The following is a 288,358-nucleotide window of genomic DNA, read 5'->3' as shown; positions in this document are numbered from 1 at the left end:
CTATGACCAAGATCAAACAAAAAACATACTAACAGTGGATGATTCACCATAAGCCCTTTATTCAGTTCAGTGTTACTGGAAATACAGCTTATCAACATTAAATAACCTACATATTTTTCTGCTTTTAAAATCAAATACAAATTTTAAGATACCTGTTATCTCTAATCCAGAAAGTATTTGATTTTTCATCATAGCTTCCACTGATATAACAGCATTTCAAGAGAAAAGCTGCAAGGCCAAGCATAGACCAAACGAGTAACACGTGTAAATTATCCATCCGTGAGCCCTAACTGGCTGCAAAAGAGACACCCCTAGCGCACTTTCTGTGAGCGCAAGTGATGATGAAGTGCTGCAGGTCATGGAAGGGAAAGCAAGCGACTACCAGAAAAGAGCCCAATGATATAGTAGAGGGAAAGTAGCAGAAAACTGAGGCAGTGAATATTTAGACCCAATACTCTAAACAAATATTTCCACATAGCTTAATTTAAATTTTTTGATGGAAACACTTTAAAAGTATTACAGCTGCAACAAAAACTGCCCTATAGGTTTGTCTTGAAGCCTTTATTTAGGGAAGGGGTCACAATTTAATTCCTGTCCTGCATCATGTACCAAAGAGATGGATAAAACTAACAAACGCTGCATGATTGTCTTTATATTCAAAGGATTAGGGCATATACAAGCAGGTAAATAACATGAATTTAGGAGACCAAGGTGAGGTATACATGGGCTTTTACAGCCTGAAGAAAATCTCACTGAGATGTGTATAGCTTACTCAGCTCTTGCACAGTGAAAGTAGCAGAAGTTAGGAGGAGATAGGAAAAAAAGAACAATAGTATTAACCTGTTACCTGAAAAACTTATTTTTAAATAATCAGTATTATACAATTCCTGAGCTGAACCAGAGTTAAATACAGGCATGTCACAGAGCTACAAACAGGTAAGTGGAACTCTGACAAAGACTAGAAAGGACTCAGCATCAGATGTTGCATCTTCCCTCAATAAGAACAACAATAATAAATAATACCAGTGGTTCATAGTCATGCAGAGAGATGCTCCGCTGCTGAAACATGCTTTACTGTTATTTTTCGCTCCTTAAAGATATTGAAGATTTAAATCTTCATGAAACTTTTTAGCTCCCAGGGATTTTTGAGTAATTTGTACTTTAAGGAGTGTTTTTGTTTTATTTTTTTCTTTTTCTAATGCTTTCCAAATTCAGGAACTTCTGTGTTTCTTTTGTGCACAGAAACATTAGCATGCTATAGAATAGGTAGGGTGGAAATAATGTACAGAATATACATAGCTTTTGTGGGCAAATGTTGAACTTCTGAGAGATGGAAATTCAAACTTGTCAAAGAGTTGTCCGGCAGCGTATGTCAGATGGTTTCTGCTCATACTTTAAGAACTAAATCATTCTGTTAGCCTATGTCACCTATTGCTGTTTTCAGATCAAGCTTTCTACCTGATCATTGTGTATTTTTGCATTGTTAAATAAAATAATATTTTCTACAACAAAAAAGAAGCACACACGGAATCAAATCTGGAGTCAAAAAAGTGTTGAATAATAAACTTGCTAAAAAACCAACCAACAGAATCAACCTTTCTTCAGTGGGAGGAGAGAACCTATTATAGCAAATTCAGGTTGACTCATGCAAATAGTTTGGGCCAAAACATGCAACATTTCATTCTGATATATTTTGAAACTGAAATGTTCCATTTTGGAAATGTCAAAAGCTTTCACTTTGACATTTTCTAAGTAAACCTTTCTGAATTTTTATTTTGAAATTAATTTTTCCTTTAAATCAGACTCAAATGAAAATGGATTAAACAACCTGGAAGGGGGACAGAATATTTTGGTTGGGGTAAAGGAACAGTAATTTTTTTGCTTACCTTAGAGAACACAAATAAAAGGAATATTTTCCAAATTTCATTATTCCTGGGCCTATACTTCCCTGTGATTTCTAGTTTGCTGTTACACCTATAGCACATTCAGTTATAGTGAGTATCTCAAATATATACTGTGGTCCTTTCACTTCCACTGGGCTCTGTCAATTTACTTCATTTGAAGCCCTGGAATGCGCTCTTTATCAAATGAGCAAAACTTAGGATCCTCTATATTCTGTTTAAAAATGAGAAGACTGGATGGAGAGAAAGGGAATGCTGTCATCAGCAGTGTGACTGTGTGTGTGAGTCCCTGACTGTCCATCCATCCCTCCCTCATAGCCGATTCCCCATTTTCCATCTGTTTAATTTGCTTAAACAGTTAATTAATTTATAGGCAGCTTCTGTCAATACATTAAGTTAGCAAGTAGCTGTCACAGGAGTATTCCATCTTACTAAAGAAGCCAAGGCAGCCAGGGACTAGTGGGATGATTATTTTTAGTTGTCAGATGAGATTAGAATTTAGTGATAAAAGTGTGGGTGTTTTATCAGAAAGTCGCCTTCACATCGTGGTAATGGGCACAGGGTATTTTATGTTTTGCTTATAGTGAAATGACAGTGATGGCCCCATGGGAGCTGCCCACCAGAGAGGGAAGGGCAATCTAGTCCAGCATTTACAAGGCCTGCTCAAGGACAGCACACCTGAGCAAATTTTCTTTTGTTCGTATTTTTTAGAGAAAAGTTCTAGAAACTGTCAATGTCCCTATGAACCATGAGTTGCTTTCTTTATGTTTTTACAGCAAAAGGGAAATTCACTGCTTGATTCTCTTAAGACCTTTTCTCCCACTGAACTTGGGTCCCATTTGATATTCCATAGTTTCTCATTTCATAGGTACTTTTGGTTCTCTCACTAGAGTGGGCCATTCATGCATGGAGACGTTTATTGACAAATCAGGCTTGAAATGCCACTGCGCTTTTGCTTTTATTAACCGCCTCTATATGATCATCATCTTTTCACTGTGACTCAGCACTGAGCAGTGGCAATCTGTGCACTGCAGTTGGTGAAAGATTTGGGCTTTTTCCTCCCCTCCTTGATAACTGAGGCTTCACTTAGATGGAGAGAAAATGTTAACACCTGAAAACGAAGGAAAAACAAACAGCATTGTTGAGCTCCATTGTAACTAAAAGCTTTAGTAAAGGGAACATCAGTGCAATTAGGGTGTAATCCAAAGCCCATTAAAGTCATTGGGAATCAGTCCACTGACTTAAATAGGCTTTTGATCACGCCTGTATTGCATATCAGAAGGCAGTGCTATCCGAGGGAGATTGCATTTCCAAGTGTGAATAACACTGCTGCACACAGCTTTGCTGTTAGAAATTCCAGTTCTGTCACATTTTCTGTTGCTGGCATCCTCTTTTCATCAACATTTGTCTTGTAGCAGATTGTGGTTATTATTCTAAATCCAAAGTGCTTTTTTGCAAAAGCATCGTCATCATCCAGGCAGATCTGTTGAACAGTTCTATAACATGGTGGGCAGAGCCATGGCTGACACCACGCAGTATTAAAAAGACACCCCGGAAACATGTCATTTTCATGTCCTATCAATTTTATAGACTTTTAAAATGTTTTCTAGTTCTGACCAAAACAGGCCCTGTAAGCAGAAAAGGAGGATGATTAGGGTCAGTTCCTCAGAATGCCTGAATGTTTTGTAGAAGCCCAGTGTCAAAAGGCCTCGAAATAACCATACATTTCTTCCCATGATGCTGCCACGAGTGGGAAGGTGACAAAAAGTATTCTAATCAATAGTAATAGCTTTGTCCCTAAATTCATTACTGGTATCGATTGCTGCCCCAGGTAATTACGGTGCGTCACAACAGGACAGAACGTTGCACTGGCTGAATTTAGGATGAAAGCAAAGGGACCATACTAAGGGAGCTGGTGGTAAACACACAATCCCTTCACCAGCTTCTAGAACACACCAGGGAGACAGTTTTCTTCTTTCTGTTTCCAGGTGGTTAAACTTGCTTGTAGGAATTATGCTCCCTATATGCCAGCTGCACTTATCAGCACCCAGGGGCAGGGAACCTTTGCAGAACTGTCACACTCAGGAGATGCTCAAGGCACCCCTGTCTCGTTGTGCTGGGGAACTTTGCTCTCTGCTACATACTTCTATGGTTAATCCTACTTTGAATATGGGAGTCATCATGAGAAAGAAAATACAAAGCTAAATGGACCAGAAGGAAGAGATTTTCTGAGTTCTTTTTATGTTCCCCCCTGAGTCACAGGACAGTTATTACCTTACTTCCCCTCACTAGATGCATTTCCAGGACACTTCCAAAAGCTGTGTTTGTAGGAAAGGTGACAGAAAGGTAAGGGAGTGATGCTTATTGCATGCCTTAAGGGGACGACTGAAAAAACACGAAAGATGTAAAAAACACCAAGTTATGTAGCTACTTAGCTTGACGTAGGATGGTAAGAACATATACTCTGCTCTGTATTGCTCAGTCCAAGACACAAGCAAAGGTAATAGCTCTATGGGGTTGAAGAAGGCAACTAGTGGAGCACCCTACCAGGCTAACCCAAAGGAAATTAATGCAGCTTACAAGAAGAAGTAACCTGATGGGGGAGGCTTTACAAAGCCTTGAACAAATTAGCCTTGATATTTCAGGCCAAATGAAGCGATAGTAATATCGCCAACTAATTTTCATTGTTGTCCTTTTTCATTAGTAGCTTCCAAAGAGATTTACAAAGGAGGTCTGTACCAATATCTGACATACAGAGAAAGCAAAGAGACAGCACATGAACTACACTTGAAGAGCCTGAACAGTCTTTGAAGAAGCCAGGAAGAACAGACAGAAAAAAATGGAGAAAAGAAGATACATTTCTTTTTCACCCACTTCTAACACAATTCAAGATAACGATTAAATTAATCTATAAAAGCAGGAGAATATTCCTTTATCAAATTCTGTGACTGGACTATTAACTCTTGGATATTAGACTTTAAAAAAAGAGAAAACCTCTTGAAATGCTGTTGCTGAGAGCATGAAGTTTTGCTATTGGTAGCAAGTAGCAAAATATGGAAAGCCAGAATGTAGAGTTTGCTATTCATGTTATAAATATGCATCCTCCTTCACCCGGCAGAGAAGATAAATTTAAATTCTCAGTTCTTCAATCCAGCTGCATCATTTGGAATTAATTTCCCTGAAGAAAAGCAAGGGATCAAACAAGGTTGATCTCTGTTACAGTCACTGAATAAAATTGAACTTGATGCCAAATATTAATAATCCTTGAGCATAACCAATGGTAGCAACAGCAAATTTCTGACTCAAGGCAAAATGTGTTAGCTCTTGTAAAAAGGCTTGGATTAAGTTTACGATCTGATTTGCAGATGAAGCATCTAACACAATTATATTCTGATGAACTCACATGTTCAGAAACAGACCATCTTTTCTTTTACTATATTGTTTTGTCATGACATCGAGTGTCCATCTTGGAAGAAGACAAATAAGAGTTTGCACTTCTGTACCTACTTTCTTTTGACGACATAGAGTGACTTACAAACATTACTTCACTTATTCAAACAAATGAAGAATGGATAATTACAAACTGAAATAAAACAGTTCCTGGCGTGAAATTCAGAAACAACCCACTAAAATGTAATCAGAAGGGAAGATTATTCTCCAGTGGAAACAGGAATAGCAGTTTGGAAGTGCAGCCTGCACATACGTACTTTTATGCAAAGTGGTCAAGACCTCAATTTCACATTTTGCATTAACATTCACATTCAATAGCTTATTACTCTGAATACTTTCCTGTATCTTTAATTTAATGATAACCAAGTACTGAAATGATGCTCATTGAATAACCAATACCACTTTCTACAGCATAGTTCTTCACCCATTTAGAAGGTCTGATAGGAGTACAGCATAAAGTGGCATAACAAAGCGTTATTGTGTTTTCAAGTCAAGGAAATTAAATAAAATTAACACCAATTTATTTTTGAATACGAATGTCCACAATAAATTCTTAAAGTGATTTAGCTCCACTATTTTGATGGCTATTTCAGATTAATTTTCTGGTAATCAAGTAGATAAACTCTTATCCTATAGCAGTTGATTGATAGTCTTGTCACTTCTGCTAGAAGGTTTCAGTGACAATTTAGAAACAGGGAAAGGTGTTCATAATATGTGAAGAAAGTTTGGTTATATTTATGTTAAAGCTCTGGAATGAACTGCTTTTTGTTATTTATAAAAATAAAAATCAGAAATTATTCTTTTATTGGCTGAACTCTTATATTTATGAGCAAAAAAAGTCAAATAGATCGGTAGAGTGAACAAAGCATTTTGTTTCTATTGAAACAGCATTTCTTATTCTGCTGGCATCAGTTACCTGTGCTATCTATTAACTGGATAATTTAACTGGATAAGTTAACTAGGAAGCAGCAACAAGATGATTACATCCAGATTACTTTAAACCAATACTAAGCTCCACAGTCATGGACAATACAGAAGGAAGTGGGTAAATTATCACAAGCTTCTTGAACTTTGAATAAAAATAAAGGCAGGAACTAAATACATCAACATGCAAAGCTTTGAAGTGTGGTCAAGTCAGAGAGCAATCATTTTGCAATTTTAAACAATTTTGATTTCCATTAAGGGCAACTTTCATCTTCTATTTTATCCACTCAGAAAAAAGCTGTTTGTATCACTGTGTCAGGCATCGCCCTTTTAGAAATGAAATTTTATCTGTCAGGTATTAGTGGAATATTAGTATATACCCGCACCACATACATACTAGCATTCTCAAAACGATTTTGTGAAGATAATATTTTAAACCATGCTTAAGCAGAACAAATTAAATGATTCTGTATCTATTACGTGCATATCAGAAATTGATTGTAATGTTGCTTTGAAACACATCACTTCTGCATAGTGCTTCCTTTGGATTTTCTGCAAACTCCATCTCCCCTCTAGCAAAAAACAAATACAGAGTATTTCTACCCAAAATCACATGGATCATAAAACATTGTGTCTGATGGATGTAGGTATCATGTTTTGAATGGCTGAATTGGCATCCTTCCATAAGCTGGTTTGGGTAAATCCTTTTATTCACTGTGCTATTAGCATCTTTGAGTTTTCTGTCCTCCCAGCATTTTGTTTTTAATATTAAGAGATCCAAAGTAATTTACCTGCACTTATCTTCAAAAAGACATGTTAAAGAGACTAAGATGGAGGTGGCAGAAGAAACAAACCAGGCACTTTTCATTTGCTATTCACCGGCATTTCTATTTAAGAGATCTTTGCTGTATTTCAAAAAGGCAGTTCTCTTGCAAGAATGTATATAAAAAGACAACTTCACCTTCCTGCTTCCTTAAAATGTTTTCCCAAGGCAGCTGAAGTAAATCAGCAAAGATAGAAATATAATTGTTTTGATTCCAATAAAAGTAACCAATTTCACCTCTCAGGTCGGGTGTTATGGTGCGATAATGCCATTTAGATGCAGAGTCATTTGTAAAGCAACAAGCATTTTTATAGCCTAAGGAACAGTGGTCCAGCTCTTTAGCTGGCATAAATCAGCATAGTTTCACTGAAGCAAATGGAGCAACTCTGATTTACATAAGCCGAAGACATGGTCCTTTATTTCTCAGAACCACATTTCGGAATATCCCGAGGATACGTTGTGAAATAAATAAATAGTTCCGTGCTGTGTTTTTCACCTACCAAACTCTGCTTGCTTTGTTGAGCTAACGCTCGCGCACACCCCTTATGGTACCAGGAGCTCTTAGCTGGCAATTTCACACCAATATCAAAAAATCTTCAGTTTGATTCAAGAACATTATGGAAACCATTTCCCCACCCCAGATATCTCTCATGGATGGCAATTAAATTGATACTTAACACAAGAGTTTCTTCTGAAGCAATTGGCCATCGGGTTGACATCTCATGCTTGCAGAGAGCATGAAACTCAAAATCCTACTGTAATTAGTGTTTGATGAAGATGGAACACCCAAAACAGGGCAAAAGCAAAGGAAAACAGAAGAACAGTATTATAAATAAAACCAGTTCATGCTGGTTATCAAGTGTTATAATTCAACAATATGAGAATTTTCTATACTAAACACGAGGAAGGATGTGGGAGCCCTGGGTAATTCCCCTCAGGCCCACCTGTATCCCATACTTTAAATTAAGGAGAGAGAAAAATACATTGGTTTAAATTTTACAACAATTTTGGCCTGAAGCAAACTACACATTTTCCCCAACACAAATCAGCTGCATTTAATTCCCCAGACAGCTGGCATGAACACAGCCTCTCCACAGGACACCTGAATTACAAAATTAGCACATTCAGAACTCTAAATCACATTCCATTACATTAAGCCCTAAGGTCCAACATTACTGAGAACGAGAATAAATTGCAGAACTTCTCCTGAATTAACCCTCTTAGCACACTCTCAAAGTTAAATTGCCCTTTCCTCCCCTTTAAAGAGACATGGAAACTTAAACACTCCCTCTGCCCTTTCTCATCTATTTCTCTTCTTGCCAAGTGGCACCGTTTATGGGACATAAATTGAACGTCTTGTCAGAAACTCACACTTGTAAATTAGCCCATCACAAGCTGTTTTGACTCACTTAGGAAATTTGCTGGTTGATGTTTATGCCTGGTCCTTCAGACAACACTAACCCATCTACTTATCTTTAGCAGCTCTTTATTCCAGTGCGACAGCAAAGCCTCACTAAAACAAACCTGTGCCCATCGGTTTTTCTCATGTGCAAGCTACTGCCAACAAAGTAATTCCTGGGAGAAGTGACTCAAGTTTATGAGACAGATTTGCTTACAGCTATACAGCATGGACTCGATCTTATTAATATAAATTTGCCAGTTCTTGCTATGTTATGATTATGTTATTGTTCTCTTGGAATTAGTATGAATTTTGATATTAGATATTGCACACTTAAAGACAAGTGTTTTACAAGCTAGGCTTTTAAGCCAAAGGTAATATAAGAGCAGGCCTTCAAGGAGGAAGAACTGGATCAGAAAAAGTGACAGTTGTGTGCTTTTGAGCAAGCACAGTATTATATTTGAAAAAGAACAGTTTCCAGATGTTGGAGATTCTTCTTAACATTGATTACTGAATATCAATTCAATGTTAAGATATCTCAAAGAGGTGTAAAAATGTGTATATTTACGTAAGCATTAACAAAACGTTGCTGTGTGGAATCTGGTGCTCTCACCCGTACACCTCACGGTGGCTCTGGGCAGTCCATGTGTCAGCCAAGCTGCCTCCAAGGACTCTGCACATTCACAAGTCTGAGTGTACCTTGAGCTGAAAGTAGAATCAACATTCACTGGTATTTGCAGGGAAGCTTTTTCATTTGTCCGTTCCCTGCTTCCAATGACCTCATTTTTCAGTGTGATAGGAAAAGGACCGAGTTGAATCATTACTGGCACACCCAGTATTTCTTGCTTGAAATTACCTCACATCAAAACATTAGCAGTATCTGCACGGAAATGCCGCTCTGCTCTTGAATCTGCTCTCTTCCATTTTTATTACATTGAATTTCCATTCATACTTTGTTGACTGTCGCACAGAAGATAATTTTTTAATGGTGACATTCATTATTTATCTACCTAAGATGACTTGTGCTGTGCTAACCCCAGCCAGCCAATTCTGTCTCTGCTGTGAAGCAAGATGAAGCTATGCACTGCTATTGCACTCTTTCAACTTTAGTCACTTAAACCAATTATTTCTGAGAAGTTTTTGACTATGTGCACATACAGTGCATCTTTTCCTCTTATCTCTTGTTACAAACATTAAATTATTATATGGGATGCCAGAAATCCATGACAGCTATGGCAATGGGTGCTGCACCTCATAGAAAGTTTCAGTGCTCGTAGAATGAGAAAAAGCAATGACCCAGTATTTCTCACCGAAGCCTTCCTCGATCCATCTTTGCAAAACGTATTTGATAAGCAAGTAACCTGTGTAGATTAAATTCTGTTTTAAAAGTAGATGTAAAGCTCGTGATAAACAGACTGAAACAAATCAGTTATGGTAAGAAAAACCCTCGCAGCTAAGCTGGGAATTTCAATATTTTATAAGATTGGTAAGAGAGTTGCAATAGTTAGTGGAGTGATTTGTTTATAGATGTCTGATTTGAGGAACCAGGTCTCGTGTGAACACAGCCTGATCCGGAAGGCTCCTGCTTAGGCTGCGATACATTTTTATGATGCAGGGGGACTGCCAGGGCCAATTCCAGACAGGACACTGAGCTCTAGAAATCAAGGTTTGCTGAGACAGAGACTTTAGCAGGTGGGCATCAGCTGCACAAAGACCCACTGTACTCCAAAAGCAGATGGAACCAGCTATACAGACACAGCCATGTAGCTACCAGCACTCAGAAATCAGTCACCTAAGGGAAGAGAACAGCCACAAAGGTTTATGTATCTCACACACCTCAGGAAAAGTAGAAGATCCATGGCTGTTTCTACATTGTTGGCCATGCCAGGCAGTGGGTTCAGAAGGGATATCGCTTTACATGGGAGTCTTCTGCTGCATTTTGGAGCTGAGCTCCACATCTGCATTTCTCTGCTAAGCGAACCAGATGAATTTTTTTAGGCTCACACTACACTGTAAGCAAGAGGCAGGTAATAAATATGTAACTTTGCATGGGGAGGTTAAAAAAAGAAGGCATCATCTCCAGTATTAAGAAATCATATTGTAGCAGAGGAGAAGAAAGAACAAATGATGGTGGAACAGTTGCATGTGGTAGGTAGGCAACTCCCTCCCCCCACAGTGATATTTAAGGAAAACAGCTACAGAGTATTAGTTTTTGGAATATAGGAATTAGACCATGTTGTCATTCGGGCTGTGTTTTTTTTCAGCGAAAACTAAAGGCATAGAATAACTAGTGAACACAGACTTAGCTTAAACATGTGCATTACTGGGTATTTCAAGAAAGGATTCACAGAATTCAAAGAACTTAATGAAAAATAATAACAACCTAAGAGAACAATTTGCAGTAAGTGGAACAAATAGAAAATAATGAAAGCAAACTGGATTCAGTGTAATCTACTGAAACTAAACTCTTAGCTAAGTATGATAATGAAAATAATTAAAATTAATGATTGTATGTGGGACAAGAAAATAGCAATGAAGAATACTGAGCTGAAGGATGGGAGAAACAGATGTTTTTGCAAATATTGTGTGTTAGGCTTAGTGAGAGTACAAAAGTAGCAGCGTATTTAAATATAAATAAAATATCATAAGCAGTGTTTCCATTTTCTTTTTTTTTTTCCCCATGGTTTTTGCTGCCCTGTTAGTCAGTTTAGTGAGAAATACATCCTTGGGCATACTTTTTGCCTTCTCTATCACAGTGCATCAATTATGCTTCACACTGTACAGTGACACTGGCTTGCAACATTGTTTTATGCCCTATTCTGTTATTATTTATTAAAAAAATCCTATAAAACATTTTAAAGAAAAAAAAATGTCTTTAACACATTTAACCATGATTTCTTATTCATGGTGAATTTTAATGTCCTATACTAGTTATTGCTAAGGACAATGTTAGGTTATAGAATTCCAACAACTTTTGCTTCCACTCTGCACAGATTCAATCATTGTATCTTCAAAGTTCACGGTGTGTGTCACCCAACAGTGACAGAGAATTGAGATACACTGCCTTTTATCATTCTTTATCATACTTGCCTGCAAGAAAGAATATTCTTTAGTGCAGTCCAGTAGCTGTGAAAACACAACTGAGTATTCAGTAAGCATCTAACTAAAGTTATTTAGGAAAAAATAATTCAAAGAATGCCTACAAGAGGACAGTGTTCAGCAGGAAGACTAAGGGTCAGAAAGCTTGGGTTGTGTAAGTGATTCTGCTATCTACTGTTCTCCTCGCACCTTGTCTTTTGCTGTTAGGTTCCTGACATCCAGATGAGTATGGGAGAAATGACTCTGAAGATATCAGTTGTGACAGATCATTATTGCCATCACTATATGACTTAGACAGGAACACTGCGAACCAGCTCCTTTGTCAGCTGAAGCATATTTTACCCCTGCAAGCTGACTGTGCGATCCATCTCTTATTCTTATACTGTTTGGAAGGAAAGTACTTTCTTACCACTAAATTACAATCAAATAAGGCATTGGTAGAAGTATTACCTAATCTGTGCCTCTTTACTTTAGCAGAAGCATGGATGAATTCATTTATCAGGATCATAGATCATGGTTTTCTGAGAACAGCATTTATATGGAAATTTTTAGCAGAAAAATCTTTCCCATTCCAACGTAAAAATTCCATCCTGTGCAACCTTAAAAGCTCCAGGAATATCGCTTTCTCTCCAGAGAACGGTATAAACTTGCCTAGAATGTGTTCTTAACTTGTCTCTAATTTGGTAACACATAGATCTCTAACATTAATAAATATCATCAAAGAGCCATGAAGATGACTGACGGACTCCAGCATCTGCTATATGAAGAGACACTGAGAGCTGGGATTGTTCATCCTGGATAAGAGATGGCTCAGGGAGATCAAACCCATGTGTGTAAATACACAATGGGAGGAGGTAAAGAAGATGTAGCCAGACTCTTCTCAGTGGTGCCCAATGACAGCACAAGAGGCAATGGGTGTGAACAGAAATACTGGAAATTTCATTCAAACTTAAGAACCACCCCCTACCCCCCCCCTTTTTTTTTTTCCTGTTCAAATAATCAAATGTAGGAACAGTTTGTCCAGAGAGGGTTAGGAGTTTCCATCCTTGCAGATATTCAAAATCCAACTGAACATGCCCTGAGCAACCTGCTCTGGCTGACCCTACTTTGGGCAGGTGTTCTCCAGAGGTCCCTGCTCACCTCCACTACTCCATGATCCAGAGGCCAGAGCTCACCAGGCATTTTTTAAAACCTCACAGAAATTTCCAAGCTGAAAAAATTAGATTTATTGCATCTGTAAACTTTTCCAATGCTTGATGATCTTTACCCTGATCAGGTCCTCAAATTGATAATGAGAAACAAGAACAACACCTTAATATCCTTTGCTTAGAGATAATAGCACCTCCTAAAAAAACAGGTTTATCAAATACTATTTGTGGATACCAGCTGTGTTCAGTGAAAAGACACACAAAATCTGCATGAAGACTATGAATTTTGGTGATGATACATCAATAGATATATTGCCTTTTTAATATTAAGTGGGGAAAAAAATCCACATTAATTCAATATTCCTTTGCCAGAGAACTCAGGAGCTGTCTAGTGGGAACCACTCAGAGATCTGCTGTGATCTGCTCAGAGACATAGGATAGAAAGTTTCTTCTTCATTCCCACAAGGCAAGAAAGGATGAGAGTTAGAGAGAGACTGAAAGACAAGGTGTCAAAAATCCCACAAAATTTGCTATCACAAGAACAGAAGATAACTGAACAGCCTGAAATCTGACACCCTAAAGTGTCAGCTTCTATGGGACGTGTTACAGACTCAGCTTGCAGAAAGCTGTGCATACTATTATTTTAAAACACTGCAACACTAGCAGCAAGGCTGATTCATCACATTTACATAAGGCATCAAAAAAAGAGCAACGGTGCTGGAAAAGTGATTATATTAGTCTAGAGTATTCAGAAAACTACTGGTTGTTGGCGCAGTGTCCATGTTGTGTGCAAGACCATACAGATTTCCTGGCAAGAACAGACTTAAGAGATCCCTTCTTTGGGAACTCAACCTTGTGCAGCACTTAGTTGCATCAAATGGAGTTAAGATCTGCAAATAAAAGAGTTTGTTTTGCTCTATTTTTGCAAAATAATCTAAGGTCCTTGGGTAACGCTGCTGTGCTGGCACAAACTAAGCATTAGTGTGAGAATATTCTTCAACGCAGTATTGAAGTTTGACCCTGGCTGTTTCCTTTGTATTGTGCCATCAGTGCCAGGAGAATAAAGAGCTATTTTAACAGGACAGCTGGAGATTGCTTTGATGTAGACAGTGCTATGCTACCCACAGTCATTGGGAACATTGCAGGGTGGGCCCAAAAGAAAAGCTTTGGGTGGGTGCAGAGTGAACTGTGCTGGTGCAGCACAGCAGGCTCAGGGGGATCTCTCCCATGCAGTGTACTTTAAAGATCCCTTAACTTCCCAATGTGTTTTAGGGATCATCTTCATTTGAAGCAAGGATCTCAGGGAAAGCCAGCACGAAGCCCATTTTTTCCATCTTTGACCTTGCCCTTAAGACATCACAGCTAGATATTTGCCATCCTTTCACACGAGTTGTCTATGCAGGTTCTGTACAAGATAACTAATGGAGAATACTGATTCTATTGTAAGAAAACCTGGAGTACCACAGATGTTTCAAGAGGTTGTATACATAATTTGGTAACATGTTCAGATGAAGTAATATTATTTTCTTATTTTATTAAAGGCAAAACCAACAAATCCTTCATTATCATTGTTTAACACAATGCATGAATGTACCTTAACCACAAGAAACAGCTAGTGATAAAATTGTCCTCCTCCAAGCTTTTTTATTTCTGTTAAAGTTTAAGACAGGAGCTCTGCTCTTTCTTTTTCAACAAATGAGTCCCATAAGACACTTGGGTAAAGCAGTTAAAGCAAAGTGACGTAATATGCAGAATGTTTGCCGGCATAGGTTCAATATGACTACATTGTTCCTTATTTATAAACATGTCACTTCTTACTGGAACAGTTTCACACATTTTTGATGATGAGAGCTGCTCCTTCCTTGGCAAAACAACACATTTCGTTACAGCAGGAGGAACCAAAACCACAAGATTTCAATGAGTAGAACCATCTTTCTATGACTCAAAGCTCTTACTCAGGGCAGATCAAAGAGACAAAGCAAGGAAAACCATTCCTGAAATACAGGAAACTAACTGCAAAATACATGGATTCGTGAGGAAATGGGAAATGTATGCTTTCCGTGGTGTATCACCTTATTTTGGAAAGAGTCAGAATTCTCTTGTGGGTTTGTCTCTGATTCCTTCAAATTATTTTGATGTATACTTATATGCTTAAAATTATTTCTCCTCCCTTTTATTGTGCTGTCATGTTAATGGATTCATGTGTCACTTTCTATTTTCATTACAATTTCTGTCAGGAACATGAAAAACCCAAATGTCTTAGTAATTTGTAAACTACCACAATGTACTCTCTTTGGCTTGACCTTGTCATTATTGTATAACTTAATTGGCCAACTATTCCACTTCTTTTCCTTTTCACAGCCTTATTACAGTGGAAAATGAGAAGAGACTTGTCATTGACCAGTCAGTCAAAAATACACATCATTTAGAAATGAAAATAACAACCTCTCAATTAATTTCATAGAATTAACACTCATTATGATAAAGGTCTCCTGAGATAAAGATTAAGATCAGAACTAATAAGCAGTCATTTAGCCATTCCTCTGACAAAGCCTGTAATAAAATTAGGAAATGGAACAGTTTAATTCAATCACAAAATTGCAGTTCCATAGTTTCCCCCTCAGACTAGAAGATATTTAAGAGACCTTCCTTTTTCTCTGTACAAAGAGTCAGAGTATATCTCATTTTGCTAGCTCTGTTGGCTGAAGTGTAGATCTGGCTGTAATTTCAAAAAATGTCTTTCCCAAGATACTTGATGACATTTTCACATTTTGGGCTACCTCTCTGATGGGAAGCATAATAATTTCATGATTACGTTGTTATTTCTTGCGACAGTTTTAGTTTTCCTCACGTAGTTTCTGTCTATGGTGTCATTTTAAATTTGCCATGGAAAGGACAATCTTTTCTTAACCAGTGCCTATAGTGTTCCCAACAAGATACTCTGTGCTCTATCACAACAGTAACAATAATACAAAAGAAAACAAGTAACAGACATGACAGAAACCTGTGCTCCACAATTGGCCATAAATCAGTGAGATGTGGGGAAGAGGAAGCCACTGGGGAAGGTTGCTTTATTCTGGGAAAATCAGACACTAGTCATTTAGTACCTGATTTAAGGTAACACGGGCTTCAAAATGAAAAACCGTTCAAGGCAGAAGCTTTTTATTTCTGCAAAAAGGAGTACCGTCATCACAGAATCTGTGGTTCTCACAAAAAAGTACAGTCAGATATAGTTATGAATATTTGTTAGTCCAGTATCCTGGACAAATGGTTAACATTAAAAATTCTGGCTCATCGTATAAAGATTGTATCAGTAATTTAAAACTAATGGCTAAACTTGATTGAATGTTACTGTCATTCATTTAATATTTTCCCTAGTGACTTTAATTGAGACAGCTTTCTCTCCTGACTTGTAAAAAACTCCATCCAGAGATCCTTCCTGAGATATTCACCGACACTTCACCTTCCTTCCTCTTGTCTCCACAAGCTGCCTCTGCAGAAAGCCCCAAGCAAGGAAAACGGACACGGTTTTAAAAGAAGTCAGCTAGGCGTGCAGATTGCCTGATGGACACCGGATTACAGGACCCACGATAGGGACACAGTGATCAGGTAGAAATTACCTCACTTTCCCATTCTTTTTTATTTCAGGTCAAAGAGCACAGATTTGAAATGAGGCCGTGGTCTTTGGAAAATAAGCACCTAAACCTTTCTGTCATACACTACAGTTGTTCAAGATTATTAGGTTGCACATTATTCTCTTTCTCACTCCAACAAATCAATTTACTGCTTGACAAATAAGCACATAATGCAAAATGCCAACTTACAGATTGGTATCATTAAAGAGAGAGCATGGTTTTATTGGCGAGGGAATATATGTCGCCTGCATCACAGATCTTGGGGCAGAAAGCTTTGTTTATACAGGATATGTGACCCTTTAAGTCTTGTGCACTGCGAAGTGTAAGTGTTCAGATTGTCATGCCCACGTCCCAAACAAAACTGTTTCTTCACAGGCATGTCAGAATTGGGAACTGCTTTCTTACAATAGGTGCATAACAGAAAAATGGAAAAACATTTTACATAGAAAGGGTTTTTACTGTCTTGAAAAGCAGCAGTGTCTAGTGCTCTGCATCTAAAGTTTTAAAGAATTAGTCAGTTTTCCAGGATACATATGAAAATAGAAGTCTCATTGATTAAACTTATTAAGGTTGCATTCCAGAAATATCACAATCATTTAATAGGAAGACTGGGAAAATCTGCTTTTAATATAGAAGTTCTATAGCTGTTTTGAAGATTGTAATCAAAGTCTTGGAGGAGAAGGATTAAGTTAAGCTGTGTCTTGAGTGTCGTCTCTTCTGTTGTATCGGTATAGTATGGTTCTAATATAGAATATGCCATCTATGTTTAAATTATTCATACTCTTTTTCATTAGAAAACCAAGAAGTCAATTTAAAAACTTGGTAAAATTTTTATGAAAGCCAGAGCCCTACAATAACTTTGACTCCGAATTCCAAGGTAACAACGTTTTCCTCATTGTTCCTTTTCTCAATAAGAACAAAATTTAAAATTTACATCTTTCAGGACTGATGAGGCCCTGTAAACAAACATAAGTATGCATAGCACTGTTCCAGGTTGGACGTCTGTCATTTAAATCACTGTCATGCCGCAAGCTACCCTGATACAATCAAAAGGGAAAACAGAGTTAGTTAGATGGGTTCACAGGATGATGTCTGTATGAGTGACAGATGTTTGTGCTCTAGCAACATTATGTTTTATTATAGAACAATTGTTTCTAATAGCTTTTATGTTTATGTTCAATGTGTTGCAAATTCACCTCTATACCCTAAAAAAACCAACCAAACAAAAAGACCAACAGAACAGAAAACAGAGAAGTATTACGAATGGGTTCCTCCCCTCCCCCACATAAAAACATTTTTTTCAATAGAAAGTAATTTGGGCAACTGGTGAACTGTGGAGCTCACAAATCTATGAGTTCTCAAACACACACAAACTGTGTCTTCATGGTTCAAGGAAGAACCAACATTACGCCTGAAAGGATTATCAATCACCAACTGCACAATATCATCTGTTGTAAATTGGGAGCCTGATTAATAACAGTGATTCAAGCATGTTCCTTGAAAATTGTGATCTTTATTGACTAACTGGACTGGTGACTTTCTCTTTTCATGTTGTTTGCACTCAATTTGTGCTGCTTTCAGTTACTGATACTGTATATTACTATTTCTGTTATGATTGTTTTCCACATTATATGAAGTCAATAGTGAAGTGTCAGGTGAAGCAGGTAAATTTTTCATCAATTGTGTGTAAGACTTGTTGCCCTACTTTTGATTCCCTTTCTCATTCATCAGTGATCGTACTGCACCTCTGTCTTCTTCTCTTGTCATTGTGGGAATGTCTAGAAAACACAGGGAATATCTAACCCTGCTGGTTAAAACAGCTTTTGAAGTTGTTTACCTTTTTAGAATTCCATATTTGAATCAATATTTTTGGAGGATTTTTTTTTTTTTTTTTAAAGAATAGTTTTGGGAAGTTTGATTTCTGTATTAGCATGCATATATCATTTATTTTTAACCTGACTCCAACTACGTGGAACTCTGTGTATTTTTCAAGCGATAAAGTCAACCTATGGCTGAAGAAAGTGACTGTGGTCTTCTATCCCTCAGTTACTCATTATATAATATTTTAGGGGCTCTTAGAAATGGAATAGGTCCAACTTAACCTGTTTGGGGGTTTTGTTGTTGTTTTTAACTCAGTAAGTTCTGTTTTTAACTCTTTCATCTCCCCCTATCTCCTCAGTCTAGCCTTGGGAGCGTACCACCCAATTTCTCTCAGCTGGCACGGATGAACTAGATCTTGTGCCCACAGAATTCCCAACAAGTGTCTTTCACAAAACTGGCAGAGCTTACCACTTGCTCCTGAGGTAATATTGTCAAACTCTTTAACCTGTGAAAAAAGCCACATACTCTGCAGAACCTCCTGTAGTTATGAAAAGTACGAGCCCATTTGTTAGATGTGAGCAACAATAAATCCATCCTGTAGGTACTTTGCTCTCCAGATCAGCTTCACAATAGCCACAGTTGTGGAAGCTTCATTACTTTTATGTGCTTCCTATCTTACAAAAAGGATATCGGTTGAGATTGTTACCTGACAGTATTCACCACAACATTTTTAGTAAACATATCAGCAAAACACTGCAGTGCAAAAAAAAACCACTAAAACCAACCACTCAACCAAAAACCGACCAACCAACAAAAGCAAACACAAAACAATCCAAACTTCATCTCTTTTAGCATCGTAATAATTAAACTAATATTGATGCATTTTGGCAGCCAGACCTCATAAATGACAATTAGCACTAGTCCCTTGCAAATCTTTAATAATCATTACTGTGGGGCAGGGTGTGTACCCCAAAATAAATAAAGCAAATAGTGGAGCAGAAGCCAAAAGCCCATATAACTTTTTGCTGGAAGGTTAATAATGAGGGTCCAAGAATGACTTTTATGACCATAAAATTGATTTAGCATAGAACATCTTTGTTATGTTAAATTGCAAGATATTTTCTAATTTGTAAGAACTTAAAGTCTCAAACTTCATTACAATTATTTGCAAATGAGATTTGCCTTTTTCTAGTTAGCGAGTCATTTTATTGCTTAGGTGTTACAAAAATGGAGATTGCTGGGAAGCAATGTCCTCACAATTGAGAGTACAATGTAATAGCCTCCGTTTTGCCAGTGTTTTTGCTTTCTACATGGCCTGTGGTGCTAAAAGGTGGTAGGAGCTGTGGTCTGTGCATGGCAGCAGCATCACAAAGCTACTCTGCCCCAGCTATGTGGCCAGATAGCCCCCAGCACATGTTCTGAGGCTCTGTCCTGATGTCTTCTTTCTGCTCTCCTCCAGCTTTGACAGAACACATCCCAAAAGCTCCAAGGCTGGTGTTATGATGCGTTAACGTAAGTCACATATTCTTTTCTTTATTGAAATAGAAAACAAATACCTACATCTGTGTGATGTCTCTGTTGATGTCCTCCTCCAACCTAATCACAACAAACTCATTAAACCAAAGTTTGAGAAACAGGGTTTTAGACTAAAATCCCTGTCAGTTTTCAGATGATGTTTTATAGCTTAGTTTTAAACGTCTTCTAGACACACAGTTAGAAAATAAATGTTGACACTCCACTAATTAAAGTGGAAGGAATTTCACAAGAAGCCCGCTACAAAAGCACACACGGTACAAGACTGCACAAGAGAACTATGTATTATTTAAGAAATACTGTTAAGGGTTCTCTGCCCACTGGCGACTCAGTTGTGGGCAGACTCTCCCAATATCTCTAGCTCCTCTGTGAAGCAGCAAAATAAAGACATGAGAATAATAAAAAAAAACTGCTGAGGGAAGGACCTCTTGCTTAGAATAGCACTTTCTTCAGCAGCAGGACACTATTTGCCCTGGCAAAACACCAAAGTGAAATGGAGACCAAGACACACTATAAGGCAGAACATCCATCAGGCTGAAATTGTTAAGAACGCCTTCTCATGAGTGGAACTTAAAAGAAGAGGAGGTGAGGCTTACAAGCAGAAATGTTAAAAAAACAACTCACTAAGGGTACAGGAACAGGTCTAGGAAAATATAATTCGCAAAAGCTCTTCCCAAAAGTGCAGTATTTTGAGCAAAGGGCTCAACTCTATGGTGAACCCTGTAGCATCAATGATTTAGGATCTGATTCAGTGTCCCACTGAAGTCAGCAGGAGATTTCTGCTGTGTGCAACAGGCTTTGCTTTACACCCTTGTGGAATGGAAAATTCAGAGTGTAATTTGTAGCCTAAGGTATGCAAGTCAGGGGAAGAAAAGCACTGTGTGCAACAAATCAACCTGCAACCAAGCCAGCTGCCAGAGAAGAAAGAAAAGATATAGCCAGAGTGACAGCAGGCAAAATATCAGGCATCTATGGACAGACAAGCAGGTGGGCAACATCCAGGCAGAGTTACTGCCAACGGCTGCCCAAGGAGCACCAGCCAACATCACAGACCTGCGGAAACAGAGCACCAGAGGCATGGACAAATGAACAAACTAACACACTTTAATGCAAGCAGCCACACACTAGCTACCGTGACAAATCAAGATAGTTGGGGTCTATTCTGGCAAGATAAAGGCTGAGGACCTGTCCTGCTCCAGGTAGCATCCTGGGTAGTACACTCAAGGCCAGGCTACTGTAAGTCCATAGCAGAGTGGCCTAACAAAGCCATCTCTTCCACACTTTCTGAAATGTTAGTGGTTAGACTAGAACTGCACGAAAGTTCCTGGTCTTGTATTGCCACTTGGGTGCTCACTTTTACCTCAAGGCAGCTGCTTGTATCCACTTCTCAAGAGAAAACATACAGTCCCCATTGTGACCTGGGTAAGGATGTCTGGAGGCTGCAGGGTGGCTGAACTGGACCTGCCGTGGCAGGAGCTCAGCACAGCTCTTCCACTCTCTAGTTTATCTGGGGATGTCTCTTCCTCCCTGTTGCTCCTTCAGGAAGCCCTGACCTCCCTGCTGGGCTCTCATCTCCTACCAGTCCCACATCACCACCCCCAGAGAGCACCAGTACTGGCTCTAGAGAGGAACAAAAAGCAGAGGGAGCTGCATTTATCACAGAGAAAGAAATTCACTGCTGTGTAGACAATACCAGCAATATCATTCAAAAACACCGATGGGGACATTTACATCTATCCACAGGCCTCGCTCACAGCAGCGGTTTTAAATAGGACTGAACTGACACCCCACCTGAACATTCAGAGCTTTACTTGAGCACACATGGGCAGCTTCCATTTCCATTGCTATTTGAGCCATGTTGGGAGCTATCATTGCCCATATTTCTGTGCAGGTATAATTTATTTAGGATATGCAGTAGAAAATATTCAGCTTGGCAATTCTAATACGCAGCCCCCTACAGTCCATTTGATTCATTTTTTTCTAACTGTCTGGTGTTGCCCTCCTGCTGTATTAGCCTGATACTGCCCTCCTGCTGCTCTGTCCACCTGCTTCAAATTTATTTCCAAAATGCATCACTACTGCAGGATCTTCTCCCTGAAGGGGAACAAGTTAACAGGTTTACTCTTCTTCATGTACGTTTAGATTCCCTCTTCTCTAAAATGTGACTACTGACCATGTTGGGTTTTTTTTTAATCTTCTATTTCTAAGCTGAAGATAAAAAGCCCCTAGCCAAAAGGAAGATACCTTAATGGAAGATACTTCAATACAAACCCCAAAATAGGCACATATGAACATGAGTCACATGCTATTACAAGTTATATTGTAGTGCTTGTTTCTTTTCAAAACAAGAAACAGTCGAAAAATATACCATGAATTTTTTGAAGTAGATCCCAAAGTAGACTAACATTCAGAACACATAGAATGACTTCCCCTTCTAACCTCCTTATAAAATATTTAAACCATCCCACAGAATATAAGAGAATAATACCCCTGTTATAGAATTCAATTGAATGGTTTAAGCAATTTGTAGGCAGGAACTACATCTTCATTGAACCTTACACAGGAACTACTATACAATCTTATTGGTTTCAGCCTTGCTAAATTATACGCCGCTCTTCAATATGAGACTCTAACAGCTCCAGCTGTGCAGATATCCTTTCACATGTTACAGAAGTAAATTTGTTGCTACGTTCTCTTCTTCTAACCTAAATTATTATATAATATTTTGTAAAGTCTTATGGATTTGCTGAGAAAACAATTGCTCACTGTGTCAAAATGACCATTTTTCCTTGTAACACATATCTATGTGTACCCAGATGACGAAGGGAATGTTTCTTGTTTTCAAATGTAATTGAATAAGCTCTTACTGGAAAATTAAGGATTTCTGGAGAGAATTCGGCAGAACAGATGTATGCTTTCCCCAAATGAAAAACATGCATCTGTTTCCTAGAAATCTAAACAACAACAGCAAAGCAGTCACACAAACAAACTTTTTTTTAAATCTCCACACAAATGGTTGTTTTTATATAAATGGAGAAAAAAGCCACAGTGGAAGTCTCTGTATGAAGCAATGAAGTGCATTCTTATCAATTAAATTTAAATGGTCTCCAGGATGAAATTTTGTTTTATCTTTTTTTGTGTTGTTTATCTGTCCAACTGTACCTGAAAACCATACAAAAGCCTTCTTTATTAAAATGCTGCCTTTCAGCCTCCCTGCTTCCATTTAGTCACTGTCTGATCTCCCTATCAATTCATTTTTTCCATTTCTGTTACCGGTAGATCATTTTGCCTTTCTCCTATAAACTGGATTTAGAGTTTGCAGTCAGGAACTGATATGATCCAGAGAAAACCCTGCTGATTAGATGTTCCTGTTCCACGCTCAGATCTGACAGGAAGGATATGCCTTTTAGTGTCATGAACAGCACTACCCCCATCCCCATAGTCATGCTTTACAGCCACTGAAGACTGAACTGATAGAAGAGTGTTGCCCAGAGTATCAAAAATCCCCCATCCAGAATGGTAAAATATCTTAATGTAATTAAGTATTAGGATTAATTTCTTAATCCTTGTATTTTTCACTTGTCCATTTGAGAGATGGGTCTATAATTAAATTTCACTTTGGTCACCGTAATGAAAACAATATCATCTAGAAGTCCAGCCATAGTCAGCCTGTGTGGACAGCACTGATAAGGCTGGGTAATTGCAGAATTAATAACTGGCCTTTTATTGTGTCTGAAAGCAATGTAACAGTATACAGACTTTCCGAGTAACTTGAAAACATAGCCGCATTGTACAATATTGCTACCCTGATCACTTTTTTTTCCCCAAGCATGGGAACAATTGGACTACAAAGGTATAACTGCTCTTAGGTCATATTCTCCTCTAGGGTTTCCAAAAAGCAAGCAATGCGGCTCAGGTAGCTCCAGTAGCTCTGTGACAAAGTAGAACAAGTTTCAATAACCGCTGCTATTCCTCTTCATTTACAGTGCAGGCCACAGGGTAACTGTTTAATGTGGTAGCCAGTTCCCTGAACCTCTTGTACATTTGCTGAAACATGAAGCATTTTCCTAATGCTTTGAGCTTCTTGAATAAGTGTAGGATTTCAAAGTTTTTTTAAAAATAAAAATCTAGGGACCAATGCTGTACTGAATAATCTAGCTCTGGAGACAGAGTGTCTGCACAGTAGCATCCTTCCTTTGTGGCTGGGACACTTGGCCCTCAATTAGGGAAAGGTACCTTTTAATAGAGCTGTTCCCCTTTGTGGCTGGATAGTGGCATTGAAAAAGAGGCAGGAACTAGGAGCCAGGCAACCAGCGTGCTCAGCTCAGCTGCCACAGATCTTAATTTACGTGCAGAACAGGGTGTAGGTTTGGACAGTTTATCCGTGCCATCTGGATACAGCATGGATGCAAGTGAAACCTGAACCTAATCTAATAGGTATGAAAGTTGTATGAAAGGAGCTCATAAAAATCCCCATGTAAAGCAATCTTATGTTAAACACACAAGCTGGCAGAAATGGTTGCACAAGTTGCTCAGGCCACTGGGAAATCCCTTTGTGCCCCCATGGGACCCGCAGGGAATTCGGCCCTGTCTGCGGAACACCCCACCTCTCTCTTCAGTCCCACTCCCCACCCCACCTCCTCCTGGGCACCTTTCCCACAAAAGATTTGTTTTCACACCTTCTTCTGCAGAAAACATTGCTTTTATCCCTGCCTTCCTCATGAAATCAGAGCTCTTGTTCCTTTCCTGCAAGGGCATTTCAGTGGCTTTGCCACATACCTCGTCCAATCCAAAGAATAATTTTCATACTATGTGCTCAACTAGAAAGGGCCAAATGCAGTTCTGCCTGTCCCATCCAGCGTAGTTCTGCATGGATTATGTCAAAATTTGGCTTAATTATCTTGAGGAAAAAATATTTTTACTGAAGTACTGTCATCTTGGTAGAACAGACTAATTTGCATCAATGTAGCATATTTATTAATCCACAGGAAGGATTCTGAAAGAGTACATCCTGCAAAATTATAAATGCACTTAAAAATCATTGTTCAGCTCTCTTTTGGATCATGTTTAGCTCATTCACCCTTTTACATCACCCTAATTTCCTTTTCTTTATCTCTCTGTACAACTATTCCCTACATTAGGAGAGTTTATAGATCCTTCTCACAGGCCTTTTAAGGTCAGTCTGAGTGAAATTAACACCACTGCTTTTCGTTTAACCCTCAAGCCATATTTTCGCTTTTATCCCTTTTTAAGAGTACTTTAGTGTACGTATTTCCAATGTGAACACATGTCTAACTCTGGCCAGATCCAGAAATTATGCCTCCCATTCAGTATCTCAAGTTCAACTGATTATAAAGTCTTAGATCTCTTGGGGATATGATTTCTGTGACATTTTTGATTGACAAATGAATATTTCAAAATATTGACCAACTTAAAAGCTACTGTGCCTTTGTATATTATACTGTTTTAGATATGGAGAAGCGTAGCCATTTCTTCCATATGCATTAGCTCTGTACACTTACTGTAGATTGAGTTCAAACAGAGTGATGTCTTTGTAGGTGAATGTTCGTTAAATCCTGAACAGATTTAATGTTAGCATTCAGATACACAAACTGCGTACTAGTATTGTGCCTCTTTAATGTGGCTTTTTTATATGTGTTTAATAGAAACAAACCTCAAATACAAAACTCCGAAAGACATGCCATGAGGAATGGTTTGAGGTACCATTTACAATATATTTTTTTCATTTTTAAAATTTTGTATTTTCATGAGAAAAGATCAAAACCATATCTGAATTTTATCAAATAGTTCCCTCATTCAGAATATAAAGTCATAAATATTAACTTGTTTGGTTTTGACAGTTCTAGGACATTAATGCTCTTTTGAACGAAAACAGAAAGATGCTGGAAGACTATTGAAGTGACATCCAGTAATTTAGGAGTGAAGCATTTTAATTGTAGAGTACATGATGGGTCGGCAAGTATGAGAGACAGAAGTGCGTATGTGTGGCTTGTGTTTCTATAAATGCCCATACATAAAACTGATAGAGGGAAAAAGGAGTCCTTTTTGTTCTCAAATAACACAAAATCCAAACACTTTAGTATGAGATATTACTTGGAACACACTGCTTATCCTGAAACCTCCTGGAAAAAAGATGGTGGTATTTCTCGACTACAGCGTGCATCCCCATAACTCAGAAAAATGCAGCTGGGATTGCTTGTCGTTGTGCCACAGAAATAACAGCAAAGGACTCTTCTGCTGGAGCATGGGAATGGTTACCTTGTGAGAACACAAAGTTTGACTAATTTCTACTGATAATCTCTGTCCTGACATCACACACGGCTGTTCCACCCCACACTCATCTACAGCGAAATAAAGTAACAGGAAAGAATCAGAAAAGACATGTGAGCGCCAAGGCCTGAAATTGTCACCAGGTTATGGAAGATTTTGCCATGCTTATTAATCTGTAAACCCTTAAGCAACCTTTTTATTTCTCCTTTAAGTACTATCAAGTCAGTGAAGCTGCACAGCAGTAAGGTTGTGTGCTGGCAGAAAATACACATCTAAAATTCTTTTGTAATCCAAACACAAACACACGCTGCAGCACACTGCATTTTTGCGGTTTTATTTTTTAAGCTGAAGCTCACAAATACCATGTATGATGTGCATGGATTACCAAAAGTGCTGCAGCATCTCAGCTTCTCTATGCAGGGAGCGAAGCATCTTTTTGCCACTCCTGTGAGAATGACAGGATAGCTTGCTTACGTCTCGCACCTTAGTGGTCCAGCTGTGAGATCCATACAGCAATCATTGAATCTCTCACTTCTTTTTCTTTAGGACTGTCACAACGTGTGGCTTTCTTTGTGTTGCCCATATGCCAGCAGTCTTTTCAAAGGCCACTCTTAATCTGCTGCTGATCATCTTTGCAACAGACAGTAAGTTGATTTCAGGAGAACTGCTCTGCTTTCCACTGCTTCCAGTGAGAGCAGCAGCAGGTTCTTCCTCCTGTAAAATCTACTTGGCAGAAGCAACAAGTTTTTAAACTCCTAACAACAGTTCTTGGACCTAATACTAGTGCTGATCAAATTCTCCCAATTAAAAACTGACAACGTGAAACAGTCTAACGTTTTGCTGCAATTTTGTAAAAAGGACAGAAGATGAGAAGGTGTTAAACAGTGAGTGCAGTGTCTCTAGCAAGTCTATCAGATTTGTGTCATGTGCCTTAGCTGTTGAAGGGTTTTTCCTTTTCCTTGTGCTCAGCACCATGCACAATAAAGGACATGAGGGCCTCAGATTCTTATTTTCATAGCCACTATTCAGAGTGGGAGTTGCACACCTGTCCTTGAAAAGACTTGAAATGTAGAATAGTTATATTCATTGCCAATAGTTTCTCAGGTTATTTCATGGACATTAATTCATACTCCAGCTACCTCAATAACCCTGGTCCATCCCACTGAAAGGAAGACTGTCTCCAAAATAACCAGATGAACTGAATGTCCTTGTTCATCCTGTTGGGTGTCATTGCAAAATATCATAGAATACTATTATCTGGATGATATTTTCTGAAGTGTTCCTGTATCCTTGTCTCTCTCTCAGCCATCATGTTCAAAACCAAAATACTTCTGCAGTGTTTAAGTTCCTTTATACCCAAAGAGAGGAGGAAGAGGAAGATTTCAGGCTACATCAATACCTTCACACAGAAAACATTACATACTTGGACTTGTCCAGCTAGCCTCAGTCCAAAGGAGGAGCCCTTAATGAGCAGCAGTTAGTGGACCCACATAGGTGAACCAAGTAATAGAGACTGAGACTGCTACACTTGAGTCAGACAGATCTATTCACATCCAGATGCCTCCATGACAATGACTACAGCAAAAGTTCACTCCAGGCAAGGGCTGGGTCCTCACATCCGAAAGGCCTTTTTGACTGCAATAACATGCAGCTGGCTAGAAGCATTATAGAGCAAAGACTTGGGGAAAGAAGAAAAGCTCAGTCATGAGTATCCCAGATATTCACAGGTTACTACGAATCTCCAAGGTTAGACGACAAGCAAGAGGAGAGGCTGTGACCAGCCCGTGTGACAAAGGCATTTGTGAGAAGGGTCAGGTAGAGAGCACTGGTGCCTCAACTTCTTGTGCCATTACGGGGTAAGCCTGGTGTCAGAAGGACAAGTACTGTCCTCTCTGCTTTCACCAGATCAGATAACAGCTCAGAAGGCAAAACTCTTCACACCATACCTCTTCTCAGATGTGCATCAGGCTACAAAGAAGTGAATGCATTGCAGAAGTGAGTTTTGAAATATGAAGGACCCAGGGAGAATTAATAATAGCATAGATCTCAGAGGAAAAACTTTGAGTTTAGCCTCCAAGTTACATGCACCTATTTGAAGTCAGCAGGACTAGTCTGTTTATAGCTGTGAGCCAAAAGCAGCCCTGTGTGCCCAGGCATTATCAGTCCTTTATTCAGGAACACAATATCTGCTTGATAACACAGGCACTGTTTTGTCATTAGTTGTCAGTACACCTCCCAAAACAAGTTGTCCCTCTGTGGTTTTATAATCATGGGAATATTCTCAGCGGTCCTATCAGATGGGTTTTATTCTGGCTCCAGACGTCTCTGGAAAATAGCCTATTGAATCGCATCGGAAACCAGGGCAGAGTTGACTTCCTGGTGGACTCCAAACAATCCGTGGGCTCTGCGTGGAAAGCACAGCCCGTGCTCCACTGTTTGTGCAGCGCCGCGCTGCCCCGCAGCGGGGTAATCGGCTCCATCTCAGTGACTCCACCCCAACCAAAACGGGTAAGAAAACAGCAATCTATTGTCCCAGCAGTTTGTGCAAGAGCTTTTTCTCTTAAAAATAAAATTAGCCACTACTTTTAAGAGATTGCAGTGACCTGGTTGCTGAAATGCCTCCTTATTTTCTTCTTGACCTCCTGTTAGTTAAAACACCAAATCACTGCCGCGTTTACCCGGCAAGTGGAAAAAATACCTATATAGGACAGTTACTACTGTGAGGTTTGTCCTTGATATCAAATACAAAACAAAACCCCAAAACACAAGCGAAAAAAAAGGAATTCCAACAACACCCTCCATTTTCCTATTACCATATGAAGAAGAAAAACATTTCCAACTCTGAGGCAGTGCCAAATGGTTCAGCAGATTTTAGAGACTTCGAGACACTGACAGACTGCAACTCCTGCTGTTTACCAGAGGGATTTAAGAGGTTCTTTCTCTTAAAATAGCTGTATTTTTGTCTTCCTGAGGGTCAAAACTTGCCACTTTCACACTGCTTTCAGCAGACATTTTAACTGTTCCATACTCTGCCATGTCAAGGGACTCTGAAGAGGCACTTGAGATTCTTCTGTCTGAGGCTAAACGGGAAGGATTGGATGCACTCCTGCAAACATTCCCACTAGAAAAACTGAAATGCAAGGGGAAAACACTTCACATGGGGTATTCTACTGCACACAGAAAAAAACCCTTCAGCATATTCTAATGGCAATGTATCAAACTGGATTACATGAGTCATATTTACCTTATGTGATGTGACATTATGACACATAGCAGAGTACCTAAAAAAATGATTATGCCTCAAGAGCTTATAACCCAAATGGAATTTAAAGGCATATTAGTCAGCCATGCCCACCCCCACTCTGCTATTATCCACAACAGCAGGGGACTCGCTGTGATGAATCAGAGCTTAGAGATTCTTTCCGTGTGCACAGGAAACACCGATTAATTGGAATACTGACAAAAAAAAAAGTCTCTTTACCTGGTAAACAGAATTCAGCAGTGGGATTTTACTTAATGAATAGTATACAGTTAAATACTTCGATCTGCGAAGGTGAGAGGTGTAGAAAGCTGATTAGGTAGTTCATATTCTGTTGCTTTTTCATCTGCTGGAAGCTTGATATTTTTAGCAGTCTCCTCACACAGTAGTCACCACAACTGCCAAATTTTGTGTCATGCGGTAATGCAGAGAGAGACTTCCTCAAATTAAGAGAGAAGCAAGATAGGAATAGAGATCCTCGCTCCATCTGGTTTCCCCATAAATATTCCATTTCCTGACACTGGACACCTGCCACCTCCCAGTCCCTCGTCGCTTCCCCCTGTCCCGCCCCACCAAGCTCCTCACTCAGCCCCTCTCCCCACGCCAGGAGATCCTTGTGGGTCTGGCACATCTGGCAGTAAATCAGCCAAGGCCCTGACTACTGTTGCATTAAGCATGCTCTGGGTCTTAGTACACAGTGCACTCTGGGGCACAGTTCCACTACAAAGCATACTGGATTTAAATTGTTTATCTAACTAAGCCTTAATTTATGATCTCTACAAATTCCTCTAAAATGAAAGAACCTTTTATTTGTACCATCTTTGTTTAAGAAATACGGGAAAATTGTCAAGGGGACAAAATGCTTCTGGCATCGACCATTCCTGCTAAAAGCCAATGGGACTTGGATATATAAGTCTTGTTTATGCCTTTGAAAAATCTCTTCCATAATCTCATCCAGACTGAAAAACTACAGAACAAACTCTGAATTCAAATACCATTACCCATGAAAAATAGGGTTTACAGGACATGTGGCGGCAGAAGGCTAGATATGACTGCAGGAGCAGCCAGCAGCCCCAGGAGATACTGAATGGCCAGTTTGACCTCGTAAAGGTGTTTAAAACAAAATTATTATCTAACGATAGGCTTGCAAAAGAGAAAAGGGGATGAAAGAGACCCCAGGGAGGAGGGCTACCTTGGAGACCACTAGAGGAATTCAGAGAGAAAAATCTGTCATTAGAATTTACACCACGCTTTAGAGAAACAAGGGCACTTCATGTTGTCCCAGGTGGTGATGCAGGAAGATACTGCAGTCAGAGGCAGACCATTGCCCGAGGGCAGTAAAACAAGCAAGAGGTTCCTTGGCAAACCCTCTCTAACCTTTAAGGGTTAAGAATATCAAACTGTAAGGCTTATCCAGGAAAACATCCATAGGCAGCTGTGGAGAGGGACAACAAACATATGACTGTTTATGGGGAAGAGAACTGGTCAATTACTAAATAAAGCTAAAGCAGCTTCCCCAGAATTTTTTTCAAATTAAATAACATTTTCATAAAGTAATTGGTGTCATCAGATTTAAAAAAAAAAAAAAAAAGGTAACAAAAAACCAAACAGAAGACAACTTTATCCTTATTTTTCAGAACTGAAATTTTCATTCTTTCTACAAGTGAATATTATGTGTGGGTGACTACAACAATCCAGCCATCTGGCCTTCTCTCAGACAAACTCATGTTAATTGAAACTAGACAGAAAAAAAAATAGTATCTATCTATCTATCTATCTATCTATCTATCTATATATATATATATCTATCTATCTATATCCTGCCTCAGAGCATTTGTGAAAGTGTTATGGTCTGCATAACTGACACGCACCGTCAGCAAACAGCAAACTTTAGAGCACCTTTAATGTTACACCACAGTGCTGTTGTAGTTGACAATTAAAATAGCTGATGTGCAAGCTGGCCTTTAAGTGTTATGCTAATCAACATAATGAATTGCTTTTGTATGATGACCCTGTAGCTGCATCTTAGTGGTCACTCCACAAAGGGATTTTTTTAATAGAGGGCAGTTGTGGCACTTGTAATCACACGTTTCTATGGTGGTAATGAGGAAGGATGTGACTTACTACCAAGCTCGTTGAGGACTGAGCATATTGGTGATCTATGCAGATATTACCTGAGCAAGTGTGGCTCCCACAGTGTCATATTCAACCTCACGGTCTCCCAAACCCAGAGGCAGCGTGAGGGATTCAGTCCTTTAGCATTTCTTCATTGCTCCCACAGGCACACAGTGTTTTCAAGCCCTCTTGCTATTAATATTTCTCAGCCATTTAGAGAAGCAGCCCTCCCCTGTGCCTACCTTTCTGTGGATTTATGGCACATAAGGAATGATAGGGCTGACCTGCTTGGCCAATTGTTCAAGGGCAAGCGGGAATTCATGTTTTCTTCCCATTTGCCTGCGCTCTGTGTTATACATTCAGCAGCACAAACAAATTTAGTGTATTCAGCTTCTCAAGAAAGATCAGCACCTAAGAATTGAAATCAGGGCAAATTGTATTTCAAGCCATTTTCCCCTTCCCCTATTCTCCTTATACTTGCGTGTGTATGTGTGAGAGAGAGAGAGAGAGAGAGAGAGATGGGGGTTGATTATTTGGGTTAGAAACAAAATGCAACAGTTATATTATGCTAATATCAAACTCATTAACATTAGGCAGAAAAATTATAGGAGGTAGCCTGCCAAAAGCTAAGCCTTTGCTTTCGCATTCATCCAGTAAAGTTCATTGAAATGGGAATTCATCCCTTTACTCTGGATTAGAATTAAACTCCTGGCACATTTACAGAGCTTTTATAAGGGGTACTGGCTCAGAAGATGCTCCTAGAAAAGTACTATTCAATATTACTGCCTTTATTACAATTTTAGTTCCGCTACCTTATGCAGAAAATGCCTCATTCCAGCTCAGAGAAGCCCTAACCAGGAGCTTTGTCATGTGTATCAATGGCCAGGTAGGTGAGCTCCACCTGACAGTGTCCAGCACTTCGTGTCTTAAATCTGATAAGAAATATGTTATTACCATTAACTACAACTGCACTGGAAGTACAAAAGCATAGATTTGTTCCTTGTTTCCAATTCCCTTGCCATGACAAATCCCACAGTTTTCCTTGTCTGTGTGCAGAGTTTTGTTTGAAAATAAGGCTCACCCCATTCTAAATCAGAGCAAAGCTACCTTTTTCTATAGACAGAAAGTACAATAGTCTTCCAAAGGTACTTTATTCATGCAAGTTTCTGTTTCAGGAGTTTAGGACTAATTTTTGCAGACTTAAAACAACTAGGCAGGAAGTGGCTCACAATTCCAGTATTTAATTACAGGGATAAACACTTTCATAAAATATTAATACTTTTCTGAGAACAATTTTTGACCCCATGGACAACAATATAATCATTCCAGTTATTTCATTATATCAGTCTGTATTATCGCCACATATTATTTCCCTTCCAAAATGTTTATATAAAATTTATAATGTGATGAAAAGATCTTCCCCCTATTTTTTGTATGCAAATGTAAAATCTTGTCCATTTCCTCACAGTATTTGTTCTGTTTAATTGCATTTTAAATGAACATAAAGTAACTACCCCAAAGACATTAGCATGCTTCTGTCAGGGCTCTGTGGATCGTGCTGGCATACATTGAGGAGCTGCTGTGTTTCAGATATAACCTGATCTTCAGAGATAGCCTGTCCCATGGGTGGAGGCAGAGTAGGCCTGGAGAAGGGCTTCGGGGCTTCCCTCCCTCTTTTCTGATCTGTTTCCAGCGTTAGAAAATTTAAAGCCCGGCAATGGCTTAGAGAAAAAAGAGGTTTTTTTCTACAATCACTGGTTCTTCCTTCAGCCAAAACAACTTCAAAACACACTGAAGACAGAGTTAGACAGGGCTGGTTGGTTTAAGTGGCTGTAGGCTCCAAGAGAGGGTAATAAAGAGAGCACTGGCAGCCATTCAGCTGAAATAAATCTCAGAAAGAAATAGAATAGAAGAAAATACAAGTCCGAATTGATTTTCAGAGGTGTTGTGTCTGCAGCTGTGCCAGGAGCCCTTGTCACACAGAAACCACCTGTATTTATTTTGCCAGTCTTTGGCCAGGCTGTCCTTGGGGGAGCAGTGAGCATCGGCTGCTCCCAAAGAGCGGTTGCCACATAGGCAGCACATCCCACAGCCTCTTCCTTTGATGAGCATCATGCAAATCGTTAAATATGCCATTTGCAAGAGCTTTACATTGTGACAATTTCAGGAGAGGCTGAAGGTGAACTTCTTGGCTATATAACCCCTTCTGTTACAAATCTAAGTTCTCTATAACTCTGCAGAAGACTAACCATCAATTATTAGAGCCCTCCAGGTGTTATGAAGAAAGCTCTGTACTTTTGAAGTTAGTTTTCTATGTGAAACGTATCTAGTTCTATTTAAATAAAAGATAAATCTCCTTTAGTGAAAGAGAAGAATAAGAAAAGTATTGAGGAAAATTAGAAAAGTATCAAGGAGATTTTCCAGTGGCTTCTTATCTTGAAAGAGACATTTCTAACTCTACTCAAGAAATTAATTTGATCTATAGAGCCTTTAAAACTAATTTTAATTCTTCAGAACTTGCAATATATTCAGTTATTTAAAATATTAATAAGTGCTCACTTTTAACAACATTTGAGATGGTTATCAGCTCCTCTTCTTCAAATTTCTTGGGTTTTTTTTTATTAGTAAAAAAGGGTTTCAGGCTAGACATAGCAGTGAGGTTCAAGGTAGAGGGATAAGAAGGGTATTCTATAATGTATACTTTATAGGGTACAGAGTCTGGGTGGCCTAAAGAAAGGGCATATCACAATATTATCTCCTCCAGAGTAATAGCCCTCTAAAGTTTGACTTAGTCCTTCACAGTAAAAATGGGTAGAAATGTCAAATATCATCATTTACGCTAAAAGACTCCCCACAATGCTGAGCAAAAAGAAGCAATCAAAACCCTCAACTTACTTAACACTGTGTCGAGGGTTAAGATTTTGGGGTGACAATCAAACCCTGGCAGATGTATTGTTAACGTCCTCTCCCCCCCACTTCCCCCTTTTGCCCCTCCCTCTCCCCCCTTCCCACTCAGGACAGGCGATCGGGAGGGAAAGAAGGACAGAGAGAAGAGAGTTAGAAAAATTAAAGATGTTTTACTAATGCTACCAATAGGAATAGAGAAAATAATACAAAATATACAAAACCAATCTTGAAAGTCTCAGCAACTGCAGAGCCAGCACCCAAAGTCCTGGATTGGACTCTGCAGCCAACCGGAGCTGGATTCAGTCTCTCATCTGAATTTCTGCCTCATGGGAAATTTCTGACTTTACTTGTTAAATCAGGAGAAAAAGTTGCTTTCTTTCTTAAAACATATTTCTCTTTAGAATGGAAAACAGAAACTCAGAAATAATATATAACCCCCCCACCACCACCACCACCACACAGAAAACACCACCACCACCACCCCACAAAATGTGATATTCCAGCAGTGAAATGTTATGATGCAATTAAGCTAAGCAAAATGGGGTAATTTCAGTACAAATCTGTGTCACTGAAGTCCTATGCATATCATTAGTGAACTACTTCTTTATTATTCCATTTTCTATTCTCAGGATGATGCACCAAAAAACAATATGCAAAAGCCGTAACATTGACAATACCTAATGAAAACCAGAGCTGGGGATTTTTTCCTGATTTTTTACAAAATGGAATTATTAGTTTGAAACAATGAATCTGTTTTTCTAATCAGGAGTTTGGTAGAATCCCAGTTTTCTCAGAGAAACACAGTTTCCATGAATTACAGAGGAAAAAAATTTCAGTTAAGGGTCTCTGACCACTTCTTAGCGTTCACTGCAATTCAGTCCTAACCCTGGCATGCCAGCACGAAATCTGGCCTTTTCTGCACCTGTTTTTTTGTGATACACAGGCAAAACTGCTAAGATGGTACCCGTGCTAGTTTCATTTTTATATACTAGCAATACTCTAGATGTTTCTTCCTGTATTTCTCTAAACATTTAATGATATTCCTGCACCTCTTTCCTCAGGAAGGTTTTTCAGCCTCCCACTGTTTGGGGACTCATCCACCTCCTACGCCCGTCACAAGCCCCGGGAGCGAGTCCTGGTGTGACACACACGCTGTTGGAATGTGACTCGCTCCGGGAGCAGATTAGTTTTCAGGAGGGATTTGAGCTGGGCAGAAGCATCACAGGAGGTTTAGACAACCGTGTGATAAATCAGGGCTTGTGTATCTATTTCAACAGCCGAATCCATCACATCACTCTGATGGTATTTTTTCTTATGGTGGTGTTACAGACACTGATGTAACACCCTCAACGGGGCTCAGTTAACACGCAAAGGGAAGTGTCAGATTGCTCATGTTCAAAGGACACATTTTCATTAGACTCTTTTCATAATGAAAAGCCTTCTCCTCTGCACAGAGGCTAATTTAAAATACCTACCTAGAAAACCAAGTGATAAAGTGAGATGTGGAATGAATGTTGTCTGTCTCTTTGTTGTAGAAACATCTTCTGAATCTGAGCTCCCCAAATCTTTTTACCTAAATGTCTGCTGATGTGTCAGTGAAGTGTCTGATATTGCTTCCAGAGCTGATGGCATAGTTTCTGCTTGCTCATGAGGGACGCAAACATGAAGCAGCCAGGCAAAATATTTGCTGAATGAAGGACAGAAGTGCTAAGAAAGAAATTACATTTTCTAGGTGAAGATAAGCTTTGTAAATGCAAGAGAAAAAAAAAATAAAATTAGCTCGATCACTCTGTTCTTCTCTTTGCTGTCATGGCTGGGTCCCTCTTTTCTCTTTCAGGTCCCTACTTGCTATATTCACAGACATTTTACTTGCTGGCTTCCAGACTGTTTTTTGGCTCCGGAGCTGCCAAGTCGCTGTCTATTAGCAAATATTTCACTCTTAGTTTTACTCTAGACCATTTTATTTCACACACCTTATTTTTTTTTTTTTTCCTCTTCTTGCTGACAGTTATAAAACCTGAGTATGTCTAAAAGGAAAAAAGTTTGAAAAAGAAGCAGCTAGAAAAGAAACTACAGTGGATAAGCTGGATGAGATGAGACTTTTCTTCAGGGATTATAAGACTATAGACTTGGCCCCTATAAAGGGTCTGAAATAATGCTTATAAACATCTTTAAACTCTACAAATAAGAGTTCTTCCATAGCAATTATAAATCAGGACACTTGCTAGATAGTAGTTCCTTATAAATCACAGCCACCTATGCATGAACTATTTATCTAGAGTCCAGTACAATCAAAGGATAGTAATTAGCATTTTAACAACTGTCTTAAGTTTATGACCTAACATGCCCTCAAAAGAAGCTAATTTTTCTCTTGGAAGTGCTTACTTTTTTCTAGTTTTAAGTGGAGTCTGATGAGCTAACTCAAACAGATATCAACATGTCAGAACTGAAAACAAGGCAAGATGATCTCTTTTGGAGAAGACTGCTCAGGCTAAAAATACAGCAAAAAGCCCCTAATTTGACAAGCTGTTTTTAAAGGGAGAGAAGGAGGGACAGCTACAGCCATTCAGAGAGCACTCAAAATATATGCAAAGCAATTTACCCAGGAGAGAGAGATCCAGTGAGAGTCAGAAGGTAAAACTGTTGGAATGGTGGATTCATACTGACGTCTGCTTAGTATTTTATTAAGTATATGGTTCTGGCCATCTGTTTTTAAAATAGGATTTAGCTTCCTCTGTCCCCAGGCCAGCACATGTGGAGGGATAATACACTGTAAGCAGGCTAGAGGTGAGGATTAATGGCCATAGGTTGGTGTGGAAATGAAGAAATCAGAAATTATTTCTCTCTTCTCATGTGTTCATTTCACTAGATGTATGAGGTAAGCTGACAGAAATATTTGCCCCACAGATCATTCGGAGAATCTAGTGGTGCACTCAATCTTCAGGGCAGGAGACACAACAGGAGCTTTCCTGGGTCTTCAAACACAAAGCACAGACTTTTATTACAAGACATTATTGCATGAGTACACCCAAAAGAAACTGAATTAAAACCCACTGGATAACTCACCCTAAACAATTGGAAATATCAATAATTTCCTAGCCGCATTTCACACATATACTAGCTATTAATATCAAGTTATAGTGTTTTATCAAAAAGTTTTCATTCTCTCCGATTTTATTATAGCTATTGTCAGAAGAACACTTTAAAAGAAATATAAAAAGTACTGATCTTATTTTTTCTACAGGGCATGGACTGTCTCTTCTTATGCACCTATAAAGTATACTGTAAACTGGGGACAGTCTTGTTGATGTGGAAGGGTAAGTAGCACAGCTAACAACTCTGGCATTTGGTTGTTCAGTACATCCATTCATATCCACTCCTTTTCCTCTCCCCCCCACCCCTTTCCCGTAATAAGCCCTATAGCTAAACTGAGCAGGGCAATGAACCTGCACAATCAACACTGGTGGTTTATTAAGGTTAAATATGATAATTCAAACCCAATTGGATTGTATCTGGGGAGGACAGAGTGATGTGAACATGTAGAATTAGCTGTGGCGGCCAAGAGTCCTTTAACTCATTGTACAACATGTCTTGCTCTACTGTCAATGAAACCGCAATGCCTGTTTTACAGTTTATCTCACTGGAGCACCATCCAGGTCAGTATTTATGGAAGCAGCAGTACCTATATATACCGTTGCCATGAATCCACGCATAAGTAGTAGACTTCTGTTATAATCATTCTCTACTGAAAAAGATAAGCTACTACATATTACATTATTAACCATATTTTTCAGTTCAAGTTTACTAAGCTTACATGCTCCCTGTAATTTTATGATGGTTAGCAGTACATCAAGACTGGTATAAAATTGTTCAGTGTGAATATTAACAGACCAAATAGCAAATCATAAGATGTACACATAGCAAGTGCTATATTCATCTGAGAATCAGGGAAGAAAATGTGTATGCCTCTGTGAAGGCTGAAGACAAGATTTTTACTTTCTCCTGCTTATTCAAACTTCTTTTTGTCTTCTAAGATGATTAGGACCTCACACAGGTTTAAAGAAACAAATGCTACTCTTGAGTTTAGTCAAATGAATAAACCAAGGTTGAAGAATTTATTTGAGAAAAACATAATTTTCTCTTTAACTATATCCAGGCTCCTTATACCTGTGGACATCAGACAATTCTCGCATGTAATACATGGCCTCTAAAAGGTTCTTCCCTGCAACTGCTGCCATTCACAAGATTTGGCCCTGGTGCTTGGTGTGGGACTAGTAGTTATCCTTCTGGTTGACTTTTCCATGCTTGTCACTGCTTACAATAACAGCCTGGAGGTTCTTGGTTCCTGTCTCATTGCTGGTGCTGTATACCTTCACAGGACATGACACCCTGAACACATCACCTCAGTCCCAGAACATCTGCCATCCTTCCTCTTGATGAACAGCACTGTTACATCGAAAATGGTCACAAACAACTGTCAAGTAACATATAGTGAGTAGCTAAGCTCTCTCCATCCTAGAGCACAGATAGAAAGAAGCCCATGAGAAATCCCAATTGTCTCTGCTTTCTTGCTGTACAGCCCATAGCCCAAGGGCAGACCGATCTCTTCTTCATCTGGACTGCGTTTACTGGTAGGGATTTAATTTTTTCATCTTCAGCCTGCTCAGAGGCTGGCGAGACTTGATCTTGTATGACACGCTACCCACTGGTCTCATAGCTTTCCAGTTGCTCCCACTTCTTTAGGACAATGAAACGGTGCCTCAGGTTGCCTGTCCTGTTTGGTCTGCAGAAGGGTCCCTGGGCATCCTGGTTTTCCAGCTCAGCAGCTCCATGTTTGTGAGGCTGGTATTTGAATTCTAAAGTAGCTGGGCCTTGCAAGTGAGCCGGTTTCACTTGCTGGGTGGAAGCATCTGCTCTCTATGAGCATCTCCTGCATCTAAAGGCTTGAGCAAGAAGAGTCCCCAAGCATGGCTGTAGAGCCATTTTCCCTCTTAATTTCTTCCCCAACAGCTAATTATCTACAGAAACTGAAATGGAACAAAGAAACAATTCTGAGGTATTGAGAATGAAACTAAAGCCCCTCTCCAGAATTTTGCAGACCTAAGTCTAGAGCTTGTGACATCCACATGATAGATATACTTTTTGATGGTGTTTTTCTCTGCCAGTCCAAGAAGTTTCTGATATTTGAGCTTCTCCCCAATTCTGCCAGTTTTTGTTTTGTTTTGTTTTCCAGAAGGAAAAAGCCATTTCTAAAATAAATTAACATAATCAGTGGAATATTCACTTCTGTTGGAAAAAGGTCAGAGAAACTGATGCATATTTAAAGAATTTTGGGAGGAGATACTTCAACAAAAATGCCACATTTAAAGAAGCACCCTTCCTCTACAGACATGCAGATGAATCAATTGAACAATTAACAAATAAAATCATTAACTGCTTTCTTCCCCAGTAAGAGTCCAAGAACCCTTGTCTTAAGAAAAGTGGCACATGTGCACTTGACAAACAGCTAGGCAAAGGACTATGAGTAACACTGTGGTTAAACTACCGATTTTTATAAAGGTTTGGCTCTATAAAGTCAGAACATCCTTAATAAACACTTCACATTCACAAAACTCCAGATGTTAGCCAGTAGTTAATAGTGATTTATTTACCTGTCCAATTTAGTGGGTTTTTTTCCTACATCCTGAGACAGTCAGTTTCCCTTGATTTATTCAAGTTATTTTCTCCCCTTTCTACTCTTTAATAGCAAGATATTTACTCAAAACTATAATAATATATATTGAATCTCAACAGCACTGGTTAGCTGTGGTCGCTCAGTTGTGTCAGGGGAGTCTGTTTTGTTCAGTGAGGGAGGGAATGTATATTCTCCCTAAAAGCACCTTCCCATGTAATTTATAAGCTTCCTTTGCATGAACATTTGGCCTTAAAATTTGCCTTCCCATAGGATAAAACAAAGAAAGGGGTTAGCCCAAAGGAACTTCATGCACAATTGAAACAGATACCCATAGATTTATCTTTTTGGAGCATTCTCTTGTGTTTGGAAAGAGCAGTTCTTCTATTGACCAGATACACTGTGAAAGTAGAAGAATAAACTGCAAAAGCCATAGGAGGTAGAAGCTTTCATCAAAAGAATATAAAATGGCAGGAGAGACACTCTTGCTGAGCTATTGGACTGCATAATTGTCCAGGGATTTTTCTTCTGAAACTTGCAGAAGTTTTTCCAGTGGAACAGTTTTTCCACCAGAAAATGATGATTTCATAAAATTTAATCTTTTCACAGCTGTAAATTGATTTCTTCTAAATTTTTGATGGATCATTACTGAAACAACTTGTTGAGGTAGTATTTCAGCTTGTTTTAGTGTAACAAGAGTTGATATCGAGCGTTTCAAGATTTTATTTTTTAAAAGTTTTGTAATGAACCCAAACATTAAAATTTGAACATTCCTTTGTTCTTAGGGTGAAGGGAAGCTTTTTCTAGTATCAGCAGCTCCTGTGGAGGGGCCATTCCACTCTGCTCTGAGGCGCCCTGCTGCTCCTGTAGCCTGCTGGAGGCCAACAGAGTTTCCCCAGCAGCTCTCACCCCTTCTCCCATGTTAACATCCATCCATTCCACACCAGACTGGGGGCACTGTGTGCGTGTGGGTGCCCTAAGAAACACTCCGATGCTTGGCTATTATTTCCCCCTGGCCACGTTAGCAATGCATACTTGTGCTAGAGCTGTACCGTTCTTCTAATACACTTCTGAGTTTGTGAAAAATTCAAAACTTTGAGGCTTCAGAATGATACAAATACATCATTTCCTTTTAATTCCTCCACAAACACCAGAAGCGTCCAGCTCCCATAGCCTCTTAAGACAAAAACTATTATTGACCTTTCTGTAATCTCTAGATTCCTCCTTTCTCTCTTTTCTCTCACAGGTTTTCTGGCTTTCAGACTTGGCAAGTAGCTTACCAAAACAAACACTGCATGAATGCTGAGAGAACAGCTTCTGATTAAATGATGAATGTTAATCGTAGCCGCATTTTATTTCTGTTTTCAAACAGTAGAACAGAATAGGCTCCATTAAAAGTTTGACCTTTGAAAGCCACAATTCTTGACTTATCTTGAGAGAACGCTTCCTCCGTAGCAAGGCCCATTTGCCAGTGCACGATGCTGTCTGCTTTGAGTGAGGAAAATAGGTTGTTCTGAACATTTTAAGTACAATTCCAAGAAAAAGCATCTTAAACTCCACAGTGCTTAGACACATTTTGAAGTACGTTTCTCAAATGTTCTGAAGAACTTCAACCACTAAACTTTGCAGAGTAATTCATGTAATCGAAAGTCTCAAATTGAGCTGGTAGATGCCAAATACTGTTAAAACAGTAAGAGAAACAAGACCTAGACTGCTGACCATCATCAGCGAGCAACTTCGTTGTGATCCAGATTTAGAAAAAGAGTTTTAAGTCCAAGATGAACAGTTTACAGTAAGGTACACCAAGAACCAAGGGTTAAATCAGCACAAGGTTTGTTAAACTTAATCGTTTTTTGGCTTTGCAGTCTCTGCTTTCTTCCAAGATTGAAAGCCGAAATACTGAGAAACTGGCTGCGTGCAGAATACCTTCACAGCCTGCTCTAAAAGCTTACACAAACATCCTCTCATGAAATTTCAGGCTTTTAATCTTACTCCACACACTTCCGAAGGTTTTGATATGGCCTATGTGGTCCATAACTAATTTATAATCATTATATTTCTACTGTCAGTTTACTTGAGCAGTGGTAAGTAAAATAACATGCTGTATCACTGCAGAGATCTTGTCAATTAAATGCAGAGAGCACTTCAGTATCTGTATACAAAACTGTACCGTTGAGCTGAAAGTACACAGAAACTGTTAGGAATATGCCATGCTGCCTGTATGTACCATTACTCTGTAAAATACTTCAATATTGCAGTAATATCTGCCAGCTGCAACTCACTGTGCTTCAAATCAAATGGCATAAGTGTGTGGAGCCAGGACCAGTGTCAGCTATTATGTGGCAGTTTTTCCTAAGGGGACATGCTGTCAGACAATCAAAACTTTTCTTTAATATTTCTTATTGTGTTTCTGCTGGTGAGACTACCTGTCATGTAGCAATCATCCTTGGCTTTTGACAGAGAAATAAAAACAGGAAACAGACGAACTTGGATACCCATCTCAAATGTTGAGATTCGACAAAGTTGGCTCATGTTTGGGTTAGGCTTTGAACAGCGGAACGCCATGGTCATGGACTTAGGTTGGTCACTTGGGGGAACGTCAGATACTCTTCACTGAAAATCCAACATTCCCTTGCAAAAACCTGGCTCTTCATATACACAGTAACAACCCCAACACACCACACTGACTGCAGTGGAAGGATGTCACAGATGGAAATGTTCAGCCTGGATGGGTTGAGCATGCAATTTCTGGATTTTATTTGAACTACCATTGCAGGGCAGCGAAATGTGACAACAAATACTTGTCATACCACATCGGTCAAAGTCTCAGTTCCTCTGTTATAACAGCAAAACAAAAAGCAAACAAGCAAACAAAACTCTGAAGCTCAAGAGAATACTAACCAATACTAACCAAAGAGAATACTAACCAAACTAACCAGAGGACTGGGCCCTGCTATGCCAGCATTACAGACTGGCTGCCTTTGTCCTGGGCACCGGATGGGGTAAACTTTGTATCATTAAACTGTTTAATTGTACTTTACGTAGACAATTGTGGTCATGGTGTAAATCAGGAACTTTGAGAACTTCAGATCTATCCTCTATACTCTAACAAAAATACAATTTTCCCTGCAGATTCTGCTATACAAGTCAATTATTTTTACCACAACTGCTAACATTTATATTACTTTAAACCAGAGTATTTTCAAATCAAAACAAAGGTAATTGTGCAATATGGCCTACGTGTTACATCAGATAATCAATCCCTTTCTAGTTCATACAGTAAGATCACCTATTCTTGGCCAGCATTTCATTGCTTGTGCCTCAAACATTTTTCCTCCTCATTCCCCTACACATCTCTCTCTATATCCCTTCTTTTCTATCTCTATTCTGCTCTGTATTTCCTCTCTCAGTTTTCCAATACTGTCCGCTTTCTGCTTCTCTCAGCCAATATTTTCCACCCAAAAAATTAGTCCTAGTGTTTGTTCCTTTCTATGCACCATAATCTTGATGAACTGTAGCACCTTCCTTTACTCAGGAGTTGCCAGGGAGACATCTGGGAAAGACCAGATCCTTTGAAACCACCATACAACAGACCAAAAGAAAGAAGGAAAATAGTACAGGTGGGAACAGAAATGGGGTGTTCACCCCAGTTTGGGAATGCAGGTGGGCAGAAAATGCTTGCTGTGAGAAGTTGCAAACAGATGGACAGGATGATTAGGCTGGATGAGTAGAATGGAAGGGCGAAGCCTCAAATTTGTGGAGGGTGCTACACAGAAATGGATAGAATCAAAAACACATCAAAGGGTTCAAGTAAGGAGTAAGACATTTTAGGATTAAGCTTTGCTGATCCAAACCTCTAAAATATTGGAGGTTCACCCACCGCTAATCTTGTCATCCTTCATTTATGAGAAAACATGACCAAATATAATCAGTTACAGGATTCTGGGATATGGTTATATCAAATTATATCTCTTGTAACAAGATGCAGTGCAGTGGCAGGGCCTGCACTTCAGCTGTAGTAGCAGTCAGGTTTTTTTCCTTTAGATGTCACATCTTACTGTAATTCACTATCTGGAAGACTTGTAATTAAAACCATATGCCTCACCCTTTTTTGTGCACATAAGGGGTTCCACATTTCTATAAACTTTGCCAATTGTAAACTCATCTTTCTCTCTCTCCACTAACCTGTGGCCCAACTGCATGTAATAAGAGTAATTTGGAGAACTATATTTGGTTACACTCTATTGCTGTAAATTGCTGCTTTCCTCTAATGGCCTGAAAAGTACAGAGCTAAAACAGTTAATCTGAAATAAGTAAAAACCAAAAGCTACATTTTAGGAACAAGCAATTATCTTATTTTAATTAACGCGATATCACTTACATCACTTTGCAGTAACTTATTTGCCTTTTCTAACGGCAAGGGTACATTTTAGGACAGATACTGATCTCCCTGGTGATGCTGAGTGGATGTAAACCTGTCACACCTGAGGAATTCTGATAGAGAAATCTCTAGTGGGAATAACGCTGACATACCTGGCTGTGTGCCAACCTCCTGCCCACAGGTACGTCACACACAGAACTGCTACTGGAATAGACCAAAGTTGCATATGAAATATTACTGCATTTTGGCTGTTGTCAGCTCCCCTCCTCAGTCCCCATTCCCCTCCCAGTCCTGAGCAGCCGCAGAGACAGGTGGTGCAGAAACAATGGGTACAGCCTTGTCCCCCCCCGGCACTGGGACCAAAACCAGCTCTTTACAGTCTTTACATTAAAAAGGCATGAAACCCCTCAAAAGGAGTCGTACTTTGTCTGCTATTCATTTGACCGTGCCCATAATTTGGGTATTTTTTTCCATCTCAAAAGACAGTCCAGATAGCTGAATTTTTGCCTGGTTTCTGGTCGCCTGCAGATGTAGATACATATATAGATATGTACATCTGTTCTTGTCCTGGTGTTGTGGGTTCGCGCCGTATCCCTGTAACAGGCACAGCGAGCTGCCAGACACGGCGGTGCAGGACACAGATACTGCAGGAATGAAGGCTAGACACCACGATTCAGTGCATTCTGATTCATTGCTGCGGTTAACTCCATCTCTCATCCTCAGACAGCTTTTCTCCCAGATCTCTCCATAAAGACAAGGCCACATAACACAGAGATTTTTACCACGCTGTCTGTCTCAATCTCCCATCAATAGATACATGAGATGATAGCCCTACAAATATCACAGCTAAACCTTCCAGTTATGGCACAAGGGTCAATTGTTAGTTAATGCAACCAAACTCCATTGAGTTCAGTTGAAAGACACTCATATATCAGCGGAGAATCTTTTCCCTTCAAACCTTTTCCCCTTCTCTCTGTCCAAAAAGCCCTAAAACCACATACAAACAGGACAATTTTTCAACAGGATGCTGTTCACAAGTATATTTACTGGAAGTATTCCTGTTTTGAAGAGATCCTAGACATTGACATTACTGCCCATCTATTCATATAATTACTGAACTCTTACTCACAAATGAAGGATGCTTTAGAAAAACACATTACTTCTCCCTTACTTACTGTTTTATTTCACCATATCACCCACTCCTACTGTGCCCCACTCCTCCTTTGTCCCCTGAATACCAAAGGCATGTTAAGGTGGCTTTAATCATTCACTAGTGGGAAAACAGCACTGTTTTTTCTGCCCTCAAGTAATATTTTGGGTTTACTGGATATCTCTATTAAACTGTTTACCTATAGAAAAATCAACTAAATACTTCTCATGTGTGTAATAAGAAAATTTTCTACCTTGAAATGCTAAGATTCACTTTATCTACAATTTATAGTTTTAGCTTGGATATTAATTTTAAACAAGAAAAAATAAAACAGACAACAACAAAAAAACACCACAACTAAGTTGGAAGGACAAACTCATTATTCAAGTTCTATGAGGTTCTTCATCAACAAAAAAACACTGGAAGAAAACTGTGTCAAATCACTGCATTGTCAGATTATTTAAGAAATATGGGGTTTTCACTTCCCAAAAGTCATTTGATTGCTTAGAAAAGGGTTCCAAATTAAAACTTTAAAGGTAAAACACATGAGCATGTAACAAAATGCCCAAAAAGACAAAACGTTCTTTTTGAAGGAAGGAAAGAATTTTCTCTCTTACTCCTGTCTTACAACACTTCAAAGAGAAAATCCAATTTTGTTTTCACTACATTTCCCACCCTCTCCCCCAATATCATCTCATACGGCTTTATTTACTCAGCACTACTTTTAAAATACCTCCAAGAGTCATGGTTAATGCTGACACAAGGCATGCACTGAACTGTGATGGCATTTATACGACAGTTGAATTTGCATGAGTGATGAACAAGGACAACTGGAATAGACACAGCTACTGGTACAGATAAAAATCCTAATATGATCATGTAAAACTAAAATGAAAAGTGGTTTTACAGCCACTTCTTGAGTAAGGAAAGCAGTTAAAGAGTGTTAAATATTTTTGTCTCTCAAGGCGAGATGTGCTTACCTTCATAATTCTAAACAAAACTGTTCCTGTATGTCATTCCTCATCCCACTTCATCTTCAGCCTGACTGGCAGTAGCTGACTGCTAATGGCCAGCGACCAGTCAGAAGGGCTTTTCTATATCTATATCATCTATATCTATATCTATATATGTATCTATATCTATATATGTATCTATATCTATATATGTATCTATATCTATATATGTATCTCTCTATCTATCTATCTATGATGTGTATATACAAACAACTGGTGCGTTATCATAAGCAACTGTACTTGATCCACATTTAGTATTTGTGTGCTCAGATCCTAGCGATAGTAATTAACAATTTCCTACAAAAATTCAGGTACTGCTCTGAAATTATAACCCACTACAACCACACGTTTTGTCCTGAACAGAGTATTAATTCAGACAAAAATTACTGTGAAATACAGTGCTATTTTGGGGAATATTCCCTACAGAAAACTTTCTGGATTGTGTGCAGTAAACGTTTATGCACAGCATTACTACTGATGGACATTGACTCTCATCAGCCATGCCAGCACCTGGAAACCTGTTATCCTCCTTGCTTCACTGAAAAGATAATTTATCTTGATGTTTTTCAGAGAGCTTTGCTGATTTACTCTGCACTCCAATCTCACAAAAACCACTGCACTAACTTGCCTTGCACAACAGCAGATGGCCTTTGCCAGGAGAATGTCACCTCTGAAACTGCTTCTAAGTGTGATGACAGCAGTTTGCCATTTTTAAGAGCACTGCATCTCGAGCCTGCAATGGTAAGAGCCGGCTGTGAGGTTAGACTATCTTTCTGGATTGTGTTTTTTTTCCCCTCCTTTCAAATGAATCTGCACAAAATGCCTTGAAATGAAGACGTCACCCAGAAAAGGGAAGGCTGAGCAGCAGATTAAGAAATAGGCTTCTATAAGTCTCCAGACAAAAAGGTTTCCCCCTGCTCTGTTCCTTTTTTAATCTCACTTGTATAGCAATGGTTGTACTGTGTGTTTGGCTGCATTTTTACATTATAACAAGAGAAGTCTAGGCTACAATTTCAGCGAACAAATCCAATGACAGGTCCCTTTTTTACCTCTCTCTTTTTTTTTTTTTTTTGTTTGTCATGGATATTCATTTTACACTGGAATCTAGTTTCAGATCTGCATTCAGATGGGAACTGCAATATTTTCAAGTTATTGATTCAAAAGATGGCAAGGGAGAAATTCTGGGTTGTTATGCCGAAAGCACCTGAAATGAGAAACCTGTCACAAGGAAAAGGATTATCTTGTGCTTAAGAGGAGCTGGAGCCTGAGAGAGTCACGCACCAGATGCACAAAATCTTTAGCCAGAGACATGGCCTACAACTATGCCATTAAAGGTGTCATTGCAGAATGAGGATCTGTCTTAATCCTGGAAGTTTTGGAGAAGTGGAAATACACAGACCCAGGTGTACAATCAAGAGTCTTTAAAGCAGCTGTTGACTAATTTGTGCAATTTAAATTGTCTTGCATGTCACAATATGTACCCAGCCTTGTACTTCTCAGAGTGTGGCACTGAACATATCATGTGCTTGATGTTGTGTAGTGGGTCTTAAAATCACTCTGATAATACAAAGTCAAAACAGTCAGCTTGGTTAAGAAGCCTCAAGAAAGTAACACTCAGCGGTACTGGGACTTAATTACGTACTCTTACAGCATATCAGAGATATGTGCTTCTTCAGGGGAGAGCAGATGGTGGGTTCCTTTTTTTTGGAGTGGACACCTGGGATCACCACAATGTGTGGCTGCCACTCACCTTCCTCTGGGCAATCTTACTCCTGGACTTGGCAATTATATTGCATTTTACATCCCCCTGAGGATTGTGTTAGTATTTTTATTGTATTAGATGGTATTCATATATGCAGAGAAAGGACAAAGACAACACAAGATCTAAGCCCCAATAAAGACATACAGCCACAATACTGCACTGCCATAGCTCAATGCACTAAGCTCTTAAAAAGGATGGCAAAGAGCTCATTAGAGAGTAGGACTCAGCTTTGTGCCTTGAAATACATCAAAAAACTATATGTTTATTAGTTTGGAATAAAATTTGCTTTAAATAGACAAACTATCAATGTCAGAAGATTACGTGTTCTATTTGAGCAGTGACTATTTCAAACAACATAAACCTTGTTACAGATATTAATCAGTGGCTATATGACAAGACTTGTCATTTTGTATCAAGTGCTATAAATTTTCACTTGCTATCAATAAATGTAATTTGTTATGAAACTGCATTATCTTACCATGCTTGAAGTAATTACATTAAAAATATTTGGAACAAGTATTTGTCATATTTGTCACTTTATGACAAGCTGACAGACTAGGAGTCATATTACATAAAGACACTGTGAACATGATATTTTCAGGCTTCTTAAAATCTCAAAGCATACAGAGGGCTAGAACAGTGAAACCCAACCCCACCCCCATAAGTATCTGTCCTTCCCCTCGTAATTTCATGAACAGTATGGGTGAAAGGAGTTTAAAGGTGCTTAAAGTGCCTGGAAAGAGAAGATATGAGGAAGAAATATAGAGATGCATAGTTGCTTGGGCAGTTGGTAAGTAGCTGCTCAAGTGTCGACCTACCACGACCTTAGTGCACAAGGCCCAACAGGATTGTTCTGCTGCCCAAGTGTCATTCAAGCTACCCAAAGCATCTCTTGTGTCATCACCATCACTGTTCCATGATGGAGAAACACTAACTGTCCATTATACCAAAGATCTATTTCTTTGGCTTCTGCTGTAGAAATTTTGGCACATGTCAGGGTTCAGATCAGATGACACAGAAATCACATAGTGGGCATAAACTTCCCACAAATTGTTCGCACTAACACCATCTTAAACCCAGTATTAAGATTTTCTACCCTCCTGAACATCAACTTTTAGTCACACACTTCAGAATGAATCAGCAGCAAGTGTAGGAGATGGCACAAACATGTCCTTTGGTGTAGTTATGTAACAGAGACATTTCACAATTAATTATTATAAAAATATAAACGTCCAGAAACTGCCTAGGGAAATCCAGCATCCAGAACAACATTTAAATATGGAACCTGGGAAAACAAAGTTGAGCGCAGAAGAGCATATAGATACAAGCCACACTAAACTAACCTGAGTTTGCAAAGCATTGTCCTTATATTACAATGGAAAGGTGCATGCGTGCTATTTGGACCTGTTCTTCTGGTACTTGCTAGATAAAAAATTAAGTTACGAATGCCCACTTCCGGCACAACAGAAGAAACAGTCACATAACCCTGGCTCAGGTAGCAATGATTAAACTCAAGAAGCAGGTTAGGCTTTCAAAAGTGGAAAAATTTGGAGAGACTATTTTGATATCTAAAATAAAGTGTTTTTTAAGGGATCCAAGTTTCTGGACATGGATGTTCTGTATTTTCATAAATTAGCTCTATTTAATAGTTAAGTAAATGTTGCAAAAAGAAGCTACTTTTATATATCACTATTGTAAATGAAAGAGGTCATTCTAAGCACAATGTCCAAGCACAAATTTACAACAGCTTAACAGATACAGTGGATTTTAGGCCATCATAAGGGCAAGAGCAACAGTTTGGTTTTCTCAAGTATCTTATCAGGCAAAACTTAGCTATCCATCTGAGTCATAATTGCACACTAGTAGATATACTAAATGTATGCTGCCAGGAAGGATTACTGAGTAAGCATTTACTATTAACGTTGCTGATAAAACATGGCTAAATTATTTTATAGCAGAAGAAACACCTGAGGGCAGGGGGAGAAAACTGTTTTTTAAGTCTCCCGTGGCACATTAATTTGGCTTATTTAAGTCAAGTGAAGTGCTGAGTGGTGATAGAAAGGGAATTTTGATGAAGCGCTCAAGATCTATTTACTGTCCTCTCTTGCACTGGGGACAAGAGAATTACAGAAAAGAAACTGTTAAAGAGTATGAGTTGCAGCAGTATAAGACCTGGAATATTTTGTAAATAAATAAAATAAATGTATCATCCAGCTTCTTAAGTATTAATTGTCTCTTTCTATACTTCCCATCTGTATTATCTCATTCTAAATCTGTCCTTTGGCATCTAGATAGTCTGGATGCAACTATCTTAATTCTTTTGTGCAGCAAGACTTTGCTAACATTTAACAGTTAATGGTCCTTCTTAAGTCCCTTTGGGAAGTTCAGCACTGACACTGGAGTTTCCTTAATGGTAATCTTTAGTTCATGCCTTATGCTCGCATATGTACATCACATGCATAGACACCACCTTATCACCAGTTCTGAACAAATTAGTTCACCTGAATATATCTAATTTTCATTTAATACATCCCTCTCAAGAGGTGATAGAAGCCATATTCTCATTTTGGATAAAAAGTTAGTAAGTGAACTTACTTGATTTAAGTCCTATTCAGCATAAGTAAAGACATCATATTTAAAAAGACTTTATGATTTAAAGCCACATTTTCTGCATGAAAAATGTATTAGTTTGAAAGACTGGGAAAAAAAGTGTAAATGGGCATATTTTGGCCAAAAAAAACCCAGTCACAATAGTAATGGCCAAGTTATACCTGCACTCTATTAGCTAAGGTGGTTAGAGAAGGTTTAACAGCTCAAAACAAATGGGTTAGTGCAGCACCACTATGATAACACACTGGTATCTCAGGGAGTCCTGACAGAGGAGCAAAAGATGGAGAGGATACACCATGAGACTATCACTAAATTAAAGCCTTTCAAGAGTTAGTGTAATGCCCTCAGAGGTGTGTAGAGACATAGCTCTCATCTCTACCATGCAAACCTGCATGAAAGTGTAGCCTGTACCTCCTTTGTACTGGCTGCTGCCAGCAATGAAGTGATCTATTAGCCACTGACAAGTGTTCAAAACCTAGCAAGGCTCTCACAGGAAGACGGTTTCAATATTCACAAAACATTCAAAACAAAAAATCCAAAGCATTTGCCTATCTTTCTCATATTTTTGGATCCTTTAAATATCATTCTATCTGGTAGGTGCCCTTTCAAGAAACAAAACCACTGACAGGAGATTACTTTGGGAATATATAAACTGATTTCATGGCTGATTTTAGGAAAAGAGCTGACACTATTAACATCAGCCTAAACCTTTGCTCGCTGAAACCTAAAGACCTGTATGACATCAACTATGGCCAATAAAAACTGCAAAAGTTTCAGAATCGATTGTCCAAAACTGAAAGCTGTAATTCTCTAGTATACAGTGACAGACAGTTTAGAAATTCTATAGAAAGCTTCATATAAGTCTATTCAATTATAGAAAGCTTTTTCCAAAGAGTGGAAAGCTTTTTCTCTGAAAAGTGGACTATTATCTACCGTACTTACCTTTCTGAGATTGTACCTTATCAATTTGTTATATATCTTACAGATACAGAGAGATAGTGAGATTTTCATTGCCAAAACCATCAACAAAACTCTCTCATATACTTAAGATCCTAATTCTTGCAGTTTATAGCCTGAAAATTGCTATAAACATACAGTGATATTAAGTGTTTTCTTCATGAGAGCTATTACACAGCTGTGAGATGAAGGCCTGATGTAGTTTACCACTCCATTACAAAATCTGTTGTCCTGTACTCAAAGACCCCCAGGAACTTCTGTTTAGCCGCCAGTCTACACAACAACAACGCCATTAGCAAGAGCTGAGGAAGCATTACCCTGCTTGTCTCGGGTCCCTTCTTTTTGTACTTGTCACATGGCTCAAAGAACTCAAGCCTGATCACTATTGCTATGCTCTGCTACTGCTCCATTAGAAAGCAGTGTGCTGCGCAGTCTACATCAAATAAATTCTGCTATCCTATTGCATTAATAGAAGCTACCAAACTTTGCATAGAATGGCAGAGATTTGGTTACAGCTGTGCAACTGTCCCTCCTGCAGTCAGAAGGGAACATGTAAAGTTGCTGCCCAATGCAATGGGCTGCGGGAGCAACCGAGGTGGTCAGGGAGCTCCATACCAAAACAACGGTGGGGAGGGACAAGGTGGCAGCCTGGATATGACCGGAAAAGAAGGTAGCAAAGAGAGAAGTAGATGAGTGAATAGTCCAGAGATTCAAAGCTTTCCATGCCCAGGGAGCACTGGCAACATGTTTGTTTCTGTCGCATTCAAGGAAACAGACTTTGTGTACATGCATTCCAACTTGAGACAGGATGCACTAATACATGCCACCACCTATGTTCTCAACCTCCCTCCTAAACCAGGCAAACCTACAAGGCTACAAACAGTGACTAATTGTTTTGGCCAAAGGGGCACGGATATAAATGAGCTATTTCTCATTGCACTGTTAGAAAATATTGATTACACAGACACAGCTGGCAAACACTAGTCACACTGGTATTCTCAAATCTCTGCACTGAACCTGCCTGGTATACCTTCATTATTTTTACAAGTTGAAATTATGACTGTTTTCCCTGTTGACAAACATGGGTTAAAAACATAATAAACAGAGCGGATTTGTGTTGGTATTATTAATAAATTGGCAACAACTGTCTCTGTGCCATTCATCTCTCAACAGCTGTTTATATTTTATTTTAAATCTGTAAAAACATTGCTTTGTAATCCCTTGATCTGTACAATAATTTCCTTTTGTTCTAAGCTGTTAAAGGTGTCTTTGAACTACTCAGGGGAAAGAAAAAAATGAAAAAAAGAGTACTCGTCTGTTCCTTCAAGACAAGACCACTTTCATCATAAAAAATGAACGTCATAAAAAATGAACACTGAAAACAAAGCAAAAAAACAAAGGTGGATGCACTATGTACTGCGATAGGATAAAAGTCAGGATGTCTGTGGAAAACTATCAGTCATTATTGCTTTAAATTGCTCTTGATTTGTGCAAAGGAACAGACCAAGTCAGACTCGCCTAATCTTTCTTCAGAGTTATCTTGTGCATTTATTTGCTGCTCTCTGGCTCGCCAGGAATTCTACTCACTGTTTGTCACAGCCAGGAACAAGACTGTTAAGCTCACCCCTTGTTGATAAGTAGGCGTAGTTACTTATGGATATCCTGTTGTGTTGGCCTCCTAGAGTCCTGAATTTTCTTATTGTTCAAGCCACAGTGATTTCAAGGCAGCGCTCTTTAAGAAATACAATGTCTAGTTGAAAATTTGTCAATACAGGTTCTAAAAATAGCTGAGGAATGAACAAGTACAAATAACCTTCTCTCGATTTGCTTCTCTCTAACAAATGTGTAACCGGAAAAGAGGAAAAAAAAATAAAATCTTTAAAACCAGGAATGAGAAGGCAGTGCCTCAGCTTGTGATTTATTGTATTGCTGAAGAGATTAGAGACAATGCCCACTTTTGAAACAATGGGCATAGGCAAATGATGTATTCATTACCCCACTGAATGTGCAAAATAAAACATGCCCAATGAGGAAGGTATTGTCAAGAAAAGAGAATAACATCAGAGGATCTCTGGGCCAGCCAGTTCAAATCAGAATAGCTCGAATAAAGCAAAAGAAACAAACAAGATTTACATCAGCATTAGTCCATTTTCTGAAGTTACAGAATGCCACAAACTCATGTTCTGGGGTGAACATGTGGTCTTAAAGGAGCTGCATAAAGGTGATCATTGAAACGCCTACTGAGATTGTAGTATACCAATAGGTATGATTTGAACATATGTTTGGGGATTTAATAGCCACTTCTACTTATTTGCCCAAACAGGTGAGTAATATTGTATAAGCCTCACATTATTTTGCCCTCTGAGAATTCCATGAATAGCGAATTTACCAAATTTTGCTTTTTAAATAATAATAATACTTAACATTTTATTTTTAAAAAATAAATAGTAATAATACAAAAAACCAACCTTTTTGTAGTTCGATATCCACTTTATTACCCTGCTCTGTGAAATATATGACATTTAAGAGAAGGCAGGAGAGACAGGTAGAGTAATCTAAAAGGGATAAAAGAAAACTAAGAAGCATTGTTGAGGGAAAAAGGGAAAGAAATATGAGAGGCTCTGATCTAAACAAAAACAGAGAAAAATACTTGGAAAGAATTTCAGAAAAGAAGTATGTTTAATTGCCTACAGCCCCAGGAGAGGTAATTTATGTGCCAACAAGTTATGGAGGTTTTATGTGCCTATTAGTCTGCTATTCAATTAAAAAATGTGTACTTACCATGGCAACCTCCATGTCTCATGATACACATGCTAATTCTAAGATATCTCTATAGAGCACCTTCTTAAAGAAACATATACCACAACACAAGCCACAGTCTAGATTTCCACAGTCACTAAGAGGTAGTAAAAGGAATAGCCCACACAAGAATTAGGAACGATAGGCTTGGAAGCAGGACGGATAATCTCACTGTAGCATTAGCAGCTCTGCATGGGAACCCAGCAGCTCAACACACGCACACCGCGCATTGCTGCGCTCCAGGGCAGACACGATACCTGGGGACGTCCTCAACAGCATTTCCCCTGCATTTCCCTTCTTGCCCACTGAGATAACACTCTTATGTTTTGAAACAAAGCTGCTTTTCCTGTGGGACGTGTTTTGGACTGGCTCACTAATTCCACAGGTCCCACTGCCACTGAAGCTGTGTAAGCTTTCAAGCATCCTCCCCTCTATCTAGAGCCTGCCAGGACATGCACCTTCCCTTTGGTTCAGCCTTGGCTGCCTGGGAATTCCCTTTCTTAACAGCACACGTCAGAGTCACTGCTGTCAGCAGGCATTGTCCCTCTCCCTGTTCCTTATTGGAACTTCCTATAACAACAGCTTTTGGCAAGGCTGATTTTCCATTTACCATCTTACTGCTTTTCAGATAAAGAATACCTGTTGCCAAACTTCTTGGTCAGCCACATGTGATTAATGGATCAAAGCATTTGTCACATACACAATCTGAAGAATGAACCTCCTTCAAAAAAACATACACCACTCCATCCATAATTTTTAAGTATTACAGAGAATTTAAATACAATCCTTGTGAAAGTAAAGACAAGAAGTCACTGAAATTATAACCTTTGTTTCCAATGGTTTTCTTGTCATCAATTGCTTCTCATTATCATCATCCTTCCCTTCAATGACTACTGAAAGCATATCAGATTACTCCTCCTGTGGATATGGAACAATGTAGTCCCTCTTTGCTTGCCTGCAATTCATTTAGAGCCAATGCTAAAGCATTCAGGATACAAAAAAAAACCCAACCAAAACCAACAAACAAAAACCAACCCACCAAAAAAAACCTCATGTAAAGTTCTGGATTTTATTAGGATTAAGCTTCAATTGCTTTTCATAGACACTTTGTTTCTTTCCTTGCTTTCTCTAATAAGAATGAAACCAGTCTTACATTAGTCACTATCTTTAAACACTCAATATTTACGCTAAGTTGCTGGAGTTCCCATACTGTTTTCTGCTTGTAAGCACTTCAGAGTCACGTACTATGAGAAAACTGCTATCAAGTCACCAGATCAAATCCTTTGCAGTCATAAAAGAGGTCACAGAAACCTTTTTTTTTTTTTTCCAAAAGATTCACAGCATGCCCAGTTCTATTCTTAACAGTAGGAAAATACTTGTTAGTTTTAGGGAAGTACAAACCAGCACTGACCTGCGAGGAGCAGCTACTTTAAACGCTATAACCAATGAACATGTGGCTGCATTTGATACTTTCAGCTGATACCAACAGAGCATGATGAAACGACAGCCAACTACAATTTCAAATTTAGCCCATTCACCTAGACTTTGTTTTCTATACCTGTGAAAAGGTGCTAAGTTTTACTCACATTTCTGAGGCAGAGAAGTGTCAGGCTGTAGTTCCTCACGACAGTAGCAACAAAGGCACAACCAACTCACATGGCTTATCTAAAGCTTGGGAGTGGGGCAACAATCCCACTTAAACGTTCTCTGTTTTGAAAGCTCCCAAAACTTGAACAAACGGCAAGCTGTATTGCTTCTCTGGCACATAATGACCCTTGCTGACCACCTGACATCTTAACACCAGTTGTAATGTACTCAGCACACATGGTGAGGTGAAGATAGGCTCACCTGGTAGTAAAAAGTTTTCTCTGCTTGCTTTGTCTCTCCTTTTCCCCATGCTGTTTTCCCCTACATCAGATTAGACTGCATAAAATATGGAATGGAAATATGAAGTCTGGGTTGAATTCAAGACAAATGCTGTCAATAGCTTCCTACAAGATTTACCTCTCCGCAGTATTTGTACTGATGCTATAAGGGCATCTTCAGAGGAAAGAAAAGCATTTTCATGAGAGATGAGAAATACACAATTCGGTACATAATGCAAATTCTGCATTAGGAACTATAATCTGTGTCAAACTAAGGAAAGTTTTGAAGATGTTTGGTATGAATGTGCTGTACTAAAGGTATATTGCAACTCTTCCCACCCAAGGGAGGAACGCATCTGAGCTGCTTTTTCACATGATGGATGTGAGTGATTTTCATGAGAAAGCTACATTGTCCTTTTTGTATTACATCTCTATGATCCTGGGAGGGGAAAGTAGCTAAAAGCATCAATTTTGATACAAATCCTTCATGTTCTTTAAATTGGGCACTGCCACTTTAATAAGCCACACCTGGTTAAGATTCGTGTTCTGCCGAATTCCTCCTGCTGTAATGAGCCCTGAACATCAGGCTGAGGCTGTGATCAAGACAATACAATTAATCACCAGACCGTGCACAATTTCAGTAACGTGAAAATTGCACGCAGTTAGATTTTCTAAGTAAAACTAATATTTCATGCAGTGGAAAGGGTGAAGTTTCAGTGCATAACAAAAAAAGAATTTCAGAGGTTTAAAAAAAAACCTGGCAGTCAGCAGGGCCATGTGAAGGTGAATGCATAAATCAAATAACTATACCATCTGTTATAGAAAACTTAACGGGAATTAAGTGGCCCGTGTTTTCTAAAAATATCTTTCTTCATAGTGTGCAGAAGCACTGAATATCTAAGGAGGAACACTGGAATTGGGCTTTAATTAGGAAAGTTTGAGTTTTGAATACAACATGAGCTTAGTCAAACTATCAGCAAGATAAGCTTATTAGGAGAGAAATAGGGATGAATATTTGCATGGCAAATATTTTTGGTGGTAGGAAGAGGGGGGATTAAAAACATGTAGTGACCCCGTTTCCAGTATTTTTTCAGCTGCAGCTTGAGGCCTCCCAGACAGACAGAAACAGTGGCAGGGAGGCCAAGGCCAGCTTCTGGGATACTTTCTTGTGGTGTGACCTAAAACACAGTGGTTGCTTCAATGGCTCGAATATTCACAAGGAAGAAAAAAAAAGAAACAAAGGTTTCCTGCCTATTTGAAAGTATATTTCCATGTAGCACTTGTTTTTATGTTAATGTAGTATTCGACAGAAATCCCATTCAAAGTGAAGAGACAAAATGCAATTGTCACCTCTTTCTAGGCTTACCTCCAACACCAGCTGGTAGGAAGGCATAATTTCTGGAGAGTGCTGGTAGCTCCTTTCTTCCCTTTCCTCATTAAAAGCAAAGCATGGTAATTTGTTTTCTCCGCCATTGGGTTATGAAATCTTCAGGGATTTTTTTTTTATGTTTCCCCAAGAGTCTGCACATCTCTAATCAAGGAATCTAAAGTCCTGTCTGCACATAAACAGAAAACATAAGAACAGCAGACAAAACTGAAAACTTTATATAGGAGTGGAATAGCAAAGCCAGACTTCCTTAGAGAGAAGGTATATATACGGGTCCAAGAGTTGATATAAAACCTAAACAGAATGGATTAAATGAGATGGTACAACTGAACGTATTAGGAAAATGATTTTCAGACTGGGAAATTGAGAACAGGGGAGGGAGAAAGGAAAAGAAGGTAAAGAGTGACACAGAAAAAGGCAAAGTGACACACAGAAAGAGAAAAAACACAATGTGTTTTTAAAAAGAAGCAAAAAGGCTTATTTTGAGGGAATAACTAATTGAGGTTTAAAAATAAAACAAAAATAAAGTGAAAGTTTCCTATTTTTAGTTCTGTCATCAGCCTGCTCCAGCCTTCAATTTCTTCTGGTCACTCACCTCAATCTTATCTTCTCCACAGATATTTTAAACTCTCTTGGGAAAGATCTCCCGTTATATATATTTTTACAATGTCTAGCAAAATAGAGCCTTGCTCTCAGCTTGTGCCTTTTAATATCACTGTAGCACAAACAGTAAAGAGCAGTAATGGTAATAGTTGGGAAACCTTCTCAATAATTTTTCACCTTAAGCTTTTTAACAGCAAATGACAGTTCTGTGACACTGACACAGTTCAACTAGGCCAATGATATTCAATTTTTCTGTCAGGAAAACTGGAAGAAACTATCATGTCTCATCTCAGTTCACCCCAAATAAAAATGCTTGCTACCTGAACTGATCCAAAACATTTCAGAAACTGTGTTTTATAAACTGGACATGGATTCATGGGAATTCATCTTTTAAATGCCACAATCCATTGGACACTCAGTGGCTGGGGCTTTATTACACCTTGGAGTCCAGCTAAAGAGTCTATTACACACCAAAAGAGCAACTACTATAGGGCATGCAGTTTAAGATGACTTGAAACAAAGTTACATATTTAAGTGAAAATCCTGAGAAAACCCCATCTTTTACAATGAAAAAAAATCGCATCTTTTAAAAATCTATTAAAAAAATAGTTCAACATTTAATCCTGCTTCAAAATAACACCCTGAAATGTGACTATTCTGGATTTTTCACAGAGCAATGAATTTTTTCTAATTGCTGTTACTGATGAACAGTTATTAGATATTAGCAATAACCTCACTGTGCGTTTCCAAGACTGACAGTGACAGGGAGTGACCATCTATGATGGAAGGGAAGGAAAGAAGTAATTCTTCAGAAGTTAGAAAACAACATTCGAAACTGCTAAAAAACAGGTTGCCATGGAAAGCAATAGATAAGTGAAGCAGTTTTGGATGCGGTTCAATGGTATAAAGAGTAATCAAAGGATATTTTAAATATGCATACTTCTAGAAATGACTAAAAAGTGCTTTTTGTGTGTGTGTTTCTGGAAATAGGAAATAGCAGGAATAGAGATGTGCTCTAAATAAAATGGCTCCCATTACACACAGCACATGTGTGGGCAGGGAAAAAAGGGAATTCATTGTTTGTTTGTGTGCATGGAGAAAGACTGTATTCTCTTGCAAAGTCTGATACAATGCACAGAAATGTACATTTAAAACATAATTAACACATAGAAGAGTAATCAGAAGAATAAACATTCATTTGTGTGGTTTATGTGGAAGTCCTTGGTTTTCCTGTAGCAACTGTTTGTGGTCTAATGCCTTATTCCGTGTTCGTTAAGGCACATTAAACACTCCAAAATTATTAATTAATAAATAATTAGCCAGTTTTGATCAAAGCTGGTTTGGGTCACGTATTTCCCAGGTTTCCAACAGCTGGAAGTTCAATGGAGATAAGACAGGCATTCTACATTTAACATGAGGGCACATCCATCCTGAAGTGCACACTGGTGTTGAGAGAAATGTGGGCTAGCCCTGAAGAAATAAGCTCAGATTCAGGAGCTGCCTTGCTGAGAGATGTACCCTTAGTGTTCAGCATCTCAGTGAAGCATGAGGACAAAGCGGGAGGCTGCTCCCCTCACCTGAAATGCCTCCAGTTGTTAAGGGAGGATGAGAACACGCCTCCTTAGCCCAGGGACCAGAAGCACCTTTAGGTTTCTCTGTTGGAGCCCCTGGTGGGGTGGTAACCTGGGCTGGTGGGGTCACTCCAGCACCGCAGGTTGGTGGGGCTGCTGCAGCCAGGATGTCAGTGCTCCTTGCACACACCAGCTGGGTCCCTCAGCCATCCTAGGCACAGACAGCATGTCTGGCTCCTTGGAAGGGGGTGTTGCCAAGGGCTACACTCAAGGAGCAAAACTAAACGCACTCTCAAGCCTAAACCAAGAGCAGAATGCATTGGTGGGGATATAGCAATACTCCTGGCTCTGAAATGCGTGCACACACACACTCACACGAACAGTTTATTTAAAGGTTTTATTGTTAGCATTATAATTAGGCCCCAAGATATACTGGGTATATATATCAAATTAAGCTCCAGTAACCAGGGATTTTCTAGCTATATATACTATGGTTGAATTCTTGTAATTCTCGTATTAAAATATTTTACCATAACAATCTGTATTTAAATGCATAACCTGTTACATTGCTCATGCTGACTGTTATTACTACCTCTTTCCAAGAGAGAGCAGTAGTGAATTGTACTATCATTACACTAGATAGTTTTACTCAAACACACTTAATTTACATTTTCGACTCTATAACCTTTCAACCTATTGACCATGAAAAATGCTCCAACATAACGTGACACATATAAATGTTTAAAGTCCAAAGGGTAATTATCTATATTCATAGTTAAAACTGTGCCTTGATTTCACAATAGAAACCATATGTTCACTCAAAACACTTTCAATAGGCTAAATAACACCCAGATTAACCCTGAGTTAGTTTACTGGTTAAAATAATAGCAGCATCTTCTTCTAATTCAGTAGTTCATTTATCATTTTTGATCAAGGCACTTAATGTGAACTTTCAATATTTGAAAGCTTAACTTGAAAAATAAACTGCAGGCAAGAATGGTAGAAATTCTACCAATTCTTAAATTTTATCTTTAATGTAATGTAATGTGCCAGATAACAGCTCAAAATAATGCTATTTAGCTTGAAGTAGAATTCTGCGTTGCCTTGCATTTAATAGACTAATTCTCTCTCCCAAAAGAAAAGGGCGATGACTTTGACTTTTTTTGTCCACACAACAGTGCTTAACAGACTTCCATTTTCTTTTATGAAAAACGTCTTTGGCCCAAATTGCTCCGAGGAAATATGAAAAGTATAGAGCATGAGCACTGTAACACTCATGTAAGGTCTCTGCAGCAGCAGTAAGAAAAGTATAGCAGGGAAAGGTATACCTAATGGGACCTCATCTAGGTTTTGCAATAAGCAAACTACTTAGATACACATTCCGTTATCTTATTTCTAGTAAGATAGAAAGAGATTATTTTGAACCTTTGGAATCACTGCAGCAGAAAATTACAAACAGAAGACAAAATTGTATATTACAGGAGTAATGACAAGTCAAAGGAAAGAGACATACTTAAAAAAATAGCAAACAGGCAAATTACTTTTCAGTGAGTGCCAACTCTCTGCACATTAAGCTGGTTAAAAGCTCCTTCTCTCCCTGCTTGTCATGTCATTGTTCCCTGTCAAGCAGCCGAGAACACCTCCAGCTAGAACATGATATACAGGATGCTTCATCAAAATAAGGTATTCTGTGCCTTTGAATTTGAATTGACATTTTCCCTATGTATATTATAAAAGCCCTGTGGAAATGGCATTGGACTATGGTGCAAAAGAAGCCGTGAATTTCACAGAAGGCTTGCTGGAATGCTGGTCTCATTTCAAAATGACATTACATGTGGAAATGACTGCCTTAAAATCCACAGGTACGACTATGAAAACAAAAAAATAAGTCTTTGTCTGGTCTTCAGCTGAGCTTCAGCATTATACAATAAAATCGAGCTCTTGTGCTTACAAGGGGCTTTGTTCCACTGCTCCTGCCTTGGAACAGAAAAATGATTCTCCTTCAGGGAGATGCTGAGGCCACGTGGTTGGTTTATCAGAATAAGAGTGTTGTCCCTCATAAATTTGGAATCTTCCCTTGAACTGCTGGCATTCTAAAATGTAATTTTACATCCATCATTGCATGATATGCCCTAAACAAGTCAGTGGAACCATTCACCCTTAGAAAAGCTGGCACTCAACCAATTTATTCACTCTGCAAGAGTCTTTATACAGTTCTCTTGTACACCTTTGCCATCATTTATGCATCATTTACCATAAAGATAGGAACTGCTAATAAATCCGTTATACTGAATGCTGTAAGTAAATCGGAAAGGTCTTTCATATTTAATGTCTCAATGACTGTGTAGCCTTCATTTTGTCATATTGTAGATTATTTCTGGAGAAGCTTTACTCAATTCCCAGTGTTATTTATCAGCAATTCTTCTGCACATCATAATATAAACCAACAAACTGAGCATTTTTGTTTCTGTGAGAACTGTTTTGCAAGATTAGTCCAAGTTAATACGGGTACAGTATGACATTCCTGGCTACATGTAATTACAGTTTGGATTGGATGAACTTGGCTTAAGACGACTAAGAATTTGTCGGAATTGCTTGCTGTGTTTGCAGACCACAATATTTATAAAATTCAATTTGAAGGAGTGTTTCTTTTTGCTCCATCTGCAGTGAAATTATAGCAGGCATTCGCAAATGAAAGAGCATGACTAGTGGTGCTACTGGAAGAGCCTGAGGTGGGGCAATGCAAGAGGGAGAGAGTAGGTGTCTCCATAATGCCTATTAATAAATACCTGGGTACCTGTTTCTTCCTGTGTCACACAGTTATAGTCCTGTCATGGGCTCAGGAGGAGGATGAGCTGGGGATTGGAAGCATATCCCTATCAGTGCCTGGGTGGTGGCTTTCCTTGAGGCTTGGAGATGCTGCCGTTTCATTTCAACGTCGCTCCTGTGACGGCAGCATTTGATCACACTGAGCTGAGGAACCTCCTCATCTGTGAAAGTGGAAGAGCATTTGTGTGCCTTTCATGATCTTTTAAACTGAGACAAAAAGTGGATAACAAAGCCAGGTGAAAAGCTTGTTACACGTCCCTCTGAGTAAGTCAACCAGTGAAGAAGTGATACATTGGTAAAGTTAATCAAGCTAAATCATGTTCCACAGATTAACAGATACCTGACTGTTAATACCTAAAGTGATAAGAAAAGAGAGGCTCTTAGAAAAAAAGACAATTGCAGTTCCCAGTTGTTAAAATGCTGGAATCAAATATATTTACGGACGTAAAGACAGCAGAGAAAGCAGCTTTCCTCATCATCATCATGTAAATGATGGAATTGTGGTTTCTTATTGAACTCTATTTAAAGGATTCTCTAGAAAGGTTCCATTTATAGGATTTGGCTACTTTCCTTCCTGATTTTGTTCTTTTTTTTTTTCATGGTGGCATTCTCTTGATCCTCTATTTGATTCTGAATTTAATACATTAAGACACCTAGCAATTCTAACGTACATTGAGTACTTGCAAGTTTTACTCCTTACAGTCATTCTCTCAACTGTTCCTGCCTGGATAAGAGGTTTATTTATAATTTGTTCTATTTTTTGGAAGGTTTGACTTTCAGAAAGATGTATATGTGCCTCTGGATACCTAAACTGAGCCATGACTTCCAGGACAAAGACTTTAGCGATTAACCTAAGTAGAAGGTAATTGCTAGGCTTCCTGCAATTTTCTTGTAGACAAACTTCCCCCTTTCTTCCAGAAGCTTTTCAGCCAATATTTGTCAATGGTACAAAACATGTTTGTAGAATCTCTTAATATCAGAGGACAATAACATTAGGGAAGGCTGACTCAGCTGTGTTCAAATCTGTGAAACATGCTCTTATCTGTTCTTTTGTAAGAGTCAATTAATACAAACCTCTCTTTGTTAATTGTTCGCATTTATCTTTACTGTCTTCCATTCTTTTTCATTTTTATTATTGTTAAGGGCATATTTTTAAATAATAGCTCATCATCTTTATAATTCTGAATTGTTATTAATGTAATCTTCCTTTTCTATTGAAAGGACTTCCTTTCTTATTAGGAGTTTTAGGAGCACTTTAAATCTTTTTTGTTCGTGCAGCCCCTAAACATTTCCTTCTTATTCTTTTCTTTAACAACTTTTGTCCTACAGTGATAAGAGGGTGTTCTGTTGGCTATAAAGTAATTTAATTTGGTTATATTCTAATTTCAGTAGAAATTTGTATTTCTTTTACTAAACTTCAAGCTCTTCTATTGTGAAGTAGCATTGGCTGCTTCTTTATTTAAGAGTAGTAGAAAAGAGGAAGATTTTAATATCCTTCCTCTGTCATCTTCCATGCATTTTATTAACCAGAAAAGCAATTCCGGATCTCCTGAAGTCAATGGCAACATTGATATTGACTTTGAAATGGCCAAAAACTTAGCTTAAATGTCTTAATGTAAGTTTGTTCATTTGTCTTTGTACTCTGCAATGGATCCATCATTTGCCATACGAAATTTAAACAGCTTATGGTCCTTGGCTCTGGGATATTCCTTTATTTTCATATCCTCAGGCAGCTCCATCCTCTCAGTACAAATCAGATCTAGGGCAGTTTTGCCTTTTTTTGCAAACGATGAAATTCTCTCTTTGACACAGCATGCTTGGATGTATGTTTCCCAACAGATTTATGAGCAGCTAAAATCCCCCATGAAGAAAGTAACTTCTAGCCAAGAATATTCTGTACCCTGCTGTCCTTATGTTTGAGTGGTTCGTAGCTGATACCCGCTATTTTTCAGTTTTGCTTTCTAGTTCCCTGTATCACTGTTACTAATTACTTTGAGCAACCTTGCAGGAAAAGATGCATGTGCATCGATTACCCATGTTGCTATAAACAGAACCACCTTACTGGCTTTACCAGCTTTGCTCAACACACTGTCAAGTTTTTTAATGAATGTGCAGAAACTGGTTTTGAAGACTTGAGCTGTGCTACATTGCCCTGATTTACCATGCTGCCTTTGTGATCATTACATATTACTGGAAAATTAAAGAATGAACTAGGGCACGTAAATGATCAAAATAGCTGAATAAAATGAATAGGTAGAATGAATTTCCCGATAAGCACTTCTACAGATGCAGTAATAATGTAACACTGGCCCAGATTCAGATGGCTTCATTTCCACCTAAGCTCCTTAATCTCATGTTTCCCACTGGCCAGGTGCCCCTGAAGGCCCCCAAGCAGCCAGCAGGAAACACAGGGGCAGGAATCTAGGCTAGCTAAATTTGGACTGCTGTGCATGTCCATGTGGCAGATCACAGCTCTATTCACACAAATAGAGCAACTGAGATCTGTTCTTCCATAGATTCATCTCACAGTTAGGCAGTGGGAATAGTCACCTAAAGCAAAAATTAAATATCTGTGCTTATGGACTTAAAACACCAAATTCCCTTTCTACTACTTGTAAACAGTGCTGATTTGACGTTTGTCATAGCTAAAAAATGCAATAGAAAGGGGAAAAGATGCAGTTTTGCTAAAGGTCTGACTGGATTAATTTGAATCCCTTTGTATCTCACATATGTCCTTGCTTCAGTTTGTGGCTCTTTAGGAACGGTCACTGTTATTACTGCAGACAAGTTCTCGAACAGTGCTTTTAAAATTTTGCTGGGTGTCCGCAAATGGACTTGAATATAGCATTTCTCAATTCTTTCTTCCTGAACCATATGAATAAAAACTTAGGTCTTTGCTCTTTTCTTCCAGGTGCTTCTTAAGTGCTTTTCCATGCATGTTTTTCCTCAGACAGTAGTCCATGAGACATTTACAACAAATAATTAAATGAAAACTTGTGTCAAATTTCTACATAGCAAAAGTTTACAATAAATTTCCATCAACTATATAGTTGAAAAAACATTTCCTTTCTCTAGACTTTTGAAGAAGAGACAAACATCTGACCTCATCTGTTCTTTTTTAAATAAGCTTATTATGTCAATGGAGACTTATCTTCACAAAGAGTAGTGGATGGTGGTGCTACGAAGGATTTACGGTCTTTGACGTTTAGTCTTTTTCTTTTCTGGGTAATGACTGTGATTCTTAGAAATGACATTAATAGATATGAATACAGGAAAATGAGGCATTTAATTGCTATTTATATTTCCTTATACAAAGTAAGTAAGCAAGCAGAATTAAGCACTGCATCCAGTGTGCTGCTTCACCTCGACACTGGCTGTCGCCTGGGTAAAAATCTGCTGCTGCAGTGTCTATGGCGCTGGTGCTGTTGTTGTTGGCCTTGGGGTGAGGGGGAGAATAGCCACACATGTGAGGGAGATTCAGAGCCGGAGAAATGCTCAGAGGTTAGGCTGGGCCACTGCCCAGCACCATGGCAGCCGTAGCTCTGGGGGTCCATGGTTTTGGACACTCTGGCCGGGGGTCTCCCGTGCCATCCTTTCTGTCCTCCATACCTAACAGACTTAGCACAGTGTCCTGCCTCGTTCCTCTGTTACCAACAGTTCTGGGTTTGGCACCCTTTTTTTTAATCCCTTCCCAAACACCAGGCAATAGACAACAGGCTCCCTGGAGGAGTATTTTCCCTGTCTCTAGATGGTAGGAGGAACAACTGCAGAGAAAATTACAGTGAATCCTGCTCAGCCCAAGAATAGCGCTTGTTAAATGCAGAGGAATCCTTGGACAGTTTAGCTGCCAAGTTCCAGGAATTTTTCACACAGTATATGCAAACTGAGATACTTTTTTTTCTTCCTTCTTTTTTTTTTTTTTTTAAACTTAAGGCATGTCTACAAAGACGGATGCAGACAGATCTCACAGAACTTTTTACCTCGAACACACTGTATGGTTATAGAGCGCTGGACCAAATCTGGCATGTTCCCAGCTAGCTTAGAGCACAGGCTGAGTAAGCTGGTTGCTGTCTGCACGTTTCCACATAGCCATATTCTTAGCTTCCTCTAATAAATTGTATTCCATAAAATAAATAAATATAATCTCCCTCGCACAACCTTTTATATTTTCTCTTTTTATTGCAATTCTTTATTGTGTCTCCAAACTGTCACACAAATGAACTTCTCTGTTTACATGTATGCACAGTATGAAAAAATATAATGGCCTAAAAATTTGGATTTAATGCAAAACAGCTGACAAATTAAGGCATACTTTTCTATCCCAGCTTTCCTGTATAATAACATTTGATTGTTTCTGGAAGACTGCAGTGTTTTTTTTTCCTGTACATTTGTCTTGCAGAATATTTTTCAGTTAAGGAAAAAATTGCTTCCCCGTGTCTTAGAGTTCTTCTGTAATTTCAATTTACAGTATGTCCTCTTGCTGCAATATCTGTTTTAGGGGAAAAACGGTAACCTGGATTGACTATGTCTGCAGCATATTAGATTTTATGTATTACAATTACATTCCCCTCTGAGCCACCTGGTTTCCAGATTGTATAGATTTTAAAATTTCAGTTTGTCCTCCCAATTTACCTAGATTAGGACCACCTTTTCTAGTTTTACTCTTCAAACATTCCCTGTCTTTTTACTTCCCAGTAAAAGTAATGGTTACTGGCATATGAGGTGGTTAATAATACTGAAATGAGACCTTCAAACATTATCACATGGAAGATATTTGCCAGGCAAAGGGGCACAGAAGTGGCCATTCAGATCTTGCTGATTTTCCTCCAGACAGAGGATAACTCACCTGTATCTGCAATATTTCCTTGCTCTTGGCTATACTTAATATAGGTAACACTATAGAAGTTGTTCTGTATTTAAGTAATTGTTTTGGATCATACTTGTGCAAACTCAGTTTTGAGTTTTCAGGGATTCTGGTGAGCAGACACTGGCTGTAGATCACATTGAAAGAAAGGATTCTCCCAGCAAAACCAAGATGTTGGGTATGTAAGTCCAAAATAGCAATACAAAAACTTGGGCAAAACGGCTGAGCAAGCACTCGGACTTGCTAACGCTGTGCATTTGTCTTGCAAGTTCTAGTGCTGCCTGGAGGTCTGTGTGTGCAGAGGTGCAGATCCACCCTGATTTCGCGGTGAGGCACCCAGCTCCCACAGTCATCCCGACGCTTTGCTGCAGTACCCCGAGCGGGCACGTACATAGCAAATTCTGGGTATTTCTTAGATGAGGTGGTTTGGAGTACAGGCCTTGGGGGCTGTAATTTTAGACAAACTTAAATCCTGTTTAGTTCCTGGGTCAATTGCTTGATCCTGCCACAACTTATTTCTTCTGAGAAATCTTGAGACTAAACCATTGATAGCTTTGGACTGGGGACTGTGTAAATAGTTACTCCATAACCTGAAAGAAGGTTGTGCAAATTATGGCTCCTCTGAATTTTGTATGACAAGTTGTATTTTAGGCAAGCAGCCTAAGCAAAGGGTAATGTACATTTGGAAATGCGTTCCTTAACTCTCCAGGCAACTGTTAAGCTTTTCATGTCACTGTGCACATTTTCATTCTTTTGTTCAAGAGCAGAAATACACCATTAGAGCATGTACATGAATATTTTGAAATCCTCATAGAGAAGATAGCTCAGCAGTGCAGAATAGCACTATCAAATAGTAGGAATACCCAGCAGCGGCATCATTCCTGTAGCTGGAATTAGTGTAGAATTTTTGGAGATCGTGTTGTAAATGTGACTGTAATTTTCAGTTTTGTAGTTACAGTAAGTACAATTTTGTGTGTTAAACTTATTTGTGCATATATTACAAGAGTGTTTAACCTTCCCCAAATTATTTGGCATTTCATAAATTGTGATACCCCACTTACTGTTAAGAAAACCTGTCTCGTCAGATCAGTATGTTCAAGTTTGTTCGCTATTCATAGTAGCAATTTTAGTCCTTTTATCATAGCTCTTCCCATAAAGAAAAGTTGATCTTGCACACCCATCATTGTGTTGTCTTAATTCATGGACTTGGGCAGAAGAAAAAGTTCTAACAAAAATTTTTATATAATCTCTAAGTTTTTGTCTCAAATCATCTTTGAATTGAAATAAAGCTCTCATTTGCCAGCCCATTGTTCTTGTAGTCATGGACAGAATTTCTTTCACACTGCATTTTTTAGCTTAAATCTATTATACCATTCCCTATGGCCAGCCCCAAGAGGCATGCCATATGATATTCAATGAGAAGACCTTTTAAACATTTATTACCAAAGGAGATATTCTTTAAGAAGTTGATTTTCAATGGAGATATAATATAAATTTCATAATAATATACTCAGCTTTTGTATTATAGTAGTAACCTGTAATTGTTACCCTGATGAATCTTAGTTTCTTTGTTTACTCCCAGTCTGTTTCTAAATTAGAATTACATCTAACATGCCCAGTCATCATTTCATACAAGAAGAAGAAGTAATACATCAAACTGCCTTGGAATAAATTGAATACTGAAAAAAAATTAAGAGATCCTAGTACTCCCACTGTAACGATTTATGTGAGTCTTGATGAAAAGAAAATTCCCACAAACATCCTGTCCAATCTTACAGAGAGATTTTCTCAAAGATCCTGCTGAGAATTGTGAGTAGGATTAGTCCAAGTAAACAAAAAAATTTTGCTTAATTGTAACCACAATGCTGAGGCATGGGGGGAACTGTATGGGAAAGAAGCCTCTTCAGCATCACAAGGCACAGAAAGTCTGCTGTGCCCAGAATATGCGAAAGACAGATGACAGTGCCGCTAGCTACCACCGCACTCTCAGGTTAAGTGATTCTGTAGTATCACTTCATGGTTATTAAGCAGAGTTCTGAAGGTTTCCCAACATTACCAGGTCATAATCTTCAGCATAAGTTATACTGCAAGAGGCCTCTTCTGTTCACTAACTTTATTTCATAGTTTTCAGCATCAAGTGGCTGAGAGTTAAGTATACATCACTAAAAAACCAGAACAACATGGTTAAACTGAAGAGGAAGGGAATTTCTTCACAGCAGAACTTCTTAGAAATCAAAAGTAAAAGTAATGACCAGATAAGGAAAGTAATAAATAACACAATCTAAACATCACCGTGATTAATATTAGCACAAAGAAAATTCTGTGGAACGCTTACCAGCCTTTATACATGACCGAGGTAGAAATGGCGGCCAAGGAAATGGGCCAATAAAGAAGGGAGAATAGGAAGGAGAGTTCGAGCCTCAGAGTGAAGCACCAGTAAAATTTTAAGAATAAACCATTTAAACAAATGGTAGCACATTTCCAGATGTTCCTCACAGTTTGAAAGGGGAACAAATACAAAAATGCCGCTCAGTAAATGATGGCGCCTACACCTGCTGCTTAAGTCAATAGTGGTATTGCTGAAACTGAAAGTGTCAAACACTGCCAGTATTTAGGTTCCAGGTGTGACCTGTACAACTACAGATTTGTCAGCTATATCTGATTTTCTCTGCCAAAGCAAATAACATACAGTTAGTAGATCTAAGAAGACCAATGGAGAAAGTCCTGTTTCATGTTTCTAGGCAGAAGTATTTGAGAGTCAGTAAGAAAAGGAACAGCCTGCTCCTTCTCTTCACAATAGTTCTCTCACCAGAGTTTCCTAAAGAAAATCAGGTGTTATGGAACAGGAAGAAGTGTTTTCATACACTGGTTCAAAGGGGAGAAATAAGGTGCAGAAATGCTTTTAATAATAGAGAGAGTTTCCTAAGAGGATCCTCTAGGGACTGATACTGGAACATGAGTTATTCAACAAATTTATACATGATCTGGGAAGGTGAGTGAATTGCGATGTAAAAAAAGTTTTCTCGATAATATCATTCAGAAAATTTAGTTTAAAAACTGACTAACAGCAGAGCACACAATTCATATAGGAATAAAACAGTCTGAAGTGGACAATGCTGCGGATAGTCCTCCAAAATTTCATAGCTGTGCTCATAAGCAGTCTGAAAGACAAACATAACGTAAAGAATTATAGGGAGATTAGTAATTACTGGAAGGCTACAAAACAGAAAATATGGTCGTGCCATTTTACAGGTTTGTGTTACTCTTCTCAAATAGTGCGTGCTGTTCTGGCCATGCTCTCTGCATTAAGAACACTGGTGAGTGGCATGATGTTTTGTTAAACAAAAGAATTATTGAAGGGCTGGGTTGGTCTCTGTATGAGGAGAAAATTAGAAGTTTTAGAATTCATTTTTTAAAATATGACTGACATGCCTATACAACCACAGACGGAGCAAAGATGAGTAGGAATTGATATGGTACAATCTTTCTTGTGATATAAGAATTAAAGTATTCTAATGAAATGATCAGATGATAGATTTTAAACAAACAAAAGAAACCAAAAAAAGTGTAGTTTTTCACACAGCTTGCCTTTGTGGATCTTACTAACACAGGCTGCTATAGATAGCAAAAGTAAAATTAATTGAGAAAAAGATGTGAATTATTTTGAAGGAAATCCATACTGGTTGCTGTTAAACATGTTGGATGGGAGGTTTTGAGAGACTGGATGATTGAATCACAACCTAGAAAGCTCTGCTGTGGAGTGGTCCATTCGCCCTGTCCTTAGATGCCTTTACTAAGACTCCACATCTGGCTGGGAAAAAGCTGCTGGGTGGTTTGGTCTCATCCTCCTACTCACTGTAGTAACTGGGATCTCTGTTACTATCCTTGGGTTTGTGATCAGCTGATATTTTTGGAAAATGCTAGCAAGGCATGGCCAATTATTCACTGGCATTAAGCTCTTTTGTGTGTGCATATGTATACAAATTAGTTTGATTTCTTCCAGTGTATTTGTTAATCAGGTTTAATTAGCTTGGGTGGACTCCTGCTACCATTTTTCATACAGAGTCAGAAAGCGGGCATACTGGATTCTGCTTCGCCATGAGTTGGAACCTCTTAAATAGTATAGATTTACCCTAAATAATTCTTCCCCTGTTTAAAAGCCCTGTTCTAAGACAGAAAGTGACTTAATATATTATTGTTGGATCTATTCCATGAATACCCATGACTTTCTTGGCCTCAGTATCATGAATATTTTATTGCATACGAGAACACTCTCTACATATTAGAGAGCCCATTTTTCTGGGTGAATCCAGCAGGTGACTGTGCTTTTGCTGTTTCATTACAGTTATTTTTACTAGTATTATGATAATGTTCAGAGCCCCCATGTGAATTAAAGCCCCATGGTGTTAGGTGCTTTAGCAGAACTAGAAGACTCTTCTGTCTGAATATGCTGATAGTCTGAACACGTGAAACAGGCAAAAATGAGAAATGAAAAAACGTAGCAGAGCAATGAAGTGACTTGCTCTCCATTATAGAGCATGTTGATGATAGAAATGGGGACAATAACCTTCATTTTCTAACTCCAGCAGTTCTCTTGTTCACTCATTTGATTGAAGGTAACTGAAGAACACACTGTTCATCTTAGGAAACTGGGTTTACAGACGGTATTTATACTTACTTTTCACAATTTATTTTTGTATCAGGGAAAGTGGGTTTTGTTATCTCCCCTTTATAGCACACAAGTTGTGCTTACTTATAAAACACTCATGCATGAGACTCTTATACAGTACACTGCAGTTGTTATCCTTTTTTAGAGAATTAGCATCAACAGGCTTGCAATATGTTTCTTACTGTAGCCAAAATATGTTGTGTTTTTATCTTTTATGACTACAGATGATGGCAAATCTGTTCTGGTTCAGAAGTATCGCATAGATTTTTTTACACAGAGTGAAGGACTTTAAAAAAATATACATATGTGTATGTATAAAATACTGTTCTGAGCTTACCAATTGCTATGTCGTTATATATGCAAAATATTAAAAAGCCTTTGCTGATCGTAATATTAAACAGTGATAAAGGGTAAAAGGTGTCAGTGTCTAGAATAATTTGTTCACAGCAAATGTGTCCAATAGCAGTGCTAAAAAAAAATCCCTAGAGGCCAAGTTAGTTTTTGAATCCCTGTGTGAGCTCTGGCATTGCAAACAAGGTACTATGAAAATTTCTACAGATGGCTGCTTAATGTGTAAATTAATCTGACTCAGTAAGGATCATGCTAGTCAGTGGCAGTTATAATTATAGATCAGTATAAGATCTTGCTCTACAAATTTGTACAACCACAAAACTACCATACAGACACACGTTTATTTAAATACTTTAATTATTTACTGTCGGGATTTGTGACACATGTATGCTTCAGCTTGCAAACATTAACTAGGAATGATACATTACAGTGTAGCTAGCATAAAAATAAACAAGGTAGTTTAAGAAACCCCAACCGAACCCCAACCTGCAGGATAAAGAGTACGAGAATGCATAAAACAATGTCACCAGACATAACGTATCTCACCGTGTGTTGCTGTCCTCAGGAAGACAAGAGAATAACTCAAGTGCAACATTTTAGTGAGAAAGAAAAAAAAGCAGGTAGCCTCAATTTGGATGTATATTTACAACTTGAATAGAAAGGTATGGAAAAACGTCAAGGCAACTGATGAAAGTTTATTTAAAGCAAATGCGTTTACAGTTAATGAGATTTGTGTGAATTTTCAACCTTTCTTTTTCCTGAAGAGTTAAGGGAAGCAACAACCTTGAAAAGCTCATCTGTTCTGGTTACTCATGTCGGAAAACAATCCCCGTCTCTCTCTATATCAACATGCACCACAGAACTCACCATGGCAAATGGGCAGCAATTGACAAACACACTCTTCTAATATTTTTTTTCAATTTTGTAAGAAAAACATCCTACTTTAATCCTGGCTATAGTCAATTAAATGGAAACCTAATTTAAAGGGAGATAAAGAGAAACAGAAAGGTAGATGACAACCACAGAAGAAAAAAACTAAAAAATAAAAAAGGAAAGAAAAATAAGTTAGAGGGAGAGAAAGAACGATGAGAGAAAGAAAAAGAAGTAAGGACACTAGGTAAGGTCCATTGCTGTTATACTTCAAAGTGATGATAATTTCCTCACCAGTGTATGCCTTCAGATAGCACTGCAGCAGCATTTCTGCAAGTTTAGGGAGTGAAGGGTACTGATTAAAGTCAGCTCTTGTGCCACTTGAGAGATGTTCAAACTGTACACCTAGTTTATAATATATATAATGTGAAAAATGGAACCTCAGCTCCATTGTGTTTGTCTGAAATGTTAGACAAATTGTAAAAAAGAAAAATTGTTTCAGCAATACACTTAAACTTCAAGTACAAGTATTTGGACATTTTCTGAAGGGTTCATGCTGTGGCTTGTCTAAGCTCCCCACAACCACTGAATTCTTAAATATGTTTACTTGGAAAGGTCAATAGCTGGTTATCCTGTAAACTTTTCTCTAGGCTAGATAATAACAAAGTATTAGGTTTTGCTCATCTTTAGTTGTCAGCCACTCACTAGGAGGTATCCAGTGTGCTCATTTTTTCTCAGATTGTAAATGAGAGGGATAAAAGGGGATCAGAGGCAAGCAGTTGACTGCCTTCTTTTCTTTTTTTTTTTTTTCCTTAAAGGTTCTGAAATAAAACTGTAAGAAAAAAGGAAGAGACATTTAATTAAGTCATAACCCTCTACAGCAGCAGCATAAAGTGCATGAAGGAGCAAGTGTATTCAGCACACAGACAACAAAGGAAAGAAAAGCTGTTTGTTAAATCAAACAATAATGCATCTTGGTAACGTGAGGTTTTTGTGAGGTTATCACTATTATACAACAAGCATACAAAAGCTATGTTTGTCAAAGGGTTCCTGCTTCCAACCATGTTGTTGTGAAAAAAGACTGTTCTAGAACTCCATGGCAGAAATCACATTTATCTGAACTGTAAGCACTACCAACAGGAAAAAAAATAATCCAGCCAAGAACAAAACATGGTGGGGTTTGGTGGTTGTTGTGTTTGTTTGTTTGTTTGTTTTTCCCCAAAAATGTTTAGCACATCTGGTTTCTGGAATGCTTGATATTTTCTCAAAGGTTTCTAAAGGACATAGTGTTGGCAAATTGGTCAATGGGTCCAACACTGACGTGTGTTTTAGTACAAGATAGAGAGTTATCTCCTAGATAAGACTGAAGCAATTGAGGTTGGTTGGAGGAAATGGCAAAGGCAATACTTGCTCCTTTAATTGCATAGGCATATTGATCACTCGTTAAGATTGCCCTAAGGGGTGTGGCTGTTAGACTGGAAGATCAGAGAGCTGCAACAAGCAACTCAGTATATATATTCTACCATGTAGACAGAGGTCTGTGATTGCTATCTCTGGCTAGGATATCCTTGCTGCATCAGAAACAGCGTTGCTGCAGCAGTCTCTAGATAAAGGTTAAGCCTGGAGCCTTAAGAAAATAAAATTAATGCAAACAGTAACAAATGCTTGATGAGACCACAAACTCATTCAAGATGGGCTCTGAACTGGCTGGCAGCAATTTAAACCAACATCTCCTGAAGGAGGCTACCAGAAAGCGAGCTTCTTTTCCTAATCACACTGCAGAATCTGAGTCAGGGAGCAGCCCAAGCTAATAGCGGCTTGTGTACATGGGAATGGGCCACTCTGCCTCGGCTTTCCCTGGTTCTGAAGCTACTTTACCATCTGTGTCTGTCATCCAGGAGACCTCTTCCTCAGCCTGGTCCATCATTGCTAGATGTCTTTTTCTGTAATACGTCTTAAAGCGGTCAGCAGGTATGCAGTCATCTATGGCATCTGCTATGTTCCTTCTAACAGATTGTGGCCCACATGTTAGGGATGGTTGGGTACTATTTGCTATTTATATATTGGTAACCATGCAAAGAATTTTTAGATGACGAATGGATGGTTTTTATTTGATCTTTATCTAAGTTCAAACAAATAAAGTCTATTATTCTGGCAAAATTCAGCTTCTGAATAATCTACTGCAGCTAAGAATAGAAGAATTTATTTTTTCAATGACCATATATTTTTAATGTGATGATTTTCTAAAGTAAACCTACAACTTAGAAGTTGAGATCTGAATCTAATTCAAAACCATACTTTTACCTTTTTCAAAAGTCAATTATTTGGTCTGATTACATGTATAAGTTAAGGGGAATTGATTGTGGTTCCCTTAGCAGATGGGTTTCTGATGAGAATATTTAAATACATTGCATTTTCTTTGCAAATACTTTAGCATTTGTTTTTCCTGAGCATTTTATAATAACATGATTATTAGAAATGCTGACAGTATTCTACTGATAAAAAGTGCCAGATCTGGTCCAAAGTTTCCATGTCTTGGCTACGGAAGAAAGAATAGATGTTTAAAATAAAGACAGAGACAGTTGGAAAGGAAGTCATAATAGAGTATGATACTGATTTCCCTCTTCTCCTAAGCATTTATGGCTTTCTACAGAGGACTCCTCTCCGATTTTCTGCTGCAAGGCAGTGTCTAGTATACCATGTATAGTTAATTAGGTGAGCTAAATAGTACGCAAAGATTAGCATAAAGAACACTTAACCATGTCTGCCATATGTTCAATTGTGCTTTATTGTAAACATGGAGGAATGATTACATAGTATCTGGCATATTCCGCTATTTCTATAATTTACATAGTAGTACTGCAATAAAATGGTGTTAATAACCTGAGACAAACCCTCCAAAGTAATGAAAGTCACAGGTCAGGACTGAAATTTTAATCCTAGTAGCAATGGGGATTAAGGCAATACTATGGAACTGTTACTTATTTAAATACCACACTCAATCCTCACCTGAGAGTTTTCTAGTCAATAGAAATAATTTCATACTTCTCTGGTAGTATGGAGGGTATTTTTTTCAACTTCTAAATTCATTTCAGATTGCATCATTTCTTTGTGGAATGCTGATTTTTTTTCTGGAGTTACTTAGTGGACTCCTCTAAAATGACATTAAAGGACAATTCCACTGCTAGTGCATGGTCTATGGTCTGATTACCACAGGGTCTGAAAGCTTCACTGATTCAATCTCAGATGTCACAGATTTGTTTATTAGGCCCCAAATAACACCCCCTTAGGCCTTCTGGTTTTGGCTGGAGTAATGATAGGCACTGATGCAATGTAGTTAGGCAGGTGGGACCAGAAGGCACAATCAAAGACTATATCCACAACATTTTCTGCAATAATTACAGGGAATTGTTTTTGTTGGATGAAGTTTTACACATTGCATACATGTAAAATTGTTTCCAAGAGGGACCCAGAAACACATCACCAGGGAGACAAAATACCCTCACCTTTACCCCCAACCTAGAAAAGCTACAGAAAAAGCAAAGTGAGGTCACAAGTGTAAAAGCCATCACAAATGTTGTTGTCACAGTATATAAAGTAGAAAGCTTTGAAATCTTCAGGGTGAAAGTTAGAATAACTTTTTGATGCTCTGGACACCCTCTTTGAATTTATTTCCCTCAAGCTAAATTGTTCTCTTGCACCTCAGCTAACAGTTTCAGATACTTCTTAATATGGCTCTTCCTTAAAAGGCTGGAAAAATTAGAATATGCATTTATAAATGAGATTTTTAACACTGTAATAGTGGAAGACCAAATCCATCTGGTCAAAACAGAAGTAGACACGTGAAATTCAAGAAACTGAGACTAGTTTTTAACCTTTGGTTAAACTGTCTCCAAATGCATCTTTGTATTTATGGAGAAACTAATTAATATGGTACTGACACCTCCCTTCAGTGCCAGCACTGTATCACAGTATCACACTATCACAGTATGTTTGGGATTGGAAGGGACCTCAAAAGATCTTCTAGTCCAATCCCCCTGCTGGAGCAGGAACGCCTAGGTGAGGTCGCACAGGAAGGTGTCCAGGTGGGCTTTGAATGTCTCCAGGGAAGGAGACTCCACAACCTCCCTGGGCAGCCTGTTCCAGTGCTCTGTCACCCTCACTGAGAACAAGTTCTTTCTCAAATTTAAGTGGAACCTCTTGTGTTCCAGCTTGATCCCATTGCCCCTTGTCCTATCATTGTTTGCCACTGAGAAGAGCCTGGCTCCATCCTCATGGCACTCACCCTTTACATATTTATAAACATTAATAAGGTCACCCCTCAGTCTCCTCTTCTCCAAACTAGAGACCCAGCTCCCGCAGCCTTTCTTCGTAAGGAAGGTGCTCCACTCCCTTAATCATCTTTGTTGCCCTACGCTGGACCCTCTCCAGCAATTCCCTGTCCTTCTTGAACTGAGGGGCCCAGAACTGGACACAATATTCCAGATGGGGTCTCACCAGGGCGGAGTAGAGGGGCAGGAGGACCTCTCTCGATCTACTGACCACCCCCCTTGTAATACACCCGAGGATGCCATTGGCCTTCCTGGCCACAAGGGCCCAGTGCTGGCTCATGGTCATCCTGTTGTCCACCAGGACCCCCAGGTCCCTTTCCCCTACACTGCTCTCTAATATGTAATTTCCCAACCTATACTGGAACCTGGGGTTGTTCCTGCCCAGATGCAGGACTCTACACTTGCCCTTGTTAAATTCCATCAGGTTATTTCCCGCCCAACTCTCCAGCCTGTCCAGGTCTCTGGATGGCAGCACAGCCTCTGGCGTGTCAGCCACTCCTCCCAGTTTGGTGTCATCAGCAAACTTGCTGATGGTACACTCAATTCCCTCGTCTAAATCGTTAACGAATATATTGAATAATATTGGGCCCAGTACTGACCCCTGAGACACTGCACTAGATCCAGGCCTCCAACTGGACTCCGCACCATTGACCACCACTCTCTGGCTTCTCTCTTTAAGCCAGTTCGCAACCCACCTCACTACTCTATTGTCTAGACCACACCTCCTCAATTTAGCTGTGAGGATGCTGTGAGAGTACCTGTGGTACTTTATACCTTGTAGAAGTTCATGAAGAGCTTTTTGCCCTTAATATGCTGCAGCTTCTGGGGCATGGTGCCGCTGCTTATGGAATCGTGTTCTTAGTATTGTGATCTTGCTACTCAAGTAAAACAAAGCTAGAATAATTATTTTTATCAGTTTAACTAAAACCTGAGTACCACTAAAAATATCTTTAATTTCTTTAATTTTGTGCACTCTTCTGGGTGGATAACATCTGTTGTATGCGCAGTTACATTTTTTTCGTGTACAAGGGAAAGAGAGAAAGAAGACAAACGAAAGCTGCTGAGATCCAGGATGCTTTTGTTTGCTCTTTTACTGGCTCTTAAACTAAAAATAAAATCACTTATTCAAGATTTCCTGCTTTGTTCCTGAGCTGTACTTTCTTTGTTTTCAGCATCTCTGAATTTTCAATACTTAGCAGACCACTCTGCATAAGTAGAAATCTAAAAACTTACTTTTAAAGGTACCAGAGTTCACATGACTCCATTCTCTCTCCCTGTCCTGCATTATGACACAACCAAAATTCCCATAGAAAACTGTAAGGATAGCAACTGGAAGGAAAGACCTTCCATGGAATAGCCAGCACCACAATCTTGACTTTCTCCTTTCCTGCGCCACACTGAGAGTGCTGAGCCAGGTACGATGCAGCTCAAAGCAAAGAGTTGACAGAAGATCGCAGCATCACGTTGCTCTGTCCTAATCTGCTTCTTGAACTGACCAAATGCAAAGTACAAAACAGGACTTTGAACAAAAGACACCAGTTTAACGTAATACATTGCTGATCTGCTTCTGCACAATCAGAAAATACACACTGTCACGGGTAGAAATATAGACCACTGAACGGGACAATGGTATAGATGTTAGGTTGGCAATATATCTTTAATACAGCTCAGACCAGAAGTGATTTTTGCTTTACTAGCAAATAGATGTGCAACTGTTTTCGCTGAGGCAATTATGAACAATACTGAGCATATAAAAGTACTAAAAATATTTTTAGAAGTGACTGTGTGTGCTCTGCTAGGACTGCAGAATTACAATTCTCTATGTACCAAAAAAGAACATAGCAAAAGTTGCCTCACATACTCAGTTTCTCAAGTTTATACCCTGCATTTAAATATTCTGCATTTTATTAGAACTATTAGTACCAAAACTTACACATTATAAACCAAAAATGAACTTAGGCTTTTTCCTTTCTGCTGTTATATCTGTGCTATTCTCTAGCCTCTGTATTGCTCCTTACTTCAACTATTTATGGTTTAAAAGACTTTTCTAGGTTTCTAGTAATGCTGAGCAGTATCTTTTTGTTTGTTTGTTTGTTCATTTTTTTAATTAGTTCTTCAGGACATTGTTCTTTGATGTTCCCATCCACTTCCAGTATGGAATGTGTGGTAAAATAAAACACCTTTTTTTTTCTCATTTTTCTTATTACAAATGTATTCAATTTATTTTCAAAATTTTCCTTTCATTATTTAGCACAATCCATTTTCCTCATTACACCTGAGCTTTACTTTAACCCACTTTTACATTTTTTTCTTTCGGTAAGACACAACATATTTTCCCTATTTGCCACAAATCTGATTTGGCATTTTCAGAGGGAGAAAGACCATGCAGAAGAGTTTTCCAATAGAAGTGGGAATTAAATTTTTTAAATCCTTTACTTGTTCCTCCCAGAATGTTGATTGCCAAAAATAGTTCAGAACTATTATAATGCCTTCTCTTATTTATTACCTAGTTGCATGTCTAAACCCTCACTGACACTTGAATAACTGATATTCCCGTTGGAGCTCAGACTCATGCAGCATTATGAAACAGATGCTGAATTCCCCAGAATCTTCCAAGAAAGTTTGGAACTATTGTTTCATTAAATAATACGATCCATTAAATCTCTTTGTCTCTTCTTTCTCCAAATTTTGCCTTCCTTCATATCCTTTTATTCTCTTCCATTTAAATTCTGCCTCCCATCTTTTCTTTTCTTCCATCAACCCTTCACTTTCTATTTTCAATTCTAATTTTTCACTGCCATATTTCTCAATTTCACACCACTCTTCTGTTTAGCTTAAAGTATCTCCTGAGATTTTTTTAACCTTTAATTTTAGTTTCCTTTCATTGTCCCAGATCAACTAAAACTCTGGATGCCAGTCGTTCTGTATAAGAAAAAAAGAAAAGACATTTTCCTTCATTTCATCAGCCACTCCCGCGAGAGAGAAGAGTGAAGGCTGAAATTAAGAAAAGGGAAAGGCAGAAAGAATGAGACCTTTATTACATTTACATTTAGTAGTTAGAGGAAAACACTGAGGGAAAAGTGCCACTAGACTGATACAGATTTAGTGAAATTAGACTGTGGAATCTTGCACCTTTCACAGACTAAACATGCACCACTTCCTTCCCCCGTCAATGCAATGTAAGGGAAGTGTAAGAGATTTAATCCTTGACATGACTCTGATTAGAATTTACTATAAAAATGACTCCGGAGCTTCCAAGCAGTTTGGCAGGTGACTCAAGGAAAACTGTATATGAAACCAGTGAGAAACAGCAACAGGAAATCTACATTAAGCCAGATAACATGACTCAGGGTTTTAATGAAAAGAGTTTGGCTGGATTCCTTTTTTCTTCACTAGGCAGATGACTCTTGTATTAATAGTTTGAATAGTTAAAATATAGTGCATTTCTTGCCTGTTTCCTGGCCCTAATTTATGACAGCATCCATATATTTCCAAACTATTTCTCCTCTAACATTAAAATAAAAATTCTTTCTCTTTTATAAAAGAAAATTCATACTTGTACTGTACTTAACCAAATTCTGCTCAACTTAGCCCCAGGTGCTATCACAACTCAGTTATACTTTGCAGATACAATTATACTTTTTTTATAATTAGGAATGGCTTTGATGTTTTCAAAGTTGCTTGGGGAATTAGGATGACCAATTCACATTCATTTTTATGGGAGCTGGACAACTGTTTAACTTGTTTTTACATAGCTGAATGTTTCATCCTTCCAGTTCACCAAGAAAGAGAGAATAATTAAAAAGCTTCAGTGTGCCCATTTATCTATAACCCCTAAGAATTGGTTTCTAATAGAGTTCCAAGCCACACACATATAATCTAAGTTTCTACTGCACTTATTTTTTTCATAGCCCCCTGGATACATGTGGCTCAGTTACAACTGTAGCTATTGAGACATCTTTCTAGCAGTCACTAAAATAACTTTGACTTGATCACAGAGGTTTTCTATCACTGTTGATCATTCAGTTTTTTTATACTTAAAAGATGGATATTTATGGAACATCTAATGGGTTTCCTTTGTCTGGAGTCATTGAAGAATACTTCCTACGTCCATTGAGTAGTTATATCCAAAACAAATAACTGGACTTACGCAAACATAGTTTTCACTAATGGAAAAAAGGAAGGAGCAGAATTATTCAGCGAGCAGTAGGACCAATGATGTTTGTTTCCTTACAGACATCTTTCATCTCCAAAAATATTTTGCAATGACTCTGTATTCACCCTATTCAGAGCATCTCCCTTCAAAATCCTCTTATCTGTCAGTATCACAAAATCCCTCATTACTGGTTGGACTAGAGGCAGTTTACATTTTGCTTCTTTTCAGCCTGAACGTGTGCATATCAGGGTAGCATTGATTTAGCCAGAAAGGCAAATAGAGCAACTTGTCCCACAGAGCAATAATGCGGGTCTTGCTTAACAGTATATTTTACTTGCAGGAACTTTCAAAGATAAACTTTATCTTTTTGCTAAACACTGAAATTGGCCACCAAGTTCTGTAACCATCGGGAAACCTAAAGGAGAGCTGGCAAAAACACAACAGAAGCGCAGAAGACTCACTTTTCAGTGAGCAGAACTGAAAAACCTCACTGTTATCAGCATTATGGCAGTATTTGTGAGGTCTTTGTTTTCAACTCCCAAAGAATCTTCTAATATTATCAAAAAATACGTTTGCATACTAAATCTGGTGATGCTTTAGCATTTATAAACATTTTGTTGTAGAGTTTTTAAGTTAAAGCTTAACTTCTGCTCCAAATAATTCAAATATACATTTTACAATAAAGGAGGAGAAAATAAAACCCCTTGCTGGCAAGTTCAATTCGAAGTGTTTTCAAGAAATGGCCATCAGCCAGTTTCAATTCTATATGAAAAGATGCTCAAAGAACTCACAGTTCACTATCACGAGCATTAACAGCAATGCTGATTAGGAGTTTCCTTCCGTCTACATTAGAGTAAGCTGTGATGATCCACAGTAATTTCAGGACTAAGAATTCCCAAATGGTCTCAGAAAAGATAGGAAGGACATAAGTTTAAATCATCTGCCTATACTGAGCGCAATCCTACCAACTTTAATAAAACAGATCAGTCATGCTTGCCACAAGTAGAGATAGACCAAAAGAAAATAAGGCTAAAAATACCAAGGGGAAAAATGAGGGAAGAAAAAAAAGTTGTTAAATCTTTTAAAATATTCCATCCGGTTTCCTTGGATTTCTTTTTCTTTGAAGTCTTGCCTTAGTGACAAGGCAAATATTGGTTTATAATATATGATAAATTGGGAGAATCTATAAATGTGATCACACACGAAGTATGATGGAATTTGCTGTTCGGGCACTGCCTATCTCAGATAGGCAGCAGGTTGCCCACTTCAACACAGAGCAGTTACATTTTCTCAGCTGGGAGCAGAGCATACGTTCCTCAGAAGTCCATTTCCTAAGTTTACGCCCTGTGGATCTCACCAGTTCTCTGTTAAGTAGATACAATAATGTATAACATCGTCATGACCATCCCAATCCCCACTTTTTATCAGTAACATTAACTAGCTGAATGCCAGAAACTTCAAATAAAGCAGCAATGACAGCAACAGTCATTCTCTTCTGGAGAAAGTTGATATTTCTACTCTTTCGGTACATTAGCTTCTATTGAAATGTCACAGAACATGCACAGAACTGGTGAAATTTCACAAAAAAATTACTTATGCAAGAACCAACATTAAAAAAAGAAAAAGACAGGGAAGGTGACAGTTGGAAGTTAAAAGATATATAAAAAGGTTTGCTCTGAGACAAGTAGAAACAAATGCCTATAAAATTTATGTGGTAGTGCATAAGTCAGACCAATTCTATTCAAGAAGCAAAACAAGGAATATCTTCATGGGTGGCCAAGACACATAGACCTGTCCTTCACTCCAATAGATGGCCAAGAATCCTAAACAGGAAAGCATAGAAGAAAATAAACAACTTGTGAAAGTGAGCACTAGCAGCTGGAATCAGGCTGTTCCCAGCCCTTTAATAAATCCAAGATGTAAATAGCTCAGAGGAATAAATCTCTGAAGCAGGGGTGTCAAACTCATTTTCACCAGAGGTCACATGAGCCTCATGGTTCCTTTCAAAGGGCCAAATGTAATTTTAGGTAACAAAACTACTCCTACATTGATACACTCCTAAAATTTCATTCGGCCCTTTGAGGGTGACCACAAGGCTCATCTGGGCCCTGGTGAAAATGAGTTTGACACTCCTGGTCAAAAGCAAGAGTGACAGGTAATACTTGGTTAATACTTAAGTTGCCAAAGTGAACGTGTAACAACTTAAACCACAGTGTGCCAGCACGGGCAGTTCAGGGCACTGAGAACAACAGTGGGAATTTGCTTTTGTTGGGAAAGAGATTACTAAGATGAGCATTACATGAAGTATTAATCATAATTTTAAGGTGTGAAGGAACTTAATATTTTAAAATATTAAAATAAATATTTTAAAATATTTATAATGAGTGATTTTGATCAAAATGCCATAAAATACTGAACTGCAAATATAATATTTTCAGTAATTCTCTTTTCTGGTTAGGATAGAAAGCCATAGACAAGAGGAGCTGAGGGCTTAATTCACTTACGGCAACCTAATCTAAAAGACCACCTTTCATCTCAAGATGTTGATATTCATACTTTGGTCCTGGCCAGAAGTAGGAAATGAAGTGTGACAGTGAAAAACAAGTCAATGAAGTACAAAGCTATTTTGAAATTTGTGGGGGAATTAAGAAAAAAAGGTTTACTGTAAGCTTTTGGCGACAATTTCGATTCTGCTCTTATTTTAGCTAAAGCTGTTCACCCATCTGATATTGGAAAGTGATATTTTCAGGACGAATAGCAGAATGTACCTGCAAGGAACATTTCTGACCTTTTTGTAATATTAAGAACCATTTTATGAGTGATTAGGGTTCAGTTAGTAACTATTCAACCTAGGCTTTTTGGTTAACCAGAGCAGACTGAGTATTTGAACTTTTAAGAAATACAGATGGACAAGGTCAGTACATCTCTGCTTTTCATCCAGGCAGTCAGGTAGAAAATTAGCCAACTGAACTCCATCTGTCTTTTTTTTTTTTAATTCTTCTTCTTTTTATCTCCCCCCCTCCCCCCACCCCCTATTAGGTTTGTTGTAAAGCTTTCGGCTTACTTTTACTGTTCTTTCACTTTCAGCCTTTCTCTGTAGGCTGGTATTATCCTATCATGGTATTCCACCAAGCTCTTTGTTTCTATGCTTTTTGTGCCACTGGCTACTGACTTCAAATTGGAGTCATTAAGAAGTTGTTGTGTAGCTTTTAGACATATGACCACCAATGTAAATGTCAAGTAACCCATCTCTAAGACAAACTGCTGACTTTGTTGACGATAAGACCTTGCTTGGAATTCTTCAGTAGAAAACACCCCTACATTGACACTAAGTGTTCATGCAAGTGTGAAGCCAGATGAATTTAAATCTTTCAACCATAAATTGAAAAAAGGCTTTCTTCTTTTTCTCACCCTACACTTGGACCAGAATGTATGATATACAGCAGTGAGGTGGCTCATGTGAGACTGAGAAAATGAAGTACCAATTCCTTATTTAAACAGAAAAAGACGTTGAATCATTATGTCCCACAGGCATATTCAAATTATTTTGAGTAACTGCCATTTTATGGTTCATGGTCATTCTCTGTGCTCCTCCTCTCTTTCTCCTGCTTTTTCTTTATTTCATTGTAACACAGAATTGATTTTTTCTTTTTTTATGTCATATTTAGTATGGAAACCTTGATCCTAAGAATGCTATTACCTCCACCCACAGATATTATATCAGACATCACGTTTAAGAAATTATTCTGTTAAGTACAAACTCCACTGAAAAGGGCCACATAGTTTCAAAGCTAATGTACAGATAATATTTCCCAACTTCTGGTTGGGGTGCCATAGAATCCTTCAGAAAAAAAATCTATGTTAGTTTTTACTATTTTTTAGGAATCTGCACTTAAGTAGCCTCACCTATAGTTCTAGCAACATTCTCCATTTGGAGTATTTTTTTCTTCTTTAAAGGACTATACGATTATTTCCCTTCATAGGCAAATATACAAAAAGAATACCCATAAAGGACAATCATGAAATACCGCATAAACACCATCCATTTTTGAGCTCTACTTCAGAAAATAACATTGAGCAGAGTATAACTATTAAAAAAAGACAACAGAACTGTATTGATCAATTGACTAACTATCACAAGCTATAATTTTTCTGGTAGATTATAATATGGAGTGTTTTAGCAATGCAAATTTTAATTGGTTCACCTGTTGTGAAGAGTAGAAATTAACATCATAATTAATGAGTGCAATAAAATCTATAAGACATATTTATAATGGTTCGAATATGGTTTCTCACTAGCTTTCTATGGGGAAGGAACTTGCTACTTTAATTTGAATTTGGACGTATTTTTAAAGTTCCTGGCTCCTAATACCAGAGTTGTAATTGTTCTACTTTTATGCATAGCAAACAAATAGTCACAAAAAAAAAGACACTCAAGTATCCCCCTAAGTAACTTATCCCTCTAAAATAACTTCTGTGTATCAAAAATGCCAGTTTTCAAAGTGTAATATTCCCAGTGAAAGCCTGGTAAAGCACCTTTTCTGGAGGTGCAAAGATGCCATTTTAAACCTGCAGGGTTTTAAGATCAAGAGACTTCAGACTATCCCACAGTATAACCTGTTTCTGGCCGTGAACACGCAAACATTTAGCGAAGAGATTTCAAATTTCTAGAAAAGGGGGAGAAACACATTGACTGACCTGCTTTAAAAAGTAACTACAAATTTCTAAGAGGTTACAATCTTGCATTAAGTTCCAGAGGAATGGGTTTAACACACAGGATTAGGAGGTGAAGATAAATCAAAAATAATCTGCAACATTTTCTGTCATGCTCTAAAATTTCTTACACGATTATTTTCACCACTGTGTTTTGTGATTGTTATTGTCCTTTACACTCATCTACACACAACATCATAGGTCCTCTTCTCAGGTATCGAAAGAAAAAGATATCCCAGTCTGAGGATGAAAGTCAGCAATACTTCTTAATTAGATGAAATCCATACAGTTTTGATCCACAAGAAACATCCATGCTTCTGTGGTTCTCTGTTGTGCAACTTCAGAAACAAACAGCCAAACTCTTCTGCCTCGGGATTTAAAGAATCATATTGGTTCAACAGAGACACAATCTAGAAAGTGCATTTGTGTTCCTAGCCAAGAATGTTGCCATATTACCTCGCTAAAATAAATCAAAATTCAGGGAGGCAAAAGGAATCTAAGCACAACAGGTATCTCACCTTATAGGAGAAAAAGTTTTAAACTTAGAGGAAGTTATGTTCTTTATTGTATGCTTAAATTTTGTTGCTCTATACATTAAAATATGCACAAATCTGTGCTAATTTGTGCTATAGCTTATCAGAAAAAACTATAGCAAAGGTTTCTGCTTGCCTCCGCAATGCATGCAGGTGACCCCAATGCATTTGTTTAACAAAAAATACAAAACCATGTCAAGGGCACTGCTCCAGACTAACCAATGAACAGATGTTTAGGTTTCAGTTGTTATAAAAAGACATGTTTAGAGAACATGATTGGGACAGCAGCTATATATGATACTTTCTTGGGATGAATCCAGACGGAGCAAGAACAGAAATGGTAACTAATGCCTCTCCTTTTCCTGATTTAATTAATGAATAATTTTGCAGATACGAGAGTTGAGAATATTTTTAAGGGCACAATTTAAGGACAGTATCATTAAAGCCATCCGTGTACCCGATGGAAATTTTCCCTCACTATGGATGGAGTAAAAAAGATGCTCTTCTTTCCTTGTTGACTGTTAGTGTAACTGGGATTCTGCTATCAGAAACTGTGTCTTCAGGAGCTGCCTTGCAGAAGCTCATTATTTTAAAATATCAGGTTGCACTCAAAAAGACATGGGAAAAACACAGATACTGTTAATATTTTTACAAACGCATTCATCAAAAAGTATATGTCTCAATCTACTCAGTATTCCCCAGTCTGAACCTTCAGCACCATCTGCCTCATTCTGTTGAAATGTCGTCATCTCTGACAGCACCAGTGCAAAAGGACTTCTGACAATTTATTACAAGATTAGAAACAAATTACTCAAGCCTATCAGCATACCTTTATGATGGTTTTGTCAAACTATCTAACGTATTTTGACTGAGGTAATTTTAATTGTTTTTTTAATGTTTGATTTACAGATAATTCAGGTCCATCTTTTGTTCTAACTAGACAAGAAAACCTGAGGGACTGGAAAATACCTTCCTATCCAGATGCAATTTTAAATGAAAAAGGCAAGAAATAAGCACCAAATTAAATTTTTAATGGCAAAAACTACTACTTCCACCTGGAATTATGAAATTTAGGGGGGGAACTTCCCACTGGATTAGCAGTTAGAAATATCAGCCTCCTTAGCAACCTCACAGTACAATAATCTCACCTTCAGCTTTAATCAGAAAAAGCACATACTTTATTCCATCTCTATTCAGGAAAAAATATCACTTCTATAAAAGCAGTGTAAAGTATTTGTCCAATTTATATGAAGTTCAAATGGATTCTGAAGCTACTGAAATGCCTATTACTATCTGTGTTGTCTGAACTGTGCATTAATACAAAAAATGTGGAATTGACCTTTTTTCCCATACATGGGACATAACATTTTTTCCATTTGTGTTTTGACAGTGAAACATTCTTCTTTGAGTACATTATTTTGGAGGACATAAGTAATCTTTGATTATAATACAGAAGAAGAATCACATTAAAATGTGCCCTTTTAAAAGTCTCAATGTATTTATAAGGAAGCATCAGCTATTATCAGAAGCCTCTGAACTCCTGCAAAACAGTCTAATACATGAAAGTCAACATTTAATGTGCTATAGTCTCATGTTTCTGTGCAGTAGCTCCAAGGAAATCAATTTTTCAGCTCGAGGGTGTTTCGATTTGGTGCAGTTCTGTAACACTCGTAAATGTTATCCAGAATGCCTTCAAAAATAACACAATTTAATAATCACAGATGTTCCCACTCTGTCTTCATAGCAGTGTTATAATATCATGACAATGAGATTTATCAGATTTCATGGTACCTACAATATGCACAGAGCTATTTTTGGCAAGGTTTTAATATGACTAAAAGTGAATAAACTCAATTGGAAACTTTTAGAAGATTTTGCATAAAAGTTTTGTGATATTTTGAAAAGAAATGCTAACCCATTCATGTAGCTAAGATAGGATCAAATTACAACCATGTGATAAATGTTGTGTTTGTGCTCCAGGATATTGAAATTTTAAAATGTTCTGAATCTGTCTGGAGAATGAAATGCTTTAGAATATGAAGCATCCAGGGCTATTTCAAATGGTATTGACTGCAATTGCTCCACAAAGACTTCTGCAGTTAACATGCTATGGTGTTTTCTCCCACACTTCTCATCATACTTGACATCGGTATGTAGGTCTTAAACTTTGGCCTCCTAAGTTGTCAATTTGCCACCTTGTTCCTCTAAAAGAAGTAAGTAGATGGAGATGTTACCAAGTGCTGCGGCCTCATTCTTCAGATCTGAATGAATCTTTGGAGACATTGATATCTCCTTATTGACTGCAAGGAGGGTAATGACATTGCAAACAGGCTCACTTCAGAGGCTAAACACAGCTCTGATGGACCTGTGCCCTATTAACAGGGAGAGCTTTCCTTGTTTATTCTGCTAAAGCAGTGCTGCAGGCAGGAGAAGGGTTGAGAATCTGTCCCCAAAAGTCTTAACAATCAATAAACAAGAGGAAGCTTTGTGTTAAAGTATGAATCAAGACCTGTACAAGAAAGCATATATGTCATGTTTTAAGCTGTGTTTTGTGAGATAGTGAAGTCGATGATGGCCAAAGATTCTGGGACATCATGATTCTCCTTGATGTGCCTGGAGGCAGAAGGCGCCTTGAATCAGAGAATAGAAAAGTAATGACTGACAGCAGAAAACAATCCCAGAAAGAGGCATTTACCATAAGACACTCCAGCTCTTTGTCTACAGGTCTGTGCTTTAACTACATACTGAAAAAGCAAGGTCAGTCTACATTATCTGTATCCTCCACTTGTTCTTGTTACACAAATAGATCCCTCTAACCTTCACTCCACTTAAATAAAAGCCTTCTACATTCTTTTTATTTTGTAAGGTTTAAAGAGTCACAGCTCTGTGCTTGTATAAACCGCACTAGAAAACTGGAACCCAGATGATAAAAGTAAAAAGCCATGCATAATATAACATTAATTGCCATTAAAACAATACATCTGTAAGCCTTTCAACTAAATTTCAGGGAAAGCATTTCAGAGAGCATAGCACGGTGCATTGAGCTGGCTGTAAACACAAAATTACTAAGGGAATGAAATAACACAAGGTAAACTGTACATAATTTTTGGTTAACTCATCTTTTTTGTTCTACATTTTGAAAATGTTACTAACTGTATAAAATTATGGTTGTTCCAAAGCTCATAGGTTGGCATTTTCAACCAGTCTACTGAACATCTTGCCTTTGACAAGGAATGGAACATTTACCATATCGTGTATTTGTCATATACTTAGAGCTCAATTACCTGTAGAGAATTATCTTTCCTGAGTAGCATGGGAAAACAAAACATACATTAAGTGTAGTATTCAGTCAATTTTGTCATTCATGGATTATATAAAAGCTATGAATATACAAAAACAATTTTAAGCATGGCTAAGTGTTTGATTCACTCGTTCTATACAGCAGTGCAGAAAGAGCTCATAAGCTCCTGGGTCCAGACATTCAGCCCCAGCAGTGTTCTAACTGCAAAGGAGCATGAGACATAGGCTATTTCCCACCTACCAAACCATGCTTTTTGTCAGCAGGGAATGCAGACATACAGACGAGTAAGCAGTCATGGTGCTCTCCAGCAAGTCTACTTGTCTGCTTTATTGGGATACTGGGACTGGGATTCACTAGAAAGCACCTGACTTGCAGTATATAGGCACAGATGAACAATCCAGGACTCCTGAAAGAAGAACACAGTACTTCCACAACCCCTTCCCTGCCAAGTAATTTTCAAAGCAGCATTAACAATATTTTTTACAATATTTTAGAAATGAAACTTATTTTCTATATCTCTCATTTGCACTTTTGTCTTACCCTAAAATATTGTGGTTTGGTTTGGTTTGTTTTGTTTTTTTCTACAATGTTAAAAATGTAGAATTTAGTACCTTTCCATCAAGTCCACTGGCTGCTTTGCCTGACTAAACTGATCCAAAGGCCTTTCTCTGGAGAACATTTGCAAAAGATTTATATTGACAAACACTTGTTTTGCTTGTACTGTTTCTACCTGTGAAATTTAGTAAACCTACCACTTGGACAGGCGTTCTGGTAAATAACAATTTCACCTTCAAAATTGTATCAACTCTCCGAAGCATAACTAAAGATGAAATCCTTTGGGCACTTTTATTTCTTTGAAGCTGCAATTTTGATTGTCTTCTAGAAGCAGGTTAGGTATATTGTGTATCCCTGTGTGTATCTCGATGTTTCTCTCTTAAATACCTGTAGCACAATTGCTAACGCAGGGAGCTTTATTTCAGCATTTAGGTGGGAACTGAACCTTTGTTGCTGTTAATGCCAAAGTAACAATTGCTCCTGAGTTGAGCATTCAATTAGGTTACTTTCTGGCATTTCTGTGATGAAGCTTTGGATTAAGATGCTCCAGTCTGAAAAGAGCGTCCCAACAGCCACTTAACGGGGTGCAAGGGTTCTACATCATATATGCAACTAGTATAGACTCCTTTATGTTTTTTATCCAGTGATCCTGCAAGCTGGTGAAACCATTGATACAGAAAGGTAAGCAGATGGCACACTTTTTGAGAGGAGGTCTTGCAGTCGGACTGATTCCCAACAGACAGCAACTCTTAGACACCAAGTGAGTGCTGTTATATTTTGATGGCACAGTGAGACTTCAGTGGCACATGAATGACTGACTCCAGGTTCTTTCACTGGTCTTATGCACTGGGTCGAAAGTGTCTTCTCTGGCATGTATGAAAGGCTGATTAGATGTCATATTTAGTTAATAGAGCAGAATACCTTGTTAAAGTGAGGAAAGTAAACTATTGTCTCTCTGTAGCAACTGGAGATAGGGAGACATGACATATTGTCAGCTATTCAACGGAATTCTCCCTCAGTGCAGCTGCCACAGGATTTTCTACAGAAGTAAATCCAATCAGTACCGCTAACATCACCATCACTGAGACACCTAAAATGCCTCTGTTTGTAAGGCTGGATTCAAGGAATGCTGAAAAAATGGATAACCTTGCTCAGAAGTCCCAGGAAAGAGTTTATAAAATATCAAAATCCACAGCACAGATGCTTTGTCTTTTGTTTGCACCAGAAGAGCACTAAGCAGACAAGAGTGTGGTCTTCACAAGCTCCTTAAAGAGGAAAGCAGAAGAAGTGGTTGCTACTGTACTCTGTGACAGCGTTAGGCCTTCTGTGGAACCGGTATTTGACCTTCTAAATACAGAAAAAATACATGTCTAAGGTGCAGAGGTCACGTTAAATCCTAACACAAACTGCTCAAGTTCAGTGATGATCATCAAGGTCCTCTTTGCACTTGGTCATTTCACTGTTCTGCAATACCTTTTACTCAACCTAATCGTATACAATATTGTGCACTATACACTGCACGCACTTCATCTCACTTTCTAATACAGTGAAACAAAGCAGCTGTTATCAGCTGCACAACAGTTTACAAAAAGGAAACTAAAACAGAAAATGAAAAGTAACAAGATGATGATTACCAGTGTTGCAATTTTATCAGAAGAAAGAGGCAGATGCTCTTCTTTCTTTTGATAGATGGCAGAGGTTTAATGACCAAACAAGTGAATCATTATGAAAAGACCCCAAACCAACTTGTCATTTTTATTTTTTTTTAATGTTGGAGCATCAATTCAGTTTTGTCAGAGTAAGTGTCTCAGTGTAATACAATATCTTCTTAAATGTATAGCGTCTTATCGACTGTGCCCACTCTGTATGCCTTCTTTTGCAATTTCTAGATGTTCCTATCATTAAAGCAGTTCTGGGTATCCATCAGTTATCAACACTGTAATGGCGCTGCCCCCCATCCTGCTCACACCACCATGCCTGTTAAAACACCAGTGATTTGCCTTCCTCTTAGTTCCTTCAGTGATATTCTCTTATCCAGCTGTGCTAATTCCTTTGCCATTCTCACTGCCTGCAGTGCTGGGGTGTTTTAGGAGAGGAATGTAGCAACCTATAAGCTCAATCCATGTTCAACCATATTTAGCTTCCAAATAAACAGTTCTGAATGGTTCTTCTGCAATGAGATTTCATCTATTCTGTTCGGCCTAGAGAGTCGCTTTGACACTATCAGTGAAAGTAATAATTTGACAAAAGAAAGTTTGATTCACCTGGCTCTCATTTTATTTATAGAGACGACAGTTGTGCCACATTACACGAATGCTTTCTTTATGTTAAAAGTCAAGTGACCAAGACTCTGAGTGAGCACAGAAAAACGATCAATCTATTGCTGATAGCATCACCACCTTGGAGAGGATCCAGAGCGACAAGGTTCATTCTATAGAGTGTTATATTAAAACATGGTGGACCGCTCTGCTCTTATTCACAGATGCTAGCATGGCCTCACTATCTGTACAAGAAAAGAGCAGCAATTTTCATTTTGCTTATCTCTACTTTAAATACAACATATTGCATGGGACTCATTATTTCCAGTCATTTCAGCTTTTTTCTCCAGTCTTCTGTTTCTCATTCTACACCAGACATCCACTTGAACGATATAAGCCATCTGTAGTTTATAAAACACCTTTAAGCTATTGTTTTAAAGTTTTATACCTTTTAATGTTTTCCTATTTATTTCCTGCTGATATCAACACATATGGTGCCAAAAGCAATATTTAGTGGATACTAACGTATTCATATTGAACATTTGATCCAGAACTTTTGCAGATAATAAGCAGAGGAAACATCTGTGAGGAGCAGATAATTTTTAATATTTATGTATATCTCATTTCCATGTTGTAATCCTTAAGATGGGATCTGGTTTGTAAGGCTCTATACAATGCAAGTAATTTTTCTATATTCCCATCATGGTTAGGTAATGAAGGCAGCAGTGCTTCTGAAGAGGTAACACCAAGGAGTTTCTTAATTAATGTTGGAGAAAAGAGCCTCACCATTTCTTTAATGAAATACAAAATAACTGTACAAAAAGGATGATCTTACACATTTTAAAACTCTCAGGATGCTCTTTCAAACAAGACAATGTAATCTGGAAGCAAAACTATGCTTAAGAACTGAAGTACAAAGCGAGAATAATTAACTGTTTTTTGAACTTCCAAATAGACACAGCTTTTACTATATAAACTCTGAGGAGCAGCAATATATTCAAAGCATTTTCTCAGCATTATTAACAATTTACAAATCTTGCTTCTTCCTTGGCAATTAAGTCCGCCAGTTAAGCCCTTCCTCTGCCAATGGTGTGAAATTCCATACTATGATTTCACTTGGTATAGAAAGCTCATCTACCTGACGTAAAAACACTTTTTTATTGGAATTTTCTGCTAAAGCCGTAAATGTGAAACTGAAGATTCAGAAACCTGGGGGTACTGAATATGTCTAAAAGTGGAACTGGGTTGCTAGTCAGTAATTTATTGTCACATTAGGTCTGCATGGGTTTGCAAACACACATGAGCTGCAAATCATAAATGCCTCGCCTATTTTTTTATTGCCACTTTCAACAACCAAAAGCACACCTGTTGTAAACCTCTTCCTTTTCACTTATAGGCACTGATGACATTTGTTCTACCTTTGCTACCTACTTAATTAGGTTTCACTAACAAAAATAACACTTTGACTAGCACATTGTCTTTTAAGAATTTTACAGAATGAAGCATGAACCAAAAACCAAGCTGACAATCCTATTTTCTGGCAGCTCCGTGTAGGTCTGTGTGTTAAACATTTAACTTCAGCTTTCTGATAAAATTTAGTTTTCTGATTAAAAAAAGTGAGATCAGATTCTCTTATTTGTGTGTTGACTTCAGCAATTCAGGATGGACTTTTGCACTCAGGGCATGTCTGTGATCTTTTGCCATAACAGACCTAAAATTAGTATTCAAAGCCAAAATGGGCCTCTTTTAGCATGGATGAAACACTTGGAGCTGGAACTTAGATTACTCCTCACCTTTGCCTACCAATTGGGACAGAGAGGTGACCAATTGTTTTCTCTAAACAGCTTTCTAACAAATTTTTCAGTGAAATCAACACATCCATGAATGAAATCACGTACGGATAAAATTCTTATAGATGATAGTGAAACCAGCTGTCTCTTCCACACCAGTGCAATTTCCATTTAACAACGGTAAAATTGACTTGGCAAACTCAGGGCATCTCATTGCCCTTTACTGTGCCCAAGTCTGATATCTTCTTTAAAATAGTACTATCTCAAACAGTTCTCAGTTTGAAAGTTGTAATGAAACAGATATTAACAAACCATAAAAACCCCAAAATACCAAAATCAGTAAGTTATTCAATGAAGCAACAATGCTATGTGGTACAAACTTCATATACCTGTGTTTAACTGTGAAAGCTTGATGATCCTTGCTGAACCATCCTGTGGTGAAAAATATATATATATATTGCCTTACAGACAGACACAGACTTTTCTGCAAATTAAATGGATGGAGTTGGATCTTCCCTAATTCAAGAAATGTTTCAGCGCTTGTGAAACAGAAGAGGTTGCAGTACAAAAAGGCAAGAACTCCAGTTTGTACAAATGGGCTCATTGACCCCAAATCTCCTTTAAGTTGCATTTGCAAAGGCCTGCAACTCGGAAACACTAAAAACACAACTAGAACACAGTAGTGAGGATCCAAACTGGAGCAAACAAAGGTTGAGACGCAGTAGAAAGTTTCTAAGTTTGCTTCTCACACTCTTAATAGCTGCCCTGTCACTCACATGAAGTCTGAGTGGATTAGAAGGATTATCAAAGGCAGTATGCCTTCTATTCTGCTTCAAAGCTAATCAAAATTGGGTACACATGCAGTTATCCAATGCCAGCATCAATCAGAGTGTGACTGACGCTCCTTGAACCAACTCCGGGACGTTGCCCTATTGAGCGCTATGCATCACAAAAATCCCCACTCCCAGGAGACTCACCTGGATGTAAAAGTCTCTAGCAAGTCAAATTCAGATCAGGTTTTTAAAATATATATGACCAAAGCCAGGTTCAATTTTCAGCAAGAACGACACATACTGAAATATGCCGCTCTCGACGGAAAGCTGAGATTTCCCAGGGATACCATCTTTTCAAACACCAACCTAACTGGATATTGCTTATCTTAGGAGATCAAATGAGTTTCTGCTCCTGGTGGCGTATCTCCAAGTAAACATGCCATACACGAAGGACAAAAACCAGCAACCAACCACCACCACTGAAAAAAGTGCAAAAAACCCCAAACAACAAAACACCAAAACCGAAAAAAACCATAGACAAACAAAAAAACAAACCAACCAAAGAAACAAAAAAACACAAAGGCACCAGACCTTAGACTACTACAGAACACTCAGTGCCTGGCACATGCATATGAATGTGTTTAGAATGTGTTTCAGCCTTGGCTTCATTTCAGGTTTATTCAGAATTTCTTCCAAAGTTTCAATTCAGTATTAGCAGCTCCTCTCTACATCTCCCTTTCACAAAGATCTCAAAAGACAGACCGAATCTTTAGAAATGTATTCTGACCCTAACCATTACCAGGAAACAGAGAGGAATGCAGCCATTTAAACAGTTACAATGAAACATGCAATTAACATTAAAGAAAAGAGGCAACAAAACAGCTTACATTAAAGGACAAAATCCTTATGACATCTGCAGAAAGCCCACAGTAAATGTTAAACACCCACACATTCACAAAAATAACAAAGCCTATAAAATACTGTTTATCATTCTGAATAATACCAGGAAAATCAAATACGTAAGAAATATTATTACCAAATATTGAAGTCAATCAACATGTGGCTGACATCAAAGATTCAGGCAGTTAGAAAAGCAAGCTGAAATGAAAATTGCAATGCAAAACCAAGGAACATTAATAAGTACCAGAACAGATCAAACAAGAAAACCACTGAGAAATGTAGAGCTAAAATGCATTGAACCAAGCAGGTTTCTAAAGTGTCTACAAATGTCACCCACTTAGTGTTGCTGCATTTGTCACTAGTTCAGTTGTCTTGGCAAGGGAGAGGATTATGTTTCTTTCCTTCATTAGAGAATTTAAAGCTATTACTGGAGAAGTTTCCCTAGATAAATACCCCAGTTTGTGTCTTCAATATGTATTTAGGGATCATCATAGATAATGATCCCATTTACGCAGTGCTGTCACATAAAGAGCATGAGACAACATGCAGAGGAGAAGACGGGGCAAAAAGAGAGTTTTATTTCCTTTGTATGCAACTTCATCAAATAAAGTACTTGAACTGGCTGTAGTAAGATCACAGTAAAAATCTAGTTTACAAGGCAGGTGGAAATCCTAGAAAGAATATTAAAATGAGTGAGCAAAATGCTGTGTAAGACTAAGAAGTCTGATGAATTCAGTTGGTGAAAAAAAAAGTTAAGGCAGTGTGATCACTGTTTATAGGTACTTATAGAAGGAAAAGATTTCCAGTAATGGAAAGCTTTATATCTTTGATGATAAAGATATAACAAAATCCAGGGATTAGAAGTTGAAGCTAGACCTTTATTTTTTGTTTTGCCTTCTTGAGCACCATAAGTGAGATTATTTTCTAGGATCATCCAGGCATATTTCATCTAATTAATTTCCTACCATTGCAAGGGCATTAGGGATTAGTTCCAGTCTTTGCCTATAGCATAGTTAAACCTCATGAGGTCTAAAATTCTTTGGTCTAATGAACACCTTTAAGTTTAGAATAAAGCCTTGGTAAAACTTAATGACATGATATACATGATCTGAGGGTCCCTTCTGGCTTCAAACTCCAGGAAACTTTGTAATCATTTCAAACATCATATTTATTAACCTATGCTGTGCTTGATATATAAGCCACCTAGCACAGCTGATCAAAGAGAGATGTCCCCCTTGAGCCAGGAGCATACTTGAGAGAAGAGAACAAGAAATAAGTGGCAGTTAACTGAAAGCACTTCCCTAAATCCCTGTATCATGAAGCACACCATTAAAATGTTACTTTGATTCCTTAACAAGCCTTGATCAAGGCAGAGTGGATTCTTAGCCCCCAGTACCGTAAGCACCTAATCCTACAAGAGTAGCACATGGGTGCTCATCTGTCTTTGGCCTGAAGTGGGAAAGTTCTCATTATTAGTACTGGGGCTACCAGGAGAGAAACCAAGTCTATTCTCAGGTCTGAAACATCACGGCTTGAGAGCCAAGGGAACGCGCTCCCTCATACAGAGGTCAGTGCTCTGCTTTGGCAAGGGCATCATGAGCTTTTCTTTATTAGTATCTGTAAATGAAAGCTGAGTGTTCTAAAAAAGGAAAGGACCTATGTTTTCTAGAAAATAAGAATTGATATCTGAGTCTTAGAGAAGAGATGGCATGAGAAAGGACAGGATGTCAGAAAATGGTCCTGAAAATATTTCGGGGGTCTGCTACTCTCAGAACACCACCAATGAAATACAAGAGAGATACTATGGGGGATGATATCAGAAAGTTATGAAAGATTCACTAAATCTCTGTTATTGAATAGCCTTTACCAAATACAGTTCTGGGAGTTGCAGAACAGTATAAAACGGATACAACTTAAAAAAAGAAAAAAAAAAAGAAAATTAAAAATAATCATCTAAATTAAGAGCCAAAGAAAACAAATTCATCATAAATGACACTGCACAAAATAAAATTAAATTATAAAATTAAATTAAATGAAAGCTATTGTTTAAATGCAAGTAGAAGACTGAGTAATTATCACAGGGCTTCAAGAAAAGCTGGTCTGATCTGATGGTGTGTTTTAGAGTGGAGTATTAGTTCACAAATGTTGTTTGTGGTAAGCAAATAAATTTCATTTTTTGTAGAATTTCCATCTTTTCTCCTCTCCATTTCTGTTCTGGTACTCTACTAGCTACTCGAAAAGTAAATTCAGGACAAAAATTACTAATTTCTGTTACACTGCACCTTCAATGTGTCTATATAGCTGCATAAAACCAAGAGAGTCTACTGTGTTCCCTCCTCCTCATTAGCTGGTTTATCAGCGAGTTTTCTCTCGCAATACAGTCAAAATATGTGTCTTCTCATGCTCTAAACTGCCTTAAGGGAAACAAGGCAGAGGGAAGAAAAATGCTGTCATCACTTTATTTCATACCTGAAACTATAAATGTAATAGGCTACAGAATGAGGCAACAATGAAAAAGCGTATATGCACTAAAAATATTTATAAACTAATTTTTAATTATGAGAAAGCCAAATTCTGTATGAAGCATGGTTTTGGTATGTGCTATAGCTAATCTGGATTGACATATACAGAACTCATGGTTTACAGATTTTTTTAGAAATTCTAAATTTCTAATCTTATCCACTTGAAAAGATTAATGTTTAGTGAAACGTAGGTTTTAATTGGGTGAAGAACAATTATAACATTCAACACATATTATTACACTCTGCATACACAAAAATAAGTGAACATGGCTCTTCAGAATGACACATAAGGTAAATTTCTCAGTTTAAATATTATAAATTTTCATCTTGAACAAACTTTCCCCAAGTGAATTCTGACCTCAACTAAAACCTGACAAAGTGAGAAAATACCCACAGTTCATTCAATAAGGGTGACAACAAGGTCCAGCTACAGTAGTCCACCAATGAAAAAGTTTAATACCTCCTCCAAACTGTGGCTGCCCTCACTGAACAAATTCAACATTGGGAATACAGTAAGGAGAGCCAGATCTTTATTAGGAAAACTCCTCACAGGAATTTAAACTAGATTTAGAGTCATATGCACAATGAGTGTACTTTCTACATTTTTAATCTAACCTTTTCTAACCTCTAAATTTGCCCAATGTTCCTTTCTTTCAGTCCTAGGGTGGAGTTTGCTCCATTCTGCTAGAGAATAGATTGATTCTTTCCTAATACCTCAGTGTCTGAAATTTAAAGATCTTCTCATCATTTTGCATCATTTGCATCTAAGTTCCTATCCTTGCAAGTATTTTAGAAAACCACATTCCTGAAAGCCATTGCTGAACTTCTATGGAACACTAGATGTTGATAAATTTAAGCAAACACTCTGACTTACACATTTTCTACATTCCATATAGTTGTGCCTTTGTAAGTGCCTAGTAGTGTCCTTTTTTTAACTAGGATTGAACAGATTACATAGAATCTAAGCCCTTTCTGAACCCATAAGATAAGTGTCCTCCTGTTCCAGTTCTCTCATCATTGATTTTCAGTTGCTCAAACGTAATATTACATTATACAGATTCGTAGAATGCCAGGATTCTAACACAAAGCAATGCATGAGCAATTATGTTTTAACCACAAAGTTTTAAATTACAGATGAAGATGTTCAGACAGTTACGTGAAATATATATTGATGTATTTCCTCTCCATAGCATTTATGCTTGAGTGAGGTTTATGCAAACTCTGTATTTGCATACCTTTAATTTCATTAACTTAAACACATCTAAAATCACCAGTATTCTTCTGGTGTGAATTCGAGAAAGCTCAAGGGGAAGATAACTAGTTATTTGCAATATCGGTTTCTCCCCTACGGATGTTTCTAACTTCATAAGAAAACTCTAGTTATTCTTTACACCAAACACAGTCTCAAAGAAGGATTTATTTTGTTAACCGAGACAGCACCCGTGTGTTGAATACTAAATGCTCATGATTAACAATATTTAAATAAACTACTTAGTGATGATAAGTGGCTACATAACAGATACCTATCAATGTGATGGTTTCAAAATATCAGTATATTTGGGGTATTTAGTTGGTATTTAACCTACATTGTACCTTGTGACTGTTTTAAATATCTGTTCTAATGCTTTTGAGCTGTGGAAAAGCATATAAAATATAAGAAAAGTGTTAAATGCATAAACCCCAAGGTGTTACTGCATGTATTTATTTAAAGTTAAAAATCTATGTAATAAATACCTACTTTGCCTTTCACAGGTGTTAAATAGATACAATTTTATTATCTGCCATGTAATCAGTAGAGATTAAATATCTTAATAAGACTCAATTAAAATCATCAGGTATTTATGATACTCATTGTAAAGCTTCATAAAAAAATATCCTCTCACTATTTATAGCTCTCTTCAGACTACAATGTTTCCGAAACAGACTGAACTGCCACTGCCACTAGCAACAACTTGAGAACAGGATTATTTAATTTACTGGAAAGTAGAGTACAATAGGGGAGTCTAATAGATGGTCAATTAATCAATTAGGCAACTGTGTGAGCAGAGTGTGCGGAAAGCAAAACACTGCGATCTTCCCCCAGCAACAAAAATTTCCCCCCTAATACATGCTAACCCAGCTTTTTGTCAGTTATCCAAACAAACATGCACATGAAACAACCTCTCTTCATGAAATTAACTTTATTCTAACACTACATGGTGGCATTTACAGAAAACAATTTCTGGCTTTTGTCTCTGTAGTATTGATTAAATGAAGATGATAGCCTCTTAGTACGAAGCCTGCCCGTGCTTTTCAGTCCCCATTTCAAAGACCTGTATTGTATAAATTATAATAGGGAGGTAACTGAGAACCATTCTTTCCTATTAAACTGTCAGTTCCGAGAGAAATTTGAACTTCAAAAATTTGTCTCTTCTGTGTTTATTGTATATGTAGATCAAAAAAAGAACCGTCTGGGAACAAGCAGTCTTTGAATAAGCCAGCATGAATTCTCTCTTACACAGAAGCCACATACCCAACATTAGAAACCTATGAAAAGATTAACAGATAGATATTAGACCTTTATATCCTGCAGTTTTTCTATAGAGTATCTAAGTTTTAGAAGTAGATATTGAGATAAATATGCTAAGAAGAGAAAATGTGTGTGAGAAATGTTTGTGCAATTCAGGAAAGTATCTTTTTTCTGTTTTATTTATTTCATATAGTTACCATTTCACAATATCCACAGTAACAGTAACTGCTTAGCAACAGATTGAAGAGGATTTGCATTACATGATGTATGCATGAGCGCCACCAACTAAACAATTAGCATAAACAAAGCAATCTCACCATCACAAACATATCACAACTGCACAGAAAACGGATGTTACTGCTTAATTATCACCAACAAAAATGTTTTATTTATTTATTCTTTTAAGACTGAAGAACAGCTGTTCTGAGAGTAAAGAGTGCTGTAGCGTATGCAATGTGCGCCTACGGGCTGTACGCCACTAGTAAGACATGGTGCTGTTGCTATGACTTGTTGACACTAAGTGAGAGAGAGCAGAATTTTGTGGTGGCATGAATGGACATGCCATTGTTGATACTTCAAAGCTTTCATTAACAAATTGCTATTTTGAGGGTTCAGAAATGGATGAAGTATCTCTTCAGGAAAGGCATGGCCTTGTTTAACAGAAATTCATACCTGTTCACTCAGTTAAAAAGTTCCCTTTCAGTGACTATTTCTCACACCCTTCGTGGATTTGTGTGCATACAATAACTTAAGAAAAGGACAGAGGCAAGGAATCAAGGTCATTATGAGAACTAATGCGGTCAAGAGTAATCTGTAATTCTCTCCTTGTCACCGCTCTGCTGCAGAATGGCAGAATATAGCTGCAGGCATATTTAGCTGGATTTTGTTTTCACTCAAAGAGGGAGTGGCAGACTGCTGAGATCACAGAAGGGTTCTGGCTTTTTTTAACACACAGCATTTTCTGAATAACTTCTCAGATACAGTCACCTCACCTTTACAGTCTGCAAATGCCCTTGCTTCCCAGCTGATCTTGGATGAGCACAGAGCAGCGTGTCTTTTATTTCATGACATCTAGCCAATGAATTTGCAGCATTTCTTTCAGAGATGAATTCTGCTTCTGTGACTTACACCTTAGTACTGTGATTGAGAAGTGGGCAAAGGGCACTCTCCATTTAGATATACCTGAACTGAGGTGGCAAATTAAATTCATGCAGAACGCACCACCCTGTCAAGTCAGCAGCTGACAGCAAATGATCCTGGGCACACCACAAAGCTGGTCTGGAGCTGCTGTGTTTACACAGGGCCTGTAGCAACACCGTGATACCTCTCTTCCTGCATGAAATCTCAATGTAGAATGAAAATTGTCCTAACAGCATATTTTTGTACCATTTGACTCAAGCATTCTCTTCCCAAACGATGCCCATAAACTGAGAATTTCTTCTACCCTGCATGAATTATAAACAGAGGCAAAATAGTCACAATTTTTAACCTGTGGCATCAGACCATAGTTTAGGGCTTGGTTTTAGGAAGCTCTATGGAAGGAAAACGTGTGTGATGAGCAGTGTTGACAAAGTATTTCTACTGTGATACTGCCACATTTATAACTTGCAGACAGCAAAGGCTTCTGAATAAATAATATATTTACCTGTCTGTTCTCCTTCAGTTTAGAGAGTACAAATAATCTACAGATGGTAGGGCAAAACATTTTTGGTTGGCCTAAGAAACTACAAGATACAGCTATTCTTACTTTGAAATTCAATGAAAAAATAACTAATTTAGGTTTGATGTTGACATTTCTTAAAGGTCCTCTATTCTCCTCTTTCAGAGGAAAAATAGCCTTTTATATCTATGAGGAACATCAAACCTGGTCAAACATGTGCATCAGACCTATTGGGTGGTCATATATCCAATTTTGGTTTGATGTCCCGTTCCCTCATTCCATTTTCCATTTGCTGTTCATAAGAACCTTCTTTTGCTATTGCAGTTTTTCAATGACTTAATGTTCTGCTGTTCTTTCCTAGAAAGCATAAAATGTAAAAGATAGAAGAACAGACTTTTTTTTAATTGGTTCTACTATTTTCCTCAAGAAAGGAGGGATGAAGTCTGACATTCTTCATTTGGACACAGTGCACTTTTATTGCAAGTGAAAGATAATGGTTGTGGCAGTTCCTTTTTAATCCAATCTACTGCTCAGTGTCCTCAAAAAGAGAATTAGGGAACATGGCCACAGTTGGCATTTTGTACTAGGGTCCATTTTTCTTCTGTTGAGGATGCAGACACTGGCTGGCATTTCTCAATTAAGTCCTCTTTTTTTTCCCCATTGATAATGAATTCTTTTATGTGGCTTTCACTTTAAACTGCTCTATATATAGCATGGACTGCTGAATACAGTAAGTCCGATAGCTAACTAAGATGATAGTGTGAATAGCTATTTTTTATAATTTCATAGTATTTCCCGTTACTGCAAATGACGCTATCCTTTGTTCTAATACATACATTGGAATTTATTTGCAAAACACTCAATAAAATCATTCCTTCACTCTAACACAGACAATTACAATAAATGACTATTTTTTCCTGCTGTTTAGCAACTAATTTTACAGACAATTAAAGTACACTAACAAATATATTAATCAGCTTCAATGTGAATCAATATACTTGTTTTTACTATGCTTTATTTTGCAGCAAAATATGTCAACTTCAGATGTACATACAGTAAAATATCTACTAGCCATTTGTATCAATGTCTATTATTCAATTAACCCATTTTTCATGGATAATCAATGTATCTTAATTTGGATAGGGTGTTCATTAAACAGATTAAGCATGTGCACATGCACAAATCAATTGTCTTTTAAACAGAAAAGTTAGGGGAAGCACATAAAACTGCTATAGTGATTGTGCCTAACCTCTCAGTAGAAATAGGAGGAATAAAGAAGTTACTGCTATGCTGTAATTTTAAAAATCAAACTCTTTATTTCCTCCAACATCTGCTATTTGTATTTATGCAACCGTCTTAATACATATGTTACAACTTACCCTTGCTCCGTGAAAGATTTTGATGTAGTGGTTATGTTAAGACTGGAAGAATAACAAAAAAAACCCACAAAACAAACAAACTTGGAAGTTTGTTCTGAGGTCTATTTTTGTAAACCTTGAAAGTGTGAACTTCCTTTTGGATTTCACTTTAAAGCCTAGAAAGTTCTTATTTCACCCAGGACCAAGTATCAGGGTTTTTATTGGCACATTCAATGACTCAAAATGTTTTCAAATAACTAAAATAATCTTATTGGGGCCAGACAACGAAATTATTTGCCTTATAAAACGTTATAGTCTTTGGCTCAAGGATCTATCACACAGATAAATTAGGAAAGGCCCAGAATTATTTAGACAATGCTGTGCTTCAGAGTCAGAGCAATTTGACCATCCAGCCCCAGTAATGCACCACTGCAGCTGTGCATTAATCTGCCTTTCCTCATAGCTGTTGCCTTCACCAAAAGACTGGGGTAGGCTTAAGACCTCATGATGTCCCTGCTCATTCCTTGATATGACAAAACTAGTGAACTGCTTCCCAATTGACCACACAACTAAGGAAAACTAAGATGGCTTTTAACAATCTTATACATCTGATGATCAGATTAAAATATAACATTTCCACCAGCAGGAGAACCTTCTGGCTTGGAGTGGGCAGCAGCCAATATTAACTTATATTTGAACTATAACCTAAAGTTGCTATTAAAGGTTTACTTGTAATATATAGTATCTGTCAAAACAGCCTCAGCGAGTTCTCTGACCAACATGGGATTTAGTCTAAGCAAGGACTACGCAAACTAGAATAAAGTCCAGGCTTATGCAAAAAATTTTCCAATTAGAAATCAAATCCTCCAATAAATGATTAGCAAAAAAAAAAGTAAACAATAAATACAGTTCATAAAAAAAGTCAGGATAAAGCTAGTTAACTTACAAGCAGAAAGTATTTTGAATCTTATGTGCACTCTGGAGTGTGAACACATTTTGGAGTAGCATCTGAACAACACTTTTTCAGAAGACAAGGTTGAAGGATAACCCTCAAGGGCAGAGTTGCAAGCTCTTTTAAGACAAAGTAGAAATGCCAATCAAAGTGCAGATGGTTTTTCTCCTGAGAGGTGATTATTTTTTCATAGATCCTTTCTTAGAAGGATGGCTTAAATACATCAACTAAACTTCATAGTAGCATTGCAGTAGTAGAAACTAAAAGGAAATATATCTCAGGCATGAGCTCTTCTCAGGCACTTTAAAAAGACATTTTCTTTCCTGTATCAAAATAATTCCTAAAAACCCAAAAGACAAAACAGAAAACCAACAACAACAATAAAACCACAAACAAACCCAAACCTGCAATATTTTCCCTTCCCTGTGCACTTGTACAAACTACCTTTAGATGCCTGATGAACCTTAACTGGTTATTTGCCTACTAGGTTTAAAAATTCTGCTGTTTGAAGTATGGTTTTTAAGAAAAACATTGGTAAAAATGACACTGAAAGGACTCCTGTTCAGCAGTTTACATTGCTATCAAACTTTTCAGTTCATCACAGTGTAACTAATTGGACTTCAGTAAACAACTTTGTTTATGAATAAGAGAATCTACGCATTATAGATTTGTTGAACTAGATATGATAAAAATAGCAGGGTCTCTTTTTCTCACTAGAGAAAGTTAGAATTTTGAATAGAGAAAATACTGCCTTAATAATCACTCTTAAAGGAGGAAAAACAAAACAAATCACAAATCACCAGCCCACTCCCCCAAAAAAGAAACCCATCACACTACAAACCACGAAACACAAGAAAACTCCAAAATCTGTGTTATGTGTTGGACAGGTTAGGCAAGTTCAGGCTCTCCTTAGGATTGAAAGTTCCTGTTAAACTAAGTACAACCATTCCTGCGATACACCACGTAGGTGTGAAACCGTGGATGATATTGATATAGAGTCACTCTGGTGAATCAGAATTTTGTTCTGGTAGGGATTGTTTAAAATATCTTAAATCTCATAGTCATAAGACTAGTGGTAACCTACGTAGACGGAAGCACTCTGGATCTCCATACAGAGATATCCTCAAAAAAATGCTTTAAGTTTTAATATGTGTAATACATAGAAAGTTTCAGAAAATAGATATGATTATATTTTTTAAAATAGTCTTTACTGTTCTAGAAACGCTACACTATGACAGATGGTCAACCTAGAATTATAATTGCCCACCACCGTGACATTTATAGGCATACCTGCTGCCTCTCTTCCAAAGTAAGCTTACCAGTCACAATCCACTCATTTAATATAGTAGTAATTTATAAAGCCACTGAAGAGCATCTCCATTGACAGAATCTATACAAATCACAATATAGCCGGAAAAAAGTTTGTTTAGAGAAAGCCCATGCTGAAGCAATATGTCTCAAGAAAAAGTTCTGGACAAAATTGCTCCTAGCAGCTGCCTCTCTAAAATAAAACTTCAGCTACCACTGCTTCTATACTTCAGGGAAGCTTGCATAATCACAAGAAGAAAACAAGATAGCCCACAGCTTACCTAACCTCTTCTATTAATTCAGAAAGATCCCCACAGATCTTGCAGACTCATATTTGGGCCAGATTTTTAAAGATACATAGGTACTTAATACCCTGAGGAACTTCACATAGAAGTACCCATGCTTTATGTCACTTTCCTGATAATCAGACCCACAGGCAGGTTCAAAAAAATACATGGAGAAGATATCTACAAACGGATTTTAGAAGCTAGTGAGCCAAACTGATCTCAAAACTTGTAAGACACTTGACTCTCCTCAGAAACATTTAGCTTTTCTGCAGCTGGATGTTTAAATCATTCTGCTCCCCATCTCCAAGGAAAAAGCCCCTGTATTAGTTCAGATCCTGGATATCTGACTTGAAATGTTGACAGTTGCCTTTCAGATTATCAATCTGTGTGATTTGGAAAGACAGAAATCCAAGTCTGCCACCTCCCAGGAAATCATTTGAGATTAGGCATGCAACTAATAGCTAAAGCTATTCCAGTTCGTATAAATCAATATCCATTGAAGCAGGGTCTCTCATCCCACGTGACTACTTTGCTACTTGACCTTATGGAAGAGATGGGAGCCGGTTTCTGTTGTCTACTTGGTTTGGATTTCATATTAACTATCCATCTAATGGAAGATAAGTAGTCCACTGAACCAGAAACAGACCCTTGGTCTTTTTCTAGCTGAATAGCTTAACTGCTAGATTATATAATTCATCTTATATTGTTTCCCTAGGTGGTATAACCTTCCATGCTCAATTAGAGAGTGCCTTAGTTTTAAGAAAGGGGCTTGGAGTGTCTCCACTCATAGTTGATCTATTGATGGCTAGCAATTATGCTTCTCCTCTAAAAGTGAGAGACATGGGCTTGAATTGCTCAAACTTCACAGAATCTAGAGCTTAAGTTTTATAAGACCAGCAACTACTCATATCATCCAGTAAGCGGTCCCAGTGGTTCTTATCATTTGCAACGAAAATCACCAGAATGTGATTTGAAGAACCACTCCTTCTTTTAGACTCTTTATGGTTGCTTGCTGTTTGTAAAATAAGTTTAAATCAATATCCTTCAAAAACTAGGAACTTGTGTATTCCTGCTGCTTGGTTTTGCATTGTTAACTGGTGGTGCTTGGGGAGAATTTCAACTGAAGGCAAAAGGCATGTCAAAAACAGAGATTAAAACAAACAAATAAAAAAAAAAAAAACCACAAAAACCCAAAACCAAACCACAAATGTAACAGTAAGTCTACACGAAGGTATCTCAGCCTCACGGTGCAAAAGTAACAACTTAGAAAATGAAATGGAAGGATCACATTAAGAGTATTCTATGACATCAAAGGCTGAAGAAATTGATTAACAGTCTTACAATTGTGTCAGTTTTTAGCAGGAACTACTTGTGAAAGCTGAAATGACAAAAACTTCAGCAAAAGTCCTCTAATAAAGCAAAGCAACGTACAGCTACTGAAATGAGGAAACAGCTGATTTTACAAGATCAGTGGCAGCTTGAATTGCACCTTGCCACCCAGCAGGAAAGGTGACAGGACCTCAAGACTTGACAATCTCATGCTGCGAGTATGATGCTTCTGCAGAAGGGGGATAAGCAACCTGGTGGCCCAGGAGCTGCTCAGCTAACTTCACCAAAGTGGACTGTAAAACACAATTGTGTTTTTAACTTATCCCTGTTGATCTACCTTTTTGGATTATTTTTCTCTTTAATTTGAAAAAAAAAAATAATCTATTGTACCAATTAATACAGGTTTTGAGTGGGGAAAATTACCCTGCTGTGCACTAGAAATTCTCAGGTTTTGAGGTCAGGGCTCTCAATGGTGTTTATAAACTTTCTTTAAATTTGAATGTGGTCCTTTTTGCTGTTTTTTACTTGCAGTTGTCAAAAGGCATCAGGAACATTCAGGAGCAGACTAGAAATGCTAAATGAATCTAGAAAATTAGGAATAAGGAATTCTGAAGTTATGAAAGATAACCTGCATAAAATTTTTGGACCTGGCACATAAATTTAGACAGCTGCAATATTTCTCCCCTTGAAACAACTTCCAAGCCTCAATCTATTCCTCTTCAGTTTCCTTTACAATTTCTGAAGCCATTCTAATTTATCCTTCTTTTCAAGATTATGACATTCCCATTATTCCTTACTCATTGAGGAAATATTAGAGAAAGCAAATTGAGAGATTTTCGAAGTAGGGGCAACTGAGTACCCACTTACTATTCAAAGGTCATACGAGTTGGGTCCTTGACTATCTCTGTATCATTTCATTCCCTCCGCCCATAACTTTTAGCTCCATTTCCTTTGGTCAATCTTTTTCCTTAGTACAGAAATAGAAAAATATTTGAAGCAATGGGAATTAAAAAAAAACAAACATACTTTTTCTAGTTTTCTGAAACCAACAAAAATAGCCAACATCTGCGGCAGCTTGCTTTATATGACCTTTTCACACTGCTTTCGCTCACACCAGAGGAAACAGCAAAGCAAGTAAATATACTGCTGTTGATCTGGAACACCAGTGATGTCAATGTTTGTGGTTATCAAGAACACAATGAATGCCCTTGACACTGAGGGCTATAAGAAATGAGGTTTTTGAGTGATTTTAGTTCCTTGCTTCATTCTTTACCACAGCATTATTAAAACTGAAAGCTGCACAATTTTCTCATTCAAGGACCTTTACAATAGTTAAGAATATGCTTTCAAGCCGTAACTGTATCAGTATTTGTGGTTGTGTCTTTATCAAGAAAATATATACACATTTTGTTTGTGATGCTGTCTAAAATCTTGACAGCTAAAGAATTCATCTTTGGAAGCGTAGATTCATTTCTGCTGTTAGTTGCAAGTGAGTAAAAGCCTCTCTTTTATAGGTTGGATCCAGTGCCACATTGATTATGCAAATAGCCTTTGTGAAAGCCTCAGGCATACATTGCTAAAATTGGAAGGCAAGTATCTCAGAAGGCAGGCCTGAATTTTGAAGCCAAGGACTGGTTCTTATATTCCTGCATTAGTAAATTATAAGCTACTGAGAAATCAGATCCCTTTCTCTGTCTACAAGGCGCAACTGGTTCAAGATATCTTAAGTATAGTTTTGCATCACAGCACGAGTATGTTAGTAGCATGTGAGCTGGCACTTTTTGTTTGAAAACTCTTTCCCTCAAGGAAAAAGTTTAAGCTAAAAAAAAAGTCATTAAAAACAATAAAACAGTTGTTCTGAATACCTCTCCTTCTTCCCACAACCCTATTGCTACCTCAATTTTCCATTTTGAAAAAGAAAAGAAGGTCAGGGAACTTAGAGATAAAAAAAAAGGGGGGAGGTGGTGGAATTTTAAAAATAAAAAAAACCCCACAATGCCACAAAAACAAAACCAAACAAAGAAAAAAACCCACGAAACCCCCCCACCCTGCTTCCAGATGGCTGTGGTGATGATGATGGTATCTAACCTATTGCTTCTGCTATGGAACTCATCTTGCGTTACTACTGGTATTTTGGAAGTGTCAGGCTCAGCTGTTAGTTTCTTTTGGAGATCAAACAAAGGCTATGCCAACAAAATTAAGAAACATCTTAGGGACAAAAGATTAAATATAAATTTTGCTACAAGGAAAGCTGGTTGTATCTTTACAAACTCAAAGGTAGGGCATCACTGAGTGGAATTCAGAAAATAAACAAGCAGACTTTAAATGAGAATAACTGATCAGATTAATATCTCAATAAAAGAATCCACAGAACCCTGGCACAATGGACTTTCAGACACTGAAAATCCACTTTATCAGGACCAGGCTTAAAACAATGTACTGTACATCAGAAAAAGGGAGATGTTTGCTAAGACAATGTTCTCTCTGCTTCTCTCTTCTGCACATTAAAGAGTAATGTTTTTTTAAGAGCTTGCAAAGAGAGTTCCTTTGAACAGCAAATAAGGACTATTTGTGCCAGAAATCAATATTTTCAGTGTCTATCTTGATAAAAATGCTGATTTACTGTCATATGCCTCAATCGAGGAAAACCTAAGAAAAATATTTTAGATTAATTTTTTATGTAAAAAAAAAAAAAAAAAATCAGGAGACTGAATCTCCCTCAGTGGAGCCAGAGATCTATAACCCTGTTAGCCATTGTGATCAATCCAGTGCCAGATCTGACAAAGATGCAAGACCAAACATTGTGTGCTACAAGAGGCGACCAGACTCCTTTCAACAGTACCCAATGACAGGTTGAGGGACAACAGGCACAGACTGAAGCACAGGAGGTTCCAGCTGAACATGAGGAGAAACTTCTTTACTTTGAAGGTGCCAGAGCGCTAAACAAGCTGCCCAGAAAGGCTGTGAAGTCTTCTTCTCTGGAGACATTTAAAACCTGCCTGGACACCTTCCTGTGTGACCTGCTCTGGGTGAACCTGCTTTAGCAGGTTGGTTGGACTGGATGATCTCCAGACGTCCCTTCCATCCCCAACCATTCTGTGATTCTGTGAAAGATTCTTGAAGAAATGACATGACTGCAGCATACATGCTTATTAAACCTTCAATGTGGTTTTTGGAAATACGTCATAGAAAAATGCTTGTGACATTTGATCATTTTATATCAGGGAGCTGGAAGAATTCAAGAGTATATTGGTCTGTATAGTACTGCCTTCCCCAAAAGAGTTTTCATTACATTTAAAATACAGAGGCTTTTTGAAGAAAAAGAGAACGCAAGAAGTCATTTGGACATTAGCATAAAGGCACAGTAACATAAAAGTTGTTTTGGTTTTCTTCTATTTCCTTTTGTTGCTTTCTAACATAATCCTTCCTGCAACAAGATTAAATTTCTCTTCTTTCTATCCTCATCCTCCCTGTTTATCTTCCCAATGAAAATAACATTCTGGATCTGTTTGCATCATAGAATATCAAAACGCAAGTATAAACACATCAGCATCTACTCTCCACTTCTCACTCCTTACTCAGCTCAAAGATCTGGTTGCTAGTATGCTATTAGTAGGGTAAGAGAGCTATATTAGAAGTACAGAATCTTCTTTCCTTATATCACTTACCCTCCCCACTTCCCTTTGTGTTTCTTCAAGGAAATATGGGGCAGCAAATAACATCTGTTAATTATTTATCTGTTTTAAAAAAATCTTTTAACATGTTATTGTCTAAACTGCGAGTTTACAGCCATGTACCTCTTGGGACATTAATGTGCATAATGTCTCCATTAAATGTTTTAAAATATTATGCAATTATGAAAAAGGCAAAGGTTGACATAGTATTTTTATGCAGACTGATTCTGCAGACGATTGGTCTCACAAATTCAAATGGGATGGGGGTGAGAACAGTTCCATTCTGCTAGCATGACTTAAAATTGAGAAGGTATTGGATATTGCACAGAAAGTGAGTAGTAGGTACTATTTCGCTTTGTTCAGTGTGTTCGACTTATGGTTGTAGTAAACAAGGCTGGAATGACCTAAAGAAGTCTGGATTAATGAATATTATAATCTTGCAACATTTTTCTGAAGTCTGTAAACTTCCAGCAAAACTGCAAATTATTATTTTGGTGAAGTTCTACCAACGATAACAATTTCAGGGCTGCAGAAAGAATACATTAATAATGAAAAGTGCGTATTAATAGAATGCTATACTTTCATTATATCACATTTTAAAGCATTCAATACATTTCTCTTTCATATTATTATAATCATACAGTTAACGTTGAATAATTCCAGAAGTGTTTAGCAGCTTCTGCAACCACTTTATATTGCATGCAACTGTAATCCAAATAAGTTTTAGAATCGTTCTTGGAATCAGTATTTCACCATGTGCTAGGCAAGGGAGTACCATTCATACTGGAAAGATGTAAGAAATATAAATGTTGTCTGTGATATAAAGCATTTCCTTTCACTAAAGATTGATAAAGGTCCTTGGAATATACATTTCAACTGGTTCTTAATTTAGTAGAGTATCAAGCTAGTCAACTATTCAGTGAGAAATTAGTATCCTACAAGCCACATCACACGCTAACTGTAAGCCAGCTAGGTCAAGAACAGAATAGAATCTTTAATGAAGCCACCTGAAGCAAGCAGGAAATATTCTATGAAAATCTGGATATTCTTCATTACATTTGGATTAAATCAGAACCTTTTAAAATATTTCGCAAAATAAATGACAAATACCTAAATCACTAACCACTTCAGATGGGGAAACTCCAGGTGAATTTCCAGCTATACTTCATAATGTAGTAGGTTACAAGGTATTCTGAAACAAATATTTTTCAGCATTTCCAGCTGGAACCGTTCCACTTCGTATCAATAATTAAATGTTTATTGGAGCAAAGACTTGAACCACTGACTTCCTCTTTCCAACTGAGTGCCTTGAATATTGGCTGTTGAATACTGCTACTGTCTTTGGCCAAGTGAGTAAGTTACCAAAGATGGAATAGTACCAGGGAGAGTTGTTAAGAAAATCTCATTCACGCTGTCTCTCTCCAATGCCCTGGTAAAGTGAAGACTGAACATTTGACCTTGCATGAATGGTCTGTTAAGTACCAGTGGAAGTTCAAAATTGTTTTAAATCTCAGAAATAAAACATGAGTTGTGATTTGAAATTCTGAAAGATTGGGATTTTCATACTGGAATCTCAGATTTTTCTAAGATATTTTACAAAGAATAAACATGCTACTTTATTAAGAAGGAAAAGTCTATCAATGGGAAATTCTTTTCTAAACTTAACATAAAAGCCCCCCAAAGACCACTTTCCATTGCAGGGAATTGATTTGAAAACATTTGTATTGTATTTTAATGTATAGTTGCTAGAAAGACTGAGGGACTGAACCAGATCTCTCTCTTGCATGCTCAGATCAACCTGGCTAGAGAGAAGCTCTCTGAATTCAGCCCTGAATTTGGTCCAGAGATTGAACGTATTGAATGCCTGGGAGAAGAGAATGGTCTATAGAAGCAACACTTAGAAGAAGATAAACAGCAGGAGACTTTTAACAGCAAATACGAGAAGTGGAAAAAATAAACCCAGAAACAACTGTTTGAGAAAGTTAAACAGTAGGAGACTTTTAACAGAAATCACAAATAGCAGTGAGACAAAAATCAGCCAGAAAAGCAACTGCTAGAAAAGCTAAGCAGCAGGAAACATAACAACAAAACAGGAGTAAAACAAGAATAAGGCAGGGAAGTAGGAACTGAAAGAAGTTAACCAGTAAAAGATTTCAGACAATGAGAAGTAGCAGTTATACCAAAGTAAGCCAGAAAAAACAACAGCTAGGAGAAGATAAGGAAGATCATGGTGAAATTAAAGAAAAAAAGCCTTTTCTAGAAGGAAATAAACTTCAGTTCCTTTGGCACAGAATAGAGGTACGTATTCTGTCAGCCTCCGATAGTGACAGAGAATAAAATACTGTACACAACTGCTTGCGTAAAGTGTCACTTTCAAAAGATAATGCTTTGTAACAGTTTCCAAGGTTACGAATGGAAAAAAAGACATATGCATAACGTTTGTTTTATGTCTTCAGAAGACCCCTGGTCTACATGTGGCTGGACTTAGAAGTAAAACCAGCTTCCTCATAATCTACAAAGTTTTCACATAAGACCAGTATGTACTGGGAGAGCTCATTAACTTCCACTGTACACATCAAAGAAGCATTGCCATGAGAAAAATCAGCATGGTTCCAAACGAGGAGATAGCAGGCCAGCAGAACAGGCAGTAGAAACACAGACATAGCATCAAAACCAGAAAAATGAAAGAATCAGAAGATATGACTTAGGAGTAAAAAGGGAAGTTATCAGTTTGTTTCCTTGATTGTTTTGGGGAAAAAAAAAAATAAAAAAAAATTAAAAACCAAAATCACTAAACCAAAACTGCAAATTGAGTTGAGGAAGGTAGGACTGGAGTGTACTAGGATGGCCAAGTCAAAGCTACTGAAAGAATAATAAAAGTATATTTACATGAAGATGGTTTCCGTCAGGATTCATCCAAGTTTTGCATAAGTTACTTAAAATATTTATGCAGGCAGAAATTTGCAGAAACATAATAAAATTACCCTTCCTGGAAATGTGGGTATGTGGGTTGTGTATGTAAACAAGTATGGATGCTGATGTGCAGCCAGCATGTCAACAGGGTGACAAGCTGCAAGGATGTGCATGGGAAATACCATGTACAGTTCACCTGCCTTACTGTGTAGACGGAGCACTTCCAGTGCCTGAACTGGGAGATGCCACCTTGCGTGGACGCAAACTGCCACACTAAATCTGCCCGATGTATCTTGTGAGGAAAGTTCTTCATTGACGACAGATTAATATTTTTGATATTACCTTAAAGACAACCAACCATGTGGAAAAATCTGGAAAAATGAATGAAACAGTAAAGTAAAAAATACTCTAAATTAATAATTTTTGTTCAGAAAAGTTCACTTATCCAAACCATTTTCCTGTCTAATTACATGTACTTTTATGAATTTATGTGACATTATCTTTGATTATAAAAAGCAAGTATATTTCTCAATGGAGAAATCCAGCACCAGAGGGACCCCTCACAATTAACTGAATAGAATTACTTGTTTAGAAACATCATGTAATTTTGGGAAGTTTCATAAAACACCACTTGAGAACAAAAAATGAAAAATTACAAAGGCAGTCCACCCTAACTTCCACAAAGGCGATGTTTTAGGGCTGTATTTTATAACCCTCCCTTAAAAAACTGTGCAATATTGTATAAATAAATATATGACACAAAACATTGTTGGTCTTCAAATGACCATATGTATTTGGTAAACCCTTCTCTTTCAGCTGAAGTAGGACCACCACACAACAACCAACCATATCTTATTTATTAAGGCATCAAAAACAAGACAGTTTCAAAGTACTTGAGAAAAGATAGTGAAGTCTGTCCGCCCACAGATTTAAGTGCTGTTTTGGGGTCTGAAACCTCAGGGAAAAATCAACATTATAGGAACAGAAGAAATACAACAATTTACTATTTCCTTTATAGACAGCAAACATTAAATATTCAATTTTAAAGAGTTATGTTTTTAGATAAATGTGTTGAAAGCCTTACATAAAAGCCTATTTTGTACATTCTGAAGGAAATCTCTGATTTCTGTGGTTTGGGTCATTGTGTAACTAGTTACAGCAAGCTTTATAGAACAATAGACACTTCTCTGGTACCTAGTACAGACAGACTATGCCTCTGGCTGCTTATAATTCTGCCTTTTAATAATGATGAGACTTACAGTCATATTATTTGTAGCAATCAAGATAGAAATGATTTGGCAGAACTGATGGAATGAATTTACGTCACATCACAATTTCACCCTTGAGTTGCTAATTGGTCAGCGCTGTGTTCGTTCCTATTATTTTTATTATTTTTTTTTCTGTCTTACTAATGTGTACTGACAGAAGAGAAGAATGACTTCCCCAAAGGGTTGAAAGGCCAGTTCAGAGTAGGGAGCATGACTACTGGTGACATTCACAGGCTTTCTCCATAGAAATACTAAGACTGGCTTCTGCATGCCCAGTCCCTTCCCAAGAAGTCAATTTACCCAAATAAAATATAAATCCTCATCTCATTGTTGGTTCCTTAAAGTCTTCCATTCTGTTTGATGCTGCACAAAACTATCACAGAGATTCCTTTTGACCTGTTTTTGGAAACATTCAAGAGCATCTAAAGTAACACAAAACAGTGAATAAATGGCAATAAGTAAAATTTCCACAGCATCTAACATTATTAGATTGTATTAAAGTGAAATTCCTTGGTGAAATTAGGGCATTTTCTTAAATATTTTGTTTTCAAATAAGACTCCAAATCATGACCCCATTGAAACATCACTTTGACACTAACCTATTAGAATGATTAAAAAAAAAAAAATGAAATTCAAAGGTCATTCTAATATTTTAAAGTCTGCATATCTTTATATATGATAATGCAAACCCCCAAATCTACGTACAAATATTTGCCTATATTTTTAAGCAAACTTAATTCTAACTTTTTAGCTCCCTTTAGACACAGGCATTTTAAAATTCTTTGCAAACAGACCTTTCATTTTAAGCACAGATACACTGATAATCACAGATTGTATTGTCTATTATTGCACTAATTTAAAAAACAAATTTAAACCACCTTAACTAAGGAATACTAGCTGCATGCACTGGATTTTAGTTCCACAGATTTTCATTTTCTATTATGCCTTTACAAATGCTGTGGAAAATGGGCCGTAATATTTCTCAGTTTGAACATCAACCTTTTACCCTCATATTTTCCAATAAGTCTTCTCTTATTCTCCTCAGCTTTGTAACATGCAACATATTATTAAAATGCATCTCTTTTTTTTTTCCCCTCAGAACATAGGGAGTGTTTTGCTTTCTTTGAGTGTATGCTCTGGGAAAATACACAAGTCAAAGTAGTCTTCAAAACCCTACAGAAAATGCAGAAACACTAAAACACGCTTGGTTAAACATTATAAATTCAAACTTAATATAATCAATAACAGATAATATTTAATTACATAAAGGTGTAAATAAAAACATTCATCTCCTGAAATGAATCAATTTCCTGACCCTCTTTTGTCAGGGCACCCAGAGAAAGCTTCTCCCATCTCTTTTCTGTCTCTTTCTCCTTCCCCTAGGTCCTATCTTACAAGCCCAAAACAGAAATCAAGTCTTTTGATATGTCAAAGTGTCTTTCCTGTTGTTCTGGCTTATATAATAATACAAAACAACTCCTTCGTTCCATAAATCCATACCTAGTTTTAGTGACTTTTTTTTCTTCTTCACCTCAAGACAGTTACACGATGTGAAGAAGAAGTGTTAGCAACTCTTATTAAACATTCAATATTTCAATCAAGGAAATGGTTCCAGTTCAGATGTAGGAAAATAATTTGCAGACTCAAAATATCCACAAAATATTATTACATATTCAGTATCACTAGTGATCTGTATTAGCTGATCATATTCAAAATATTTGCTCATATTCATCCACTTTCCACCTGTAATTTTTAAAAAAACAGACACAGGGGTAAAGCTGATACTTATTTAAAGGCAAAGAATAGTGACAGAATGCAACTGACTCACAAGCACACCTGTGCAAATTTGGGCATGTCACTTCTCAGGGTTTTAGTTCCTCTTCTGTGGATTGGATATAAGTCTCTTTCACCACCTTACATACAATACTAAGAGCAATTCTTTGTTTGCAATAGGTATAGCTGTTACAGCAAAAAAAGGATGGATAAATTCCATGTTAGGTAGGCAGTATTTGGAAAGTCAACAAAAGCTAGTCATTGATTTCTAAGGAATACCTAGATTTCAGAGGAGTGCTTTTCACTCATGAATGTCAATGTTTTATATAGGAACAATTAATTTCTAATTAAAAGACAGACAAATCTGTGATGTAGACCAATAAAGCCCTTTTGTTCAAAATCATCTCTGATGAGCAATACTTAAGTCTACTACATTTCAACCAGCACTCAGTCATGGTGCAAGAGCCACCACCACTTTTGCTCATTAACAGAGTCTGGAAGAGGCTTTGGGTGGTTCAACTTGTTTTGCTGGCCTGATCTCCCGAGTGCTTAGCACATACACACCTTAGCAAATTTTGGGTGATCTTGACTCTGAACATCTTAAAAGCTATGGCTTATTTGACTCCCTTCAAACAAACCAAATATATTTGGCTCAATAGGACATAGAGCATCTGGGTAGGAGAGACTTGAGATTACGTTAACTGTGTTGGAGATATGCAGGTTCAAAGGATAGCAAGACTGGGGACAACTTTAACCCTATTTTCTTTTTGCTTCTGTGAAGACAGGCTACTGATTGATTCAGGTGTCACAATATAATTGAATCGTTTGACTTCGAGATACAGATAAGTTGTATGTGGACAGATTAAATATTTATCTCAAACATTTACCAAAAGGAAAAGGTATGACAAAAATAGCAGCAACACCTTTCAGCTTAATAAGAGTAGTTTTTTTTGTCTTATATATTCAAAGTAATACTTAGTTTTTCTCTGTGGTAGTTGACTTAACATTGCTATTTAAAAAGTATGTTACATAAACTGAGCATTAACACATAGCTACAAAGCAGTATTTTTGCCTTATGCCATATTTCACCCAATGTCCAACATATCAACTGTTAAGGACTCAAACTCCATACTTTTTTGCATTTATAAAAGAGGAACACATCCAGAATGCTGAGACCTGAAATCTCAATGCATTGCTTCGCCAATAACATGTGCCTTAGTAGCATGTTACTGTGTAATCCCTGCACCCCAGAAGACAGACTGTTCACTAAGATACAGTTTTGTGGAGGCGGAGAAAAATCAAGTAAGGGGTGCTTCAAATCCAAGTGTTTTTCTAGTAAATGCTAATTTCTGTAGTCAGTTAATTCTCTAACAGAATCTGACGAAATTTAACTTCCTTACAACCCACTCTTCAAAAATCAAGACCCTAAATGTAGCTCCCTTATTTCCTGATCTTCAGTTTTTACTCTGAGGCTGCAAACAAAACTAAAAAAAGCAGTTAATAAACTATTCTGCACAAATTATGTGAATTTTTCATTAATTTACTCTGGATGAAGTATGGAGGGCACTGGTTTTGAATAAAACATATGATCTGGTGATTAATCAAATCCCTTTTCTGATGGAAGCAATAATTTGTCTGGAACCTGAAGGGTATACAAGGACAAAAGTGAACGCAGAGAAGAAAGCACTATTCCCTGTCTGAAAGCATCTAAAACTATCTTATTCAGGGGGATATTTTAAGTTAAGGTTATTTTTGGAAGAGATATCATTAGTTATATGCGACCACTATAGTAATTTAGAGTACGTAATTCTGTCATTTCAGTCGATCATCTGAAACAGTAAAACTCTTGCTACTAAGCACAATATGCCTTACTTAATTTTAATTCATACCTTGATATGCTGTGATTGGCTTTTTTTTTCCCATTGTGTATCAGTGTTAATTAGACATGACCATATTTGAATCAAAGGTTTATGGAACCGCAAAGCTTGTGCAATTTAACAACCAGAAAAAATTCCATAAATTCTGTAGAACTGTACAAAGATATTATGGCAGTTTTGGTCAGCTACTACGGTGGTTCTCAAAGAATGCCATAAGCGATGGGCAGCTCCCAGAAGCGAAAATGATACAAACGTGTGTGTTACACGTGTATGTGTCAACATGCACATGAATTTAACTACATGACAAAAAGGCAGTTAATGGAGTGCTATACATTACTGTTTCTTCTTAAGTATCATGGTCCTCATTTTACAGTTACAGGTATTGAAATTTGCTTCCACTTGGTCAATAAAATTGCCCTGTCTATACAAGTCAGAAATCTCCACTGTGTTTAATAGCAGTATAATTCTGTTGAGCCATATGAATACAGGCTGAGATACCACAGTTTTACTCCTCTCTCTCTGGCTGAGAGAGAGTTTATCTTTCTTCATGTCTTGGAACAAAGTCCTATGTAATAGACAAGCCTGAGTATAAAATGCCATGATCTTAACATTAAAAACTGCGTGAACTGATATTCAAACAATGTAGTTATGATGCCAGAAGCTTATATCATTTACAAGGCTATGTATTCCATGTATACTACCTTTTCAGGTGCACATAACGTAGAAGATGGCCAACTAAATTAGCCAGTTGAAGAAGACATATTAGTTTGTGAAATCAATGCACTGTATGTATCAATAGGACTGTAGATGTAGTTAAAGTTACTCACAAGTCTGTCTTGATAGATGCAAAATACTAAACCATATGTATTTTATGTAGAGCTTTTACCCAAAGAACACTCTTATTCTATCCCTCTATTATCCAGATCAGTCCTCTCAAATGATTTTAGACATGCTGCTATCATGTATTACATTTCTGGCCCAACCGATTTTGATTTGTGCTGCTGGAGTCCTTACAGCAAACTGACAAGCAGCAATCCAATTGCTAAATTTGCTTAATCTCTCTTAAAGCTGCAGTGAAAATACTGATTTCTGGCTAACATTTGCCAGTGAAAATTCAGTTTGTCTCAGCAGTGGTGCAAGCAGCTCTTTTCTCTTTTTTTCTTTTTCTCCTGATATAGTGGTAAATCAATATGTTATAGCCATTATGTTAACTTTATCTGACATTCTTTAAGAAGAAATTTACTACTAGACATCTTGTGGATAATAATCTATAGGCAACCTCCAGAACATTAGTAATTTGTTACTTTTTTCATATCGGAGTAATGACTGGCAGATCTACAACATATTTGCTAATGCAAATACAGTGAGTAATGTCCATGAGGACAAAACTATCAGCTCGCTGTGAACTTCACAACAGATCTGCCTCAGAAAGGGCAACTTAAATGAGTTTCCATTATAGTCTATCATAATGTTGTCAGCTAATTACTAGGTTTGCTACCTTAAAGTCTTTAACAGAAAAAAACATTCATCTCCATCCTTTTGCAGTGAACTTCAATGCTTCATATAGTATTAGTGATATGACGCTATGTCAAACCCTAAATAAGCAATTTAAAGCAGATATATTAAAATACAATTGCTAATATTTTAAATATTGGACATGAGAACTGTTCAGTGAAATTACACGTAGTAGTACAACACAGGACAAAGTAATTAAAACTACAGTATGTTGGTCTAGGAAAAATGTTATTTTTCACGATCCAACATTTTTCTCACACATAAATCTTTGGGTTTTCTAAAATGAAAAACAGGTATTAACACCTGGAATAGCATTTTCTCCAGTTTCTTCTCTTCATAGTCATAAAATAACCTGACCTCCCATTGAACACAGTCTATTAAAAAAAAAAAAAAAAAACAACCAACAACTGTGAATGCTATATAGGTACATAGTCTGGACCCTAAAAAATAAAACACAGTTATGATAAAGAATTAATAAATCTGTGGCATTAAAACAATCACAAAATCAATAACCACATCTCAAAAGTAGTACCAAGAATATCTTGATCTTTCTCTTCCCCTCAGCCTTTAAAGAAGTGGCAGTCCCAAATGCAAAAGTCAATCTGTGCTCTCCCTTGTCCTGCTCCTACACTTCAGTTCCCCAAGTACCCACATGAGCCTGGCAGATACATCTGACATCACCTGTCTTCATTCTACAGAGCCACGTAGCTGCTCTCAGGTTTTTCAGGATGCAGTATATACACAATCTTTCTAATGTTAAGCAAAGACTCATGATCTCTGCTAGCACTGAAACAGATGGATTTTAAATATCAATTCAGTGGAAGTTAGTGGCCATCAGGTCAACCATTAATTAACTACAGATAACTTAAAACAGGATGTAAAATTTAATAAAGAATTAAGGTGAAAGATAAAACCTTGAAATCTAGGTTTACTACGTAAAATGCCTCTTCCTACAGCACTGTAGAATTTTTAAAGCTATTGCCTTCCCCAAATTCTCATGAAATTTTTCAAGACTCAAAAGTAGGAACTCTGAAAAGATAGGTACATCCTTCTTCAGGCTGTCGTTAACATGGTGCTACTCAAACATCATTATGGACTACTGTGAAGAAACACGCTTCTCATAGTCAACCAGCCTCAACAGCATTAATCACAAATGCATATCCTTGTCAAATATTAACATTAACAGGCGCAGCAGAAGATGAAAAGTCAGTTTTGTAAATATCATTTGTTACAAATATTGAAGTATTTATGAAAGGTCCACTACAGATGTTTTCTAGCTAACGTCACCCGTGATACACGACAGTGCCATAAATGCTACTGTCTAACCAAATATACTCTGTGCTATTAATATGAAATATAAGACTTTTAAGGAAGACAAATACATCCAAAATCTGTAGTGGTTTTCAATATTCTAGTGGTTACTAGGTTATTTCGGGCTAAAGGACAATAGGATGTTCTATATATTTCATACACACTCAAGAATATTCTAAGAACTCTTTATTTCACCTTAGGGTTTCTATCAACTAACCTTCTCGAGTTTACTTTTACAATTATGACATTACAGAAGCCCCAGGAAAAAAATAAATAGCAGCTTTACAGTACCCCCTGACATTTACTTTTGTTCTTTGTTATTCAGTTGCATTAGCTTGTTTAGCTACGGTGACATTTAATACAAGGAATATATCTTTTACATCTAGTTAAAAGGTCTACCACATACTTGAGGGGATGATGACTAGATACTGTTAATCTATATTTTAGAATCTTCTTATTCACACCTCCAAAAAGCTACCTAATAGTTCAGATTATAAAAGCATCTGCTGGATTGGTGAAAAGTACCTTGCCTAGCTGATGCTATAATGACTTCGGTATAATATGTGGAGTTTTTCTCTCTGCTCTACCTTTCATGCATTTTCCAAACACCTGCATAATGTCTTGCAGTTTTCTAGCGAGCACTTAAATTTCCTGATGTAGGGCAAAAGGAAGGAAATGGCTGAAGTGTTACTATCGCTATGATACTAAAGTAAAATCCTTTCAGATTATAAAGCCTATCATTTCAAGTCATAATTCTTATGACCAAACTGCTTGAGTTGGCTTCTATAACATACGACTCTGCATATGCTTTGAAAGGCATACTAGCTCTCTCTGCTTAGCTTGCTGAGTCTGTCATCACTTGATATTGAGGTACTGACTTCTTCCCTTCATCATAACACATACTTGCCTCTAGCCCCACTTAATTTTTTAAATGACCACTTTCAGACTTTTTACATTGCTGCCTTTCTACTTTGTTGTCCCTCATTTTGAGTAAAAAAAACCCAAACAAATTTAAAAAAAGCTCTTATTTTCTATAAAATGGTGTCAGCAGTTTCTGATTAACTAGAACACTCCTATCCTAGTGCTGAAGAGCTAGAGCAGTCTTCCATTAAACATGTCCTTCTGTCTGTATCCAAGGAGATATTAACTTCTGTGTAGATTGTTATCCTTCTTTGCTGATGTTTATAGCAACTCACACAGCATCTTTCTCTTGACTGTGGCTTACAGGTGTTCGAATGCCTAGAAGAAAGGTCTCTGTGGGTAAAGCACTTAAAGCTTGCGGTTGCCTCAGAGATTTGTTGATCACTGTCATGTCTAGTTTCAGTGAAGAGTGAACTGTGTGCATTATTCCATTTAAATGTTTGTCTCAAGTACATTTGTCAACATAACAGTTGATATAAAATCTAAAGCTTGAGTGAGACACTTCGCCATGACTCATTAGGGGGTGCAGGGAGGTTACTGCTGCTCCTTGAGGCAAATGATAAATGATCAGTCAGATGAGATGACAACTTGTCTAACAAAATGATGTTTGCACCACCCAAGCAGTAAAAAGAGTGCTTATTTTAGTTGAGATTAGTTTCCAGACTATTACCTGAGTAATAGAGAAATAAATAACTTCGGAGGAAAAAATTAAATCCAGACTTCCTGGAGGAGTCCTAAAAGATCATTAGCTACAACAGCCAAAGTACTCCTCCAGGAGGTGCCTTTTTCTAATGAATGGAGCCTAGGTGGACAAAAAGACAATATGTGATCAAGTGTCAGGATTCTGCAGAATAATCAGCTTGACAAAGTGAGTAAAGAGACTGATACAGGCCTAACTTGAGTAAATAAGTGGTAAAAGTAAGGTTTTTTTTTAATTTCTTCAATTGTCTTTCATATATTTTTTTCTTATCATATGGTTTATTTCACAGATAAATAAACACATCATTTCCATTAATTGATCTGATTACAGGCTGGCTAACAATCTGACAATACTAATCAAGCATGTGGTGAACAGAGATGCTCAGTTCCTTCAACACATGTACCAGGAGGTAACAGGGTATGTTCCCACACAGGCTTCATTGCCTGTTTGTTACCTAATATCACCAGGACAAGTGGCAAAAAAAAGCACTCTGGCACACAGCACAAAAAAATGGATAATATAATATGGCATATAACGGAGGAATATTCAAAGGATTTGTTATGGTGTGGTCATACAAACCATAAAGAAAGAAGATACTTTCAAGCACAAATAGGGACTACACTAATAGCCACATGATACTGAGAAAAACTAATGAATCAGTTGCATTAGTCACATAACATTCCTTTTCCCACTGAAATTTTACTACAAGACAGATTTCTGCTAGGACCACTCTGCTAAGCCTGTTGCATATTTGTCACCTGTCTAAGTTGAAGATAATAAGATCCAACCCAAATGAGATTTTCTTTTTCCCTCTCACTGCTGCCAGGATATATAAAAGATGACCGTGCTAAGAATTTGGTTATGTTTGGCAGATGTCTCTTAGTTCCTGTCTAGTGGTTCAAAAGTCTGTGCAGAAGCAATAAGACCCAAAAAAGTTGCAAGAATATGCAAAAGCACCTTCACTCCCAAGGAAATGCTATATTATGTCACTTCATGTCGTTACAGAGATAGCTCTAATTTTAGCTAGTGCTGCTGTGATATTGCTGTCTTAAAGATATTTAGATAGTTCAGCACCAGTTACATACAGTGCCAGTCAGTTGTAACTGAATTCTTTTTTTTGGAAATGTCTCTTCTAGCTGAAGAGAGAGCAGAGGGAAAGAAAGTGCCAAAATGTATTGAATACCATTTGAATATTTTTCTGTCCAAAATAGCCAGACATTTGTTTTTGTCAGTATGTCAGAGACTTAAGATGACTAGTCAGCCATTTTGATTTTATGCAACTCATTTCTTACACTTCAAGTAATCTTCATGTACCTGCTTATAAATTAAATTGGAGAGTACATGTAGATATTATTTTTGGATTTTGGGCAACACCACTTTATCTCTAATAGAATACGCAGGCAGTAATTCAGCCTGTGTGTATTGTTGTTCTGTTGTTCATAAACCAACAAGCGCTTGTGGTTTATGTCATCAGCAGAAAACCAGAGCTGAATTATAGCTTTGCATTCACCTGTGTTGTGCACAGAAATTGCCAGTTTTTCAGAAAGTGCAATTCAGAGACACAGGATCTAGAGATCTACAAAGTCTATTTCTTCCTGTCACTGCCAAAAGTCGAAGTTGTGTGTATTCAAAAGCAAAACAAGATATAAACACATTTCTAAGTACAGCTAGAGTTCTGCAGATTGCAGAATGCTTTCATTATTTTTCCAAGAACTTTACAAAGGCAACATTCCACATGATCACTCCAGAAATTAATCAGATACCGGGTCACATCAAAGAATGGGAGCTAGAGTAGAAGACAGGAGAGGAAACTTCTCACATTCCACATGTTAATGATCTGTGGAAAGATGAGTAGCAAACACGTGACATATAGACTGTGTGTTCTTAAATATGGTGGAACAATTCACTTTATGAACTCACAGAGGAAAGTATTCTTCCAGTAAGGTTTCATTTCAACCTGCATTCAAGAATACTGTCCAAAAGTTGTAGTAGAGGGCTAGAATCGCAGATTACCTCATTATTTCTGTCTCTGCTGCTGATTACTTGACAAATTAGAAGTTATTTGATCACAACCAAGTACCTGAAGTGTCTTCAGGCTGACAATATGCTTATGTTCATGTGTTCTCAAGCTACTACAATATCTGGCTCTTTTCCAAAACCAATTATCCTGGAACAATTACAGGAAACAGGTGGATAACATATTTTGAATTAATGCTACACACATGAAAGTATTGTACAGCATGTAAGACTGAAGAGAAAAACTTTCAATCTTTTAACATGCATTTGGACAAACCATCTTGTGAGAAAATTTGTTTCGACCTGTTTCTTGGTAGACATTTCTTTCAGGTGTTCAAATTAGGTTGGCAGCAACAGAAAAAAATACACTTAAATGATGTATCAGTTCCTGGACTATGGAAATAAAGTACTTGTTTGAATTCAATAATGTAATGTAAAGAAACTGATGTTTCAGATTGATAGCAGGAGTCCCAGGAACAGAATATTTTGCAACAGCAGCAGAACAGTGAGAGGTTTTGCTGGATGCACTCAATCCCCCTTAACCAAACCGGCAACAGTTTGGTTCCTTTTCAGAAACCCCCAAAGGAGTAGAACACAGGCAAGTTGTGGGCACAGGGAGTCTCATGGGTGCCTTCCCCACTGTATGCAATCTGACTACAAGTCAACCACTTTCTTCCAGTAACACGACAGCCTGGGTGAGACTACTTTGAACTCCCTATGCTAGACAAGCATGGTTGTAGGGTAATCATCTTTTACTAATCACAGATCCCTGGATGAGCCTTATTTAAGTTCTTTATTAATTGCTCAGCTTAAATAAGTACATTTTAAGTATAATCAAGAACTTAGAATTATAAGGTTGTGTGATCTTTAATATACTATGCACTTCATGTTACTTAGTAGCTAAATTTGCTGAAGTCTTAAACTGTATATTGTAAAATTCCCTTCATATTAACCAAACTTGTGTCTACTTGAACAAAACAAAGCAGCTACAAACTATCAACAACACCTGCAGGATAAGGTCTGTTTTGTACCTTATTGAGCAAAACAGGATCCATCCAAATGAAATAACGTCTTTGAGATCAGCACAAAGCAGCTACAAACCTCAATACCACCTGCACCTAAACAAGACACGGGTCTGAATATAGTGAAAGAACCCTGTGAAGAGCAAGAAGATCCCAGACTCAAATGTTACTGCTGGACTGAATAATCCCATGAGGGGCAGGCAAACAGCCTATAAGGGTGTAATTACCCAAAGACTTCTATGGTCAGTTTGACACCTCTTCAAAGGCACTTAAGCTCAAGTTGACCCTGCTGCTGTAATATTCCACTGGATTATTTATTTCTATGAACTTCGATGCTTGAGACTTTGCTTCAAGAGACCTAAAATTCCATCCTTGTTGCCAATGAACTTCAATGCCCATGAGTTTGCTTTGAGAGACCTGTGATCCAGACTTTGGAGAAACCTGGCACCAGATCTCTAGAGGGGAGGTAAGCAGGTTGAGATGCAGAATAAGGAAGCTTTGAAGTCTTAGCCAAGTGATATAAAGAATCAGGTATGTTCGTATAATCCCTTGACCATAAAACCATAATTACCTGTTTTCCCTTACTCCCCGTGTCTCTTAGAGACAAACTGTTGACCAAGTCTGGGACTAAATTTGGATCCAGTCACACCAAGACTCCTCTCTGAGAAGGAGTTTAGAAAGCAAGGGGATCATTCTGAACCTTGTGACTCAACAGGAGGGGCCCCCTCTACTGTTTTGCATCTCCTGTTCCCATATAAATCTTTCTAAAATGACTCATCTGATTCTTTGGTGTATATTTCCTCTATGCAGTAAGCAATAGAGTGAACCTTGCCATCAAACATTGCTAAGTGGCACCTTTATTCAAGTGATCTAAACACAGCTTTGCAGGAATCAGACCCTAAATCACTCATCTATGACAGATATATAGTAACCTGTGTATTCTGCTGGGTACTATATACTGTTATGTATAAGACACAGAACAATTACTTATAATTTAAATTTTATGTGAAAGAGAAGTTCTATTATGTGGCAAATAGTGTGCCTGATGGTACAAAGAATCAGAGGTGGTGAGGGGTGCTTATTCACTCTTGAAAGGTAGTCCTTGCAAGGATTCTCAGGGCTTGCAAGGTACAAATCCACGTATAAAGAATTCAGCAGCTCTAGTGGCTTTGCATTGATTTAGGATTTAGGAGGTTGTTAAAAATGCAGTACATTTAAAGTGCAACTGCAGTTAAATTGCAGTTGCAGTTCAATCAGACTAGTTTAAGAACGGCACAAAGAAGTATTTCTGTGGCTCGAAGTCTGGATTTATGAAAAAAAAAAATCATTCCATACTCTTCAGTGTTAAGTTAAATTTCCGTAACTGTGTACTCCTCTTGTATGGCTGTGTTTAATTACAAATAGCATAGAAAAAGTCTATGCTTTTACCTACTTCTTGTCCCATGAACAGCAAAAATCAAGAGTGAGATTAATCTGCAAATACAACCGTAAGTACAGTAACTGCAATTGTGTTGAGATGCTACATTGGTGACTAAGTCACGTGGTGACCCTGACACCTAAGCTTGTTTGCAGAAATCATTTAAAGAGATATATAAAGGAAGATATACACGTTCTATGAAATGCATGAAGGGTAATTATCTCTTCTAGTGTGGCTTCCCCCCCCACCCCAAACAGAATATATTTTCTTAATCACACTTCTGTTCTTGCGCAGGTGAAAAATCTTCCCCAAATCACAGGCTTTTTCAAACCCTAACTATTGGCTGCTGTATTTCCACATCTCCTTTGCTCTCTGTTGCACAGTTTGGTCCTCTTCTTTTTGTAAATTCTAGACCTCAATGAAACTGGGAAGTTCCACAGAGTGTGATGAGCACTGGAACCAACACGAAAGGGAGGTGGCAAAACATACATCTGGGACTGGGATGAAAGATAAGACCTCCACATTTTTAAATGTATGTGAGGACTCCAGATGTTTCCAATCAAGCATTGTAAAGTTCACATTTCGAGAAGCCTTTGTATGTTGAAAAGCATAAAAGATGCTTTATGGTATTTCAAAAGTCACAGAGGTTCAGCCTCCTAGATTTCAAGTGCATCAGAAACAGCAGTGTTAAGAGGATACGTGAACAGTATATTCAAACTTCAACAAATAAGATTTCAGAAGAGAAAAGTAATGTTTTATATTTTTATAAATACAGACCAATTCAGAATTTTAACTCACTCAACTTTCTGAAGTATAAGATCGAATTTGCCTTCCAGTAGAGTTTTAAAAGGAGGCTATATTTTGAACATACACAAAAATGTGCAACTGCATGCAAAATAAATGGCAATATTTACATTAAAGTAGTTTAAGTACTTATTGAAATCAGGAATTGGAAATAACATTTATACATACAAGTAGATGGCACATTCTTACAAGCAAACAATAGCTTGTGAAAAGATAAAGAAAACTGCCAACCTTCAAAGGTGGTTTTTTAATTGATATGGAGAGAAAAATGTTAATTGGCATGTGTTATTAAAACTATGAAAAGTTAAGTGGTGAAATTTTGGTGAAAAGGCATCTAAACAGGAAACATACATCATAGCAGTACAAGTTCAAATATGACCTTATTTCAAGTAGGAGACAACTAAATGTGCATACATGTTTTTCTCTATTTGAAAACCAGTTTATACAAGACACCGACTGTCCTGCTTTTTATGTTCAAAACAACTGAATGTCTACACTGTGCACATTAAATCACATCTCACTAACATGTGCCATTTATGTTTTAGCATACCAATAAACTGCACAAATAATTGCAGCTTGAGCTTTGCATAATTTAATTTGTATTAACTGTGTTCATTTCAAATATGTTTTCAAACTCTGAGGCTTGAATAACCCATAAGAACTCCAGGAATGGTCACTGCAAAGACTGAACTAGAAGGGTTTAAAATCAAAATTGGTTATCTTGAATATTTAAGATATAGGAGAAATCCAATCTGTTCAAGAAACTTGAAATTCAAGTTTAAATCACAAAAGGTAGATTTTAATTTATTATTCTTTTAAGACAGGCTCAAGCACCATTATGAGAAAGTTCTTATAGCTTTCAAGAACAACTGCCATCAGTTTTCTGAGGCTTAGCTTTTACTGGAAATTTTAGTAATGAAACAGCTCCTTATGCTTCAAAATGTGACCTTACAGGAAGTTTACAATGGAGAGAGTTTAACAGTTGAAAGTTTAACAAGACTTTCAGAGAAAGTTCCAGCCTTTTCAGCCTGGTCTTTTTCTTCACAACTGTTATTAAGCAGCTTGATAAATCTGGCATCCATACAACATTAACACAATCATGTATTTGTATTACAATTTACAAGCTGATGAGATGCTGGGTAAGTACCAGGGCAAGAATAAGAATTCTCCTTGTGTCAGTAAGATTCCAAAAGATTAAGTAATATTACATAATAATGATGTAAGAAAAGACATTCTCCAGCCCTGTATACTCTACTAACTTAAAAGACTCCTTAGAACAAGAATTTACTGACATGGATGACCATAAAAACATTGCACTGATGAAAGACTAGTCTACAGACGCCCAGGTCAAGGTTTTATGCCAGACGATCATTATCTGAGATATTTTTTAGATATATTATGTTTGCAAAGAATTGAACTATGAAATTACTATTTCAGTTCCAATTCACACGCTGTTTAGGGCTGCCTCTGAGGCTATGTATTACTATACAATCTTTCCTTCCGCTGTAGTTTTATACACAGAAACCTACTCCAAAAGCATTAAGTTTTCTCCATAGTTTTCTGAGAATATCTAAATTCCTTTGCAAAGCAAATCACAGACAGTGGCTCCTATGTTATTTGCTTCCATTTATATATGGCAGAGAAATGCAAAATACAGAATGACTAAGAAATCAGAACAGGGAACAGTGGAGTTGCTGCTATCCGATATATCTCTTCCAGACAAGGTCCAGATACGTGGTACCTTTAAAAAGAGTTTGCCTGTGTGTAAGTTGTGGCAGGGACAACCTCAGACCCAGACATTCAGAGCTTCACAGTCAAGATACAAATGCAAGGCTTCTAGAAGCTAAACTGAGGCATTTATAGTTTCTAATCAGTATCTTTTGGTAATAACTTCATGTTTCACCCTATTAGTTTAGACACAGAACAACTGTAGCTCTGACTGCATTTGTCAGAGCAAAGTTGGGACAAGTAAGAGTTTGATTTGTTCCTACCTCCCCCTGAAAAGAGACTCTAGAAAACATAGGACCAGAAGGGAAGATTAATTTATCATTCTAATTTTACTGAGAGACTAAAATGTAGCCTGAGCCGAGACATTTTGAGCTGTACCCTCAACTACTACAACTTTCTGAAAATTGACAGAATTCTCATGGCTTAAAACTGTTTACCAGCTGACCTTTTGATTCAAGAGTGTCAAATGTAAAAATCTCAGCAGTTCAAAGGAAAAAATGAATGTATCTCAGGTTGAGTTGAATTCTAAGATGCTTATATTCAATAAAAAAATTCTGAATGGCTTTACCATAAAGAGGGACTTCAGTGCTATGCATCATTTGTGTATCAGAAATTTCATATTAAACATTTGTTAAATTGGAAACCTACTTGGTTTACAATATTAGGGTATAATCAGTACCTATTCTCTTTCTACAATGCTATCTTAGTTTTATAAGCATACGGGACATGTTTTCCCCTTTAATGTCACCTTCTCCCTGCTTCATTATTTCTTAGATGTCACTTAGATAACATACTGGCACAGAAAAGATGCTTCACTGCAGTGCCATGTAAATGCCAGCTGTATTCCATCCCCCCATAAGCCCCTTGAGACTGTCTCAATTTGCAAAGTGCTGTTTCTCCTTGACTCATAATTTTGAAAGAAAAGGAAAATGGTTTGAAATAACATCAGCAATCTGACAGTTTTAGATTTGCATTCTGGGAATTTGCATATATCCTATTAAAGCTTATTTGGGACAGGTTTAGAATGTATACATTGACAGTTAGTTTACAGGGTTAACACTAATTTTATAAATGCAAGCTTTCTTATAATTATACCTCCCAAACTGACATGTGATATTCCTGATAGGCAAAGACAAGCAGTTGCTTCAAGAAAACATCAATAGATAGCATTTTGTAGGCTAATGTACTCCAGAAGGGACTGGTCTATTTATGGACCATTAACAGTCAGTCCAGGTTTCAAATGCTGAATTTGATTAGAGTGGAGTTTACTAAGTGTTCCAAATGAGGTATCTCACACAGGCAGCGAGCTCAAAATGAACTGAGAAAAGTTTTGCAATTTTACAGGAGGCACAATTGATTACTTTGCGATTTAGAAGCCACAGTGGTCAAGACTGAATTAAATTTGAGTAACACTGATAAAATGAACAGAAACTTGAATTTTACAGGTTTTCAGCATTAGAATAAATAGGAAACAAATCAAGACTATTTGGTGAATAAAGGTGTAATGTATTTTAATATGTTAGGCTACATTCTAGGGAAATGTATCAATTTCAGCCTGCATGCAATTTCTTACAGCAATGTCTCTTCTCTGTTAAAAGGCTGAAAGACATTTTGGTAACATTGAAAACTTACAAACTCCACAGATTATTAAAGATGCTGCTACATTGGTAAATCTGTATTCTGTTTAGGTTTCATTTGGAATCTGTAGGGTTTATATTATAGAATTCCAAGTGACAGGTGCTATGCAAGCAACCGTATTAGTATTTTCTGTAAACCTCCTCTTCAGCATACTAATAAGGAACATATACCAGCAACGAAGGGCAGAACGCTGTGGCAAAATAGCGATAATAAATTAACCAGAAGCAAAATCATTGAACAATTCTTTCTTCTTTTAAAAGAATGGAAGGGAAAAAAACCAGCACCAGTGCTCCTACAAATTTTATCTGCAAGTATTTTAATTACATTAAATACGCTTAAAGGGATTGCTTTGCCTAAATTATTTAGCATCAATGCTTTTTCTTCTAAAATTACAGTTCTATTACTGTATTTCATACTTGCACCATGTTTTTCAGGTTTCAGGACTCACTGATAAGCGGAGAAGGAAAAAAGCAAGCTGTTGAACAAGTAGAAACCTCTTTGATGATGTTTACAGAAATGCAATTATTTTAGATGAGGCAGATTGTAGGGTTGTAACACTGTTTACCTCTTTCTATATCTGTTGGTGAGACATTGTAATCCTTGCAGAAAAAGAAAAGCCCTTTTTGTTGGGAGTGTAGGGGTTCACGTGTATGTTTTTAGTGAGAGCTCATGTAAAAGGTCTGGGAGCTTGATCCTACTCAAACCTCTCAACAGCACACAACAAAAAATATGTTCCTTGGGTTTTTTAAAAGTAACCCTTTGCAATGATTTAAAGTCTCCCAGGTTTCTTAAACCTATTTTATACAACCCTCGGAACCAGATTTTTTCATACCATAGGGTTGAAAAAAAGCATCCTACAAATATATTTATTGCACTGTAAAATATTTTACCAGAAGTCTTTCAGAACAGGACACTCTTAGTCCTGGATGACTTTTTCCCTTTCCTATGTTCACTGCTCTGCTCATTGACCAGATGTCAAATGCTTTCAGTCATCCCTTGCCTGGGCCAGTTTCTGTTGGAGTCACAAGCCAGGGCTATAGACTGGCTATTGGCACTTCTAGTAGTATTATAATTAGTGGCCTCAGTTTGGGTCTCTCTCTCATGACACTACTTTTGCTCAAGTCTGTTTGTTCTCTTTAGAGCTTCACACTCAAGAGGCATTTTAATTTATAGTTTAACCTTTCATGATAATCAGGTACATATGGCACAAGTCTTTGCTGAAGAATTCCTTTACAAATTTCATTTTCAGTCAGGAACTCATATCTTGCTGTTGCAGTTGCCTTATGTGTTACTAGGGCAAACAACATCATTAAAAAGACAGAAAGATCCTTTTGCTGTGGTTTTCATTCTTCCAAGTTCAGATGATGTATGCAAAAATGACATCTATAATATTTCTCATAGAGCTGAGGGTGACAGTGGAGCTTGAGAGGGTCATTTAATAGACAGAGAGAAATAATTTCTCACATATTCAAATGCTTGGCAGAGAGATTTAGGGGATCAGAAGATCTACGAGCTTCAGCAGCCATCAGAATTCCTTATTCAGAAAAGAAATGCAGTCTCTCATAGAAAATGCTTCCAGAACTGAAGCCATCCAACTTTCACCTTGATGGACAACATACATGAGGTCTCTTACAGTTTCAATCTTTCCACGGTGCTTTAGTATTTCACATGCATATTGTTCTTCACGGATATTTTTATTTCAGTAACTGAGCATGGCTTACCTAAATGAGACAATATTCCTAGTTGTTGCAAGTACCTCACAGCGAAGCAGATACCCCAGGAAGCATCAAACGTTTGCTGAAAAACACCCATTACAGCAGTGGGTTCAGTTCTAACAGTATTACCAGCTTTTCCCTGATAATGGATGCTAAAACCAGCACCAGCTTCATGGAATTTGATGGATTTAGACTTTACTCTTGATGGGAATAAAGAAGCTGCTAGGAGACTGTAATGAGAAAAGCAAGCTTAAAAAAAGATTGAGAATGGGAATATAAGCAATCAGCTGCATCCTAGCTTTGCCTCAGGGGACTAAGACCTGTCTTTTCTAGGTATACAGACAGTGTCAGTATTATCCACATGCAAGTCTAGTAGAATTAAAGATTACTGTTTGAGATTTGGTATAGAGTAAAGGAAAACAACTTGATACAGATCTCTTTTTTTAAAGTTTGACTTGTTCACATCTTTCCATTCTTTGAATATAATAACAGATGTATAATTAACATGTAATACTTGCATCAGATGAAAGAGATAACAAGCAGGAAGTAAAAAATGTTGTCATTCTTTAAAATTCAAAGCAGATGCATGTGCTCTGAAAATATACAGAATATTTGTAATATTAAAGTATTTACAATCTCATTAAAAACACTTTCATATTGCTATCAATGGCCCATGGAAAAACAATTCAGAATTAAATAGTTTCACAGAAAGCATTTGTATTTATTTCATAACTCAACCATCCAAAGGCAAAATAAAAAGGCAGAGGCAGCATTAAAGGTAAAGAAGTTCAGGCTTTGAAATGCCAGGACCGAGTAGAAGTTGATAAATCAGGGAATTTTATAAAAAAATTCCTGGTTCCAAATAATCTGCAGTTTGCAATCAAAACACTAGAAAAAGCAGTCTCAAGTTTCAGAGGAGAAAAAAAAACCTAACGAGGGATTTCTGAGCTAGGCAGTCTTGATCAATAGTCCACTAATGTGTTTTATTCAAGTGTTTATTTGCCTGAACCTACCTAAAGTGCAATTCAGGACCAAGAGCAAAATACTGACTGAGGTACCAGTTGCACAGATATCACCACCTTGGAGGTTGGGGCACTAGACAGGGATGCTCAGCCGGGCAAACCAAGACTGGGAGCTAAGAGGGCTTGTTGCTGCTCTGTTAAGGGAGACAAGCATTGGGAAATGGAATTGATGTTAGTAACACAGGACACCAAATGTCACTTAATGACCTCATAAATAATTCAGTACTTACTTAGGCTTCCAGTGAATTTTAAAGTGCAGCACTGGATGGATGGTAGTGCTCTAGCATAATATACCAAGAATTTAAAAAGCCCCAAAAGATGTTGCTGTTCCAAATTCTATATCTAGGGAAGAAAAGAAAAAAAAAAAAAAAGACTGATAATTTCTAGGAAAGCACAAATGAAAAAGGTAACCTTGGCCTTATCTGCTACCTGGATATCCTCAAGAAACCAGAGATCTAACAAGAATCCTGTTAAGCTTGTTTGGAACACAGAAACAGAAATATGCTGCAAAGTGTCTGTTAAAAAAAGAAAAGATGGTGCCAAGGGGTGCCATAACCAGAAAGCTGAATCCATTATTCATTATCTAATGTTGAGCACAAGACCATTTCAGACCTGACTCTCTAAAAGTGATTTTTCTGATATTTCTCTTTCTCCCCATTTCGTCCTTCTTAAACAGAATATAAAATAGAGAGCTAGGCAGCATATTGAACCAATTAATAGATGAAAATCAAGGGAAAAATCAAGCATATCACTTTGGTATCTTCTTTTAACCATTCTATCATTTCGTGCTGCAGCAGCACACTATTGGTATCCATGCGAAAAAATTTTTTGTAGTTTAGAATGCAGCTTGTAAAGCAATTTTCTATTTCTTCTATCTGCTAGGTTTTTTTCCTGTCCAGTGCCTGTTACAAAATTCTGACATTATCTCTGGTAGTTACTATGACGAGCAGCCAATCTTCAAAATCCAGAAGTGGGCTACTGCCTGAAGGTATATTATCCTCAAATTTTTGGACTTCATATTATTGCTTGTCTCCATTAAGCATTTTGTTGATTTCTTTCTGTGCATCTTTGATCAAAAATAGATTTTTCTCTCAACGTTGTCATCATTAAGTTTGTTACCTTTTTACCTTTTACAGTATAAATCTGCTTCGTATGTGACATTTTGAACTAACAGAACACAAGACTGGGAAAAGAGATCACATTGGAAATACTCCCAGAAGAAAGAATGCGTGGCGTGGCCTTCACACACCTTTTACCGCAGAAATAATGAATCTCTAACAGCATCCCCTTCTTCCCAACCCAGCCAGGTAGCTGCAATTTACAAGCAATGGATTGATTTTAGTAATAAAGTTTCAAGTGACACAGGACACATCCAGGGCTGTGTCTGCAAAGCCACTGAAAATTCTGGATATAAACTGGGTAAGAGCTGATGGAAATTTCCAGCTGGAGATTTAGCAGATGGTTTCTGGGCACACTTCATATATATCATTCCCTAACATTATATTTATGTAATAGTAAGCATGTGAAATGTTTACTCACATGTTTAAGTGTTTTGACCCCAAATAATTATACAGTCCCAAAATAAAATAGCTGTTTTTCAAGACTGTTCAAAATGTTTAGTCATTAATTATGTCCCTGGTACATGCTTTTAAGATAACTTTATAGCAACAGTGACCTTTCTAGCAAACTCCAAAGGATGCATCATCAGTTCTGTTAAATCAGACAGCTCTGCTCCTCATGGAATGTGCCAACAATATGCACGTTCCATATCCTTGAATATTATTTTGTTGTGAGCTTTTAAAATAAAACCATACTTTGAGATAGGTGTTTTTCTATGACAAGGTAACAAGCTGAACAAAAAAATAAAAATAGACATCATCCAGACTTCCTTTATCACCACTACCAACCAGTGAACACTGTAAAGCATAAACACGGGTGTAAATTTCACCTGACAAAAATCAGACTTCTAGAATTCACCAACAAACTTATCACCAGGCCCAAATGGTCTTAGAATAGTAGTGAAGTTTCCACTCACATTTAATCTTGCACATCTAAATGTTCAAAGGAATTAAAGCAAAATACACAGTTATTTAACGAGTGGCAATGCAAACAACCCTGCAAAGCAATCTTGTTTGCTAAGAATAAACACTTGGCTAGCAGGACGCTTTCCATTGATTCACTTCTCAAGACAGCCCTTTGATAGCTGATTCTTCACTTCCTTAAGGTACTGGCACAACTATCAAGTTCTGTGTAGTTAACAAAGCTTTCGCTGTTCGGTATCCAGTTCATCCCAGGTGAGTTCAGTGACAGATCTGGAGGCTAAAAAAGCAACTTCTGAACACACCACTCTGTTCCTTTTTAGTTTAAAAGCCCTTTCAGTCTGCATGACTGTTCTGATCATTATGCTATGGGGAGAGAACACCAGACCAGGGAGATTCCGACACAATAGAAGAATCTATACCTATAAAACAGTATGATATTTCTCTAAACACTTGTTTGCTAATTCCCATTTGCGCTGCTCCTAAAATACATTCAAACTCCTTCTCTTGATGTATTTAGACTGATAAAAATGATATATCACTCAAGCATACATACACTATTCCAGCATCAGCTGCACTGTTTGAGATAAGAAACAAAAAGATTTTATCATAAAACTGTCCCAAGTTGCACTGATCGAATAATTATCAAAATCGCATGACAATCCTACAAACCTGGCATCTTAAATATAGATGGCGAAGTCTGAGATGTACAAACATGCATACAACATATGCGTGAGCAAATAAAAACAAGGCACAGCTCCTTTAAATCTCAAGCTGTGAAGTAACTGAAATGAAATGTAAGTTGTTATAACTTTTGTCTCTTTAGACAGATCTTGATAAACATTTCTGAACTGTCACAGGCAAAAACAAACTGTACAGAAGACAAAGTAGATGTTTGTTAGTAAAGTTTGCAAATTATTATGAAATAGGTTATTACAATACAGGAAAATATTCACTCTTATGGTGTAACACACAGTATGAATTCCAATGGTACCTCAAGTAACACCAACCATTCAGCTGGACATTGGTTAGTTAGTTTTACTTATCTGCTTCCCATGGTGCATAGTTATGATGAAAAAGAGATGCTTTCTCATGGCTTTTGTGACATGGCCTGTTTGTGAATGACTTCTACAGCACTGGACTTGAGCAGAGACTCCAGGCTCATAGCATCTACTTTATTAATACTGACTACAGCATTTGGGTAATAGTACTTGTGGATATAAACCGGTACAACGCCAACTCATTCCAGACAGAGAACAGAGTGTGAGGACTTGTATCAGTGTGGTAAAAACTGTATTTAAAAATCTTCTCTTACTGTGCAGGCTTGGATCTACTTAAACATATAAACTTTTCTATTCCTTATAAACACCCTCACACTTTGATTTTCAAAATTCTTTACCAGTTTTACCAATAACTGTTTCCCTAGAGCTATCAAAAGCCTGCTGCCCAAGAACTCTGCAAGGATCCCAAAACCTCTGACAACAGTAAAAGTAAGAGCAACTCAGGAGTGGTTCCTCCAAGACAAATGCAAAATCCTGCCAAGTTACCCAACTATTAAGATACTTTCTAAAAGCAAAGTTAATTTTGATTTCATGAAATAAGAAGGTAAAAATGCAAAATTTATGTCCGTATTTCAAGTTTAATTCTGCGGTGAAAAAGCACTGAAGAATCAAGTCCCGAGTCTCATTAAACGTCATACCCGCTCTACAAAAGTTATGCAGAATCATTTTCGCAGTGAGTAAACATTAGGCTTATTGTCTAAACATCAGAGTTTTATTTACTGTTTCAGCATTTTGTATCAAAGTAATAATTCAGTTTGCCTAAAACTATTCCATTTTGAATTTGGTGGTTTGCTGTTTTACTGAAATTACCTTTTTTTCTAGAAGGGAAAAAACAGCTTGGTGCCCACTTTACCTTCTGTAAATCATTTATTGCTTCAGAGCTCTCTATATATCTTTGTATTTATCACCAGAGCTACACCAAAAAAACCAGAAATATTTTCCATGTTCTTCTCATCTTTGTCAATGTTAGGAATGTCTGAAAACTAAATATTTTTATAGGCTTGTGTGCAGTTGCCTCTGATATGCAACAAACATTGGCATTCTTCTCAGAACTCCTACAAATTTTAGCAGTAGAACAGTATCACTTGTCCAGTATTTGTTATGAGAGGATAAACACATACCATTATGCTGTAGAGATTGTAAATAATAAATAATACTCTTTGTGAAAAGTACAATCTGTAACACTTCCATAAGCATGTGTGTATAACGACATGCAAGAGAAAAGAAAGAACAGACCTCCCAAATATAGGGTAGGGAAGAGGAGGAATGTGCAAAGGGCTGTAAAATAAACAAAAATGTGCCATGAAACCAGCAAAACATTTTCTTTCAAAGAGCATGAAAAGATATACAGGAAAAAGCCTCAAATCATCAACAGAAACTCAGTTGTGACTTTTGTATTAAAACCATAAAGTCTAAATCATCTCATCATCAGACGAATTCATGCACCCTAGAAAGAGCAACCTGTAACCTGGGAATATGAAACTTCTGAAAGTCATCAACTCAGGTTGCACACATTTTTATGTGAGGATAAAAAAGAAAATAGAAGATAAATCTATTTCTTAATTCATGCTAAAACATTTGTGTTCTTTTTATATGAATATCAAAAAGTTAGGTCCTGGAAAGGTATAGGTGGATGTCCATGTAGCTATTTCTGCGTTCAGTGATAAAACTTCAACCAATCCGATCTGTAATTCAGCTAAAGACACAAGCAACACATAGAAAAGAAAAACTGTTGTTCCAATGTCATTTTTTAGTGAGAAATGAAATTACTATTAGGTTTATTTTCTCCTTCAAACACGTCAGCATTTTCAGTGGATTTTGTTTTATGAAATGGATAAGTGCATTCTGCTACTTTTATTATTTCCTCTCCTCAGCCATGTTTGTGTAAGTTCATATAGCAAAAAACCCCTTCCATTTGGACATGCTAGTACAAATTTTAAAAATGCTTTTACATAACAAAGAAATTGTAATGTAACTAAAAGAATGTCAGATAGAAGGTTATTCCATTATCACAAACAGTTTAGCACTCTGCATTTCATCTACATTATCTGTAATAGCATACAACTACATGCTTTATGGTTTAGAATTTGTGATCTTTTCCTATAATATCCACAAAATACATTTACAAACTAAGGGCTCAGATTTTCTGGACTGTAACTATTCAACATTAGGCACTGAAAACACTTAACTTTACATACTTCCAGAAACATGCCCTAGATGTAGCTGTATTAGGCCCCATGCTGAAGGACACATCTACTCAAATAGACACTCAGCGCTGAAGCCTTGGGATTTTGGAGCTTTTCAGTGCTTTTCCAGTGAAGGATTGCACAGCAAATAAACTCTTTTTTGTTGTTCACTTATTTTTTTTATTCTTTGCCCCTTGTTACAGAATGTACTGTTGCCGCTCCATGAACTTCATCTCAAAAGAAGCCAGGTAAGGTTATGACTATTTCGTATCAATTGTGTAATTTTCCAACCTTTTTGCATTTTTGATTCCCAAATGCCATCATCAACTGAAAGAAAGAGACTTTCTTGACAAAACAGTTCTGAGCAGTAAAGGGTGATGTTTAGAAAAATGGACCAATCCTAAAACACAAGCTGTCTTTCCACTTAATTTCTGGCTCTGGTGTGCAGACCCTCAAGTGCAGAGGTAAGTACACAACTTTTGAAACTTAAGGAATTCCATTTAGCTGGTCCTCCATAAGAGTACCCTGACACTGAGACTCCTGAATGGTAAATTCTTCCCATCAGTTAAGCATTTTTCTGCTCATAGCACTTTCATCTGTCACATTGCTGAAACACTAGTATTTTTAAACTATTCTTTCATATTTAAATTGAAATAATTTTGATTAGTTAAAATATTTTTCTGACAACTCATTTTTGCGGTCTATAATGTTTGATCTTGTTACTATTTATGGCAAAGAACTGCCAATTATAATGAGACAACCCATATAAGATAATATGAAATTTATTTTACAAACATATAGTAAAGTGAAGATTTTGAAATTGGCATGAATGGCCTAAGATGCAAAAGCAGATGTTGATCAGCTATTTACAAATCTCCTCTAGGATTTTGTACAATGGACACGCCTTAGAAAGCAAACATGAGTGGAAATCTGAGTATACGAGTGGAAATACACTGCTTCATGCTTTCCATGACATAACATGCACTGTTTTATTTAAGTACCCTGTCTCCCTTGGGAACAACAGTAATCACATGCTAATTCATTTTAATGCTTCCACATTATAATCTGATAATCACACAATTAACTGAAGTCACCACCAAGGAGTGTGAAGGGGTCAGAGAATCAGAACATACTCTGGTAAGTAACAAGATCTTTAAAATCAATCGGATGTTTTAACAAGAGCCAATAGAGAGATTGAAGGGTGGTATAATAGTGATATAGACTGACATCAAAATTAGACTGTAAATGGACATAAAGCACTGTAGTAATAATGCAGATAAACTAAGGTCCCTAAACTGAAATAAAGGGGAAAAAACCCAACCAAACAAAAAATTCAGCCCCAAAGACCAAAACCCCCTAAAATACACCAGTACCTTAACACTTCAACTCATCAGATGAAAAACAATATGTTTGAAGAGATGACTGGAAAGTGCGAGTATCCAAATCATGGAGAATTGACAGAAAACCTTACGGGAGAAAGATTTTCCTCTTCTTGTACTTACGTCCATCAGGATAATGTTCTTTATGAGGAATTGTTAACAAGAAAAGTGTTAAGAAAAATTGTTCATGCGATATTGATTAGTTAAAAAAAAACATGGGAAACCTGGTATTACAGCTGTCTATGCGACTCACAAGAGCTGAGTAAATACCATGATGAATATAACTTTTTGTAACTTGTGTCTGATTCACATAGAGATTCCTTGAATATGCACAGAAGAAGAATTGTGTGTTGTTTGCTTATTGCAAACATTTGACATTTGAAATTCAGGCTGTGTTGGTTAGCTTTGATTAGATACACGAATTACACAGGATGTTTGTTCTCTGATTGGAGCCCTTAAAAAAAAGGTTTTTCAGGATGAATATTTACATTTACAAGCTCAGAATTTGATCATAAGCATCTTCTAGCAGTCAGTGAAAATTGCTAATTTTCTAAAACATTTCTGCCACAAAATTCTTGTGCCTAATATAGGCAAGTGAATAAGTTCTGTGAAACTTAATCAGTGAAGGTATTTAAAGTGTTTGTGGTGGCCTGGTATAACAATATTCTAACTTCATAAGAAAAATGCTTTTCCAATTCAAGTCGCAAAAGCACTTAAGAGAAAACAATAGCAACACATGATGTGAAAACAATTGAGCTCTCTAAAACTACTTCATTTTAAATTCTGACTATTTTTTGTCTTTATTCTTATGTGCTTTTTCTCACAGAATCTTTTTTCTTTTCCAGACAAACTTCAGTTGTCCATTTTTCCAAAGTTCAGAGTTGCACTTCTGGAAATCATTATTAGCTTGACCTTCTTAATCATTCTGATAATGAAAAGATATTGGAAATTACTATTATGGAAGAATAAGCAAAACCACAAGATTTTAAGAATTTGAGTTTAGGAAGTATTATATCGATAAAGACTAGGAAGTATGCAAGAAAAAAAAAGTAAAGTGAATGGCATAGTTGAAGACAAAGGCCTGATCAGATATAAACATGAACAGAAACATTTGAGAGAAGTGATGGCTAGGAATCAAATCAGGTTTAAAGCTGCATGACAGAGGATCAGAAAAGACTGATCAAGAAGGATCACTTAACTGATAGCATCAAATGTCACTGAAAGACCCAGTTAGACTAAAAGCAATATCAAGCTAGAATTAGTCAAAGCAGGTTCGTACAAAACTCAAAAATTAAATATAAATTTTGATGTATGACACTATTTGAAACCTAACATTTTTCATAGAATGACTTTTTTGTTGGACCTTTCATATTATCCTGAATACTAAACAAGAGCTTTCAGTTTCATAGCAGTTCTAAATGAAATTAACAATGAAGTTAACAAATGGCATCTGGAAGTATCATCTTTTTAAGGAAAAATGTTGCAATTACTATAAAGACTAGTCAGTTTACAAACATGGTCCCTGAATATTTTGGAGCTATAACTTCTTTCTTATTAATAAAATTTACACGACTGTTCACAAAGCAATTTTGTTTTAAACTTTTTATATATATACAGCCAGAAAAATGTTACCATTTGAGTATCTAAAAGTTTTCAAAAAAATTCAGTATGTCCAGATATTGTAATGTTAATTCTTTTTTCTTCTTTTAATGAAATCCAGGTCTCTGATCAGGCAAACTCAGGAAATAATATTTTTGAATTAGTACGCAGCATCCTGGAATCTTAATTACAGTTGTTATTATTAGGTACCCATATACAACACATGAGAGAAGTGTAAAATATTCAGTAACATTAATGTAATTAAGAAGATAAAATGAATATATAGCTTTTCTGGCAGTGTGTTCTGTAAATGCAAAGAATGAACATCTCAACAGTGATACCTTCATAGTAACAAGAGATGAGGTTAGGCATTTGCTGTACACTTACCTGAAGATAAATTTTCCAGGTTCATTTGCAAAATGCATACATCTTTATTAATAATGTCTAACTCCTAAAGCAAAAACCGTTTTACTTCTACATGGAAGTATTGTTCCACTCTTCATTATTTCTATTGTTCTATATGCATGCATACTGGATAAGACTTTCACACAACGTCTAGTCAAAATAATTAATCTTTAGTTACAGCAGAAATCCAATTGAAGTGCTTGCAACATTTGCATTAATACCAAATGAGTTCATGGTGATTAATGCTGTTTAAAAGATATCAAAGGAACTAGTATTGATTAGGCAATTATTTTGATGCATTAAAGTTTACTGTAATTTGTATCAACTTCAGTTTTTTAACAATTTCAGTGCACAAGTCTCAACATCATCTAATCTAAGAGTCATAACTGGGATACAAAAAATGTACCTTCTATGACAATACAGGATTGCTTATTCCCGACTCAGAAGTCTGCTAAACAAGTGTTTTCACAGTAGTTATTTTTCCCTGAGAACAGTTTCAGCAAAAATCAGTATCCTCACAAGTTCTTCCCCAAAGCAAGTTCATCTAGCTTGTTCTCAAGGGGGATTAGCATGAAATCCAAAGACTATTTGTGTTAATAAGGAGAGAAACTGGCTCTTCACCAGCATGCCACATGGTTGACCATCTATGCCTCCTGTATTGATTATTCTGTTGGAGTCTACTGTAACATCTCCCAGTTGATTAGTTAAAATAAGCAAAAGCAGATGGTGGAATATGTTCGCCACAAAATTTTCAAACGGGCTTAAAAAAAGGAAAAAAAAAAAAACACAACAAACCGAAAATCCCTAAGTGCGTGAATACAATTTGACTTTCCCTTCATAATGAAATAAACAAATCTAAGGTTAACACAACAGTAGGGAGTGCAGGCTATCTAGAATATTGCTGTGTATCTTATTGGCTCAGGATATGAGATGGAACTTGCAAGAATGTAGGCATTATAAAACAACCAGTCTCCTAATCAGTCTGTGGTTTGTGTCAGTGGTTGTGCACTGGGAGGAAGACTAGAGAACTTGTCTGCCATTGCTTTTACTTTCAGAAGACAAAGGATCTTAATGTGTCCAAGACCTCTGCCTAACTGGTAAATATTGTTGAAGTCAAGTGTATCAAAACAAAGAACCAACACACACACACAGCACCCCCAAAACCACAAAATTACATCAACTCATTATTTCATTGCAAATACCTTCAAACTGAAATATTAAAAAAAAATATATATATATATATATATTTCTCTCAGAGAAGTAAAAGTAGTAAAGAAATGTCTGTGCATTTAGTTTCTAAGTTACAACTATAATTTATTTTCTCCTGACTAGTCTGTTTGCAAGGAATCCAATTGCTACCCAACACCTGCTGGCAATACCCTTGGGGTACACTGTTTGCCCTGACTTGGGAGCAGCACAAGCTGTGCATTGCTTGCAGAACTGTGGGCTGTGCCCCATGAGGCAGGCACCGTCTCACCTGCGCTGTGCCACAATTTGCCTTCTCTTTTGGATCACACCCAGTCACTGACACCCTCCTTTGCTATCAATCTGAAATTCTATAGCAGGGGTAGAAAGGCAACCATATTCTGTTGTCTTCCTATAAAGCTCAGATAATATAATGTCCTTTAAATGTCAAAACAAAGCAAAATAATCACTGGGAAAATCACTACTACAATAGCGTATGGAATATAGCAGGCATCTGTGGTATCACAGTTACAATAAAATTATCAGCAAATGCTTACTCTTTTTTTCAGGCTGCCATGCAACCCAGATATATAATCACCCTGATCTGATCAACAGTAAGTAAATTGACTAGTATCTCAATAAGATAGAGATAATAAGTTTAAGAAGCCAAACAAACAAACAAAAAAACCCCAAAAAATTTCATTCTTCAGATGGTGCTTTCAGGGAACACACAACTTTAAATTATAACATGCAAATAAAACAAACTTGAAAGAAAAAAAAAAAAATCAATGATTTCCAAATTCACAAATATTCACTACGATGACAGTCCCAGAAAATTCTCTTCCCAGAAGTTATCAAGCATTACAAAGCATACAAAGAAGAACACAAACAATGTTACAACTGTGTTGGATATTAACTAAACTGCCTGGAGTGATGAAAGATGCCTGGAGGAACATTAACCTGATCCTCTGACTTGTGATAGGGCAGATCATGAGAAGACACAATCTGGTACCCATAAAAACATATTTTTATAGCAATAAATTCAACTGTCTTGAGAAATGAAATAAAGAATTTATAGAGGCTTTGATCTAGTTAGAATAAATACAAACGGTGCTTTCATGTAGGGGTACAAAGTTTAGCTTCCTTAAGCGTAGCGCACGCAGAATAAAGGACTAAAGTAATGCTACTTAAAGCATTGCCTCATGATAGTCCAAACCCACATTCAGGTAAAGAGGCCCACTGCTCACTTTTCATAAGAACTGAAGTCACTCAAGGGAAATTACTCTTTGCACAAAACCCCTGAGCTCAGAGATGAGCGACTCAAAGGGAACTTTCAAAGCATTGTCACAACCACCAAGTGCCTGCCCTGGACTGTTGGGATAAAGCTGCTGAGCACAGCAGGGGCTCCACAGCAACGGCATTGCCAGCACTGCAGGCACCTGCTGAGAGCAAGGGGGTTGATAGGAGCGAGTGCAAGACCCCATCTCAGGCAATTATCCCCAGCCAACATATAGCTGGGTTGAGCACAATCTCATCCACCATCAGTGGGTGGAAACAGAACAGGGAGGAGCCCAAACCAGGGACTCACCCAGCATTTGCATGATATCTGAGGATTATGGTAGCTTTTGAGTATTCTGATTTCAAGCCCGGATGTTAGAAATATTCACAGATGAAGGAAGCAACTTTCTTAAGAAATCTCTCCTTCGCTACATTGACGATAAAACTGCAGAACTCAAGGTACTAACACCCTGAAGATATTGCTGCATAAAAACCTATCCTTCATTTCCACTGTGATTAAGATAATACATTCTGGGGGAAGAGAAAACAAACAAAAAACCTTGTCCTAGAAGAGAATCTCTTTCCTCTAAACATCGTACCTCATTTAAGTTTCCACACATTTAAAGTTTAAAGGCTAAGCTGCAGCAGAGCTCCAAGCTTATCTGCCTCCGCTATTCAAACTATTCTGAGTCTCAGAATGTGGCAAATTACACTGTTGTTCCTAAAACAGTAAACATACCTCACTTTTGTTGCAGTCCAGTAGGAACTTGACATTGTAGACTAAAATGGCTCAGAAAAACCAAAGGACTTAGAGTCATCGATGTATTCAGTGTTGATGAGTGATGCAACTTCACTATTCCACAGGAAAAGCAAGGCACATCAGCATCACAGCTCCTCAAGTGACTTCTGTGTCCTGTGGACAGGGCAAGGGCTGGGGTCTGGTTTAGGACAACCCCACCATCAGCCCTCAGGTGCTATGGAAAGCCCCTCCTAGTGCTTCCCCCCAGCAGCCACAGCCCATTTATGGGGTCAGGCACAGAACACATGCTTCTGATGAGCTCCCAGTCCCACCTGTCTGCTGGGGGCTGCAGGTCTGGAAGGTTCTTTGTGGTGCCCTCAGCACTGCAGGTGCAGGGGTCCCTCTGCTCTATCAGTGCCTGACTCAGGCTGCAGCTGCTCACTTTGCTGGTGAGAAAAAATGTTGAACAAAACAAAGTAAGCATGACATTTTTGTGTTTCAGGCCCCGTTCAAGAAAATACATAGTAGTACCTCATGTTGAAAGGCAGCAGTCATTTAGAAGGGAATTTTTAATGCAAATAATATGCTGTTCTTCTATCAAATTGAACAGGATTTAATACTAGTTTTGGAAATAATATCCAGAATACTGGAGATTTGGTTTTCCAAAGTAGCCTAAGTTTGATGTTTTAAGTCTGTCTCACATAGCCTTAAGCTGCAAGTAGTGACACAGAGGAGTAATTGAACAGCTTATATTTTAAGGAACAAACAGAGAAACAGGCTCCCCCAGGCTCCAGCACAATTTTTGGAAAATTTGGCAGGTGAAGGAACTGAGGTTACACTTGACTTCTCGCTGCCCGGCATAGTTCGTAATTTCATGGGACTTTTGTTTACAGTTTCAGCTGTTCCACACCTTCCTCTTAATACTTCGTTGTAATCCATAGAAGTGACTTTTTAAAAATGGGTTAATTCAAGTGGGAAAAAAAAACAATCCTAAGTATACTGCATCTAAATATATATATACATATTTTGTGAATCCACAGGCTTTTTTAATTTAAAACAGTAGCATAGTTCACTATCAATTTGAAGTATCATTAGCAGCAGTAAAGAACAACTGGAGATACTAATAACATTTTTTTTGGGGCAGACAAGTAAGTTTTACAGCAGCAATTAATATTTTATCAGCTAATCATTTTATAAATTGTATAAATGTTATAAACACTAGGACCTTATGAATTCTTTAGTCGGTGGTATATCAAGGATGAGCAGAGATTATCTTAAGTTAAATCTAGGCTGGTTTTTTTTCATTGAAAATTTGCACATTCACCCAGATGTGATGAGATGTATGTAAAGTCTGTTTTTTGTTACTGATTTCTCTTGGTTAGCATCAATGGAAACATATAATTGAGTCTTGATTACGGTTACACTAAAATCACTTTTTTTCTCTAAAATAAACCCCTTCTCTTTTTTATTCATCAGATCAAGCAAACATTATCCACACTTGTCAATTATCAGACTTTGTAACACCAAAACTTGTCGTTCCACCTGGACGTAGTCACATTAAAATTCAGAGAGTGGGAAATAATACCCAATGCTGCCAGTCAAGTAGGAATGCTTTCCTCTGTTCAGCAGGAGCTTCTAGGTCTTAAAGTATAAGATGTCTGTGGAATACTCTGGTATCTTTTTATGTATGAAGGAACATAAAGGCAAGATAGAACTATTGCTGGAAGACAATGAGGAGAAAATATTAATCTTAGCCCAAAACAAAGCTAGCAGACTTTGTTTGGAAAGCATATTTGGATATCTAGCACACTGAAGCTTATGCTAAGGAAAAAATTATTATTATTCAAGTGTTTCTATACAAATATAGCACAAAAATATTTTTAGTGATTTACCCAGAGTCACTGAACCCATCAAGGCTACTCTTAACCTGGGGCAAGTTAAAGATATTTTTATTTCATTTCATTTATAATTGATAGAAACCTGTCATACTGGAAAGTGATAATGCACTAGAATTACAAACCCTTTCAAAACGTCTGGACCAGCAGTTGTACATACCTGCCAAACAATAGCGATAGCATAACAGAAGAGTGGCAACCTCTACACTTTGCTGTCAATTGCTATTTCTTGCTATCGTGCTGTCACAGTTAGAGGCTGGGTGGGTGGCTGAGGGGTAAGAGATGCTCCCTATTAACCCCAAGAACCCCCAATGAGAAAGGGAGAGAGACTCACAGGTAGGAAAATGAAAACAGCTTTACTAATAATACTAATATTGAGATAAATAATGCAGAATACACAAAACCACTATCAAATGTCTGAGATGATAACGCAATTGCATGCCACCTCAGCTGGTGCCAAAGCAGCGGCTGCAGGGCAGATACCAGGAAGTTCTGGACTGGAGCTTGCAGTAGGAACTGGATTTAGGAATGCATGGACTGCAATCAGGATCAGAATCGGCAGGCAGGACAATGGGCAGGGTCATCTTCAGATGCCAGCCATGGAAGAAGAGAGCAAGACCCTCATGATCTGCCGGCTTTAAACTAAGCATGACCTGTACACCATGGAATACCTCAATTGGTCAATTTTTGGTCACTTGTCTGCCCCTCCTTGCAAATACGACCCAAGTACACCCCTCACCATGTAACGTAAGAGATTCATCAGTGACCTCGACTACTATAGCAATAAGTACAAACATGGGCCTTTTTTGCATTCCATTCCTACCATTAGCTCAGTAAAACTATAAACATCAGATTTTATCAGTCCTGGAAGCACACACTAAGAAACATGCAGCCAACTTGAGAAAAGTGCACTTATCTAGAAGAAACTTAACTGAAAGAAAAATTCACTAAAAGACAATTGGTCCTGTTTTAGCCAAAACCGGGACACATGCATAATATTCCTTTTCAAATGAGTCATTATTTCATGCAGTTCTACCTGGGAACAAGTACTGAGCTCTGGAACTTGACAAAATGACACTTTGCTCATCTCTCATTGGGTGTTTTTCAGTAGTGGATATGAAGCTTTCATGCTCGTCTACACATGCCTGAAATGTATAATTTATTGCAACAGTACAGACTTACACTGTGAACCTAAAATTGAAAGAGGGAAATAGTCAAAGTCACAGATGATAAACTGGGCCATAAAACATGTTCATTCTTCTGCTGTCTTCATGAAATGATGTGATCTTGAATGGACATAACTCTCTTTCTTTTTCTCTGTAGAATATAGATTAATTAAAATAAATGAGAGACTTTTGTTCTCTATACTGGGAGCATGAAAGGCATCTTAGGAACTTTATGTGGATCACTAGGAAATAAATTCTCTTAGATGTATTAAGAAAATATATTGAAGTATGAAGCATCTCTGGTACCTTCTAGCCTCTGACCTGGTCAGTCAATTGAATCTTCTCAAAGAGGGAAGTGAAATATGACTTATTCATGACCAAGAGCAAATAAGAGATCTCTCATCTTACTGTAACATCAGACTCACTCTGTCTCTAGAGAAGAATCCTCAACTGTTTGTAAAGAGCAACCTACAGCTGATAAGGTATCATTGCTGATTCTATGTTCAGAAAATTTAGGTGTTTTATAGGTACCTATTTGCCTCTGTAGTTATCTGGATCTTTCATTTGTAATCACCAAGACTTTTAATGGTTTTGCTGCCTTTGTCCAGTCTGTTAGGTGATTATGCCTTTGGCAGTGGCAATTCTAAACAAGAGATCCTCATTCCTCACATTTGGGAAGTCCCTGGTTACAAAACTGTGTTACCCCCGTCAACCAGCAACTCAAAGATCTGATTCAACTACTGTCTTGGGGATGCAAAACCAAGATATTACACAGGCTGGGAGACATCAGAGCCCAGCCTGGCAGAGTTTTAAATATCCACAAATAATTTCACATAACAAGTGGATGCCCAGCACTTTGAAAACAGAATCAAAAGGCAAGGCACAAGTCTCTGTTTTATTTAACCATGAAATTACCTTTAAAATGGAAACTGATCATGTAAGTTGTTTGTCAAAATTATTCCCCTAAAGTAATGGAGGACAAATCAGGAGCTCCAGAATTTCTCTTATAATGCCCATGACTACAAATCATTAAAATAATGCAAGAATCTTAGCCTGATGCCTTTTGATTGAGTTATATTGATTTTTTTCCTTAGAAAAAGTGACGATCAATCTGGCTTGTTTAAGGATGTGCAGAAAATCAGGGAGACAGCTGGGAATAGAAGTCCAGCAGTCCACTTCCTTACTGAAAGGCCATTTTCCTGTCTTTAAACTGTAGTAGGGTTTTATAATTTTTCTGCTGGTGCTTGAGATAAATCAAAGTCTTCACATCAGCTTAAAGCTTTGTGTCTAGATATTCTATAGCATTCAGTAAAAAATACTAGATAAAATATATCATGAGATCATAAGACTTTGCCATTCACTGAGTTCTGAATTTTTTAAATTTCAAGAGTATTGATAATTCTATTGCAAATAACCTCTCATAGTTCAGGTCACTAGTGTAGACACAAGGTTTGGAGAAATTGAATAAGAAAAGCTAATAGAAGAAGAACACAGCTTTATCCTTTCTGGCCATGAAATCATTAACAATGAGATGTCCTTCCTTATAAAATCTCTCATTTGTTTCCTAACAAAAACATTGTTACAATTTTAAGTCTAAAATGTAATTTCCTATTTTTATTAAAAATAACTGTAGGTAGCAGAATAATAAACACTGGAATTTTAAATGCAATTAAGATTTCTAAATAATTTATAATTAAATAAATGCTTGTGAGATTAAATTTATTGTAATGTTGAGCACATGCTAATACCTGAAAGACTGAAGCATCTTTGGGCCACTTTATCATAATTAAACAGTAATAAACCCTTACTTATTTTACTACTTTTCAGACCATTCACTGTAAACTAAGTAAAATACTGTAGTTATATGGGGAAGAGAGGAAAAAAGTTCTTACTATGGCAAAAGGAGGGCAGGTTTTTGGTGTCTTGTTTTTTCTTTAACCTCAAGACTGTAGTGCAATATTTTAATTAGCCCTAATTACATTTCTTGGAATTGAATCCATAAGATCCATAAGAACGTGTCAGACGGTGATCTACTGCATACACAGTAGTATATAACATTATTCCCCCGGTTTTAGAAAGAGAAAACTTAGCAGATTTTTGCAAAGACATTGGGATTCCCTAAAATGGTTGTAAATAGCCAGTTTGCTGGACTTTTCATCTCAGTTTAGTGTTTCGAGGCTTAACTGTGATATGATAATCAACATATGCATCTTTGAGAACAAATAAGGACCAAAGTGGAGTAAACTGATTCGCTTTGAGGGAGTAATTAGCTAAGTAACTATTTCTTAATATAGCCCTTCAAGTTCATGTAGACTTTTATTTATGTTTTGAACAAAATAAGTAGCAAATTCTCTGTGGTAGAGGAATAGGACAAGTAGTTTAAAACAAAATTTTCCAAAGAAACAAAGAGAAAGTCTAGTGACACTTGACTTTATGAAAATTATGAACTAGTGATAATCTACAGTGAACTACAATTTAGATCAATTACACAGATGAATTATCTCAGGTCCATGGTGATTAAATCTGGCAGCATGTATCACAGGAGATAAACTAAGAGCTGGCTCTTGGAAATAAATGTTTAGTGTCTGTTCTACACTAAAATAAATAAAATTGTGATCCTCTCATGAAGTTTTCTAAAATCTCCCAGTTCTTAGGTATCCTTCTCTGTTTATGTGCCCATCCAAGTTTACTTGATGAATCATTGCTTATTGAAGTCATTAGGTCCAACTAGAAAGGCTGTCTTCATGCTTGTTTTTATATCATATGGTCTAATCCAGGGGTATCAAACTACTCCTACATTTATACAGCCCTAAAATTACATTCCGGCCTTTGAAGGACACTGCGAGGCTGATGTGGCCCCCGGTGAAAATGAGTTTGACACCCCTGGTCTAATCCACAGACGAGACTGATTAACAATACATCTTCGAAGAGGGCTATTGTTTTGTGTTAAGATAAAATTGTCTTTTCATTTCATGATTAGTATTGGTAATCATCTGCAGTATTTAGCTCTCCTGTGAGAGGATTTGTTTCAGACTGTTCTCAATAATCTTAGTACTTTCAAGAGCCAATAAGTTCTTTCAGGGACCTTCGCTCTTCACAGTACTCTTCACACAGCATCCTGCTCTTCATTAACGTTTGTTACCAGGGTATCCTACCCTGCTATAATTTCTGATACTCAATACTAGTTACAATAATTAGTTTGTTCAACAAATACAAAAGAAGATTACAGAGAGGTGTTTAGCTTTGGTGGATGGCCAAGAAGTCACAGTGAACTATAGCAATGAACTTCCCCATTTGGCTGGGGAACTGGATATAGTATTATTGGAGAAGAATTATTAAGTTGAGAGGAATGTGTCAGCTTTTTTAATTTCACTTTGGAGGGAGGTGAGGATGCCTGAGGTCAGAACAAATGTAACAACTCCATGAAAGCAATGTAAAAAAAGTTTTCCTAAGATTTCTGTTCAACAATTATGGATTAATAGTTCCTAATGACTTTGCGATACCTTTATCTTAAAGAAAGCATGACATTAATTAAAGTAAACTTTATCCTTCTTTCCTGCTTAATATCAGGTCATTCTGACCATCTCTTCTGCTCTAATTCTCCTCCACCAGTATCACTATTTAATCGGTTTAAAAATTACTTTTCTTATTTTCTGGTAGCTTAAACTCTCTTGTGTCCCTTACTAACCCTGCTCTAAAAAAGCTTCACCTAACACACCTTTAATCTTGTTTTATAAAACAGGATTCCCATAACCCTGAGAGCCTCTGCTGATGACTCCTTGAAGATACACAAAGTCATAGTAAAAAAAGAGCTTGTACTGCTATCCACACACCTCTTCTTTATCTACTTTTCCTAATTGCCTGTGTTTTTATGCCACAGGCAATTTTCTTATCTGATTTTCAGTGAGGAGAACATGTCATAATTTTGCCATTTCTCCATGGTGAGGTTTTTCTTACTGTTTGTACTGTAACTGAAAAAAAATAATAAAGTACTGTTAATTTTTTATTAAACTGTTTAGAATATTATGAGTTGCTTTGCAATGAATGTAAGATTCGCTTAATTTAGAATGAATATCAGAAATAATACAGACAATCCTAAAGAACTGATTTACAATGATTTTTCGCATTAATTACAAAAATAAACCAGTTCCATAAAAAGATTTTAGTCTTTGCCAGAGACATTTGTATTTAGGTCTTTTCCTTGACTGGAAATCTCATCTTGGGTTTTCCTCAATCAAACTACTTGTAGGTTTCATAGAGTAACTTCCTTCTCACCAAACTAGATTCAAGATGTTAAGTATCGTCACATCCCTCACCACAAAAAGAACTTAAAAAATGGTAAATCACTTATTGGAAAGCTTGGGCAAACATCCATCTGCCACTTCAAACCAGCAGAACTCTGCTGGATAGACCAGAAACACAGACTCAGAGAAAGTAATTCATCCATTCTGCAGAAGTGTTATGCCTTTACGTCTCTGTATGCTTTAATCTTTTTGTCTATGTCATTCATCCACTTAAAGAATTTTCTTGAATTCCTTATAGTACTTACCAGATAATTATATACTGAAAAATTAATTCTGGAAAGAAATACATGCTTGGTGACTATGAACATAATGTAAAGCTTGACTTTTTTTTTAGGAAGAAAAAAGTTGTAATAAAAGGATATCTAGAGGAAAACAAGGGTTTTTTTCTTGTTTGTTGTGGTTTTAATGTTTATGGTTTAAGTCAGCAGTTTAAGGAAAATAAAACAAAATAAACCACAGCAAACCAAGAAACTCATCATAACCCTTCCACTGCTGGATGTTCGGGAGGCTGCTGCTATTCTGCAGTTCCAGCCCACCGTATCCTGCACTTAGTAAGTCTGGCTGGTGTTCAGTAGGCTGATCCTCTCTGGTACAATTTGATATATAGTCTTTTTGGGGTTTTTTGCACCCTCAAGAAGATAGAACCTCATTCTGCAGCTGCCCTGTACCTTCAACATCACAAATGACTCCATGAGATATCTGAGTAACCTAAACCTAAACGTACCTTTTTCAAACCTCTGACCCGAGGCTTTTTTTAATTTCCCTCCTCTAAAAACACCTGGCACAGAAATCAAAGATACACTTCAAAAATTCCAGCACTGTTTAGTTCATAGCACAAGAAGTATAAATGTTGGAAAAACACTGAAGGCACTTGCAGATTTTTTCTGCCAGCTTTCCTTGCCACATCCCTTCTTTTGTGGTAAATATGTAGCCTCTTTCTTTCCTATTTCCACAATGGGTGTTCTTTTTTGTTAAAACTTTCTAACTCCTTTTCCTGTTCCTGTGATTTTGGAATCAAAATCAATATCAACATTCATTATGGATATGCGCATTTCTTCAAATCTCATCCTCTCTGAAAAAAAGGTGTCATACATTTTTGTGGGGTTTTTTTTGTGACAGAGGTACATTTTCTGGTTTTGTCTTCTTTCTCATACCTCTGCCTCCTGCTCTCTTGTAGCCTCAGACATGTTGGTACTGTCATTCAAACATCCATCAGTATCAAATAGGACTCAAACTTATTTATTTTGCTTATAATCTACTTTTAATTATAAAGTTTCCAGCAAATGCAAATCCTATTATTATCATGAACAATGACAACTAAAGAAGAAAGAATCTGCCATTATCATGACTATTCTTGTTTCAAAAGTCAGACATCCTATCAAGCTTATTGGGAAGTAAAAACCATGGGATATTACAGTTCTCAGGAGATGTCACTTTTGGATCCAAAAATAATTACTTTCCTCCCTGATAACAGAAGGATGTACTCCTGAACCAAGGCATGGGATCACATATGCAGGAACCCTTGAACACATCCAGTGGTATGTGGACATTGCCTGTAACCATGTAAACATTAAAAGCTTACCTTTCCTCATGTTTGGTCCATAGCCAGTATCTGGAAAACTACTATCATGGATTCATCTTAACTTCTGATGGATTACCACCTTAAACATTGGCCTCAAATTACAAACTCTAGCACCTCAGCTAATAGTTGGCCAACTCCTGGCAATAATAAGGTATGAAAGACTTGCTGTAGATTTCAACATACTTTTCTAAGTCATCACCAAACTAAAATGTTGTAATTCAGAACCACAAAGGAACAGTTACGTAGGATGGCACACACAGATAAACAGAACTAGGCTACACCCTCTACATTCCTATGAAGAATCGTGTATTCTTGCTTCCACGGGCACATCAAGAGGACAAATAGCACTTTGTGCAAGACTGAAAAAGCAATTTAAACTCCATGGAAACATTCTTACCTCTATTTATTTTTTTTCGTATTCTGTATCTCATGCAGCAGAAAGTGGTCAATACTGTGCCATCTTCTCTCATTTTTAATCCCGCAGAGGTGTTTTGTCACCATGAGCTGGGAAACGAAAGACATGCTTAACTATGACTTTTTAGGACCTCAATTAATTTGCCATATATGATACAGATAAGATATATTTTCCATTGCATAGCATCCTTATATTCAGAACTTTGTTTTAAATATTTTTGATCATTGAAAAGGGGAGCATAATAGCTTGAATTTGTAGTTATAGGCAGCTAAGTTATGGATAGCTCACAATTCTTTATGATCTGAAATCACCTAGTAAGAGTTAATATGGGCCAGACAGATAAAATTTTATAATTATTTTTCAATGATTGATCTCACACAGCAAGTCTTTGAGTTACAGAAATAGAGGGCATAGTCTGAAAAAAACTGTGACCTGTAAATGTTTTCCTACTTCATACGCTATCCTTTGTTTCCTAAGCATCATCAAAATGTACTTATTTTCTTTATGTTGTGGAAAACCTAATTCAATATGATCCAACTTTCTGGATTTAAATTAAGTTATATTTTTAAGTTATCATAACCTTTTATAATTACATTCTTGGTGTTGTGAATCAATGGGAAGGTTTTACTTTTGGGTGAAAAATTGGTTTACTTCGAGCTTGTAATTTTTATATACACCAAACTGAATGTATATCTGCAAAACAGCAATAAGATCCACCCTATATTTAGAAATATAAAATCAGTTTACTTCAGAATAGTTTGTCATTGCTGGTAAATCTCTTTTCATCTTATTTTTGAGCGTAACATTTTCAATGAAGAATATGCCAGAAGGTTTATTATTCTTTAACTGCATAGTGCTTAAACAGTCATTTTCCTGTTTAAATACCAGTCAGATGTTTATAATTAAATTACTAGGGATATTATGTACTAGTATGACAGCCATTATATACTCATTGGGTTATATATGCATGTCCTAATACTTTCGTAGTTCTAAATGCATAATTTAAAAAACTAGCTGGCATTGCCTTGAACCTGGGTCATTTTCACTTGTCAACAAATTAGATTAAAAGCATATAGAGTATTGAATTTATGGAGCTGTGAACAGAAAAATGAAGGTTTGATAGAATAATAAGTGAACACAGAGGTTTCACATTACTGCAAGTGGAAATGGAGTATTGACTCCACACAGCCTTCCTGTGTTTTCAATGTGATAAACCTGGCTAGTTGTCTATATACAGGAGTTGAAAACTCCAGTGATCTAAACCGAAGCTCTCCCACTGACTCTTTCCGATGATTTAGCAAATAAGTAACAGCCAATTTTACAAGATGTCAAAGCAGTGTTATTAATGAGATGAACATATAAAAATGAACGCACACACTGTCAAATTTGCCAATTTTTTTTGTGACCTAAGAAAAATAATGCTTAAAGACGCCCTTCCTGTTTCTATTACCACATGAATGCCTCAAGTTCAAATAGATTTTGTTCCTTGAATCTTTCAAGTGTTATTGTCAATTCTTATTAATACAAAGATTATTACACTTTGGGGGATCTCTAATTAAATGATCTTAATATAATTTTTCTTAGAAATAAAGCCAAGGTTGTTTGAGAAGGCAGTGGCTTATTGGAACTTGGTTTCACTCCTATCATAGCATGAATGAATTAACCACTGATTCAACCTGCCTGCTGCCTTGGAGGTATGATCTGCCTTTGAAGTCCACTTGAGGGCAAACTTGTTCCTTGTGCTACTTTGCACGTTACAAAAAATATATTACAAATTTGATTTAGTTCATACTGAAAGTGATACATCATCTTCTGAAATGAATTAATCTCTCGCTAAAAAGACCAATCACCTTCAGCTCCAAATACAGTGCATCCTCTTATTAAATCAGATGCATTATTCACTGCATCAAATATAGCACTTGTTAATTAAGACTCTACATTTGTATCAAAGCTTTGAATCAAATACATCATCCATTAAATCTTATCAATATTGAATAAAATAAATTGCATGTTAAGTGGAAGCATCATCCAATCATAAGATGAAGCCTAATAGTGCCATAAAGTTTTGCAGTCCTTTCCATCACTCAGGAATATCCTGACTTCTGTTTAGTATTTTGACAGCTTGAGATCTCAGAGAAAATCTCAGCATGCAAGTAACAAGTCTTGATGTCTTTTTCCTTAAGGGTAATATAAATCATTCTTAGATTGTTTGAATGGTCCCATAAAGCTGTGAGGGGTGCTGTTCCTCTCAGGAGAGGATCAATAAAGTTAGATAAGAATAAGAAAAATTACGACCCTCGTGAGCGTTACTGAAGTATTCTGCAAGATGCTTCATCAATGACATGAGATCAGTTAGTGACACCTGTGATTAACAGCAACCATTGTGAATGGAGGGGATGGGCTTTCTAAGGGCAAGTATACCTGGCCAGTAAAATTGTATCTAGTATGAAATTTCATGTTTTTCTCCTGTACGTCTACTGAAATTTTAAGTTAAGTAAATTCATGCAACCTCCATGCTGTTTCCCAGAAATGCCATTTAATTCTTTGCACTCTTTCTGAGCCCTAACCACTCATACCTACTTAAACTCGTATTTTTTTCCCCGTATGTTTATATTTTGATGGTTTCTCTGTCTCTTTCTTCCTTTCATTAAGCATCTTGCCCAGATTCTGTCTCACACCACAACTCATACTTTTTAGGCCAGTGGATCCCTCCTCTTCTAAAATGTCTCCAACTCTGTTCCTTTTGCTCTTCCTCCATTTTTTTTCTCTTAACATTTCTTTTTCTACAAACTTCACTTACTCTATTTTACTTACACTAGCACTACCAAATGCAAACATAAAAGAGGTATGAGCCATTCCAGTTACAAAAATATTTTAACATTAATGACATTTTAAAACAAATCTATCTGGGATTTAATTTGTTGGGTTAAGAGGTTTTCTTTTTTCTGGTTTATTTATTGATATTTATTTTTACTTGGAGTCAAGAAATGTGCAAAGACAAAGGCTCAGTAAGAGGAGACTGAATTGAAAGAAGAGCATCATATTTCAGAAGTAAATAGTAAAAAAATAGTAATTTGTCAAATCTGGTCCCTACTACCTCATCTTTAAGTCATAGTCCTGGTCCCTTATCTTTACTGACACTTTCTATAAAGAGAATCACATTTCTTGTATCCAGTTTATAGATTGTGGTAGACTTTCAGAGTTTATTACTATTATGTAGAAAATGCCCAGATACTCTCAAATAGATTTTATCTAGATACTCTTACAGCTCCCCCTGACTCACCATAAATTGGTCATCTGATTCTTATATGGAATTAGTTGTTCCTTGTCAGTGTGGGAATTTTTCAGTCAAATTTCTTTGATGCAGCAGCATTTAGTACATGGAAACATTTGTCCATAGCAAAGAAAAAAAAAAAGTGAAAATCCAAGTGATTGAATGAAGTTCAAAAACTCAAAATATAAACAGAAATACTGAAACATTATAGACACGTCTTTATCCAAAGTAAGAGTTGTACTGAACCTGTAAAAACAGGTTCCCTTCAAAAAACAAATCAGCTGAAGTTACACAATCTTAACACAATCTGTTCAAGTCAATCAAAGGTTTCCAAAAGTAGTAGTAGTTTTGATGAAGACAGGACATTGTGGAGATTTTTACCTATATTTCAAATATAGGTAAAAAGCTATAAAGAAATGCTGTCTCATGTCCTTAGCACTTCACTAGCAGACTTAATTAATGTAGCCATCCAACCTCTAAACATACCTGCATTTAGAAACACTATGAATTTTTAAGACTGATTCTGTTCAACTACAGAGCAAGATCCATTAAATTTAATTAAAATTAAAAACTTATTTCTGTTACACAAATAATATTCTCATGTAACCTAATTTAAAATAATTGCCTACATTGCTTTTGTTCAGAAGGGAAAACAGAAACTAAAAGAAGTGCTGACTTATTGAAAAAGGCTTTAATTATATTATTATATTTGGCATAGAGCTTTTCTGGTACATTTTAAATGAGAAACCTGAGGAAAATAAGGTTTATTCATCAGAACTAGAGAAAGACCCGTATACAACCTAATTTGCAACTCAGAGTTCTGGGTTGAGTAGATAATTCAGAGAAAGATCACCAAGTATTCTTACTTTTATGAAAATAAAGCTATGTAGACAACTTCTATTTCAAAAGAGAGAAGACAAAATAAAGCATTGAATGAAATGGTCATTCTATCTTAAAATAGCGTCCAAAAATATTTTCAACATGACACTTCAGTGACACTGAAAGACCTGGAATTAAAAGAAAGAGAGTTCTGACATAAAAGAATTATCACTTCCACGCTGAATCATGGAAGAACAGAAGTGGATAAAGTTATTAGATTATCTGAGACAGCAAATATAAAATGAATGGGCTGTCACAACTAATCTCTTACTGAGGCCATTCCATTCTGTCAGAAGTAATACAATAATGTTAACCAAACCTGTTTGCTTGATGTCCATCAAGTCTTCATTCAAATTTCTTCTTGAGATAACAAATGAATACAGTGAATTGCATGATATTTCTTTATTCAACATCCCTCAGTGCAAAGCATTCATGTTAGTAAAGCTATTTGAAGGTTTAGTTCTGGGGAACAGTTCTAGAATCTTTCTTCAATTTATATTTTGATAATAGTAACAATAATGATAGCAAGAAGGTCCTTATATTATCAAAGATATATGGTAAACACTGAAACAGGCTTTGCAAAGAAGTATCGTAACTTTAATCATAAAATAGTCTTTCTAATGGTCAGATACTTCGAAATGAGTGATATTGCACAGAAAAAATGTGATGTCAAGGAAGAAGTGACGATTTGACGGATACTGTGTGAAGAGATCAAGATATTCAGGTTACACCCTTTCTAAATACATTCTTTTAACTTCCCACCAAAAGTCGCCTGAGATGAAAGATCAATCCCCAAAATTCATGTTATTTCTTCAAGGTTTTGTCCCTGCCTGCCCCTGACAGCCTCCTAGAAACCCTTTTCAAAAGTTTCCATCTAAACTTTTCTGTTAGTATTGCTTCATCTGCCTTTCATCCCTATTTCCCTGAAACCTATCACAGGATTTTTCTCATATATTTTTTAATATATTTTGTCAGATTATTGTTCAGGTAATTAGCATACTTCTTAAATCGAGATGTTAATACATGGACTGGAAATCAAATAGATATTAAAGCCTTTTTAATGTTGTCATCTTTATTTTGCTCTGTAATTTATTTTCTATGTCCATTCTCATACTCCTTTCCAGCAAGTAAACTGAACAAGCCCTTGACAATCCCTTGGTCACCAAATACTACTTAAATGAAGGGGATACGAACAATTTTCTGTTCTGTGCAATTACCTGATGAGTATTATATAGATTTATTGAACTTATCATTTTTAGTCATTTTTTCTATGGCGGTCCAGCTAAAAGAATATATTCAGGAATACCACTGTCCTCAGGAAGCATGAATGCCAGCTGATTGATGAATAAAAAACACCAGTTTCCAGAACTGGGTATGTTTTGGTTGCTGTTGCATTTATGGCTAAATGATCTAAAATGATCTAAGTGATCAGACTTTGCATTCAAATTAACTTTGAATTAATTTAGATTTAGATAATTTTAGACTCAGTTCCTCTACTAATTTACTAGACAGGTACAGAATGAGCAACAGGCATTGCTTCAGCTTTCCTTTCAATGTGCTTCAAATCTAAACAGGCGGGTTGTTTGTTCATTGTGTTTTGGGGACCTTTTAATTAATTTTCAATTTCTGTGTACATACTGACACTTTTATTTCTTGAATGATCCTAATAGGTATTAAGTAGCTCATAGTGCCTCATAAAAAACAAACTGCAACCAGCAAAACTGTTTTCTATGGGAAATTGAACCTCACTTGGGTAGTAATGCCTTTTAGTCACTCACTACTGGTTTTACGCAACTTTTTAAGGTCTTGAGATAGCACAAATAAATGTGAGTCGGTACTAGGAAAAACAAACAAATACAAAAACCCATAAAAAATTATCAAGTTGCAGTTGATATTATAACTAAGTAGTGGTAACTGTATTCTATAATTGACTAAAGAAATGAGCAAATCAAAACCTCAGGCAAAAGGAAGATCTTTGCTTTAAAGTAACATCTAAAAAAGGCGGCATTCCTCAAACAAAATGGGAGAGATGTTTTTAAACTTAACATTGGCAAAAACATGGTACATAGCCTAATCAATACTGTTTGGCCTATAATAAAAGACTTGTCATCAATAGTTCCATTAAAAACACTGCACATGAAACAGAAGACCTAGACATCATGTAAGTCCATATAAGCAAGTCCTCTGATTTAGCTAAAGAAAAGAGACAATGCAGTAGATCCTCAGTTCGTAGTAAGAACACACCCTGGCTTTGTGTTTGCCTGTGTGTTCTGATTCAGTAATTATAAGTAGCAAAACCAAGTATGCCACTTTTGAAAGCTGTTTGTTTCTGGGTGGAAGAAGTAGAGATGTGATTGGCCTTGATAAAACCCAGCATCTCTTGCACAAAGACATGTCCTGGGAGCACCCTTGAACAAGCATTCCCTGCGGCACAAGGTGAATAAATATGACTGTGATAAACTATTCGTTCTACTACCACTCTGATGACCTGGTCACACAGAGAAGAAAGGGAAGTCAAAGAGTAGTGAAGAGTAATATCTAGAAAAGAAAACAGACACAGATGACCCTCCAGTTCCCCCTTCCTCTATAGGTGGTAGCAACGCCAAGGCAAAGTGTAGAGAAGCTACTTCATTATCTTGCCTATTGCAACAAACTGCAGTAACCTGATTCAAGTACACCAGTCTATGGAAATGTTGCCTGTTCCTTCAAAATAAAGAACAACAATTTATTCTGTATGAGAGTACTCCAGAGACATCCCTTACCACGCTATTTACATTTCAATAGCTAGGAATAAAATACAGCTCCAGGTAAAGCCCAAAGACCTGCAGGCTCATTGCATGACAAACACTTTTAAGATGCTCTCCAGTAAATAGATGGAACAGTATAATGCCATTATGTAACCTCAATGCAATGGAGCAATTCACCCTTTTGTTTAAATTCTCACAATCGTCATCACTCCAAGTACTTTGTCTGAAGATAACAGAACTCTATAAACTCTTTTCTACACATTGAGCTACAGGCAAGACAATTCAAATAAAATGAAAAAGCTCCAAAAAATCAAAACCATTTGAAGTTCCTTTGTCTATATTGCTAGTGATTTTTAACTTTCTTGTTCTTGTCTCAGTGACTAAGATTTCCCAATAATGTTTTCAACTGGCTCTTGCAGTGCATTTGGCTTAAAACACCATGCAAGCCACATGTTTACAGGGAACCATCTCAAATTTGTATAACTGATGCCTACCTCACTAGAAAATCTGTAATAATTACAAAATAAATCTATAGATAGATAGATAAAGTGCATTACCACCAGAGACAAATATTGTATTGCAGATACAGAGAACAGTTAATCAACTGATGAAAGTATCTATATTGCATTTAACTATTCATCTGTCACCTTGAAAGGGGGCCGAATAGATTTTAGCCTGAAACTTTCCTTAATATTCAAATTCTTGCTAGTGATACCTTTAAATATTTTAAGTGAGAGTATACTAGTAAAAGTTAGTGGTTTTGATTACTCAGAACTATGTTCTTCAGAGTCTGAAGCTTTTAAGCATTTCAGCATTCTCACTAAATTTGAGTAAGAAATAAGCTGTTTTCATGAAACTAGCAAATTACATCTTTCTTTGAGTTTATATTGTGTGGGGTGTTCTCCAGATTCATAAAAGGAGAGCTCTAGTGGAGATATATCCTGTATCTAGTAATGTTGAAATGAATTCAAAGTTACCTACAGTGCGGACAGTCTGGATGGTATTTCTAGACTTCCTTGTGTATTTTTCATATGCTGTTTCAAAATCCCTGCTGAATTCTCTGAGGCATTTAAAATTGAGATGCTTGTAACAAGCATAGTCATCAGAACTTTTATATATAATCATGCTGGAGAACGTTTCATGCTTGTAATACTTTAGAAGCAATGAAAGATTTTAACATGCATTTCAGTGGACGTATATAGAAGCTTACAGTAAATATTTCAAGTAATGTGACATATTAAATTTTAATTAAAGTTGGTAGGAGTTCTATAGCTTTGTCATGGTTTGTTCCCCTATTTTAACATGTTGGCAGCTAACTATGAATAAGCAGTGACTAGACTGATCTTAGCTGTGATTTAGATGATACTCTGCAACAAGAGATCTTAGACATGGAGCAGAAGGAATGAAACCAAGCAAAACTTTCCTGAAAGCATCAGAAAGTTTAGTAAAAGACCAGGACTGGAATTGGTGTAGTTTTTCTATACTTTTCGCCACAGGATATGCCATTCCGAGAAGGAATTAAATTTTTCTACATTATACAACAAGGAGTCAAGTGATAGCATGGAGATGATATGGGATTAGAAGATCTTTGATTTTAAATTGTTACGGAGCAGCTAGAAACCAAGAAATATTGCTGTTTATTGTAGCCTAAACTCAGAGATGCCATGGTCCTGCATGTCTCTATTACAGAATTCATATCACAGTGAAGCAGACCTGCCTTGCTGCGGTGGAGGTGCCGCTCTGACTCAGAGTTAAGGTAAAATTGCTAAACTGCACGGATATATTCCTCTACCTATAGGCCTGGATCCATAAAGCTATCTGTTACCTACTTGCAATGCATTTAGAATCTTAAAGTCACAATGATCTATTTTACAAAAATAAGGAATATCAATCCTTAGATCTCTGAAGCACTGCCTTTCACAACCATTATTTTACTTTTCTGAAAAGCAGATTTTTTCCCTTTTTTCCATGACTACAAATCTTGGTTCAGGACACAGGCAGGAGCAAAAAGTAGCAGAGAAGGTTTTCTTTTGGTCTAGCTACAATTAGGACATACTCTTAACAACAGGATAGACTTCTGCTAGGAAATTTGCAGTCTAATTTCAAGCCCAAAGAGATACAGATGTTTTGGAATAACCTTAATAGCTGCAGGCTCAGCTGGCAGTTGAGGTAAACCCTTTTCTAGATATGTACTACAGTTATGTTCACTATATTTCAAAGCAAATTATATAACGTGTCTCTTTATAATGCTGACAGCAGTTTAGGAATGCCCTTTTTCCTGGGTGTACATGTTTACTGTTGGCAATGGCTAGTAAAATACCAGTGACATAAATTAGCTGATTACAGAAAAAGAAAAGCAGTGATTCAGTAATGTTTCCAAAGGTCAATGAAAACCCTCACTTTTCAAAATACCTTCAGTCCTTATTGACACTATTTGGTGTTGCAATATTATACTACCTGCTTAAACTGTCTGTCTTTAGAAATATATCTAGTGTACTAATGGCTCAGTGAAAATTTAACGTACAAGGTTTGGTGGTCTAATCCCACATCTCCCTTCATATGCCTAACTTAAGCAATTATAGTACAAACTTATTAAGAGAATGTAAAACAAAGACATTAGCAGCAATACTGGTCTTAATAAACAGTTCGGATACTGCTTTCTAATCTGTCAAGAGAAAAAAATGGGAGATCGGAGTACCTTTTATGAGCCCATATACATTTTGAGTTTTCCTAAATTCAGTAATTTTGTCTGAAAAAGAAGTTCTGCCTTCAGATACATACTTGTTGATGTTGTACTTGTTGATATAAATGGAGTTCTACATATTCCCTAAAGCTCCTCCTTCTATTGTGTAAATAATTATGAGGTCAGAATAATTCCCTTAATCCTTAAATTGGTCTCTCTGGTATATAAAATCCATGGAGATTCTTCTAGAAGCTTCTTCTCTTAGTCCGTTTCTGTAAGAACTTTTTTTCTTTTTAATTGCCATTTTCATTTAAAAACATAGTCAGTTGAAAAATATCTATACGACAACCCTGATTTTTGAAGCCTTTAACATCTTGTTGTCAGGCTGAGAGATTTCATTTCTACATGCAACAGGCTATGAGGATGGGAATACTTAAGCTGTTAGTTAAGTTCTTGTTTCTATAATTTATATATGAGGGAGGTGTAGTCCGTAAAATCTCTTGACTAAAATTTACTTACCCACTGCTTCAAAAAAATTTATACTTGTTAATCTTCCAGGGGTACTATAAAGCTGATCTTATCTCTGACATTTGGAGAGGACATAGAAAGATGGGATGAATAAGTTTTAATGAGATTTCCTTGTGGGATGCATTTATTAGTCTTGTATTTATTAGTGGACATTTATTTGAATATGAAAAGCAACCCATTATAAGACTGAGGAGATTGAATACATCTCCTTTGCTCCACACGTTGTCATTCAAAGTTGTTTCCAGTTACGTAGAACTGGAGGGGTTCTTTGTGTTTGGTTGTGGTTTTTTGCTTGTTCTGGTTTTGGGTTTTTTTGTTCCTGGTAGGAGTAGGGAAGAAGGTTAAAAAGCCAGGAATACCGAAATACGTAAGAGATACATTATTTTGGGATTTTTTTAGAACATACATGTGTGCAAGACACTACTAAATAGCTGTGATGTTCAGCATTTTTTCCCTATTGTTTTTAGCATTTATATTACTTTTTCAGTTATTTGAGTTTATATTTACTAATCTTTGTCTTTTCTTAAGGAAATCCAAGTAGCAGGAGGGAAAGAAACATTGTATCATTTTGAAAAGTAGTATTTTCAGAATAGACAAAAAAGGAAACACTTCAACAGCACTTGAAATATATAGTGCTGGAAGAGGTGTTGACTGTCTCCAAATTGCTGCCTAGCTGATGTCAAACTGACCTAGCTAATTTTATTGTAATAGGTATTGAATCAGTGAACTGACTGGTTTTACTCCAAAGTATCTCAGATTCACCGCAAATATCATGTACAAGCACAGTGATCTGCACGTTTTCAATGCCCTGCTCAGTTTTTGATTTATTTTCACTTTTTAAAGATGATGGTGGTTTTTAACAGAATTCCAACATGCTCATCTCTCTCATGATTAACCTATATATTTCTAAACAATGAAGGCTCATATACATTAATTTACAATTAGATTACACATATAATTAGAGCATATGTAATCAAGTATATCCAAACAAAGTAATAACCTTACATTTTAAAAGGAAGCAGAACCTAACAGTTTAGGTGAAGAGACTGTAGAGGGCAGTATTATACCCTCACCAAAAAGATCTTTCACTCCAGATGTTTGGCAATCTGATTATCAAGACCCTTACACCAACAGAATGACTCTATTGAAGTCAAGGAAATTACATCAGTGTATAGGCCCAGTATTTCCAAATCACTGCATAAACTTGACAGATAGAAAATCAATAGCACACAATTCAATCATATCATTAAGCTGCTTGACAGAACGTATATATGAACAATTGATGAACCAAGTATTAAATGAAAGGGTTTGGCACTATATGACTAAGTGTATAATTGATAATTATTGATTGCCATATGAAAACATCAAAAAGCATTCAATACTCTGGAGAGAATGGTTCGAGAGGTGACATAGAGCATAAATGAAGGAGAAAGGAAGGCTCTATATATTATCAGAAGAATGTATTTAAAATAAGTTGTCTGTAAGTCCTTTGCATATCCCCTTTTATTGTGTGTGCATTTTTAGCTTATTTTTGTGCTACTTCCAGAAATAAGAAAAAAAAATCCTGCTAGTGCAAATAGATTTAGAAAAGTAAATAGAAAAAAAAATACCATTCTTGTCAGATTTGATTGATAAGTTCTCAATTTGAATGGAGTAAACTATGCATAATATCAGTGCAAAATAAAATGATTACTTCAATTTTGTTAGAAAAAAAAGATAGGATAACATTTTTATAAGCACTTACTTTAATTATAGAGCAAGTGATTTCACTAAAAGAAAGAGCAAGAAACTCTGTCCATTAAAACAAGATTATCTAATGACAAAGGTACTGTGTGTTGTGGATCAACAGGGGTCTGCAGACTTTGAAAGACAGTTAATTCATTTGACTTACAAACCACCCATATCCATGAGAGGAAAAGGTGATTTGATCCACTAGCCTGTAAAAGCAGATGTTACTAACTAGTTTCAAGGAGCAGAAAACACTGCTGCAAGTAGCTGGGGAGCACAGAAGGAGGTTTATGTTTCACAATAAGGAGTTTATCCATTTCCTCTCTCTGCTACACTGTGGAAGCGAATTCTACAGAGTTAACAATTATTTCTGACTTCTGATAAACTCCTTTCTGGTATGATACTTATCAAATTGTTTGCTAATCAGAGGAAAGAAATGATGTTTTAACTCCCACAAGGAGCCGTATCAGCCTGGGAAAGCTGTTGCCCTACCTGGTAAGTTCTGCCCCCATCTTGTTCCCATTCTGGATCTGTGTGAGTACAGGTCAGTGGCTGCAAACTGCGCCACAGGAGTGAGGGCTGAAGACAAAAAGGAAACAGTAGAGAGATACAAGAGAAGACTTTTTTTTATCCATGCCAATTCCTAATTCTGCATTTCCATGTGGCGTGTGCATGGCTATGCTGACATAGTGGAAAAGGCCACACGGGAGTGGGAGGAAAGCCACGGGCAGGAGATGATTAAGTGTCTGTGGCACTGAGTGTGAAATCACATGCTTTTGGAGCCTAATGTTCTGTGTCTGTGCACAGACAGAATTTCACTGCCTTTCATAACCTAAAGGCCAAGACCATGCCTGAACTCTGAATAGCACTAAATAACCTTCCCCTATGTTTCTGACATGGGAGCCGAAAGAATTGACTTGGTCTGTGCCAGTCCAGATCACTCGATTTCCTCTAACAGCCTACTGTGAGATTCGAGCCTCTCCTTTATTTCCCAAATAGCTGTGTAGGTAGCATATGAGCATGTGAAAGCTCCACACTGGTGCCCTCAAAACTACTCCCCTCACAAAAAATATTTTCCCATGTCATTGTGGCACTACATTCAAGGATGCACGGCCACTCATCTTTTACAAGGGTTGATTAGCTCCGGTGCAGGATTGTGCTGCTGCAAGGCCTGTGTCCAGACTAGGGCAGCCTCTGCTACTTCAGAATTACCAGCATCTCCCTCCCCTTGTGCAGTACAGACCGGCATTGAGCACTTCTGTGCAGAGAGCTATGGGCTGTGTAGATCGACACAAGCAGACATGGGTCAAGTCTTGGCTGCTGGAGGCACTTCCCACATAAAGACAGCAACCATGTTTGGTTTCTAGGAGAAATGTTGTGTCAGGAGGCTAATAAAATTAAGTTTCAATAATGAATGATTAAGGCTAATAAGATTGTTAGTGAGTATGGTTATGTAGTTCCTCAAATATCAATATTTCTTCAGTTTCCAAAACACACCAAAGATAAAAATTATCTTTCAAGGTGGAGTGTTTTTACATCTGTAGAGTCAAAATTTTATTACAAGAAAAACTATTTTCCTGTAGCCATAAACTGAAAAATCAGTACTTATCATTAATAAAATGTTTCATTTGTTGTTCAGTCGATACCAACATTTTCATGAGAATCATGACTAACAAATCATCTCTTCTTTAGACATACTTAGTGAACAAAAGCAATTATGTTTTGCCTATCCATTGTAATGCTTAAGTACTATGCAATGAGAAAGAAACAAATGTATTTATAAATTAAACTTCATTTTGTACCTTATTCACGAAATGAACTTTGTAAGGTGGTACTATAAAAATATTTTCCTTATGTGAAGATAAAAAAAGATATAAGCATCTATTATATGTTTTCTGCACTACTTACTATTATTGCAGAACATAAAAGTTATTCTGTACATGCCAGCTGATGAAAATAGTTCTGCTTTTGCCATTTACAACAAAAATGGAGATGACCATACATGTTACTTTTCCCCAGGATGCTGAAATGTGTCTTTCATCATTGCTACTGGGCCATTCCTTATCCTGGCTGCAAATTCACTCAAATGTTGAAAGTGTGCCCTCTAACCATTTAAGATGCAGTCCCAACTGCAACTTTACTATGCTTATCAGAAGGAAATCCAGAGAACATTTAATATGAAAAATTCTTGCCAACTTTCTGAGCATATCTAATTCTAAATTTTAGGCATGAAATAAGAATTAAAGGATGTCATAGCACAAGTCACAGTACAACACTAAAATAATCTAGGAGAGGATGCTCTGTTTGCTAAACAAGCTGTTTCTCATTGATAAACTTTGAGAAAGTCAGTTCCACTTTGGCACGCACAAGAAGAATACACGTACAACTTTTAAATTACAATAGAAGTGTCATGTAAAAAGTTATGCAGCTCAGCAAGAACCAAATACAGGGTTTTTGCTTTACACATAGTTGCCGGTGGTTACTTGGTTTAATTGGTAACTGAATATGAACAGCAATGGGACTTTCTAAGCCTGATAAAAACAAGATCTGAATAAATCACCTCGCAGTCTGGACTGTATCTTGAAGACTTCCATCTGCAGTTACCGCTGCAGAGCTGTACTGAACATTAAAATCAGTGATACCCAATATGGTCACAGGGGCCACCTGTACAGAGCAGTTCTGAGGTTAGGGGTTAATTTACCTTTTAGGTGATTATTTAACCCCTATGAGCCAATTAGGTGGAGTTTCAGTCTTCCTTATGACACCTCAGAGAAATGAGGAAGTACCTTTTTCCTACTTTACAGATAGCCTTACTTGATCCCCTAATCAACCCTTTGCCATCACCACTACACTAACAGATTTGCTTGTGTATTTTGCTCATTATTCATAAAAAGCAACAGGTGACATTTCTGTAATGACTGCTGCCTGTTTTCCAGTAAAATCTGAAATAGCATGAACCTGATGACCATAATATTTGTGGAACTTAGACTGAAAAATAAAGAAAATTTTAAAAGAAACTCAGCATTAAATTTACATTTATCCAAATATTTCTGAGGAATTAATTTAGCGTGCTGAACTATTTTCTCTACCTTCTGTGGAGCTTTAGTATTAGAGGCCTTTACAAGTAAAAGCGATATTTAATTTATCTGAAATAGAAATAAAAAGAACAAGTCTCTATTTCATTTTATCATTTTTCATCCTGAGTTTGCCTGTTAGTTTCAGGCTTATATTAGTTAAAGAAAAGGTAACTCTAATGGCTAAGTTTTATTTGACAGTACACCAAAACATGTTTATGGAGATTTTTTGACTACACTATGAACCACTCAGGTTTGTGTAAAGCTATTTGCAGGGTCCTTTAAAGACCTTGAAAACATTTTGATGAATGTAGTCTGAACCACAAGTTTGTAATTAAAATTATACCCCATGTTTAAAGCTTCAGAATTTACTGTGTGTTTAATAGCTCAAACCTGTAGAAACATTTTCCTGTTCCATGCAGTGTCAGAGAACAGTTTCTTATGGAGAATCACATAAGTGATTTTTCAGGTATTTGTTATCATTTTCTCATAAGCTTACAATATGAATGGTGATGATACAATTTAGATTTTTTTTCTGAAGTGTCATAAGTAAATGCACTACCTTCAGAACAGGTATGATTGCAAGGGAACTACTGACCATCTATTTTTCAGAAATAATACAAGTTCTTTTTATTAGAACAATTTTATGTTTATAAATAGTATTGTTTTCCAACCTGACTTGAAAGAGGAATACAAATATCTGCTTTAGCAAAAGTTGTTAGCTTTTCTTCAAGAGACTGAAAAGACAACCAAATAAACTCTTCGACTTTATAGAACATCTTCCATAATAGTCTTTCTCTGATTTGCAATTTTCAACTTAAATATAATCAAATTTTAATATAATCTGTGCTTTTCCTTTAAAATCCTCTTCCTATTTCTTTGTGTGACACAGGACACCATTTCTGCTCCTTCTGATCTTCCCTTGAACATGTGAGTTCTTCTAGGAGACTCTTTTGTCTCCCTTTGGTTTTCTCACAAGACCTCCTATCTTTCTGCCTCCACATACCACTAAAACTTAGATCCAAATGATTAGTCTCATCTGTGTAAGTTAAAGAAACCATCTACTTGCTGTTCTTTTTTGCGCTTTTTTGATCTCATATGTAACTACTGATATGCTCAAAGGCGGCATGTTGCTCATATGCTGCCCCAGCCAAATCCTGTTTCCACCTTTTCCTTAATGTCCAGAATAAAATGTTCTTATTCTCATTTGTGAGACACAGATGTTAATCTGTTTTATCATATATGTTTGTCTCTTTATGTATTTCATGTCTGCTTTGGAGCCTGTGTGTGTGTGAAACAGACAAGCCATCTCTTTGTTTAAAAAATATATGTTTCCTGTTTCTGTTTGGAATATTTTTATTAAACTTACCAAAGAGGAAAATATCCCTGTCTAATAACCACCTTTTCTACAACTCTTGTGAATGAGAACGCGATGGTTAGGTTGTCTATTGGGGACGGTTTACTTATTATTACTGATATTAAGATCATATATCAAAATATTAAGCTATAACTAATCAGCTGTTATCCTTACTGCTTCCTCTTTGAGTTATTATTCATTTCCACATTTTTAAATTAACCGAGACTCTTATTATGTGTGGGTTTCTGATGCTTCCAGCTCAAGTTGATCTCATGTACTAGTTTTGTCTTTTGGAACAGAATCTTCTTGATCTGGTCTAGATCCCTTCATAACAGCTAGAAAGACGTTCACAATAGGTTGACCTTTCTTAGCTGCCTTTTGTTGATCCTCTAATCTACCGTCATGCCAAAATCCAATGAAAGCTACTAATCAAAGTTATTGACTTCTGAGTATTTCACAGCCATTCAAGCTGTTATCCTCCAAGAAGCAGTTGAGTATAGAAGGCAATATTATTAATATATTGCTTCAGAAATGGGACAGTGGGTCACTGTAAATGCATCCATGCTGTTAAATTTGTTCATTGTACATTTTTCACTAGGGTCCTAATCTTATTATGTGTGTGTCTTTGTTGACATATATGCTAGCATTACAGCTGCAGTCTAGCTTGGATCAAGCAGTCCACTGAGCATGGTTGCCAGGCATGGTTCTGATGTCAGTCTGCCAGATGATCTAGCCAGTATACACTGTAGGTAAGAGCTGTGCCATTTTTGGCATTTAGAGTGATCTTCGTTCCTTAAACAATGTCTTCACAGGCTTTGCTCTCATGCCAGCTGAGTCACAGAGGAGTGTATAGAGAACGACCTGTATTGCTGAGCAAAGGATAATGAGATAGCTATAACAGCAGGACAAATTTCTGCTGATGTGCGGTAAACACACAGTCAACCTTAAGCATTTATTTTGTAGGGCATGAAAACTTGAGTAGCATGGATAGGAGTCAGTCCACCCCATGGTCAAGGGATCAGTAGGGTGGATATATCTAGGAACAGATGTAGCCAGAGAGACTAATAGTAAAGTCCAATGGAATTAGGTACTATATTTAAGTTGAAAGAGTAACAATAAGCTAGATATCCAAGACCAAAACTAAAGACATCATCCCTCCGAACATGTCTTCCCCAGACTTAGAATTACACTCTTTTTTTCTGTCCTGATGACAGTGCTATTGGACTCAACAGCCACCATCTTTGCAGTGGTTGCTGTTTCATAAGTTCCAAATTCTGAACACACTTCTAGCTCTACTCATTAATGCATCTATTTATCCATAAGGACATCTGTGTTCCCTTACACTATCCTGTAATTGTATGAACCTGGGAAAAGAACATATAGTAGCAGACTTTTACTATTAGTAAAAGTAGTAGGTAGAGGAATTTAGGGAAACAGGGACCAGAAAGACCACTTGTCACTGAAGTTCAATATCTGCTGCAGAAGTACAGAAACACCGTGATAGCTACAAAATTCAAGCAAAACTTCTCTGACTCCCCTCATGATTTAGAAATACAGCTATCTTTTTTCTTCTCTCCTCTCTCCCCTCCCTTCTTTATTTTGTAAGTTATATCTGCCTATAATCAACCATTCATTATAATGAGCAGATAAGCACAACGGTGTAATGGATAGATGTCCCAGCTCATTCTCATACGGAGTAGTCGAGTCTTCAAGCACTAGAAATATTTGTATTTTCCCTTCACATTGGTTATCTCAGCTTTCCATTGCTATATTATTGAAGCGTTAATTTATAGAAATTTTGCACTTCTAAGTTTGCTTTCCAGCCACACATCATAAAGTAGTTTTCAGAAGATAGTAATAAGATCTTTACAGATTGAGAAACTCAGTCCAGGCAAGTCGTTTCTTCCAAATGATTATGCAGTGAGGGATAGAACCCAGGTTTCCCGAATCACAGTTCATTGCTTAGAGCACTACGTAATGCTAAGTTACTTTAGGAGTAGTTACATTTATACAGTCCTAAAATTACACTCAGCCCTTTGAATGCAACCACGAGGCTGACGCAGTCCCCAGTGAAAATGAGTTTGACACCCCTGCTCTATAGGATACCTTTAGATGGCAGAAAGGAACCAGAGTAGAATAGCATCTCCTTCTACTATTCATGTGTAATGTGTGCAGTCAACCTTTCCATTTTCTCATTCCCCAGGGGGTCCATCATCTCTCACCTCTTGTTTGCCAGACCCTACGCTAAGTAATGCTGCACAGGGCTAAGAGAAAAGGGAGAAAGAACTCGAGAGAAGGGCTGGCAGCTGTGCTGCACAAGGGGACTAAAGCAGTCCTCTTTAGTCTACAAGGTGTTCAGCATTCACACTTTACATTTTAGAAGAAACTTTTATCACAGAGACACTACAGGCAGGGAAACCAAGGGAAAATGATAATTAAAAATGCCTACTCCTCAGGACATAGCTGAGTTTGTTTTTCATTCTGATATATTTTGGCAATTTACTTTTTCCTGCAAATATTCTTTTATTATTTATAATATATGTATTCAATCTATGAACCCTCTTCCCTAAATTCAGCCTCACACCTTGAATCAAACCACTCATATCCAACGTTTACAATTTGCCAGTTAGCAGCTGTATGAATAATGGCAATGATTGTTGAAAAAGAAATTCCTTTTGGGAGGAATGTTGAAAGGATAGTTTTCTAACAGAAAACAAGTGAAAGATGTAAATGCAGGTCCTAACTCTATTCACTACCTCCTATTACAGACATTCTGAGCAATTCTAAAGGTACTTTTTTATGCCTTTATGTTCTAATGTATCACTCAAAGGCAGAGCAGACTAAGAGGCTGCAAACAGAAATTTGATGGCAGATTTTAACGGGGGTAGCTTAAAGTGATTATACTGTAAATCCACATTCTACCTGACATCATAAACGTCTTCGTATATATTCACATTAAATAGTACAGCTTCACAAATATAGGAAGGCTGCACTCTACCTGTCTTGTTAGGTTGCTCTATAGACTACATTTTAGATCTTAAGAAAACTTCTTCCTTTTCTCTTCTATTACTTTTTTTGTAGTTGTGACAGAGTTCACTCAACAAATCTCTTCAAATAATAATTTCTGTGGGTTGACAAGGGCTGTCCATAAGGAACAGAAAGTGGTATTATTGAATCAAGCTTGGATTAACTGCATAGATAAACACAGACCAGAGAGAAATTATTTTCCTATTACATTTTGATTAGTTTGTGGTTGTCTCCAGTTTGTAATTTACATTTTAAGAGAGTCTGGATTTTTCTCTGGGAGCCTCCTTGACAACATTTGTCTCAGCATTGTCAGTGGAGTACTGAGGTCCCAGATGAAGAATGATTTTGCTTGTGATTGGTGAAATCATTAAGATGGGATCCAAATTTGGAGGAATTGGGAATGAGGAAGAAAGTCATGCTGGATGTTTGAAGACACTGATATTAGTATAGGAAGCACCTAAAGGTGATCAGTTTGATATGAGTGAATTAGCTACACACCCTTTTTGCACAAAGTGTATAGTGTTAGTATACTCCTCCTGCTTCATAGAAATATTTCCCTTCATGAAATGAAAATTAAAATTCTATTGCATACACCTGAGAATATCTCATCCACATACTTTAACAATTATCAATCAGAGAGAATCTAACTACTGATATAATTCCTACAGTGGATGTTGCTCTTTTCTTCTGGACATGACTGGAAAACCACAACAACAACAACAAAACCCCACACATTTTTCATAGCCTGTTTTCGAATGTGAAAGTTGTTCCATCTCTCAAAGTAATTCAATGTTTTTTAATAATATTTAATGAGCTTTTAAACTTGTTAAGCCAGTAAGCTAGAAAGAAAAACATATTATTTCTAGATTTCTGTTATTTATTTATTTTTTATTTACTGCTTACTAGAGTAAGAATTTGAACCTATTCTCCCTTCTCTTTGAGTGTTCCCCTCTTCTCTGAGTGTCTTCTCATCCTCCTGCTGGCTACTTTTCTGACTGGATGGAAAATGAACTGGTTCCTCAAATGAGAACTCACTTAACAGCAGGCAATGGAACCCTCCCACACGTATTCTCCCTGCTCAAGAACACTGCTCAGATCCCCCCAGACAGAACTGAGCTTTGTTTTCTCACATTAAGTAGCTAGCTTTATCACAAGTTTGCCATAAGAATTATGTCTACTGCAGCATTAAAATGTGACTAAATTTACTAAAGATATAAACAGGCAAATGTCTGCAATTACATAATACATATACACTACAATAATTTTTGGCTCGTGCATCCGTGATTTGCAAAAACATAACAGATAAACATACATATATACAAACTGTCCTTTGCAAAAACCTCAGTCTGGCCCTTCCCCTTAGAGATTCTTTCCCTGATCCATGGAACTGTGATAGAAAACAACAGCTCACAATAAATAATGATAAATATGTATTATCATCTTATGAACTACAGTTCACAAGTTTTCAATGGCTTCCTACTTTAAAACAAAACAAAGCAAAAAAAACCCAACACAATAATTAGACTTGAGATAACAATAAGCTATTCTTGACCTAGGTGGAGCCAAAGAAATGCTAGATGAAAGATAAAATTTTAAGTCAGGGAAATAATTGAATGACCTCTGCCTGAAAAACTGTGCCATAAATTATCTTTGCACTCTGTGGAAAATTCTCCTTTGCCTTTAGAGTAAATCAGACAATTTTCAGGCCAAACCAATTTTCTAAATCATAATTAGACAAGAGGCTAAAATAGGCCTTTGTAATGGAAGTGGGTTATAAATTTAACATGATATCCATAATTCATCCCTGAAGAAAGGTCCTTTGCATTCTGAAAGCTTGGATAATATAACTTAAAGAGCTGGCCTGCTAAATGGTGTAACAGTCTATCTTGCTTAGTTTACTTTAGAACTTTGATTCATACTGTGCTCAGTTCTTTTCCCGGTGGGAAAGCAGGATTCTTAAACCTCTTTCTCACACTTATTAAAATAATTCCCTCCTCACCAGGACATCAGCCTTGGGCATGCTCAGTTCTTTTGCTAATAATTTTGTCTTTTTCAGTCCTTAGACAAGTTCTGAATTATAATTGACTAGCAAAAAGCTTAATTTTTATATATACACACAAATGCTGAAAATATTGTGCTAACAGAGGACGAAAAGATCTACTACCATTCGATAATATATTAGGCATTTAGCATACAAAGAAGACTGCGAAAGAGCGGTTTGAATATCTATGACATATGTGTCAATAGACAAATTTATGCTTGAAGAAAGCTTTACCTTTAAATAATGTGAGTTGCAACATATATATTTTACATAGCAAAACTAGTAATTCTTATATTTCACCAAGTAGTGAATTGAATTTTCAGGTTTCCTTCAATACCATGTCAACCTTCTGCCAATTAACATTAAAACTTATTCATTTACAGCAGATTTTTTTTCATTGCAGTTTAAGTAGTTTTTCAGGTAAACCAGAGAAGAAAGGAATGTTCTCCATATACAGTTATAATGAGTATTCTCCAAGAATTTTAAGAAAGAATGTTGGCTCCAATTCAGTCACAATTTCTGTCACGGTACAGAAAAATCTATAATCTTTTTATTTTCACAACATTGCTTCCATTGCTTCAGGTACTGGTCAGAAGTTCCTACAGTGGAGATCACAGAGAGTTATCATGAAATACATCTGACAAGCATTGTTCAAGGCCAGCATAGTTGCAATCGCAAAACTACATAGATACCGAAGTCAGAAAGCCAGAGTCTTTTAGAATAAATTCTGAATCTGTCAATTAGCCAAATGACATGGTATTCCTCAACATAGGAAATAATTATGCTCTCTAACACCACTGTACCAGCAAGCGATGTGCTGACTGGATCCTTGATGATGTATCATGCTTGAAACATTTGGCCAAAACCACTGACCACTTGCTTTGCTCTCACAACAAATTTGCCAAGTCCATTCCCTTTCTGACCTCATTTTTAGAAACTGCGTTCCATCACTCTGGCCTGACTCTTGGCCACAAGCAAGTGTGGCCGCATGCCAGCATTGTTTGTCTCACTCAGGGCTGGTTTGAGAATGTTGAATCAACATCTAATTGAGCAGACAAGCTGTCTCTATTTGCCCCTATGTATCCATTTGTGGTTTTTCATCCCCTTGTGGAAAGCCTTTCTCATAATAAGGCTTTGATTAGATTGCAAGCTCTTTACATCAGGTATTGTCTTTCTACTAACTGTGTGTACAGATCAACTTTAATAAGACCCTGAAACTTGTCTGGCCTTTGGTCAATACTGTGATAGTAACAGATGATAAGTTTATCCATCTCCCGACTTCCAATACTCCTCTGTTTTCGCTCTACAACACACTGAATGCTGCCACTGCTGCAGCTTTTCTTTCTTTCTGCTGTAATTGCCTTCCCTTGCTTATAACCTAGTGAATAATATATGTTCACATTAGAGTGTTTGTCCCTATGGGAGGACCTTCCAGTCACCTCAGTATTTTTTCAAACATGCTACTGTATGTGACACTATGAGATAAAGAAAGTAAACAACCAGACTGCAGCTTGAACGGGTGCCACCGCTCACATCTACAAATGCCCAAACAGAATAAAAGATCCTTTCTGGTCAGCACCATGTATTTGATAACTGGAGCAGTATCTTGCACTTACTTTGAATCTTTTGATTTAAGGAATTTCCAGGACAAAAAAAATGAGGAATATTAATGTTCTCTGGGCATTTTACATATGAAGAAACTGAGGTCCTCTGAGGTAAAATGACTCATACAAGGTCACACAAGAAAACAGTAGTACAATAAGAAATACAACTTAGTTTGTATTTCTATCTGGAATTAACCCTATACATAATAGATGAAATTCCAGTGAAGTCAACAGCACCAAGATTTTACTGAGTATCATGGTTGCAGGGCAGGTCACAAAATGTTTGCAATTTTCTCAAGGTGTAAAGCCTCTTAGAAAAATCAGGTAATGTGATTGCACACACCTACAAAGGCAGGAAAGTGTGCTTAAACCTAGAAATATGAAGGCTTATGGTTACTAATATCAGAACATGATGTAGGGAATGTGACGCTTAGGTGAGTAACCCTTCCTTTATGTCACACACAATATTTGCCCCATCCTTGGAGGCAGTAAACCCAAGGACAAAGAGAGCATGGAGTAAGCCACTTGGTAATCTTATCATGTAGCTTCTGCAAAATATTCCCTGCAGTGTAGGATTGTTCGAAGTTGCACATGCTGTGTGTTGCTTGCTGAGCGAGAAAACTAGCTGCCGTTCACTGAGCTATATTGAAAAGAGAAAGAAACTCCACGACCTGTTAATAGCCATGCTGTGTGTGGTCTCTCCTGGCTACAGTCCACATATTAGTGATCAGCTGTATCCTTTTCAAACTAGATGCTGTTTAAATTTTAGTGTTTGGTGCAATGGTTCTTCAGTCTAGGAAAGGGGCATTTTAAAAATGTTTTTCAACATCAAGTGACTCCTTTACATCTCAACAGGAAAAAACTTCTTCCTGTTGTATTTCCTCTTTCCATTCTTCACACTGAACATAGATTAACAGCTAATTAAATCAAATGCAACACTCCAGCAAAGCTGGCTTTTAACTTCAATGTTATGAGCAATAAAGCTAAAATACATACTTAACAAGACTGTTTGAAAAAGTTGGTATCTAATGTGCAATACTTCAATATCTCTTTAGGAGCCTTGATTTTTGATAATGCTGAGAAAGTAAAATCTTCCACTAAAATCAGGTTGGACACGATAGGGCTAGGTTTTTTCAGCATCTTCAAAAAACAGGAAATTATGAACCTCTGATAAAAAAAGAAAATGGGGCTAATGTTTTATTTGGACATCTACCCTGAGATCATCCAAGAGAATTTCAAAGGATCACAAGAAATACCTGCCTGTAGATCTGTTATTAGGACCTCAACGTTCTAGTGGCTGGTTTTCTTACTAGTCTGAAAAGCTATCAAGGAGCACAATGATGTGTGTAAAGTGCTGTTGGCTTCACTACAGGAATATCTTCTGAGTAATATCTAGAGAAAATACTTTATTGACACAAAGAGGTTTTTTTCTCGTCCATTCCTTCAGATTGGATGGTGGTTTAGATGAGAAAAGAACTAACAATTTAAAAATAGTAATATCATAAAAAATAACTGGATAACTGGGGTTTTGTAGACTGAAATAAATATGTGGTTTTTTAATAAATGGATTTCATATTACTGCATTTTTAAATCCTTCGAATGTATGGTTCAGGGAACACAGAGAAAACAATTAATTAAAGATACATTAAAACAAAAGGATATATCACTGCCTACTGTTGGTATACAAATAAGTCACACAGAATACATGGCAATATGTCATGGACGTGGCAGCTACAATTGTAGAAAAAGGACCGAGAAAACCATAAATGAAAAGGATAAACAGCCTTTTGATATATGACATCAGTACAAAAACCTATTTACAGCCATCTATCTTTCCTCACCAAATTACAAGGATTTTATACTTTAAATACTCCTAATTTTTTACATGGATGAAGTAATTCCTGGTTGCTTGGGGAAGACAGAACAACACAGTGTGAAAAATAACATCCTGTGACATGCTAATGGAGAGAAAATTTAGCATTAATACTTTTTTTTTAATGAGCCATAGTTGTTTCCTGTTTTGCTCATTTCAACGTTGCATCATAGAATGTTTTATGAATGTTTTTCATAAAATAATGTGGGGCAGTTTTATATTTTTAATAACAGTGTGCTGAATTTGGATAGTTTCATTTGCAATTTAAGTAATGCTTTGTTCTGATGAGATCTCTGGAGGTGGTTTTGACATTTAAAAGTGATGTGAAGAGATTCAAAGTGATTAAAGCTGTCAAATGTTACCCTAATTGTGTGACTGCAATCTTTTCAGCCTCTTTCAATGAATATATACATTATACACGCTGCACAGCACTTCTGTTTAGATTGAGGTTTTTTATTAATGCCATCCTGATTGACAGAAATTATTGCAAGATCACAAGTGGAACTAAATTAGTTTGCCACTGCATTCAAGCAACATGCATAGCCATGAACTTCTAAGACGCAGTTATCTACTTAACATAGTCCTTTCTCCTCCCAGCCAAAAACCCCAAATGTTACGGTAGTGACAGATGATATCTTTCACATTTGTACACTCATACTAGTTCGTAGGAATAAGAAACTTTTGGCCATATTATAATTATTTTAACCTTCAGTTTGTATTCAAAATGCTGCTTGACAGGTGATTTATTTTAAATATGATTCTTAGCTACAAAAAGTATCAAATGTACTCTAATTAATTATGAACAAATAATCTTTTCATGATGGATATTTTATTAATATTTTGGTATGTATTCATGGAAGCTGTAATACTTATTGAAAGCTTTTAAACCACTTTGATATCTTACAGATATTAACATCTTAGCTATCTGGACAGGCAAAAAAGAAGTAGTAGTACTCCAATTACTTGAGAATTGTTTAGTGCTGCATATATACTGGATGTTTTTAAGATAATAAGGTCCAAATGCAGTACAGCCTTCATAGATTTGTCTCACTACACTAATAGGAATAAAGGGTAAAAATATCCCCTCAAATGATGGGTTTCATTAGTTTCTTTTATCTTACGGAATACCTACTGGTGTTGCTGGTGTGGTTTAAAAACCTCTGTGTCACGATTGCTCCGGCAACCAGAATAAAATGCTCTGTGCTTGTATAAACCAAAAAGGCTGGTAACATGCAGCAAAAGTTAGATGGCTGTAACCATAATCCGAAGTTTTCTTGTTAACTACAATGACAATTATGTTTCTAAGGATTCTTTAGACAATGAATGAAGCATTTGCTGGCCTCCAGATTTTAAATGACCACACAAATACTGGAAACCTCAAAACTCAGATCTCAAATATCCTAATTAGTCATGCTCCTAGAAAAGCTAATCAAACATGTAGACTCCAAAAGACATCAAAATGAACCTTAATATTGATGATGACAGCAGCAATTACTACGACAAGAGTATTTCAACTGGAAATACAGTAGTGATGGCAACACACCACATTTCGTTCATGCCTTTCTTGTAGGTAGGATGACCACAGTTAACAGATGTAGGGGCTATCATGTCTGTAATTTTCTGCACTATTTTTATTTTCATATTAAAACACCTAGAGAGACATTTATGTTGCATGAATCTCAGTAGCACTAAGCTATGAGGTAAATAAAGCTTTAAAAATTGCCCAGCAACTGCTACAAAGAGATAGGACATAAATTCTCCAAAGGAACCATTTTTCCCTTGTGTTGCCCAGTTAGATTTGCTTGCAGCTTTCTCAAGCTCAGTGAATCATTGTTATCTGGGTTGCAGAGAATAGGAGAATTAACATTTGAAATGTTAATTGTTCTAGTAGCAAATCATTATATTGCTTACTCATTGATGATGATTTATTTTCAGCCTATTTTAATGCCATGTTTTGCATTGAGGGAATTATTTGTGTCATTGATACCTTTGGAATGTGGTACACTTTTCAGTCATGTTGCAGTCTCTTGACAACAGTGTTAAGAATTAATTATAATTCATAATTATAATGGTTAACAATAAAGCTCAAGTTTCAATGGCTTTAATGTCTGATGAGGGTAAGTAATAGAGTTGGGTGAATAATTCATAGTGAATAATTTATTCAGTGAATTTGCCAAATAATGTCTGCAAATACTTCTTTAGCTTGTTTGCAAGCAGTTCATTGTGAGTATTCCCACATTTGAAACTTCAGTTCATCAGAATGGACACATGGTCTTTACGGTGTTTTTCTGTCTCTGGTAGCAATTCTGTAACAGAGTATTTTTATTTACAGACCTGATTATTTGCTTTTTACAAAAAAATTTCCAGTATTTGCTTTAAATTGATCAATAAGGAAAATGGCTAAATGCCTTTACTTTAAAGACTAAATTAGAGGTATTTAGGTGAGTATTTTCAAAATCAGTTATTTTTTTGACTCTTGTTTCATTATTAGAGAATTATTGTGGTTTTTAATGCACAACTCTTTCTCATAGTTAGTGTTACTTTACAGGAGAAATTGAAGCTGGTACTGGCTGCCTGTAACTTTGATCGGGGTGGGGAAGCATCTGAAAAACTGCAAAATTGTGCTGTTAGATTTGATTTTATTGTGAGGCATAAAACACATGGGATCAGTAAGCTGATGTGCTTCAGCTAAGCTCAACCAAACTGTGTCCTTCATCAATATTTTAATTGCCTCCTCGCTCAGCTGCTTGTCGTGGCAGCCATCTTTCACTTTATTTCACATTAATGGGGTAAATAACTTGTGTTATCACTGCATATGTTGATTTATCTCTGTCACTCAGGCTGCAGTGTTGCCATTACATTACTCACTGCAGGCTGACTCTTGGAAGCAGCGAGCGTGCAGGTGCGGGATGCTGCGCTGAAATGAGCCTGCACACAACTCTGCCGAGGAAGAAGCCGCCTCGCTGTTTCATAGCAGGAGCTTATGTTCTGAAAAGACAGCGGGCGAAAGAGAAAGATCTCTCCACAAAATTTTCCCCCCGGTTCTCTTTTAAATGAACATAAATCCACAGTGGAGTTTCATGTAACTCCACAGTGACGGAGCTTGCTGTTACGGAGCACATAAAAATGTAAGAAGAACCACACTGTGCTAGACCAAAGGTCCACCTTGCTGAATATTCTGTCCTAAGCAGCAACCAAGAGCAGATGTTCAGGGAGGAATATAGAAAATTCGTAAGCACAGACAGCTCAATCCCTTCTCTGTTAGATCTCCCAGCTTCCTGAGCTGGAAGTCCATTGAAAACTGCCACTGGTAATTTTCCTAAATAATTACTCAGGCTGACAACTGACAATTTTATGTTGCAAGAATTATTCAGTTCTCAATGAATTTACACCATCAGCACTCTCAGAAGTTTACAAATCCCTCAAAACTATTACATACATTTCTCACATATCTGAGTAATTTCTATTATGCTCATTTACAGAATTCATCCATTGAGCAGATCTAACTATCAAACAGCATGGTTCTAGCTTACAGACACTGCAAACTGCTTCATGATATGATTATAATAACAAAGATCAATGTGAAATCAATAAAGCTTTTTAATCTTCACTGTCATTCACTCCTCACCTGTAGACAGATTTCCTGAAAGCAAGAAGACGGTTTATGCCATCTGAGGGAAACTCACTTCAAAGATCTCTGCATTCCTAGGCTGCTTCTGTATTGGCAGCTACTCATAGTTTGAACAGGAAACAAATTTCAGATATAAAAATTAAAAAAAAAACCTTTCCTTGCTAAACATATTGTTTACGCTCTACTGTAGAATCAAAATTCCTCTCACAACGTGTGAAATGGCACTATTTTATTTTAGAAGTATATTAGATAATAACTAATCATATAATCTTCTGAAAAACTGCTTAATTTGCACCCCATGTGTAAATATGGGGGATAAAGATTCTCTTTTATGAAGTATATGATGCTCTCTTTTAGCTGGAATAATAGAATTCATATTTTATCCCAGCAACATCTACTAAGTTTTGGAGCTCGCAGGATAAGACTATGGTGGTGATTATGAAGTAATCACCTGAGGCTGCATGTAGTATAAGGTAAAAAAAATCCTAAAAGAAGAAAGAATTGTTCAGTTGCTACTAATGAACTTTTCCTAGGTATGTGTGTACTTCATGTCTGCTTCCTATACTTCTGTAGATGTGTGTAAATATTGGCTGTGAAGACACTGAACATGGAACAAGTGCAGGAGATTTGGCTGAAATAGCATCAGTGTGCTTAGTCTTTGGCACTACGTGAACGCTTTTACCAGGCCTTTTGTCTGAGGGCCTCACTCACCAAAACTACCATTCTGAGGCAAAAGCCTGACAAAGAAGATCATCCTTCAAATGAGGTCCGAGAACTTTAGAAGTTCAATTCTTACCAGCCATTGAGAGTTTTGCAGATCTTAGCATTGTCTATCACACAGGGGTATAACAGTCCTGATATCCTGCGCTTCCTAAGGCACAGAAGATTCATCAAATAAAATGCTAGTTTGGGCTGAATTTGAAACCTGACTTAAGGAAAAGGAAAAAAAAATAAAAGAACAAAAGAAAAAAAACCCAATTCTATATAGTTTAGAACATAATGCTTTAGAGAAATGAGAAAGGAGAATTTGGACAATGACTAATGAAACCCTTTTAATCTATCCTCAATTACGCAGGAAATTTGATTTTTTTCTAATACGGAACTAACACAGACTCTGTGTCACTCACAGTGCAGATGGCTGTGAGAATGTGAAGTCTATTCATTTGAAGCAAAACCACGTCTTCATAACCATAATGCAGAAGAAGGCAAAAGAAGCATTTGCTACATATTAAACTGCACTTTTCCAGAAATGTTTTGTTTAGCTGTTAAAAATACCCAGTTAAGCATGTACGTTTCAGGTTAGCACAATGTTCTGTTTGGGATGTTTTATTTGAAAAGGAGGTAGAATGGGGGACCTTTAAAATTAGATAGTTGGTGCTTCTGATATTAGGTAGACAGCATATTGATAGGTAATATCAACATATTTTCCAATACTTGACAATTTTTAAATTTTAGGCTGTTTTAAAATGAAAAATATACTGTCTGGAGGGATAGCATTTTGGAGGATCTCTTAAAAATGTTCTCATGGCTCTTATCTTTTTGCAATGAACTACATTTTTCCAAAACTTTTGGGGACAAGACTTCTTATATTTTAAGTTAGAATATGACATTTGGGAACAGTCAGCTGCTCCCAAATTTACTTCAATGTTTATGGTAGATTTTTAACACAAGACATCCTCTGGAACTTTAAAGTGGTTGAGGATGCTCTTCTCAGTCTCTCAGTTCTCTTTAGTTTCTGGTCACAGAAGAAGGACCTGAACAGGAAAATGGGGTTGATGGGTATGTGTAGGAAGACACGGAGTGTGTCAGAATCTCTTTTAAAATAGGGATTTCAAGCTACTCTTGCTAATGGAGAAGAGGTGGAGATGTTAGGCTTCCTCTTTTCAAGGGAAGGGATTGTAGACTCTTTATCATCAAAGGAGAGAGAATGGACACTAAAAAGCAAAAATTACCCATGTGTGCCCTAGGGCACCAGTTAGTCTGAGGAAGATTCCAGACTGAATGTAGCATTTGTCCTGCTTATTCAATAGCAGAAATGCAGTCCATCAGCATGGGATGCATGTAAGTACAAAGCCAGGCACTTAGGTAGTCATGAGTCAATGCTTCAGCATAAAGTAGGTTAGCTGCTGTCTCAAATATTGTTTAGAGTAATTTTAGGACAGTGGGAAGGAAAACTTTGTAAAGGAACAGATTATTTAGGGTTCTCTACAACAAATGACTGTGAAAAGTTTTCCAGACAAACATTTCACAGAACAGACCCTGCCTTCTGAAAGCAAGCCCACTCTGCAGACTGGAATCCTGATGTGCTGTTTACTTATGCTGGAAATATACACTCCAAAGTATACAGTAATGCTATTAGAGAAGGGAAAAAGAGTAGGCTGAAAGGCTTGAGGGGGAGAATGAGCCTGTGAAAAGACAATATTTAACACTTCTGGGTAGCATTTCCTTTTCATTGCACTTCACAAACATTGCCTGATTAATAATCTCGCAGCAATACACTGAGTCGGGTAGTACATTTCCTTCCTATTATTATCCCCAGTTGTTGGTGGTGGAGAATGTATAGAACAAGATGGGGATGGAGGGGACACATCAAGAGCTGTCTCAATTCTCAGTAGTATCCTAGAGAATTCTTCCTTATTATTCTGATTTAAGCAAATTTTAGCTTTTGAAATCAGAGCCCATAGAGTGCCTCATTAAGAACATTTTGCTGGCAGCGCTTCCATTTTTTCATTTCCAATTACAAGGCAACAAGTGAGTTCTTCTTTGTGTACGACAGCAATGCCAGTCATTCGTGTTTGTAATATATCTGTTGCTGTTTCTGTTGGTGGGGACAGGGAGAGAAAAGAGGCACTGAGAACAGGCAGTGAGTGGTATGCTCTCAGCAGCTGTCACTGCTGTCAATTACTTGGTTTTCATTTATAAAAGGCAATATGGGATCTTTAGCTTTTATAGTACCCAAGGAAGTCTGGTTGGTGATTATTGATTTTATTTGGTCCAGGGGAGCTGCTCGCACACAGACTACAGCGAGTTGTGTGCTTCCTGCTGCTAGCTCTCCTGCCACTTATTGTTTTCAATTATTTATAAAATCCAAGGCACATCACAGAACAGTTCAGCATGGTCTCTGAGACAGGCTGCTATTACAGTGCTCTGCCCCTGTGCCTATCACTTTTGTAACAGGAACTGACATGAGCAAATTGCTCTAATGAGGTCTGATGCATTTTGAAGGCCCGGACAGTCAAAAACTATACAAAATCTGGTATAACCATCATAAGCTGCAAATGCCATGGTCATCACTTTCCCAAGTAACCACCACTATGTCACTGACTATCAGGAATTTAATGGTCTCTTCTGTGAGTGACTCCATCCATTTTCTGGTTGTCCTAGCTTCTCTAAGTGCCTTGTGTGGATAACAATATAAAAAGACCTGTTTTCTTCAGTGAGAAAAAATTACTTTGAGTCTCTCTCCTAAAAATGGTTCAGAAAAGTAAAAGCTTAATTGCTGGCAGATATTGAGGGAAAAAAAAAAAAAAAGAAAGAAAGAAAAAGAAAAAAGAGAGAGAAAAAAAATTATACAGTGCTTTGCAGGGAAAGAGAACCAAGATGACTTTCCTGACCATACTTGTTTCCCACATTTTTCCTGGGAGCTTCAAGTTATGAAAGAATGAGGAGCTGAGCTGCTTAACATTTCCACCCTCAGTTCCGGGGGCTAAGAGGAGACATTACAGCTGCAGTCAAAGCAGGATGAAAGATCAACAAACCTTGAAAGCAGTGCCTGTGATCCTAGAGAAGATCCTAGAAGATTTGCTATAACCTTATTAATGTCTATAAGTATATAAAAGGTGAGTGCCATGAGGATGGAGCCAGGCTCTTCTCGGCAGCAAACAATGGTAACGGGATCAAGCTGGAACACAAGAGGTTCCACTTAAATTTGAGAAGAAACTTCTCAGTGAGGGTGACAGAGCACTGGAACAGGCTGCCCAGGGAGGTTGTGGAGTCTCCTTCCCTGGAGACATTCAAAACCCACCTGGACATATTCCTGTGTGACCTCAACTAGGTGTTTCTGCTCTGGCAGGGGGATTGGACTGGATGACCTTCTGAGGTCCCTTCCAATCCCAAACATACTGTGCCATACTGTGATAACTCAGCTTTTATTGGAACTGTTATTACTCTGGAAGGGTGGATTTGGACTTTCAACAAACTTTTTGCTTTCTTTTTGTCTTAGTGTGCCCCTGGCAGAAGAAATGCAAATTTAACTACATTTCCCTGAAATTACTAAGAACATACTTCTAAAATTTACTTTCAAAGTATATTTACAATTTTTCTCTATTTTTAAAGAAGTTCTTTAGCTCATTAACTCTTACACCAAAGTTTGCATGTGAAGCAACCATAGAGAACAGTGTACAAGAATGAAAATATATTTATGGAAAACTTTCTGAAATGGTCTGCTGGCTGCAGTCTCAAGTGCTTTCAGAGGCTTCTTTGTCTAAAGGGAACACATTATTCAAATACACCTTTCTTAGAGAGTCAGCCTTTGGTTATGTAGTTCATATCGTCTTCCCGGGACACTTGTACTATATGTAAAGAGCCAGGTTCTCCTTCCTAGCCTCTGACATATTAAATTAGGTGGCAGAAGGAGCCCAAACATATGAAGGGATGTGTCCCATATATTCTAGGTCTATGTACACTGTAGGAAAAGAAACTAAGACACTTTCACTGGTCATATCAGTGGCACTTCACAATCAGTCTATATATTAAAAAAAAAGGCAAAAATCACAACAACAACAACAAACACACACATACAAAATCAAACCAAACACAATAATCTTCTGCTTGAATGTAATAAACGTTTCAAATATCTTGTTAGCACTTGTTCATCCAACAACATATTAAGTCAAATAGGAAATGCAGTGTAAAAAGCATCATGCAAGGAGAGAGACAGAAAAGTGGCAGAATGTAAATGTTACAGTAAAGCATGAAGACAGAAGTTTATACCTAATTCCAAAAAAAGTGGTTTTTGTGGATGACCTCTGTGACTTATGTGACGATTCACTCTGAGTACGCAGGGTCAAACTCAGACCACGAGGTATGACCACAAAGATCACCTTTCAGGGTCAAGGCTGCTTGTAACACAGTCTTCTGTTTTGTACAGGTACATCTTCTGTTCACTCTTTGCCTTAATTTTCATGGTCTGAATAAATTCAAGCAACCAGTTTCATGACAGATGTAGTGTTTTTCCTAAATACTTGAAAACATACGAAGAGCACAAACTGTAAATGTGTTAAGAGTTGTAAGAGAATGGTCGTAAGAGAGAACACTCAAATGGTCAGGAAACATTATATACTTCTAGCTGTGTTAGTTTTTTTAAACTGTATTTTGGTTATCGTATTTTAGATAATAATCTTAGAGGACAAAGGGGAGTACTTTGATCCCTTTTATAGCATTTGTTGCAAGTGAGTCAGTCAAAATATTAGATACGAAAGATCTGTTTTGTGTTACAGTTTATAAATAGCTTAGGTTTCTAAAGTCAGGTAAGTGATTCATACACTAAATCTTTCCTTAACCAAAATATACCAGAAAGCTTAAAAATGGTAAAACAGAATTATTGTTTCCTCCACAGAAAGACATTTTGAGCACAGGGATATATAATACTGTGGACTTTTGGAAGCTGAAAAAAAAAGGGAATAAAGTATATATAAAAACATTTTAGAATAATCACTAAAAGCAGCTTCAGTAACCAGGCCATTGATTCACTACAACATCTGTATATTCTCACTAACACAAATACAGAAATTTGGACACCTGCAGAGAGGTAGGGCATCCTCCTCTGTGAATTCACCTGTAGAATCACAGTCTAATAAATAAACGATGCATTTAGGGCTGCAAGTTATATACATTCACTTCACAGAATGAATAAACATTCTAAAGAACAATGGAAAAGAAAAATTGAGTATTTTCTGATAATAAAGACATTTTAACCTTAGTCAATATAGAATTAAATAAAAATTATATTCCCACGAGCATCACTCCAATAAATTGGCAAATTTTGTATTTCTAGAAATCTAGTTTCCCTGGAACTCAATAGCAATAGTAATAGTAGCAATAAAAGCAATAACAATAACATGAATCATGGGGACATTTCTATAAATTCGTTTTTCACAAAACCAAATTTTCTGTCTAAAGTTCACTTGTACATCTTCTAGTCATGAAGGAAATATTTCACTCAATATTGAAACATACTCATTTACTCTAAAAATATAAACGGGGATTGAAGTGGAATTTTCTGTATATCACACAGCAAAAATTGTGTAGAAAGCTCATGTAGTCTTGTAGACAGAGCACACTTGGATGTCAGCCAAGTATTTTTAATAATGTTGTAGAAGTAGTTTTGGAAATATCTAGCTAGACATCTATGATATTAGGCATCGTAAGGTAAGTCATCCTTCATGAGCAAAAAGCTCCTATTATCTGGTTTTAGAGTAAGCTGAGTACATTAAAGATTAAATTCTTGTCCTGTCAAAGTCAGTGGGGAAGTCAGTGGGCAAAGATTTCATTCTAATAGTTGAATCTGGAGTATGTTAATATATTATGTGGAAAATTGTTTTAGATTAGGTTTTCGTTAAGACAACAGGATGAACCATTCACATGTTTTAGTAACTTAGAAACTGTCATTTATTGTGCAGGTAAACATTTGATTTCAGAACTCCCTTTTTCTCCAGAATTCGATCATTCTGTCATTTCCAAAGATTTCGAATTTGATTACTATTTGACCATAAACTTGACCACACTTGCTTGCTTGGGTCCTTAATCAAATAAAACTAGCAGAACCTATATTTAATTCAGTATGCACTGTTTCTTACTGAAATTAATGATTTCTACAGTTTGAAAAGCTGTTGCTTCTATAGCCAGCTGCTGACAAAGAACTAAAAAGAAACAGTTATCATTAAGAGTATTCATTCCAAAGAAACAATCATCAGCTTTGGTAGACAGACAAAGCCTGATAAAAGTCTGATTCCCTTAACCTCTCCACTTTCTGACTGCAAATTTTTAATATCTACAAAATGAAGCTTTGTAATAAGTGGAATAATGAAATTCTGTCAAGAGCTCTGGAGTTTTCATAATGATGAAGTACACAGCTAAACAGGAAACCTTTTGTTTCATGTACTACACTATAATCAAACTTTCAGTAAATCATGTAATTACTGAAAGGTAAAACAGATATATGCATGGAAAACCTGAAAAATTAACCTCTGATTTAATTTTCCTGAGAAAATTCTTAAGACATAACCCTCCCCCCCCTTTTTTTGTTTGCCAACGAATAAAGAAATAGTGATTAATTTAGGTGACACAACTTAAATATGCAAACCTTAAAAAAAAAAAAAAGTTCATGGACTCAAAGTTAAAGTTTAGGTTATTATTTAAAATCCTAACAAAATTAGAAAACCTCAGGATCAGCTTCTCAACTCCCATAAACTATCGAAACCCTACTGAAGTCAGTGTAAATGTGCATTGGGGAAAATCTGGTTGCTAGTACGTGTCTAGTTAAGGGATTTTTTTCAGTCAGTTGAGGTTCTTATTCAGGAAATGAAGCAGGAAACATTTCATTAACAGTGAAAGAGAATAAACTTAGTAAAAAACAAACAAGGCACAGTTGCAGGATCGGACATTAAGTGGGTGAAAATTGGCATAAATCCATTAAAAATAATGTCACTTTACACCAGTTAAGGATCTGGACCTTACTTCTTTAATTAAAGTTGATTCCAAGATATTAAACAAGGACTGTTATCAGGCTTTCTGGATCATTGTGTAGCTCTTACCTACACTATTTTAATCAACTGAGTTAAAATTGGTCTTATTAAAAATAGATTAGCATTCATCAATACATGGAGAGAGCTTAATGTAAGACAAACATACCCTTGAAGCATAAAACTATTATCATTTCACTACATGCAGAGGAAATGTTCAACAAAATTGAGTGTCCTATTTGTGTGACTATGGAAGTTCAGACTAGAAAAATCTCTTTTATTAAGGCTATTGTAAAATCCAGCAACTAGGAAGAAGAATCATAGCATTTATTTTAAACTGATGCAGTTATCTTGGGGCTTCCACTTTTACCTTTTACCTTTGCTATTTTGTGAAACACTTAACAGTGAAGTCACTAAGACAAAAAAGCTAAGCTACATGTTGATGGAATGATGACCCAGCTGTTGCGTGTGTTTGGAAACGGATAATGGCCAAACTTTGCACAAGTAAAACTCTGCCGTGAGGCACTTCAGCATGATGGATCTGCCTGCTGAAGCCTGACACAGAAAAGGTCTCAACCAAGCGATGTCACCGTGATCTCTGTAGCCTGACCTGAGCACGCTGGTTTGGATATTACAGCCTCCCCACTGACCCCCGATTGCTCCTCACCACCCAGCAGCTGGATGTTGGCATAAGTTGTTGACAAAGTTGTTTTTGTGAACACTCCCACCTATGCTTACTGTAAAAAAGCAAACTCCTGTTAACTCATATCATCTACTTGAACTGTTTAAACAGCAAATCCACTCCACCATGCAACAGCGAGAGCAGTGAGCTTCCTCAGAAGGACAAGGATCAATAGCTATTGGCAGTAACATCTGAAACCACAACAGCTGCTTGCAGAGCGAAACATCTGTCTATGGCCAGCATTCCATGGCCTCCTGCTTTCCTCGGCTCTGTGGCTGTGATGCACCTGAGGCCTGTGGGCTGCCTGAACAATTTAATAGACTGGACTAATCATTTTAGAATGGATGAAGAGACATAATGCCAATTTGGTTCTGAGTTGGTCAGGGTAGACGTCTACGAATGTAAACTGTGCACTACGCATATTGAAGTGATTGCACTGTAAATACTGAGAGTATGATCTGACCTTCTGGTTTTGTATCTCATTAAAGTGCATGTAATTAGAACCAGCCTGTTCATATGGTTTTTTTTAAAGACTTTTCTAATCTGGGAAAAATCTGGATAGTGTATATAGTCACTACTCTGTTTCTGGATTCACATGACCAGGAAAGCCCAGGTCAGCTTTTACCAAGGAAAATTGGGGTTTACCAGGGAACAAAAGTCAGCTCAAGACCTACCCTAAATGCCATGGACTTCTTTCAGGATCTATTCAGAAGAATTAATTCTGCAATTCATTGCTTCATTTAATTTACTTGTTCCTTGCTCTGCCTGATGCACAAAGATACAGAGGAATCTGGCTTTATATTTAAGTCTGTAAGAACTCCTGCTTTTTAATAGGGGAACACTCGTTTGGCTTAACTTTTAGGGGCTCCCAGTTTGAACAGTATGGCAACACCATTTTTATCCTTGACAAGACCTGGCCAGCATATCTTCTCTATTGTTGCTTCATATCACAGTGAATAATTTATTAATTCAATTCAGAGAGCTATTTTAATGCAATGGCTTCAGGAGGAGGAAGTTCTTTTTACCAAAGTAAAAAGTTAGGTAAAGTCCTAAAATGATAAAGAAATAAATGAAACTATCTCTTAACCTCTGCTGAACAAGAAGATTTTCATCCCAATGGATGTCTTCTCATACATCTCATGTAGCACGTATCATCAGTGCTCCCAATAAGGCAGCTATTTTTCAGCTAGAAAAATACTTGTCACAATTTATATGGTTCAAATACGAGGTAGGCTTAGATAGTGTATAGCAATCCAATTTTAGCCACAGGTAGCTGTAACTCTAGAAATGTATGTTTTTTCATAAAAGACGCTGAGGGTCAAAGTCACGACTGAACAGTTCAAGACGCGCTAAGATACAACCTGAGATACCAATAGAAACATTCTTTGGTGTACCATGATCTCTGATGCTAATAGGACATAGATCATGCACAAAAGAGCAAACCCTGAAGAATTAATACATGGACATGAGCTGATAAACTGGAAAAACTGTTTTTTTTCTTTCTCCAATATTCCCACTTAAAAAGATCATAAATAGATTTCAGTCATTCTTTTTACTGCATGTTTACTAAGTAATTAAATACATAGAATTATGACAAGTCTTAAAATTCACTTAATTTGTGTGGCTAAACCACCTCTCAATAAGGACAAGAAAATCCATTCCCAGGAATAAGACTATATTTTATCTCTACTTAGATATCAGATACTACAGTCACAAATGTAGAATACATTTCTGCAGGTCTCAATTTGAAAGTGTGTTAATAAATTTGAGGAAAAATATAGTTTCTCTTCCTATAGAGTAGCTTATTAACTTACACTGTAGAATCTGAAATGTGATTTAAACAATAAATTGCAGAGCATGATATCTGGTTATCGTAAAAACATAAAAGATACGCATTCTCTCTGTTTTTATTAGTGTACAGCAAGCTAATGAGGCCACAAAGAACAGCAAGAATTCTTCTCCTGTACAGTCACTCACTACCCTCTTCTTTATATAAACATCACGGAGATGTATACATCTATTCAATTCCTATACGTAATTTCAAAACTCAAAATCATTAGCAGAAAATATCACAACATCAATACCTCAGGGAAAAAAAAAATCAGAACATGAAAACAAAGGGTAATCTTGGGTTCAACGTGGCTTTCAGAATTGAAATCTAAACTTTTTTTCAATCAATTAGAGAACTGCTGAAAATCAGCTTTTTATACTAGTTAGGATTTATAACTCGTGTAATTTATATTATCATTGAGTCTAACGGCATTTCTAACACAATACGGTTCTTCATCCAAAGCGGGGAGCATATTAACTTCGCTGTGCTAAAATAAGTAAGGAACTATAAAGCCTTTCACATAGGCTTTGCTACATGCTTTTCTTGAAAAACTGGCCTTTCATCGATCAACCTGACACTTGTCTGTTACCTTGGATAAGATACCAAAGCACAGGCCATCCAAATAAAAAATAAATCAGTATTTCAAGGACAGTTTTCAGGGACTATCAAGAGGTTGCCATAAAATATTTGTCATGATCTGCAATTGCAGAAAGGTTTATTATGTTTAATTACATAGCATAGACATTACTATTATGTTTGTTAATAAAAATGAAGTCTTAGACTACTGTTATTCATTTGACCTATAAAGAAGAAAAAAGCTTATAGCTACAGAAAACACCTTGATGTTTAAGATGAAACACATATTTAATGTTTTCTTTTGAAGCAAGTGAATAACCATTTTACGTTGAGTGAAGCTGTGCCAGGTCACCAAATAGAAGTCAAAATACAAAAGGCTTGTGGTGCTATATAGTTAGCTTTGTTCCAGCACAGGTATGGAAACATTTTGAGCCGAATTACACCCTAATTTTAATGAAATGGCATAGGAATAACTTAACTGAAAATTTTCATCACTCTGAAATATGGATATTCTTAAATTGCTTCTGGTTCTAATCTGTTTCAGAAGTGTATGTTTGTATTTTCTAAACAGATTCCCTGCTGCGTCTCCCCCAAATGACTATATTTTAGAGACAGTTTATGTGCATGCATGAATTAGTGTGCATATATGAATTACTCACTATCAAACATTTGCTAGTTCAGAACTGTCCAAATTTAGGCTTTGAATCAAATCTGACACTCATTGGCACCTGGACAAGCATATTAAAGCACATGTTCTGTGTTAACACCCAATTTGGCTTTAACTTTGCATATGTCTGCTTCTATAAATTTCCTCCTATGGATCAGCTTCCATGGACACAAAATAAAACAGCACAGCAATGATATTTCTTTGTTTCCAAAATACAGCAATGTGCCTGTAGATTATTAAAACAAAATGCAGGAGAGATAATTTGCTTAGCTTTAGTTGCTAATGTACAATATATTTTCCAATCTCCTCCCATTTAGTGAAATTACTCCAGAAGAAAAATATATCTTTTTATTGAAGTATACTGGATTAAAGTGAATTATTAAAATGCATAAAACAAGACAGTAATGTATAATGTGGTTTATGACAAAATGTACTGTAACCTTAACTGTAATTATATCAAATATATTGATTTAAATTTCATAATCAAATTGTGCAGGTAACGATCCATATCTTTGGTAATTGAGTTGTGTGTGCAAATGTAATTATAGTAATGGTATAAAAATTTGATGATGCCATCTAGATTAGATTGAACTTTGGGTGTACTTTAAAGAATATGCAGGGATTCATAAAAAATCAGTTTATATGGAACTATATCGTAACACAGGACTGATGTTTTCTTGAGAATGGAGCTTAATCCCTGTTAAATACGTGGCAGAAAAAGTTCCAACCAGGAGAGCATCTTCAAGTTCCTGTTAAAGGATAGGACACAGTTGACGTAAGTCTTTGTAGAAGACAGCAACTCTGTTTTGTATAGAAGCAACATTAAGTTTTTCCTGAATGGGCTTTTATGGCTTGCAGAACTTTCTATGGATGCTAATAACTTCGGTGCTCAAAAGTATCCTGAACTTTTAAAACAATGACCAGTAACGGTACATTTTGCAGTGTAGAAGGGAGAGGTATTTCATAGTTCTGCTCAATGACCAAATTATTAAAAAACAGAAAAAAGAAGAAAAGAAATAGGGAAAAAAAAAAAGCAAAAGAAGAAAAAGTCAGCCCTTTATACAGTTTCAAAAGATCATTTATCCAAAATTATATACATAGTCTGGTTATGTTATCAAACTCTTTCTTGTGATGGCTATAGTAATGGTAAGCAGTGCCTATGGATTTTGCTATGGTCACACATCTTTGTTTCAGAGTGACAGACAGAAGCCCTAAACAAAATTTTGAAGATCTGAAGAAATTTATTTATTTATTTTTTTAATTTAACTATCTTCCCATTTCTGGAGAAAAAAATTTCCCTTTGTTACGCCTTCAGCTCACACAGATATTACTAATGTCAATATTCTCTATAAGTGCTTTTTTAAAAAGCAGATTTTGGCTCAAAAATTAAATTTTTATCAACAGATATGACTTTTCACTTAATGAGAATTGTTTGGGGGTATAAAACCACAAATATTTTTCAGAATAAATTTTCTCAGCCAAAAACCTGCTGTGATAGAATTGTCCTTACTGAAACACATGTGTTCAACGCTTAAGTAAATTCAAAAACATATGAAGACGGTGCATGTATGTCATACTTTTCTAAATTTGCATTATTCTTATACCAAAATACTACAGCACAGTTATTGTTGGTAAAAACAGGTATCTAGAAGTATTTTAATTGCAGTACTGCAAATGCAAGTAAGACTAGTGTGTCTCAATTCTTGAGGATGTAGATTTAAAAAAAATATCAGCTACACAGAGTTTTAGATTAATCAAATGTGTTTCTAGAGGATTTGGGATTCAAAGGATATAGTCAAAATTTGAATACGTATGGACAGCAGTATGTGGTTATTAAATATTCAGTCAATTAGTTTTCTTGTATCAAGCACAGGAAGAAAAGTGTTTCTGTCACATCTGATCATGCATACCTTTAAACAGCAAGGAGAACTATTCTTTAGAATTAAGAAAAAAAAAACATGGAACATGTCTCCGTTTTCCAAAACAAGAAGTGGTTATACACTAATGGGGTTATTTTATTGTTTATTCTGGTTTTCTGCCTTTACTGAGAGAAAATATATTGGACAGAGGAGGTATAGAAGTATGAATGCTTCGTATTGTTTCCTTATCTTCCCTGGATCATATCTGAACAACAACAACAACAACAACAAAGGTAAATAAAGAAGTTCAATAGAAAAGTCACTGTTCTACAAGGACAAACTGTTACTTTTATGAAAAAGTTTAACAATGAAAAAAAGCAATAACAACCTTTGAACAGTGGAGAGGAAGAGAAGGTGACGGGGAACCACATCTTTCATTATTAGTTTGCTCAGAACTACAACTGTGGTTTATAGTGGCTTTTAAGTAATTTTTTAAAAGTTGCTATTCATGTCACACAACATACCACTAACACTGATTTCTGCTAATACACACAAATGTTTTCCATATAAACTAAAGTCAGTGACACATTGTTTGGCATGATATTGCAGCATATTTACTCAATTACAAATATGCTTTACACAAATCCACCTGTAAAAGGAAGTGAGGGCCAGTCTCATGTCATGGGCCCAAAAATACCCCTAAGTCAGAGGACAGATGCTGGGCACAGAATGTATGTCAGACATACACAAACCATGCAGTAGTATTCGTGCTGTATTTTTTCTTAATAAAAAAATTTAAAAAGCCAATGAGTCCAATATATGATAATACTTGTCACCTCAACTTCAAACTGTGCTTCAACTTCAACCATGCAAAGGTTCCCAGCTATAGTCCACCCAAATGTCACATTTTTTGGATAAGAGATAAGATATATCCAAGTCATGGGTTGCTTGAGTCTTATCACAACTATGATTCTCATCAACACAGCACCTACAGGGAGGAGAGACTAATTCACCTGCTAATCTCTCCTGTTTATATCAACATGTATTCAAAATTTGTAACTGTTATGTATATGTCAAGAGATTAAGCATGGCACCTGATAAATACAGAACAAAGAAAGATGTACTTATTAAAGGTCAAGGTCAATGGAATGGTACAATGACGTTACTAAACAGGAGAAAAAAATTAAAAATCATCTTATTTGTTTTATTCGCTTCTGAACAAAATAGATTTTTACCTTTGATAGTTCTTAAAAGCTATGCCTATCTATATTCTAAGAAACTAAATAGGTACCTCATGGATGTTTGTGAATAAATCCCCTTAAAAAAAAAAATAGCTTAACTTTTGGAGTAAATAAAATTATCAATTAAGGTAACAGGACAAATATTAGAAATTCAATAGGAATTATAACATTCAGATCATCTTATTCTGATTAGCAAAATAGTCTTGTTGCTAAATTGATTTTTCAGTGAAACGAGTAGATTTGACCAGAATTTTCTTTTAACTTACTACCAGTTCATTTCATCTTTTCCGCCTCCGTAAGTCAGCAGTTGTCAGAAGCATAATGTGTTTTTCTTGTGACATAATGCATTTGAATTTATTCATTTCTCTTTATTGATCTACTTATGAGCCTTAATAATGTAGAATTATCAGAATTTCTTTGTGAAGTAATAAGTAGGGTGCTTTTTGTAGAAAGGCATTTATTTCATGAGCCAGATGCACAAACTCCGAGAATATCACTAATTAAGACTTAAAGGTATCAGGGAAAAGAATTATGAAAGGAAGAAAACTGGCCCTTAAATGTTCAGAGGGAAAAAAGGAAACTTAAAAGTGAAAATTTCTATGCAAAATATTGATCTCCTTTTTATTAAATACACTTTGTGTGCAACACAGTTGTGCGAGTCAAAATAAAGTTTTCTGTAGCTTATCCCAGAAAGAAAATCTTTCTTTTAGGAATAAAATTATAGCCCTCAATTTCTTCATTCAAAAGCTTTCTGAATGAAATTCAAGATTAGTTGTGGTTTGGTTTTTTTTTTGCTGAAGCAGCTAAATGATTTATGTGTTTTGGTGCAGTTGTCTCCTAATAATACTTTAGATAAAAGAATATTTTAACAGACTTGCATACTATAAGCAAATAAAACCAGACAAACTTATCTCAAAGTTCTTGCTGATCATTCAGTTTCATGAGCATTTTTACAGCAAGCTAAAATAGAAGTTATGAATACTATCCTTTCATTTCTGAGAAATGTTTAACTTCCTTAGTATAAAGCTTTTATTGCCCATTCAGTAGAAATAATACGCTGCTTCGCACACCTTATAGGCATAAAGCTGTTGAAGAAGCTATTCTTCAGAATACTGTAATCAGCTACAAGACCTGGTTTCTAAAATCCACAGATGTCTCTCTCAGGCATAAATCCTACTTTTTGAAAGATTAATCTAAATTATTTAAGCAATTCACTAGATATGTGCATTTACCCATATTCAGTGGTACTAATTTATTTCTAACTTTGGTTTCTGCAGTCCCAGTTCAATAAAATATATAATCACATAAGTGGTCATCAACTTGGTGAGTCAACAGGAAAAAAAAACCTCTAGAGATGGTGCATAAGCACCTAAAGCATATGGGCACGACAGCACTTTCATAATCGAAGGTATTCCCGATTTAAACTTTTGGGGGCTGAATCAAGTATCGGGAGGGTAAAAGAAAAATGCACGCACATTGGATGTTCTGTGTTTAGAGCTGTCCTAGTTTCAGCTGGGATAATTTTCTTCCTAGTAGCTGGTACAGTGCTGTGTTTTCAATTTAGAATAAAGTTGATAACACATTGATGTTTTAGTTGTTGAGCAGTCAAGGACTTTTCAGCTTCTCTCGCTGTGCCAGGTGTGCAAGAAGCTGGGAGGGGGCATAGCCAAGACAGCTGACCCCAACTGGATATTTGATATCCAGAGGAATATTCGATACCACATGATGTCATGTTCAGCATATAAAGCTGGGAAAAGAAGAAGGAAGTGGGGATGTTCAGAGTTATGACGTTTGTCTTCCCAAGTAACCGTTACGTGTGATGGAGCCCACCTTTGCTGGAGATGGTTGAACACCTGCCAGCCCATGGGAAGTGGTGAATGAATCCCTTGTTTTCCTTTGATGGTGTGCACAGCTCTTGCTTTACCTATTAAACTGTCTTTATCTCAAGTCAAGAGTTTTCTCCTTCCTACTCTTCTGATTCTCTTTCCCATCCCACTCGAGAGGAGTGAGTGGCTGTGTGGTGTTTAGTTGCCAGCTGGGGTTACAACCATGACAAAGGGCATCAGTATAACGACTCAACTCAAATGTGAAACATGTTCTGTTGCTCTGTACACACTTATAAACATTTTTACAGCTCACAGACTGTGATTGCGTATGGAATATTAACATCCTAAGAGAGTCTGAAAACAACTGAGGGTTGTTACAATACTGGCAACAAATATTATCTAATGCACTTCCTGGAAACAGTGAGAGGAGATAAACTTGGAATACTGTTAATTGTTCAGAGCCATGTACATGCTTACATAGTCCTGAGAAAATAAGCAAAGGGTAATAGACGGTTACAAAACCATTGTCTTAATAATAGATACATATGTTCACATGCAAAAAGTTATTTTTCAGGAAGTTTACAGCAACATATGCTTACTGCACAGTGATTTACAATTGTTGTTTATAAGAATTTTGGGGTTTACTCTCATTTATACACTTGACTTTCACCTACCAGTAAAAAAGAATCTAGTTTGTCTTACTTTTAGTCAGAAACTAATTGGGTTTTAATTGCTGCCACTGGAGTCATTCTGATATCTAAATGCATGACTAGTGGGAGTTCCTGGATAATGAGAAGTAATAGCTGCCATAAAAGCGTTGAAATTACAATAACAGAAATGGAAGCCTGGCTTTTAAATATTGTTCCTAAATGCATATGTTCCCATTTTAATTCAATTTTTTTTTCTCAGAATTCAGGGAATTCTTTATAGTATAAATCTGAATCCTCACATGCTTAGCCCAACTCCTGCATTATATTGCACGTCCACAGTTCATAGTAAACAAAACTGAGTAAATTCATGGTACAGAAAGGCATCCAACTGCTATCATTCTCAAGCTTAAAGGACTAAGAGTTTATGTTTACTTTGGTGTTTTTCTGAGACACGGTTTTGTGATTATAACACGCAGGTAAAGATAAATTAAGCAGCTGTGAGATAATTTTGCTACCTAACTACTATTACCAGAGCAAAATAAAAGCAAATATTATGATAAAGAAGACACATTAGAAGAGATAGGAAAGTGGTCAGATGATCAAATGAAATTACCGAATTCACCTAATTAAAAATTTAGCCCAAAAAAGTTTAATAACAACAACGTACATAAAGGTAATCTTTTCTTCTTGCACCCTAGAAGGGGTGGCCTGTTCAGACTGGTTCTGGATTCTTTTTGCACCAAGTTAATTTTACCACTTGTTTTGTCTCCCAAGACACAACTACGAAAAATCTCCTGCAATGAATCCATACAAGTTCATCAGCATATTATTGTGTTTCCAGAAGATACTAATTCAAATGGAAAACAGAAGATTTCTGCTACACTTCTATAGCAGGCAACTGTTCTACCTGTTCCAAGATGTTTAAGAAGAAAAACAAAACACATGTTTATAAAGTTCAGATTTCAAGTATCTTCAGCAGTCCATTATTGTTTGAGTTTTCTGTTTCGATTAGATATTTTTTTATAAAAATGAGCTGAAAATGCAGCTGAGAATTTAGGCGGATGGAATCTTCCCATGTATTTCAGAGAGGAGTACATGTTTTTCTGCTGCTTCTGCAATGCTTTCTCACGGTTGAAGGTATAAATACTGTATTTATTTATTTATTTATGCAATGTTTGTCGTTAAAGGATTCTAAGAATGAAAGCTTTACAGCACCAGTAACTAAGAAATTGGTTCTTCTATTGAGAAGCGTGCGATGTTGAAGTACAAACCTGACCTTCTCGTTACACAGTAAATCACTGGTATTTTTTAATTGTAAGGCTCTACACTTCCAAACTGACATGTGGACTTTTTAGCTTGTGCTTAAGGCCAAAATAAAGGAAAAATAAAAGCCAAATAGGATTACAGTTGTACTCCAAATAAATGAAAGTGATTATTTTTTGTTTTGGCATTGCTGAGAAATAAAAATTACACATTTTAACATTGTAATTGTCTTTTAAAATATCCTAGGTTTTGAAAAATAGAAGGTCTTACGGATAAAAATATAAATTGACAAAATGAATATTCTCCAATACCATCTTTGAAATAGCTGGATAAGTAAAGCATAATTTTGCTATGGAAATGGGAATTACTGCTGTAGCAACACTATCGTTTCAGCAAAAACCTACCAATAAGTTACCACAGAGTTTGATTCACTGCTAAGTATTTTGAAGCTTTCCTAGAATGAAAGGCTGAGACAGCTGGAAAAATTGAGTCTCCACCAGCCTCGCTGATTCAGCAAGGAATTAGCCATGCTCAGGAAGTCCTTTAAAAGATACTCTATTCTGAGGCATCAAACCATGAAAATATGTGGAGCTACTGTAATTGAGCAGTGCAGAACACATGTCCACATATTAAATACTGTGGGTTCAACAGTAACACAAAATCTCTGCCTCACACTGAAGACTTTATGGACAGAGTTGATATTCCCTTTTAATGTTTCTGTCTTCACAGACTAGTAGGGAGAAAGGATAAGCCCATGATTTTAAATTTTTAGGTTCAATCTTTCATAACTATGTTCACTTGTTTTATTTTTGTTTTTCTTGTAACACACCAAAAGTGCATTTTCTGGCCTTCCAACAGTTCAAAGAGTGGGATGACCCTTCTCCAGGGTGCTTGTAGAGAAATTGCCGGTCTCGCATTCCTTCTTCTCCTCTTGAAGTGCTTAACCTTCTCTTCGCAGTTTGGCTCCAACATGTAATTATATACAATTATCAGCACTTTGATTGTAGTGTCCTCAGTTATAATAAGAAAAAAATTCTAACCTTCATCATCGTGGGGAATAAAAGCAGAAAATGTGAATGCTGAATGAAAAACTGATCAAAAGAAATTAAATAGTAATAAATTCATTATTGATTATGCAACTTCAGGAATTATATACGTACGGACTCATGCTTTTTAATACTTAGGAAGGTGATAGTTAATAGACCTTCAGTCAAGTCATTCCTATTAACTCTACGTTACTGTGCTGTACAATACAGCAAGAGAAAGCAACTTTAAAGCCCCTATGGCACTGTCCTGGAGTACAGAAATTCTAGGCTCCATTCTCTATACGATAAATTTAGGAGGTGGAGAGTTATATTACTCTGATCAGCTCTAGTGCAGTCTTCATACTTTCAGAATTGATAGTATGTTTCAACATCTGTGCAAAACGCAGTACACATGTAATCCAATTTTAACACACATGATTTCATCACTGTGTTAGTCTTTACAATTCAGTTATCCTCTCAGTGCAGATCCTGTGTTAGCAAAGTTCTAGCCTGCACGTTTGTAGGTAAAACAATTATGCATTCAGCAATGCAGTTGGCACAACCTGCACTCTCATTTTTATGAACTGAAGGCTACTTAGACTTTTGCATCGTAGGTCCATAAAAGACAGTGTGCTTTATGGACTCCTCCAGTAGATTTCCCTGAAGAGAGCAAAGTACTTTTTTCCTGAATGGACTGTATATAAAGATGCCAAAAATCATTAGAGTATGTCTGGTAAACATTGCTGTAATTTGGTTTAAAGGATGGGGAAATGTGCCACCATGGTAAGGATATGTGGAAAGTAATTTGCTAAGAAATAGCCCCGATTTGGGGAGTCACTGATAGCATAAGCATGTGTTCTGTTCTGATCATGGTGTCTCAATTGTCTGGGTGGTCTGAGCCAAATTGAAGGTATCTGAACAGAAAGCACTTTCTGTGCTTTGCAGGAATTATGTGTCCTACAAATTGCTTTTAAAATGGCCTTCTACAGGAATTTTCAAATAAGTATTGGAGGGTTTAGGAGGCCATTTTTTCCTAGTGTATCTGATCCCCTGGAACTTATAGATGTTAGTATTTAAACTTCACACATATAATTGTACTCACTGGTTTTAACTGAAACACTTTTCAGGAGGTGTTTCAATCTGTATGTTTCTGGAATGTATTCCGGGGCCATTTAGCACTCACAAACATAAGCTATACCCTGCTCATATGTGAAGACAACAATAAACCCAAACGTACTCCCATTTCAGACTGGCCAGACACCAGGCAGCTTCAGCTAAAAGCTGCATAGCTTTTCTGGTATTACTGTGGACTAAAAAGCTCTGTTTCTTTCACATTTAAGCCAAATGAAAAGATGGAAGTATACAAAAGATTTTTTTTTTTTTTAATTTTCTGATTTATACTGCCAATTTATGGGCATCTATGAGTTCAAAAGTATTCTCAGAAACAGAAGCAAATTTCTCTTTATATTCTTGGGCTTCTTTAATTTGCTGCCACCCATGTACTAAATAACAGTAAAAGATATTCTGTTTTCCTTTCTTCCAAAATGTTTGCCATGTGGACGAGTGGATAGCTACTTTGAATTTTCTGTGAATTGTTTCCTGTAGTAAATTACGTCAAATCTCGATTAGGCAATATCATAATCACAGCTGGAGATGCCCAAGTTCAAGCTACTGCTCAACTGGGCCATTCTTCAGCGTTTTTCTTCTTATTTTGATGTATATAATGGCTAGTGAGCCTGTCTCATTTTACCTTGTATGGTTAAATACCATCTGAAATACCTGACTCGAATTCCTTAGAATACTGATTATTCTTAGGAAGTACAGCAATCCATTTTTTTCCATCAAAACTTTTATATGTCCTAGGCTTGCTTCTTAATTCACTATGGCTTTGAGTCATAAAGTTGAAGAGTATCTTATTTCTCCTTGGGTGTTTGCTTACATTTCCTATTCTAGATAATTGTTGATGACGATTTATTTTTCAGCTTTTATTTCCCTACTTTGGAATGGATGTACGCTATTGAAGCTATATTCTTTTTGATCTCAAATTTTGTTAAGAAAAAAAAAAATCTATAGTACGCTTAGCTGGAATAAGATTAGACTGGAAAGTGAATTTCTTGTTCCTATTTTTCCATCTTCATCTCTCCATTTTCATCTTCCATAAGAAATGCTAAAGGAGAGCTATACAAAAAGAACATAGAGCATGGGTACTGCCAAGAAACCTTTGGATATTCCCTCAGGCTCTTTTCCTATATTTGGTTACTCCTCTTCGGTCATATTTGCCTCAGATAGAGCTTTCATTTTACGCTCCTACAGCTTTCCTGAGTGTTTTACTTAGACCAAAAAGTAATCAGGAATATGCTTCATTTATGGATTTTTAATACATAATCATATTGCTAACAAAACTTGTTTAAATACAAGACATAGTAAATAGTCATTTTCTCAAATAATTCAGCTTGGCTGACGGTTGAGTCAGAACCCTTCCAATTCAATTCAGTGTGAATCATTTTAGTATACAATTATGTCTAATTTATCAATATTATACCATGATGTTTGGTCATTTTGTAAGTTTTACATGTACATACCATTTGCCTACTTAAAAGTTTATCCTTTTTTAATAGCTGTATTAGTTGACCTAATGAAAGATATTACCTTTCCCCTGTGAACCTTGTGTCACATTTCCTTAGACCTTCAAGAAAACAGAAGTGGTGCTATTAGTAGTATGTTCTCAGTAGCTCAAATAAAAATTAGAGATGGGAATGAGCTCCACTGACAAAGCATATTTGGCATATACATAATTAAAGCAATGAACTACAATAGACTGAACTTGGATTTGCACATACACACACAAGTTTGCTAGAGGAACAATAAGACTTTTTTCCATCATGATGTTCTTATACAGGTATACATGGCAGTGACATTCTATGTGTTTTTCTGTAGCTTGTTAAAACACACTACTTAAACTACACAAAGTAGTAAGAAAATAAGGTATTTTTACGGTAGTTTAAATAGTAGGCATGCAACAGTCTAAGATATCAGTGCCTTTTGATTATTTTCTTTGAGATACCACCCTTGCAGTAAACCTTAGTCTACTAAATTCAGAAGAACTATTTTCAATTTACAGAACGTGAGGGAAGAATAAGGCCCTTAGTTGTAGATTTCCCATCCAGAAGTGTATTAGTCTCTCATATTCACATGCATATGTACACACATAGACATTGATATGAGCATGTAAAGAGTCCATTTTGCTTTTTCCAGATTCTGATTATACAGATGTTAATTTGCATATTTGGGAAAGGTAGCTTTCTTCCTGGAGAAGCAAGGAGAAAAATCATAAAACACATCTCATTTTATAAATCATAACGCATTTATTCTACATGTTTTTGTCCTACAGCTGAAATAAGAGTGAAAAAAATCCCTTTCTCATCTGTCTCTGACATCAGTCACAGAACCGTTCACAAAATAAATGTTATTCCTGCATGTTAGCAGGCTGTGAAAGTAAGGCTTGAAATGGCTGCCTGATTACAACCTTAGCACCAACACCTCCTTAATCAACACTCCTTAACTCCCTCCAAATAAGCTCTCTATGATGTTATGATTTATTATATTGACTATGGCTTTTTTCCATTTTGCTTTTTAGGATCTCTTAGAAAGTTGTAATTTAGTTCCTCCCCACCCCCTGCTTTCCCTTAGTGAAGTGGCTGCCTTTGATTAGATTTGCTAGGATTTAGTTCAGAGAATTTATTTTTATTCAACTCCAGCAAAAAAGAAATAAAAAGGGGGAAAAAAAAGTGTGAGTCTAAGAGAATAGGCATTAATAGGTCCACCGCCAAAATGAACCAAAACAAAGTCCGCAGTATTAGATCTTTGATGTCATTTCCTTTAACATTTTGCTTATTACACAAAAGATAGGAACAGAATTTTCTTCTTTCCTAGTCTCTCAATTTACTTTTTGAGGAAAACCTTGAATCAAAAAGATAAGACTTCGTAGATTTTTGAAGCAGAAGAGGCAATTTATTCACTACAGTACCTTTCAGAATGAACAACTATTTCTGAAGAGTTTTTGACCAATTATAAAATGAAACATGTCTTGTTATTTTGAACAATATATTCTCCCTATGTGGAACAGATTACTTATACTAAAGGACATGTTTCTCTTAATACCTAGTAGAGCCTAAGATGAGCTGCAGTATATCAAAATACTGTCTTAGAAATAAGAATATAATCAGAAAATATTCCAGACAATTACAGTCCTCTGCAATACATTATTAGCTGTAACCTTGATCTCTAGCCCTGTCATATAAAAAGTTTACCTGGTGGGCATATTATCATCTATCATTTTACGATGTGATTTTTTTTTCCCCTCAGATTCTATTGCATATATTGTTTTGATGCTTTTGAAACAGACACACAGTCAGAGAAACCAATTATCTTACTCCGTGCCTGCTAAGGATAAAAAATATGTTATGAATCTTAGCCTATAGGTGACTTACATAGCTATCTAAGGATGGGGAAAAGAGTTTAATACCTTTTTTTTTATTCCATGCTATTTTTGTGACTGTCAGCATGATGTAAATGTTATTTGTTATTTGCTGAAAAAGCTCTGGTTCCGGATTGTAGTTATAACTGGTACTTTGCTTGAGAAATCAGCTTTATCTCAAGCTATTAACATTTGGAGTAAGTGTACCAAATACAGTTACAAAAACAATTAATGCGATACACATGATGAGATTTAAATATACAGCTCTATCAGAAAAAAATATTTACTTACAGATGGCATTGTGATGTAAAAAAAAAAATCCTTTGAAAAAAAATCCAAAAAATACTACAACCAGGACCCCCAGGTCCCTTTCCCCTACACTGCTCTCTAATAGGTCATTCCCCAACTTACACTGGAACCTGGGGTTGTTCCTACCCAGTTGCAAGACTCTACACTTTCCCTTGTTATATTTCATTAAATTTTTCCCCACCCAACTTTCCAGCCTGTCCAGGTCTCTGGATGGCAGCACAGCCTCTGGTGTATCAGCCACTCCTCCCAGCTTGGTGTCATCAGCAAACTCATAGATAGTACACTCTATTCCCTCATTCAAATTGTTGATTAATATATTGAATAATATAGGCCCCAGTACTGACCCCTGAGGCACTCCACTAAATACAGGCCTCCAACTGGACTCTGCCCCATTGACCAAGACTCTCTGGCTTCTTCCCTTCAGGCAGTTCGCAGTCACCTCACTACTCAGTCATCCAGACCACACTCCCTCACTTTAGCTGTAAGGATGCTGTGGGAGACTGTGTCAAATGCCTTACTGAAGTCAAGGTAGACCACATCCACTGCTCTGCCATCATCCATCCATCTTGTTATGTCCTCATAAAAGTCAATGAGGTTGGTCAAACACGACTTCCCCTTGGTGAATGACCCTCTTATCCCTGATATGCCTTGAGATGGCACCAAGGATAAGTCATTCCATCAGTTTCCCAGGGATGGAGGTGAGGCTGACCGGTCTATAGTTACCCATGTCCTCCTTCTTGCCCTTTTTGAAGACTGGAGTGACATTTGGTTTCCTCCAGTCCTCAGGTACCTCTCCCGTTTCCCAGGATTTTGCAAGGATGATGGAGAGTGGTCCAGCAATGACCTCAGCCAGCTCCCTCAGCACCCGCGGGTGCATCCCATCTGGACCCATGGATTTATGGATGTCCTGATTGTCTAATTGCTCCCTAAAGACTTGGAAAGAGATTTACTTCCCTGTGGGTCTCTGTGTTGACCTGGCTAACTACACTGGCAACTTTCAAAACTCCTGAACAAAGGGTCTTCTGCAGCAACTTCTCTTAACACGACTACATTTTCTTGCTTGAGAATATCAGTTCAAATCCATAAGGAGAAAAGCCAAACCAAAACAATCAACTCTTATTTTTAAAAGATTGGCAGAAAGTGATAGAAGGTCTAGATCAAATAGGCAATTGTTTCTTCTCACAACAGTCTGCAGTTAGTCAGTTCCTCCCAACAGAAACAGAAATCTCACCTGATTGAACATCCTTGTTTTAGCTGTTTATTGTGGGGGACTACGGTGGGTCCATGGATTCCCTGACAGAGGGCATGGGAACAGAAATTAGCCTTGAAGATATTAAGGCCTACCCATGAGAAAGATGGGAGTAAAGGAGCATCCGGAAATATTAAGGTGTACCCGTGAGAGAGAAGGGAGTAGAAGAGTAACATTAGTGATAGCAAAATTAGCCAAGGAGATGTTACTGCTGTAACTTGTAACCAATAGTGAAGAGGCACATGGATTGGTAGAACTGTATAAAAATGCGCTTGTGGCAATAAATGACATCTACTACTTTCATCCTGGAGGAACTTGGTCGATGTTGTTTGTCCATCTCAATCATGACAGTTTATCAAAGAGTAGTTACACCCCTACCTGCAGATGTTTTTCCTATATGAATATTTGTATTAATTTTCTTATCTGCAATTACCAACACTTCTTCTAGCATCTGTATGAAACACATATACTTTCTGTCTATTTTCATTCATATAGTTAAATATAGGTGCATTAGAGAGCACTTTCGGTACTGTACCATTTAGAAAGTCAATTATGAGAACACGAAAATAACATAATCAGGAGTACCTCTTTAGCATTTAGAATTAGTCAAAGGTGTATCTTCATTTTCCTTCAAGGCTTAAAAAGCATGCAAACTCTGGAGATAAGGGAGTATCCAGAAAGAGAGAACTATAGATACTTCAGGTTTGATTCCATATGTATAAAGTCGCCCTCACATTGTCCCGATATTTGAATATTTCGATAAGTTTATAACATTTTCAATAACACATAATATTTGGATGCGTAACTCCAGCTAATCATTCTTCAACCCCTTTTAAACAGTATTTAAACGTGCTGCATTTGATGCTTTTTGCTCAACCCGCCGTGGAATTTGCCCACCCTTCACGGACATACCTGCTAAGGGAAACATTTAATGAATTGCAAATCAGAAATATTTATAATGCAGAAAGAAAGGCACTTCAAGTTTTCCCGTGTAAATTACATGGAAATGGGTCAATTACATAATAAGAACAACAATAATAACAAAATGGAAAAACCTTCACTATCAGGCTGTGATGCAGAGTGTCAAAGTCACAAAAGCTAGAAAATTCAAAGATGCGTCACAGGCGAGATAGAGCCAAGGTACAGATATTAGAGTAGTAGGGTTAAATTCCAATTATGAGTCTTCTTTTGCAAAATGACTCTCAGAATTCTTAGTCACCTACTTCTATGAACTCCCTGTTACTGCAGTAACATCAAACCATTGTAAGAAGAGCTGTTTCTCCTTCATGACAACTACATTTTCAACCTGCTAACAGGCTGTTGTGTGGTGCAGTTGGCATTTCTTTGCCAAATCTGTAAATTGGAGTCTAAGATCTAAGCTTTGATTACAAACAAAATAAAAATTACAAAATAAACATGTTCACTTAAAATGTTGCACATGTAAAAAAGAAATAAAACAATATCTTGGGTAGGATGATCCTCAGAATATTTCTCACCATGTACATAAAAATGAGAGCAGCCTTTGAAGATTCTGACACCATGTAGGTGTCCCTCAAAACCTTTATTTTCCTGAAAAGGACACATTAGATGAGAGATTGCTTTTCTAGAGAAAAGGTTGAATATTATTAAAAGGATGCTATATTAAAAAGATACATGAAGATGATCCTTTCTGCTTAAACAAACCAACAACCTTTCCTTCCTTATGCCAGAGAAAGGGAATCCCTCTGCTTCTTCCACTCCTCTCATCTGACAGCAGATTGAGTAAAAACAAGAGCCAGAGAAAACACCAGCAGGTTCTTGGGGCACTGGTTGAGCGGTAAGAGCTAACAACCATTGTCCTAGCTTGAAGAGGAACAGTTCTGTTTTTAAGAAATAGATAATGCATATAAACATCTTCTTCACTCAAATACATTAACTGCTTCTAATATTATAGACTCATAGATCAGAATCTTGGAAAGAGAAAAAGCTTATGTGCAATTTGGCATGAAGAGAATGAACTCAGGAAAAGGGAGAAAGAGGGAAATACAACTGCAAGAGAATAAAGGAAAACCAGCAAACATGCCTAGAAAAGAAAATACACCAACAAAAAAACTAAACCAGAAAAGATACTGAAGTACAAGCACAACAGAATGATGGAATTACTCTCAAAGATCTATAACAGGCATAATGTGCCTGGGAATATCAGTCTTGCAGGCAGATGAATCTATTCACTTAAAGGAGTCAGAGAGGGGAAGAGTCTCATTAGGCAACAGTGGATCCTGAGAATAACTTTTTCAGTGGAAGGTTCCGTTTCTTTTTTCCTGTTTGCAATCAGAAAGAAAGAGAAATGGAAAAGAAAATGGCAGACAACCCAAATGGGTTACCTGAGGATTTATAAATGAATGTGAAGTTAATGAACTTGCCTTTGCATTTGACTTATCATATGTATGAATTAGGTAATATGTGCACTGACCTGTTAATCATTGTAACTATATAGATGAGGAAAGATGGTAGCTGATTTAGAAATTTCTATATTAGTATTATATATTAATTGGGTGCAAAATGTAAAGTTTAGACTACCTCTCACCAGTATAGCAAATGAGTGATTTCTATGTGCTCATCGTTATCAATAGAATTTCAAAGCCACATAGTAATTAATGCTATGTCAGACAAGTTAAAGACCTAAATATACTTTCTGAGAAGAAAGTGATATCTTGCTCATCATTCATTCACCTAGTAAAACAAATTGCAGTGCTGAAGGCTGTACATGTGACCTATTACTGCATATATAATGGCTATCATTTCTGTTCTGTACAGATGATGAATCAACCTTTAAATCAATTTTTTGCAAAGCTGAGTTGAAAGCAGGCATAAGATACAAATCTGTCCATCAGTTTCAGATGATACACACACAAACGATGCTGGCTGGACTGGCAAGAAAGCCTTTAGTGTTTACAGTACCATGCCTGAGACACCATTTTAAACTACTACAATGATTTCAAATGTTCCCCAGCGTTACCTGCATATGACTTCTCTTCAGGGTGCAAACTGAGAATATCACAGAATCCCAGAATGTCAGGGATAGGAAGGGACCTCAAAAGTTCATCCAGGGCAATCCCCCCACCGGAGCAGGAACACCCAGTTGAGGTTCCACAGGAAGGTGTCCAGGCAGGTCTTGAATGCCTCCAGAGTAGGACACTCCACAACCTCCCTGGGCAGCCTATTCCAGTGTCTGTCACTCTCACTGAGAGGAAGTTTCTTCTTAAATTTAAGTGGAACCTTTTGTGCTCCAGTTTGTACCCATTGCCCCTTGTCCTATCATTGGTTGTCACCGAGAAGAGCCTGGCTCCATCCTCATGGCACTCACCCTTTATACATCTGTAAACATTAATGAGGTCACCCCTCAGTCTCCTCTTCTCCAACCTCCAGAGCCCCAGGGAGACGCTTCACTCCCTTCAGCACCTTTGTTGCCCTGCGCTGGACTCTCTCCAGCAGCTCCCTGTCCTTCTGAAACTGAGGGGCACAGAACTGGACACAATATTCCAGATGTGGTCTCAATATGCCAGAAGCTGAGCCAGCACCTTATGATGATCATGGCACATCACCATATTTTCAACAGTGTATTGCTGCTTTCCTGACAGTGGTACCCTGTGGTTTTGCCTTCTTAGCCGCACACATCAGCCCCAGAAAGCCACCCCCAGACTGCGGCACTGCTCAAGAAGAGCCTGGGCAGTGGTTAAAGCTCATCTCTGAAAACACACCCAACACATGCCTCCAATGCAAGTAGTTTTTGGTATATGACATGAAGTTGTTCCCCATGATCGGACTACATGGAAGATCATCTATTTTTTCTATATCATTAGTGTACTTGCAGACTTTTAGGGGTTTACTCACGTGATGCACCAGTGAAGTATTTCATAGATTTTCATAATTTGTAGATATATAGAAAAATTAAGACTCTGCAATACCAATTAAGAGAAAATTAGAAAACAGACACAAAACTAGTTGCCACAAGGTACATTAACGTATGAGTTTACTTAGTGCATAAGCTACCTAAGGTGTAACTCTATGCATACTTTTAGTTTTAGACTAAGGCCTTTGGTTTTATCATTTGTATATTTCAGCCATCACAGTTCTCCTTTTTGACAAGGCTTGAATAGATTTGACAACTGACTTTTAAAAATTTGGAAATGTAATAGCTGAAAAAAAATCTGATGGTGCAGAATGAGTTTACCAATAATGCTGTAAATGCTCTGGACATTTAATGAAGAGTGTAAATTCAGCACCTTCCACAGAAAACAGATTTGTTCAATGGTAAATACATAAGTCAAAGCTTAAAATGGTTAAAGATATTTTAAAAAAAATACCTGAAACCTTGTGCACTCAGATTTAGCCTGAAGAAAATTTTTATAGCTAAGTAATAAACAACTCAAAATAGGTTATATAATAAAAGTGCTGACACCATCTTAACTACATCCTAGATTTGCAAAGAGCGATGCTATAATGAGTCAGACTCATTGTGTCAGACTTGTTGTGCCTTTCACACACATGGTGTCATTTTTAGAAGTACTATACTGCTGATGGTCCGCATTTGCATTACATAAACTTTCATGATGAAATATCTTACCATTTCATCAGAAAAGAATGGAACAGAGATCAGTTTTGTTTAATTAGTTCTGAGTTTGCCTAAAGGCTTTAGGATCTAGAAATTTTGCAAGCTTGTTTTTACAAATTAGCTGTGAAGTGAATCTGTCTTTTCTGTTTCTCCATCAAGGTAATGTGCTTTGCTCACGTTTATGGCGGGTTTTTTTTAATTCCTAATGAGCTGTTTCTGATAGTCAGCTGCTTTTTCTGCTCTATAGTTCACCAGGGCACCATGTTATCTGCATTATTCATGACTGGAACTGTGTCATACCTTGGTTAGAATCTAAACACAAAACAGTTTCTGGGCATAACTCTATGCCTTCTATAAAAATCATGAATTATGTAATGCACAAATCTTTCCACAATAACATCACTTCTTTTTCTGGCGAGTTGGCTATTTTTATTAAATATTGCTCATCTGCCATATGGACTCCAGTACTCAAGCTACTTATAAAAGTGAAATATGGCAATACCCTCTGAATGTGTAAAATAAATTTCCAATTAAAACTATTTTAGAACACCACATATTAAAAAAAAAATTTGTTTTTGCACATCAAGAACAAGAGTTTTTTTTTTAGTCACTAAAACACTACACAAATACCCACATTTGTAGTCGCTTTTCATAGAATTAAACACACCTCAGTGAATAAATTCTATCATTGTTTGAGAAAGGCACAGTAGCTGCAGCAACTGCAAAACAGATGTCAATAAAGAAACAACTACAAAGCTCTTTATTCCTGATTGCTAGTTCACATGTTACATATGCATGCTGTATGGGGTTCAAATGAATAGTATGTGATGTGGAATCATTTTCTAAACTTTTCTTTTACACTTGTTCTATGATTAACATTGCTGAAATTAAGGAATATATATATATATATATATATATATATATATATATATATATATATATATATATAATATGAACAGGACAATTTGCCTCCAGGAGGAAAATATTTATACGGTTAGACAGGTATTTGGTATGATGAATTAGAGACATCCTTCATGATGGCATCTAGCACACTTCATGCTGAAGCATAAAAGCATGATATGTAGCACACTGAAAATCAGCATAGGCAATAGTTTGAAATCGCTACAGAGTGCTTGCTGTTTTGATGTTCTTTCACTGAATCTTGTATAAGATGCTCTGTATTTTAATAGTGCTCCTTAATAATAAAAAACTAGGGTTGCCTTCAGAAATTTCCTCCAAAGGACACTGATCTCATCATGTGTAAATCATACTCCACAGTTATCAGCTGCATTTCCTGTATGTTGCTAATTCAAAGTGACTGAAGTCTTACTGAAACAAGGTTTTGCAACATTCCAGTCACAAAAGATCGTGTGCTAAGTCAGCATGAACCTGTCCTAAAGTTCTGCTGTGCCCATACAAAATCCTGCGCAGAAATCAAGTCCCCGCTTTTATAAAAAAACCTCCCGATTGTGGGAGAACACACAATGATAATCAAAATTATAGTCTCATGAAGTCTGATAAATCATTAGAAACTGAGCTGAGCTTTTTCCCATGTTGTCCTCACTTGATTGCTTTTTCATAATAACGCAATGAAGGTGTACAATGTGATGAGAGGAAAGGGATGGTAGTTCTAGTATGCTCCAATGTCTAAAATGCTTAATCACTGTGTGCTCTCTCCATGTTGGGAGAGTTACTGACTGGATGTATCTGTAAACTGGATAATTTTATTCTCCTAAACTAATTGATAACTTCCTTTTCCTGTCTTGGGAAGCCAATGAATAATACAACTGGAAAATAGCTTCTAAGAGACACTTGTGTGAGTTGAGAAAGGCAGAAGACTCTGATGAAATGAGAAATTTTTGAAACAGAGAAGTACTGCTGATGTAATGCATGTGGTCATTTATAAGCCTTGGTCATGTCACTTTGTTTAAAAGGTACTGAATAAACACATTTAAATATGTCTGTAAGACTGCAAGCATCATCAAATACTTCCAGTAAGATCCTTTGTACTGTTATTAAAACACTTGATCAATGAAATAGAAAAAAAATATACAAAAAAACCTCTACAAATTATCCAAATGCTGAGCAAAATTTTAAATAATGAAAAAGGTCACTGGTACTGCATGATCCTGTTTGCTTTGGAAACTGAGTATAAATAGATAATATACATTTTAATAATGCCACATATTAACGAAGAAGCATATTTTAAAGAAAAAGTAACCATCCAAGAAGTAGTAACAATAAAGAAGGATTGGCATTACAAGAGATAAGCAGCTATACTTGATTTCACATAGCGAAAGGCAAATGCAGTATATATGTAAAGGAGATCCTTGGGTCAGCAGGTGCCGTTATTTCACACTAGACTTCAGCCCTTCAGAAACACTTTTTTATTGTCAGTGTCCTCAGTTAAAAAAGGATCGTACAGTTCACAAATAATGCAGATAAAACACATATAAATGTCGATTTACTGAGGTAAATAGGTAAGGTAGATACTGATTCATGTCTTTATTATAAAGATAAGACAAAATGCATGCTCAGCAAGTACACAGACTTGTCAAACTGTGAAGAGCAGACAGTACACTGGAGGGCAGGGCTGCCATCAAGCGGGACCTCAACAAGTCCAATGGGTTGCCACAAGCCTCATAAAGTCTGCACCAGGAACAGAATAAACTATGTGACAGTACAGGCTGGACACCAAATGGACAGAAAGCAGCTTTGGAAGAAAGAACATGGAAGGTCCCATAGACAACAAGATGTATATGAATCTGTAATGTGTTCTTGTGGCAAAGAAATGCAACCACAGACTGTGACAGATTAGCGACAGCATTGCCAGCAGGTGATGGGAAGTGAACAGTGCCCCCTTCTCAGCACTTTTAAGACTGCATCTGGAGTATCATGTCCAATTTTGAACTCCAGCAGAGTGCCACAAGGTACTGGAGCACATGTTATGTGGAGGAGAGGTTGACAGACCACAGTCCAACTGTGACAGTTAAGGCATGACCTTATTACTGTCTTCAGCTACACAGCAGAAGGTCATAGAGAAGATGAAGCCAGATTCTTCTCAGAAGTGCACAATGTCAAGGACGGAGACAAATTACAACATGGGAAATTTTGAGAACACATTAGGAAAAAAAATCAGAAGGAGGCTGTCAAAACCTGAAACAGGGGTGGCGGAGTTGTTGTGGAATCTCCATCCTTGCAGATCTTCAAAACTCAGCTCGGGCAACCTGATACAGATTGACTCTACTTTGAGCTGGGAGATACGGTCAAGTGGCTCCTATTGGTCAATTCCGACTTAGATTATCCTATGGAATTATTCCATGACTGAGAAACAGACATTACAGTTTCTCAAAAAACTGACTCTATTAGGCCCTGTATCTCAGAATTACCACAATACATAAATACACAAGAAGCCAAATGTTGACAATTGAAGACACTTCATCTGAGGAAAGATACAGTGTCTGGAAGCTGGAGCTAGATATTCGGTCTAGATACAACATGCACATTTTTAACAGCACAAATGATTAACTGCTATAACAAAAGATGTGGTGGAGAACCCCATTATTGCAAATCTTTAAATAAAGTTTAGATTTTTTGGTAAAGATATCCTGTTGTTCAAGTAGGAATTAATTCAGGGAAATCCTACGGTTTCATTTAAACAAAGGTCAGATTAGGTGATCACACGGGTTCCTTCTGGCACTACAGAAAATGAATCTGTGACCCCTAAATCCATCTTTTACATCATAATGTATATGACACACGCTCCAATTGAGCTATCACTTTTTCAAAGTGCTCCCCTATGGACTCTCTCAGGACAAAGATAAAGGCAAAGAAAGCTTTTGAGCATGTGTGAATTGGAACTGTCTCCTCTGTCTTTTAATATAAAGGAAAATAATTTATTAAATGGGTAGATCTGAGGTCAGAGACTTTCTAGAAACTAACAATACACATATTCTCCCTAACTCTCAGCCACTGGCATAGTCAGTTATAATTAAGAGCAAGGTTATAATGCATGCACAATGACAAGTCTGTATTTCTATCAATACTATCAACAAATACTTAAGCTTTAGGGGTATCCTAAATTATCTTTTTTTTTTTTTTTCCTTGAGACCTTGAGAAGCTGAAAATACTGACGAATGAAACATCCAGCCCTCAAAAATGTAACAGAAGCAGGGAACACATTTCTGTGGGAAAACAGTAACTATTATGAAAATCTGAATATCACTCTGGACAAATTTCTGTTGAGCATTTGAGTTTAGATACTTGAACAGAAGGCCCACAATTTTGGATGTTTAGCAGGCATACTCCAGTTTTTTAAATAAGTTTAAGAATTTTCTTAGAAAGTATAGAATTCAATATATAGAATGATATGCTAGTATTCTTATTGATGTACTCTCTTTACTGACCGTTATCTCTCTGTAATATAGAGTGTGAATTCATCAGATATACACCTTTCACCTTTCACAATCTCACATGATTTTGTATAGATATTACCCATACACAGTAATGTATTTTAAGTACTGAGCCATTAACCTGTTATGGTAGAGCGTTATCCAGAACTCCATGCTATCGTGAGTAGTGCTATTGTAATAACTTACCTCAGTATGTCTTACTTACACAGAAAAGTTATTTAATAGACTGGATTTTTTATTAGGATATTTCTTTCTAGCAGATTGCACATGCAGTAATAAAGCCTATGTAACCTGCATTATTTGACCGATATGGAAATAGTTGCTGAGGGCCTCTTTCATCTCTTGAAAATCTCAAAAGAGACAGAAATGAAAAAGGGAAACAATTCAACTAAGAAAAAGATGGTTGATAACAGTAACATATATGCCTGATTACAAGCAAATGGTCAAAAACTTAATTTAACTGTTTCTTATTGTCTAAATTTGATTTTTAAAAAAATAGTTTTGATTAGGATTTTCTTTTTTTTTCTACAGGAAAAGAGAAATTGTGTACAATTGATGTAATGTGATGGCAAATAAATAAGACTGGAGGTCCTCCAAGCTGGAACTCCCATTGTTAATCTTAGGCATTCCAAAGGGGGCTGCATTGTCAGGCCTTTCTATTTGGAGCTAATAGAAGCATAATACTAGAGCAAAGCAACAGTGGAAGAATATAGAGTCCCCTGTGGCTGCAACTGAAGCTCTAAAAGCCTGTTTTTCATTTTTAAACTGTTCCTCTGGGCATAGGTAATGTTCAAAGAAGCATTTTAAAGAGAAAATGAAACTTTAAAAGCTTCAAAATGCAGTTGTAGGAAATCCAAGATGTCGTCTGTGACATCTCCTGTCTTACTGATAGTCTTATGGGAAACAGCAGCATTCAGGGCTTCTCTTGCTACATCACACTTCAGAAAAGGGTGGCCATGCTTTTTAGGAGGATCACTGTAACTTTGCAAAATCAAAGTCCTTACCATGGAAAAAAAAAAAAAGAAAGATTGCTTTGCTTGAGAGAAGTTTATTCCAACTAAAAGACTAAAGCTTAAAGAAGAAATAAAAACTATAATTGCGGTAGTATCCAACATATAAAGCAAGTGACAACAGGAAGAACTGTGTGTTCCAACTTGTAATATGATATTCTTGCAATGAGCGACTATATGCCTTGCATATACAGAGCTTGGTGAAGAGCCAGTGACAAGGGCTGCACAACGGCACACAGATGCTTGGGCAAATATGGACTAGAAGTGGACAGAGATGCAGATAAATCCTCTCAGATCTTACACATGTCTGGTTTCTGCACAGATCTAGCCAAATACTTCTGAATTTTCATTGACAATGTTTATCTTCAAATATATTTGTGATTAACTTAAAGACAAGGAACCTTGCAAATTTTGGAAGAATTGTCTTGGGAATTCTGAGTCATTCTTGAAATGCATTAAAAACCTCAGAAATTATAAACTTCCACCATTTCTCAACTGATCAGGTTCTGAGACCATCCAGATTCTGCTGGGAACTTTCAGAGCACGACAGCATTCTCTTGTTCCTTTGGTACAGTTTATTATTCTTCAAAATCAACTTAAAGCAGCAATGTCAGTTTTCTTTTTTTTTTCATCTTTGTAAAGACTTACTTCAAGAAGTAAAAGATGACCAATCAAAAAAAATTCACTCCCAGAGGAAATGAGAGAAAGACTTATTAACAGCATGATCACAGATGCCCCATTTCTTTGCGAAAAGATGGTGACTGGAACAACCTGATTTCTGTAAGTAAATCAAAACTGAATAAAGCAACTTCGAGGCAAACCCTGTTTCAAAACCTTTTAAAATTCTTCTATGAACTGATCTTCAAAGTCTTTTTCTTCCTAAGTAAATCCTAATCTGTACACTAATACCTGTACAACTGTAGGTATGTAAATGAAAGAAGTTAGTCATAGAGGTTTGAAATGGAAAGGTGTCAGTAAAACTGTAAGACTAGCCACAAAGAACTTAAAAGTTGGGAGTCAAAAGCATTTGCTGCAAGGACACACCATTAAGGGATAAGAATTTCAAACTGAGATAGAGGGGTAAAATCCTCTGAAATACGTTTATCAGTGAATGACCCTGATCAGCTGTGTTCCATCTGAGGAAGATCATTACTGTAAACGTCAGGGTAGTGCAGGAGACAGGTTAAAATGGGTTTGAGATTATTGACACTTACTTTTTTATTAAAGTTTATTTACAGCTGGGGATAAGAGAACGTAGGCCCAGAAATATGAAACTTTTTAAAACTCCAGAGATTGTATCTTTGAAAACCTTTGCAAAACTCATGAAGTTTGTATTTCTTGCATTAATCCTATCTGAATGGATGTCTTTCAGATGCAATGCTCTAATTCTTTCAAATTTTTATATTTCAATGTATTTTCATTTGATATGTTTTCTGTTGAATTTCTATCAAAGCCTGAGCCTTTCTTGAGCAAAGCATGTGTATATAAAGCTTTGCTAAATAGGGAGAGGATTAAATAAATGTAACGATTTAACTTCTCTGTCTGGTCAGGATTTAAAGGCCCTATCTAGCATATAGCTGCCTGCCCAAAGGACGGACTCGATTGGAATTACACTTTTAAACTTAAGAGCTCACCTGCAGCTCTTTCCTGTTCCTTTATAAATGTGAGATTTTCACAGCACAGATGCTGATGTTTGATGCCTAAAGATGTGCATACAATTAAAATGCACCCTTGTATTCCTGAAGGGATATATTCTCCTCTAATCAATTGGAAAAGATAAAAGACGTGTGAAGATTCAACTTCTTAAACGTGAAGATTGCTTTAGGAAGAAAGTGGAGCATATTTATGCATAGACTGAGCTCTAAGAAATGGAAAAGAACACTGGTGATGGTTGGCTACTTGCAATAGCGAATTAAAAGGAAAGTTCTAACCACTGATTTCTAATGGATTTTCTCTGCCAGCTGCAGCTAAGAATTGGTCCCAAACTTTTTTTATTAATAAAAATTCAAAAGAAGAAATGTCCAGATGCAGATATATTTCTGTTCTGAAGAGCTGACGTAAGAATATATGTATTTTTTTAATAGTTTCTGAAGGCTATTTAGAGTTAATGGTGGAAATAAAAGATCATTCAAAATCAGATGTAGTAATACAATATTGCTAATCATAGTAATCAATTTACATCACTGCCCTCAGCTTGAGCTGTTCTGTTGAGCCTCCATTTAAAATAAATAATGCTGTTTTATAAGTTACATACACTTTTGTCCAAAGACACAAAAGTATGAAGTAGGCAAGGAAGCTGTGGTCCACTGGGGCTTGGAATGCTGAAGGAAACAACTTTTTGAAACAATTTTCAATCAGTTACAAATGTAGAAAGACACTATCGAGTTTGTCAAAAATGCCATATTATGGACAGGCATGAAGATGCAGAGTATGTCTGGATTTGGACCATATTTCAGTTCTGAGTTTTTGGAGCCCCGTTCATATCTAGGGTTCCTAGACAACACAGAAGACTTTACATTTCTATGCCATTTTCACCATAAGTGTAAATTCTCCATTCAAAGTACACACCTAATTGCAAGAACTGACAAGGACATTTGCAAATACTGAAAGAATAACTAACTAACTTCATAACTATTAAGACAACTAATTACTGAGTTCTAGCTAGTTCTGTGCTGCTTCTTTTGGAAGCCAGTTCCAGAATCACATTATTCTAGTAGTTTAAAACTGTCTCATTTCCAGCTAAATACATTTACAGTCATCACCATTTTTTCCTAGTGACAGCATTGTCCTTTAGCTTACAATATCACTGCTCAATATTTACTCCTGCAATGTGTTTTCTAGACAGCAATCATATGTGCTCACAGACGTCAGTTGTTTTGCTCAGCTAAACAATTCAGACACTTTAAATATTTTCTTGCAAAACAGGCTCTTCAGGTCCTTGATCATCCTAGCAGCCTTGCTCTCGACTTTTTCACTTTTAAGGTGACTTTTCGTGGACATTGGTACTGCTACAGAGCCCAGTGTTCACATTATGTCTCCCCAGGTTCCAATGCTACAGCAACAATATCTCAATAGATGTGGAAATCCTGAGCTCAACCAATTAGAGTTCCCTGAAGCTTGTTGACGTCAGACCAACAATGGAGATATTACAGAGGGCAGAGAACTAGAAGGTACAGGAAGAAAAGTTCTAATATATTTATAATGTTACAGAGATTTTTTTTATCATTAGCTTTACATACAAGAAGCCTCAATAAGGATAATTCAGCAACATTAAGTACATCATACCTGAGTGGGGCTTATAATTTTACTTTTAGAATTTGAAGAAACACAGTCCAAAACATTTTGTTTCAAAGTATATGGCAGCACCCATGTGCTATTTTTCATTCTCATCCCAACTCAGTGGGACCTACTTATTGCTGGGCCTGAGACTGCAGTCTAATATATATATTTTGAAAATTCAAAAATGCAGATTTGATTTCAGATTAACTTCGTAGTCTTCTGTTATAGTTAAAGAAATGTTCAACCTGGGAATTTAAAAGAGGAATCCATGTGGGGAGAAAGAAAGGAAAAAAAAAGGAACAAAAAATTCTGACCCTCATTTCAGTGGATTTACTTTCTCAGGAAGCAATTATTTTTGTTGTGTTATGGACAAAAAGACACAGTAGTGGTGTAGATCAGGCCCAAATGCAGTGATCCAGTATCTGATAAAACATATCTCCTTGTAGCAGGTAAGTATTTTTAAAGAAATACAGTGCACAACATATGGCATGATAGGTAAACCTATTACCATTTGATACTGAATCTATGATTAAATCCTTGGTTAAAGAATGAAATATTGCAGCTCTTAGATCACAGTAGTATTAATAGCTTCTTTTTCTTAAAAAATACAACATTCTGTTCACAAATGCTGTAAGACACTGGCACGTTATCTAATGATCTGTCTTTTAAGACAAGACTCTGTCAATGCGATACATTAAATGATACAGGTGAGACCAGGGCATTTTTTGCATGGAGCTGAAGGGAATACTACTTTTCAAGCATTACTTGAGACATTTCAGAATCACAGAAGAGGTAGTCGAGTTCTGAACTTTCTCAGCTCATGCCTCCTATCGAATGAGAAGAGAGAACTATAGTTTTCTTTCTTGCATATTTTTTGTAACCCTCCAACTGTTTAGATTATCTGGTAGGACACACAAATCGATATTTTTCATGATGATAACATATCCACTATGTTCTGTGGATATTATCTTTTTGCTCTTTTTTAAAAATAAAACCTAAAATTTCAGCATGTTTTTGCCCTAAGCAGACCCCTTTTATTAATTTCATTGATTTTTGTGTGTGGTTTTTTTTAAGGTTCTTCAATTGCAGAATCTCTTTCAGAGAGCACAGTTTATTTACTTAGCAAACTGGGTGATGAGCATAGATACTGTGGCAATAAGAGCCAGGAACACTTTGCTAGTGTACTGGTTCAATGGTGCACAGAAACTACATCTGAGCTGCTGAGAGGCAGATCTTCAGCTTGCATAAATTGTCATGGCTCCATTGATATCAGTGTTACAATGACAACTTATAACATCTGAGGCTTTGCCCCTTAAGCCTGAGATTAATTTGATGATGCCATCGTCTGAAATTACTATCATTATTATATTTACAAATTGTTTTTCTCAGTTGTCCTACTGCCTGAAATTTATTGATCATTTTTTATCTACATCATGCCATGCATTTAGCATTATTTTCTACACTATAGCTCTTCCTTGTCTTCCTACTGCTCCCAGTGTTTCAGCCTACTTAGCAGTACACACAGAACAAAGACCATTACATACCTGTATTTCAACTATTTTGCATAATTTCTGACTCTTTTTGCTTATTTTTAGTTTTACTTGGCTGCTAATTCCAAGGTTAGGTGTCCTGTGGATCCTGAAGTTGCACATTACTAAATAATAGGGCCAGGTCAGGATGAGGGAAGAACAAAGGAATTCTTTCGGATCTGACAAAGCCATTAAGGCATCTTTTGTGATGGACCCTTCTGTTGCGGAGTGTTTCTCTTCCACAGCTATCACTCAGTCTTGTGAATCATGCAGATGCCCATGACCAGAAGATATGGGACTCTGACATCTAACACATTTCACTGAGCAGCCTGGAGGACTTCTTTGTTATTCAAAGCAGGAGGTGAAAGACCAGCAGCCAGCCACCTGCCCACCAGTCACAGGCACCTTCAAGGGACAATGGGCTGGAGTCAAAGGCTGCAGATGCTGAATGGCCAGTGTGCTTTCACGAGTTTATCAATAACTGCCCAAATCAAACCCTCTGAAAGCTACATGCCATTTCAAGGATTTCTGAAAGACATCCCATTTTGGACACTTAAAATGGATTTCAGATATTAAAAACAGATTTGCAGCTCACCAGAATGGATTGCATTGAACCAAACAAGATGACATTAAAAATGCAAACAGCTTTCTCTATATTTTCTCACTAAAATTTCAAAAATAATCACATATTTGAATAGATGTTTTTGGAAGAATAGTGGTAATGGAAAGGGTGAGTATTTTTAATGAATAGTGTTCATAATTGTTGTTTTGCCTGCCTTTGAGGGGTAGCAAATTATTCTCACATCAATGAATACAGACTGAATCAAGTATTTAGAGTGTAATTCAATCAATAGTAACAAATTACTCAATGACTTAGCAGTGTTTTAAATGTGATCAATTGTTTTTTAGCATTTAGTTGTCAGCACCAAATCACTACACATGAAAATATATTTCTATACATACCAGAAATAAGTGTCTGATCCTGAAAATAAGTAGGCATGCAAATAAGTAACCATACATATGTGAACTCAGGTGAGCAGAATAAGTCACAAGTATGGTTATTCTGGTACGTATATGGGGAAGCCACTGGGTGGTGACTGAAATATTGCATGATTCAGGGAAAAAAACTCCATCGCTTTGTCTAAGTATGTGATCAGACATGCTTATAATTTCCCACTGAAAAACATCAGTGATGTGGATTCAAGTGTTTATCGGCACTGTGCGCACTAACACTGAACAGATGTAGCCGTAAAAGCACTCGTTTCTTTTAGAAACATCAACCCAAACACCAGAGCCTGCTGTATTAGTACAATTCTTCATTAAGAACCAACAATAGGTTGATTAAAGCAAACTTGAATTGTTGCAGTTTGCTGCAGTTTGCTTATAATCCAAAATTATTGGATTATAAGAATATCTTCAAAGACTGTATTTCTCACAAAGATAAAGAATTTATAATTCCATCTATAACAATGATATCGGCACTGAAATATATATAGCAATTGTAATAATAGCTTCAGATGAATGCAATATGTGGAGGTTAGCTACCAACAAAGATAATGGAGGTTGGCATATATCAGGTCAGCAGTTCTTCCACTGTCATCAGGGAAAAATGCCCACTTGCCTTGATCATTACCTTATAATTATATTTTAAATTTAGAGAATGTTGCCATGGTTAATTGTAGTGTTTAATCATCCAACCCCTGTGTTTTAATATTTAAGAAGCCAAAAATAAAATATGTACCAGAAAAACTAGTTTAAAAATCAAAAACAAAGACGAGGTTTTGCTTTCATTAACTGAAATCAACTAAGCTCTTTTATCCCTTTCTTCCCACTGCAATAAAAGATGACCTGAGCCTCTGTTGAGACCAGCACAGTGTGATCTGAAGAACGAAAAAATGTTGATTGACTGGCACTGCATGCAATAATTTGAAATGAGCATAATCCTTTCAGGTAAAAATGGAACAGTGCACTGTTGATACATGTAGGAGCATGGTCCCTCCCCACTGCCTAGGGCAGGCAGCAGAGTGGAGATGGTCTGTAACGATGGCCTGGCAAATATGACAGACTCGTTTTTTTCACACAGTTTCCAGCTAATCTGTAATGTCAGCCTCACACCGCGACGTTTTGTGCAGCTCTGCTAGACCTGCTGCTGCTCCTGCAGGTACGGGGCTTGTCCCCCGCGCTCTGCTCCCGCAGGGCAGGGGGTGCAGGTCTCCCAGCATCACCCTGGGGTGTCCTGGGCTCCAGCCCTGGCCCCCAGCCAGTTTTGACGGTGCCTACAGCAGCGTGTGTTGTAGGAAAAGCTGAGATATGGTGCTGCAGCTGCTGTATTTTGGTAGCAGTACAAATTTTAGATTTAACAGTCCTGGCCACTTTCATGTTTCCTCCCGCATCGATATTACGGGAAAGCGGTGTGCAGGCCAGGGCCGGCGTGGGCAGCGTCCCCACGCGGATCGCACGGCTGTGCCTGTGGCTCCAGCAGCTCACGGCTCCGCTTTTGTGCGCATCTTAAAACCCGGAGAGGGGGCTGCAGATTTAGCTTTTTCTGTGCTACAACAGCGCTGCGTTTCTAGGTCTCCCCCTTGGCAGCTTAAAAAAACAGAGAAGACTTCAGGAGTCTTGCATTTTGGAAAGGTGATGATGGCCATTTTTTCTATTTGAAGTCCCTTCGCCATAGGTCATTTCCTCAAAATTCCAGATCTAAAAACCATCTTTACCCACAGGGACAAACAAAAATACAGCTGAGGAACAGGAATGGCTGTTCTATTTACCCATTCAATCACTGAAATCATTGCATGTGACATAATCCTTTATGTCTATGGAACATAAGACTCTCCTTTCACAGAGGTTCACTATTGCGCTGTAGAAACAATGCAGTTTTCTGTGCTACAAAAAATATTGCTTGGCTTGAACCAAAATATATATTCTTTTTCATTTTCAGTGAAGTAAGTTTAAAAAATGCTTGAATAAATAAGTCTTTTAACACAATCCTTCATTTGAAAATAAACATAAAAATAGACACATTGAAGGTATTTTTTCAATAATGCTTTGAATTTGCAAAATGGAACATCTCATGTAGAAAATATATTAAAAAAAAATTGTTCATTCTTGCACTTTTAAATTCTTTTCATAGCTGAAAGGTTTTAGAATCAACTTGGATTTGCAAAACCTTTCCTTAACTCACAAGTTTCAGATCAAATTTTTTGCTCAGCTCAAGTCAATTTTTCCTTGTAATAGTAGAAAATTGACTGGCACAGCCCAAAGCATATTGTTTTCATTCTCTTTTTTGCCAATTAAATTTAAAGCAGTTTCTAAATACCTTATTATCTTGCTGCTTACATTCTTTCTCATTGTACTTTGTCCTCTTTCCATTTTCCCACTTCTCTGTTAGGCATATGTGCTGTTTCTCTCCAGTTTAGCTGTTCTGTGTCAGTATAGCTGATTTATTATAGTGTAACTATAAAAAATTGGTATTTGAAAATATGGATATAGAGAGATATATCTTAGAGGGAAGAAACACAACAGGATAGTTTGATAGATCTCAGAAAGAGGCACAATACAAAAGTAATATGCTGAAGTGGGGAACTGCTATTTTCAGCAGCAACTGACTCTGTCACTCAGGTATGAACAAGTAGCCAAAGCAGAGATAACATTTCTTGCAAGAAAACCGCTGTTTCATAACATGGAAAATGTTTGTTCTGCTAAATTCTGTAAAGCTTATTATACGACAGGGAAACTGCGTTTCACCAGTCTCAATCAATGCTATTCTTTTTAAGGGCCTCCGGTCTTACCCCTGGCAAAGATTTCATTGCAATTAATGTATTTAAATAGAGCCATTGAGAGTTTTCTTTGTCAGAGGACTTGAGGAATAAGCCTTAAGGCAGCTCTCTGAGAGCCAAAAGATAATAATTTCACTACACAGCAGCATATTTCAATTACAGTATAATTAAACAAAATTTTGAAGCCATATCTGAGAACTGGTGTGATGGAAAGCTGAATCAGAAAGTCCTCAAACATTTCAACTGATAGTTAGGGTAGAATTTCAGGCTCAAGCCTGCACTACTGTAAGTAAAGCTGCATTGACTGCTGATTGAAACGGTACATGGAGCAACTGCCTGAAGAGATCTCGGCCTTACTTTTGTGAAACAGGGTGATCAACAAATCCCATCCAACTCCTAATGATTTCTCGAAGCAACAAGGGAGAAACACACCACTAACAGACGTAGAACCTACGAGCTACCAAGTCTCATGTTCCTGCAGCAGGGCCGGCTAATAGACATGAAGAGAAGGGAAATAACCTCAAAGATCCACCAGTGCCCTTTTTATCACAATGTTGGCAAAGTTTGCATGGTCAGAGCCCTTGCGTATTGTCAACTGCCTGAACAAGCATACTGCTACATTCTATGACTGAAATATAATTAAATATCAAGCTATCGAAATGGTCCTAAGTATATACCAACTTCGCTAACTTTTAAAATAATACAGTCATATTCTGTTTTTCTTCACTTACAGTTATTAGCATAATGTTGATGATCTATCTAAATTATTACATCTGACATAAAGATACAGTTCTTATAATTATTCAGAAATCCAAAACAAACCCAAAAAGCCCTTCAGACAAAGACTTGGAGTGATAATTTTTTTAAAATTAATATTATTTCTGGAACAATGTCCTATACCATAAAAAGATTTTTTGGGCACTACATCACAAAATACTTTTTTTTTTTTTTAATAGAGTTAAATGAATATATTAGCATAATTGAATGTTTCATTTAATTTACAGAAATATTTAATGGACTTAGAATCAATGAACTTCTAATAGTGAGTAGAAATAAATTATTGCATCCTTACTGTCAAAGCAATTTCAGGTTTTGTATTCATCCTCTGTTAAGCCTTTTAGCTTATTTCAGTTTTTAAATCACACACAGCAGAGCTTTAGGGGCCTGCGTCTCTGTGATTTATAATACAAAGGAACAATTATTTCTGCAGGTGAAACTGTGCTTTTTGAAAAAGGTGAGATAAACAGATGTGCCTAAAGCATCCTTAGAAAATCATGGAGAAATGGCTAAATGTATTACAAATAGCAATAATAATAAAAAAATACAGCCATCAACTGTCTAAAATACTCTGTGTACGTTTGTATGTCTACCTATACAATTCAAGTGGTTATAAAAAACCTGAGAAAGAAAGCCAAAACCTTTTGGATAATCCCTTAAGCCCCCAAACAATAAACAGGAACAAGTTCTGACAAGTAATTTATCAAGCTGTGAAGTTTCTATTCTTATGAACAAAAACCTCGTAAAACAAAAATAAATGAATAATGTGAGTGCAGTCTTGGGAAAAGTTAGATCTCTAAAAAGAAAAAAACAAACAAACAAGAAAAAGAGCTTTAGCATCCTTTCTTCAAGTCCAAAAATCAAGGCAGTTGCATTAGAGCAACAGACAAAATACGTTTTAAATGCACAGAGATGAACATAGAAAAAAACCTGTTAGTTACATTCCTTGAATTTCCAAGAACTTGTGGAAGAAGAAAAGTTTTCTTGATTGACCTGACATTTTCTTTGGCAAAGGTTTTACAAGCTTTAATTAATATCTGTTCATTTATATGCATCAGAAAAATGCCTACAACATTCTAGTGAACACTGTATTAACTATATTTGAAACACACTGACATACCATAGGGATTGGAAAGAAACAGGTTGCTAACACTTTCGAGAAGATTATTTTTCGATGGTCTGGGTGAGTCTTCACCATGCTCAGTATGACCTTGATGGCATTTATGCCATATCTTGCTAAAAACAAAACGACAAACCACCACCAACAAAAAACCCTACATGACAACAACCACAGGAACATTTTTCCTGTGTTATTTATTAACTGTTACATACTCAGAATGAAACGCTATATAGCTCAGCTTCCAAGCTATTTTTTACAAAAGCTTTCAAGGACCATCCTCCCCACCCAAAAAAACACACTTCACATTTCACAGGAATTAGGATCTCATACAGAATCCTCAATATCTTTCTTTCAGTGTGTGCGTGGAGTTATTTGTTTATTTGTTTGCTTGTTGTGTGCATCAAGACCCTGAAAGTCATATGAAGCATTCAATATTTGCACCTGTGCTTCAGATTTAGAGTGGTTTCTCCTCCCATTTCTAATTCTCACCCTAAAACTACTCAAGACAGTTTCCTTGTAAGAAAAATATGCAATTTGGTTTTCTCTCAAAGTGCTCTAATAACTTCTGGTTCATTCAAAAGAACACCTAAGGTGTGCAATTTTAATGATGCTTAATACTTCAGACGTAATCACTTTCCTATTGCTTTTGCATATGTTCTAAATTACATTCAACTTTTTGACTGAGAATGGAAAGGAAGAGGCCTTGTCTAATAGCTCTAAAGGAAGGATTTCTTTAACATTCTTAGATGTCAATGGCATATTATGAAATATTTTACCGATGCAGCTGCCTTTCATAGAATTTTTTTTGTCTGATTATGTGACATGCCATCCCTCTGAGCTAATTTTCAAAGGATGTGTTTTGGTGTTTTGCTGATTTTGTCCCAGTGCGGCTGAAAGTTGTTTTCTTGGGTTTTCCCTTTATGAAAAGTGAGTTTGTTCTGATTGCGACCTTCGTGTTAAGGCCATATTTATATAACTCTTCCCCCTACAACCCCATCTGAAAGTCAGTCTTGTTGTGGTCACACGATCTTCCAGCCACAGCCAAAGGACTCCTCTCTCAGTCTGAAATGACCCGTCTTCTGAGAATTATGCATTTCTCTGCACAATTAGAGCTTAAAATAGTTTATGTCACACCAAGCCAAGGCCTGTGACAGCTGTCATTCAGGAATATGCTTTCTGACAAAGAGAGACGTGTAACCTCACTGATCATGCAGACTTTATTATTTGTATTTAATTATCCTCTAATGGGAAATAATAACTGCAGTTTTTCTTATGCTTTATTTTGGTGCAAGGTTGAAGCTTTTCATCACATGTACATTTCCATCTTCCTTAAAACAGTTTTGTTTCGTTTTTTTTCTTGCTTGTTCCCAATTTTTGTATCCTCGGGGTAAACTCTGTACACTTCCATTATTAATTTAGACAGTTACAATTTCCTAGCAAAATAATTAGTCAACATGTGGCAAACTTTTGCAATAGTCTAGATATAAAATGAATAATTAAGGTTCTTGTTAAATCAATAACACTGATCTGGACTTCTTTTGAAATCAAATCGTAAGAGCAATTTCTTCTGACTTCTGAATTCTGCATTTGAGAATGGAAGACTGACATTTGATTTTTATTTGCCAGATACTACACTTTAAATAGTTGTATTTTCTGTCATTTACATTTTCTGGAAACCTGAACAATGAAACGAATCTACATATTTAATTCTCTGTATTTTTTGGTGAAGATATAAAAAGCAAAGCCAAGGCAGAGTTGAGAAGGAACAGATTTTGTGGATGTACTGCCAGAAAACAGCTTCCAGTTCTCTAATGTCGGCTTCAGATCACTGACATACCCAACATCATGTCTTTTTCACCTTTTTAGACCTGAAGTTCTCAGGGTTGTGTTTAAGACAACAAATTAAGACACTGAAATATAACCTGCTGTTTTCCAGTTGCAGTTGCAGCTGCTGACACGTTCTTGGCACTATTGCTGCTCTCTTGTTGAAGAATTGTTCCCAAGAGGAAATAGCATTTAATTGTAGGTTAGGGTTACCTGAGCCTTGTTTGATACATTCGATCTGCCTGCTAACTGAATACATTCTTTTATAACTTTTTGAAGGATTTAATGACAATAGGAGTTTGTTCATTAGCATGAAAATTACAGTTTTGTCTTTGCAAAATCAAGGCATTCTTTGACATTCACTAATTTCAGTCTGACTTCTAGCAGAACAAGTTCATACACCTGCAAGAGTTCCTCTTGAGGACGTTATTTCTTCATGCCAGAGCAATGGTAACTGATCAATGGTGCACAGGTAGTTAAAGAGTATACCTAAAATAAACCAAAATTTACATGACTCTTGTAGCAAATAAAAACCTGTCTTCTATAACCAGTGGAAGTTGTCCGTCATCCACTGCAAGGTCACAGATGCTGTCACCTCACTAGGGACCTCAATGAAAGAAATACAATTGTAAATATGAAAACCTGCCATTAAATCTTTATTATATTTTTAAATAAGTAGTCTGAAATGGAAATACCTCAAGAATACATTCTTTTAATAATTGAAAAGAAAACCGTTCAGACAGTATATGGTATATGTAATATAACTCTTAATCATTGTGTGTACTAGACACAGAATGCCTTTCCAAGGCTGTTTTGTCTTCCGCTGTCAATGCCAAGTGTCACTAAATGCCTGCAGTTACCAGTGGAAGCAGCACCCAGAGCATACAGACTTACTAAGGGGGCAAATGCCAGCGTAATTCTCCAGCCACCTGCTTGCCTGGGACCGGCATAGGAAATGTGGCCAAACCTGCACTGTGCCCTGAGATTACTGGATACTTTAATGGCTGTTTGGCACAATTAGTAGCCAGGGTAATTTAGAAAAGCATTCAGACCTCTCTATCTGATGCCATGAATCTGGCCCAGCATATATCTGGAGCAAGACTGGAAGTGTGAAGGTGACACACAGCTGACTTGGCAGCCTACGGTCACGTTGTGCTGTGTGTGTCAGCAGCTGATAACCAGACCCTGTATCAACCCTATAGACTTAACACAGAAACAAATACTCCTCTTGTGCAGATGGTTATGGTTGGAAGGAAATCAATCCTATTCAAAGACTTAATTACTTAAATACTATATTCCTCATTTTATCTGGAAAGGTTAGCAATCTTCTGTGCCATACATTCAGAGAAATCAATCTGAATAGCAAAACTAACCTCAGAGCATATACGCTACAGTCACGTTTTGAATGTTGAGGTCTGGTCACAGAAGTAATGCATCATTATAAAATAAGAATTCATAGTAAATGTTTAAATGTTTTAAGAAACAACTGGAAACTGCATCTCTTTTTTTTTTTTGACAGTATATAATTTTATTTACTAAGATGTGAGAAACATTTCTATCGTGAAAACAACGGCAACACCATCTTTGTGAACTGAGTAGCCAGCTACCATCACTTTCCTTCCCTAACTGCGTAGCTCTGGTTACACCACCTTTGTTCCACTGCTGCCTGGAGTACCGACCTTCTCCTTGATTCACAATTGTAAATTTAATATTCATGTTCTAACAGGAGCAGCTCTACCTCCAATTCTGTAATGCCCTAGAATGAAGACGTACACTTCAGCATTTCACTTGTATTCATACCACAGAATGTAATGCCTGAATGGGAACTTTTCTCAAAAGCTGAGTAAAAATAATGTTCTTAATGCATTCCAGCCTCAGCAGATGATGGACACTATTCAACTCGGTGTTAGCAGGAAAAGTCATGTCAACAGTTTCCTGATTTGGAATCTTAGCTAGTAACAGTATTCATTTTTAATTGGAATGAAAACCAGTTGGCTGGTTTTCTGAAGGAAATTGCTGAAGAAAAATACAAGACTTTTCCTCTAACAAGACCCTAACTGGAAGCACCATTTCTACCTTTTCATATACAAATTGGTAGGAGGTGATTCACTACTCAAGAATTTAAAACCTGAATAACACCACCCTGTTTCTGCCACCAGACTGGGCTTTTAATCTATTAGTGCAAATGCTTATTTAAGAATGTGATGCCTAGCACTGCGGTATTCTTATAAATAAAATGTTTTATGAGTTGTAAGTTACATAGTACTTTCCCTAATTAGCTATATACCATTTCCCTAGTTTGCTGTTATTATCTTATACACATGTATGCCTAGTGCATGAGAATAAGAATTGAAATTCACCACTGCCGGGGTGTGTGTGTGGAGGGCGGGAGTCTATCTACACATATGTATATATCTGTAGACATACTTATCTATACATATATAGATATTGATACATTTTGAAAACGGCCTAAGTAATACACAGAATTCAGCGGCAATATTATAGCAATTCTCAGTGGAATATGTCTCCAGTAGCAATCACTTTGACAGGTTACAGGGTCAGTACAAATCAAAGAAATGGAGGTTAAGAACAGGAAATAGGACTGAACAGTTGTTCAAAGAGCATCTTAAGGAGATGGAACGGGTTTATAGGGTAGCGTACAACAATATTAATGGTGCCATTACGTTGTCCTATTAAAGGCATAAAAGCAGAGTAGCCACTGTAAAGCAGAATAATATCATCTGGCTTTTTACTCAAACATTTACAACAAAAATATACTTGAAAAAGATATCTCTGTCCTATGCATGCAATAAAAAATTTAGATACTTTACTCATCCAACAGCATCCTCATGAACATCTCAAACTCTCGGCAACATAAACTATTTTAAGCATCCCCATTTCCTTGAAAGTAGGAAATGTCTTTATTTTGCAGAAGAGGAAACTAAAGTATGAGTGAAGGCAGATGTCTTCAAGTTTAATGATTTGAAATGAAGCACTTAGTCTGGTAATCAAGCACCTGCTTAATTTTCATACTTTTTAAATGCACTGACCATCAGCTTTTCTGACAATTTGTAATGTAAAGATGTATAAAAATAATATTTTCATTCTTTATATTTTTCAGTAATAGACAGCCAGTGAATATATATTTGCATATAAAAGATAGATATAGATAGGTATAAATACACTTTTTTAAAAGCTCCTTGTAATTCCTTGTGAATCAGGTATTACTCTGGGGTTGACAGTTCACTGAGATTTAAAAAAGGTATTAAGTACTAATTCAAATAATGAAATATTATATCAGACAATGAACTAGATGTGTAACATAGCACTCACTTTCTAGGACATTAGATTAACTGCATGAGATTAGGGACAGCTTCCCTCTTGTGCTGTGGTATTTCATTATGTGGTTTTGTTCACCTTTCTCTAAAGGGAAAGATTACATGTTTATTTACAAGTGCAAAGATAACTGAGGAGGAGAATTGTATGAGGATACTTTTTTAAAGCGTTATTTCAGTATTATCATTCTAAACCAAATAGTGACATTCCTTCATTATGATACTTCACGTTGCCTGTGTCTCTAAGGTACTTGCATTCCAAGACTGTGTTTCCCAAAAATATCTTTAAAATAGACACACTTCCCCAATTTTCGAAGAAAAAATTTGAGATTTTCTGTTTCAAAATATCATAATATAGGTGTGCTTTTCAGATAATATACGTGGCTAGCAGGATGATAGGTCCATATAAGAATAATTAAATTAAAGCTGTGAAATCTGTTTTGAGAGCTTCATTTTCTCAAACAGCATTTTACCTAGACTTGGAAGCATGATAACACATATATACAAAGGGAGTTAGGCAGAGTTGGAAATAATAATTTTTATCACTTTCAGTGTTAGCATCATCATATATGTAGCACAAAAACAAAAGGAAGTGTATCAATCTCATTCAAAATTCAAACCTCGAATACAGTACGTAGTTCAGGATGCAAATTTACCTCTCATAATACATAGTGAAATGGCAAATGCATCAGCAGAAGAATAGATGAACATTGAGTAGAAAGCATTCTTTACATATCAGTACACCATTGTTTATTATTTGCTCAACAGTTCATAACCATATTCATGACTTGAGTGTCTCTCTCAAAGGAAGATACGGGGGAAGAGGGAAGAAGGCATAAGGAGAGTGGCTTGTTTTCTCTTTCCGTTTTTTGTCTTCCTGAGTCTCCTCTTGTTTTCTTTGATTCACTTCCCTACCACAACCCATTTCTCAGCCACTTCATAATACGAGTTCATAGCCCAGTAGATAATTCACTACATTGCTAAAATATTTTCTTTTTCCTATCCTTTTACAAGAAAATTCATCCAGTCTGTCACTGTTTAATGTTTCACTGCCGCAATATCTTTATTTCCAGTGTTGATGAATGTAACCACGACCATTCATCAGCAGCCAGAAGACTTCCTTTATTTACTCAACCATTTACTTGTTTTCTTTGCTCCTTTTTTCCATTCTCCCACACATGAACTAGTTCACTTTCCCAGTTCTTACTGTCCGTCTGCATTGTATCTGTTCTCATGTGGCAACTTACTCTGTGACTGAAAGGCCACGTTTTCAGATGAGATATCTTTATACTAGAATACTGTAATCTCCCTCTGATCACACCAGATACCACCTATTTACAAACAAGAACTTTTATTTCTTTTCCCATGCAACCATTTATATGTACATATAATTAATCTGAAATATTTGCAGTACTGATGCATAACGTTCCCTCATTTTTTTTTGTGTTGTCGCTTACTGAAAATGCTACCCCTGTTCATAAGAAATATTACAACAATAATTGCAGTAATCACACAGAGATACTTAGTATGTTAATATAATGATCTGCCACAGATCAAAATTACTACCCGCCACAGCATCTCTGCCAGAGAAGACCACTGTTCACTACACCAGGACTGCTGCCAATGACATTTCTTCTTCCTTTTGTTGTAAGGAGAGCAAATGATTTAATTTTGTGACATTTGGCTAAAGATCTGAATAATGAAGTAGCATGAGGCAAAAAACTTCATTCACTTTAAAGCTGAAACAATGCTTGGGTAGCATGGTTAGTTTGGATACTTGGGGTCTAAGGAGAATCAAATATGTACAATTGATATGGTCCTCAGTTGTGGCAGGTGGAAATTTCTCACAATACTATTTGCACTGTTAGCTTCAGATTTGAAGCTTGTAGAAAAATTAGTCCAGACTTTACACACCGGATAAAATGGGAATATGGACTTAATAGAAACTTAGCTCTTTAGCTAGCCCTGCTTTCAAGACAAGAGAAAAACTCGGGATGGCAAACACCAGAGAAGGACAGGAGATCTGTTCAGATGTTTGAGATGCGTGCTGCTGTGTCTGCTTTCCAGTGACCATTTCAGCTCAGCCCACTATAGAGAAGCTGTTACGCACAACAGGCCCCAAATTGTGATCCTATTTGCACCCTGGCCCTCAGCCCCTCTGGCTGGTACCAGGCCAGACACCATTCCTGGGAAGGATGCTGGAGGATGTGGTGACTGCTGGGTCAGCCAGGGACCAGGGCACGTTGCGGAGATCCACCTTCCTATGGTCAGGGCATGACCAGTGCGTCTGCACTGGAACCAGCGCTTTGGGTCCCAGCGCATAACATCGCTGCCCCACAAGGTGCATGCAGCTCTCAGTTGCTCAGACTGTTGGTGACACAAAATCTCTATAGTAAAGACATTAATTTACATAATTTCCCTGAGTGAATCATTTTAACTCAGAGCCAGATAGTACTGATGTTTGCTAGATGGTCTTATTAGATTCTATTTATTTCTGCATTGGAGGGAACAATGTGGATTGAAGTCACAAAAATGATTACAAAACCTAATTTATGGATTGCTCCAACTGGAATCCACATTTCTTCCAGGCAGAGGGGCTTTTTTGTTGTTGTTATTAGCTTAATGAGGAGCACAGTCTCATTTCATCTCCTTTGGATCTCACTCTACAGCTTGGTCAGTTTGTTTTCATAATTCTGGGTCTCATCCAGCTGGATTTGGGCCCATTCAGGCATCATATTGCTCAACTAGTTTTATGGCAATCTATGCATCTTATAGTTAAAAGTGCCCCCCCTTTTTTAAACATTATAATTTGTTATATTTAACTTGTTAAAGTGGCTTTTAAATGTGCCATTGTTCATCCTCTTAAAAATACAGCAACCCAAAACATCACTGATGTATACGTAACCACATGCACATTCACATTTTCAGTATTCATATTTTGAGTAGTGTGTTTTGCAGTATTTTGAAGGTTTATTCAGCTGCATGAAGCAGGGTAGAGGGTATCCTTTATAAAATTGTCCTTTCTTTTACTGATGCAAGAATCCTCCTCAACTCTTTCTTGCTACCAGATCCTTATCATTAGGAAAAAAGGAATCTCTTAGCTGCATGATACAAAACCTAACTGAAGGTGTAACTTAATGCAAAATTTGGTCCTCAGTGCTTAATTCTCTTTCTTGGCTCTGAATACCTAGTTGCTCCCAGGTCTCTCATCCGATTCCCAATTATTTCTCTTTCACACACATTTTCTCTCTTCCTCCAGGGCTTTCTCTTTTCTAGGTCGTCTCCTCTAAATACTGCTTTCTAATTCTTGACTCTTGTCCCCATCATCATGACTTGTCCCCATCAGACTTGACTGAACAGCATTCTGCACCACCGTGATTTAAGAGAACCAAGCACCAGGGACTGTAATTACTGGTATTCTCATCATGTTGAGACATGTACTGGCAGCCCCTAAAACAGTTAACCCACTACATACATACTGTACAATTTAAACAAGTCAGATAACAGAGTGTCTGTCAAACAACTAATTTGCATAATTAATTTGAATAACCAAGATATTTGATTAAATAGGAAATGTACACAAAGTATTTTCTTTTCAATCAAATAAAAGATTAAGACATTCTCAAAAATGTCAAGGAGAGTTTCACATCATGGACAGAAATACGTCAGCAAACTTTGCAGAGACATTTACAAAGAAGCAGTTAGACCAAAGCTATAAGAACATGCCTCAGGTAAAACTGTATGGGATATAAATGACATGTATGAGGACAAAATAAAGCTTTTTAAGAAGTGCATAGATGTGAGCATAAAACACCTACAGATTGTGGGAAAACCTGTACTGATATGCTGGTTTTACTCAAATTGTTTAACTTAAATTGTGCACCATCTGGATCACAGCAAGCAGTAGTAATAATTTTAAAAGAATGTATTTTATTAAAATTGTATCTAAAGGACATAAGAAGACCATATCAGTAAAACAAAAATGTATGGAAATGATCGTTATTACTCCAAGCTTTTATTGCCTAAATGGTGTCAAGATATGATCCATAGGTGAATGACAAGGACAGAATTAAGAAAGGATTTTAAAAAATAGGAGATAAGGCTGTAATTCACTGAGGTTAAGTATAAATTGATTGAGAGGGGTACTTTTGAGATTTCAGGTCTAGATTTTGATATTAGAATACCCATCCAAGATATACATCACTATCACCTCCATGTTCAGATTATGTTGGGAAGAAAAACCAGCAAACCAGGTCAGAAAACAGCTGCAGTGGGAACCCCACCTGGACACCATCCTAATCAATGGAGGAACATGTTGGGCACCCATTTCTCAATACAGCCCAAGGGAATGTAATTTTGTGTATCCTATCCTGTTTCTGTTAATATTTTAAAATTCTTGTGGCATTATCCCATCAAAATTAACTGGAATGAATACTTTTGAGCAAAACTCTCATAAGAGAAATTATTAAATATTCTAATAATATAGCAATGCAAAATATATTTACTGATCTTCTTTCAACTATTTAGCATGGATACTTTATTAAATATCAACTGTCTGCTTAGCGCTGGAAGCACATAACACTGTGAGATGATCCTCTACAGCAATCTTGAGGTAACAGTGCCCCAGTATTTGCTCCTCTATGTACTATTAAAATCTAGGGATTGTCGAAATAGTGTCTCAATTACAGAGGAAAATACGTATATCACTTTGTAGCAGGGGGAATCTACAAAAAGTAATTTATAATCTTGGAATTTAAGTAATAAAATATACACAGAACAGATAAAGTTAACCTAACCTGCAGCAAGGATGTAATTCTTTATTTTGTTTGCCTCCTTTCCATCAGATCTTGATTGTTAGTAAAAGGATAACATTTAACAGCTGCTTCATTACCAGTTCATGAGAATGCCTGATCAGTTCCCTCCCTCAAATATGAGAAAATTAAGTTAATCTGCCTGAGCACTCCATGAACAATATGTCCCATAGGAAAGAAATAAACCAATTAACCCAAGCAGTACTGTATTGTCACACCTATTTACAGTTAGCTGATCTATGTAGATGTCAGTCTGTTTTAGGCTGATGATAGAAAGGAACCCTCTATGGCTTCATAGGTAACCCCAATTCTTTAAATCCCCTTTGCTATTGTTTTTTTTCCATATAAGACACTACTACCAGCTCCTTAATAACTTCAGTTCTGTAACAGGAAAACAATTATATACAGGATTTGCACACAGTTGTTGGAGAAGAAAGATTTTCCAAACAGTCCTGTCCCCCTTGAATTTCTGAACCAGGAGATACTAGAGTCCCAGCATGTCAGTGAATAGCTGAGCAAAATTATATGGCTAGAAAATTACAATATCTAATACTCTAAAAGCTCATATATTCTCGCTTCATGTATGTATGACTTGCAGTAGAGTTAATATTTTTATTTTGAATTTCTTTAGTCCCATAGATAACTTTCTGCTTGTTCCTCTAGAGGTATGTTCTGTACTTACTCAAGGACACAGCTGCATCAGTGACAATTTGGCTGAGAACTCTTTGTGTGACTGAAGGTGTGTATAACCAAGACAAGACTGAAAGAGTATCTTTATGTACAAAAAAATGCTTTATTTGCCTGATCAGACTTTTTACAAACATTTGGAATTACCCTGACACTTTGTGTAAGCTAAATCTTAGACATGCTTCAGAATATTTCTACAGCTCACATCTAGTGGAAGGTTCTTCTTTCGTTTACTGTGTAGTACACCCAAAAGTCATATGGGATCATGCAGACATTACATATTTGTCTAGAAACATCACTTTTGTGGTAGTGCCAACAGTTTGTTTGCGACTTTGTAATAATGAATTTTTAACTTAAACTTGGGCGGCTATGAGCTCTCCTTCATTTGTAGAAAGAAAAAATTGAAAAAAGGACAAAGTATTCTCTTATCATACACCCTCTGTTTTTTTTCTTTTCATTTAAAAGAACTGAGATTACCATAAAGGACAACAGGGGCAGAGATTCAGTTACTGACTGTAATCCTATGGACTAGGTACCTACAGCACATTTCACAAAAAGGTGAAATGATCGGAGGCAATGCTGAAATGGAATAACGCCTAATGAAACTGCTTTGGAAAACTAGTGAAATGCTACTCAGGTGTTTACGCTTTTGCTCCTGACTTGGCATTTGCCATCTCACAGTTACAAAATGGAATAGTTGCCAGGATTTTTGGGAAGGCAGGAATAGAGAGGCCCTGAAGAGGGCTGCAGTAAACTTGTTACCTATACCTGCCAAAGTCACAGGAGAAAGACTAATATTACGGAACAACACAAATGATGAGATTGGACCATGAAACTTAACAACTAGAACTGTTGGGCAAATGTTTCACCCTGAGCTTCTTGAACAAATACAGGAGATCTTCTGTTTCACCAAGCAGACCGAAAGGGATGAGTCTGTCAGCAACCAGATCTCAGACAACCAGGTGGCTCCTTCCTCCTCCCTACATGTGCAAATATGAGCGCTGAACTGCCTTGCGCTTGGGTGAAATGATATCAGAATGGTTTGAAAAGGGGACCTATTAAACTGTCAGAATGACACTGGAATGTTATGTGCACCTATAAAGACTTGCGAATTTACGGTTGTATTGCCATACTGATTAACACAAAGTACTGGGATGCCACTTCTGCATGCTATACCTTCAATGCATCCTGCACTACTCTGTTGATGCTTTAACAGCGGGATCCCAATAAATAATGATCAGATGGATATAAAGAAAATGGATTTTTCTTATATTTATTAGCATACTGAAACTAAATAGACTATAAATATTTTAATGAGGATATTTTACAGAAGCGTGTCTTTCAATAAATTTTAGATTTTTTTATTTCTATTTTGCCTTTTATCGACACACAAAGAAATTCATTTGATTCTTGAACAATAAATTCATAAAACTTGGTGTTTATATGCATATTTCAGTGTTGGCTGAGATTGTCAGAAGTAACAGCTAATCTTCTTTATGTAGCAGCGTGCTGAGTAGGCTTAAAAGTCCTTTGCTTCCAGAATGCAATGTAATTATAAGAGGTGATTACAACTGATTATAATCAATCAGCATAGTCTTAAGTGTAATTTATATTGCTGCAGCTGTGGTTAGATTAAATCACCATATAAAATACAATTTCTCCAAGATATGTAAAATTATTCGAACAAACCCAAATACAGTAAACTCATAATGCCATAAATATAGAGTAAATGATGCCAATTACATAATAGTTTAGGGCTCTACCACAAAATAAGTTTTCCCTCATAGAGGGTATTCCTGATTCAAGGCACAAAATTGTCCCTTTGTGGTAGTGGGAGGACAATCTTTCTGACCTTCTCAACTCTTTCCTACACCATCTGTCGCATGTAATGTGCGACGAGCAGCACCAGAACTACCATAGGCAGTAAGAGCTCTTTTGAAACAGTAAGAAACTAGCTATAGGGGTTTACAGAACAACTTGTTTTAGTCAGGTAAGACCCACGCTAGCTGTCAAAAACCGCTGAGTTCTCATTGCAAATCAGCTAAATGACTTTGTTCAGTTTCTTACCCTCCACCTGCACGTCCCCCGCAGCCGGGCAGCACAACCGCACACAAGCAGCAGCAGCTTTGGGGAGTATTTCACTTGCATTTCCAATCTTGGTGAAGGGTTTGCTTCAATTTTGCAGCCTGCAAAGCGGCAGTAACAATACTTACTGCTTTGTTTAGGAAGATGTGTTGAGGGCTAATGGAACGCTTCCTCAGATCTTTAATTTTTTTCACACAATTTCAAGTCAAAGAAAATCTCACCAAAGAATATCTTGTTCAGCAATCTGAGATTAGGAAAACTACAGCAGGAAAAATACCGTTTCTAAATTGATCAGAATACATACACACACACAAAAAATGTTCTTTTAAAAGACACCCCATTAGCTTTTGGCTCTGATGTCAGGGGAAGGTAATCAACTGTTTCTTCCCAAAAATGATAAAGTATGAAAATTATAATACCTTAAATAACTGGTGATCAGAATAAAGCTCTTTGCTATTAATTCCCAAGATTCTGAAATCTCGCCTGGAAGCCCCTTTGCCCAGTTTACTGAGAATCTGAAATAAAAATGTTATTTTGTGTGTATAACGTGAAACCTGATTTGGATGTGCCTAAACTAAAGTACATTTCTCCCAGAGTTTTCTCAATTAGAAGGAAAATGCATCTGTTCCTATTGGGAAAAGAAAAAAAACCCAAAAGAAACCAAAAACAAACCCAAAATATTATTAATAATAATAATAATAATTAAAAAAACAAAAACAAAAGCACAGTAACAACAACAAAGCACTCCCTTGCCTGCAGCTTCTAGTAGGACAATATTTTATTGCTCCCTTTTGTCCAGAACTAATATGACATGGTATCAGTTGAAAATTGAAGAGTAGGTTAGTTAGTAGGTTAGTTAACACAGCAGTAGGTTAGTTAACACAGAATCTAACCAGTTTGTAGCATTCAGGATTTTAATATTTTACATATGAATTTGGCTAGCAATTAACTTCTTTAAAAATAAATGAATGTTCTTGAAATCATGATACAACATTAAAATTCTGTACCCTAATTTTTCATGCTTAATGAAGGCACATTTAAAAGAGTGTATGTTTAATAATCTGGAAACTGGGCCTATTTAACTCAAATATTTCTTAACAGAAGAACAGAGGGACTGTGAACAGTATGAATGTAGAAAATAGTATAAAAATGTGCTATTTCTAGATAGATAATTTAACCAGTGGCATAGCTCACTAGCTGATAACATTTTTCCTCTGTGTAACTGCTGATGCTCTCTCTGTACCTATAAGCTGGTCATTGACATCCTTAGTTTATGGGCTTGATCTGTACAATGAATTTCTGTGCCACTGAATAATTTGATTTTGAACCTTCACACAGAATCACAGAATGACAGTGATGGTTCTAATTCTTTGCTGTTATGTTTTGTTTCATACATAATGTTTTTCGGAGCAGTATCTGAGAATAACCAGTAGTGTACCAAGGAGCACTAAAAATGTGTTTGACATATTTGTTGTTAAAATCAAAAATATTGGAGGAAAACAGGTAAAAAATTAGAAGGTGGGTCATTAGCCTGTGACCAGTTTCAAAAGAACAAAATTTTATCTAAACATATATAGTCCATCAAAACACATCAAAAGCCAAAGAACTGAGGATGTTAACTGCTATTAAAAGAATTCATCTGTGTGTTTAAATATGAATGGTTTGTTCCCAAATAGTATTTTTCATTCAGATGAAGTATTATTCTAAATTCCAAAAATTTCATGATCACAAGCCCCTGGTATGATTATATTTTAAAGTAGTTTTAATCTAAATATTTTTTAACCTGCCATTTTCATACTCAACTGCCTAACTATGTTTATTTTTAATTTAACTACACTATACCAAATATGGCATAAGTTCAACATTTAAATTTGAGTGTTCTTCAAATTTCCAGTTATAAAAGTTGTTTTTCTTATTCAGTAATGAGTCTGCGTTTGAGCCAAGCAGCTGCATACAAAGGCTTCCAGAGTTGCTCTTCACACACTTTTCAGTTAGCTGACTTTAAATTACTTTAGGTACGGAAAAATCTGTTTTACTGCTTTAAAAGGGGAGGTCAGTGTAATGTCAGCCAATAGACAGAACCCTTATATACAAAATTATTTTTGCATTATTAATATTCATGGATTTAATATATTTAGTTTGATAAGAGCCTAAACATAGGGAAATTCAAAAATTTCTCTCATTTATTATTAAAGTTCTTGCTAATATCTTTTCCTGCCATTTTTAAACAAATTCTGATCAAATTAAGGAACTTTAAAACATACACAGTTCCCGCATGACTTTCCTCCTAAAAATAACCTCATAGAACTCCAAATATACTGCGAGTTATAAACCAGATGCTGTCTTTCAGCATGTTCTTTTCAGTAAGGGGACACAAGTGCCTGCCAAGGCCAAATTTTCGCAGTTATGTAGGCAGTTAAAAACACCTTCAGGAGCAGATGGCAGGCTGCGTGCGTAAGCAGGCATGGGTCCACTACTGCTAACAATGGTGACAATAGGAGTAAAGGACACATGGATAGAGCCTGATTGTTTCCTTTTGCCCATATGGATCTTCAGTGGCCTAAATACCTTCTAAATCCACTATCAAGAGATATGTTGCTGAATTGGGACTGGACCTACGTCTTAACTATGCGTACTCAAATATTTACCAAAGATCAGTCAAAAAGCACCATTCACTAAATCTATTTGTAAATATTCAACTGGGGATATATTTATTAAGTCTATTCGCTAAGCTGCTAATTTTTCTTAAAAAATAGCCCAAATTAATCTTTAAATGAGTTAACTAATCTAAAATATGGACTTGCCTGCTATAATGACAGTAATTACATATAATAGATTTTTTTTCCTTTGAGCATTAACATTCTGAGTGCATTTCTATGACACTCAAAAAGTGACTACAGTAGATGCTTAGTGAATTTTAAACTTAATACTCCTCACTTTCTAAGAAGAAATAAATGCCTAATGATAAAATTCACAGTGAATTATTTCAGAAGATTCTCACCTAAATAAAAAAGATCAGAAAACACATACAGCTGTTGTTTAAAAAGGATAAATGATAAAACAATAAAACAAAGACAAGCAAGAAGAGTGTAATTTTAGAATTGTTGAAATACTCTTACCTAAAAATACATCTTCAGTTACCTTGAAAAAATTCCTATTTATCCATAATAGGGTCAGAGCCTCCTACTTATTAATTATATTAAAAATTCCTTAATTATCTTTCACTCAATAATCCAAACAGTTTCAATGTCTAGCATGACATTTAGATAATGAACACAGCGTTTTAATGGTATCAGTAATACCCATACGGATTTATTTAGCATGTGCTTAAATGTCTAATTTTCAGAGGGTCTTAAAACCTTAAAATCAGCAGGACCTATGTATTATCTATATCACTTAAATCAGAAGACAGTTTTCAAAGGGTAATAGCAGTTAAATTCTCATAACCAGTTTGTAAACCAGTAGACCTTATATTAAAATGTGAGGCGCCAGATCCAAAGTCCATTTGCATTGACTCAAACTTGTGTTAAACATCATAAAATTTAGATCAGGCCGTTATACCCAATTATATTCAGAAAACTGACCAAGCGTGGAAAGGATAAAAGCCCTAATTTCCTTAATGCATCATTCTTTTTTGTTCCCAAGAACTGCTTACCAGTAGTAATATTATGGACACATTATACTTTGGTTAACCCATATGCAGTAAACTCTATGATAATTAATATTTCAGATCGTAATTCTACATGTAAATCTGTAGTCATGCCCCATTGATTTAACTGTGACATTGAACAGTTGCAAAGATCTACCCTGGTGAAGATGACTGCAAATCAATGGGCTTGTTGTTGATTTCAATAGCTTTGCATAGCATATGTCTAACAAATGTAGAATAAAAAAATAATCCTGGTAAAACTATTCTATTACTTTTCACATTTAAGTATAGAACAGCGTGATTTCTTTATCATTACTCTGTTTCATCCAGAATACCCCAGTACTTAACTTACTGAAAACTTAACCAGTAATTCTATTTTCTTCAAAGAACCTGTTCTGATATCACGATGCGGACACAAAACAGTGAAACTAGAAACGTGACATTTCTCTCGGCAGCATAATGGTGAATTGTGGTCCTTAACTTAGTTTTTAGCTTGATGAGAGTTATTTTATGCCACTAATCTGCTAAAGTTAAGAAAATCTACCCATGGTAAAAACATGATGCCTCTCACAGGTGTGTTGCAGTCCTGATTTATAGATGAGTATCTGAAAATTTATAATATACGTTTATATTAACATTATATAGGCAAATACAGCTCTAGCATTTACATTTAAATTTAATTTTAAAAATATTTCATATCAAGAAGTCCAATTGTATTTAAAAAAATATTGTAAAATATGGTGCTCTACAAAGAATAAAAATAACCCATAGTGTGGTATTTTACAAGCAGTCAATATTTTTTCTGCAAGTTCCTCTATTCCTCATTACAAAGGTCTTTTTCCAAACTGCATGAATCATGGGACATAACCTAAATCTTTACTTCCATTTATTGGGAATTAAAACATTCTCTGCCATTGCCACCATGATGGACTGGTGATTGCTTTGTTTACAGTGCAAACAATCCCAGATCCTCAAACCATAAGACTGAATGAAAACATTTAAAATGTGGTTGGGGGAGATATTACTTATCATAAGGAGGCAATGCCACTTCTAAACATAATAAAAACAGGGTAACTCCACATTTTATTTATCTGTCTTATATAATTAATTGTATTAAGCAGTTCTGTTTTCATGGACATGAGTATGAAGGTGATGGGTGGTGATAATTAAAATCATAAAAGGTCTTCCATTTCCCTGCTGTCTTCTCGTAGTTCAGACAAGTGTAGTTGTCATACTTGCCACTCAAAGGTGTTTGACCAGTGATATTAATTTGTCTTGAGGAACAACAAGATTATTTATGATTCTTTATCATTGGCTGCACATAAGCACTGGAATGCTACGAATAGACCAGCTTTTCTGTTTGTGTCTGTACTCTTAATTACTGGGATGAGTTTTCTCTACAAATCAAATCCAAAGATGCGTGGCCTTCTTTCCTGTCTTTTCCATGTTCTAGTGTTTGTTGACAATAAATGTAGACATATGCTGGCTGGCATGGCATTTTGGCTGGAAAAGACTCTGGAAGATTGAGCAAGGCAACACTGAAGTCCCAGCATATACATTTTGTATAAAAGTGGAAAGCTATGTGAGGCTTCTTTATCTGCAAATTTAGGGGCTGTAAGTCAGATGAAAGCTTTTAAGAAGTTGTGTATTAAGACAAAAGGAATAAGAATGGAAGATAATACCTGAGTAAGAACAAAAATGAAGTGTTAGCAAACTAGTTATTTCTACCTATGATTCTTAGCAATTTCTTTATTCCCAACCGTTTTCTCTGTTGAGGAGCTCAGTTTTTCTCTAAAGCACAAACAATTTTTGAAGTGAAGTGTCATCTTCATTTTACAGCTGCCAACTAGTATATTGATGCAAAAGTACAGGCCAGCTTGTTCCCCTGAGATAGAAACATTTTATAGACCAATATGCTGAATATTTGTTACAGAGCTAAATTATTTTGTGGAAAGGCTTCACATTAACTCTTTACATTAATGCTTCATTTAGGAATAGCAGAAATCTACAGCTGAGTGCAGATTCCAGCATGATAATTTATTTTAATCCCCATGCCAACTGTTTTAGGAAATTTTGTCTCAGCAGCTTTCTTGTCTGAAAATTAACAGCACTGAGGTCAGTAATTGCTGGAGTAGCAGCAGGTTCCTGAATCTTAGGGTACCAAATGAAGGGTTTGCATGAAGGAGGAAATACATCATGAGAAAAATGAAATGAAAGGATTTTTTTTGTTTGCTTTTTGAGGAAAGCTTGTATCATTTAAGCTGGTTTTGTCTATATAGTAATTCTGGAACATCAATTTGATGTCACAGAGCTCTCTGTTTAAAGACTGGCACTGTGTGTTTGAAGATGTCTGAAGCTGTAGTCATTTATTTTAAGATTGCATTTGAAAAGATAAAGCGGGTGAAACTGAATTAAAGCTCTATTACTAGTTATTCAGAACACAGCCTGAGTCAGATGTGTAATCAAAACTTCATTTCAGCACTGTGGGTAGTGACAAATCTATGTGGGGGGTATTTTGTTTGGGTTTTTGTTGTTTGGTTGGTTGGGTTTTTGTTTGCGTGGTTTTGTTGGGGGTGGCGGTGTGTGGGTTTGTTTTTCAACATATGTAACATTTCTACGGGATTCTCCTGCCTTTTCTTTCTTTCCTCGAGAAGAACGTCCTGACTCATCTCCTCCTCCTGTTCTGCTAGGGGTGCTCGTCCCTCTGCCAACAACTCACTGGAAAGCAACATAAAAAAATGGACAGATTTTTCAGTAGGAAAGCTGAAGAGTACATCACTGTGAAAGGGGGTTGAAAAATCAAGTTTGGTAAGGAAGAAGTCTGTCTTTGCCCTCTGTCTTCTGTGGTACAAATCTGTTTACAGAAGGTATCAGCAAGAAATTGAAGGGATGGAGAGACTGAGTTCCATTTCTGAGCTACCAATGGTGAATTTCTTATTTCCATGCTTGTATCCAGTTAAATATTTGAATCCCACTAATCCTCATTATTTCCATTAGAATGAAATTTGCTATTGTGTGGTTTACCCTTTTGTTACTTATTTATGTAAACTGAAACTAAATCACTTGCTATTAAAAAAAACCCACCCAAACACTAAGCACAAATGTTTCATTTATACAAGTCTGGAACAATGAAAGTTCTGGTAAAAAATTAACTTTATACTGACTGTATCCACTTGTGCTATTATCTGTATTGCTATTCTTACTTTCATGATACTGCCGAGTCCTGAAATAAGACAGTAAAAAGCAATATGCTGGTTTATTGTCATTAGACTTTGAATTTCCAAAAGTGAAACATCACTGTGTAGGGCATGTAATTCTTTGACTTAACAGCAAGCTTGACTTTTATCTCAGGTAACTAAGTCCCAAAATATCCAACCTTAAAGAAATCCTGTACTGGGTAATTAGCAAATTCAGCAAAACAAACAAACCAACCAACCACAAACAAACCAAACAAACAAATCACCACCACCACAACACCACCACCAGGAACTGAAACTCTGAGTATCCCTAGGAAATGCACCACTGATACTCTACACTATGCACTAGGTAACAGTGTTGTTCCACGGTAGAATTATTTTAACAAAACAGAACTGTCAGGGAGAATTTGATTTAAAGGATACTGCTTAAATATTAAATATAAAATGTTTTTATCTGCTTCCCTAACAGTAAATGGTTGGTTTAGAGTGAATGGTAAAGAGTATCAGCTGTGGAGACTAATTCAAGTACTATGTACCTATAATTTCTGAAAGGTGTGATTATATCACATTAGGATATATTCCATATCTTCTCTCTACATTTTATATAGAATATATATATATAAAAAATATGTATTTTTGTGATTGCATCCTAATGTTGGAATTCGAGATTCAGGCCTCACACTGTTCTTCACCCGTGACCTAAAATAAATTCATTGTTGTCCTGAAGAAGGCTGAGTTTGTAAAAATACACCATTCAATATTTCTCAGCTTTGTTGATTTCTAATCATTTGATGTTTTCTTTTAACTCTTATGTATTACTTTTGAACTAAGCTGCTTATATCTATTCACCATACTTTTTCCCTGACCAAGTGAATGTGAAGTAATCATACATATTTTACCACAGAAGATCCTATGAGAACATGAACTACTATTATATGAAGGAGGATAGTCAGAGCTCTAAAAACACGATCATTTCTCAATGAATGCTTTCCAAACTGTAAGCCTCTAACCCTTCTCAAGAAAACCACCCCTGCAGCCTCTCCAGCCCACTACCAAACCCCTGCTACCTACGCCCCATACAACACTGTACACACAAATCTCACTTGACAGTAAGAGGAAGATCAAAACATGCATGGTAGATGTTACTCTTATCATTCCATGTACTGATGGAAGGTTATTGGAAGTGATAGCAATTATAGCATTATAAAAAGTCAACTAGAAGAGAAAATTAACCAGTATAGATTTATCTTCTTGGTTAGACGCATGCACTAACCTAAGTCCTTATTAAATTTTCTGGGACTTCTTACATGTAACTGCAAGTGAGAAAAGAAAAATCAAGACGTTAGCATATCCATACAAATCATGTGATAAAGGAGACAGATGAGTTGAAACAAGTTTTCACCTAGGTTATGCTGTTTCCTTCCTATATCTTTTGTCTATTTGTTGGGTTTTTAGCCTTTCTCATACTTTGGAACAGAGACCTTCTTCAGTGTTCATGTGTTATCTGCTTTACAGTGCACATGACTAAAATGCAAGCATGAAACTTAACATAAATCTTAATGCCTTAGCCAAAAGGATACTAATGTTTAAGAAATCTATATGTACGAAATGGGGCAAACCTGTAGACATTGTGTTCGTGATACAGAGTGAAGGAATCCAATTCTCTTTTTTTGTGTGTCTTCTGTGATTAGATTGCTACACCTCATGGGCCCATCCTCTGCCTTCCAGGTTCAATACACAGTCCCAAAGAAAGTCAGAAAAAAGCAATAGGCAACGATCAGCAACTACAAGCTGGTAGGTCATTCAATAAGAGCATACATAGTTTTTGTGAATAACGCTTCAACACAAACTCAGAGCTTTGAGGTTCTTTGAGATGCTTGAAAAGAGAAGAACTACAGCAGATTGATGCTGTAATCCACAGTCACCTGAGATGCATCAGGCATTTAACAAATGCAGCCCCTGACCAAAAGAGGCAATCCTTATTTCCCAGATGTCAAGGGAAAAAAAAAGCAATAAAGAAGAAAAAATTACGCTCTTATCAACTCAGGAAAAACAAATGAACAAGCAGGGTAAATTATTTTCTGTTGATTAGTGAGTGTAATGTCCATGTTTTGATTTCTGACCCTCAAAGAGAAGCATAGAAAAGACTGGCAAGTCTTACAGTCTTAGTATAAAATGTAGCATATGCACACGTTTTTATAGATATATTTTCTTATAAATAACTGTAGACTAATAATGGTGCTATCTTGCTTGGAAAATGAAAAACCTTGCCGGGACTGTAATTCAGACTCTTATTTAAGAACAGGCTCCCGTGCCAGTCTATGGTGCTCACAGGTGCATTCAGTGGCCAGCTTTGACCACTGATTTGAATGCAAACGGAGCAGCACCACTCTTTACTAGCAGCCCCTGTGCTACTCTGGCAGTTAATTTTCCAGCAGACATATCTAAGTAAAATAAAAGAATTTGTATTGCCCCTGACACAGTTCAAATTATCAGCTGGGTGGGTTTTAGCCCCAAACAATTTTCTACGAAGAGATGAAACTATCCACAAGGCTTAAAACATTTCAAAAGCCACTGAGGCTGTATCTTATAAAATTTTCATGTGAAATGTGCCATCACACATTTTGTTTAGATTAACATTGATATAAACTGCAAAATAGCAAAGACAGTAGTGTAGAATTTGTATTTATGCTCATTTAATTTATTTAAAAACACTGATGTTTAGGGGACAGAATTAGTGTGAACGGTAAAGCAAATTCCCTGAGATAGGAAAAGAATATTCAGCATTTAAAATGTTAAAGAAAAAAAGACAGAATACATTGGTGCTTATTATTTTTGGGTAAGATACGATTTCAAAGGAAACATCAAAATACCTCTATGGGCTAGTATGCTAAGGTAGGAAGACAGCTGCTCTTGATTTCTAATGCCTGAAGTCAGGTCAGGAATACCAGCTGTGATAAATTGTAAAGCAAGTATGTATAGTTTGACAAGCCAAGCAAGGATTTGCTTTCTGGAGTGTTTTAAATCTTTTGTTCTTTAGTTCTGTCCCTCAAAATCTCAAAGTTAGCTAAACAGAGCCCAAGATCAGGCATGAGGATTGTAGCAACACCAGAGCTTGTGCTGCACTTTGTGTGCACGTTATTCTCATCTTAAATCTTTTGCTGCTGAAGCTAAGCAGAAACTGTTGAACACCATAATCCTGATTAGGGAGGAGGAATATGAATGCAGCTCAGCAGTAACACTATATTACCAGTAACTAAAACATGCTTTCCTCTCAAAAATGTTTTTAGTATCTACAGATAGATTACAATAATTACAGTCTATTAGGATTCTTTTATTATTTAAATCTTGCACTATGATAAAAGAATAGAGTCATTAAATGTAATTATGAAGAATTTAGATAAAGAAATTATTTCGACGATATGTGTTTCTGAGAACAAAACCAGTAGTTTAGCTGGGTATTTTCCATATAAAAAGAAAGCATTTGTGTTATTACTATATTTACTCATGTAAATTTACCCTCAGTATCGCCAGTATAATTTTTAATTCTGTTCTGTAGTGTAATGATATAATTTCCTTTTGAAAGGATAACATGTTGGGAAAGATGGCTTCTAAAAACTTTATATTAAGGTTTTCAAAATACATATACGGTTACACTTTAAAAGAAAAAATCTGATCTTCCTGTGGGAGATGTATAGAACATTGAAAAGCATCAAATGTAGACAGAATTCCTAATTTTAGCAGCAGGGTTTCGTTGCTGAGCATAGATACCATTTTTAAAATAACCTCCGTAAACTTCTTTCTCATATGCGTGCTTTTGAAAATTCACTCACAGATCTACAGGAAAAGCAATGTTGCCTGCAATTAGTCAGCTTTTATGACACATTGTTATTTTTACAACATAGGGTTTAAAAGAAGTCAATATCTTGAGGTGGTTTAGAATTGTAATACTTGGGCTAAACCCTGGACTTTTCAAGTCAGTGACAGATAACATATTGCTCATTTAATAGTTCCAGAATTTGACTCAAGTTTGAGAAGATGTTCTAGGCCTCTATATTTTTAAACCTAAAAATACAAGTGACAAAGGGTATCCAGATTGCTAGCCAAGAGATGAAGCAACTTTGGGAAGATGGAAATAAGTCATTCCCTTCTCTCACCTATTGCTTTGTCGTAAGTGTTGAAGCTATGTTCTGTGCAAAATAATTTTAAACATTAATGCAGCTTCTGTTTGGTGTTCATTTCATTCACTTATGTATTTATCATTCTTTCTCGTGCAATGCAAACAACAGAATATTTTTAAAGGTCATTGTTCAATGACAGTGTGCATACATAGCTCTGGTAAAACACTTAAAATATTTTATATATTATTATTATTATTATTGCAGTTGGAAAACCTTAAAAATCATATTGAAAAGGCTGTAAGGTACTGGAACCTGAAATACATTCGTGAAATACTGTTTCTTGTAGAGTCAGGTCTTCTTGTTTCTGTACCTTATTCACTCTCTAAGTACCTGTGAAGAAGACTATAGTAGACTGAGGAAAGCACTGAGCAGTCCTGGCTACGCAAACCTTCCCGTCTTCCATATGCTGACTTTACTTTCCATTCAAAATAAAATCGATTATCCAGGAACATTTAGGTATTTACTTCTGGAAGGCTTCAGTGAACTTGCCTGGACATTATAAAGAGATATAAAACTTTCCCATGTGTGGTTAGGAAGAAATTCCTGGAGGCTGAGCTCAGTGTAAATCAGGACTAAAGGTGGTTTATTAGTGGAGCTGGTGTAAGTGAAGCATGTGGCCACTGATTTGGGTAGCTGACATAGCGAAAAAACCTCTTCCCTTCCCTAGATGAGCACTTCTGCTTCAATCAGCAGAAATTATGTATGTGCTTATTATTACATTTAGATTTGTAGTACTTAAATCCATGCATGTAAGCACATTTGGAAACTCCTTGTGGCAACACTTTTCTCTTTCAATGCTGTTTTGGTTGTTTTACTTCGATTGCTTTCTTAAAGATCAGTCATTCTTAATCAACTGTATTTATATGATTATTTAAATGATACCTAGTTATGCAATTAGTAAAAGTGTTTAGTCATCATCTGTTTTGAATATTGAATCACAATTTGAAAACTGAACTTGTTTATATTATAGATATTTAAACATCTTTCTCAGGTGCATGTCCCCCATTTTTTCTGGTTCTGCTAAACCATGAAAAAAATGACAAAAATGAACATACTTCTTGAGGGAGTTTTGATGAAAATATATCTACAAACATAGTAAACAAACTTACAGAATAGGACCAGACCACGATGCTCGGATATATATTGTACTTCCCACCTAGACACCATGATTCAAAATCATCATGCAGGAACCCCTGCCAAATTGATTTTGTTTCAGAACTGCATAGAAGTGCCCTTATAATGACTCAAAAATTAAAGTCTAAATATTTTTATGAGAACAGTTGCATTACATTAGGCACGGTTTAACTTATTCTACTTGGTGTAAATGTGACTAGGATAGGATAAGATGAACCCACTCTATTTCCACTGTTTATTACAGTCTTGATTCTGATAAAATACTTAGCATTGATCACTGGAGATTCTGAAAAGCACACAAAGGAATACAGGCAGTGGATGCTAAATGATTAGGAGTTTTTCTGCAAATGTATTACATTTCAGAGGTTAAATGGGTAAGTGAAAAATACGTACTGAATATTCACCTTTGAGAGTAGATAGCAAATTTGGTTCTCGATGTAAGCATGTCCAAAAATCATTGTTTTCACAGCTGCATGCCACTGCACACCCTTTTAACTTTGCATTTTGGCACTGGGAAGGAACAGAAGGTTAAAACGTGGAACAAAGAGATTCTCTCACCTCCTTGCCAATAATGGAATTGAAAGAGGCCTCACAGAGGCTGGACTGTGAATTTCATTAAGCATCCTTTTAAAGGGGATCCTAAGAGGGACGAATTTCCTTTCTATTCCTGTGACAACTTCTGAGAGTACAGTCATTAAATACTGGCTGGGAGACGAAGGAAGTTGGGAACGAGTGGACACACGTGTAGTTCCATTCTTATTGCTTGCTGACCACAACATCCAACCCAGAGAAGGAAAAGGTGAAGAAAAAATAGTTTGGTGGTGGTATAACCCAGTTACAAATCACTGTTTCCCAGAAATCAGAAGGAGATCGGATTTATTCATATCCAGAGTTCTTCTTGGGACTCCTTCTACAATGGTGCAGTCCAAGCTGCCGTGCTTTACAACTGGGATGAAAGTCTCAGTCTAGCCCTAAGTTACCATTGATAAATTATTGACAATCTGACAGTAAAGAAGTCACTACTGTTTCTGAAATGGTCCTTGTTCTGTTGGAAGAATTGTCAAGGTCTTATAAAGATTAGTACACAAATGCAAGATAAAAATGACTTTGTCTTTTCTGCTGTTCAAAAGTCCAGCTGACAAAATAATTGCTTCTTTTCAACTTTATTTCCAGCAATATTTTCTGACTCAACTTGACCATTCCCCTTCCTATATGGAAGCAATTCTGTAAAGGGAAGTCACTGAACCAGAAAACATATATTTGGTCTCTCTGATTTCTAGTATTCACGACCAATTGAATGCTTATAGTAGTCAGTGAAAAATAATCCCATTTGATTCACTCCTCATTTTAAGTTATTTACAACACAGACTATGCTGACTAGCACTTTCTTGTGCGGTGTGAAAGTATTAGGTTTTGACTCACAAAGATAGCTGTGGTAAAAAGCTGTAAATGTTACTGAAAATATGTGCCTTTGCTCCCTTTCTGAAGAGGAATAAAGAATTTAGTTCACATCAGAAGCAATACAAAGGATGTTATTCCAATCCATTTTTTATTTGATCATAAACTAAGATCTTGAAAGAAGAATCTCATGTGTAAACTGCTCTCCTCACAAGACATTAAATTTTTGCAAAATCCACTGCAAAGAACACCATTTGAAATATTTGTTTTTCTATGCTTACTCTAATTTGTTCAAAATACTGACTTTCAAACTTTTTTCTGGGTCACATAGTATCTCTTTTCAAAGCAAATCTGATCTTCCTCTGTGTGCAAATCTAATGTACATGAAGTCAAATTCTGTGGCATCAGTAAGGGCCAGGCATTAGCTGGGAAAGGGAAATTAGCCCTAGATTCTGATGCTGATGTTCTGGCCTACACAGATTTCTCATTGAATTCAAAGAGCAGAGTGGCTTAGAGAAGTACAACTATGAAGAAAACCAAGACCTAAACATGACAGACATCTGAACAAATTAACTTCACAACATTGGCACAAAGATACAGGAATGTATGGAAATGTTTTCCAGGAACTCTTAAAAGATAGAGACAGAAGGCAAAATCATCGCTGCATTAACTTCTATATTGTTGTAGCCAGCCTGCTTTAAGACAAGTTTTAGGATCAGAACATATTCATATTCATTCCAGAATACATTTTTTAAATTATCTTCTTCTATATTATCCCTTCCATTTTTTCTTTCCCAGCCATACCGAACCAGAAAACCTGATTCTGACATTGTACAAAGAAACTTGTTTGTGGTTTTGGTTTTGTTTGTTCGTTTTTAAATTTGGAAAGAAGCATCCTCTGTTCAGTTAATACACAGAGACTATAAGAAATTATGAACCTAATCCAAAGCATCTTCTTAAAAAGCAATTTAACTCAGGAGATGTTTGCTGTAATTTTCTGATATACAGTCACAGTTGGAGAGACTGAAGATCATGATGAATATTTTTTAATTCTATCAGCTTCTTCTGTATATATTGATATCTCCTCTGAACTTTATCATTCTGTATCTGTCCTCAGAATTATTTTCATGTTCTGCATGTTTTGTATGGGTAACTGTGTTTATCAGCCTTGTTCATTTTGTAATATGTTTTTCTAGAAATTGTAGAATTGAAACCTTAAACATAATCATAAGAAACCAAGATTTGGGAAAGTATTCATAAGGAGTTGGCAGTAATGATCACGGTAAACCACAAACCAAAATATTAAAGCAAAAATTAATTAGAGTAATGGAAACTTGGAAAACCTGCCCGAAAAGTCAATGTTTAATGTTCAGAATTCTTAAACTCAAGTAGGAGCTCAAATAGAATTCCACAGTATTTATTACTTTGTCTTGAATTGCATTTTTTCTGTAGTTTTAAAATAGCAACAATAATAGGCCAATTGTTTTCCTTTGCAACTGAAAACCGTTCGCTGAATGACATCAGTGTACATCAGATGAAGATCTGTCCATTATCTTAAAGTAGTATAAACAGTTAATCCTAGGCATTCTCAATGCAAAGACATTTACAGATTTGGTTGTGGGTTGTTGTGTTTGTTTTTTTTCCCCGTGTTCTGCTTGGTTTTGTGTCTTTCAGATATGGATGGTCCAAACCAACCTACTTATAAGATTTTTATAAGATTTTAAGATGTTTATATTTGCATTGTGAAGCAGCATCCTTTTCATTTACCTTGTACACACACATTATTAAGTGTAGCATTAGTGATTTCAGCAACGCTGATGTACATTTTCATGTAAAAATCTTCTAGTAGTGGCAAATAATACCTTTTTGTGGTCCCTGCCTGTCTGCGTGCTGTTTTCACACAGGATGAAGTGGAAAATTATTCTTGTGAAATCCTTAATTTACTATGATTACCATTAAACTTCCAGAACTTGTCTTCTCACTGTTCGTGATACCTTATTCATCCACTGAAACTTGTTTCTAAAGGAACCTGTCAGGGCTTTTTCTTTCATTGACCAGCACAATTAGATTGATTTGAACGAAGCACAGACATAGCCATTTTGTTCCCCAAGCCACAACGTGATGACTATTTTTGAAAGCATTAGTTGTTACAGCCTGTTGCCTGAAAGACACATTCTACGCTCTCTCATTTTTTTCTTATTGTTATCATTCTTAGTCTAAAATAAAACAATTTTAGACTGAAAGTGCGTGGATGGGTTTTGTGCATGAAGAAACAAAAATCCAAGTATTTTTGCGATTGCCTGATGATACTGGTTTCTAACTGAGATTTAGTCAAAACCCTTTTACTGCTTACCAATACCAAACAATATATATGTTGGAAACAGCAAAAAAATTCAAACCCTTTCAGATCAGAAATGCTTGGATTTTTTTTTTTTTGTATAAAATAATTTATTAGCAATTTATTTTTTTTTTTTACTTTAGTCAGAAGCATTAGGCAAAATATTTCAGATAATGGAAAAAGGAGTAAGAATTAGGCCAAAGCATAAGCTTTGCTTGCAATCTTTTTAACTACATTTTTTTGTTTTGAGGATAAATAATTGACTATTCATACACATAAGGAAAAAAATCTGTGATAAGAACACTTAAAGAAAAAAAAAACAGAAAAAGTAGACACTTGGATTAGTTCAGTTTGTGACAGGAAAATTTTATATGTGATTTTGTACCAATGCTAATAGCAGTTGAGAAGTTGTGCAAAAGCATAACTACACAGCCACAAATACTGACATACTGATCATTTTCTCTCTCTTATACTCAATTATATGACACTGGGGAAAAAGATCACCTTATATCTGAGATTATTCTTTCTGGAATAACTGTGACATTTGTAATGCCAAAATAAGCCAGAGGTAGAGTGGCATAGAAATGCTCTTTACAGAGGGATGAAGCCAGTTCTTCAATTATTTTTTTTGTTTCTCTTTTTTTCTAAGATTTACTACATATAGAGCTATAATTGCTAACATCTTGGTTATGAAAGCAAAATGAATTATCTACAGCTGTGTAAATAACAGTGACTGAACCAAAAAATCAGGAGGAAAGTCCACTTTGGGTCAAGCAGAAATGGAAATTTTAAAAATCGGGATTTAAACAGAAGCTAAAAGTATTTCAGTGAGCTTGATGGAGACACTATTAAAAAACTAAACAAAACAAAAGAAAACGCAACCTCTTTTAAATTCCTATCTATCTATCTATCTATCTGTCTATCCTATCTATCTATCTATCCTATCTATCTATCTATCCTATCTATCTCTGTTGTAGTATTAGTGTTTATTTTCATTTTTATTTCTGGCCATTTTGAATCGCACTGTAGTGAAAGCACATTTTCTGCACAAAAACTTATTTTATATTCCTTCACAAATAGGAATTTCTGTCTTCCTATGGAATAATGTAATTCCAAACATCACCTGCCTCCTGTCAGAATGTGTTTCCCTCGACAATTAGACATTGCCACAATTACCCATTATGTTGGCATTTCAGTTTCTTTTGAACTGTATGACGCAGCCGGTTGCTACAACTCTTTCCAAATCATCAGACACTTTTCTTGCTTAATGTGGTCCATGGAGGGCAGGAACCAATTACCCTGGTTCATGGATCCTGCGTCTATCTGCATCACAGGACCATCGGGTGTGGATTCATTGCGTTGCTCAGCATCACTTGCAAAAGGCATACACAAATCAGGGAGCTGAAATGACAGGGCTAAAATGTAAATACCCTGGTTGCAATGGTGGTTATAAAAAAAAGAGAATTTCCAGCCCATAGGAAGATATCCTTCAAGTCGCCTACAATGCGCCTTAGCCTGCGTGAGGCAGATGAACGGGATGGACACAGTGCAACCCCGGGCTCTGTCCATGCTGCATCTAATGGTCTAAATAGAGAGAAAAGCCTTTGTGTGCTCAGCAATGGGTAGTGCTAAGAGATCTCGGAGGGCATAGATCTATTATTAGTAAACTCAGAATGATGACCAAATAAAACTTTCTGGGGGATAAAAAAAATCTTCTGACAGTGGTCCTAAGGAGAGCAGAGAATATGAAAGTAACCTCAAAGTCTCAAGCTTAAAACCTAATGTATAGACTCTGCACAGACTCAGAAGCTAAAAGCCTCCAGCATCCAAGCACGTGGGACCTACTCGTAGAAGGTGAAATAAGGTTCTCTGCAGGGGAAGCCACGATGAACCTGAGACACAGGAATTTTATATTGTCTGTGATGGAATCAGAGTCCTAGTTCCTACCCTGTTGACTGAATCCCATGACTTTGATCCTCTCCAAAACCAGTAGCTATTTTTATACAGAAAAAAAGTATCCCTTTACCTTCCTAATAACTCCACTATTAATTATTTTCTTATTTTTTTTCTTAAACACAGTCTTTCCAATTTACTGTAAAAATCCACCATTTGTGTTTCTTCTCTATTTTTTGTGATAGTTGTAAACTACTGCCTTGTATCACAGAAGCACGAGGTATTTAAGGAAACAGAAGAGTTCTGACAGAAATGTCACCAAGATTTGTTTAAGTCATTCTTGCTAAACTTTTACTACAATTCATGTCTCTTTATCCAAGCCCCAGCACATACGAAAAGGATAATAAATCTAACCATAATACTAAATATAGGTGTTCCTCACAGGCACTCAGAATGTCAGTTAAATTTTGCAAATTATACTTATTCATAGAATTTCCACAATACGCTGTTTTATCTGCAATTTTGCACCCAGGAGAAAAATAAACCTAGTTTAACAAGCATGTTTGATCCTCCAGAGTACTTGTGCCATGGTAGGTTAATCACAAATGTATTTGCATTCTCCTGTATAAGTTTATGACATTGTACCAGACTTTGCCTTTACAATTAATGAGCTAAGTATTTCCAAGAGAAAACCCCCAGAATTTTATCATATCATCTAATGATGTCTCTGTGGCCTATATATGATCTCTTTGAATTAGTCAGTCTTTGTTCAATAAGATCAGTCTGATAAGAGAGGACAATACATTTGAGGCAAAGAATACACCGAGGGACTGTTCCTCAAAACTGCTGACTATATATACGAATAACTTTGAGTTTGTATTAGCCAATTATCCATGTAAGGGAAATATTTTGTAACAACCAGATAAAATTGTCATTTTCAGAAGAATGAAGATTTAATGACATTGAACAAAAGTGTTTGCCTTTTTAATAGATGTGTTCTTTAAATTATTCCTTATATATATGTATATACATAAAAAAATCATTCTGAAAAGCATGGCATCACGCTTAATCTCCTTCTAAGTGCCTGCAATACTGCATTCAAGTTCAGTCTTGGAAACTCTTCTTTTGTAACGACATTTCTTTACCTTGTGTTGAAGTAAAAGACCAAAGGATACAGTTGGTCTGTTTTTTTGGAGTTGTTAGATTATTTTATTCTTCTATCTTAAACTGTACTGAGGTGGTCACCACGGTTTTACGTATGGTAGTATCAACCTGCCTTTGTAATCAAGAACAGAATCATATGCTGCACGCTACACACCAGAAGCTGTCTTTGAAAACAAATATTATCAATATTAAGAGCTGATGGAATTCTACATGGGATGGAGCAACATGGGCAACTTAACACATCACAACATCAACAATGAAAACCACATATATTATATTCTATATTTGATCTTTTCCCTTCTGGACATTTTGAGTCCTGGAGCAAGATTTATACATAAGCTACTGATGTAGGTAAAATCCAAAATATCTGTGTTTCATTTGGAATCAATGTTTCCTGTTGAAATTAGCTGTACAAAATTCAGCTCCTGTCCAATATTCTTACACAAAATTCTGGAGTTAAGCTTTTATATTCTCATTTCTGTTGACACCTATGTTTTTTATTTAATGTTTGTTATCAATCAGTTCCCCAGAAACAGTAACCAAATGACTGTCCCTCCTTCTCTCCCTTCAAGCTACCAAAAATTTCTTGTATTTAGTCTAGATTTTTGGTTTTATTTCCATGACAGGGTATTTTTCAGTCTTTTGGCAGTCTGCAAAAATGGGATTTTTATTATAGAAAGCAGTGCTTACTTTGAATAGTCTATTTTATAATAGAAATGCCTTTTACTTTAGCCCCAAAGTTCCACCTCCTGATTTATGCCAAACAGCTCATCTACCTGTTGGAAAATGCTTTGTGGGGAGGCAGAGCTAATAGATCTCCTACTGCAGCTTTAGAGCTATGATCGTATAGACATCTATCCACAGATGATGCTTTTATAGCTGAGTCTTGATGGCTCGCTGTGCACTACAGAAAAGGCATGAATATTTCCACTTTTTCAAGTAGGTATGTGAAACAGGCAGTAGACACACCAGGGAGGGCCAGGAAAACAAGGGACATAGGAAAACACAAGGGACTTCAGGACACTGAGAAGTCTGGACGGTTAACCAGACTTCATTTGGGGTTTTTAATTACATTTTCTATGTCTGCTTGACATTTTTTCAAAATTTTTCTCCTGCATCCTTAAGGTTCTCTTTATGTTTTGTTGGACTGCCTTCTTGCCTTTATACAGAGAATACACGGCATGGGTTTGTTGTTGTTGGTTTTGTTCGGTTGTTTTTTTAACAATGTTTTAAAAATCTACTATATAGTGTACATTATTTATCTAAAACACACAATAATCTGTTACGGTATCCTTAAGCACTCAACATGTGTTTACTAAGCCAAATTAATAATTCGAAACTTAGATATAATATGACAAAAACGAAAAGCAGCAGTAAATTCATGGATGAAGTTGGGGTAACAGGATTTTAGCTGCTTAGGTATAGAAATACACATATTGAAAAAATAAGTGCTGTACAACAGAACACCGAGAAAAAGGCTTTTCACTGCATTGCAATTCTCTTTTTGTTATTGTTTTCCGCCTCTCACCTTCAAAGAGATATAAGGGAAGCTGCCACACGTTTCTACCATACGTCTTGTTCTGTTCTGCCTTAATTCAGTGGATAACACATCAGCTCATCTTCATTTTTACTGTGTTTGTACATCAACTACAATATATGGAAAGTAGGTTTATGAATGTTCTGACTTTCACCACATTATCAATGCCACTGGCTGCACATTCCTGTAGCTAGTAGATGAGCCCTAGAATTGCTGAGAAATATGGGCACTGGTAGTTTCAACACACAGCAGTTTGTTATGGGAACACATTCTCTTCAGTGCTGTATCTAAATTCTTCAGATCAATATGTGATTTGTGGTTCTTCAAATACTCAATTATCTCAGGTTTTGAAGATCTTGCCTGAAGACAGCAGAAAGAGTATTGATTTGTCTTTAATATAATACTTTTTGAAAGTGGTGCTTGAAACAATTTCAACTTTAAATGTCATGTTTTCCTATAATTATTTTGATCAAATAAGTATAGCATTTGATCGTTATAGGCATGGGTAATTTTGCCAGATTTTACAGAAAATATTGCAGGATCTTTGAAGAAAATACTTGTTTAATCCTTTCTATTTTCTCCCTTGCTTACAATGTAAGACAAGTGATAGTTATAGTACAATGATCTAATGTAGCCCTAACACACCGATACATTTTGAACTTTTGTGTTGTATGTTTAACTCCAGCAAAGATTGGAGTGATGAAACACTACAGAGCACAGTCAATAGAGGACACTAAAAACTGGGCATTAAATCACTGATAGCAGTTAAATATATGACAGGTTTTATTGTTTCCTTTTTGAGAAAGAGAAATACTACAAATGCTACAGTAACTGGAAGCATGCATGCTGTGATAAATAGCTATTTTTCAGTTCTGCTTACCCCATGACAAGTGCAGTCAAAAATACTCTGAAAGAGCTTCTTTCAAATTATTTGGGAGATCGGGGATCAGAAGATGAAATGGTATTTCATCACTCCTTTCTTCAAATACAGCAGGAGCAAACATGACTGTAATTACAATCCCTTTAAATGAAACTTAACGCATTTTACACTGGTTTGTGTGTGGAAGTCTGCTGCTATTTTTAAAGATCTCCTCCCTTGGATTTTTTACTTTTATTCCTAGTTGGAAAAATCAATGGAAGTTTTTAAAGAGCCAGGTCAGTGACACTTGGACTATGTTTTCTGCAGTGACCTGCTGCTCCTGAACTGGTCTGTGACACAGGAGTCTCATGGCTACAGTGTATTATGAGAACTGTATATAGTCAGGTCTAGAGACCTTGTAAATGAAGTTTTTCAGAATAGCTTGTCCATTCTAGGCAACAAAAACTTAATTAGCTCAAATAACCCATTTTTTTACAAATGGAAATAAATTTGTGTTGGACTAAAAGAGGCAATCCTTAGCAAAATACAACCTGCAATGGTATCCCACTCAATGCTATCATATTTCAACTAAAAGATCTTATATGAAGAAGGTAAGATTCCTACCTAATTTGCTTTATTTATATAATACAGCATGCAAGTGAATGCTTGCCCCCATCATACTCTGTGCTGAAGTAATAGCCACTTAAGTATGTGGATAAATCCACTAAAATTATGAAAGAGGATTAACATTATTTAACACTATAAACTGTTTTCCTTGGATGAAGCTCCCTTCAGCCACTTTTCTGGAGGGAGTTGTGTCTTCCTTCAGGTCTCGGAGAAAAACTGGAAATGACAGCATTTTGTTCCTGCTCAGCTGGAGATAAGCCAGCACAAGGTTGGAGATGCAGAAGGATCCTTCACTGCCTTGACAAGGCAGCTGCAAGTAAAGATGCAGGCAGAACGGCAAAGCAGGAAAAGATTTCACCTATGACCTACTCAGTTTTGGCCTCTATTCAGGAAAACACTTAAGCACACATTTCCTGCTCCTTTTTATGTTCCACTAGAACTTAAGCACGTGCTTAAGTGTCATCTGGTGCAGGAACACTTTCCTGAGCAAACCCATCAGAGGAACAGACTTTCCTCCCACCACCCTTCTCCTTCCTGCCTGGTGCCCGTCAGCACAGCTGCAGGGACAGAGTTCAACTCAACACGCTGGCAATTACCTGCACCTGAGGATCACCGGATCAGACAACCCAAAAAATGTGTTTCCCACAGTTTTGCTTAATGACTGTGCAACCTACTCAGGGCTTAATGAGATAAAAGAAAAAAGCTGTTGGGAGCTTCTGCTAATTTTATACCAACAATTAACTTCCATGGTTCTTGGTCTACGGGAATGCGGTGAATCTTATGGATTTAAAGGTGTCCTCATTTGGCAGTAATGAGAGAAACTTCATCCATGCTATTAGATTATTTTCATAGCGAACAGAGGTTATTTGCAAACACACTGCTTTCCGCTTTGCATCTTCTGTTCTTAAAATCTGAGCTGAACGCATATTGAGCTATACACCATATATTCTACATTACTAAGTGTTTCTGTCTTGGTTGTTTGTTTGTATGCAATGTTATGAAGCCAGGGAAGCTGCGCCACCACTCTTTGCTGGAGGGCTAGTTCCACTGGAGATGCTAAAATGATTTAACTACTATATATATAATTCATTGAAATATTTTAATGGTCAAAGAGAAATGGGAAAACGGGCTGTACAGCCTAGCTGTGCTGAGTGTAAGGACATTACTTTTTGTCCCTTTTTGTCTCCATGATTTTTTTCTATGCACACAAAGACTGTTGTAGGAAGAATCTGATTCCTTCTGTCCATAATAAAATCTTTATTAAATAAGCACTGGGATAAAGCTAAATTAATCATGAGCAGCTAGCTTCACCAACGCAATTATGTGCCACAGCACCGAAAACTGCAGCACATAACAGTTAGGCATCTGCTCCCTGTAGCTGCTCCATGCCCTGAGTAAGATGCCCAGGCTGCTTTTTTTTATGGAAGCAGTTGGACCTTTTGGAATAAAGCTCATAACAGGTTGACTGCTGAGAGGGAACAGGCTAATGTTAGTGGTGAGAAATTGCTGGAGACAGAAAAATGAATCTTAACCCAGGTCCTTCTCTGAGATCAGGGAGATCCTGATGGATAACATCTATGGCATGGAGGGTGGAGCACATCTGTAACCCACCCATCACAGAAGGGGTTTGCATGACACCTCCCTGAGAGTGTCTTGTACAAAAAGTGTGGTAGATAAATAAAAAAAAACCCACAACCTTTCCTCACTGTCTGCTGCAGACACTGTGCACAGCCTCACTCATCTAGTGAAGGGAGGAAAAGCAGTTGTCCTGTGGCTAGGTTGTGAGATAGGGTGACATAGTGACCTAAATTCTACATTTGCTCAGGTAAAAAAATAAGAACAATGATTACATTTACCTCAGATGATAACTAAATGCAAATTATTGCTCTCCTAAGCATTGCACTCACCATACCATAAAACAAAATCAAACCTGATTTTACCTTCCTGTCAACTCTCTCCAATAAACACCTAGTTCTGCTCAACTATTCAACTCTCATACATTTTGGGGGTTTGACTTAATTGCAAATTAAATTGAAGTATTTCAATCATCAGTCCCTGAGCAACACAGACAATAAAATGCATACCAAAATTCATATTCATATCACTTGGAATTAACAGACCAAGTATTAATTACCAATTTCTGTGTAGATGTATACTTGTATATATATACACCTGTTTACCTACATACATTTCTATAAATATAGATGTGTATGTATCTATAGCACGACTATCTGATCTTAACATGTTTAACTGCAAACAGAAATTCACAATAAATCAATATTACCAAATTAAATCAAACACATTAATTAAATACAAAAGCAGTCACAGATCAACAAAAATGCATTTTGCTTTCACTTTAATAAATGAAAAATATTTTTACTTCAGTATAAACTATGTATACAACTAGGACGAGAAAATAGACTCATGGTTTTAAGCCAGTGATCCAGTTAAGACTATGGGTGATTTGAGTTTGTGGTGAGGTCCTGCAAAAAAACCAGGCCCACGTGCTTAAATTTAAGCACTTGCTAAAATAATTTACAAAGCAGGAACTGAAATCATGCTTTCATCCGTCTCCTTTTTAAAAATTATTAAATTGTATTTAAATTCAACAAATTTATAATATTTAGAAATCAAGTATTTGTACAAACTTCAAGTCCTGACCTTACGGAAAATCAAATATTTCAGAAAGTTGGGGTTTTTTTAAGAAGGATTTCAGAGAGTCTGTATAATTTCTGTGGAACCAAGAAAATTTTCATGTTAGTAATCTTATTTTACTCAGTGGAAATGTTTGTGTTAGAGTAACGTGGTAAGAATTTGTGGAATTATATCTAATATTGAAGTGTTCTGTATTTTTGGCACCGTGGACATTGATGTAAAATATTAAACACTGAACATAATACCAGATATGAAGAGTACTGAAAATAAGATCTGGATGTTTCATTAACCCTATTTATTTGAAAACTGAAACTGTTGTTTGACTCTAGATCTTTTTTTTGTTTTGTTTTTTTAAATCTAGTATTTAGAAAAACGTCAAGTTTTGCTGCATGCAAGGTGTTAAATAATAATTTTTAATTTAAAAAATATGGTTAAGAAGAGTACAATTTTCAAGCTAAGCCATTTTGTAAAAAGAAAAAAAAAAGCTATTATGAGACTGTTTCATCACCAAGCTATAAAAACAGCCCAAAATATATATTTTTAATAGAAATGGAAGCCAATATAACAGACGAAGGATCTCAAAATGTAATCACAAACCCTATTACTGCTAGGAGTATTATTCTACCAGGAAAAGAAAAACAAGATGCACACAAATATAGGCCTAAAATTTAGTGTCCTTAATCTAGTCACCAAGATAGGAGGTAAAGGTCATACTGTAAAGAAAACTTTATAATAACGGTTGTTGGTTGGTTTGTTGTTGTTCATAGGAAATAGGATGAAAAAATATTGTGTTTATTTTACATTTATAAAGGTGACTAATGGGAATGCTGATGAAGTTGTTCCAGGGAAAGAAAGCTTGAGCTTGCATGTGTATGAAGATCTGTAGTTCATGTGTAAGGAGATGCAGCTGCCATTATCTAAACCAAAGGAGACAAAAGAGCAGGAGTTTTCTTGAACCAAAGAAACGTATCTGAGCTCTTGCTGTTCCAAGACTTGGGCAGCTGTGGGCAGGACAGAATCCCAGAATCCCAGAATGTCAGGGACTGGAAGGGACCTGGAAAGCTCATCCAGGTCAATCCCCCCATGGAGCAGGAACACCCAGCTGAGGTTCCACAGGAAGGTGTCCAGGCGGGTTTGAATGTCTGCAGAGAAGGAGACTCCACAACCTCCCTGGGCAGCCTGGGCCAGGCTCTGACACCCTCACCAGGAAGAAGTTTCTTCTCAAATTTAAGTGGAACCTCTTGTGTTCCAGTTTGTACCCATTACCCCTTGTCCTATCATTGGTTGTCACCGAGAAGAGCCTGGCTCCATCCTCATGGCACTCACTCTTTATATATCTGTAAACATTAACAAGGTCACCCCTCACAGTCTCCTCTTCTCCAAGCTAAAGAGACCCAGCTCCCTCAGCCTTTCCTCATAAGGGAGATGCTCCACAGGGATAAAAGATGAACAGAAAGGGCAATTTTTTGACAGTGGGTCAAAACAGAGCATGCCTTTCTTTTCTCTGGAGGCTTCATGGGCCTCGAGCGGGACAGGGCAGCAGTGCCAGGCTGGGCAGCAGACCCAGGTGGCTGTGGGTTTGTAAGGGCCCCTGGGCTGGGCTCAGGCTGTGGCTGGTGCTGCTACACCTGAGCAGAGGTGTAAAAAAACCCTGTTACCGCACCCTAGGGCAACCACCGCTCAGTGCTCTGCTGGCCTCTGTCCTCATGCTGGTGATGGCTCTTTCCCAGCAATCACCGGGTGGAGCTCGCAGTTAAATTCCTTGAAGTGGATGAGGGTAAACTGTACACATGTGGAATGTTCAGCCTGCTACCAGGCAGTGGTTTGTCCTTATTCTGCAATAAGGCACAAAAAACCTCATGTTTTTCTGCACAAAAAATCATCACTAGGAGTTCACAAATTATCTTTTTTGCCACAACAAAGGCAGTTTTCATATTTAATATGGCACTGCAAGTATCATGATCAGCACCTATATTACAGGACAGGAAAAACAGAAGAAAAAGAGAAAAAAAATAATATAACCTATTTTTTTTTCTATATTTAGATTGAACTTTTTTATTAAGCTTCACCTTCTTCATTATTACTTAGTTTATGCCATGTTTAAACATACATTTTAAATAGCCTACATTCTAATGAAGAGTCCCAAAGGTTTTCTCTGTAGCTCTTATTATAATATCTCACTCTGTAAGCCATGTATCTGTTGATGGTTAGAAAAGGAAAGAGAATGGAGATAGTTCCTCAAATGAACAACAAAATATCACCTATACTTCTTTTTTCCTCATTAAGATTGATCTTTTCAGAGGCTCATGCAACATACTAAATTACTAAATGAGGTAGACATTAACCCATAGAAACATTGGAACTTTGCTTTTCACTTTCTTCCTCTGGTTTTACACTAAGCAAACTACAGTGAATTTGAAAGATCACACAGTTAATAGGCACAGTGTAATAGTTTAAAGAGCCAGATTCATCATGCCTACAGTATCACAATAACTTGCTGTTGTCTACTGCTGACAGTGCAAAAAGCAGCAGGAATAGTTTACACAGATTTTGTCTACCCTCTTCTAATTGCTTTTCAGAAGATGCAGGGCTGCAAACAGAGACTTAACAACAATTTTAAGAGCAAGAGACTAGCTAGTCAGGAAATTCTTCTAGGTGAATGTAAAGGTTAAAGCAAACGAAGAGCTTGAAGGAATTATTCTAAATAAACTTCTCAAACACCAAGACTATACTGAATGGAATTTTTAAAGAGTTAACTAATATTACCGGAATTTAATAAAGTTTGTCAGAAAAGGTAAAATTAAATGAGGTTCAATTAAAAGAGCATAATGAGAACTGGTGGCTGCTTCTCTTAAAAAATTAAGTACTGTTTTGCAGGGATAAGTTGCTATGGTGTTATCAAAAGTAACCTAGTGTCTGGATCACATATATTTGAAAAATGTTAACAACAATATTCCTGTTTTTTCAGCTCATGATGGTGAAAAGTTTCTGGTTTGTTGTGTAGCTCAGGCTTGCAGATGTATTTTTAATGATGAAGAATAGTGAGAGCATAATCTTGGCAGAGTATTCCTTCAAGACAGTGTTTCTCTGCACGGACTGCATTAGACTGAATGAGTCTGAGTACTGTAGTCCCCCACACAGGCTGAGGGGAGATTGTGTGTTTCACCAGTGACATGTGGAAAAGCAATCAAACACTGGATTACATGGCTGTCACTGTCCATTTGCCTTCTTTAGCTCTACTCATTCTAAGCTCTCGCAAGGCCTCACTGGTAATGACATTGCTGCAGAGAGCAAGACAAAAATGTGCAAGAAATAATAGTTTGGGCATGTTTGGACTTCATGTTTGCAATTTATTTGCAAAGCAGTTGTTTTTTTGTTGTGGTTTTTTTTTTTCTACTTTTAATACAAGTCTTCAATAATGTACTTGAAAATATATTTGCTAAGTATAAAGGTTACTCTTAAACTGTTGGAAGGCTTTGGTGTTCATTATTCCCTCTTCTGTTGAAGATGACTGGTCACTTACACATATCCTATTACTTCATTTTCCAATCAATTGCCCCAGTGTTTGTACACAGTCTTTGTATTTATAAATACAAGGGACATCTAAATAAATGTGAGGGACTGGGATGTTTAAAGAAGTGGAATGCCTGCTGGCTGGGGGACACAGAGTCCAGGTGTGAACTCGCCAGTTCACCCACCTGCAGTTTACACCTTCGTACGATGATTCACAGGACACTGGGATTAAAGCTGTTGTCTGTATGTTTGTCTGTGTTGCTTCAGCAGCAAAGCAGACATTTCCCAGACTGGGAAAGCAAATATCTGAAGAATTTTAAGTTAACCTACACAAAAAAAAAAAAAAAAAAAAAAAAAACACACCCAAAAAACATTATCTTGGCTCTACTCCTAGATGTTGAGTAAATAACAATAGGATCTTGCCTTACTGAAGAACTAGGAAAACAAAGACTCTATATCGAGAACAGATCTTTGGCTCAGTCAAAAATGTATCATAAAATCATGCATTTTCTTAACTGTAGATGCAAAGCCTGCAGTTCAACTAGTTAAACAGCAGTGTTTTGGGGACAGAATTCTGCCATTACTTATCATTACTTCAAACCAGCAGTAGGTAGTGTCATCCTGGGAGAGCACAAAGCAGGGATACAACTTTTTTCTATTTTGTTTTGTTTTAGTGCAACTATGAACAATCATGAATAGGTTTATTTTTTGTTTAGAACAGACTAAAACTCTGTGTAACTCTACAATTAATTTACATTCTGCGAACCATTTCACATTAATTATAATAAAGATGTTATACGCAGTGGAGGGGCCTTCAGAGTAACAACAAATACAACAGAAGAGAAAACTAACATACCGATACAGATTTCCATTGTGACTTGTGTTTCTTAAAGAGCTTGTGAAGTTTATAACTTTAACAACAGAATGCTCAGTAGAATGACTTTAGTGGTCATTAAATTGGCTATCTAAAGACAGAAATAATTACACAAATATGTAGCTGTGTCTTTGAGCCTGTTGTATAGAAAATACCACAAGCCACAAACACAGCTTGGCAAATGCTACAGCTAAAGAGTCAAACAATTGACCTTTCTCAAAGCTTTTCCCATTGACAGCATAGTATTTGATGGAATAAGTCATAATGATTTTAGCTTTGTATTCATACAGGAGTAAAAGATGATTACTTTCTGTGGAAATAAGCAGATAAGTACTCGGCGCCCTCGGCAGCTGATGAACAACCCCCAAAACTGTATAGCACTCTGGGGACTGTCAAAAAGACAGGATTATCTGTTTCAGCCTCTTTCCTCCTCCTTTTTTTACTGACCCTTAACTAGTAAGAACCTTTGACTGCAATATAGGGAGCAGCTTAGTAATGTATCTTTCAGAGCCAAATCTGCTACTTTGATCTTTTCCATTTTTGCTTTGCAAGTTCAAAGTAACTGGTTCCCTTGGAAAAAAAATGCTCAACAAACCTTCCGGAAAAGTTATTCAAAATAAGTAATGTCAGTTCAATCTAATGTTTTCCTGTCTTCAATTAAAATATGATACATTACTAACTTGACTATCAAAACAAGAAACAGTATCTGAAAGAAATGCTTTTTCTCAGCGTGCATTTGAAATGATGCCATGGAAAGTTCCTTACTGGAGAGATAATAAAGCTTCAATATGGATTTTTAGTATCTTGGATTGAGGAGGAGCAGAGAATAAAATATATCCTAAGCAATATTTCTGAAGACTTTGTATCTCGTATGCATGTGGCAGGAGAAAAGAAAAAATAGTCAGAAAAGGACAGGGCCTGTAAAACAGTTTGCTCATCAAATGAAGTTTCTTACAATATTTTTTCTAATGCTTTACTTAATCGCATTTTCATTATCGTAACTGAGTGTGCCGCTTCATTTTGCTAGGAGGATTCACACTGCAGTAAATCACACAGATCATTTATTTTTTTTGCCTCCTGATATTTATTCTATATTTCTCTTCATTTAAAATTCACCATTTTGCTTACACTTAATTAGCACGCCAAATCCAGCTCCCATTCTAATCAAAGTCTCCCACTGACTTTAGTGGGAATTGAATCAAACCTATATTACTAATGTCATGTCAAATTATTCCTCTTTCTCCTTAAAATTTTCATCCTTCTAACACTTGCAAGACCACTGTTTACTTGTTACTTGGCAAAATCTTTTTGTTCACAGACATCTTCCTGTGAAAACACCTGCTGTCATTCTAAACACAGTACTTGGCTCTTCATGTAGAATACATTGTGGCAACAAATTAAGAACCAAGAAAGTAGTTTCTGAGCTATGTGCATCTTTGGTCTCATCGAAGTTATTCATCCTGTAGTTTACATGATTAGAAAGCTTGTTAAAAAAAAAAAGGAATTAGAATAATTGTCATCTGTAATTACATAGGAGAACACACACTCAGGAAAACTTCAAACTCACTTTGTGATACCAACATTGGCAACACAATGATGAAGAGGAACTCTTTCACAACCAGACATTACCCCATCAATCAGTTTGCAGTCAGGAGAAAAATTGACTTTGTCATGATATGGTTCTTAAAGCAAAAGTAATAAATTCTATACAAACGGCAAGCCTACAGCGTAGCTAATTTATTCATTATCCACCCCAGAAAAATAATTAAGTCATGCTTTCTTTCCTGGCTCTTCATTACAGTTTAGCCTCTTTCTGCAGCAGTCAGTGACTGAATGCTTATTAAAATAAATTAGCTGCAAAACTTTTAACTCTGTCTTAAAGAAAAACTAATCCACTTTTCTAGTGGAAGCAACATTGATTAAATAAACCTAGCTTCATGCCGAGCAGACTAATTCCTTTAGCCACAGTTTCCAATCTTAAATCATGTTGTATCTGTATTAGGTTGAGAAGTATATAATGAGCTGTGAGTTTAAAATTGGTATTAACCTCTTTCTGTATGCATTTCGGCTTTTTAGCCTGGGTGATTTTAGTGATGGAACGAAATCAGTGTGCAACCTATAGGTATTATTGTACTCGTGTATTTTTTTTCCAGCATGTACACATACACTCATTCAGACATACTCTGTTATTCCTCTGATCCAGCTGTTCCAGACAGGCTGCTTTGACATGAAGCTGTATCAAACTGCTTTTCAGTTACTAAAAAGATCCCTTTAAGAAGAAAAAAGTGTTTACAAACTTGCTCATATCTCATACCAGAAATGTGGAATGCTGAGCATTTAAAATAACATTTGAACCTGATCCACAAACAAGCCGAACTGATGGAAACAATTCTCTCAAACTCTGGCTTTTGCATAAGAACTGCATGGTACAAGGCCAAACGCTGCAAAATGGGCAAATAAATCTGAAGGGCTTGTCACTATGTGACCTACATAGAATTGCCCACATCATTACTTCCTTAAATACACGTTCATGTTTTTTAAAATGAAATTTTTCTTTAATGCCACCAGCAGTAGTCACCCAACAGCAGTTCGCTAAGTAATCTCCTGACGTGTCAGTCAGATCACACACTCACCAGTTCCCACAACAAAAGACATAAGAACATGATGTGAGATAGTGATTTAAATAATATAATAATTAAGCCAGGGACAAGTCCATCACCCCCTTCCCAAGACCAACCTTGTCACAGGGCATCAGAGGGGCCGGCTAATGCCGAAGCACAGCTCAGCCGAAAGAGCAGCCTGAGGGCGCCGACATCCTCTGCTCACACATCGCTCCCCTGCGCATTGGTGCCCTACCAGGGGCTCTGAATATTTATAAAACCCTCAACCTCATCTTCAGCATCCCATTCAGCTCCTCTGCACTACGAAGGGCGTTTTTCTAAAGCAACCATGTACTTCATGGATCTTAGTCCTTGTAGTCCCTCATTACCAGCTGCTAAAGCTTCTCTGGATGGCACAATAGAGTTGCACAGACCAGCCAAACAACCTGCTGTTCAAGGCTGGCTTTTGTCCCAGTGCACAAGGACCATTTTGGTGAAACAGGGAAAAGAAAAGGCAAAAAGCTTCTCTGCCATGTACACTGATGGGGCCAACTGTGCTGGATGGGAGGCAAGAAAATCTGCAAGGTGTGACCCTTTCAGATCACAGGGAGCATTCACAAGCCAGGGCATGCTCTCAGCTGCAGTTAATTCACCAGCAAACAACGAGGTACCTGATGGGGCTGGCGGCTGCTCCATCTTCTGGGCTGCCTGAGCTCTCTGGGGCATCAGGCAGGGAGCACAGGGATGCAGGACCTGTCGCCCCATGGGGGCAGGAGGGTCCAGCACTACCCGGGGTGGACCCTTTGTCTCCCCAGAGCGGGCAACCTTCAGTGTCCTTGGTGTAATCTGCAAGCCCACAACACCCCATCCCATACAAAAACTCCTCAATCTTCCTATTTAAGAATCCACAGGTGCAGCAAGACGACAGAACAGAGGGATAAAACATTGTCTTTACTGGCAGCTCCCCCCCACTCCCCTTTCACGTGTTTCCCTTCCCTTTTTCTGTTCAGCTTGTTTTATCTCGGCCAGGCTGCCAGCGCGAGGGCGGGCAGGGAATTCGTCTGGTCTGACAGAAATCTCCTCTTCTGTCGACAGGAGCCCACAGAGGGACTCCAGCTAAGAGAGTGTTCTACACCTTGTATTGATATCATCTTCGGTCTTTTCTTCACACTGTGGCTATAGCTGTATCACATACATTCTACCTATCCATACGTATTTTTTTTACTTAACTGCAATAATCAGAGCAGAAACCAAACACTAATGATTCATTTAAATATTTTTTTTAAAAGTGAAAGTTACTCGTTGTAAACAGATTATTTGCATGTAATTATCTGACTAGACAACATACATATCCAGGAATTTAGCTTGTTTTGAGGTTTTTATCTATTTATTGGCTATGCTACAAACTGTTGAATTAGTCTATATTTAAGCCAGTGAATTATTCGGTGAAGGGAGCTTGCTTGTTTCAGTGGAAAAGAAGGGCCTATGACAGAACTGCTTCAGAATTTCTTGTTGCAGTGATATGTTTAGTTCTTCTAAGAGCTTACTAGAAGAAAATATATCTCCTTCTTATATTGATAAAGTGGTGAAGAAATATAGAAGTTTCTGGAATTAGTTTGGTGTTAGTATTTTCCAGTGAAAAATCCCTGGTTTCAGTTACATGTGTATTTTCAAAGGAATATTTAAAGTTTGTTTGCCTGATACACTTGTACCTAGTGACAACTGGAGGCCTCTAATAAACTAAACAGAGGAAAACTGCACTCCCTGTAATAGTTCTACTAGAGATTCTCACATCAATGAAAACTAATTTAATTCTATATATGGCACCGGCCTTCTATTCCTTAATTGAATAATCATAAATCTTGTAATTAATTAGGTTTCAAGGTAAAAATATTTTTATTATTACATGTATAACAAAACAATGTTTTTAAGTATGATCTTCAAAGTTTTCTTCTCAGCATAAAGTAAAAATTATTACTTTCTGGTAGACCTACATAGCACTTTTTTCTCAGCACAAGTTCTGCATGGAAAAAGATGTTATAGAGAAAACAGTACAAGATAGCAGGGATTTTTTGTAATGCTTTAGTAAGAACTAGGTTTTGAAAGGGAACTGGTTCCAGGAACTTGGTTATTTACACTGGGATGAAAAGTGCATGCTAAGTGACCATTTTGTTTTCAGCCTGGTTTACACACCTAAATAAACCAAGTTACACTTAAAATATATGCAGAGTTTGCAGTAGAGATTGCTCTGTCTTAGGAAATAGCTCAGCAAGGCTGGAGTTTTGGCAGCTGCTTTAAAAAGTGTGAACTGTGTTGGTGGACCAAGCCACCGGGAGAAGGAAAACACACAGTGTTATACATTCACTGTCAATTGTTTCCTTGCTAGGATTTTCATTACTACACTAATTTGCTACAAGTGTTCACAGAATATGATCCCAAAGTGGTTTAGCCGAGTCTAAAAAGATGAGTGCATAGGGAAATGCGTGTGTGTGTACTTATAGATATGTACAGACGCACACATAGTGTGCGAACGTTTTACACAGAACCATGAACAAGGACGGACAGGTATTGGGTCGAGATTTAGGGCTCTGGTAGGACTTTAGGAGCTGACTTTGTCTTCTTACACCAAAAAGTGTCCTCTGAGCTCACAAAAAACCAAAAGATTACATGATTGCTTTGGACATTTTGTTGTTCCTAGGGCACAGAAATTGCCAGAGTACTTTACATTTATATTAGAATATAAGGTCCTCCCTTATAAAAGCTGTAATAGAGCAAATAAAACATGGAACAGTGAGGTACTGCAAGACAGAGGATCACTATATATCATTTATTCTAACTCTGGCAGTTGTCACCAAAGAACATTTCTGGACAGTCCAACTTTGAGAAGAAGATTTTTTTGTCTCCTCTTTCAAGCATACATTACATTTCATTATTTTTTTCCTCCATATATATGCTGTTATCCCCCGTCAATGAAACATATAAAATGTTGTTATTCTTATACAGGACTTGGAAATTCATAATTGGCTCCTTAAAACGAAGGTGAGGGACAATGTGCAGTATGTTTATCCTACTCCTGTGTAGCAAAAAAAAGTTTTTTAATCAATACATCAGTTTTTAAGAAACACTCAATATCTGGCAAATCTGATATATTAATTATAATTTGTTTTCATATGTCACATTGTCCCACATGCATATCTATTCCTCAATACTCTTAAGGAATGTTGAGAGGAATGAGATCTGACGTTCCTGAAATTATGGACTTGAAATAGAAATTTAACAGCCAGTGGAGAGCCATGGGCCACCCCACAGACTCAGGTCTGGGGAGCAGATGGAGACGGGCTTTCCCTATTAGACACTTCAGACACAGTGACTCATTCCCATTATGACTCAAATTTTGTGTGAAGACATTTTCAGGAGTTTCAGTATTATGATTTCCAAATCATAATAGCAGTTGTATCTAGCACAGAATGAAATCTTAGCTGTTGTTTCTAAAAGGATCCAGCAATTTCATATCTTTGGCCTCCCAGTCTTCAATACCTGAAAAGCCTAAATTGCAGTACATGTCAGTCTAGGATTTAAAGAAAAAAATCCAGATTCTTCTTCATCTTCACTGGATCCTTCCTCTATAAGCCAAGTAATCTATCAAAGTACATGTTCAAGAACACCTCTCCCAAAAGTAACTCAGCTGGTGGTGTGTTTACTGCTCCTAAAATTAGGAGCTCTGATCTTGTTCAAGTGGATGCAACTCCTTCAGCTTCCTAACTAGCTAGATCAAGTAATCCCAATACTTGGAAGAGCCTGTCCTTCACAATCTCATGCTAACACTCATTAATGTCATTATCTCCAAAATGGAAAGGATTTTCTTTTTGTTAATGTTATTAGAAACTAGGAATTAGCTGTTTTGATGCTGTAACTTAAAATTCTAAATACTTTCAAATTAAGAGACATGCTGTACATTTTCAATGAACTAATGTGCAATTTGTAACAAGTGAAATATATCACATGAAAACGATTTTGCAGTGATCTAAACCCAATTAACCTCAAAGAATGCTATATGAATATAGACTGTGAAAGATTTTAATTATAGCTGGAAATGCTATGCAATTATTGACCAAGTTTGGCAGAGACATTTTATGTTGCCTACTGTTACTATGTACTGTTAGCTTTTTAATGTGGAAGCAGAAAAAATGAATATCAAACCAGAATGGTAATTTGAAGAGTCATGGATTGAATACTTGTTGACCACTTGAAATAATAATTTAGGCAGTCTTTGCAAAGTAAAACTTCCTTTTAAAACAGGAAATAAACCATCACTATTATGCTACAGGTATGCGCTTGAAACAAAATTAAATGAAAATATATTAGTAAAGGACCAGATCAAGAAGTGTTAATTGCTGTTTCTAATTACGAAAATGTTTGCTACTACTCTCATGAGTCTACTTAAATGTCTTCAGTCACACAGAGCTCTCTCTGGAACTACAGTTTCTGAAAAAAAACTATGATCTGAAGTATTTGGGATATTCTTGTAGTAGCTGGAAATACTCTAAATTGTTCCAAACATTCTGCAATACATAGAGACAAAACAGTAGAATGCAAAGACTTGTGTGTTTGTAAATACATCTGTGATGTCCTTGTTCCATTTGGAGGTTCAAACAGCTAATATAAATAATCTTCATTAAAATACAGTGGCTACAATTGTAGCTATAATAAAACAATTTAAGAACAAAATTTAACATATTTCTCCTTTTTTCAGAAGAAAAACAAATCACTTCTCTGCATTCATTTGCTGTTTAACCACTTGCAGTAGTACAGTAATGTTCTCATTATACAGACAAAAATGAGGCAAGGAGAAATTTAAGCATTTGAATAGAAGACCTGCTTAGGGATTCACTATAAGGTGATGTTCTTTCTATTAAGAAGCTGTGAACATAGCTCATATTTTGTGCTTTTGTGTTATACAAAGCTCTTCTTGGACTGCACAAGGTAACAGAATAATTCCAGTTATAAGGGACCTCTGGAGATCACCTGGTCCAACTTCTCTCTCAAAGAGCCAGCTTTGAAGTTAGAGCCAGCTTCGAAGTTAGACCAGGTTGCTCAAGGTCATACTCAGTCAAGTTTTGATTATCTGCAAGGAACAGAGGTTCCACAACCTCTCAGGGCCACCTATCCTGGTAGTTGACCACCCTTATTTCGGAAAAAAAAAAAAAGAAAAAGAAAAAAATATATATATTTTGTTCTGTAGTTAGTTATATAACCTTACAGAAGAAAAGTCTCAAGTCTCATGAGGTAAAAAAAGAAACCCTTAATTTAATTCAGTTTGTTCAGGTCTTTTGTTTTTCCTCAAAACTAAGTGACATCGAGATCAGAAGGCAGAAGATACTATTAGATAGACAAGAGCTGCTATTAATTTGCAGTATGCTACTTCTGGAGGCCAGCTATGCTTGAAAGACACTGTTTCTAGCAATTGTGTTGAGTCTGTGATGCCATTATCTAAGTATTCTTGTGATTTTACAAGTTAATTAAATCCAGGAAACAGCAGTCAGAAGAAACAAGTATGAAAATATATTCATAAAGATAGGTTTTCAGCCCTTACCCAGGAAATTTGTACGCTTGGAAGTTAAACAAAAATGGATTGCTAATGACCACAGAAAGCTAGTTGTCTGCAGGGCACAAGGTTTGATCAGTGTAAAATCATCAGCAGAGAAGAAGAAACAATGGAAGAGGATGTTAAGAACTTCTCTTAAAAAGAGGCAAGCGTAATCAATAGGCAAACTGACTACCAGACTTGAATAGATGCATATCAGAGGGAAGGACCTGAGCCCGAGGGCTGAACAGAGGAGAGCACAGGAGAAACCTAGGACCCCTGAAAGGACTGATCACAAACCACAGCATTCTGTGCATGATGAAAAGGAAGGAAGTTGCTTGCAGGGTTGTGTTTTGCCCTCCTCTGATCTATCTCCCATGTTTTGGCTATAAGAAAAAAAGTAACGGGTTAAAAACATTCATGCAAATTTTTCATTTCATTTAGTTCACCTGCCTCTAAAGAACAAGTCATTCCTCAGGGTGGAATGCTGCAAGAACATACTTCTGTTACAAGGATTATACACAGATAGAGTCTAGACTGGCTAGAGAAAGAAACTTCTGGCATGAAATACTTTTCTAAACACCCAGATAGTATTTAGAAGAATATTCATCATACTGTGACATCCTCCTATAGTAAATACAAAATCAGCTAATTACAATTGTAAGCAGATAGTTACTTAAATAATGCCATATGGCCCCATTGTGTAGGAAGTCAAAAGGTGTGGAAAAGCCACAGACTTCTGGGGTACCCAAGAGTCAGAATTCTTTCTGACTTGCCTGAAGAGGGTCTCAGTGCTCTGCAGCACTTCAGTAAAGGAAGGACAGCCTTAATCCTGCTTCTTCTCTCCTGAGTCTTGTACCAATTTCACTACTTCCTTTAGGATGTTATATCCACCTTAGGAGGCTGATTCTCTGCATAAAGTTTTTGATTACTTCTGGACTTAGTTTTGGTATCCTGAGCTCTTCCTGAAAGGGATATGAAGTTGGCTAGCACAGTTTTTTATTTAGGGTTTATTTTGCATTCTCTCTTTTCAATAGATTCTTGGGTAACTAATAACATTTTCACCTGACATACTAACTTCTCCCATCCCTGAAGCAATTAAAGCTGCTTTCACCATTTTATTTATATACTCCTTCGAGTCCAAGGTTTAGGACCTTAATTTGAGTTTGACAGATCAGCTTAAATTTTACTTTGAAGGGAAAAAAAAAATAAATAAAAAACCCACACAACCCATGAACTGTATGAGCATTATAATAAAATAACCTTGAAGAGACAACTTAATTAGTATTTAAGTGATCCTGAACTACAATGAAATTCCTATGGAAATCTGAACACTCACCTGCATATCAAATAACGTCACAAGATCTTTGCCTTTATAGTAAATATAATTTCAATTCATAACAACTGGATTTCTTAAAGAATATATCATCAAAAGATAATATATCATTTCAAAGACTTAACCACATAGGAATGCATATGTGATGCACTGGCTTGTAGGAAGGACTGGGAATAAGCAAGCCCAGAGTGCTAGTAGGAGCTGAGTTCGTACAGAATGACCTTGGAAAAGTCATTTTCACCTGTTTGTGCTTCAGCCAGCCCAGCTGGAATATTGGCATTAAAGGCAAAAGCCAATAGATAAGCAGATGCTGCTTTTAAGCTGGCCATTAAGTGACATACATGAATTTCTGATGGGGATAATTTCACACTGAAGGCAAAAAGGGCCTTTTGTTTTGATGTCTTTTTGTTGTGGGGTTTGTTAGTTGTGGGGGTTTTTGTTTTGTTTTATTGTTGTTCTTGTTTGTTTGGTTTTTGTGCTTTTTTTTTGGGGGGGCAGTGTTGTTTTGTTTTTAAATACATACTCAGATTAAAAATAGGACAAAAAACACTGAGAGCTGTTATTCAAGTGTTCTGTTTCTACACTTTTCTTCATCTCCATATTAAGGTGCTTTGCTAACTATGGAGAAGGAAAATTCTCTCCAAGTCAGGCTGAGTCTGGAAAGCATCCTGACATTAGCACAAGCACAATGTTTCACGCTGCAGATGATGCCTTGTTGCCCAAGGGACTCTTGTTGTTTTCTCTTCTTTTCCTGAGATACCTCAACAACAAGAGTGCAGTGAACTCCAAAGTGAAAGTTAGAGATAAGCGAACACTCAAGAAACAAAAAAACCTTCCCAAACATAAAAGCTGGTAGAGACACAAACCCAAACCCATTCTGCTCCAGGTGTTGCTGGGAGGTTCTGCAGCTGAAGGGAGGGTCTGCCCTCCTCCCACTCAGTCTGTGCACGCTGCTCTTCTCTGCTAACTTCACTGACTATACCATGAAATGAATCCTATACTGTGTGGCTGAAAACTGAGATACAGCGAAAATAAAATATGTACTTATTTTTAATAATTTTGGTGAAATTTGTGCTATTGTAAAAAAATCTTTTCCTTTCCCCCCACCAGCCCACCCCATGCAAGAAAAAACCAAAAAGGCACAGTGGAAGATAAGAGGCAGCTGCAACAGTGGAGACAAGTAAGAAATGTGATGGAGGTGATCACCTGAAATTACAAAGCAGCCGAAAAGAACTTTCTAGACTGGTGGCAAGTGGTTTGGGCTGCCGCATTTGGAACAAAAGCAAGGAGGCTTTAGCAAGTTTATTCCAAGACAGAATGGATTTTGGTAAGGGTGAAATACATCAGTGATCTTCTGGGGATAGCAAAAAGAAAGAGTGAGAAGAGGTAACGAGGAATATGGCCTTGCTGTCAGGCTGAGAAATGATCTTTTAATATGTGGAAAAGCAAATCCGATCCCAAAGAATGTATGCTATAGGTTATCATGGAAAGATAATAACACAATCAAAGAGATGAGGTAGAAAGTCATTCCCCCTGCCCCCCCCCCCCCCCCCCAAAAAAAAAAGCAGCTTTCCAAATTTTAGATTAAAACAATAATGAATGCATAACTGGATCACTCAACAAATAAAGTAAATGAAAAAAGAAAATTATGAGGGAGGAAAGAAGGCAATGATTGTCAGGTAGGAAAAGCAGCATACTGAGTTCAAACTACCATGACTAATTCAGCTATGGTAAGGGATATTATTAATATGCATTTTAAATAAGAACTGAAACTTCTTGTGTTATTTTAGTAACAAAAATAAAACCAACAAATTCCAGGTAATTTTAAATTGCCAAAAATGTAGGATCGAAACAGCTGGTATCTGCCAGTACATATGATAACTGTATTTTTTCACATTTCCAGTTCCATACCTTTGGGCTCAGATGTAAAACACTTTCATGCCTAATGACAATTTTTGCAATTATCTCATAAGAACTGCCAGCAGCTCCTTGCTGCTGCTGTGATGTAGGAAAAACTAAAGTTACCTGCAATAGACATGACTCATTTAGTAACTGGAACAATTTTGTGACTTGCCCCAATTATTCACTTCATGAATTGATGATGATGATGATGCAGAGCAGCCTTGGTGTGTCTGACTCACATCGAGATCCAATATTACTTTCAATTGCAATGGTTTAAATTAGGAAAATTCTGTTGATGTCAACGTAAAATGACAGCTCCACTGCAGCACCAGTCTCTCTCTAGAGCTTTCTGAATCTGCTAAAACTTATTTTAGATGGGCCACAGGGCACAGTGCAAAGTGTTGTAACAAAACACTTAATCAAATGCTTAACTTTAAGCATATGTGTAATACCATCCCCATTCAGCAAAGCAGCAACTATGTGATTAATGTTAAATAAATGGGACAAAGTAAAACCAGGTGCTTAAAATTTAAGCTTAAATGCTTTCTTGAGAGTAGAGCATATAACTCATTTCCTTAAAAGAACGATATTCCAAGTTCTTGGCTGAACGCTGGTTGCTATATTTTGAACAATGTCACACATGGAGCTCTGACATCACTAGAATAGGAAGTGTTATTTCTCAGCAGAATAAGAAAATGTCTTGTTTCCTTATCATTATATGACAAATAAATTCATGGAGAGATATTCTTTGTTGCTCCTAGTTTAACGTTTTAGGAGACTTCTCATGTATTAAATTTGGCCATACCGAATGATACTTTAGAAAAACTGTTTCTCTCATGAAAGAGATTAAAGGGAGATGGTGTAACAACAAGACTCCTTCATGGGGCTCAAAACCATTCATGACTAGTAACCACTGGTAACCACATTGTTTCTGTAATAAAAACTATAAATCTATCGGTATAATTAACTACCATTCTCAAGATTTGTAAAGCAAAGTACTGTGTAATAGGATCCAAACTTATGCATTAGATATAATTCAGCAATCTACTTCCAGTAATGATTTTTCTTTTGCCTTGTAATGTCCACTCGTGAATGGGAGGAGTTGATTCATAATTTAGTGAGAATCGTTCTACCTAGGTTTAAGTTATTCTATAAATTGAATGATCATTTGGAAAATATTATAGTATGGCTACTTTTTGTTTATTTCTTAAGCTAAATTTTATTCCGTACAAATGCTCAGTTCTCTCTGAACTGGTGCTACGCTTTTTCTACCTTTACATATACTGGGATATGCATAAGAAAAGAGGCTGGGGAGAATGGAACATACGTCTGCCACCACAATCACAAGATACTTAAAACATGCATCCACTTGTCTTAAAAAGTAGTCTGTGCAGTAGTTCCAAAGAGAGGCCACTGAAAAATTTGGGTGCTTATGACTTAGAGTGTTATTAGGTCCACTCAATTATCCTTTCATCTGAACTCCCCGGCACTACTCCAGCGCCTTCATTGTGTTTTGAGACTCCAGCCTCTTTTGTGCTGAAGCTTAATTGTACTCCCAATACTGTGATTGCTCTCACATTTTATTATTATGCAAAATAAAAGAGACAAAGTACAGCTAGCATTTTAAAAGAAACAAATAAATAACAAGAGATTGTGAAGCTCTTCCTTTCTGTTTCTTGTGTTGTTTTTTCCTTCTTTCACTACATGGTGATCAAGCATTCTTAGAATATATATTGTAATTGTAAATTCTATTTGAAGTCTTCCTTATTTATCTTCCTGTTCATTACAGTCCAAAACCACCCCACTTTGAAATATGGATGTGTTGTAAAATTAACACTGGAGGCCTTCTATGTGTGTAAATGTATACAGGTGCATACACATGTGTCCAAATTACAGTAAGTAACATCAGTAATTCCAGGAATTTCCATTTAAAATCTGAATAGTCTGAATAATACACCTTATTTTCTTAGAGCAAGAACAGGATTTCCCAAAAACCTATTTTATTCCATCCTTCCTTATTAAAACACAACCGTGCCACAAAGAACTGCAGAATTCTGGAACATTTTATGATTTAGACTAATACACCTCTACTGTCTGCAGCATTAAACTTTCATTCCCACCAGACAGAGAATTGTTTTTCAGAGATTACAAACACTGAGAGGTAACAGTTTTATTCTTATCCCAGAGAAGATACATATATTTTCTTTAAGACTGGAAAATCTTCACAGTCTGTCATTCCTTAACATGCTGAAAGACCCCATTGTAGCTATACTTTAACAAAAAATATTATTCTTTACACAGTGGAGAGTGGAACAATATCAGATTGAAACATTGTCTATTCAGAATTTCCCTTTATTTTAGGGGTGGGAAAGATGCATTGTCCAAACCCTACATAATACTCTGAAGGACATGCCTCAGGGAACACAGTGGGCTGGGAGACGTGTGCAATTCTCTGGTCACTGGTGTATAACTAAGTAGTCCAGACCTATAGTTTGCGTCAGCCCTGCCTCACAAACAAATGGGAGGTTGGGAATTGCAGCACATCCGGTACCTTTTGGAATTTTTAAAGAAACACTTTTCCCATGTTTTAAGTAACAATGGCAGATAAAGACTGTCAACTTAATGTCATGGCAGCTGGGAGGTGTCTATTGTTCTGCTTTCAGACAGGCCTGGCTAGTCCAGCTGTGGAGCTGCTTAATCTCTGTATGATACAGCTTTGTTTTTCTCCGTGATATAAACACATTATCATGTACAGACCTTGGCATCTGTCAGCTATAATAGGAGCATCTCAGAGGCACCATTATGTTTAATTCAGACATTTCTTAAAGCTACATAACTGTGAAGGGACCAAGTTTTGTAGCCCTATGTTTTCTGTAATCTTCAAAAACTGAATTACAAATCCTTGCAATGATCATGGCTTACGTGCTAAGATCATTGTTTATGGATTCTGGACAAGCCATAAAGCAATAGTGAAGAAATAATATATTAATTTATTTTATTTCCAAAATTTAAAAATGGTTTGAAGTGTGATCAAGCAAACTAAACTTTCTGAGCAAAAAAGAAAAAAAATAAATTGATTCTTAGATCACTGGAATGATATAAAAAAAATTACATATAGTGAGTGTAAGGAAAGCTGCTGCGAAAACTGAGAGGAAAATAAAAATGTGAGTATCAGCTGTGTTTTGTAGATATTTCAGTGGGTGCTGATGACTGTGTCTAACAAATTTGTGGGAGGTTACTTTTCAATCATGTTATGAAAAATCACCGGGCGATTTTATTTTTACATCGGTCCACAGGCTTAAACAGTGAATCAGCTAAAAAGAAAAGAAATTCTAAAAGAAAGTATTCTTGTCAAAGCCCTATAACTGAAACGGCCAAGATTTGCACAACTCT

Source organism: Patagioenas fasciata, chromosome 6, assembly GCF_037038585.1.
Source record: "Patagioenas fasciata isolate bPatFas1 chromosome 6, bPatFas1.hap1, whole genome shotgun sequence".
Taxonomy (NCBI): Eukaryota; Metazoa; Chordata; class Aves; order Columbiformes; family Columbidae; genus Patagioenas; species Patagioenas fasciata.
The sequence above is the reverse complement of the archived record's forward strand: the minus strand, read 5'-3'. Positions refer to the sequence as shown.